Source organism: Alligator mississippiensis, chromosome 7 (genome assembly GCF_030867095.1).
Source record: "Alligator mississippiensis isolate rAllMis1 chromosome 7, rAllMis1, whole genome shotgun sequence".
Classification (NCBI taxonomy): domain Eukaryota; kingdom Metazoa; phylum Chordata; order Crocodylia; family Alligatoridae; genus Alligator; species Alligator mississippiensis.
The window spans coordinates 22,410,993-22,699,350 of NC_081830.1; the positions used below are offsets into that span (position 1 = coordinate 22,410,993).

General features: G+C 42.7%; 4 protein-coding genes and 2 long non-coding RNA genes across 7 annotated transcripts; 2 read left to right on the forward strand and 4 right to left on the reverse strand.

Moving 5' to 3' along the window:
• Positions 1-3,640: 3,640 nt before the first annotated feature.
• On the reverse strand, positions 3,641-10,906 carry NKX3-1 (NK3 homeobox 1). Its single transcript, XM_006274643.4, has 2 exons — positions 10,547-10,906; positions 3,641-8,211 (listed from the first exon to the last, which is right to left on the reverse strand). Exons 1-2 carry the CDS (start codon positions 10,860-10,862, stop codon positions 7,796-7,798), a joined length of 732 nt encoding a protein of 243 aa, XP_006274705.2. The 5' UTR covers positions 10,863-10,906; the 3' UTR covers positions 3,641-7,795.
• On the forward strand, positions 10,664-159,745 carry LOC109281947 (uncharacterized). The gene is made up of 6 exons (XR_002088776.2): positions 10,664-10,752; positions 56,760-56,871; positions 84,150-84,229; positions 137,186-137,294; positions 137,938-138,008; positions 156,325-159,745. It is a non-coding gene; the product is annotated as an uncharacterized LOC109281947 (long non-coding RNA).
• NKX2-6 (NK2 homeobox 6) lies at positions 23,096-28,835 on the reverse strand. Its single transcript, XM_019482455.2, has 2 exons — positions 28,348-28,835; positions 23,096-25,136 (listed from the first exon to the last, which is right to left on the reverse strand). The coding sequence occupies exons 1-2, from the start codon at positions 28,823-28,825 to the stop codon at positions 24,535-24,537; spliced, it is 1,080 nt and encodes a 359-aa protein (XP_019338000.2). The 5' UTR covers positions 28,826-28,835; the 3' UTR covers positions 23,096-24,534.
• Positions 71,134-83,268, reverse strand: STC1 (stanniocalcin 1). Its single transcript, XM_019482456.2, has 4 exons — positions 82,968-83,268; positions 80,498-80,640; positions 79,166-79,377; positions 71,134-74,713 (listed from the first exon to the last, which is right to left on the reverse strand). The coding sequence occupies exons 1-4, from the start codon at positions 83,083-83,085 to the stop codon at positions 74,443-74,445; spliced, it is 744 nt and encodes a 247-aa protein (XP_019338001.1). The 5' UTR covers positions 83,086-83,268; the 3' UTR covers positions 71,134-74,442.
• LOC109281948 (uncharacterized) lies at positions 110,983-178,594 on the reverse strand. The gene is made up of 5 exons (XR_002088778.2): positions 178,531-178,594; positions 147,671-147,774; positions 118,123-118,316; positions 114,266-114,357; positions 110,983-111,106 (listed from the first exon to the last, which is right to left on the reverse strand). It is a non-coding gene; the product is annotated as an uncharacterized LOC109281948 (long non-coding RNA).
• A 33,784-nt stretch (positions 178,595-212,378) lies between these two features.
• On the forward strand, positions 212,379-251,667 carry LOC102563297 (zinc metalloproteinase-disintegrin-like NaMP). 2 transcript variants are annotated; one of them, XM_019482454.2, is made up of 24 exons: positions 212,379-212,607; positions 219,720-219,832; positions 220,779-220,855; positions 224,009-224,087; positions 225,440-225,516; positions 226,860-227,052; positions 228,043-228,105; positions 230,917-230,988; positions 232,455-232,624; positions 234,016-234,100; positions 237,133-237,263; positions 238,632-238,809; positions 240,011-240,100; positions 241,694-241,889; positions 243,740-243,842; positions 244,781-244,937; positions 245,039-245,119; positions 246,125-246,203; positions 246,666-246,765; positions 247,204-247,300; positions 248,590-248,655; positions 249,114-249,191; positions 249,356-249,418; positions 249,764-251,667. In XM_019482454.2, the coding sequence occupies exons 1-24, from the start codon at positions 212,559-212,561 to the stop codon at positions 249,794-249,796; spliced, it is 2,430 nt and encodes an 809-aa protein (XP_019337999.2). In that variant the 5' UTR covers positions 212,379-212,558; the 3' UTR covers positions 249,797-251,667. The 2 variants fall into 2 exon arrangements, with proteins under 2 accessions (XP_019337999.2, XP_006274706.3); XM_006274644.4 differs by having other exon boundaries at positions 212,380-212,607; positions 247,201-247,300.
• Positions 251,668-288,358: the final 36,691 nt, after the last annotated feature.

The window sequence follows — 288,358 nt, forward strand, 5'->3', positions numbered from 1 at the left end:
TGAGATATCATGCCCTAAATAGTGTACCTTAGACTTACAGAGCTGCAATTTAGATTTTGAGGCCTTGTGGCCTTTCTCAGCTAAAGCTGTGAGGAGTGTCAAAGTATCTTGCTTACAGGCCTCCAAAGTGGGTGAGGCTAACAACAGATCATCAATATACTGAACAAGGGTGGACCCCCCCTTTGAACATGATAGGATCCAAATCCTTCTTCAGGATCTGGGAAAACAGGGTGGGGGACTCTGTATATCCCTGAGGGAGTCTTGTCCAGGTATATTGGAATCCCTAATAAGTAAATGCAAACAGATACTGACTATTCTCATGAACGGGGATAGAGAAAAAAGCAGAACAAAGGTCCACTACTGTGAAATATGTAGCATCTGAAGGGATACAGGAAAGAATAGTGGCAGGTTTAGGGATCACGGGGAAAGCGGGTAAAACAGCGGCATTTACAGCTCGAAGGTCTTGCACAAAGCAATAATTATCTTTACCAGGTTTCTTGACAGGTAGGATAGGTGTGTTACAAGGGGAGTGTATTGGGTGATACGCACTGGTTCAGCACTCAGCATGTGCCCCACTTCATTCGCATGGGTGGACCACAGCTGTGGAGGTACTCGTGCCAACAGTTCCTCTTGCAAGTAGGAAGTGTCAGGATCAGAGTGCTCCTGGGTTAGCAAAGCCACAAGCTCGGTTTCCCTCTGTTCCGGTACCTCAAGATAAGCACCATCTGGGCTACAATAAATCACGCATCCCAGTTTACACAGCAAATCCTTTCCAAGAAGGTTGACAGGTGCACAGGGGCTAAGAAGAAACGCATGATTTTCAGACAAAGGGCCAATAGAGATGGAGACGGGTTCAGAGACAGGATGTGGGATAGGTTGTCCGCCTATACCGACACCATTTACAGTTTTAGGAGAATGAGATAGGAAAGGAAACTCAGCAGCCTTTAGCGTGGAGCGGGACGCTCTGGTATCAACAAGACAGGAGACAGGTTTACCAGAAATAAGGCATTCAACAAACGGACCAGATTGGTCAGTAGCAAGCAAAGGAGTGATGATGTCACTGTCCCTCAAGCTGTCCTATTCAACACTGGGAAAATTGACAGGAAGAGGAGGTGGGGGCTGGGGTCTGGGTCCTTGGCTGGGGCGGTTGGGGCATTTGATTTCCAATGTCCTTCTTGCTTGCAATAATGACATTGGTTCCCATAGCCTGGGTTTTGTGGGCCCGAGGATCTATCTCTTCCCCTGAATCTACCCAGGCCTCCCCTTCCCTGTCCTCGTCCCCTTCCTCTACCTGGACCCTGCAACTGAGAAATCTGTAAGGCCATTAACTTAAACTCGGCATTGTCTTTAGACCGTTCCAATTTGTTATGAAAATGGTTAGCTGCAGCAAGGACTTCAGTCAAATCTTTAGTTTCCCAGCCAATAATTACTGTTTGAATTTTCTCAGCAATTTTAGGGTTAAGTCCCTGGACGAATGCTGCCACTATTGCTTGTTTAGCATTTCCGACCAGGTCATCCATTCCTGAATATCGTTCAAATGCCTGTTTGAGGCGTTCCAAATAGTCACTGGGGTGTTCATTTTTGTTTTGTTTACAGGTATTTATTTTGGTCCAGTCTGCCTTTTTTGGGCAAATTGTGAGAAATTCCCGAACCAAAGCATTTCTCTTGTCAATAAAGTCTTGGCCAATCCCTGGGTTTTGATCTGGCCAAGTACAGGCAGCGTACAGACAGCACAGTTTCCTTGGGCAAAATGGATCGCATGAGCTGATTACTGTCAGCCCATGTTGGATTATAACAATTTATAACAGTCTGCAATTCTTCCTGAAATTTTTCTGGGTCTTCCCTGATTTGGGGGAATTTTTGAGTTAAATTGTAGAGATCACCTGGAGTCCAGGGTGCATGCACAGTTACTATATTTTGTCCATCGGTGCCAATGCCTGGCATTTGTCTTAGGGGGTAAACTTGTGTAGCTCGGGATCTAAGATTGATGGGAGATCTTTCCATGCCTATTCCCATTCTTCTAAATACACCTGTGGTGGGTTGTTACCCAGGAGTAAATTGCCACACTGGTGATGATTGAGTGGCAGATATGGTGGATGAGTCTGGACTATTAAGCTCCATGAATGAGTTTACCAAAGGAGCTTCAGCTAATGGATTACTAGCCTGGGCTGCAGCCTGATGTTGAACCAGTTGTTGCTGATGTGGGAGTCCCAGGACAGCAGGGTTCAAACAAAGGGCAAGATATCCTCTGTTGGCTCCGGCGGTGGGGGTGCCCTGGGCAATGCTGGATACATCGGAGTGGTGGCCGGCGTGTAATTTGGGGGAGCAGCCAATTTCTCCTGAACAGCTTTTAACTGCTGTTTTAATTTTTCTTGAGAGTCTTTTAGACTTCTAGTTTGAGATTCTGTTCGCCTTTTGGACATCTCATCATACCAATAAAAGAATTCATCCCACTGGTTTTGTGGTGTTTTGGATCCACGAGACTCTAAAGCCCCTCTTAAGTGCACTATTTTATCCTGATCAAATGTTCCTTCCTGTGGAAACTGCTTCACGGGATCACCCTTAGTATACCAGTTCCACTTATCCAGGTACTTGCAAGCCTTGGGAGAATAGTGTGTGTACATGAAGTATGCCGGAGTCCCCTTAGGGGGGACGGGAACTTGTTTAGACTGACTTGTTCCCATTTTCAGTCGCACAGGGAGACGTAGGATAGGCTTATTTAGGATGTCCGGGCTGCTCAGTGCCTTGCCCCGCAGTTTTTCACCGCCCAGACAAAAGGCTTCTGACCCAACACCGGCTCATAAAATGGAAAGGGGGAGGGAAACACTAGAGGGATCCTTTCACTCCTGCTCTCAGCAGAAGCTACTGGGACAAGGGATTTGGAAAAGACAAAATCACTCAGACGCCTTGTCCACTAGGTCACGAGGTTTCAGCTGGGCCCCCTTGCTTTCGACGCTACCTTTTTAGGCAGAATCTGGGCGGCTAGACCCAGCCTTAGTCTCAGGCCTGGTCAGTGGCTCATTTTTCTAAATGCGCACACACACACACATTCATTCAATAGCCAGATAGAAAAGACAAAATCACTCTGAAGCCCTGTCCACTGGGTCACGAGGTTCCAGCTGGGCCCCCTTGCTTTCAGAACTGCCCTGTCAAGCAGAATTGGGGCGGCTGAACCCAACCGTAGTCAGACTTGGTCAGTGGCTCATATTTTTAAATACACACACACGTGAATGCATTCAGTCAGCCAGACCTCCTCCCCCACACCGCCTTAGTTAATTAACTACAAGCACGATGTGCTGTTGGATGAAGGTGCTTCAAACAGTTTCTCCCTGAATAAAACGTACGTTACCAGACACAAAATCGGATCCTTTACCAGACAGAAAATTTTAGCTGGCAGGAAGGTTCAGACTGACCTGTTTTAACAAGGTTCAGATCCAGTTACCACGGCCAAGTTGGGAGCCTAAGGAAGTCCTCCTCCGAAACCCCAATAGAGATTTTGAATTAGGTCTCTTACCTCTCAAGTTTGGCACCTCAGGGTTCGGGCGGGGGCAGTCTGCGGTCCTCCTTCCTCAACACGTGTTCTGGATCCGAGTCACGGCACCAGGAATTGTTGTGGAAACACAGGCAGCATACTTTTGGGTCAGGTCAGCAGAAGCTTTTATTTAAAAGAAACTACAGCTGTAGCGGGGACTCCAAAGTGACATGGATCTCCCAAGCACTTGGAAGGGGTTCCCTCCCAAGAGTAAAATCAGGAGGCTTATATACTTTTTAACAGTTGCTTACAACTCACGTGATCATATAGTGAAATTAGCTAGAAAAGCAGCTATAAACATTACTTCATTACTTCTTTGCTGTTATCAGGATGAGAACTATGGAGGAGACAAGGGAGAAATAACACTCCCTGCCTGCACCTGGAAATCAGAGTTGTACATACTTTTTGCTATCTTCAAGGCCGCGGTGAGCGAAGCAGTTGCAGAGGAGTTACAAAGAACAAACACTTTCCCTTATCTGTTCTACTGTCCAGAGCCAGCAATTCTCCACAAAGCGGTTATGTCATAACTCAAATGATCAAAGTTTAAGGAATTTATTTTTTTTCTGATTCCACAATAGTGACCTGTTATACATTGCTATTTTGAAGAACTGCTGTTGTATTTGCTACTTTTGACACTTAATTGTATGAAGCTCCCACAAGGCTTGATTCTTCCATATGTACTCCGAGTAGCCCCTGTGACTACAAAAGGAGAGCTGACATTTAAGAATACAACTTGACCAACAGATATAAGACATTACAGTATCTGGCCTGTACTGAATAAAGGCTGAAGCATGGCTTTGAGAGCCAGAGTCATATTTTTGGAAGTGGAGGCATTGCATTGAGGAAATATAAACTGTAGAAGGGGACTTATAGCTGGGCATAGTGTTAGTGAGGTTTTGGAACAGCCATCCAGTCAAAGACTTAGCTACTTTTAAAACGGAATTGGATCAGTTAGGAGGGATTATGTGATATGGAACCTACAATAGCAGAAGACTTGGACTTTGAGATCCAGGACGTCCATTCCAGTATTATGTTCACAGGGTATGAACTCCCTTAGAAGCTGATTCCAACCCACTAAAATTTGAGCAGAGACTTCCATCAAGCCCCAGCTTTGCAGCCTTGAAGTGCTAGTAATTGTGTAGTAAGGACTACTTCCCATTCATGACCATGCAAGCCTACCAGGCCACATCTGCTCCAGCATGTGGAGTCATTTTAGCCATCCATGTTCTTTGCATACAAGGCCCAAACACAGGTCCCACAGCTGCCTCCTATGCCAGCATACAAGGAAATAGGAGCACAGGTTCTTGCTAATGTATCCTTGCCTCAGTGCTACTGCACATTTGTCTAGCCTTAAAAATGCAGGAGTCTGAAACACAGATGGTAGAGTTTAAAAACAGGACACAAAAAACCAACCCAGAAACCTACCACAACATGTTTCTAGGAAATCTCCTGCACTGTTTTATTCCAGGGTAAAATACACACATTGTTAGGGTGGTAATAGTATCAAATGCATGCGCACGCGTGCACACACACATACAGAGCAACCATTTGCATTAGGCTAATTCAGCAAAATACAAGGCAGAGACAGTAGAGATGAAGTGGCAAGAAGGTTTTGTTATTGCTCATACTCCAAGAGTAAAAACCCAGAGCTAGAACAGAAACATATTCCCATTGAAAAACCCAAGCAAGTGCTTAGTTCATATACAATTCTCATGACCCAACTCACTGTTGCCCAGAATAATTAATTGGAGCCTCTGCTTCCTTGCTCCATACCACGTGCAAAGTAGAGGAGATGCACTAAGCCTCAGTCTTCTCTTGCTTACACTGTATAAAGGTCAGAAATAATTTCAATGAGATCAGTTGCATTGGGTTAACCAAAAATCAGACCCTACCATTCTGACCAGCTAACACTTACGCTTTACACACATCTAAAGTGACCACAAGAGAAGCCAGGCAATAATGTGTGGATTTCTACATTCAGGTCTGATCCTGAATTGCGAACTCACTGAGAATCAGGGCCGTATAGCATATGTTCATAAGGAAGCTTTTGTTCCAAGTATTGTATAATCACTTCTTTTGGAAAGTGGCTCAACAACAGGGGTGGATTTGAAACATGTTTTGTAACAGCCTGGAGATGACCTTCCAATCTGAATGCTGACTAAGGGAGATGGGGTACAATCCTTTTAGAGCAAGGAGGCTGTAAACAGAGCATGAGCTGGGAGAAGTGTCATTTGAAGATACTAGCTGTTGCATTCAGACTAGTTAGAAAACAGGATGCTATCTTGCCATACATTTCAAACAACTTATACAATAGTAGTAACTGCAAAGCCAACATTCAATATCTGGGAGCTAATTAAATAACGAGCCATTCTTGATCGCTTGTGAATACACATGCAAAGTATTGTTATGTCACTGAAACTGCATAAAAGGTTTTGTCTGTGTTGCACTTCCACTGTTGCCTGGGAATAACTGTGCCCCCTTACTTCCTATAAAGACTACATGTACTCAGTAGCACACACATAGTCACTATAGTATGTATTAAACTTACGCAAAATGAACATCACTGTTTCATGTGTGCTCCGTCCCCAGTTTGATCTACAAGGTTATCTGTACAACAAACAAGCCTGTAAGTTCATTCTTAACACCACTAGCCTTTTTTTATCTACTTTTAGAAAGAAAATTATTTCTCTTTACTCTGAGTTGAAAACCTTTCCATTTTAAATCTGTATGTTAGTGTTTAAATAGTGTCAAAACCCAAATATGAGAGAGAGCTGTCACTGTACTACTATTTTCTTGAAATCACTTTGTTTTCCTCAATCATTGCTAAGTCAGTGGGGGCATCCTATCACCGTTGAAAATTATGGGAAAATTAGAGGGCTATGTTCTCAGCAGCTGCAAATTGTCTTGGATCCCATGTCAATGAAATTACATCAAAATCAGCTGAGGAGCTCCCCCCCCCCCCCATTTAGCACATATAGTAAGATGCGTGACCGTTTCACGTCTGGTATATGCAAGACATAATCACGCACAACTTCCCTAAGACAGCAGAGGCACAGCTTTAGACTTTCTGCTTCAGAAGCCTTTACATTGAGTCAGAGGAGAATCTTCTTCAGCTAGCAGCATAGGTATCATGGTAGAGATTTGAGCAGTTTTAGTTCCAAACAGTAAAAGGCAGTGATATGCAGTTTATACACACATATACAACAATAGTTTAAATCAGTGGTTCTCAACCTTTTTGGACTCCAGGCACCCTTTACAGGACTTGAGACACCCTTCCATAACTTCTGTGAATTGAGTGGCACCCAATTAAAAAACAAACAAACCAAAAAACAGATTTTTATATTTCAGTGCTTGCCTCCTTGCACAGGGACTGGGCTGTAGGGATGGGGGATTGTGCAGGCAGGGGCAAGTCTGAGCCTGATTTATCTGCTCATCTCTTCACACCTCAAAGGACCCTTCAAAGCATCTGGCAGCATCCTGGGGTGCCCCACTTCCCTGGATGAGAATCACTGGTTTAAATGCTGGCATCTTTGACATGGCCTGACATTTGTAGGGATATACTATACACTCTTGCTTTAGGAACATATGACTCTGAATTCCCCTTCAAGAAAAAGCACTTATAAATGCAAGTAAAATAAAGCAGCTATTTGTTTTCCTAATTCAGTGCCCTCAGCTTTGCTCTGGTTGTTTGAAAGACCCTGTATTCCGCATCAGCTACACAATACAGCGTTAATCCAGATGAAAGAATAGAGGCAACTTCTATAGCACATCTTTCCCTTTCGGTTCTTATGTGGTGGTCATAGCTAAGAAGTTTTCCAGAAGCACCTAAATTCTGGGGATTTTCAATTCTGGGGGAAGGAAGAGAAGGAGGTGGGTTGAACGCTCTATCTTAGTGCGCAGATCACTATACAGGTATGCAGGAGAGCTGGGTTTTAATCCTGGCTCTATCACTGGGTAACATTGGCCAAGTCACTTTACCTCAGCTTCCCCATTTACAAAGTTGCACTTAGGATGCTGATCTCCCTTGAGAATGACTGATGAAAAAAAGTGCTGTGCAGGTGTATGGCATTAGTAGGTGCTTTGGAAAATTTTATCTTAGATTTTTAAGCAGTGCTGAAACACCTTTAAGACAAATATGAGATGTAGTGTGCTCAAGTTTGCTCAGAGGCACTTTCTCCCATGCCTGGTTAGTACTGGACAGACCAACGTGGTAAAAAAGGAAGAAGTTTGGTTTAGACCCACACAACTGGTCATCAGCTGTAGTTACCAAAAAGATGGACCCCAGCCATTCAGGTAGTACAGATATGGGCAGTACTGGTAGCCATTATACACAGAGATCAGCGAGGCCCTGGAGAGGTCCTCCCCTTTCAGGGCTGGGAGAATGGAGTTCTTATTGAGTCCACCAAGCTCGGAGGCTAGCTGCTTCCTCTTGGTTTTGTACCTTCGGTTTTGGAACCAGATTTTGACCTGGGTCTCTGTGAGCTTCAGGTTCTTTGCTAGGTGGGCTCGTTCTGGGGCCGACAAGTATTTTTGGTGACTGAACTTCCTTTTCAATTCGATGACCTGCATGTGAGAGAAGGCTGTCCGTGAGCGCTTTTGCTGCTTTTGGGTTCTTTGGGTACCAGGTAGAGACTTCAGAGGGCTTTCGCAGTCCGACAGGTAGGACTCCATGTGTACATCTGTAGGAAGGGAACAGGTCTTGTTATACGTTAGAAAGGAACAACAGCTTGTTTTCAGGCATTGTTTTCACATTTCCCAGGTTATCTTTGTTTTTCCTTTAAGTTCCCCCTCCCCTTGAAACCTGGATGCAACACTTACTCCATTAAGTGTTTTTTAATGTCCGTTTGTTTTGTTTTTTCCTGCTCAGGAATTACTGTATTACCCATACCACTATGTTGTCAGCTTGCAGGACTTTGTCATAGATCCCATAATATGGGCAGACTTTCCTTAACGCCTGAGCTCCTGCATTTGTGAGTCTCATTTCCCCCCTCCCCTCCCATCTTTTAAAACAAAAAGCTAAAGCTTCTACCCTTCTGTTGTTGTTAAAAAGCAAGTGCATCCAAAAGAGCAAACAGAGAAAAAAGAAAATGTTTTCAAAATCATAATAGTCATGAGTCAGTCTCATGACTGAGGACATATTTCCCAAATTTTCTTTTAATGCTTCAGGCTGGCTACTAAAAGTCAGTCCAAGGCCACGACAACAGATCCTGAGCACTTGCTACTCCCACTGAAATCAGAATATGATGTCTCCTTTCTACAGAGAGAATGGCAACGCTCCTGCTGAAAGCAAGATCTGGCTTTCTAAATTCAAGTTTTTGCACTAGGTCAATCAAAGCTTTTCTGTTGCAAGACCAGCTTCTGGTCTGTCCAGAGGCTGCTTTTTTTGCTGATGAAGTCTTTTAGGGAACAGAGGGAGGCAGAGAGAGATATACCAGTATGCCAGGAGCAAAGAAATAAGGTCTTGATGCTACTTTGTAGGCTGTGGCTGCCAACTCTACCCTTCACTCTTAGCTTATTTTTCGGTATAATCAGTCTGGCCTGATCCAAACTGGTGCTGAGCACCCACCAAACATCAGGAGCTGCAAGTAAATCTGTATGTTTCAGTATTTGGCCCTTTACACTTAAAGCCCAGTCTGAAAGGTTTCTTAAAGGAATAGCATCAGGTTATTATTAAGGACAAAATGTTCTTCCCTGTTGACAAATGATGCCAAGAACTGAAAAACAAGAAAAAGGTTAGACTTTTGTTATTAATTTTGTTGCTCCAAGTAGTAAGAGAAGCTGGTTTCCTTTGTTTCCTGCAATTTCCCTGCTACATTTTCCTTTTAAAATTTTCGCACTGCACTTGGCATGTTCCAGATGAGACTCATAAGCCAGATTCTCAGCTATAGCATTGAATGGAGTCTGTCTGAATGACACCAGCTGCAGAACTACTTTGGTGGGGGTGGGGGAAAAGGCAGTATATATGAGAGTCCTCAAAAATCCTTAAAATTAAAGTAGTTGTTTGAAACATTCCTTTTGGTTCTAGACTTCGTACAGTCCCATACCAGATCTTCCATCCAAGTTCATTTTGACAGTCTCCCTTAGCAATAAACAGTGAGTCATTGTTTGACTCTGTTATTAATTATACAACAGCTTGGGTGCCCCACCAAAATAGGGACCTCTTTTTGCAAAGTAGCTTACAGACGTAACAGATCAGTCCTGCTCTCAAAGACTGTGTTTGCTCTCTCTGTCCATGTAAACACAAACTCTACCCACCAAACAAAACTCAGAAGCCTTCAGTCCCCAGAGAGTAATTTTAAAAGTTTCATTGCTTCAGTCACACCAAGAGTTTTAGGACCTGTCAGCCTGTAACAGCTGCTTCTTCCCCAACTCCCTTTATGAGCTATTTGTTTAAAACGATGTCCTCCTGTCTTTCAAGACTACTTGGACAGTGAATATCAACTCCATATTCTCCATCCCATCCTGAGCTCCTAGAAACCCCACAAGGTTCAAGGAATGTCAGCAATGGGGCTGGAAGAAGTACAACTATCCCATCCCTTGTTATTTATATATTGGATTAGTGCCTCAGGCCTCACCCATGGACACTGAAACAGAAGACCATCCAGCCCCAAATAGGAGAAAACGGAGTTAAGACCTGAGGATGACTCAAAGTCAGCAGGAGCCCCTGATTCAACAAAAGAAGCAAGGATTTTTTTTAAAGTAATATTCCTGTGTGAGAGGCAATGCAGCTGTTGCAGAGGAGTGCCCATCTGTCCAGCTGCTGGAGCACTACAGCATCTTGCAGGAGAGCTCAAGGGCAAGCTCTTCCGAAACCTCGCAGTGACAACCGCTCCGCGAAGTTCCCCACTTTAGGTCGAGAAAACTCGGGTTTGATTTCGGCCGGGAGCGGGCGGGAGTGCGACTGCTTTGCGGCGGGGCGAGGGGGAGAGTCCGCCTTGCACGGGGCACCGGGAAGAGCCTTGCAGCCACCACGTGCCGGAGGACGGGGGCTGTCCCTCCACCTCATCCCCTTACCTGTGCCAGGATGCTGCCGTGGCTTCTCGTGCCTTCGTGCTTGGCCTGGCGGGGCCCCCGGGGAGGCGGGGCGCCCGTCGCGGGGCGGCAGGGCAGCCGCGCTCCGGCTCTCCGCCGCCGGGCTGCAGGCAGCGCAGCAGCGCCCGGGCTTGCAGCCCCTGCCCCGCGCCCCGCCATCCCCCAGGATGTCTTGGATGAGGAAGGAGGTGAGCGGCTTGGAGGAGAGAGGCATGGGCGGCCGGGAGGTCTTGGGCTGGGCTGGCTCCGGGCGGCTCTCGCTTTCCTGCTGTCCTGCAGGGAGGACCCAGGCGCTCATCTCCCCTGCCCGCCCGCAGACACTTTCACTTTCTTACTTGCCCTGCTTTGCATTTATAAGCGAAGCAGCCAGCCCTCCTGCCTCTGATTGGTGCCCCTGGCGCAAGTCAACGCCCTTGGAGAGCTTCTGGGGCTCCTGCAGCTCCTTGTCTCTGGGGACTTGCAGCATCCTTTTGCAATCCCTTCCCTAAGCTCCTCTCCTTTCTGCACCAAATTGCTCCTATTCCAAGGGTGTTGGTTGTAATTAAAAAAAAAAAAAAGATTTACCCAAAAAAACTTGTGCTCCTCTTCTAAGCTGTCCATGGGTTTATGGTGCTGTCCATCTTTCTTGTATCTGAGCACCTCCCATGAACAACGAATAGTCTTCAGCAGATTTCATTGGGTCTTTGGCATCGTTTTCTTCGCAGGATCCAATCTCTGCTTGAGGTAGGGGTCTTAGGACAGAGGTGGTGTGGTGCGCATCTTTCTGTGTATCAGTATCTCCAAAATACAGTTCAAACTCTGGGTGCATCTTTCCCCCTCATCAGGCTGATGGCCTATTCAGTATTAATAATGCTATTGATGCATGAGAAAGGGTAATAATTAGAGCTATTTTGAGAACGCAGGGGGGTTATTCCACAGACGTTTTGAAGGAACTAAAATACTGTTCTCATTTAATTCGTTTTGTGAAATGTATTGGGTTTTCATTGAAAAGCCTGAAACCCAAAAAGGATATAATCTGTCAAAAAAAAATCTTTCTGGTTTATTCCTATCTGCAAGGCTTTAACATCTCTAATAACACTTTATATTAGCATTTGCTACCATTGTCAGAGATCAAATACGGGGGAAATTCAGGATGATTCTTCATATAAATTAAAGAGATAGCTTCCACTCCCTGCAGGATGGGAGCAAAATTATGCAACAGGAATGTTGTGAGATTTAATTCGTGTTTTGCAAGATCCTTGACTCAAAGGCACTGGAGAAGTTCAAAGTATTATTATTGACTCTAAACATCAGAAACCTAGGACTCTGACACTCCAGAAACTTAAAATTTATTAAATAATGAATTCCTTTTTTTTTTTCCATCTGGGTTTTTGAGCTTTTAGAGTTCATGTTTTCAAGCAGTTTCCCTGAACTGTTAATTATACATCCCTAAAATAATTCCCTTCCCTTCACTGAAGTTACACCAGGGATGAATTTGGTAACCACACAGTTTTGGTGAGTAGCAAACATTACAAGAAAACGGATGCAAAACTGTGCTGAATGGGGTAAAAGTCGGCCTGAACTTCTGTTGAGTTCCTTGGAAAGGGGCTCTTTGAGAACAGAATTTGGCCCCAAGGTTTATATCCTTAATTTCCATAAAGGTAAAGTTCTGTTGGCTCCAGTGGAGTGAAGCTAATTCACCTAAGCGGAAGAATTGGCTCCACATTTTTAGTCTGATATATTTGTGTGTAGTCACTGATATCATGAAAAAGCTGTTTCACTCTGAGAATGACATTAATTTCACTGACACCCTGTTCCATCCTTAAATCCCTACTGACCCCCAAAAAGTCCAAAACCACCCCCTGACCTCCGCCACCCACCTTGAAGAGTTTCTACCCCAAACCAGGAGGAATTCCAGAGATTCCCCAAAACCCACCAGGGACTCTGCTATTGATTTTACATAGAAGACTTTCAGTCACTATGCTGAAGCATGGCAGCATAAAACCTGAAGATACAGAGACAGATAAACAGCCTGCTTTTAACATCTCTAAACTGTTGGCACTGTTTTCTGCAGGCCATTTTGTATCTGGAATTACATCCTCAGAGAGCTTCAGTCACTCCAATAACAACTCAACCTCATTATACTCTTATCACATAAAAAAAGCAATTTGGAAAGATTTATGAAGCAATAGGTGGCTATCAGTATTTTTCCATCGGTGCCCCCCGCAACAGGCCCTCTAACCTCTATCCTCTTGTCATGGAAACACATGCAGCATACTTTTGGGTCAGGTCAGCAGAAGCTTTTATTCAAATGAAACTACAGCTGTAGGAGGGACTTCAAAGTGACATGGATTTCCCAAGCACTTGGAAGGGGTTCCCCCCCAAGAGCAAAATCAGGAGGCTTATATACTTTTTAACAGTCGCGTACAACTCACGTGATCATATAGTCAAATATGCTAGAAAAAGAAACTATAAACAGTACCTCATTACTACTTGGCTGTTATCAGGATGAAAAGTATGGGGGAGACGAGGTGAGTTCACAAGGCGAGAATAACACTCCCTTCCTGCACTTGGAAATCAGAGTTGTACATATATATTTTTTCTGCTATCTTCAAGGCCACGGTGAGCAAAGCATTTGCAGAGGAGTTACAAAGAACAAACACTTTCCCTTATCTGTTCTACTGCACAGAGCCAGCAATTCCCCACAAAGCAGTTATGTCATTTTATAACTTGTATGATCAAAGTTTAAGACATTGATTTTTTTCTGATTCCACAAGACTTTCAGTCACTATGGTGAAGCATGGCAGCATAAAACCTGAAGATACAGAGACAGATAAACAACCTGCTTTTAACATCTCTAAACTGTTGGCACTGTTTTCTGCAGGCCATTTTGTATCTGGAATTACATCCTTAGAGAGCTTCAGTCGCTCCAATAACAACTCAACCTCATTATACTCTTATCACCTAAAAAAAGCAATTTGGAAAGATTTATGAAGCAATAGGAGCCTAACAGTATTTTTCCAACGGTGCCCCCCACAACAGGCCCTCTAACCTCTATCCTCTGCTTCTGGAGAGCAAATTAGGATCCAGTTCTGGCTGCCCAAAAGTTTAGACTGTATACAAACTGGATGGCCTACAAGAAACTTCCTACCCAATCTGCTCAACAGCTTAGCCAGAAGTCCTCACCTGTAACAGACATTGGGAATGTTTGCTTAGGACAAAGAGAGGTGACCTTCTCACACTCTGCTGGCCAGAGGGAGTGACCAAGAGTGTGGCGGCTGGGGTGACATGACATCTCTTCCCCCTCACATTCCCCCAGCCAATATTACAGATTATTTTGTTTTTAATGTATGCAATGAGCATGATAATATTATTAGTTACCACAGGGTGAGTCCAATTCTCCGTCTTTAGACTGTGAATCAGAGAGAGCAGCACTAAAGTCAGTGGAGTCAGAGAGAGAGAAATCTCAAGTAAAAGTGGGGAAAAAAAGCCTGATAGAAATATAAACCCAAGGTTCTGAAAAGCATCTCTCCAGAAAGATCTGCACTGATACTGATCTCGGTCATGCAATGTGTAGCAAGGAAGGCGTTTAACAATCAGTGTAGTTATGTCAATTTAAATCTCCACCCACGTAACATTTGCGTATAGACAAGGCCTCTGCAGATATCACAAGTACCTGCACTGAAGTTGGTGGAATTATGCTTGTGTAAAAAAAATCCAGTGCAAATGAAAGCAAAATCACTTGGTGGAGTCGGAGGTAATAGTTCCACAACTGTTAAAAGTCCAATGGGACTTAAGCTCCTAAATCCCTTATACACTTTTAAGATTGGCCTCGCTAGGTTTTTAGAGCTAAGCTCAGAGTCAAACTGATCACTTATGTCTTTCATTTGAAGTACTGGCTTTGCTGTTACTATTCCTAATAATCCCTAGCACTTGTACTTGATCCCTGAGATCCTTTGGGAAGTCTTTGGGACTGTTGTCCAAGTGCATCTGGAGGATGCTTTTAAGTGCACGGAAGGCTGGGATAAATCCACTGTGCAGCTCCATAACGAGTCTCAATTTCCCCATTTCTCTAAGTGAATGAAAGGCAAGTGCTCAGTAGTGATGGCAAGGAGGCAGAAGGACATTGGCTCTCTTCCTTTCAAGAAGCAGGATAACCAAGTAGCTGAAACTGGACGGAGATTCAGATACATTGAACTTTTGTTTCTTTTCCCGAAGCACTTATAGCTGCTCTCTCCCTTCATTAGTTTTTGTTGGGCACGAGTCATTTGATGGGAAGAGCCTCTTGTTTTAATGGGAGTACTTGGGCTTTTTAACAACAGATGCCAAGGGTCATCCTTGGTGTAAGTTCACCGACTTCAGTTGAGGCTAAGACTCCAGACTCTCAGGCCAGCACTCTGACCATTTGACCATGCTCCCTTCCCAATCACTCGCTTTGCAGGTACAGAACCCCTTAGTTCAATTTTATCCAAGCACAAGCATGCCTTTGTGCTTGGATAAAATTGAACTAGGGGGTTCAATTTGTTTAATTATTTGCTAGGTTTAAGCCATGACCCGTCTTTTCCAACCAGGATGGTAAATGTAGGGCAGAGCACTTGAAACCACTTGAGAATAAATACCACATAGCTCAGCACAGGACCACAGACCAGCCACAGAGAAGTTGTTAGCTGACTTAGTTGAAGTCAAACAAAAGGTAGCTCAGGGTGGCACTTTAAAGACGAACTGGTTCAGAGAGGCATGAACTTTCATATACAATGATCTGCTTCATCAGGTACTAGGAATGGGTTGGTAGAACATGAAATTGCAGAACAAGAAGTCACCCACAGACTGGATTATATTAACCACTGTCTCAGCAGGGGCTACAGCTTCGTATCTTATTACCTGGACTAGCTGTTTACTTTGGTGTCCTTCCAGGTCTTAACTTCCTTCTTCATCTTAACTGATTTAATCAATCCATTTATTACCTCTTAGTATATCCCCTCCCCTTGTCCCTTTCCCTTCTATAAAGTAGCCTTTCTTTCTGCCAGGCTGTTCCTAGCATCTGACAAAGTAAGCTGTTGCCTCTGAAAGTACATGGTTCTCTGAAACGGTTAGTCTTTATATAAAAGGTGCCATCTCGCCCTGCTTTTCTGTCCAACTACTAGCTAACATAGTTAACCACCTTTGTAGGATTTTCAGAGATTCTGCAGGCGGACTGAGCAGTTTGGCTGCAGGAGTGCCCCTTGGTGGACACTTCATGTATTGTGCAAAATCCATTATAGTGTTGATTAAAATCTTTGCTGCTGCGAATATGAGTGTGTGACACTTCTTGCTTGCTTTTTAATTTTCCTTGTAATGTAGACCAGTACATATAATGCAAGGTAGGTTTTCTTAGGAGTGAGGAAAGAGAGCAGACTTAAAGACATGCAATGCACTCCAAAATTGTGGATTTCTCTACAGAACAAGACAAACTTCAACCTTGGGCTAGGTATTTCTGGAGACTTACCAAAACAATAATTTTGAATGAATTATTGACAGCAAATAAAGAGCTTGACATGCTGCAATCAGCAAGCTTGCACATAAACCCCTGACTTCCAGTGCATATGGCTGTCCTAGGGAGTTTTGATGGTGCAATAGCTACCTGATTATGTCTTACTGTGCTTCTCATAGAATGGGTCTATGCAGAGCCTAATAGATTTTAACTGCCTCCAGGGACTCAAAAGTATTGCTCATACGAGTAAGCCTGGCATGGTATGTTGCCTGTTGTGAATACTTGGATATGCTATTGGTTCTCTGGTTGTTCTGAGGTTTCATTAGTTGACTCAACTTGAAACCCTGTCTTCAAAGCAGAAGGACTGTACATCTCGCAGTGAGCAGAGTTTGTAGCCATCCTACTGCAATTTCCAGTCATTGACTATTTTTTTGTAATCTAAGCATTCTGGGAAAGAGGACGATTCTCTAACAATGCATTTGGGGACAGATCGCACAATGCAGATCTCAATCACGTGAATTTGGGTGACAAAGGTGAACGCATGATCCTTTGACAGAGGTCAATATCTGCTCCTTTCAATGACTGCTGGTGCAGTTGTTAAGTCATGGCTGTTTTACAGCCTCTGTGAAATGAGTCTGATGGGTCTCTGTTCTATTTTGCAGATAAAGAAAGAGCTTTGCTTATTCCCTAGGCCTGCTAATCTGTCACTTGTCACTAATGCTTGATTAACTGCTCAATTACAACTAAATAGAGCCTTGTAACCGCATTGTCCTAATTTGTCATGCCTACCAGCATACACCATACATGCTGGACAGTGGCTAAGATGGTGATGTGCTGAGACCCTGCTAACTAGTATTATTTCACTGTTTTTCCTTTTATTCTTCCCTCTATCTGTATCCATTTCTTGTCTTAGGTGGTAAATTTTGGTGATCAATGACTGTTTTTATTCTAGACATCGCACAAACAAAGAAATAAAAGATCATGGGTGGGGTTTCTGGGATATACAATAATACTAATGAAATTATAACAACCAAAAAGCCGAAAATACATTTGTCACGCTACTGTATTTTATTTTTAACCTGTATTTTATTTTTTAAAAACCAAACTATTGAATGCAACTATGTCAGAAAGCTGTAAAAATCCTCACGGCTTCACTGGACACAGCAGAAGACATTATAGAGTTAGCACATTTTGAACGTTCAGAACTTGCACATTTTGGAAGTTAGCACATTTTGGAAGTAGCACATTTGCCTTAAGATAGGAAAAGATATTTGAAGAAAAAAGCATTAGTTTCCTTCAGGTATCATTTCCCCTCCAGATGAACACTGAGAGAATGAAGCTGCATGGAAAGGTAAGCAGCTGGGTGGATCAGTCACAGCCACACTAATTAGTGGAGCTCAACTGACTGGAATCAATGCTGATTGATGCCACCTGAGGAGCTGGCACAGTCTTGGCAGGATGGCAGTGGCTAAGGGACAAACAGAGTATAACAGATTGTGGTACACCATTTGGGAGTTTTTTTTAAACAGACTTGGAGCTGCTCCTTTGCTCGGTTTGATCTTACAGGTCCTCAGTGGACCTGCAGGAATATTGTTATGCCTTTGTTACTGAAGGGGAGCTGCAGTCCGCAGGGATTCACAATGAGATTTGCAAAGGGCCGGCAGTGCAATTTAAGCATCCAATGCACTCTTTGAAGCCTCTGCCTACCCATGCAGTCATCTGAAGTTTGTTTCCACCTGTGCCTTTTTCAGGTAAGCTCCCCTGTTCGGTTTCTGTGCATGCTCAAAAGAGTTTCAGTCTTTTCAAGGCTGAGTAGCTTAGTGCTTTTTTCATGCTTCAGTGCAACTGGGATCCACAAACGAGGTATTTCCCCCCAGCCCTCTGTACAGTCTCTGAGGAGCGCGGTGTGGGAGGCAGGCTCTGGGCATGTAGCAGCAGCCACAGCTTTTATTCAAAAGCGTGGCTGGAGGAGGTGGTGATATCCTTTATTCAGCAGGCTGGTGGCTAGAGCATTCAACTAGGATGTGAGAGACTGGGGTTTGTTTGTTTTTTCTGTGCCTGAGAGGGTTTGAACACCTCTCTCAGTGGCCAGGATAGTGCACCAATCAACAGGCTATAGGGACTGACTGAGTGGTGTGGCAGTGGAAAAGAGACACTGACCTCTACTTGGTATAAAAGAATTACAGATTTTCCCCCACAGAGGGTTAGCAAGTTTCTTTAGCCTAGTGGTGAATTCATTCATGTGGGAGGGAGGGGACATGTCCATGCTCCAAGGCACATTTATGTATTTTTCCATAATACCCAATAGATTTTGGATAAGGGACAAATAGGTTTTAAGAAGCAGCCTTGTTGATAGAGTTTCCTTTTTAAGTATCCTAGGCAATTCTCTGCTCAGCCTGCTGCAGATCCTGTTCTGAGATGTTGAACTCTCCCTCGGGCACTGTAGGGAGCCTCTGCTCCTGCCTCCGGGCTGTGGTTTCCATTCTGGGGAGCCTAAAAGTTAGGCATTTGTGGCTGTAGCCCTTTGTGGCTATACCCTCAAGTGACTGGGGGGGGGGGGGTCGGGGGTCACACTGGATGTCGTCTCTTGCATGTTCCATTGTCTTGTACTGTACCAAGAATTTTCCTTAGCCCTTTGCTTTCAAATACTGGCAGTCTTATTTCATTTCCCTTTGTCAACATCCAGGATTCACATCCATATAAAAAGGCAGGGTAAACAATTGTACTATAAAGCTAAATTGTAAGGTTTCCTGAGATTTTTTTTTTTTTTTCCCTTCATGCCATTATTTTATCTAGGTTTAACTGGCACATGTTAGCACTATCAATTCTTGCCTTGATTTCTTCAGTTAACTGATTGCCATCAGTGCTTATTGCTTGGGTTAAAAATATCTATAGATATACCTAGTCTTAATTTTGTGATTCAGGGTGCCAGAAAGAAATTTGCTCTGTGTAATTGCCCTTTTTTTGCGTTCAAGTATTTGTTTACTGTCTGCTGCAAGACGTGGAGTGCCGGACTGGTATGAAACATTAGTATACTCTGATATGGCAACTCCTGTGTAGTGTCTGTCCAACAGCTTCAAATGTTACTGGTGTAAATGGAAATTGGTGAAATAGGTGATTAGTTTAGTATCTACCTGAAGCAATCAAAAATTGAGAGACAGGCCCTCAAAAATTAGGAAATTTGGCGTAAGCATCTTATGAACTTTAAAATTAACCTCGGATTGTGTGCGTTTCTTTTCACTTATTTATTTAGCCTTCAGGCTTTTCATCAAGACTGTCAGGGTTATAAATTTGGAATATTTTTCTGCCTAAAAACTGAAGTGTTCATGTTATAACCTGACTACTAATGTGAGACCTTAAGGAAAGGCTCCAAATATTGCGAAGACATCATTAAAATGGCCAGAGCTGGCAACAGTGCTGGGTACGTTGCACGTGTTTACCTTTTGTGTACACTGCATTCCTAAAAGAAAGGGAGCCTGTAGCACTAGGGCTAGAAAGAAGACTGAAGACAGATTGGATCTCAGGATGTTCCCAAAAAGAGCTTGGATAGCATAGGGCTTGGGGAGCCAGCCTGTCTGCAATTTTATTGACTTATCTACCTAGTCTAGGTGAAACGTCAAGCCTTGGGATAGGCAGGAAAGTGAACAGCACTATCTCTCAGAGGGATTTTTGTTGTTTTGGTTTAGATGTCAATTAGGTCCCATTCGGGAAGTGAGTGAATGCTAAAGAGTGACAGGACTAGGCCGGATTAGAGATAAAAGCCTAATTGCCTCCTGAAAGTCTCTCTTGGGCAAATGCTTTGAGGACAACAAGTTGTCAGGAAGCAGGCTAAGGGGCATGGAGCAGCTACGAGCAAAGGCAGAGGTGGCACGGAGGGAGATGAGCCGGCAGAAGGTCCTGGACCTGTCCTGTCTTCACCCTGCTGCAGGGTTGGGAAATATGCAAAGATAATAACCCGAGTGGAAATTTTGGACATTTCCAAGGATGGTGCTCTGAGCTTAACTTCTGGGACTCTTCCCCATGTTTTTTTTCTCCAGAGGATGATGGGACAACTCCACTTACCTTCATGCAGGGTCTGCTGAGTATGAAGCACCCCTGGAAATTCAGCTTCTTACTGCCAGTTTCTCAAAAGAGCTTATTGCCCCAGCTGAGGAGGAAACCATGTCTCAGAAAAATATTGGAGATTTCAAAAAGCTTAATTGTTCCCAGTTGGAATGGGATATAAAGTCAACATTTCTGACAAGCTGGGCATAGGGAAAATTCGGTTCGGGTTAGTCGAACCATTTCACTTTGATTTGAACTCATACATGTGTGCTTTTTTTCAAAAGCATACTGTAACCACATCAGCGTTTTTAAACAAAATGTTGTTTCAGTGTGGGAGGTTAAGGAGGAAGGGAGAGTTTCTTTTGTGTGTTGACAATGTCAGACTTTAAATTCGTATTGAGAAAATTTAATCTGAAATGATCCATTCCAATGAAAAAAATCAGTATTTTTTCTAGTGGAAAGAGAGAGAGTTCACTCAAAGAAAGATGGGGAATGGGAAATTTCAGTCATCTGTGTACTTAGCATAGTACTAGTTCCTCTGTACATGCCTTAACAAGGGCTGAGCTCTTTAAAAAAAAAAAAAAAAATCTTGCTTCTAATTGTGAGTTTGAAACATTTCAGCATCTGGCTACTAACTGCAGTGGTTTACCTCCTCTTCCTCCCTATCATTTTTATTTAAGAATGGTGTTTCTCAAACTGTTAATGATTAAAGGAAAAATGGCTTTCTTTTTCTATCTCTCTCAGTATTGAGTTACTTAGTTTTGTGCACAGATTCATAGATTCATAGACTGTAAGGGGTTGGAAGGGACCTCGCAAGATCATCGGGTCCAGCCCCCTGCACTAGCCATGCACACTTATTTGCAAACGCTACCAAAATTTTACATAAGCACCCCTCCCCATTTGTCAGAGTATGATTATAACAAGGATGCTTTTATTTCAATGTAGCTAAATGTGTACTATGCTACTCTCAGATCTTTGAGGTGAAAAAACCGTGTATATAAATGGAATTTAAATTGTGAAATGTACTCTAAATTAACCTCAGGTTTGAAAGCATAGATTCTAATCTTTACAAAATCTCCAATTACTGGATGTTAATTGTGTGTTTTTCCTGTCTTTACTTTCTGCTTTCTGTTAGAAAACTGCCCGGGGGGGGAGAGGAATTACTAGAACTATAAGTTTGTAACTGTTTCATTTTCACTATCTACTGTGTTGGATTTTGCTGGTGATAACAATTTGGAAATGGCAAATGTCAAAGAAATGTTAGAGAATATGTGTGGAGAAGTGAATTTTGTGCATGAAAAAGGGACACAGTGGAAATTTGATTCCTAATTACTCGTCCATTAGGGACCAGAAACATCACCATGTGACCTTGTGTCCACTTAAAAACTAAGCAAGCAGTCCACATTTCAAATGCTCCTGAAACTGTATTCAGTATATAGTTTCACATAGTAACAAATAATTATGAGGAAAGTGGAAACTAAGTGTTAAACAAATATTAAAGTATTAAAATGTAAAGAGAAGTGCAAATGTCTTGTAAACTAGTCTCCAGGACAGTATAGTTCAGTCCAGTGTTGAGCAAGTATAGTTAAAACTAATCTAAAATGCACTGAAGTCACAGGATGTCTTGCAATGGGTTGGGGATCTCGAGGGGAAGGTGGAAACAATATCCAGGTTACAAGCCACATTTATTATTGTAACTATTTCTCTAGTGGCAACATTCATGATTGGGCACCTCATTGTCCTAAGATTTGTACACACAGAAATAGTCCTTGAATTGCAACAGCCCTCTAGATCGGTGCCCTCAGGCAGGGTGGATGTCAGCTGCTAATGGGCAGCCAAGTTTCCACTGGCTGCGTACCATCTAGCTGCCCCTACACTCACTCCAGCTCTAGCAGAAACCGCATGGACCATGCTCCCAAGGCATGCTGAGAATGCCTCTTTACTGTGAGAACTCTTATCTTTCCAGTCTCCTCTACAACAGAGCCAGGCTCCAAATAGGTTTGGGACAGCATAGGTGTGGCTCAGCTTTCAAAACAAAATCTATTTGGAGTGATATCACTCTACTTCCATCTACTACACGTTGTGTTGCCACAATTGTGATCTCAACCAGGATGGAGATTCTGTTGTCCTAGGTGTCGGATATATGTGATGTAATGGTATTCTAAGTGAAATAACACCTCTTTCCTTCCCTGCACTCCCTCTTCCTGAAAACAGAATTATAGCTTGAGACTGTCCTCCAAAGAGTTTCTGAACAAAAGCACGGATATTAAAAACAACCTGGTATCCTGCACAACCTAGTATCCTGAGACCTCAGATGAGTGGAAAAAAAAATGTGCCCGATTCTCTTTTCCCTTGCACCAGTTTTAGTTAAGTAAAAGGACTATGATCCAGGAAGTGAAATCCAGATTAGGTCCGGAGGGCAGAGTTCTCCCACATGTAAGGGAATGCAGCAAGAGAGAAATGGCTCACCCAAAATACAGGGGTTGGATCAGAGGGTATGGGTGTCTTCCACAGCATATGGCATGTCTATCAGTAAAGTAGAGCGAAAGGTATATCACACACCTGCTTTTCAAGCACTATGTTGTGCCCTAGGCTCTGTCAGGCCACAACATGCACCATTTCATTTTGAACCTCTCAGTGACAGCAACTATGCTTTGCCAGAGGGTCTGGCAGAAGAGTGGCATGGTTTCACTTGACACATTTTGTGATTTTTTTTTTTTGGTTTTGGTAATTACCCTTGCTATCCAGGTAGTTATCCACACCTATGGCTTTAATATTTCTGTAATATTGAGGATAAGCCTTGTGGAATAACATTATCACTTAGGAGAGTGGTGTTCAACAAGAAACACTTTTCAGATATGAAGACGAAGTCTCTGACTCCAAATGCACATTTTGGAAATGAGACTTCAGCATCTCTGAATAGCGCTGAATGGAAGCTGTGGGCTAGAACTTGCACAAGCAGAACTTGGCCCTGTGTATACTGACTGCACGGTGTAATGTCTGTACACCCATCTTGAATCACTGGGACCTGCATGGTTGTTTTAATGGCAGCTCTATGTGGATACAAATGAGGCCCAACATGCTTATGTTAGGCAAAGCAATTTGTAAAACAGTGCTCACCTTGATGTTGTGCAGAACTCTGGAAAAAAAATTAGAACTATTAAGACTTTTTTTTATGCGGGGTCCGGAAAGTCCCTGCTGACAGCTGTTCCCTTCTCAGAATTAGTTTTCCACTTCTAGCCATTCTGACATAGAGAATATTTTACATAGTTCTTCATTGTTTGTTTGTTTTAATAATGCATTCAAATAAAACCATGTCCTTAGGTATGGGAAGGGTAATTTAAAAACACGTCCATGATAGCAATCACTGTAACTATCCATAACAGATCTTGTGTCCCTGAAAACTGACACTTTACAATCATCATCACTATGCTGGTATGTTTTTAGCCTTGTTCCTCAGCCTGAGTGTTCCCTTCTCCCTGATTTTAAGTTCTTTATACCTGTAAAACAGTTCACATATGTTGGACCAGATCCTCAGTCAATGTAAAATGACATAGCAGCATAGAAATCAGTGTAGTTTGGCTGACTTTTGCCAGCTAAGGATATGACCTGATAATCAATAACTAACCAACCCTCACAATTTCTTTAAGCAGCTGGTATGTATAGTAGCCATGTTATACACAGGGAAAAGGAAGCAGAAAAGTAAAAGCCTGCTCCTGGATTAGAAATAGGAGTTGATGTCGGAGATTAGTATTCCACAGTTAGTCTTCCATTCCTGTGCTCAGACCCCTTTTTGTCCTCTTGATAACCGAAATTTATTTCCACGTAAATTCTATTTTATGCTAATATTGAGCTAGGAAGGATGAGCAGGAAAAGTTAGAAAAAGGAATTGCAGAGGTTGTTGAAAATTATATACTGTTATCAACTTATTTAATTGAAAAATTACACAAAGGAAAAATGTGTGCTGGGAAAAAAAAATCAAGTATTATATACCAGAACTATATTCCAGAGGATGAGAAAGGAGCTCTAAGTCTTAAATAAACCATTCATATGAAAGTAAATGCACAGATGCATGCATGGTCTCTGCTTTCAAATCACCTTTGGGAAGGCACCACTTTATTGGGATGTCCTTGTAGCCTGGAGAAGCAAATGCCTTTTGGGGTGGGACAGAGAGAGGGATGCATCTGAAAATTCCTGTGTTAAATAAATAATCAGTAATTCACTTTTCCAGTTGTTGCAGCTTGGTAGTTTCAAGGGCCCCTTATAACCCTGTGTCCTTTAAGCAGCAGCTTCAGTGGTGAGCTGCAGCAGATTGCTCTTGTAGCAGACTGGGATTGTGCAGGAAATGTCCAGATACACAGAGCAGGAGAAGCCCTTCTGAGCCTCTGAGCCTCTCTGGCTTCAGTCTGTGTCCTGGATGGTTCCAGTGGCGGTATTGCTCAGGGCACACATCTTCCAGGTAGTCCTAATGTCCCACTTACCACGCCCTGATCCCTGCTGGTAGTGTGGCTTGCAAGTGGCCAGGCTGGTTCTGAGCAGCGTTAGACATACTAAAGCTCATATTCATGATGTGACCAGCTGGTGTAGCACTAGTTGGCACAGAGGGCACCCCAGCATAACTGCAGTTGTAGTTAGCACTGTACGGGCTGTTGCTGTAGCCACTGTAGTAGGTATTATAGGAGTAAGGGCTGAGAGCAACATTATAAGGGGAAGTGTAAGCCTGGGAGCCCCCAAGGCATGGTTTGCCATCTCTGACCAGTACAGGTACAGCAACTCTCCTCGGAGGGAGGGGGTGGGCAGAGAGCTCCAGGGATTTATCTTGCCTTTGTCTTTTGCACTTGTATCTCCTGTTTTGGAACCAGATCTTTACTTGAGTGGAGGTGAGCTTCAGCATGCTAGCTAGGTGCTCCCTTTCCGGTGCCGAGAGGTACTTCTGCTGTTTAAATCGCCTTTCCAGTTCAAATACTTGAGCTTGGGAAAACAACACCCGGGGTTTTCTCCTCTGCCTTTGCTTGGGGCGCTCACAGGGGTCCTCCTCCTTCTTCTCCATCTCGAAAGACTCGGCAATCAAACACTTTCCTGAAAAACAGGCCAAGCACAAAGCCAAGTGAGACCTCTTCTGTTCCATGCCCATAAGGGTTAAACACATTTGAGCTGCATTTTTCACACTTGGGCTGTGTACAATGATGGGTTTTTTGTGGGGTGGGTGTTGTGATCACTAATTGTAGACTACAGATGATCAAGCTAAATTCCGGAACTAGTTTAAACCTATTTTTTGGGGGGAGCTTATTTTTTGCTATATAATAACATGTAGAAAATGTCTATTAGTACAACTAATTGAGCCACCCCTACCACAAACAGCCTGCAGTTTATAGTAAAAGCTGGTTAAACTAGAGCAGTCTTTCCATTAATTTAACAAAGGGACTTTATCAAGCTTAGCTTACTGAAACTAGTTACATTATGAAAAGAAAGGGTGTTTTCATGATGTCTTCTGTTGGACCAGCTCTATACTTGGAAAGGATATAGGACAAGCTTTCTGGCACAGTGTGAAAGGCACTTTGTGCTTGAAAGCTTGTCCAATATCTCCCCCAACTATACAGTTGGTTTAATAAAAGATACCACAAGAAAAACCCTTGCCTCTCCTACATTTTCTGGTGCATCAACAAAAGCACACTCCAACCTTTGTTACCAGTATTATACCATTTAAAATAATGGTATATTAAAACAAAACTTTCTTCCCTTACATAGCCCTGCCTGCTTCACTGGGATTGATGAGCAAGATTTGATCCTCGGAGAATATAAAATGGAAGGACTTATGTCAAATGTAAAACGCCTTTTGCTGTGGGGGTGTATGTACACGGACAGAAGGGCACGGGCAGCTGAGTTTGACATTGAACTTCCGTGCCTTCCTGCTGTGTCCCAGGACTTTTTAGAGTCGATACAAGGAAAACGAGGACACGTTGTTTTTTTTTCGCTGCACAGGACTGCAAAGCCTCGGAGCCGGCTCACGTCCACGGCGATGTCCTGCCTTTGCAGCACCTGTTACAGTCCAGAAAGATTGGTTTTGATTTCGTAAACTAGCCATGTAAGCGCCGAGGGCGTTTACAGCCGGGGCCGCTGTCTGTCCCGACTTCCAGTTCTGCAAGTCCTTGATCCCGGTGCACGGGGATCCCTGGGCTTCTTGCCTTAGCCGGGGTCAGGGAGGCAGGATTTGTCCCCCGGGTGACTTACTGTCTCCCAGCAGCCTTCCCTGGCGCAAGCTGCCTGCAGGAAAACCCCGCAGGACCACAGCGCTCCTCCATCCTCTCGCCTGACTCTTAAAGCTTCTCCTATTTCTTCCTCTGGCCCATCTCACTGCACTTGCGGGGAGCTGTTCCGACTTCATTTTTCTCCTATCAAAAGCCGGCAAGCAGCTAGGAAAACATGCCTAGCCCTCTTACTCGTGCGACAAGGAACTTAAGAAATAACTTGCGTTCTGCAAGCCGGTATCCGGGGGTTGATTTGCTGTTGCCTATCCCTGCCTGCCCTGCCCTTGCGTGTTAACTGCCCTGCACAACCCGGCATTTAGTAGCAAAAACCAAGGGGAGTGCAGAATAATATGCCGGCCGAGACCCACATTTATTTAGCAGCTATCGTAAATCCCATCCTGCACTAACAGGACTTGTTTTCGGTTTGATTTTTTGTTGTTGTTGTGTTTTTTAAATCACGTCGTGGTATTGAAAATAGCTCTGCAGTTGGCTGGACGCGATTAATGCGAAGTGCAAGAGCATCACTGTTCTCACAGGCTAAGGCACTGGGGATTTGTGCGTCTTTCCGCGAGGGCCGGAGATCTCCGTCTACTGAAGTCGGTAGCTATCCCGTGCGCAGAGGTAGAGGATAAAGTATTCTGTAGCAAGTATGCACAGTCTTCGTGTGTGCGAATATTTGTTCATATCTTAAAAGCACTAAAGGATACAATGTTGCAGGGGCGTAGGTTGTAGCCGTCTTGGTCTAAGGGCACCGGCGGACACCGGACCCGATCTCTTTTATTAGAGTTGGTCTAATATTTATGTGAGCTGGTCTAATAAAAGAGATCGGATTTACCCAAAGAACCATGTAACGTTGCCATGCTCCCCTTTGGTGCACAATACAGCGAAAAATAAAAGGAGGGGACTCGAAAGCAAAGGAATAAAATGACCGTCAACTATATATCTTTAAGGAGCAGTTTTAGCAATGTAAATATTATTATTATTATTATTATTATTATTATTTCTCTCTCTCGTTTGTGTGCGTGGTTTCACGTCCATAGTCAACATTTCAGTATTGCATCGCTCCTCTGAGTGCTGTAGAGCATTAATAATTGCGTGGACTTGTTACTTACTCTGTGAGTGATTTCTTTTTTTTTTGTTGAACTTCTTAAGTAAAAGTCAGCAAACAAAAGGCCACGCTGTTAAAATCACAATTAGGGGGAAATGAAATGCAGGTTTTGGTGATGTATTTATTTTTTAGTTTGCCGTTTTAAAGACTTAAGCTTTTAAATACCAGCTTTGTTCATGGAGTGCACCTGGATCCAGTGCAGAAAGCAGGGGGATGCATCCTCATCCCGATACAATCCTCTCTCCTCTACTATTAACTCTTCTCGCTGCACCTGTGGGGTACCTGACTTTTTGTCTTGTATGTATTCCACCCTCTTGTTGTATTTTAAGACTCTGTACATAGTATTAGACGATTCCAGTGGCATATATATCCCACCGGCCTATTCCTCCCGTTGCTTCACTCTACAAGGATTGCCATGTTGTTAACCGGTAGCTCTTAATATAGGCGAACCCCAAGAGAAGGCGTGTAAGTGATAGATAGCGGGTGTTTGGAGCCAGATGCAAGTGTTTGTCGTGGTGTGCTTGTCTCGCAAAAATCAAGGGGCAGTGTGAATCTGCCTGAAAACCCCCACCGTGCAAGCCCCTAGAGAGGTCTGCCCGCACGAGGGAGGCTACAAGGCACCTTGCAGCCAGCAAGCAGCAAGTACTTTAGCTCCGCCCGGACTAAGCATGTTCCTGCACCCCAGCTTTTTATTTATTTTTTGTTTCGCTGTCTGCATCGCTGAATCGTTTCTAAAGCGGATTTCTGGCAACGCAGGAATGCAACAGCCTCTCCCCCCAATCCTAAACACCGATCCGGGATATCCTTGGGGGAGCAGAGGGGCCGTGAAGTTTATAGACCGGATCTCTGCCACTTCAGCATCCTCCAAGACCAGCGGGAGCCACCAGCAAGACTCCAGTGGCTTTGGGATCCGGCCCACAGCTCGTGAACTTACCGAGGTCCATCTCCTCTTCCTCGCAAGAGCTTCGCAGGAGATCGTACTCCTCCTCGCTCCGCCGGCAGTTGCCCCGCTGCTCCACCTCTCCCTTGAAGGAAACGTGCTCGGAGCTGTAAGCGGGTCCTTGCTTCTTGTGCATGCAGGCAGGGGGCAGCTGCAGGGCAGGGGGCTCCTGCAGGCCCTGGGGCAGGAAGCCTGCAGGGTGCTCCAGCTTGAGGATGTCTTTGACCGAGAAAGGGGTGGAAGTGACCGGGCTGGGCAGCATCCTCAGGCTCTGGGGGAAGAGAGGTCCCTCCACACTGGCCGATTCCGGGCACGGTGGAGCTGGAGCCAGCAAGAGCCGCTCCCCAGGGGAGCACAGGCGGGAGCCCCCGAGCCCTGCGGGGTGAGCGCCCGGCCGCGGTCTGCGGTTCCCCGGCGCTCGGCTGCCTCTGCCGCGCTCCCAGGTGCCTCCCAGCTGGGAATGGCAGGGCATCTTCCGAAGGGGCCATTGGTTCCCGCGGGACACGTGACTGCCCCTGGCCTGTCTCTCTCCCTCCCCCCCCCCCCCCCCCCCCCCCCCCAGCTCGGGGGTATCAGGCGGATCGGGATCCATCAATACCGGTACTGGGGAGGGGGGAGGCATCTCGCCAGGATGAAGGTCAGCCCTGTGACTCTTCTGGGTGGGGGGGAATGTGGGGGGGGGATGATAAAAATAGAGCAGCTCCCCCCACTTAGGACAGAGAGGCATCGCAGTGTTTTAGGAAACCTCTTGTGGCATTACTAGGAGTCTCTAATCCGGCCAACGAAAGGATAGATTTAAAAAAAACACAAAACCCACCCAAAATCACAGTCCTGCATACCGCTCTCGGCCTGCCTGGGTTGCGATTGCACGCGCAATCCGAGAGGTGCGCACGGGGCTGCACAGGCGGGCAGACGAGCTCCGGTCCGGGGGCCTTGGTGGGGCCGACGCGGTGCCGTGCGGGTGAGGGGGCCTGGGAGCGCTGCTCTTTGCACTGCGGTGCATGGAGGGGTTGGGCTGCTTGAGCCCTTCTGCTGCCCGGCCGCATCGGTGACACTGCTGTGGCACCCCGTCCCGCTGGGTGGAAGCGCTTGCCCGATACCAGTGGTGGACGATTTCCCATTTTGAGCAGTACCAATGTTAGGAAGAAGCCGCCACAACCGGGGCGGGAAGGAAGAGCGAAGTGGCTACTGGGCGCTGTCGGACGTGCTCGTTACTGGGAGCAGTCAGGAAGGGACGGGTTTCGGTATATATTGCACCAAAAAGAGCCTCCAGCCGGCATCATCTTGGGCGCAAACCACTGGAAACCCTTGAACTCGGGGCTGTGAAGTGGCCAAGTCCTGTTCTGGAGCCGGGTGGGCGAGGTGCGAAAGGGACCTTTTGAACCTGGGGGAATATCAATCATAACTGGTGGCATTTTGCTGCTGCCAAGCCTCCCCGAAGTGCTCGTCTCTAACGGGGCATGTTTCTTAAACCGCCCCTCATTTGCTCCGTCCTGCAGGGCACGTGCAGAAGTGCCAACAGCGGGTGGAGCAATGAGCGTGCTTAGCTGAACGGGTTGCACGTGGGCAGGTTGCTAGTGTAACTCTCCAGGGAACTGCCCATGGGCGCTTCTGGGCGCCGCCGGCCCGGTCCTGAGAGCCGCGCTCCGCGGGTGATGGGAGCTCCTGGCCCGGGCTGAGCTCCCTCCCGTCGGCCCCCCAGCAGCAGGGCTCGGCAGGAGCCCTCGCCTGGCCCTACTTACCAAGCCGCTCTCGAGCACTGACAAGTGTGGGTTGAAGAGCGAAAGGAGCCAACCCCCACGGCCCGCTCCGCATTTCCGAAAGTGGGGGAGGAAGAGAGGGCGATCTGGCTTAAGCTGCAATAAAACGAATCCCGACGACGTTTAGCCTCCATTAAGATCACATTAGGGAGTGGATTTGGGAGATAAGGGCCGATAAGGGGCAGAGCCTGGACTTCGGGAGACCACCCGAGCTCTTGGAGGCCGGGGAGACAAAGCTCAGTGCGCCCTGGGAAGGCTGGAGGAAGGGAGGAGAGAAATCCTGCAGCCCGGCTAAATCCGCCTGCTGACAATGCAACCCCCTGGCTGCAAACTGCAGCTGGGAGGCCGAGCAGGGGCTAGGTCCCTGTGCCCATTGCCTTGGGATGGGCTGAGGCAAGTTGCTGCCTCTGTGCCTCAGTTTCCCCATCTGTAAAGGGGAGCTGTGATCTGACCTCTCTTCTCTTCAGAGGCTGCTCAGGGGGTCGTAAAGAGGCATCCGGTGCCTCTGACAAAGCTTTAGGAAAGCGTCTTGGCGAACCCAATGCTGGCCCGCACACCACCCTTTCTTCTGCGGGTTTTTGGGGGATGTGTTTGTGTGTGGTTGGATTTAAAAAAATAACTATGCCTACATCGCTCTGGCATGTTCTGCGTTGGCAGCAGCACGTGGACCATCTGAATGGTTTCTTTTGTTGCCTTAAGGTCCATCGGAAAATAACCATAAAAAATCCCTCATTCCTGAGACTAACAGACGTACATACCTGCCTGTCGAAATGTCACCGCGGTGCCTGAGCACCCTCCATGAAAAGTGCGGGCACAAACCTGCCCCGTCCCTCCCTGCTCACAGCAATACATTTAAGCCCTTGGGCCTGACTCTTCCCTTACTTTTGCTGGTTTTTAAATGGGGAGCAACTCTACTGAAGCCAATGGAGTGACTTAGTGAAAAATTGGAATAAGCGGACTATCAGTCCCCCTTTTTTTTTTTAACCTGCCTTTTAAGGATGTTGCGAAGTTGAACTGGATAATCTCTTGCAGAGCGGAAAGAAGATAAAGATCATCATCTAAGTGCTAACTGTTGAGAAGCCGACGTGTACACGTCCTCTCTGATAGCCTGGGCTTGTATCTTCTGCACAAACGAGCCCTTCGCCCCGATCATCTCGGGGGCTTCATTTACAGCCAGACGCTTTTATCAATTGAATACGGGCGGCAGGATTAGTCCCACGCAGACAGACAGCCTTTCAAAAGAGGTCGGCATGTTGGCTGCTTATCTCTGTATGAAAATCTGGCCAAAGATATAAACGTGGAACCTCTTGAGTGCTGGGGGAAAAAAATCTCGGGAGAAGAAAAATAGTTTCTTTTTGTTTTAAGATGACCTGAGCTCTCCTGAAAACACTGGCCCCGGCTAAAGACGAGAACATCTGGCTCTGGGATGTCAGATCTGTTCATCTTACTTACACCAGCACTGCTCCTGAAACCCATAGTAGTGCTCCTGTGAAGAAGGCAAAATCTTGCGTTTCCTAACCCGCTCAGACAAAACTCCCGCGGGTTGCGGGGCGAGGTCTAGAGGCTGCAATCAGCACTAGTATGACTCAGGATAGCTACCAAAACGCCGGTCTCTGCCCCATTTCCCACTAGTATTGCACAAACCTGTGTCAGAAATGAATACAAATGACCTGGTCTTTTGTGGCTGGGAATCTTGTGTGCCACCGTGAAATTTTTACATGACCTGTTCTTAAATGGAGCTAGGAAGCTCAAGGCACCTGATGGATATTTTCCCGCAAGCTGCCACATTTAGATGCGGCAGGCTTTTTAGTACAAGAAGCTGTAGATCAAATTAAGTTAACTGCTGAGCTGTGAGGCAATATTCAGATAAACTCTCATCTTAAAGTTTGATACCAGACTTCTTATCTTTGTTGTACTTTGCCTTTGCTAGGTTGAGGCTGAACATCCATTTCAATTAAAATTCCAGGCTGGCTTCAGAAGGCTGGTGTCTGCTGATAGCACTGACAGAACAGAGCTAGTTTTTGCCTTGGTTGGGCCCGATATCTCTCCACACCACAAAAATAGCCAAATTGGACTATTAGAGAAGGTTGAATAAATAAACCACCCAAATACAGGCAAGGAAATGAGGGTCTGAAACAGCAGAGAAAATAAATACACCGGCACAGAAGGAAAATAACTCTCGGTTCCACGGATGTGAACTCCTTTCTGTCATATCTAATGGCAGTAAACCTTTGTGTAGCAGTGTGTGTATCAAATTATCGGTGTGCAAGTCTATGGACATATTGGCAGGGATCAACATTACATTACGTCCATTTTTGTGCAGGTACATCTAACAGTTACTGAAACTGTATAAATAAGACAGAATACCATTTTTAAAACCAATTCATATCGGAAGATAAATTCTCCAACATGTTTTAGATCCGATGAACTTTTTGTTCCAATACAGGAAAATAAATGCTTCTGAGTTAGGAAAGGATTTGGGGGGATTTATTTTCATCTGCCAACTCATCTTATTCTCTTATTAGTGAAATCCAAATTTTTGTATGTCCACTGCCTTTCATGTATTTTGTAATGATAATTTCTCCATCGCTCTACAGACACTAAGTGTAGGATACCTATTTACACGCGGCAATAATAATTCATCTACTTAGTGCTTCTTTTGCAGATGGCAAGGACGACACCCATAATCAAACGAGCATAACAGTTGTATCCTAGTTCTCATCCTGTGCTAGAAGTATCCCACAGTCACAAAATAGGTTATTTTTATTTCGTCTCCGTTAGATATTGTAAACGAAATCCAGCCTCGTGCCACGTTTAACAGGAAGGGATAAGAGATTTGGAGGCTTCATAAAACATACTGTAGCCTGGGATAAATGGGGTTGTCTGCCCGAGTCCTAGCACAGAGCAGGGGACTTCACAAATTCTTCAGCACATCCCTGAACCAAATTCTCCAATAGCATTTTTATAGTGGGAACGAAGAGAAGTCATTTTGCCACTTCTTACAAATGCATTTACCAGATCGCATCATCGCAGGATTTTTAATCCCGTGCAGGAAGACACCTTTAAAATCTCGAAGAGCCTACACGGAAGATGCATTGTATAAATGCAGATATATGTGTGTATATTGTAGAGAACAGGCAAGGCTTGAATTTTATTTGATCCACCCGACCAAGTCCCAAGTCCCGGGAGCTGTATCTGGAGTTGGGCCCCTAGAGAACAAGGTGTTAATTGACTTCCTTATGCAAGCCCATGGGACCTAAGTATTTATCAGTTTATCCCATGCGAAATCAGAGCCCTGAATCCTAAACCCTCGTACGAGTCTTGTAGGAGCCAGCAAAAAAACAACAGGCGGTGGTCAAAATAACACTGAACTTTATTTGGCATGACTGTTCGCCTCTCCTGCTGATTAATGAATTGGAATTGAAGCTATTAGTGTGGAGGAAGAGGCGAGTAGCTAGAGGATTTGAGCAGAGCTCAGAGCCGGTGCGCTTCGTCCCAAACGTGAGGCCACTGGAGCGGTCCAGATTGCACCGGGCGAGGAGCCTGGGCCGTGGTGCCGGCGTGCAACAGAGCCCCCCACCCGCATCTCTTACCTTGCAGGCCACACACGGGGGAGGTCAGGGTGGTGGAAGGAAACGGCTCTCATTTGCGCTCTGGAGTATCATCTTCTGAAATGAGCAGTGCGTTGAAATCGCAGGTGGAGGGGAAGCAGCGGAATCCTCTTCCAGACGTGAAAGGGGATGACAGCCCCCTTTCTGCGGGAGCCCGCAACCCCTTCCTTGCTGGGAACGAGACAGGGAGCCCGGGATCCGCAGGCACAAACCCTCCCGGAGGTGACCGGCCTCGGCCGCCCCTGTTAGTCCGCGTTTATTCTGCCCTTTAAAGTCTGGGCTGGCATAAAGCGAATAAGAAGCAGTTGGAAACCTCTCTGCAGGCCTGAGCCTCCCCGCACCCGTCTTCGTCCTGAGAGCAGGGAAACGCAGCAAAGGATTAAATATAAATAAATATATGTCTATATATATATATGTGTGTGTGTGTGTGTAATATGTAGACACGGTTCTTTGGGTGAATCTGGTATCTTCTAGCAGACCAACTTAAATGTGCAATATGTATGCATGTGTGTAATGCAGGTGCGTGTGTGTAATATTGCATACACCCGCATTACACACATGCATATCTATTACACACACATACATATGTGTGCGTGTGACTTGTGCCCCAAGGCCTCGTTTGCACTTGCATTCAGCCGTGCAGCAGTGCTAATGAAAAGGCAATGCCAGAGCCCTATAACGAGGTTTTCTTGCCCCAGCTGGAGGGTCCTGGAGTAGCCGGGGCTGCGGGTCTTGGGGGCCGGGAGAAGGCAGGATCGGGCCCGCAATGAATTACGCTTAATCAAGGGAATAAACACGGCCGATGCCTTTGAAGTCCCCGGGGACGTCCAGCCAGGTGTTTCGTTTCGTTTCGTTTCGTTTGTTTTGCAAAGTTTGCGCTGTGGTTTCCGCTCGCGCCGTGTCCGAGCCTGCCCAGGGCGAGCTCGGGGCGCTGGGTCGCCCTGTCCTCGGCCCGGGTTGGCACGAGAAAGCAGCGCTGCTACACTAGCATGAGCCGGCCCGGGACACCTCCAAGTGAAGTCGTTGAATGAGAAGTAAGTCCTGAACGTGCCCGACCCTGCCCGGCCCCTGCTCTGCTCCTGAATGCGGCGCTGCACGGATCGGCGGGGCTGGTCGAGCCGGCGGCTCCGACCCAGCGGGTCCCAGCGGAGCCGCTGCGGAGGGAGCACGGCGGGCAACAGCCCACCACATCCGCAGGCTTTTCCCGCAGTGCCCGCGTGGACGGGGCATGGCACGCTTCTCACGCGGCTCCGGGCGGGGAGAAGGCGCGGGAGGGCCGCGCGGGGCATGAGCTGGGACAGGGCTAGGTTGGAGCCGTGTTGGTCTAAGGACACAGGCAGACACAACTGCAGACCAGCCCGACGAAAGGGGTTTGTACCCGAAAGCTTGCAAAGAAGCATTTTTTCCCGACTATTTGAGCTGGTCTAATTAAATCACAGTTACCCAAACAACTCCGCATGCAAGGGTGCTTGTCCTGCAGCCGGCGAGACCCGAGGAAGAGTGCCTGGACTGTATTGGGAAGCGTGTCTAACTTTAACCCAACTGCATAGTAAGAGACCACTTCCCCTCTCTGTGTCTCTCTCGGCTCTTTCTTCCCCTTTTTTTTCTCTCCCAGATCTTCCCTCCCCATAAAGCACACAGCTCCAAGCCCCAGCCCCGTCTCCTGCTACCTCTGCCCCTCCAGCTTTGCTCTGCAGCAGCAAGCATGGGGCTGGTTTGGGGTCCGGTGTCCACTCGCTCCCCATCCAACCCACCCCGCGATGCACGGCCTCATTCATTACAAGCGCGGGCCGGAGCTGATGGCTTCATTGTCATGTCTAAATGGCCTGTTTGTGACTCCAGCCCCACCACGCCAACAGCAAACAGACAGTAACATTACACCTTGGGCTTGTTGATGGCAGGAGGCAGCCGGCGCCGAGGTAAAATGCTTGGCTGAGATTGAGACAAGCAGGAAGGAATTGGGGTAAGTAGCTTTATCCGCCCCTAATGACTCTGCTGGGCTGGAGATTAATGTGGAGACTCTGACTTTACTAAGTAGACTTTCAGCTGCGAGGTGTCCTGGACTTGGGGAGAGATGAGACATTTAGATACCAGCGGGGTTAAAAAAATAGTGTCCCCGCCCTGGGACTTGCCAGTGTGCTGCAGGGAGCAGGATAGTGGCCCACTCCGGACCCGGCTCTTGGATGGAAGCGGATGAGCCAGGTTTCCTGTAGCATCCTGGTCTCCTGCCCACTCCTTTTACCCCATTCCTGAGTGGGACCCCCAATTCCTCTACAGCAATCCTACAACTCTTAGCAGCCATAAATATTCCAGGTCATGGGGAGAAACCACAGGTGGCTTTGGACCTCAGACAAAGAAAGGCTGAGCACTGCATCTCAGAAGTGATCATAAACCATTTGCCTCTTTCTGGCCAGTGAGCTAATGTTGTTATAATTATCCAGGGACATGACTGTTCATTGATAACTAGGTTAGATGAAGTCAGGAGAAAGCCACTCTTAAACCACTAAGCCCTGGAGATCATTTAAATGGGAGTATTTCTATAACAATATTGTCCGCACAGCTCCAGAAGTATCCTGTTTCTCCTAGCTGTGACCAGAGCCCCATCAAAGTCTTGATGAGCCATGGGAGCAGAGCCCAGCCACTCTGGAAATGCGATTCTGACAGTCTGGGAGTGCACCGGGAGGCTGAGTCATCCCCTCGCTTGTGCTCTTCCAAAAGCAAGGCAGAACTTATTTGCAAGGTGCTTCCAGATCGGGTCTTAAAGGGAAATAAAATGCAAGGTGAATGGGTAGGAAGTGAGAAAATCTGCAGGATTTTCAAAGGTAATTGGCATGTACAATTGGAGCTGGCGCTTTTAAAAGAGTCCAGCTCCCAACTAAGCATCAGGAACAAGTGGCAAAATGTGGAAGCGCTCATAAGGCTGGTTGCACAGCTCCTCGGAGAGTTGACACATACTAAATACATGCATAGGAGCTCAAAGGGAGAGGAAAAAGAGTCTGATGGTTTGTGGGACCTGAGTAAGACTTAGAAGACCATTTCTAATCCCCACTTTTCCACAGAGGACCTTAGTCAAGTCATTCAGCCTGCTTGGTGCTTCACTTCTATATCAGTAACTGGGGATAATATAGGGGGCTGGGAGGATAAGTATTAAAGGGCTGTGAGGTACCCAGATTAATACTTCCACATCTCTTTCTACACTCCTTTCCACATCTTGCCTTTTGAAGCCAAACTAAAAAGTTCAGGTTTGGTCCTACTGTTTGTATTCATTTTGTGCCTAGTAACAAAGGAGGCATTTTCAGCTCTACCAGTAGTTGGTCAGGGATTGTTCTCATTACCCCCAAAACATACAGCTGTGAAGTAAATCTATGATACTGATTGGGTAATGCTAAACTAGGAGAAACCAAACTCCATCATTTAAAAAAGGAAATTATACTGATACAGAGGAATCCTGTGACCCAGTATTTGTAGTTGTCCCTGTGGTGGAAACACACGCAGCATACTTTTGGGTCAGGTCAGCAGAAGCTTTTATTCAAAAGAAACTACAGCTGTAGGGGGACTCCAAAGTGACATGGATTTCCCAAGCACTTGGAAGGGGTTCCCCAAGAGCAAAATCAGGAGGCTTATATACTTTTTAACAGTCGCTTACAACTCACATGATCATATAGTCGAATATGCTAGAAAAAAGCACCTACCTCATTACTGCAGTTGAAGGAAAACCGTTCACTATCCCGGTTCACTGTAGTCATCTGATGTCAGCCCTGGAATTACTCTGGCATGAAGAGTCATTTGCTATAGGTAGCAAAAAGATTGTGTTCTTGGGTATCAAAGGCTTAAAAGTACTTGCTATATTGTGTTACCACTTGATGGGAAAAATGATTTCTGATAGACTGAAATACACTATAAACCGTGTCCTAGTTTTGAAAAAGGCAAGCTGAGGCCTCTGCTTTTATGCTTTACAGAACTGTCCTGCAACTCTACTCTTGCTTCAGTATCATTGCCTAAATACATAAAGCACATAGGATTTGTCCTAGGCATGATCAGAAAATCAGCTGAAAAGTCTGCTAAAACACTCAGATGCACAAGAGTGATGCTACCTAAAAGTTCAGACGCTCTGAGATGGAATTTGTTCCTCCTGGGTGGTGTGACATGTTCTCAGTTTATTGAATTGGGAGTTGTGTGCTTGGTACCTTGCAAGGTCAGGTTGTCTTCAATTAACAACATACATTTTGAAGAAGACCTAGTTGATTTTTTCCCCCCAAAAAATTGACTGCAAGAAAATACACATGTAGTGAGTGAAAAAAATACACATACTCCCAACTAAAAATATTTTTACAGTTTACTTTTTACAGTAATAGGTTAATTGAAAGGTGGTTATTCTGTGCCCCCCTTCTTGCTCTCCCTATTCTTCCTTTTCAACATCAAAACAGACAAAAGAAAACTACAGGTGAGGGAAGAAAGAAAGCATGGCAGATGAACTTCAAAACTGAAATTAAATATTTCATGACTTTTATTGAGCATAAACAAAATACCACTGGGTTCTAAAACCTGCAAATGATTGAACCTTTTGAAAGTTTCCTGGGAGGGGAAGGAGGTGGAACATTTTCCTGCCAGCTCTGCCTTGAAGGTCAATTCTATTTCAATACCGAATTCACTCAATAGAGACCTATCATGGTGCAGCTTGGTAAAATGTATGCAGATAATTCTCAGAGCACTGATAAAGGCTAATTTTACATCCCAGTGACAGCATGCATGTAGTGATACAGAGATTAGCGAGAACTCTAAAGCAGAAAGGCAGCACTTGGAAAGCTTTTTGTCTCGCACTCGGGATTACAAAACAGGGATGTCAAATTGCTGCCACAGGCTGGCTGCAGTGCCTATCTAACCTGTTTAAGTCTCGGGTCACAGAGCATCATTATTTTGTCAGTGCAGAAGAACATCTTTACATGATGAATCCCAGGCACCAAGTGCTTAATGCTGCAGTGCTGAGACTGTAAAACCATGACACAGCCCAGCACTGTCCTCTTGGGTTCCCGATAAATCTTATTTTCTGATGTATGCCCCTGCCACTCATTTTTTAAAGGCATAGCAGTATTTTTCTCAAAGTCAAAGCTACACCCGTAAAACTGTATTTGTGGAACCTGCAACTGGAGATACAGCTGGCAGTGTAATTTAAACCACCTTCCTGAATGACAGTACTGGTACTAGCAAAGGACTAACTCTCTTACTGGTACAAGCTGCATCTCCACAAGGAGTTATGTCAGCATAGCTCTGTCAGCTAGGGGCGTGATTGTTTTTATCACACTCTTAACTGATATAGCTGTACTAGCAAAACTTTGTAGGCTAGACCTCACCCAAATAGTTATACAGCACTGCCCTCTACTTGGATGCTTGTAACATGCAGCTTGTTCTTGCTTAAAATTCAATGCCAAGTCTCTCTCCATCTCTCAGCCTTTATTTATGCATCCAGCAAGACTTTTCTTTAAATAAAGTAATGCTTGAAGTGTTCCTGAGCTGTTTCTGACCCAGCAGAGCACAAGAGCAGCTGCATTTCAAGACCAAAGTGGGAACATCCATGCTTCTGCTGTTTCATTCCCTTTTCAGAAGTTCCCAGCCTGAGAGGAAGCGTACTGGACAAAGCATGGATTTTCAGCTGTGATCCACCGGTCCTTCCTCCCTTACCCTCCGTAAAGGCTTGTAGGGACGGTTAGACCTAATCAGGAACCTGACCCATATAGCCATGATCTTCCAAATAGGAATTTGTGCTATGTGTGCGCACTGTGGCCTAGATTTTGAGCTGTGCAAAAATGCAATGCCTTAATCAAAACACTCCTTTTCTTGAGGTTGCTAATTGCAATGGACCATTTGATAGTGCTGCTGTAACGTATTGTGACGAATCTTTACAACAGGGGTCGGGAGAAGAATGACACAAAATAATTTCCACTTGATCTGGAAGTCCCCAAGGTCTGGCGCAAAGTCTATGCAAGTCAGGAGTGACTCTTTAAGCAGGCTGTAGATCAGACCTCTAGCACTAATTACCAACTGTGCTAACCTAGCCCCCTGGGTTATCATAAATTTGAATTCACTAAGTTATATTTCTAATACTCACCTGTCAGGATACTTACTGCTTTTAGTTAAAATTTATGACCACTAAAGAGAGAAAAAAAAATATCAGGCATTTTCTGTATGGCAAAGTCTGACTTACTGAGCCTTGCATTTATGGATGTACATGGACATTATCCATAGCAGATACATATTAGATACTAGCATTCCTGGGGAAATGAATCTTCACTACAAAAAATATACACAGGACATTTTGCATCAAATTATCAAGCTTAGTTGTTAGGTTTCCCCCTGTTATGTAATTGTCAATGTAGCCACCTTATCTGTAATTGGCATGCTGATTCCAGTTGCCTTTATTTATTTTATTTGATTTTTGGATATTTGCTGAACCCTACAAGGAAGGGAATATGAAAAACAAACAAGTTATATGTAAATGTCTTATTTCTTCTCTGTACTTCCATGAACCAGATTCATCTCTTGAATACATCTGGGGGAAGTCATTTGATGCAGTGTTATGAAAAATAATCACAATAAAGCTGTTACTATGAAAAAGTGAAAATCTAGTTTAATGGTGAGAAAAGAAACAGGATTCAGTTAAAAAAATATGAATGGCCCTCTGGTTAAGGCATTGGATTGTGATTCTGGGGAGGTCTGGGGTCTTACTAAGTTTCTCCAGGACATCAGAGCTGAGTATGTCACCTGAATCTTTTCCTCCTTACTGTATCTGTAAAGCATGGAGAACGCTTTCTCTGACCTGTTCCTGTCTTGCTTATTTAGTGCAAATGAGGCAAGGCCTGTGTTCTGTTGTGGGAATTAACAGGGCCTAGCACAATGCGGTTCTCAAATTTACCGAGGCTTCTTGGTGCTGTTGTACTATGAACAAATGTTTGTTATAGTAGAAATGACAAAGTAACAGCAAAATAGAGAATGGTTTCCTCTATGTTTCTTTAAAACAACCTAAAGCATCCTGCAACTTAAATGTACTCCCTCCCTCCTCCCCCTGGCCCCATTCCCTTTTTTATATTCTGTGGTATGGCTTTAAAGTGAAAACAAACTTAGAGAAAAAACTAACATTCCTCACAAATGGTGAATTCATATAATTAGCAATGAGAAGAAAACTAGCCTCAGCATGACTTCAAACACATTTTGCTCAGTTAAAATGAACTTCTCTCATTCTGTACCTATAAAATAGCTTTAGCAGTTTTCAAAATGTACTTGAACTAAAAATGACTTAATAATTTGGAAAGATAACCAGCATTTTGTTCTTCAGAAACGTCAGTGAGTCTTTTGGCTGCTTATTATTTGAATTGCCACATTAGCTAACCCTGAAAAGTGACAGCTGTGCAGATGTTCATTCTTCAACAATTTTTCTTTCTACTGGATGCATCAAAAACTTGATTACCTAAATGAAAAAGTATGCCAACTCAGCTATTGAGTGAATGCAGCTTTTTTTTTTTTTTAAATCTATAATATTCAGAATACTTTGCACTTCATCTTGCTCATTGCTGAACACTTTTCAAATTTTGGCCAAATTTAGGGCTTTAAAAAAATTTCAGTATAAGAAGGACAATTTTGTCCCATGAAAAACACATAAAAAGCACCCATTCCGCTTTTTAGGAAGTCTGCACTCTTATTTTTGAAGGGGTACCTGAAGAGTCCAGATTCAGAGGCATTAAATTGACATCTTAGATATCCAGATGCTTAGTTAGAAGTACTTTCCAGAGACGTGCTTACTACTAACTATTCTAGTCTGTGATCTACAGTGGTTAGTACCTAACAGCTGCCTGCCAGCCTTCATGAACTGAGTTTGGCGATGCTGAGAGGTCTCACTCCACTTTATGAACCGACCTCCTCCTTATCACATACATACGCACCACCCTTTGCACTGACGGGCAACACATTTGGAAGCAGACTTTTAAAAGGGATCATTTCCCTTTTCAGTTTTGACAAAGTAGCACTTCCCAGCCAAGAATCCTTTAGTAATCTCTTGGCCTGCTGTTTTGTGCTTTCCAGCTGGGAATCATTGGAGAGGGCACACTTTAGGCCACTTGGCCGGAAACTGAGTTTTTTGAAAAAGTTGGACCCTAATGGACTACCTAATGGCATTCTCACCTGAGAGACCAAGGAAGCCAAGTTACTAGTGCATTCCAGGCATGCTTGGAAATTGCAAGTTGAAAAGGGTCCAATATGTCAGGTGCTGTACCAAAGCATAGTAAAAGTTCCCATCCTGAAGGTCCAAAGAGACCTTCAGGTGCATGGAGCAACAGGGACATAGAGTGGAAGTGACTGGCTCAAGGTTGTACAAAGGATAAGCAATAGCAGTGAAAAATAGAAGCCATTTATTTATTCAACAGATGCAACCTGGGTATCTGGCACCTTTCAGGCACTGTTCATTCCACACCACAAGACCATCCTAGGAAAAGGATATCATGGGGTTTCTGATTCTGCTGTTTTCTGGGATAATAAACATTTTAATGAGGTACTTGCTTGAGAGAGAAGAGAGGGCAAAGGAGAAACTGACTCTCATTTTTAGTTACAATAGCAAAGCTTCAGTATTTGTACTGTCAGACTCTAGATGTTCCTACTTTCTACAGTTCATTGAGGTGACAGAGGAAAGCATCTTTTGGTCAGCAGGTGGCATAAGAGGGATGAGTTATGTTAAAGAGTTAGATTTCTGTTTTATAAGAGAAGTGCTGATTATCTTATGGCCTGAGCTAAATTGGTGTTAAATTGGGAGTTTCATGCTGGAACTAACTTGAGAGAACCAGGTGGGGGAAAGGGGTGAGGGATGGAGGGAGGGCATTTGCTTGGCCAGTCATATGCTGTTTTCCTTACACTTTTTCCCTTTGATATTGTGCTTTATTACATTTCTCTCCCATGCTTCCCACCCTTCTCCTTCCCTTTGATTCAGAATTTATCATATGGTACTTGTGACATCACAGGAAGTTGCTTTGGAAACTTATTGTGATGCCTCAGATTTCAACCTTTTAGATTAAGCTGCAAAATAGTATAGCAGAAGAGGGATAGAGGAAGCAGGAACTCTTTGAACAGCAAGTGTAACACAGGAAGTATTAAAAGGAAGAGGTACTCTGTAGATTGACTGCTTGGGTAAATTAGTATTTATCTTCAATCTTCATTGCCTCTCCTGAACCCTGTCTATGCATCTACCTGACTGATCCATCTCCTGGAAATTTAATTCTCAGTGTACCTAACCATCCAGTCCCGTCTAATCCGGCCAATTCTTAAATAATCTGATCATCTAATTTACTCTCCCTGTTTTCCTTGCTGTCTAGTCTAGTCATGGCATAATGGGCAGCACAGATGGATTCTGTTTCTGGTTCTGCTACTGGTTGACTTGGGCAAGGTCCTTTTACCTGCTCTATGCTTCACCTGTAAAATGGAGATAATGGCCTTATTCCCTTTGTAGAGCATTTTCAGATCTACGGAAATAAATGTCTACATTATTAAATGTTCCTAAATCCACCTATCACTGTAGTATCTAGGGTTATGCACATTCAATATTATAGGTATATCACCTTCATTTGAATAGGATTCCCATCAGTACAGAGGTTCTCATGACACACTTCCTAGTGGCTTGATCATTTTGGTTTTCTCTTTCAACCCCATCACTCGCTTTGACTAATCATTTCACTGGTATGTTTAATTGTCCATCAGTAAGAGTCTTTTAAAGGAGTGAATAGATATCATTCTTGTAACATTATGCCCAGGAATTGATGAGTTTGGGGAGAAACAGTTGGGCAAAAAAATCTCAGGTTTGTGTCATGCAGAAATCAGAAGAGCTTATCGCAGTAGCCCCCTCTCTTCTTAGAGCCTCTGAAGCTCTATGTACAGAAAGAGGATACTAACATTTTCCTGTTACACTGTGTTCTCACTGATGCCTATCCAGGGGTTTGAAAACATCAAGCACTATGCCAGTGGTGTTTAGTATCAGCTTTGACAGTCTTGGTAAAGTAAGTGGACTGGATTTGGCAAATTCGTTTGGAATATTTTTTCCCCTGCTTTGGAACAATTGAGTCTTCCCACATGTGTTTGTTTTTTATTTTGTATTGTTTTCTTTCTCAATCTGAGACATTCATTTAAACTAAAGGAAGGTCATTTGGGACTAGGGCCAAATAGCAAATAAGAATATCTGAACTAAAAAGGCGGCGGGGGGATAAGGGAAATTGCTTAATTTCTGTCTACTGTCATCAGTGGACTCTGTGCATTAAAATTCTGGGCATGATAATATCTAAATAAAACAGAGCCTCAAAGAATTGCCAGGGCAGGGAGGGAAAGGCATCATGCATTTGCAATTACTTTCCGTAGACTTACTATTTTTCAGCCTACCCCAAAATACGTACACTGGTTATGAGCAACTTCCTCAGTCCCAACATAGTACCTTTCAGGAGGAACACACAACACAATGATTAAAAGTCAGCTTGGAGAGACATATTAGTCTAAGGGATGCTGGAATTCCTTCTGAGCTTAGCAGAATGAATAGGGGGTATAAGCCATCTGGAGAAGCACAAAGTTAAACAAGTACCTGAGCCTGCAAGGAATCCAGGTCAGGAGCTAAGCCTGAACAACGGGGTCATAGCCAGGGAGTCCAAGTCACACTCTTAGTCCACAGCAATATCCACATTCATAGTGTAGGCCAGGCCAGAAGTCAAGAACCCGGGAGTTCAGAACACACAACAAGGTAAGTGGAAGCAAGGTACTGGAATCAAAGCCAGGGAGCATGGCCGACTTGATACAAAGTGTGAGAAAATGAGCAGCAAGAACCTTGCTCCAGGGCCTGTGCTTATGCAATCCAGCCTATCCTGCAGGATATTAACTTACCCCTTGCAACTCTGATACCACTGGTAAGGGTACAGATTGCTTTCTAACATATGGCCAGTGTCAAAGTTAGTCTTCTAACATATGCACAGTGCCACATTTTGCCAGTAAAATGCAGCCAGGAGAAACAGATGGCCTAAAAATAAAAAATAACATGAAAAATACGCATTAAGGGTTAGAAAATTCATCAAATTAAATGACAGATGCTGCAATAAAAGGTTTTACAATGATAACATCTCATACCTTTGTTCATTGTTTCAGTCCTAGGGTCTCCACTCACTTGCAAAGTCTCATTTCATTTGGTATGCATTGGTGTCTGTACTTTAGAAATGGTACAGATGAAAACAGGGAGGTTGAATGACCAGGTTAAGGTCCGGTAGCTGTTCAGCGCTCCAAACCAGAGTGACATCCATGAGCTGTGACTTCTGCACACATGCCCTGACCACCTTTTGCAAGTGAAAGGTCAAACCATACTGAAATCCACTCCTCAATTCAGTTGGAGTTGCAGATGCTTGTCACCTCTTGACATCTGGCTCTGATTTACTGAGCAGGATCCTAACTTGCCCTTTACATGGGCTACTTTTACTTTTGGTTCAATTCTTCAATTTTCTCCATGAACGAAGGACTGGGGGCTGGGGGTGGGGGGAGGTCAGTAACCCCACAGGTAGTCTTCTGATTGGGGGAGGGCGGCAGGAAGTGATCGCTTCCCAAGCTTTTCTCTGACATGACCTCACCATGGACTGAATTCTGTTCCGGGTCCCTAAGACCCGACAGAGATGGGCCACCAGCATCCTAACACTAGCACCATGCTTTGGGCCCTGGTGAGAACACCCACAGTTGATTTCTAGGCTAGCTCTGCTGCTGGTGGAGCTGTCTGAGTGGAAAATGTTAACCCAAAGGGACTTGCAAGCAGCCACAGGAGACAGACTTCTCTCCTTCCTTGTATTCTTACTGCTGAGGAGGCTTTTTTACCCCCAGCCTCTGCTCGACTGCCCTGGTACAAATGATGATGTAGGGTGCAAGTGGAGAGTTAAGCCTTGTCACTGCTTTGGTCACTGGCATTTCTGCGTACATACTATAACCATGGTGATATTCCCCGCTCAGAGGAATGGCAGCTTCAGAGTTTTCGATGGGTCCTAGATATGGGGATGATAGAGGAAGGGAAATATTTTTGGGTGCTATTTTGTAGATCTGTCCACCACTGAACAGGTGGCATCACCATTAATTACCTCTGATATGCACATAACTATCATCCTGTCTTACTCTCATGGACTATCAGACAGGAATCAGAGCTCTTGTGGTGTTTACACCAGTGTGAAAGGAATGCAAGAGAGCAAATCTAGGGAACAAGGCCTGAGAAGCAGGTAGCTAAGGGTCACATCTTGGCTCTGTCACTGAGCTTTTGTGACCTTGCGCAAGTCACTTCACCCCTTTTTCTGTTTTTAGTATTTCTGGTCTCTTTAGATTGTAAGAGCTTTGGGCAGAAACTTTATGTATCTTGTACAATGCCTGGCATAGTAGGGCACAGAGTTTCTTTGGAGGCTTTAGGTGCTTTTGTACCAGAAACAATATCAGATTGGAATGTGCTTTGTGCTGGGGCAGTAACTACACAAGGGGCAGGCAGGTGGTGAGTCACTAGGTTTAATTGAGGACAGAGTTTGGCCTTGTGTTCATTCTGCATTAGTACTACAGCAGTGTTTTTGTATGAGTCCGTACAGTATTGCAGGATTTAGTTTTCTGTATTAGAACAAAACAGCTAAGGTTTCAATGTATTTATTATTCAATTAACATTCAGACTAGGTTACTCAGGAATCAAGGCATTGTAAGACTGCTGGGACCAGGTCTGGATTACGCCATGGTACCAAAAGGACGCAGTGGAGGGCTCATCACCTGTCTTGAACATTTAAGAATCAGGAGAGTGCTGGGAAAGTGGACAAATTGCAATCATTTGGTTTGCCATTTTCTTTGTACTACTTCCATAAACCTAACAGCTTCTCATCATGGCAAGTCAACAGTGTCCAGATGTCCTGATTAGCTCTGTGTAGTCTGTTTCTAAGGATGTGAATAAATTTGAATTCAACAATATTTGTGTTTCACATTTTTTATGAGATTTTATTGCACCAGGGAGTTATTATGTGTCCAAAGAAGTTCAAGATTTGGTATTTCTGTCATAAAAATACTTAGATCCCATGTTTAGTTCCTCTTTGTGTAGCATTAAAATAGCCATTGAACATCCAACAGAAATACAAATTAGAGATGATCATGTTGCGAAATACAAGTCGAATATAGGACAAACCTTATCCAAAATTCAGGGACTGTTCACAATTATTCATTGTATTGTACAGTAGCACAAATGGGTCTCAGATGAAAAATGTGGGGGCTGTAGAGAAATCATGCAAGAAGCAGGCTGTGCCCTGAAGAGATTAGAGTCTGAATAGAGGAGACAAAGGCTGGGCAATGAAAGCAATATTCCTATTCTACAGATAGAAAGGTGAGACCAAGAGCAGTCTTGATCTGACAGAGGTCTTGTAAGTCTCTTGTAATAGAACCCAACCTCCTAAGATACAACTTACTGCTTCAACCACAAGATTATCCTGCCCCGAAGCTGGGCTTATGGTTCAGTCCACCTAAGAAGCATGGACTCAGTGATGGAAAAACACAAGGAGGTCAAGTTTTATGTTTCTGCCAGAGGATTTAACACAAGGGACTTGTTCCTTGATCCTCTGAAACCAAAAGTCTTTGGCTAATTCTGAATACAACAGACAGTGGCGGGACTCTGTGTCTCTTGGCCTTACAAAGAGTTTTGGAACCCTCTAAAGACTGTTTTAGTAATCCCCACATTCTTCATCATAAAACTTCTGTGGCAGCCTGCCATTTCTAATCATTAAATAATCCATCACTGTGGCCTGCTCATTCTCTTTGGTAGGTTGCAGTTTGCTCTCCCTCCCCACCCTACTCCCATACACTACTCTTTGGTTTTCAGGAACAGCAGCAATGTGGCCAAATAGACCTATGGTGTAACTTCCTTGACAAGGGAAAGGTTTAGTGTAATCACTAAATGGACCAAACACCCCTCCTTCTCCCCCCCCCACACACTTTGTAGGGTGCTGACTTCTTCATAAACGGGATGCCTTATTTCTGCAACACCCAGGAGTGTCCTGGGCATTTTGATAGCATGTAGGATGACAAAAGTCCTTGCCTCAAAAGTCTTCCAACCATGAATTCAGTCTGCTCCAATTTTTGTAAGATCTAAGCCTATTGTGCCCTGTCAGCAAAGTGTTAAAATACACCCTGCCAACTGTACTGAGCACAAAGCTGCCATTTCAGTCATAAGATTCCAGTTCATTTTGGCCAAGAATGGAACTCGTATTATCTAGCCAATCAGGTGCTGATGCATCACTGGTTCGAGCAACTCGGGAGAAGGAACGCAGCCAAGAGAGAATAGAAATGCATGTGACAGAGTAGAGAGTGTGAGTGCATGTGTGTGCGTAGGGTAGACTGACTAATTTAACAGGCTTTTAAAAATGGGATGAAGTTTCTTTACATTACTTAAAAGCCTCTTCTAAAGAGCAGCTGCTTCCTATTAATATTGTTCGGAACGATAATCTTGGCTCTGATCTATCTTTAGTCTTGCCAGCATAAATGGGGAGCTGAAGGTGCAGCACAAAGGGGTTATGTCAGTTGCTGCAGGGGCTTCAGATCTGGGACCAACCAGCTGAAAACGCAGTGATGCTTCCCTGAAGAAGAGCAGAGCAAAAGCAAAGAGAATCAAATACATTTTAATGTGGGATTTGAAGAAGTCAAGGTTTATTTTCCCTCTTTTATTTTGCAGTCTGGCTTCCCCTTTGCTTTATGAGTGTGACTATGCACAGCTAAGAAAGGTGGCCCTTGTGCCTGAAAGGAGAGTAGGACTCGAGAGAGTTCTGTTGTAGGCTGGCCCTGGGCCAGTATCAAATGCATAGCACCTGCACCTGGGCCAGATCTTTTGGAAAGAGCGCAGCTTCCATTTAGGCAGCTAAGTAAGACTCTGCTTTTCAGCGCGGACTCTTGTGGCCAGATGTTGGAAGAGATGGGTATGCATTGTTCTGACCCAAATCTCTTCCTGTTTTGCTCCTCATCAGTAAAATGGGGAGGATCCTCTTCTTGCCTATGTGGTTTGGGGACTCCCACTTTGGTTTGGGGCCTATGTCTTACTGTGTTTGCACAGTACCTAATCAATGAGAATTAAGCAATATGTTTTACAAGTAGTTATGGAAATCAATGGGTATTAAATATGGATTGAACCTCAAGGCTGTTAGAGAAATGATTAGAGTGATGGAAAAATCTCTCAGTAGTTTGGATGTGTATCTGAAGCTCTGTTGCTTAGACCAGAGAATAGGCCGAGAATGCTACATGCAGAGTCTCTTCTAGGAGCTATAAAGGAGTAGCTTGCTTTTGGCATTAGGCTACTACCTCTCCTTACCAAAATCAGGATGTTCAGGGGTTGGAAAAACATTGGACTAGAAAACATACTTGGAGTAGAAACAAAGCAAACACAAATTGTTAACTACACTTCCTCCCTCTCCGTTGACTGGCCCTGTGCAAGGGGTTTTGGGCTAGGATTCAGCCGACTTGGGGCCTATTCTCGGCTCTGCTGCCCATGTGCTGTATGACCTTGGGCAGGACACTGTAATACTCGCTCTCTCTCTCTTGATTTCCCATCTGTGAAAGAGAAAGAGAACTGTTCTCTAGGCCTTGTCTATTGAGATTGTGAGCTTCTGGGAGACAGCCATTCTTGCCTCCCTTATCAAGTGTCAAAGGGCATGGAAAACTGCTGCATGAGAGCTACACATATTTTTAGAAAAATAATAAAATGCCTGTATCTCAAAAAGAAATTGAAAGCAAAATCCTCAAACCTAGTTGTAACATACCAGTACCTAGAAGCTCATTTATCCTAAGCACTGTGCAGAGTAAAAGAAGTTTATGATCTAAATCAATTATTGAGAAGAGCCAGGAGGGAGGCTCAAGACACCGGAGTATAGCAGACTGGGGGAGAGATCCTCTTGGGTTTTCTGAGTCCTAGCACCCTATTAGCTCGGCTTTGCTTCTTCCCCCAAAATAGCCTCCAGCAGAAAATCTCTCAAATGCCCATTACATGTGACTTCAGTGAAACTTGGAGCAATGACTGCAGGTTTTATTCCCAACCATTTTAAAACTAATTGAGCAGCGATGTACATTGGCTTTCCAGGCTTCAGTTGGTTTCTCAGGATTATTACAATAAAAGACTGTCAGGGTATATATCTGTTGCCAGCTGAATGCTGATCACAAGGTGATGGCTACAGTGTAGAGATGCTTCACAATGGAAGCGGATGAGATGTGTGGCTCATTAGAGGGTGAGGCATCCACTTGGCATCAAATATATATTCCTTGTTCCCAGGTGTTGCCCTTTGACCCAAGCCTGGCTGCAGAAGAGGCCTTAAGCAATTCTCCTCTCCACTCAAAGGTGGGGTGGAAGAATGTGACTGGAATCCAAACACTTTTCTGACTTCCTTGAATTTCCTCTGCTTTCTTAATCATTTCCTGAAAGTCCTGGAGTTGTCATGAGAAATCTCTGCCTTGATGCTGTGTAACAAATTGCAACGTGCCCTGTCTTTCTCCAGGGGTTGAAGAATAAGGTTTCCCCACCCCATAAAGGAGCATCCTTCTTCATTTTCGGTCATCAGGGCATTTCTTTCTCAAGGTGTTTTAATAAACCAGTTGACTGACTGGCTGAGCTGTATGGACCAGAGGTGAAATATTATGTTGTTGGCCAAATAAGGCAAGTCTCTGAGTAGAAAAAGTGGGAATGAGAAAACCTTTCCTCAGTAGGACATGCCCATACGAAAGGCAGGCATCAATTGTGTCACAGCACCAGCACATGCTGATTTGAAGTACTTGCATCATTCTTATTACCATAGAAGGAGCTATAGATTATCTGCATGTAATCTGTAGCTCCTCAACGCAGTGCTTTGTCCTTGTAGGGGCCATAGCTGGGTCTTTGAGCTGAGGCAGTACAGGCATGTGCTTTTGGACAGAGAGGCCCCAGGCTCTGTCTTCCTTACCAGTTGGATAACCAGGAACATGGTGCTAATGTGTGTCTGAGTCTTTACACATCAGTGGATTTGAACCTTCAGTACCAAAATCATCTTGAGCTATGACGGTAATCTATGATTTGGTAGCAGCAGGACATTGCTTATGGACAGTGCCCAGCCACTCCAGGGTGAGATATTTTTGTCAGTGTATTTCATCAGCATTTGTGAGGCTGCTAGCTAACCATGCTGTACAAGGGATGGCCCTAGGGGTGGTCTCGAGGCCAGTCTGTGCCTGCAATGTCCAGCTGTGCTGTACATACTTTGCTGTTTTTAAAGGTAGGAAATGTTCAGCTGCTCATCATGCTTCCCTTTGTATCATAGAGGCACAATGCCTCTTGTTGCCCTTTCCCCTTGGCCTTTGTCTTACTGGAGGAGGCACTGCTTAGCTCATCTACGTAACTTTAAAATGTTATGTTGTCACTCTGGTACTGTGGTAAAAAATCCAGCGACTGCTCTTCTCTGGATCCTTCTAGCTATACAGCTCAGAGTACTTGACATTAATTAAGCCTTGCTACCTCCACTGCAAAGTATTGCTTTTTTTGCAGAGGCAGACTGAGGCACAATACTTCATTTTTCACACTGAGTCACCATCAAGGAATAAACTCTATAAACTGCGGTGCCCACTCCATATGCAAGTGCTCTGGCCGCTGGGCTGATGGGCTAAAGGATGGGATGGACTCCCCTCCTTCTTCAGCATCAACCGTTTGTTCTGCCTGGTTTTGTTTCAATCCCAGTTTCAGGGATTTATGTGGAGTGCTGTGCCCTGTAGCACAGAGCAGGCTTGCCCCAGAGTATAAGTGATTGTAGCAGGTCCCTTCTGTGCATGCCTAGAAGGACAAGTCTATTCACAAAGGAGGAAATAGGATCTAAATTCTATGTATATGGTAAGAAGTGTCTCTTCAGCACCTGAATTTAGATGTGTATGTAACTCTTGGGCCAAATAGGATTTAAACTCCTTTGTCTTAAGCTAAAGTATATGAAGTGCTTCATGGCCTTGCACTCTTTTATGGAACTTTAATGGATGTAACTGAGAGGTGCAAACAAGCCATGCGTCTTTTTTGTAAGCAAATTTAGCTTCTCCCTCTCTCTCTGATGAGACATGTATTGGGCACCAGGAAGAGAGAGAACTTTTTTTTTTTGTTTAATTTGCAAAACTTCAACAAGCTTCAACCTGCATTGTTGGAAGGTGAGAGCCAAGGAAGAAGATGCAAATACCAGATGATAACAGGTCTCAGGTGGGCAGGTGTACACAGGAAAGTAGAAATGAGCTTTGCAGAAAAGGAAGAGGTTCCTGAGAGGTAGTTTCTCAGTTAATATCGATTTACTTAACCCAGTGGAAGTCTTGGAGTGCTGCGCATTTATGCCAGGGGTGTATTTTGCCCTATAGCTGTAGTTTCAAATGGGTCTTTGCTAATAGCAGTTTTAAGACCAAGTTCCAGCTGTGCTAGGTAGCAGAAATGCCACAGGCAATGAAAGGTGGAAGGGTTCTAACCTTCATTTGCTTTCCTCCTTTCTCCCTCGCTGCATCTTTCTTGGACAGTTTAGCTTTCAGTGGCTTTATGCTATGGATGAATATGTTTTCCTGTGGGCTGGAATATTTCTTGGGATTTGAGGTGGAGAGAAAAGCAAATGCTGTAGTTGGCTTGCAGGTCTTGTTGCAATGAGACATGTATGCTGCTTTAAAGGCATTTAAGGGCAATGAAAATGGCTCACTATTCACTCGGCGTGTGAGAAATTTTATTGCTGCATTAGAACAATATTTACAGTCTCAGTAGGGAACTGCAGTATGCATGGGGTGTAGCCAGGGCATAGAGCACATGAAGCCAACAGATAAGTGTACATATGTAACTTAGATAGCCACCAGTGCTATTCATTCATGTTATGACTATCAGATTTATACCAAGGGATTTTTTTGCAAAAGCTAAAGGCAGCTGTTGCCAGCAACCAGTCACAAAACAAGCAATTGCTGCTTTTCTCACTCTCAACCCCCTGCTCAGTTATTAAACTGAATCAGCAGAAATTCAGGATCGAGGTGTCTTGTTCTGTCACCTGTAGGTGACCAGACTTGGCAAAGGATTGCATTCCGAAGCTTAGTTTTCTGCCCCTTGCACTTTAACTCAGATGACAGGTGGCAAGACATGTGGTTGTTATAATGAGAGGACAGGAGACCTCGAAGATTATCCAGATTTTTTAAAAGCCTTTCAGAGCTTTACTGAGGTTAACCAATACCTTGAGTTGTGCTTGGAAGTAAATTGGGTGGTACCCCAAATAGCTGCATTGAACAGTTGTAAAAAACACTAACTGTCCAAGAGCCACTTTAGTGTTGTGTGTGACTTGTAGCAATGAAACAAAGCAAGAAGTTGAGACTTTTTTTTGTTGTTGCAAGTGACCAGTTATCTGTAAATTATGTATCTCAAAATTATGGGTTTGATACAGTTTGCAAGTCTGACTTTTTTTCAAGCTAAAAATATTTTAAATGTCTTTCAAAGTCAGACATCCCAAAACTGAGATACTGGGGGAAAAAAAAGATACTGTGTCTTTTATAAAAAACTTAGCATCCCTCATGACCTGTTCGTAATGAGGATGGAGCTATACAATACTGGGAGCTGCACAAAAAGCCTTGCTAAAGCAGAGGAAAAACCAATATTGTCCTTCTGCTAATCTCATTCTTCTAACAGAATGTACCACTCCCCATCCTTAAGGGAAGTTTGCTCCTTGACCTGAGAATTCAGCCCAGTGGCAAGGGTCTCCCCTGAGGTCTTGTGGGTGGATCTGCCTGAAGTCCCTTCCTCTGAGGCAGCGATAAAACATCTGTTGTCTTGAATAACATCAATCGTGCCTTAACCATGTCATGTCAAAGTGCACATTGTGACTGCTTCACTGGATGTTGGCTTGAGGGATACATCTTGCACTAGGTTTGCTTCTAGAGCTCCACTGAAGTGACGAGAAGGAAAATGCTCTTGCGTCTTTGACTCCTTTTTGACTCATTGGTGTCAACTCCACCTATATAGTCATTGTGTTTTCCATGATGCTTGGGGACTTTTTCTGATTTTGTTCCAAGGGCAGCACATCATGTTGTGGCAGTCAGTAATGCACTTTTTTTTTTCCCTTTTCCTGGGAACAGTTGCTTTATCCAGAGGAAGGAAAGATTTAATTACAGCAGAAATATATCCTTCCTCTGCAATACAATGCAAGGGGTTCCTCAGCACTGCCTTGCAGCTGAATAGGATTCAGTAAGGGTTAAAGTAATGCCAAACTAGGAAACTTCTGCTGTACATCAGAATTTGGTCCAGGTCCTATGTGAGGTCCATAGAAGTTGCTACAGTGACTTTAGGGATCTTTGGCTTGACTCCCCTAACAAGATGTATAGACTTGGGATTTCCTTCATGGTAGCTAAAATGAGGTCTTCCGCGTGTTTCGGGGGGGTGATGGGGGGTACTGTTTGTTTATCTGGTTGGTTAGTTTCTACAATTATGATGATGCATAATCCATTATATTGGTGAATTGTGTGTGTGTGTACCTGTGGTTTTTTTCCTATGAAGTTGAACCTGTAATTGCTGCTTGCCTCTCCCATGTAAAATCAAATGAAAAGCAATTCCCTCCACTGTCCTGCTGTCCTTGCTCAATTGTTCTTGTGTAACAAATATGGCCAAAAAAGTAATTTCTGTTTCCCTGCATTCAATTCCTTCCATTTCTTTCTGATTTTTCCACTGTGTTCATAGAGTTTTCAGAAAAAATGGGCTCCCAAGGAAGTGGGATGGCCAGTGTTGAAACCACTTTGTAGTTTGTTTTTGTATGCTTTTTTTTTATTGTTATGGTATAATTTTTGTGCAGTTACAAATCTGTGAGCAATTTGGGTTTCATTTTCGTCACTTGTGTGTGGCAGCCACTCAGATTGTCATGGTAATAGCCTTACTAGGAGCCAGTTGCCTCCTTCGTCCAAAACATAGCCCTCTTTCAGGTAAGCCTTCAAATCTCCTGTAGTTTTTAGTGGTGTAAGGCTTAGGAGACAAATGGCTAATTGACTGGCCAATTCACCTGCAGGTCTGTATGAGCACAGCTATGCCACAGGCTGTTCAGAGCAATGTGGCATGTTTGAGGGCACTGCTCCCTATCCCCAAGTCTACTGTGTAGACAAGCTCCTGGTTGGGTGGAATTTGAACTGCACCAGCCCTTTGGGGTTGGCGAGGGTGGTGCATGTCTTGCAGAAGGCAGTGTGAGACAGAGGAATGGTTTGAAAGAGCAAAGAAACCCAAATGACCAGCAAGTCTATCATCCTCCTTACTTTTGTGTTTTATACCTCTTGCTGTTAAGTCTGTTCAGTGCAGGGGATGCCTGATGCTCTGGGTTTGTAAAATAGCTGTCTTTTGTGGCCTTGTTCTCTGTTGTGGTCTTTAGACATAAATGCAAATAAATAAGGAAAGAATCCCAAAGTCCCAGTTCAAATAAAATTCACATTAGCCACAGCCATGGCTTGTTGACAGCTGTTTTGTGACCTTGGATGATCCTGGACATTACCATAATACAGATAATTAATAACACACGGAAGTTAGTTTGTTCACATATATATTTTGTAGCCAAAGTATAGAAGTAATATAGAAATAATCCTCAAAAACAGGTATGCAACCATTAAATGTGCCAATGCTTAGAAAAATATTTTTAAGTCCTGTTGAAATAACTTACCAGGATCAATTATCAGTGCAGTAATAAAAACCTACATAACTGGAATAAATCTCTTTTTCTGCTTGTTCAAACTGCATCAATTCCCCAGCTGAGAATAAAATTGTGCTAGGATTTCAATATGATTGGCATCAAATTCTTCTTGGGCTTGGTTGATTACTCCAATCAAAACAGTGTATCAAGGAAAGAATAGTGATTTGTTTTCATAGCAAAACGCTCCAACCCATGAGACAAAAAATAGGGCTGCACAAAATTCAAAGGAACCAACTAGAATTTTCACTTAAGCAGAAATTACATTGGATCTTCTCCTTCTTCTTCAGCAGAAGTATCCCCTTTAAATTGAGGTTGGGTATTGGGTATAATTTAGTTTTCTTTCTCCCTAGTACAGTAATTGTCTAGAACTGGGATGGATTCCCTTTGCATCAGCTTCTGTCCAAATAAAGAGCAAGTGCCAGTCTCGCAGAGACAGGCAAAGGATGGGAGAAAGAAAGAAAAATTCAAATCTTACCTGCAGGACACTGAAACAGTGCTGCTCTTCATTCTGCTTCAGTAGCAAAGCCGAAGATGGGGCATCATTTAGCAGTTCAATGCAGGCAGGTACAAAGGAAAGTCTGGGTTTTGCTCCTGGTTCTTACATAGGCTTTTTGGGTGAGTCAGTTCATTCTTCTGTGCCTCAGTTTTCCCATCTCTGTCTCTATCATAGATATAACCTTTACTGGTGTCACAGTTGGGTAAGGGTAATTTTGTTAATGTATGCACACAGCTTTGGGACTTATGCATGGAAGGCAGTATAGAGAGACAGTTAATAGGGCTTCTGTATGGGGTCAAACTAGACTCTCCTTGACTGCAAAAGGCCCTTTTGGTTCCAAAACAGTGCATTTTGGGGAACTTGTGTAGTCCAGTTTTATAGGTCTTCCTCATACTTCTGCACAGAGCAAATTTGGGAGTGTCTGATGGGTGAATGCACCAGACTGGCCACTCCCTCTGTGTGCAGGGCTGAGGCTGGGGTACGTGCCTCAGGATGACCCCCTGCCACACCACAAGCCTGAAGGAACTCCCTACTCTGCTGCGTGGCATATGCTCAGAGGCCAGGACTTGGGAAGAGAGGTAAGCCAACTGGCAGTCACGATTTATTGCCCCAGGACAGTGATGATTTATTGCCCCAGGACAGTGATCCGTGGCGTCGTTCTTCCTCGTACCACTTCACTTCTGATCCACATGCCTTACTGCTACCACTCTACCAATGTGCCGTGTCCTCTACTGCTTTGCTTTGGCAATCCCTTCCTTAAAGAAAGAGTGTCTATATAGCTTCAAACAAGTAATCTAATCTTTTGTGTGTGCACTTACAGGTCTCGCTGTCCTTTCTAGCCATGGGGCAGAATAAAAATCCTACACATTTCCTCATTCTGAGGACCTTCAAACACCTGGCAACCATAGGAGATGCTCAGACTCTAATTTGGGGTAAGTAAGTGTTACAGTCTCAAACAACAATATTAGTCTTTTGTTTTCTATAGCTTCTAACTGGGATTTTCGAAGCAGACACCCACATTCTAGAGTCTCCTTTGAAAATCCCCACCCCTATCATGTGAGCATTCATGACTAAAAAGTAAAGCCTCATCACTACTGAAATAAGTTGATTTTGGGGATATTTAGAGATGGTTGAGGTATTTCTCAATTAAATGTGGAGGTTGTTTTTTCTCTCTGGAAAATGCCATGTTATCGAACTTGAAATGTTATATGGAAATACTCGTTTTGAAGACAAAGTCTGTTGGGAAGGCTCTTCTGGTCTAGGGGGGAATTTTGCAAGGGAGGAAGAGGGAGAGAGAGATTTAAAAAAACCGATAGCTTGATGGCCAGGGGAGGCACTGACCTGGGATGTAGAAGACTAAGGTCCAAGGCTTTGCTGTGCCTAATTCAGAGCAGGGTGCTTGAGCCTATGTCTTCTGTGTCCTAGATAAGGGCCCTACAGCAGTCAGTGATGCATGTGGTTACTTGAGACTAGGAGGCAAGCTCCAAATCCAGAAGCCTGTTGGGGCTGTCTCTGGAGTGTTTGAGAGCTGCTGGTGGAGCTAGCTCAGAGCAGCCTTGCAGACATACATCAGGGTTTAGAACATGCTTCTGACAGATGTACGTATGGGGCAGGAGAGCATGTGTGCACACGTGTTTGGGCATGTCCTGGCCAACACACACAGTTGTCACAGTGGAGAGAAAGCTTCAGAAGCCCTTCTGCTGTAATTAAGCTGCATTGTGATCAGATGAGCCAAGTATGTGGGGGCCCAAAGACCCTGCTCCCTCCCTTGGGAAGAGGGCTGACACCTGAAAGGTGTAAAACTTTCCACATGTCCATCATCTTAGGCGCTCCCCCCTTCCCCCCTCCCCCCCCCCCCAGCAAAAATAAAAGTCGGTGCCTATGACTGATTCTCTCTGGTTCACACATCTGCAATAGTGCAATTGGTTTAGTTGATGGTGGCTGGAATCACATTTGTATGTCATTTTGGCTTCGCTAGTGATATTTTTGGTAACTGTTCCTGCAGCCAGATGTTCCAGGAGAAAATAAACCCTGCCTTGCCATGATTCCATAATTGTACAAACATGATTGTGTTTTCTTCTTTGGGATCCTACTGGATGATTTTCTTATGGCCTGAAATTTATGGATTTCTCACATTTGGAATATTATCCTTCCTGACACAACCGCAGATGCTACTCTTTATGAAAATGTTGTCTGTGTGTATGAAGCAGTTGCTTCTGTTTTTGAGTCCATTCAGTTTTTGGGTGCCCAACAGGGAAGAAGTGCTTGAGTACCTTTTGATTTAAACAGAGCACTCTTAAAGATGTTTCATCAAGCACCCAAAACCATCCTGCATAAATACATCTTGGCCATACGCCCTGTGTATGGATCGAAAGATGCAAACGAAATGGCATCTAAATGGAATAATGATATCAACAACACCCTGAAGCTTGACGTTCCCCATGTTCACCACACTAGTTATACAGAGTAATTAGTATCATAATCTATTTAATGTTCCTGACATCTTATCTTGGCAAGGTGCTCACCTAACCTTGTGTTACCAGAAAGGGCACAAGAGATTAAATTATGGCTAGAACCTCGCATTATGCTTTCATTATCCTACTTTCTTTCTTTGCTTTTAAGTTCTTTTTTGAATACCCAGTGGTGGAGCTATGGTGACAGATATTGTCCTTCATTGTAGAATGTGTCCTTTTTATGACTTTTTTTTTTTCAAACTACAGAGGAGGTGTCGTGGAAATACACGCAGCATACTTTTGGGTCAGGTCAGCAGAAGTTTTTATTTAAATGAAACTACAGCTGTAGGGGGGACTCCAAAGTGACATGGATTTTCTAAGCACTTGGAACGGGTTCCCCCCCAAGAGCAAAATCAGGAGGCTTATATACTTTTTAACAGTCGTGTACAACTCAAATGACTTACAGAGCTGCAATTTAGATTTTGAGGCCTTGTGGCCTTTCTCAGCTAAAGCTGTGAGGAGTGTCAAAGTATCTTGCTTACAGGCCTCCAAAGTGGGTGAGGCTAACAACAGATCATCAATATACTGAACAAGGGTGGACCCCCCTTTGAACGTGATAGGATCCAAATCCTTCTTCAGGATCTGGGAAAACAGGGTGGGAGACTCTGTATATCCCTGAGGGAGTCTTGTCCAGGTATATTGGAATCCCTAATAAGTAAATACAAACAGATACTGGCTATCCTCATGAACGGGGATAGAGAAAAAAGCAGAACAAAGGTCCACTACTGTGAAATATGTAGCATCTGAAGGGATACAGGAAAGAATAGTGGCAGGTTTAGGGATCACGGGGAAAGCGGGTAAAACAGTGGCATTTACAGCTCGAAGGTCTTGCACAAAGCAATAATTATCTTTACCAGGTTTCTTGACAGGTAGGATAGGTGTGTTACAAGGGGAGCACGTTGGGACAATAATCCCTTGCTCAAGGAGTGAGGAAATGACAGGCTTGATTCCTTCCTCAGCTTCCTTTGAGATGGGGTACTGTGGGACATGAGGAAGTGGCTTGGCAGGGTTCAGGGTGATACGCACTGGTTCAGCACTCAGCATGTGCCCCACTTCATTCGCATGGGTGGACCACAGCTGTGGAGGTACTCGTGCCAACAGTTCCTCTTGCAAGTAGGAAGTGTCAGGATCAGAGTGCTCCTGGGTTAGCAAAGCCACAAGCTCGGTTTCCCTCTGTTCCGGTACCTCAAGGTAAACACCATCTGGGCTACAATAAATCACGCATCCCAGTTTACACAGCAAATCCTTTCCAAGAAGGTTGACAGGTGCACAGGGGCTAAGAAGAAACGCATGATTTTCAGACAAAGGGCCAATAGAGATGGAGACGGGTTCAGAGACGGGATGTGGGATAGGTTGTCCGCCTATACCGACACCATTTACAGTTTCAGGAGAATGAGGTAGGAAAGGAAACTCAGCAGCCTTTAGCGTGGAGCGGGACGCTCCGGTATCAACAAGACAAGAGACAGGTTTACCAGAAATAAGGCATTCAACAAACGGACCAGATTGGTCAGTAGCAAGCAAAGGAGCGATGATGTCACTGTCCCTCAAGCTGTCCTATTCAACACTGGGAAAATTGACAGGAAGAGGAGGTGGGGGCTGGGGTCTGGGTCCTTGGCTGGGGCGGTTGGGGCATTTGATTTCCAATGTCCTTCTTGCTTGCAATAATGACATTGGTTCCCATAGCCTGGGTTTTGTGGGCCCGAGGATCTATCTCTTCCCCTGAATCTACCCGGGCCTCCCCTTCCCTGTCCTCGTCCCCTTCCTCTACCTGGACCCTGCAACTGAGAAATCTATAAGGCCATTAACTTAAACTCGGCATTGTCTTTAGACCGTTCCAATTTGTTATGAAAATGGTTAGCTGCAGCAAGGACTTCAGTCAAATCTTTAGTTTCCCAGCCAATAATTACTGTTTGAATTTTCTCAGCAATTTTAGGGTTAAGTCCCTGGATGAATGCTGCCACTATTGCTTGTTTAGCATTTCCGACCAGGTCATCCATTCCTGAATATCGTTCAAATGCCTGTTTGAGGTGTTCCAAATAGTCACTGGGGTGTTCATTTTTGTTTTATTTTGGTCCAGTCTGCCTTTTTTGGGCAAATTGTGAGAAATGCCCGAACCAAAGCATTTCTCTTGTCAATAAAGTCTTGACCAGTCCCTGGGTTTTGATCTGGCCAAGTACAGGCAGCGTACAGACATAGCATAGTTTCCTTGGGCAAAATGGATCGCATGAGCTGATTACTGTCAGCCCATGTTGGATTATAACAATTTATAACAGTCTGCAATTCTTCCTGAAATTTTTCTGGGTCTTCCCTGATTTTGGGGAATTTTTGAGTTAAATTGTAGTGATCACCTGGAGTCTAGGGTGCATGCACGGTTACTATATTTTATCCATCGGTGCCAATGTCTGGCATTTGTCTTAGGGGGAAAATCTGTACATCCTGGGATCTAAGATTGATGGGAGATCTTTCCATGCCTATTCCCATTCTTCTAAGTACACCTGTGGTGGGTTGTTACCCAGGAGTAAATTGCCACACTGGTGATGATTGAGTGGCAGATATGGTGGATGAGTCTGGACTATTAAGCTCCATGGATGAGTTTACCAAAGGAGCTTCAGCTAATGGGTTACTAGCCTGGGCTGCAGCCTGATGTTGAACCGGTTGTTGCTGATGTGGGAGTCCCAGGACGGCAGGGTTCGAACAGAAGTCAAGGATATCCTCTGCTGGCTCCGGCGGTGGGGGTGCCCCTAGCAATGCTGGATACATCGGAGCGGTGGCTGGCGTGTAATTTGGGGGAGCAGCCAATTTCTCCCGAACAGCTTTTAACTGCTGTTTTAATTTTTCTTGAGAGTCTTTTAGACTTCTAGTTTGAGATTCTGTTCGTCTTTTGGACATCTCGTCATACCAATAAAGAATGCGTCCCACTGGTTTCGTGGTGTTTTGGATCCACGGGACTCTAAAGCCCCTCTTAAGTGCACTAGTTTATCCTGATGAAATGTTTCTTTCTGTGGAAACTGCTTCACGGGATCACCCTTAGTATACCAGTTCCACTTATCCAGGTACTTGCAAGCCTTGGGAGAATAGTGTGTGTACATGAAGTATGTCAGAGTCCCCTTAGGGGGGACTGGAACTTGTTTAAACTGACCTGTTCCCATTTTCAGTCACACGGGGAGACGTAGGATAGGCTTATTTAGGATGTCCGTGCCACTCAGTGCCTTGCCCTGCAGTTTTTCACCACCCAGACAAAAGGCTTCTGACCTGACACGGCTCATAAAATGGAAATGGGGAGGGAAACACAAAAGGGATCCTTTCACTTCTGTTTTGGCAGAAGCTACTGGGACAAGGGGTTTGGAAAAGACAAAATCACTCTGAAGCCCTGTGCACTGGGACATGAGGTTCCAGTTGGGCCCCCTTGCTTTCAAAACTGCGGCTGAACCCAACCCTAGTCCCAGACCTGGTCAGTGGCTCATATTTCTAAATACACACACACACACACACACACATCCATTCAGTCAGCCAGACCCCTTCCCACATTGCCTCGGTTAACTAACTGTGAGCCCAATGTGCTGTTGGATGGAGGTGATTCAGACAGATTCTCCCTGAACAGAACGTATGTTACCAGACAGGATTACCAGACAGAAAATTTTAGCTGGCAGTAAGGTTCAGACTGACCTGTTTTAACAAGGTTCAGATCGAGTTACCACGGCCAAGCTGGGAGCCTACGGGCAGTCCTCCTCTGAAACCCCAATAGAGATTTTGAATTAGGTCTCTTACCTCTCAAGTTTGGCCCCTCAGGGTTCGGTGGGGGGGGCAGTCCGCAGTCCTCCTTCCTCAACACGTGTTCTGGATCCGAGTCACGGCACCAGGAATTGTTGTAGAAACACACGCAGCATACTTTTGGGTCAGGTCAGCAGAAGCTTTTATTTAAAAGAAACTACAGTTGTAGGGGGGACTCCAAAGTGACATGGATTTCCCAAGCACTTGGAAGGGGTTCCCCCCCAAGAGCAAAATCAGGAGGCTTATATACTTTTTAACAGTCGCTTACAACTCACGTGATCATAGTGGAGTTTGCTAGGAAAAGCAGCTACAAACAAACATTAGCTCATACTGCTTTGCTGTTATCAGGATGGGAACCATGGGGGAGACGAGGTTAGTTCACAAACCTCCTTCTTGCACCTGGAAATCAAAGTTGTACATACTTTTTTTTTTCTTTTCTGCTATCTTCAAGGCCGCGGTGAGCGAAGCAGTTGCAGAGGAGTTACAAAGAACAAACACTTTCCCTTATCTGTTCTACTATACAGAGCCAGCAATTCCCCACAAAACAGTTATGTCATCTTATAACTTGTATGATCAAAGTTTAAGGCATTTATTTTTTTCTTATTCCACAGAGGTGAGAAGTGAAGTTAGTTCTCAGATTTTACTCCCAGTCATTTTTATATAAAGGCATTTTAAATGTCAAAGGTTTCTCTCTCCTTTTCTTTCCTCTTTCATAACTATAAAGAAAGCAGGAAGGGTGAGGGCCAGGGAAATTTTGAAATGATTTTCCCCTTGTTAGATAATGAGGCTTAAAAAAAAAAAAAGCTGTGAATATCAGTAAATCATGTCTTTCAGTCTGGAGCCAAATTAAATTAACCTGGGTTCTGTTTCTTCCATTTTAAGATGATGATGGTGACTTACCACAGTCTGAGGTGTTCATCATTTCGGGGAGGTTTGCAGTTCTAAGGCCTGCCATATACATACTTTTTGAATTGCTGTAACTGTTTTGAATAGGGGTAGAAGAGATTCTCCACCTGGCCTGTTCCATAGTTTGGCAGTATTTTTTGCTGGGACATAGCAGATCTGGGTTCAGACCCCAGTGGGTGAGGAGAGCCTGGAGTGTAGATCTCCCATTCCCTAGGCAAGTGTCCTCACCACTATGGCACTCGTGGGCTAGTGGCAGGAAATGCTTCCCTCCCCTCCCCATCATCCTCAGCTATGGTATTTCAGGGACTTGCATGGGACTGAGTGTCTTCCTGAGCAAAGCAGGATCACAGAGCACATGTGGATCCTTTCTGAGCATGAACGGAAGGATGACTTGCATGGCTAACCTTAGCTGCATGAGTTCCAACTGCCTGCCTAAAAAGATGGGGTGAGGAGAGGGTGTTAAATTTGGGCCCCTTAAAAAGAGTTGGTGACATTGTGACTCATTCATCATGAGCATTCATAGTTGCTTATACGAAAGCCCAGCTCATGGACTGGTATGATTAGGCAAAAAGCTCATCTTTCATTTTAAGTTTCTAGGGACTTGTAATTGTGGAGCAATGCGCAGACAGCAGATAGCTACATTTATAATCCTCTTGTAAAGCCAGCATGTTTAATACTGAAATGCTGCAAATGTTAATAGCATTTCTTAATTATCTCCATAATGGAGTTTACATTTTTATCCCAAGAATGACTTGAAAAAAATCTCATCATACTGACTTCAGAGCAGACACTGTTCAGATAATGAAAATAATTGCACTTTATACGATGTTCTGATGGACACAGACATCATTCCAACCTTACTTTTCACTATTGTACACAGTAGGAAAAAATCCACTGACTTATATCTAGAAGTGAGGTGAAGAAGAATTAGTTCAAGTATTAATTTCCTTCAAGCCAGAGTTGATTTGTGCAACCTTGAGATCAAAATCAGAAAAAGTAAAAAATTGCTTAAGGAGGAAAAAATTCTAGATACATGTGGCATAATGGAAATTCCATTGCCCTAATTGTATTACTTTTAAAAATGTCATAACACCACTGTAAATACAGTCTCAATGCTTTGAGAGTCCTCGCTGATCTTTGTAAACAAATAGCTCAGCAACAGCATAAATTATAATCTAATTAAACTCTCAAGAAAATTTCCACCAGGCAAGTATCCAGGCCAAAGATTTTGAGGTTTAAGCTACACACTCTGGGCACATCCAGACAAGCTGAAATGTATATTTACCTGGGGACAAGTAGCAGCAGCACACCTTGTGCCACTGTTGTTTGTCCCCAGGGAACGCCTGTGCCACGTGCACTCTGGCACGCAGCAGGTTACCCCGGGTGGGCTAGGGGAGGCTGGGACCACCGACTCTGCTGCTCCCAGCAGCTTTACCTGGGGTCCTGGGGGGCTCTAAGGGCTGCAGCCGCACAGCACTCCTGCAGCAGGAAGCCTGGCCAGCAGCTGGAGCATGGCTCTAGCTGGCTAGGCTCCAGCTTTGGGTGGCGTACACTGCTGCCACATCCACCATCTTGCTTTTTTTTGGCATGGGTTTTTTTGACCCCAGGATTTCCCAGGGTAAAAAAACCCTCCACGCTTCCAAGTAGCAGCACGAGGAATGCTTGCATGTGCACTGTGTGGCACCACAGATGAGACTGCAGCACCACATACCGCGTGTCCGCGCTCATCTGGATGCGTCCTCTGGTAATAACAGAGTAAGAACCAAAGGTTGGGCTTGAGCTGCTTTGCTTGATAGTAAAACAAGAATCGGGTCCATCACTATTCAAATGCTGGAAAATGCCAATCAACCTATCCCAGCTGTCTTGATGAACTTCTCTATGGATACAGGTTTCCCTTGCTTTACGCTATACCCTTGTTGGTGGTCCCTTGAAGTTGAGGATGACATTCGCCGGGCTTGATGGGTCCTCAGGTGACTGAGGAGCCCAATTCTGGATGCACATGTTCTTCAGCAATGGGGGCATGTTGTTGTGTGGGGGAGTGGGATTCACAGCCCTGGGTTGGTCTCCTGCTCCTTCCTCCGCTGCCACCGTTCTGCCTCAGCATTGAGCTATTGGGCTGCAAAGTGGCACGTGCCTTGGTGGACCAGGTGGTGCCACACCGAATGGTCAGCAGCTTGCTCCTCCCAGCTGTTGGTGTTGACGCCTCCATGCTTGAGGGTGGTGACCTTGAGTATGTCTTTGTACCGTTTTCTTTGGCCGCTCTTTGAATGTTGGCCAGTGGAGAACTGGGAGAAGAGAATCTGGTGAGGGAGGCAGTTCTCGGACATCTGGACACAGTGGCTTGTCCAACAGAGTTGATTTCTCAAGAGCAAGGCTTTGATGCTAGTGGACGCAGCTTCACAGAAGATGCTTGCGCTGGTCTGGCGATTCTCCCATTTGATCCCCAGTATTTGACACAAGCACTGCTGGTGAAAGCGCTCGAGGTTTTTAATGTGGTGTCGGTAGACAGTCCAGGTTTCACTGCAGTAGAGGAGGGTGGTCAGCACGACAGCCTTATAAATCAGGACCTTTGTTGATTTCCGAAGATCTCTATTTTCGAAGACACATTGTCACAGCTTGAAGAAGGCGGCATTGGTGCAGTTGACCCGGTGCTGAACTTCTTCTTTGATGGTAGCCCATTGAGAGAGGTGGCTGCTGAGATACGGAAAGTGCTCCATGTACTCCAGAGTCTCCCCATCTACTGTCCTGTGTCAGAGGGGGTTTTGTCCAGTGGAGTGGGGTCCATAGGTTGTTTTGGTAGCCTGGAAGAAGTTATGCATGTCATGCTGATCAGCATAGCACTGGATCAGGTGTGCCTTCTCCACCCACCATTAGTTCTTCATATTGAGGATGCATTGCTGGACCTTAGCCTTCAGCTGGTGGTACACTGCCGTCTTTTGCTGAGTTTGTGGATGGCTTTGCCAGGCAATGAAAGCTGAACACTTCTGCTTGAGGAAATCACATATCTGACTGTCATTGGCATCAAACCTGTCCTGGTTCCATCATGATGTGAACCCAGTAGTCTGGGCGCAGGTCCTTGGACAGAGGACTTGAGTTGCTTCCAGTGTGCCTGGATAGAGATGTCATCAGTGGTAGGGGCTTGCTCCAGTGCACTATACAACTTTATGCTGTACATGCAGTCCTGGAAAACAGTGCATAACTCAAATTCGCATAAAGGGAACCCACTTTACAATGTAACAAATAAGGATATGTTCCAAGACCTTGACTGTATTGATCCCCAGACCCATTTCTACCACCTTTACAAGACAGTTTTGGTACTCACCAACAGCAGACAGTACACGCAAGCACAGGGCACTATCATAATGGGGATGGCGACTACAGAAACACGTCGCAGACAACGAGGGAGGAGCACAGATGCACACAGGAGACTGTATTTGGTGTGCATCACTCCCACAATGCATCGCACAATGCAGCTGATGGCAGGCTTCCACCACACCAATCTCATAAGAGTGAATTTACCTTGTATATAACAAATTTTCGGTATAAAAAGGGTCATCGCATAAGAGCGAATTTGCACACACAGAACCTGCATAAAGCAAGGGAAACCTGTATAGACACAAAAAATGGTAAAGTTCTGAGAAAAGGACAAAATGGCAAGGAGACTTGGCAACGTTAGGTGTAGCATCTCTTAAACAGATACTATAGGCTTGGTAAGCGGTGGATGTGAAGTTCTCTAGCCTTAGAATATCTTGATATCGGAAGCACCGTGAATGAGTGTAATTTCATTAGCATGAGATGGGCCTCTTTTTTGGACATAAAGAACACCAGAAGGAAGAAGAAAAGGAATTCCCCAAACTGCTGATGTTGCAATGATGGCTCAGTGGGATAAGAACATAGGCATTGTCAGTAGTCTATGAATTAGTAATCAGAAAGCACAGCAAGAGAGGTTCAGTTTCTCTGGCCTCATCATCCCAGCTTGTAGTGCTATGGGTATGGGCAATACCACTTATGAACAGTGGCATTCACTAACTGTTCTTGTCTAGACCAGGAAAGCTGGTCATACTGAAAAATATCATTTACCACAGTGAGAAGCTAGCACTTTTGAAAGGCCATTGAAACATGGTGGTTGTTTTTTTTTTAACCTAGGGTAGCTTATTGAAAATAGTCTCATATGCGTTCAAAAATTATCTTTTTTTCTAGTCCATACAATGGTTCATTGAATCATGCAGTGAACTTGACAAGTTGACAGTTAAATAAATTAACATATTTTTAAAAACTGATCAAAGCTGGCTGAAACTTTTCATGTAAATATTTGGAAAAACTTACTTTTTTTGCATAAAAGTTCCTGTATTTCATTAGTTTTTATGACAACTGATATCCTATTAAATCAGCAGTCAGCAAATTTTTACTTGAAGCAGAGGTCGTGTAACATTTTTTACCTCTAGTGGCAGGTTTGAGCAGTGCACATTAGAGGGGGAATTAACCCCAAACGTGTGACTTGTCACTAGCATTAGTTAATATTAACACAGACTAACATTCTTTAGAATTAGCACTTACTAACTCTAATGTGTGATCTCTATCGATCCCAATAAATACTCAGATCTCCGCACTCCCAATACATGCCTATAGATTAGTGGGAACTTGTTTAGATTCCTTGGGATTATTTACAGTTGTTTCAGATTGGTTCACATTGCTTTGGGCTTGCTTGGGATGATTTGGATTGTACTTCATTTTGACTTGTGCTGCTTTGTACTCTGCGTTCTTTGAATTGATTTGGACAAATTTGCATTGGTACTTGGATTGTTTTGCATTGCCTGGGATTGGTTTGTACTGGCTGGCCTTACTTGGGGTTGGTTCACATTGGTTGAGACTACACCACCTTAGTTTGGATTGCCTCACATAGCTTTGCAAGTCAAGGAGATGGAATTATCGCCGTTTTACTATAAAGCTTCCTCTAATTTGCTTCACACTCAAGCAAAGCAAGCAGTGAAGCCCATCACCTTGTACTTTCCCACTTGGCAAAAATTAAATAGGGGGGGGTTTCCTCCTTCTTTTCTTATTGCCTACATTTCCCATTTGGAACTATAGATATGTACATTATTGTGCATGGGGTTTTCAGTGCTGGACCACTGATCTTTTAAAAGTGACAATGATTTTTAAAGGGTTAGTTTTGATTTAGAAATAGTACAGATGCCTTATTTACCTTGAATATTCATTATGGCAGTGAACACTGCTGCAAGCTTGTTTTCCAGCATATTTGCAACCATTCCAATACATGCACTTACATGTGAGCATGCTCTCTCTCTCTCTCTCCCTCTCTCTCACACACACACACGCTCTCTCTCTCTCTCTCACACACACTCTCTCTCTCTCTCTCTCTCTCTCTCTCTCTCACACACACACACACACACACACACACACACATTTTGACTGACATATGCTTTCGTTTTCTCTTGGCTGTTTTTTTGGAGGGCAGTTAGCAACCCACAGGGGCCCTGGGAACTCTGGAGGAGAATGGGTGAGTTGGGTACTGGCTGCTCCTTGTCCCCAAGCCTGGTTCATTAAACACTTGGCTGCTGTGCTGGCAGGAGGAATAACACCAGAAGGAAGAAGAAAAGGAATTCCCCAAACTGCTGATGTCTGTCTGTCTAGGAAAGAGTAGGTGGAAGGGGTCGGGCTTGATAGCAGTCTTCAACTGCAGAGGGATGGTCAGAGAGAGGATGGCGATTGATTGTTTCTTGCCCATGGTGAGGAAGCAGGACAAGAGCAACGGGCTTAAATTGCCAGCAGCTTGGCTTTGAGACCGAGCTTCCTCATTGACTCCCAGGGGATGAGATGACCCAGGGAGGCTGTGGAGTATCCCTGCCAGGAGGTTTTGGAGCACAGAGAAAGCAAACACTTGGCTGGACTGGATGAGATGTGACTTTGGGCCCCTGCTGCTGTGCATCTGTGATGCTGTGACTATGCATAGAGCTTGCTATTCCCACAGGACCTAAATGTATGCCACTAGGCACACCCACCCTGCCAGGGCCTGCACAGGCCATGGCTGTTCCTTCTGTCCTGCAGAGCAGCCAGTATCACCTCATCAGTGTGCAGGGCAGGCCAGGCACAGGGTGACTTCTAGCCACTCAGGCTGCTGCCCTGCTGCACTCAGAGGCTGTGTTGGGGCAACTGGAGGTTTTTGGTGCATGGTTGTCATGGCTAGCCGATCTCGGGGTTGTGGAAAAGCACCAGCTCAGCAGCTGTGCACCAGCAGCCAGTGCCAGGCTGCCCCTGAGAAAGGCCCAAGGCATCGTATTGCACTGCAACAGGAAGACTAGCTTGGACACACAGCTTCTCTTCCTGCCCCTTAGTCCCTTGCTGTGCCCCTAATACAGAAGGAAACCTGGTGAGGGCAGGGCCCACTGCGCACCTCCTGGCCCGGTGGTTCTGCTGCAGCCCTTTCTACCCAGCTCTGCTCACTCCTGCTCCACGGGGGCTGCTGTCTACCATGGTAGCCCCCTTTGTTGCCCCCAGCTGGCCTCCGGAGCTGGAGGCCTGCATATTTATTGTGCTAGTCGGCTGTGGCTTTTAGCTGCAAGAGCTGCCTCATTTCACCAACTGGCAGAAAAGAAGGGAACTGAAGCCACACTCCTCAACAGCCCACCATTTCTCATTAACACAAGACATCTAGAGGCACCAGCCCCCAGCAGAGTCAGAGCCACCAGGTGTAGCTCTGTGGCCTACATTGCAGCCCGTGGGCCACTAGGTGAGTGGTGGGGCCAGCCCGCACTGGGACTCCCTTGTAGTGGGTCTACTGTGCTGTCCAGCTGGCAAAGTGAAGGGGGCAGGAAAAGATAGGCACCTACAGCTGGCTGGTGGAGTCATACCTTAGAGTGGCAAGGCTATGGGTTCAAGTCCCCAGATGGCCAGTAGCAGCAGCCTTTTACAGCCCTGGTGCAGGTGCCTCATGCCTCTTTCCTTGCAGGAAGGCCCAGCAAGGAGGGTCAAGAAGACCAGCAGAGGGTGAGGCTGTCAGGTCTGGCAATAGCTTGGTGCAAGGAAATGCTGTATGTTTCAAGCAACAAGTCCTGAGTGCTACTGCACATTCCCTGTGATTGCTAGCAAATGCCAAATGGGATTCCCAACCATCCCTCCTGAACAAGGGTGGTTGATGGGTATTTCATGGCAATACTCATAAATGTCTCTAGTGTCAATAGGTACCAAGTACTCCTAGCTTACCTGATAAATGCTCACCCATGCCCATGAATACAGATAGTTCTTTGTTATTTCTGAGGAATACTGAAAAACGTCTGGGAATAGAAGAAAAATCCCATGAATTCTTATGAGCCTGCCATAGTACATACTTTTGGCTCCTGGGTATTCTCAATAAATTCCTATGTGTTACTGACCAGTGTCTCTTAATTTTGACGGTTTTGTGGTTTCACAACCCATTCCTTACTGTTCTGTTTTGATGAGTGCATGTAGTTAATTGCTGATTGTGTAGGCTGTCTAACTTCTGCCTGTCAGAAGTCAAAGGTAACATCAGATAATGGAGAATTCCCATACAGAAAGGCACTTACCTCTCTAACCAGAAGCAAAAAAACATATAAACCTCACATCCTCACAGTAACTGGTTCTTTTAAATCCATGCCCTTGTATTATTCCTATTAATGTCTGTGAGGTCGGACTTTTCCACCCAACTTCTGTGCATACTGCCTGACCAAGGCCAATGGACAGGCAGTGGCTCTCATCTGTTTCTAAGGAATACAGACTATTCCTGTGAACCATGGCCTCTGAATGCTGAACATGTTAATTGCCAACTATTTACAGATTATACCTGCCACTCCTTAAATGTGGGCAAGCCTTCAGTGTTTCACAGTTCAGGATCTGGGGAAGCTTTGCTTTCAAAGGCAGTTAGTTGGCTGTCAGTCAAAAGAATTCTCCTGTTTAGTGCATTTGTTTTCCCATACTTTCCAAAGATCAGCATCTAAGTTCATCAAAAAAGACACTTGATAAAAGGACCAAATTTAACATTTTATTTAATTGCAGAAGGAATCCACCATAGGCCTCATTATGTTATGGATCTTTAAGTATAAAAATAAGCAAAGAAAATAACTTGCATCTTTCTTATTATTATGATATGTTTCAAATAACCTTTTATATGAACACACTGAGCTTTAAAAATGTAATTTAACAATAAATAATGACATATACCAGATATGCTTACTGTTTATTCCAGTACTCAGCAAAAAATATCTAAGTATTTTTAAATTATAAATACATAATGCAAATTTTAAATGGCACAAAAATGTCTAAAGTGCAAACAAATCACAATGAGAATCATGCAAACATTTCTAGATAAGCACCCCCTTCCCCGAAAAAAATATTTTGCAGTGAACACAAGATAAAAAAAGCATTAGAGATTAGATGTGACAGCCAGAGTTTATACTGAAAAATCATTTATCCGCCATTCAGATCTTATGGATGTATCCCAGTGATTGTTGCAAGTTTACCATAGGTAAGGAAGTGTGACATTAAATTTAAACTGTTTAGTTTCTGCCTAAAGCCCCCCATCCCAAAGGAACATATTGAATCCCCCCCCCCACACACCCCACATTAACTGCATATTATTTTGGGGGTTCTTGCTGAAAGCTGATTTTGATAGCTCAAAGTTTTCATTTAAGAATCAAAATCTTGCAGGTTTTAGGTAGCCTAAAGAAAAGAGTGGTGGGCTATGGGTTGGGGGGGAAAGAATTTCTTTCCACTCTTTGGGTTTTTATATAAATGGATCTGGTAGAGGTGTGGGGGGAAGTCTGTCAAAAATTCATTTTCTAGACATGTATTTTAATTGAACTGTTTCTACCAAACTCTATAAGGCAAGATGTATTGGTGAAAAAAAAAAAAGCTACTATGCACTGTATATAAAGGGTCTGCAGCACCGGTGCAACTATACCAGTTGCTTTTAGTAAGGGCAGGCAAATCCCCAGAGTAGCCAAGCCTTTCTATAACTGTGTGTTCTTGCTAACGAGTTTTTTTTAATCAAAATGCCTGTAAGTACTTGATACACAAAATCCAGTAGACTTCCTGTCCTCAAGTCCCTTTTTCAATCCAAGTGTCTTGGTGCTTGATGCTGCAGAGTGTAGAGTTGCTCTCAAGTTGGAGCTGGGACTAAATGCCTTAGCAGGATAAAGACCAAAATGTTGATGATACAGCTTGTAAGTCAGAGCTTGTAAGTTGGAACCCAGTATACCAGACAGCATTTTAAGAATTAGTTAGCATTGCATCTAGTTTGCACTGGATTGTATCATCAAGAATACGAAAAATAAAACAAAAACAAACAAAAATACACACCACTGTCAGCAACATTTTTTGCTGCTTACAGTTTAATGACAGCACTTTTGGGCTATGTTTAATGAAGACAGCAATATTGGACATGCTCCCACTGCATCTGGTTTCAATATTTTAGCAGCAAGTTATTGTTTAAAGGCTTTGTGGTAACATAAGTTTATATTGCTTTATATTTTTGCAAAAAAAAAGATGCATCTCCTTTTAGCCTTATACAAAAATCTTTTCCCTTAGCTATTTAGGGAGCTAACAAAGTCAGCCACCCACAGAAGTAGAGTCTAACTGGGTAGATTTGGAATGAGAGTAAGTGTGGAACTGGCCCTGTCGACATGCCAAAATGTTGCTGTTTTTGGCTTGCAAAAGCTGAGCCAGACTACTGTTCAGAAAATCTTCTCATTTGGTAGAGGCCTTCAGATATTACTGCGAGGAATCAGCTTTTCAGGCTCAGTTGCGATCCTCCTTTTCAATGGCTTCTACAAGAGATGCATGTTGAGAAATGCAGCCCTGGAGATGGTGTGTTTTAAGCAGCATGGAACTTGTTTTATGTGACTTTAAAACAAGCACAATGCTATGCATTACACTTGGCTTGCCCAGCTCCTGTGAGCCACGCCACGCACAGCCTTGCTTCCCCTGCCATTTCCCAGAAATAAACCTTCTGAAGAAGTTTTCGCCTCAGTGGCAGCCTTGATAGCTAAAGCAGTTGTCAGCCATTTGACAATTCCCAAAATAGCTTTTTTAGCAATACTCAAGCCTTCGCTATTATAATCTAAGTACCATGGCAACCCCAAGGAGCTACACTATGGGCAGTCATAACCCAATTTACCTGTGGGATCTGAAGGGTTAACAGCTCTTTTTTTTTTTTTTTTCCATCTGGTCCAGTCCTAATGGATTGTGGAACAACTTCTATCCCTTTCATTATAAAAAGGCCACAAAGGAGAATGTGTAATTTTGAACATGACAGAGATACTGTTACCAGGAAAAAAAAATAAAGCTAAGTTACAAAACTAAATTTATATGCAATAAAATTATTTTATGCTGCTTCTTTTAAGCACACTCATTCTGGAATTTAGGTACAGTACATGACAGATTTTAAAAACTATTTATACCACAGTTAGAGCAAGACCTTCAATACTCTAGCCTGAAGACAGATTTCTGTTGTTGTTAAGTTTTTTTAAAGCTGTGTGTAGATACAGTACATAAAGATGTTAGGTTTGTAATAAAATGCAAGACTGTCTGACTTTAAAACCTGCTTTCACCATGGCCTTGCACCTCACATAGTCATTTACACCGTGCAAAATTATTCTAATCTTATTTGGTGTAGTATTTTTATTTTTTGTTTTTAATCACTTGTTTGCACTGAGGTCCAGGGCAATAGTAAACAGAGTCCTCCGTTTAATGAGCTAAAACTGATTTTGGTAGATGAACTGGGTAAGGGAGTTATGTTGGAGGATTAAGACTGTATGCCACTAAGAGACCAAGAATCCAAACATGACATTCATATTCGTCCATGGCCAGCACAGATTCATAACACGAATTCCATTGACATCTTTAGGATGAGAGATAGTTTTAGCGTATCTGTCGTTACCTTCCAGCTTAATACTATTAATGAAATTACATGACTTTAGCCGGTTCCAAATTTTCAGACTGGAATGGTGTTTGGACTACAGTGTTTGAATGCTGCAAGATTACATTTTAAAAGCTGAGGTTTGTTTCAGAATTGTTTTTGTGACAAAGAGAAGAGGTGGAGACAATTTAGTTGCAGGAGGTTGGGACACTGAATACAGAAGCCTAATTCCATGCAAATTGGTTTGAGAGGGATAGAAAATGTGAACTACTTCATCTAAAACCAGTTTCTAATTGTTATTAAAACCAGGTACAGTACACTTGGTTGGGTGCATTAACTCTTCTGTTAAGAGAGAGAGAGGCTTCTCCTTTGGTAGCGCTTAGATCCCCTACACACCCACCCTCCTCTCCTCCCCTACAGAATTACGCACTTTCGGAAGAGGTACGTTTCACGTGGGCTGGAATAGACCCCTCACCGCGGAGGTTCCTGAAATAAATTTTTAGCTTTTGAGGCTCAGTGATACGTCTCCTACTGAAGTCTGCTCTAGGGTGCGTTTGTGCGCAGTGATCTGTTTGCAGAAGGTGGAAGAGGCTGGCCATGTTGGGTCCTATCTTCTCCATTAAGCTGTCTTTGATGGTGTTAACGGTTTCTTCATCACATTCCAGTAAGCTTCTCACCAGCTTGTTGTAATACCTGAATTAAGGAAGGAGACAGTTGCTGTACATTATTACATTCCACCATCAGGAAGGTCATCACACACGGAAAAAAAACCCAAACTGATCCAAAGCTAGAGGGAACAAGATCACCATGAAAGATCACCTGCCGTGGTTAAAACAGTAGGACCAGAGCAATCAGAACTTGACAAGGCATTCGCCGTTCAGACCTGTGCAAGAGCACGAGATTTACATTAGCATGTTGTTATCTAAACTTCTGTATCCCAGGGACCGTGCATCCTTTATGCAGTTGTATCTTTGATTCACAAAACAACAAATGCGTTTCTAAGGCTAGTTAACTAGAATTTAGCCCTAGAGTGGCTCTCAAGCCTGTGACTGGTAAACATGCCATTTTGGGTTCTTGTTACTGTTCAGATTAATACATGAACTCTCCAATTTTTATTTTTAGCAACTGTATGGTGGACCACAAGCAGAAGTAAGAGTTGGGTAGCTTTTTTTGTTTTTTATCAGCCAGAGTTGAGAACGTGTTCTAGCCTTCAGGAAAAAAAACCATTCCTGTGGAGACAGCTTCTTCCTAATTGCCTGCACAGGATTTTCTTGCATTTTCTGTTAGAGAGTACTGTCCTTGCCTCTTGGACTATAAGGAATCTTAATCCATATGTTCGAAGAGTTTTTTCTGCAGAGACTTGCCAGCATCCTCCATTCTTTAGAAAGGGGTTGAAGAAGGAGAAAGCCAACTCAGCCTGTATCTAAAAACCTGACCAATGTGGGTGTTCAAATGGGGATGATTTTTAAGACCTATAACCAGTATTCACAGTCAACAAGTTGATAGTGCATTAAAATTAAATTTTAAGTTGAGATCCTGAGTTTTCCTATTTGAGGCTGCTATCTCTACTTGCTGCTGCAGAATTTTGATGTTGCATCAGATCTTAAATATGCTAGGAGAGCACGAGAAAATTGTGTGGATCTGTTTCCCCATCTCTGCTGGACTCAAGTGAAAAGAGGGAATGGTGCTCAAAAGAATTCTCTGCCATGGGGCTTGTGTACACATGCATGCATTCAGGCAAACAGAGCCAACTTGAACAAACTGACCTAGGCATGACAGGTAGAAAGGAAAAGGGCGGGAGAAGAAATAGTTCTTGGAGTCATGGGGACCACTTTCTAAGAGGATGACAGGAGACATTTCACCATCTGGGCATGGAAAAAGACAGAGCTCATGAGAGTCGTGAGCAGGGGTCTGCCCTTCTCATGGCAATCTGCTCTGTCTCAACTCTCTCCAGTTAGGGCATGCTGAAATTCTCCTGCAGTTATACCAGGGAGCCAAGGGGCTAGGGGCTGAAATCAGTGGATCTGTTACAAAGTCTTAGATGATACCTTAACAGTGGGTTAGAAGTATCTCTCATCCTTTTTACTTAAAATTACTTCTTCTATCTAACTCTTTGCAAATAACTTTAATATTAAATAATTTAGTGACTTGCTGTACTTAGAAAACGGAATAAAAACCTACTATAGTTGTTAATCCATTATAAAACTGTTATAATTCAAATTGAGTCCACTTTAGTCAGTGTTGCTGAAGATCTCTATTACCTGAGAATTTAACAGTTGGGAACTGCCTTCCAATCCCTTTACTGCATGGATTATTTTTGCAAGCTCACTTCAGTCATGCTGACTGACTTCTGCCTTCTGCCGTAAGAATCTGCCTACACTCCCTTCTCCATATCCCCTACCAGTGAGTTTTCAAATGAAGATTGTTATTTGCTCCAAGAGTTATGCAATCAGTTCAAGTGTGACTGCAGGCAGAAAGGCTTTCCTTCTTCATTGCACTGTGGCAAGATTATATCACAGGAAGGTGCTATGACCCTATAACTACTTCCTCTTCGCCGCCTGTGCCAAGTGGCAAATTCTTATTTTGGGCCTATGTTGGGATATGGGCTGGGAAAGCAGGATGCCTTAGGAGAACATATTGTAAACTATTAACTGGGAAATCCTGCTGCTTTTGTTCCTCAACATGTCACAATATCCTCTGGCTTTACCACTCACCAGAGGCTGTGTGTGGAATAGTTCCCTCTACTGGATTTCCTCTCAAAAATCAAAATTTGCATCATCAGATGCAGCTTATTTCTTCACTGCTTTGTACCCCCTTGTCACTTAAATATGTGCATTTCATGTGTCATCTAATGCTCAACAAAGTCACTAAGTGACTGTACATGGTAGAAAACAATGGAAAATTAAGCCATTACATCTTCACTACAGCAGGTGGGGGGTGGAGGGGGGTGGGAAAGAGAGAGAGAGCACGTGTACAAACAAGAGGTTATAAAATTAAGAGCTTGAAACTATACATTTTAGTGTGGATGCAGTCATCCTAGAAGATAAAGAGGAATAAAATAGATATAAGGCACCACTGTACACTGCTACTTGTTTCTTTTTATGGCTTTGCCATTACAATTCACTGTAAAAAGCCCATATCCCTAATTCAACTTGTTACACTCTGAGATAGACCCATGTATCAGACAGTTCTAATAGGAGCGGTGAGAGAGTGACACAGAGCCACCAATTCTTCATTGGCACTTGCTAGTTACAATTTTGCAAAGGCTAGTTTGGATGCATCTCAGATGTTCATGGTTTACTCAATGCTTGTGCCCAGACATTTGTAGTCTGGAACAAGCTTTTGATCTATGACAGCTGTTATTTTAAGTTAACTAGCACTCAACTGGAGTGAAAAAGGGTCAGTGAAGGCAGGTTTAAAAATATTTCCTAACTAATATAAGTTGTCAGAGTTTGCCACCTGAAAACTTATTCTTAAATTGTTCTAAGCTGGAAAAATGCTTTTTACTTAATTGGCTGCCATCTCTCCTCAAAGGCCACTCTATGGTTCACCACAACTGCTGCTTTAACACTAATATCTGTTGAGGTGAACCACAAACCTATCTGTGAGGAAAGATGACAGCTAGGTTAAATCAAAGCCCACGTCAACCCTGCAGATGATTATTAGCACAGCTCTGTCGCCAGTCAGGGATATGAAGAGGTCAGGCCACAGCTGGAGTACTGTGTCCAGTTCTGGGCACCCCACTTCAAGAGGGATGTGGACAACATTGAGAGGGTCCAGAGGAGGGCCACCCGCATGATCTGGGGACAGCAGGGCAGACCCTACAATGAGAGGTTACGGGACCTGAACCTGTTCAGCCTCCACAAGAGAAGGCTGAGGGGGGACCTTGTGACCGTCTATAAACTCACTAGGGGGGACCAGAAGGGTTTGGGGGAGACCTTGTTTCCCCTAGCGCCCCCCGGGATTACAAGGAATAATGGCCACAAGTTGTTGGAGAGTAGGTTTAGATTAGACATCTGTAGGAACTACTTCACAGTCAGGGCACCTAGGATCTGGAACCAACTTCCAAGGGAAGTGGTGCTGGCTCCTACTCTGGGGGTCTTTAAGAAGCGGCTCGATGCCTACCTGGCTGGGGTCCCTTGAGCCCAGTTTCCCTCCTGTCCAGGCAGGGGCTCGGACTTGAAGATCTACAAGGTCCCTTCCGACCCGACTTCTATGATTCTATGATAACCCCAAACTAACATGAAGCCCCTTGCATAACTGCAACTACAGTTGTGTAGCAAACTGATGCTTCTTCTGCATTTGTTCTAGCTGAATCAAAATCCTAAGACACCTGAGTTAATACAGTTTATAAAGATATATTTGCTCCTGCCCTACCCGAGCTCCAAGTGCCAGTCATTCCAGGAGTTACACGGAGGGAATTCTGTATTCCTTAGCAAGGCTTAGGCAGATTTTCTAGACAGTTATGGAACATGGTGTCATAGGCAAGGTGATTTATGTATTCATATATGAGTATTTGAATATGCCTCCTCCTGTAGATGAATGTAGTGTTCTACTTTACTGATGAATAATACAGTTTTCTCAGTTACTTATAGAAGAGTAGCTCCTCAAAGCCCATCCTGGCACAGGGCTTCACAGGACTTTTTGCACTGTGCAACCACAACAAAGAGAGATAGTTTCTGTCCTACAAAGTTTGTAATTTAAGGGAAGAATGGATTTGTAATAGTTAGCAAGGGCTTCCATCCTAAATTATTTAGCACAGGGGCACTGACCTAGCCAAAAACATACATGCATAAAAAAATTCTTATTTTCCACAGTTTGAAGCAACATCTATGCTGATTAGAACTTGGTCAACCAAAAGGACTGTTCTCTTTAAATATATATGGGACTCCGATCACTGTGCAACTAGTTAATTTCTCTGATTACTTCCAGAGGGGCATACCTTTCAATTTAGCAGGGGAAGTAAGAATTCTGATGTCAAATATCGTAGCAGAACCTTAAACAACATCAAATCTAGGATGTACTACTTCAGCTGAGCTGTACAAGGAACTGTTTCAAATAACGACCCAGGTTGACATCATCATTTTAAAGTCTGCTACATTTTGATGTGCTCTGTACATGTCCTGTATGGAAAAATCCACATACCTGTTTGAAAAGTGATTTGGAAGCTGGACAACTTCGGTGATGGCTTCAGGATTGCGCTTTGCAATGCTGCACATGTCCAGCTTGCTGTAGCATTCCTCCTGCACCTCAGAGATCATTCTTTGGAAGGTGGAGCACCGCCGAATAGCAAGGAAAACCTTGGATGTGACTCCATTTGCAATGCATTTCAAGCTTTCTTTCACAAAAGCCTTTCCCTGCAAATTTAGAAGCATCATTTTAAATATGCAGAACTGCAGAGGTCCATAAATGCGTAGCCTGAGAGTCCGCTGTTGTCGACTACTACTAGTTATCTTTGCTGCAATTAGAAAGTGGTTCTGTGTTAAATACTGACTTGCCAGCAGAGAAAGCTTTAAGCTTGAGGTATTTTGTTCATCAGTACTAAATACTTACAGTAATGAATATGCCACATTTGCTAGGCATTATACAGACCACTTCGTCCTCAGTCTCCCTCCCAAAGATTTCCCCTATCTGGGAAATAGGATTTGTTTTCACATAAAATGCCAATGTATTACACAGCAAAATTGTAGACATGCGGGCCAGTCCTGCAAGGTGCGGAGTTCCCCAAGTTTCCACTTATTCTTTGTGGGGTTTGAAGACACTCGCTGCACCCAGAACCCATCCTGAAAAGGCAGTGCATTTCACTGGAAGAACTTAAAGCACCAGAAACCATTAAGTCTGTCCCTGGAAAATGGCAAATTATACACATTGTGTAGAATAAATACAGAAGATAAAGGTCCTTGGCACAACCAGGATTCCTTTATGTCATTGTTTTAGATATTCCACGCAATGAGAGAAAAAGAGCGTTAGAGCAAGTGAGAGGAGAGAGAGACAGAGAGAGAGAGAGAAAGTGTCCCTGCAGTTCCACTGAGTCAGGCTGATCTGGCTTTGCATTCCCAGGGTTGAAATCTTCCAGTTCAAATTATACATCTGTGCCAGGTCACACAGTCAGAAAACGTACTTTGTTAGAAGAACGTTTCCTCCTGAAGAGGAAACTCAGCTCCCCGCCCCACAAGACATCCTCTGCCAAGTCTTCACACATAGCACACAGTATGTGGAAAGTGTACTGTAGAAAGTCTTCCTGAAGAATGGATTTGTTTTTTTGGCCACAAAATCCTCATTCCCACAAGAGCATCTAAGTAGCAGTAAGAACCACACGGAAGTAGGTTCCCATGGCAGGATGAGGCCAAAGACATTAAAGCCTCATGTTAACAAAGTAGTGAAGCATGTGCTTAAATGCTGTTGTGGAATCATGGCATAAATGTATTCTGAACAAATAGGAAGCTATACAGGAGAGTACTTTTTCCTATAACGTACCTGAGTGTCAAATTTAGCAGCACTATAGAGGAAGGATTTGCAGATGTCATACATTCCATCGGTGTCACAAGTAGAGTTCTCCAGGCAGGCAAATGCACCACAGCCCACCTGAAGGGCACTATTTAAACAGCGAACCACTTCAGCTGGAAGACAGGCAGAGAACTTATTACATTATTACTTATTCCCATAGGCACTTTTCAGCCAAGATGGCAAAGCATTGAACCACTGGATTAATCAAGTCTCACAAGACTGCTGCAAAGATAGTCAACTGATATTTCTGTTTCATAGGACTGGGAAATGGAGGACATTAGTGGGAGAGAATAGATACCCAAGGCAGAGATAAAATAAGGCATTCACTGGATTCATGAAACCATCCATTGGCAAAAGGTACGGGTAGAACCCAAATGCTCCTGGTTGCCAGTTGCGTGCTGTAGCCCCATAGAAAATAGAGATATTAAGCATTTCATACTGGGTCATTTCCACATAAATATTTGCCTGGAGGCATGGCTTAATGAACATTTGATTGTTATATTTTATCTGAAAACTGGGTAGAAAGAACTCAGCATCAAGTGGGGGAAAAGCCTACTCTTGCTGATGCAGAGAGGAAGGAGAGCTATCAATATAGAAATTATAAAGATGTAGGCCACTACTAAGACATGAGGGCTCAAAATAATGCTTGTTCGAAAGGAGGACATGATGAGCAGACAATTTCCAGATCACATCCAGTACTGGAAAGAAAAACTGAATCCATAATAGACTGTAACACTAAATATAATAGCTATAAAAATGGAAGGCCAAGTTATTCTGAAGAAGATAAGCTTTAAATATTATTAGGAGTATTTATATCATGCTAGGAAGGGAAAAAGTTTAAGAAAAGGTCTTAAGCTTATGCACATTCTTGGCTTTGCTCTGTAGGGCAGATCAAATGTTATAAAAAACCTGACACGAATATGGTGCTCGACTCTTCAGAGCAGTGCCAGAAAATGAACAGAATCTAAGGAAACCTTGATTAGGTAGAATCCATTCTTGATCAAAGTTATACATGGTGGTCTCCATTAGTTTAATTACAATAGCGCAGGTATAAGCTCCTGGGCATATAGCAGGGCACAAACCTTTTTAATATATGCTAGTATGCAATTAAAGAATAATCCAGCTTCCCCGGCACAATACTGCTCTAAAATTAACAGGTAGTAACCTTTTCTGGTAAGCTGAACGTCTGTCCCATTGTGTTCATTCAGAGCCTATCCATTACTTTTTGCCAGATCATGTTACAGGCTGCCTTTAGGAAGAAACCTTGAGTCTCAAAGTAAGATATTAGACGTGGGAGTCTAACTACACCAAGTGGTAGAGAGCAAAAAAGCCTTACTAAAAATTAGGAATGTGTCTAAGGAAGTTAGTTATTTTTTTCTAAAGACACCAGTTGTAAGATGGGTAGCTACTGTGCTCTGATATTTCTTATATATGTCTGAGGAAAGCAATATTTGATAAGGTCGTCCTCTCTCTCACTTAAAGCTTTGCCATCGCAAGTTATTTTCATAATTATGTTTCCACAGGTTCAGATTATAACTTTGCTTTCAGCAGGTTTAATATGCATTAGGCTTTTATTGTTTTAGGCACAGTGGAATAGTGAGACACTATGTTTCTATAGCAACCAAATACAAAAAGGAAATTGAGCAAACACCCTAGTATAATGCTGCAGAGCCCTGCAGATCTAAAATAAGACATCTGTTAATGAGCTCTGAATTAGAGACCTCCTAATATCTTTTCAATATACAGGAAGACCGATTTTCATTTTTCCATTGTTCAAGATAAAGCACTGTAGATGTCTAGATCATCTGAGCACATGAAGTGGAGGTATTCAATAAGAACTTGTTAGTTATTTTTATCTGTTGTATAGGCTACTTAGCTAAATGTCATGATCATATTTATATGTTACTATCCCAGGCAATTTCTATGCGCAGTGGAGCCCACACGTTAACAATGGACACGTTTTTAGGATTGCTGCATTCTCTGAACTGGTATTAGAAAAAGATTCCTGTCTCTCCCTTTTTGAACATAGATATTTAGAGGAGCAATGGTTCAGTGAATAAAATCAGCAGAGAGTGAACTTAAACCCCCACCCAATTTGTTAATTCCCTATGATGGGAGGAAGAGAGCGAGAGACGCATTCAACCAGCATGAGAAAAGTATATTGAACTCGGAGGTGGGGGAGGCGGAGGGTGGAGGAAGGGTGAAGGGGAAATAGACCCTGCAGAGTACATCCCAGTTTATAATCCAATTCTGGAATGAGATTGCCTCCCTCTATGTATAATTACATATCCTAAAGAAGCATTTTTCTAGGATTTCTGATTCCACAATAGCTTATTGCTATCAGTCGTGAAGTTCAGAGCAAAAAGATCATCAACAGAATATTTGCAACACTGTTAACACATCAGGGCTCAGACCCAAAGCCCTCTCTGATAAGTGTTACCTGAGTTCTGTGCTGCAACCCTGGTTTTCCTGGGGCTCACAGAGTCATTCTGTTCAGCTTCATAGGATGCAGAAGCACTGATCACCAGCAGCAGGAGAAGAACTGACTTTAGGAGCATTCTCTGACAAGTTTCCGCTAAGTTTTTTTTCCCCCTTGTGCGTGTGTCTCCTGTTCTCTCTCTCCTCGGCTTCAGCAAAGATGCGGATCTGGATGCACACAGAGAAAGGAGTCTGTCAAAGACTTTGTAGCTACTGCAGCCTTGTTCTGCTTTACCCCCCTAGCTCTTGCTCACTGGGGGACCAGGAGAAAAGCCCAGGGCTTTTATAGCCGGCCTTATCTGTCCCCCTCCAGGACAAGGAGCCAATCAGAAGGTGGAATAGGCAGCCAATGGGAGCCTGAGCTCATTCAAGCACCAGAGCACTGGAACTTCACAGGAAGAATATTTTCCAGCCAATTAAAAGTACCTGCCAAACAACAATAAAAAAAGTTAATCTTCACAGAAATAAGTTGGGGAGGGAAAGGGGGGGGGGGGGGAAGAAGCTTCCTATGATTAATAGAGCTCAAGGAAATTGCCACCGCAACTGTAAGCCTTACTCAAGATCTCCTGCCTTTTTATTTATAACTTACTCCTCTGTTTAGGCACTAGTGCAGGAAAGAATAGCTAATTTTACCACTTAAATAATATGATAAAAGATAAAGACAAAAGCATATTCATATTTTACATACAATCTATGTTTGGTGTACGTAGTACACGCAGACATGGAATAAATAGTGTCCATCAGCCACATGCATGCAAATACCACCCCCAAACACGCATGCATCATGCACAAGCGTCCACATGTAGTCCAGTCATACGTGTTTCCAAAACATATGCTTCTGTCTTGTACAGTCCACTCAATCCGCATACATGTTATGCACATGAACTGTACAGGCAGTATAATAGAGCCCTGACACCAAAAGAGCAGTCAGATATACAGTCCTCATACACACCCATGCATAACCAGGGTACATGCACGAGGCATGCTTACAGTCTCTCACACACACACTTGAAAAAAGAAACAACATCTCTAACTTTATTTGAATAAACTGTATATTCATGTGTAGTGCTTCATAATAGAGATTTTGGAAAAGAGTGGGAACAAGCTAGGGAAAACTTGTTTAAGTTTGCTTTCTTTTTTTCAGTTTTAGGCCTGCCAAATCCATGATGCAAGGGGGAAATGTATTCTTGTGGCAATTAAAGGAGCATCAGAAGCCTGATTCAGGTTTGTACCAGAATCCATTTGTACAACTCTGTCAACCTATGGTCTTAAAAGGAAGCCTATGCATGAACAACAGAAGTGCTAGATCTTGCACACAAGGCTGGAATGAAGCCTGAAAAGGAAAGGAATATAGGTAAAATAATACTTATGTTTCAGAAGAAGTATATTGGACAAGGATATAGGTACATGATCCAGGTACACTGCTTTAATATCTGAATAACTCACATGATGTGCTGTGGGGCAAATATTGTCATCTCTGTTTTATAAAAGAGACAGAACTGAGGCAGAGAGATGAATAAGATTTGCACCTGGGAAAACTGCACTCATTTAACTTCAAACCAGTTTTAAAAGCTGATTTAGTTAACACAATTCACAACTCTGCTTTAAAAGAGAGTGCATCTAAAAATGGCTTCTTATTCCGGCTTAGCCTACAATCATTAAGGAATCTATTAAAGTAAAACTGAAGCAAGTCTCTCTTAAATGAAACAAGCAGGTTTTGTATCAGGTATTATTTTTTAAAGACCATTTGACAAGTGATATGTCTCTGGTGAGAGTGTGTGTTTCTGGCAAGAGAGGCTAGAATGCAAATCTCCCAAGTCACTTTTCACCATCTTATCCTTGTTCCTTGTCCTAAATACAAGAGGAAGGAAGATAGTTTAGTGAAGGAGATGGGCTTGTTGACTGAAAGAAGCTTAAAGCTTAAAAATGGAGCTTCTCTGGGCACAGGACTCTCTATACAGGGGCAGCTGAAACGACAGGGGCCTTGTAGCCCAAACTTATTGTTATTGATATTGGCTCCCGTTGGTATAGAATCAGACCCAGGACTGTACTCCTGCCTTGGGGGGTGAGGGAAGGAGCTAGGACAAACAGCTGTGCCAGATGTTCCAAAAACATTTTAAAACGTTGAAACAGAAAAAGGTTTCATGTTTCATTCCAGTTTTGTGAAATTGAGCCAATTTCATTTTTAAAAAATCCTGCAAAAACACTGTGGTTTCTCCACTTAATAGTACCAGTCCAGTTTTTCAAGTGAAAATGATCCCAGGGGGCTTGATTCTGATTAAATCAAAGGAAATTTTGGCACTGGCTTCAGTGAGAGGTGAATCACCACTATTTAGTTCCTGTTTTATAGGAGTGGAAGCCTTGAATTTCCCCAAAAAATATTCAGTTTCAGAGACCAAATCTGAATGTTCTCCCCAAACACTAAATTTTCGCACAAAACATTGGGGGGAGGGGGAGGAGTACTGCAAGTAGTTTGCAGAAACCAAGAACTGGCCTATCCTGCCTCCTCTCCCCTCACCCAGGTTAGCTTGATCAATGTAGACAAGAAAATTATATACTGCACAGAGAGAGGTGTTAGATTCCTTCAATTCCTTTATTAGTTATTCATTCAGTTACTAGGAGTCTAATCCATTGACTTCAAATGGGTTTTGCAGCAGCCCACAAGTACAGTGCTGTTACTAATCAATACTGATTAGTAACAGCACAAGTCATATTCTAAAATAACCAAATATCGGAGAAAATATTACAGAAGACGATTGTTAGAAAGAGGTTGGATGTTATGATTGGAAGAGATCTGGTAACGGGTTAGTCTTGCTCATCATCACTGGCATTTAACTGATATGATACACCAAGTTAAGAGCTCAGTTCAATGTTTTTAAAATGCTCTAAGCTTCAAAATGAATCTCTTAACTCATTTTCAACTTTGGAAAATGCAAGAAGAGAGATTATGTGATTTGCCTGAGGCTAGACAATGAATTGGCTTCAACTTTCAAGGGTTAATCTTGCAGTCTTGGGTAAGAAGTTCTGCATCATGCTGGTCCCTAGTCCTGAAGAGTACATCTCAAATAATGTATGCACTAGCAGTATGCTAGGATAGCAAACGCTAGCAGACGCCCACATATTTTTTTTTCTTTTGTGGCTTATAGTTTGCACTAAAATTTTAAAATAGAACAAAAGACTACAGAAAATGCTAGACTCGCCTCAGACTTATGTAGTCTGTCTGAGAAAGCAAGGACAGGAGGATTTAGGGAAGCTGAAAGAACTCCTGAAATAGAGATTATGGAATATTCTTCCCAATTCCCCTCACTTCTTCTGTTAGCAGGTGCCTTTAAGAGTAAAGGTTTTTTCCACACCCCAGTATCCGTGTAGTTCAGTAACAAAATGCTGAACAGGAAAGTGCAAGAGATCTGCTGCAGGCAAGCAGGGATGGCACTCGGAGGGAGCCTGGGGGGGTCTATAGCCTCCCCCAAATTTGCCTTAGTGCTCCCCGTAGCCACTGCCCCTTTGTAGCACCCTGCCTCCCCCCACCAGGCCACCACTGCTCACCCCACGCAGCTGAGCCCACCCCGTTCCTGCATCCAGAGGCATGGCACTCCCAGCCTGGCCGAATACGTATGTTTGGCCAGAAGGTGTATAGCGCAGCCCCCCAATTTTCTGTCTAGCCCACCTCAGCCCTGCTGCTGGGAAGAGGCTGGCACTGCCCCTGCAGGCAAGTATAGTGTAATCCACACACAGAAAGAGCCTCCCTGCCCCCTTGATTAGAGGGGTCTGGATTATGCCAGGAAGCGTGAAAGTTTACATCCTCCTCCCATACTTTGTCAGCCGGTATATAAATGGAAAAAAATATATCCCTATTCACTTTGCATATATCAGCCCTGCATACCACTTTCATTAACAGTCCCTGTTAACCAGACTAAGAGTTGCTACTAGTGTCATTTATTTTCTTTCTAAAATGCTAAGATTTGGTCTATGGTCAAGGGAGAGTCAGGGGCAGGGAGCCACACTAAACAAACCACAAGCAACCCCCTTTTTTGCTCAGCTGCTTTCCAGCTGGATGACTGGAAGCTGCTCTCCTTGACTAGCAAAGAGCAGAGGCTCTTTTCCCTTCCATTGTGTAATAAGATCCCTGCCCACCTTTCCCTGCTCCCCACCCCCAACACAAGATCCCTCCATGAGCTCCACAGTGGAGGGACGTGAGCAACTGCATCGCCTCAAGAGTTAGCCACGCTCCGCTGATTTGTTCCTTGCACGTCGTCTTGTTTCAGACAAATGAAGCCTCGTTAAAAGACCTTCAGGAACCGTGACACTTTCATCCACCCCCAGACACCCCACCCTTTCCTTTAACTCTGCTGTGTGACACATTTTGAAAGAGCCATTGCAGCTCATTTAACAAGCTGAGAATGCAAAAGGGATGGTTTTAAAACAGGCACAATTGAACAGCTTTGCATACAAAAGATAGACTTACATTGAAGCAGATTAGGGTCTAGTTCCTGCAAGGTGCACAGCACTTACACTTCCCTGACATCTAAAGGCAATCGGAGGCTTGTAGGAGAAACTCAGCACCCCACAGAATCAGACCCCAAGAAATCAGTTACTGAATTGACTCCTCAGCTTGCCATTTCAGAATCAGTATAGATATCTGTGCCTCATTATTTGGTGTGTGTTACTATGTGCTTTTTAGACCTAGTTCTCCACTCAGAGGGGTGAACACCAAGATTAACTCCACTGAGATCAATGGAGTTACATGCTTCCAGTTGATTCTAGTAAAGAGATGGGTTAATTGGGTCCTTTAATTTATTTAGTTCAATGTGGACGTGAATTATGATAGTTTAATTAGGGAAACTAACATCAGAATTTGGCCTAGGGTATGAATGTGGGTATGACTCACCTCAATTGGAGCCTGATCCAATAAAGCGTGCGTGTGTACGTGCACACACAGAAACGAAGGGAATGAATACAAGAAAAGTGTGTTTAAATACCCTGCTTTAAGTGCCAAAGACAATGCAACTTTACCCGCAGAGCAGTTATGTCATACACATTAGGTATTTGTCCAAGCTACAGTGGTGTTAGACCTATCAAAGGTATTATTCAGGGTGTACTCTTTTTGTGTGGATTTAATTAGTAAAAGTGAAACCATTTGCAGGGAAGCCCGCTTCATGTGTTAGCTTATTTCCACACTATTTGGACATTTTTAAAAGATAATTCTGTGGGGCTCAACTGGTTTCTTATTAATTCCATGCATAATTGAACAGTAATTAATCAAGTAATCTAGTATTACGTGTGACCTTGTGCTCTAATTCCTGACTACCAACTTCACCAGGATTTTGAAGAAGACCAAATGTATATCATAGACTGAACACTGCCTGACAGCTATCAAGTGCTAATAGTTTCAGCCCTCAGTCCTTGCAATTCTGGACTGATGCAGTCAATGGGAACACTCATGTGCTGGAGTACTTTGCTATGCCAAGATCAAAGCTTCAGCTAGATTTGAGCTGGTAACAATCAACCGGGTTTTGATACCCTTACTCATATTAGACAGTGTCTAGCTCATATGAAGAACCACTAAGGTTAATGAGGAGTGAGGGTGGAAAGGTCTGGCATAGATAAAGAAACTATAACCTGTCAGCAATTCCATTAGCAACCCTTCCCACAGGACAGGAAATGAATAAAATTAATTGTGCTTTTTAAGCAATGAATTAAGATCAAGCACCAACTTTTGCTCAGAAGGGCTTTAGATTTGGAGTAGCTTGGACTACTGTGCAGTTATACCAGCATTTATGGGAGAAAAATGTAACACCAAGAACGCGATGGTAATGTTTCAAACCACAATCTCATTAAGTTTTGAAATATTGAAATGGAGGGAAAGGAACCCAAGCCTTGAAATCTTTTACACATTTCTCACTGGCTCTATACAATTTCTACGATGAGTTCTGCTTAAGGCTCTTTAAAAATGTAGTCAGCCCCTCAGCTGATTTAATGGGCTTTCATCACAGATTCCCACTCATTTCAATGGGCTTTGGATCTGGCCCTTAATCACCCGCTAACTTTACTAAAGCAGTAGGAGGCCCAGTTTACGACAGCTAACTCTCTCCTCCTGGGTCAGCAAATTGCACTTACTTGCAGCAGACACTCCATTTCTCCAGGTCTCAGTGGCTGACAATATTAACAAATAATTTTTGTGTTAGAAAACTGCCTTAATCAGAAGGAGAATATCTGATTAAAAGCATAAAATTAAACACTTCAGAACAAAGATATTAGCACATTAATATGGAGATTTTTCCTTCCCCCCTTCATCTAAATGCGTTAGTCCTTGGTGTGTAATTTGCATTGGAAAGCGTAGGAGCCACATAGCATTAACAGCTGTGAAATTGGTGTCATTCTTAAAGGTTAAAATAAACTGAGCTATTTGCCCAAGCTGCCAAGCATTTCTTTGCAAGTTCTATGGACAAAGGCCCATGAATCATAAATTTGCTTTATTCCCGATGGAAGGAACCTGCAAGGAGCTGGGCATTTGTAGAGAGATAAGGATGTACACTGCACAACAGACTGCAGTTCTTCAGCGCCTTGAGTGAACAAGGCAAGCGGGATTTAGTCAAAAGCTATCTATGGTTTAAGTTTTACAGCAGCTCTTTAAATGGGAAGTCATATGACAGACTTGCTGCTCCAAGCTTGAAAAAGTCACTTGAAGCTGTTCTAGTCAATAGGTACTGGAATTCATTTTGTGAGAATGTCTTTTGGACTTCTGCTGTCAAAAGTTACAGTTCCCGAGGCTACTGAATTGAGTCAATTGGTTATCTTACTGGCATGAACAATGAACAGAACTGTACGTCCACCACTTATTTATTAGTAGTGAAAGTCACCCAAAAAACAAGAATACTTAATGCAAGAGTAGGCAGAATGAAGCTGCATATCATATGCGCTTGCAGCAGTGGATTTTTCCCAGATGATGATGGCTTTGTAGTAGCTCATATAACTCTACAGTAATACAGAATGATAGAATTTATGGAGCAGAATTGGGTCCACTGTCACTTCAGTGACCACTGGATCAGTCCCTTAATCCTAAAATGGAATCTCTTACAGCAAAGTGGAAAAACCCACTGCATCACACCTTTAGAGGAGGAAAAAAGAACATGGAAATTTTCCATTAAAATGTTTCTTCCATTAAAATGTTTGATTTCTGATCAGCTTTATTTAATTTTTGACAATGAAACTTGCATGAAAACCATCTTCTGCCCCCAGAAATGCACTGGTCATTACTGTTGAAACCTGAAATATTTCAGCCAAAACCCAAAGTGTTTTCACTCCAAATGATGCTGCAGTGCCTTGTGGAAACTGTAGTTAGAGAACAGGAACATGAGATATTTTAAGGGAAGAACCTGTAATAGGGAACCCTAGCCCTGTTACTAAGAAGCAGAATATCCCCTTTAAGACCAGAGTCTGCCAGCAGAAAAGGGGCTAAACTAAAGGGTGACCCTGCAGGCTGGTCAGCTGACTGGGGTGGTCACATGTCTGTGTGAGAGTTCAGGCCTGGGCTATATAAGCCTTTTAGCTGAGCCAGCTAGGGAAGAGGGTGGCCAACCCAGGCTGTGGCTGAAAGTAGACTCCTGAAGACTTCAAGAAACTGTGAAAAAGCTTTGCCAGTGAGAATACCTAGCTGAGTGATCCAGGGATGCGGAGCCAGGGGTAAGCAGGCTAATTGCCTCTATTATTTTTTGCCTTTGCTGTGGCTCAGGGGCTTAGTGTTTATGTTGAAGTTTAATCAGGTGGTTTGCAGCTGAGGCTGTAGGGGAGGTGGAGGCTTCATTAACACCCGCAGGGGTACAGCTTCAGGGGCCAGAGAGCCTGATGCGAAAGGAGCACAACTTTAGGGGCCAGATAGCCCGGAGATGAGAGTCATATCTATTGAAGTTAATTTCTCAAAGCCGGGCCCAACATAGTGGGTCTGAGCTGGATGGCTTAGCTATATAAAAAGGGGCGGAAGCTGCGTTAGCTGAGACCCCAACGGAGCGCGGAGAAGATGCAAATGACACCTGCAAGGCATGGGGCACGATAAGGGAAGGTCAGCGTCATGCAAATAGCCTTTAAGGCAGAAGCTCATCACCTCCAGGTATTTGCGAGCATAGACCATATCTGGGAAGCTCTGGGGCAGCCTGCTCTTCAAGAACCAAAGAAATACCAAATGTGGCAGGTGAGTGAAGGGTTGTCTATTTGCAGTAAGAAACCAATTCAAATATAAAGGGATTCTGGGGTGCTCCAGGCATTTCCAAATGCTGCTGAGGATAACACTCTGTTACAGAGCCCTTTGTTTAGATAACACCTCCTGCAATGCAAGGACTTTTTCCTCACTCGATGAGCAGTAATGAGGACTCTTCTCAATATTCCTTACTACGATGCTACATGTGACCACCAACAAGCGTCCAGTCAGAGTGGAGCTAAACTACTAAATAGATGGTAACCTATTTAATCTCAGCCAACTCTGAGCCAAAACCAAGACAACCCTGACCTCAATCATCGAGTTCCAGTACACTGATGATACTGTAGTGTGTCCTCACTCAGAAGCAGACTGTCAGGCAATCAGTAACATCTTTAGCGAGGCATACAAGAAAATGGGACTGATGTTTAACATTCAGAAGACTAAGGTTCTCCATCAACAAGCTCTTAATGAGCAGTTCCCAGCTCCAGTAATTCATATTCACAGTGAGACTCTGGAGAAAGTTGAGTATTTCCCATAGCTCAGAAGCCATCTCTTGCACAAGGTTGACATTGATGAAGGAATCCAACATCACCCCAATTGTGCAAGTGCAGGCTGTGGACACCTGAGGAAATGGCCATTTGAGGATCACAACGTCAGATCTGAAACCAAGCTCAAGGTTTATCAAGCCATCATGATCCCCACCCTACTGTTTGCAGCTGAGACACAGACAATGTATAGGAGACAATTTCAAGCCACTGGAGAACTACCATCAACTCTGCCTGTGGAAGTTCCTTTGAATCCAGCAGGAAAACAGGCACACCAATGTCAGCATCCTCTCACAAACAAACACCATGAACATTGAGCCAATGATCATCCGACATCAACTTCACTAGGCCGGCCATGTCATCTGGATTTCTGACTCCAGATTCCTAAAGCAAATTATATTCTCCCAGCTCAGTCAGGTTGTACGCTCAAGAGGAGGGCAGAGAAAGAGGAGGACATTTCAAGAATGTCCTCAAGGCCAACTTGAAAAAATGCAACATTGACATCAACTTATAGGAGACTATCATCCAGGACTGCTCCAAATGGAGGATGTATCTGCTGCAAGGTTCTCAGTACTTTGAAACCTTAAGACAACAGGAGATGGAAAAGCAGGAGCAACAAAAACAGCATGTTGTGGACCAAATCAGGAACCCTCATATAGAAACATGCTCAAGCTGTAATAGAGTCTGTAGATCCCAGATAGGCCTCATCAGCTATCTTCAGACCCACAGATAAGACAATCATGGAAGATTATCATCCTCGACTGCAAGGGATTGCCTACATAGGTGATGCATAGGAGGGCACCGGGGGGCATTGGCCCTTGGTGGCCAGGGAGTGGGGAGCGGCAGCCAGTGCCCTCCCAAGAAGTGACGGTGGCACGTCCAGTTTGCTGCTGGCACTTCTACTGGCGGCAGCGATCAGCCACTGGGGGACTCCCTCCCCACCCTTGGTTGACCACAAACACCGATGGCATGTCCGGTTTGCACTTCTGCCAGCAGCGACGATCGGCAGCTGGTGCCTCCCCAGAGCCAGGAGGCACCAGTCGCCCATGATTGCCCATGTTGACTTCAATAATAGTCAGTAGTTGTTTCTCTCAAAAATAAATATGCACTGTAAACCAGTCTAGGTGGAAAGTTTTAGAGCCAACCCTAATCAAAACACAAAGAAATTGTGTAACTAGTTTGGTAAAATGCCACAGCTGATGATCATTCAGAAGACACCTAGCATCTGTATAAACATGATGCAATGTAGTCTGGAATCAGACCCCAAGAGTACTTACCACAGCAAATCTGCTGCCTTTTTGATTCTGCAATAATAAATCAGGACTTTTTTTTTTTTTTTTTTAACGGCAGTCTAATTTGACACAGTGTTTGTGAACTAGTTTTGTGTTGTAAGTTTTCATTTTTAATAGCTGTTAGGATAGTCCAATGGAAAGCCAGCATCATGTGACACTTTGGAAATGTTGCATGAGACAAACATGATAGCAAAACTGTTTTGCATCAACACTGGGAGGATCTACTGATAATTATAGCAGCAAAACTTTGAGTGTAAACTCTTCCTTCATTATTCTTTTGCATCTATCCCTCACTGGTAGCAGTATTACTATGCTTGGTTGTATTGTTGGAGTGCTTTAGGACAGCAGTTCTCAACTTTTTTTTGTACCAGGACCCATTTGTAAACATTGATGGCCTGTCCTGACCCAGTGCCCCCACCCCCAGGCCCCAGCCCCCCAGTGTGTGGTGCAGGGGGTGGGAAGGTGGAGCATGGGCGGGGGACCTCAAGCAGCCCCTTGAAGGCTGGGGCTCTGCCAGCCTGCAAGGGAAAACCATAGTTTCCCACATTTTTCTCCCTTAAAGGAGAGTCCATTTTTAAAGTTTGTTCATGACCCTTTCATATATTCTTGCAACCCACTTTTGAGTCATGACCCTCAGATTGAGAAACACTGCTGTAGGAGACACCATTATGCAACAAAATGAACGTGGGCCACCAGAGCAATGCTGGCAGAGCTAATCAAACACTGGCATGTATCTACTGAGGCATTTTGAGCAAAGCTAAAGATGTCATCCTCCTGTTCTACTCAAGTCTTGGTGAGACCGCAGCTGGAGTACTGTGTCCAGTTCTGGGTGCTCCATTTCAGGAAGGATGTAGAGAAGCTCAAGAGAGTCCAAAGAATGACCACATGCATGATTAGAGGCCTAGAGACCAGGTCATATGAGGAGAGGCTGAAAGACTTGGGACTGTTCAGCCTGGAGAAGAGAAAACTCAGAGGGGGCTTGGTGGCAGCCTACAAGTATATCAGGGAAGTACATCAGGGCCTGGGGGAGCAACTATTCACCAAGGCCTCCCAGGGGAGGACTAGAAATAATGGGCACAAGCTGACTGGAGATTGGTTCAAACTAGACATAAACATAAGAAAAAACTTCTTTACAAGCCAAGTACCAAGGGTTTGGAACAGGATCCCCCCAAAGGTGGTACAATCATCCACCCTGGCAATCTTCAAAAAGCGTCTTGATGCCCATCTTGCTGGGGTCATCTGATCCCAGCGGTCTTTCCTGTCCAAGTGCAGGGGGGCTGTACCCGATCATCTGTAAGGTCCCTTCCAGCCCCTAACAACTATGAAACTATGCTTGGAACTGTACAGACACAGAACATATGCAGGCTAGCTCTTCAGACCTAGTGCCTCCTCTCCAGTTCATGGAAGTCTTCAACAGTAAGCTCTCCGGGGGGCAAAGCCATCTTCTGTTATGTGGTTTTTATAGCAGCTAGTATACTGGAGTCCCAATTTCTGTTGGATGTTAAAAAATTGGGGAGAACTTGTGTGTACATACAACAATTAATTTAGATTAATAGATTGTAAGGCTGGAAGGGACCTCAGAAGATCATCGGGTCCAGCCTCCTGCACCAAGCAGAAAAGATAACTGGAGGTCAGGTGACCCCAGCAAGGTGACTGTCTAGTTTCCTCTTAAAGATTTTCAGGGTAGATGATTGCACCACCTCTGGAGGGAGCTTATTCCACAGTCTGGACACCATGACTGTGAAGAAGTTTTTCCTAATGTTGAGCCTGAATTGGTCTTCCAGGAGTTTGTGGCCATTACTCCTAGTTTTCCCTTGGGTGCCCTGGTGAACAGTTGCTCATTGAGCCCTTCATGTACTCCCCTAATGTAGCGGTAAGCTGCTACCAGGTCACCTCTCAGCCTTCTTTTCCTCAGGCTGAAGAGTCCCAAATCCCTCAGCCTTTCCTTGTATGGCTTGCCATGTAAGACTGATCATATGGGTGGCTCTTCTTTGGACTATCTCAAGCTTGTCCATGTCCTTGTTAAAGCGTGGTGCCCAGAACTGGACACAGTACTCCAGCTGCGGTCTCACCAGTGCTGAGTAGAGCAGAAGAATCACCTCTTTGGTTTTGCTGGAGATGCATCGATTGATGCATGCCCGAGTATTATTTACCCTACTGGCTACAGCATCACACTGCCGGTTCATATTCATACTGTGGTCTATTATTACCCCCAGGTCCCTTTCATTCATGGCGCTAGTTAGTTTGGTGCTGCCAAGTCTGTAGGTGTTTTGGGGGTTGCTCGTCCCAAGGTGGAGCATTTTACGTTTCTCAACATTAAACATCAGATTCCAATCCGCTCAACTTGCTAGCCTGCCTAGGTCTGCCTGTGTCTGTAGCCTATCTTAAAACGTGACCATGCTCCCCCATAACTTGGTGTTGTCCGTGAACTTGGCCAGTAAACTCTTCAACCCCACATCCAAATCATTAATAAAGATGTTGAAAAGTACTGGACTGAGCACTGACCCCTGTGGGACACTGCTGCCCACTTCTCTCCAGGATGACACAGATCCATTCACTATGACTCTCGGGGTCCTATCCTGCAGCCAGTTTCTCATCCACCTGACTGTCTCGGAGTTAAGCCCACAATCTTCCAATTTTCTCGCAAGGAACTGTGCGATACTAGAATAAAAGCCTTTTGGAAGTCAAGGTATACAATGTCAGCCTGCTCTCTCATGTCCAGGTGGCGAGTTACCTAGCCATAGAAGGAGATGAGGTTGGTAAGGCAGGACCTGCCTGTGATGAAGCCATGCTGGCTGTCATTCAGAATCTTACCATCTGCAAGCTTATTGCAGATAGACTCCTTGATGAACTTTTCTAGGATTTTCCCTAGGATGGAAGTTAGGCTGATTGCCCTATAGTTACCCGGGTCCTCCCTCCTGCCTTTCTTGTGGATGGGTACAACACTGGCCCTCTTCCATTCCTCAGGGACTTCTCCAAAGAGCCAAGAGTTGTGGAAGAGTTTTGCCAGGGGTTCCACAATGACTTTGGCCAGTTCCTTCAGCACTCTCGGATGAAGATCATCCACTCCCGCTGACTTGTATATGTGTAATATTTTAAACTGGTCATATGCCAATAGTATGGCAACAGTAGAAAGGCAATTGTTACTACTGTGCTCATCCTGTACTCTACCTGGCGTTGTTTGCCCCTTGGTCTGGTGAAAGACTGAGGTGAAGTAGACACCCAGGAGAAAGCTGAACTTTTGAATGCCAGTAATTGGCTCTCCTGAGTTGTTGAGCCATGGCCCCACACTCCCATTTGTTTTCCTCCTGTTCCCTATGTACCTAAAGAAGGACTTCTTGTTGTCCTTGATTCCTGTTGCTAATCTAAGTTTGGTCGTCCCTTTAGCCTTCTTATCTGTTCCCTGCAAATATGGACTATTGTGGAATATGCCTCCTTTGGGCCCCCCCTGTGCTTTCATTGTTTATAAACCTCTTTCTTTTTTCTTAAGAGGACCATGATTTCCCTGTTTAGCCAAGAGGGCTTCCCAGCCCTTCTGTTACCTTTTCTCCGCATGGCAATGGTCTTCCTTTGTGCTTCAAGGATCGTCTTCTTAAGGAACAACCACTCTTCATGCACACCTTTCACCTTCGGTCCCTGGTCCTGCAGCACTTCCCCTACTAGTGACCTAAGCTCGTTGAAACGTGCATTTTTGAAGTCCAAGACTTCAATCCTGCTATCAGATTCATCTGCCTCACATTGGACAGTGAACATGATGGTTTCATGGTCGCTGTTGCCAAGACTTCCCTCTATATTTAAGTCAGTCAACAGGTCGTCTCCTTTGGCCAGGACCAAGTCAAGCAGAGTGTCACCTCTGGTTGGCCCATGCACCTCCTGAGTCAGGAAGAGCGCCTCGACACAGGTCAGGAAGGATCGTGACTGATCCAACTTGGCTGAGTGTTCCTCCCAGGTGATGTCTGGATAATTAAAATTGCCCATGATGACCATGTCATGTACATGTGCAGCCTCAGTCAATTCTCCAGTGAATTCTAGATGGTGCTAATTTTTGGAGCCGATGTTGGCCTCCAAGGAGGTGTATTGCTCTTTCACATAGAGAGCAATGCCACCACCTTTCTTCCCCACCCGGTCCCTTCTATGCAGGGTGTAGCCCTCTATAGCTACACTTCAGTTGTGTGAGGAGTCCCACCAGGTCTCCATAATCCCTACTTGATCATAATGCCCACTGGAAAGTAGGAGGGCTAGCTCTTCCTGCTTGTTCCCCATGCTCCTACAAAAACCAGGAGCATTTGCACCCCACAAAAATCAGAATCAGACCCTAGAAATTTCCTGCCAAAGGGCAGGAAGTCAGCTGGGATCAGATGACCCCAGCAAGATAATCATCCAAATGCTTCTTGAATGTGTCCAGAGTAGGTGCTTGCACTACTTCTGCAGGGAGTCTATTCCAGACTCTGGAGACTCGGATGGTAAAGAAGTTTTTCCTTATGTCCAGTCTACAACGGTTTTCCAGCAGTTTGTGACTGTTCGACCTTGTCTTCCCTTGGGGCGCCCTTGTGAATGGACATTCTCCCAGTTCCTGATGCACACCCCTGATATAGTTATAGGCTGCCACCAAGTCTCCCCTGAGCCTAAGCTTTTCCAAGCTGAAGAGTCCCATGCCTCTCAGTCTCTTCTCATAAGGCCTGCTCTCTTGACATCTGATCATGCATGTGGCTCTCCTCTGGACTCTCTCCAGCTTCTCCAAGTCCTTTCTAAAGTGTGGAGCCCAGAACTGGACACAGTACTCCAGCTGCAGCCTCACCAAGGCCAAATAAAGCAGGAGGATGACATCTTGGGTCTTGCTTGAGATACATTGGTAGATGCAAGACAGGATTTTATTTGCTTTGCGGACTGTGGCATTGCATTGGTGGTTCATGTTCATCTTGTGGTCAATCCTGACCCCCAAGTCTCTTTCGATTGTAGTGCTAGTGAGTGTAGCACTGCCGCGCCTATAGGTCTAATGTGGGTTCTTTCTCCCGATGTGGAGCACTTTGCATTTCTCTACAATGAAGGTCATCAGGTTTTGATCTGCCCACTTTGCGAGCCTGTCCAAATTGGCCTGAATCTTCAGCCTATTCTCTAGTGTGACTGCTCTTCCCCATAATTTGGTGTTGTCTGCAAACTTAGCCAGTCTGTTTCTGACACCCAAATCCAGGTTGTTTATGAATATCTTAAAGCATACTGAACCCTGTACTGGTCACCATGTGCCATGTTGATTGGTTCCATCGACTATCACTCTCTGGGTCCAACCACAGAGCCAGGATCCCAGCCATCGGACTGTAAGGTTGTTGAGGCCGCAGTTCCCCAATTTTGTCATGAGGACATTGTGGGAGACCAAATCAAAGGCTTTTTTGAAATCCAAGTAAATGACATCAGCCTCTCTTCCCCTATCCAGGTGATGTGTCACCTGGTCATAGAAGGAGATGAGGAAGGCTAGGCACGACCTACCTGCAACAAAGCCATGTTCGCTGTCTCTCAGAATGATGTCTTCTGTTGGCCTGTTGTTGATGGATTCTTTAATAATTTTTTCCATGATCTTTCCATGGATTGAGGTCAAACTGATTGGCCTGTAGTTCCCCGGATCTTCCTTCCTTCCTTTCTTGAAGATAGGTACCACATTGGCTCTCTTCCAATCTTTGGGAATCTTTCCCGAGTGCCACGAGTTCTCAAATATCCTTGCCATTGGTTATGCTATGATATTAGTCAACTCTTTTGCACTCTTGAGTACATTTTGTAAGGGCTTGCTGACTTGTGGATGTCCAGCCTCTCAAGGTGTTCCTTCACAAGGTCTTTACTAAATGTAGGTGTGTGGTCACTTGTACCCTCTTAATCCCATGTCCTGTCAGGCAGGGTTGGTGAAAAACCACCCTTGGATTGGCGAAAAACCAACACAAAGTCATCATTAAGGAGATTAGCTTTTTCTTGAGTGTTGGATGTCAGCTGCCCCATTGGATTCAGCAGGGGTCCAACATTGCCTTTATTTCTCTTTCGACTTCCCACATACCTGAAGAAGGACTTTTTATTGTCCTTAATTCCCATATCCAGTTTGAGCTTGGTTTCAGCCTTGGTTTTTCTGGTCTGCTCCCTACATGCATAATCCTTTTTAGAGGTATTTAGAAGTGATGCATAATCCTCTTTAGAGGTATTTCCTGTCTTCCAACTCTTGTAGACTTCTCTTTTAAGGTTCAGGAGGTCCATGAGCTCCCTATTGAGTTAACAGGCTCTCCTAGCCCTTTTACCACCTTTCCTACAGGCCAGAATGGACTTCCCTTGTGCTATTAGGATCATGTCCTTAAGGAGTGACCACTCATCTTGGACTCCCTTCCCTGTCTGATCATGATCTTTCAGGGCCTCGACAACCAACCTTGTGAGCTTATGAAAGTCAGCTTTCCTAAAGTTGAGGATTTATGCATTGCTGACTGATTTGCCAACCTTGCGATGGACAGAAAAAGTGATCAACTCTTGATCACTGTCACCAAGCTTCCCTTCAATCCTCAGGTCACTGACTAGATCATCCCTTTTGGCCAGTACCAGATCTAGCAATGCCCCACCCGTTGTCGGCCTGTGGACTTCTTGAGTCAGATAGAGCTCGGCAGGTGAGGAAGCTTCGCGACTGATCAAATTTAGCTGAATGCTCTTCCCATGAGATGTCAGGGTGGTTGAAATCACCCATGACAAGTATGCCCTGAGAGCATGTAGCCTCTGTTAGTTCCCTAGAGACCTTGTGGTTGAACTCTTCCTCCTGGTTAGGACGTCTGTAATAGACTCTTACAGTAATATCCCATTCACTATGTTCTCCTCATATTCTAACCCAGAGGCTTTTGAGTCGCCCTCCTTGGGTGCTAATATCAGCTAGTAGGGAAGCGTACTGCTTCTTGACATAGAGAGCCACACCCCCACCCTTCCTCCCAACACGGTCCCTCCTGTACAAAGTATAGCTATATACCTGTGGCCCAGTCATAGATAGAATCACACCAGGTCTCTGTTATCTCTATGAGATCATATCTGTTATTGTTTAGCAGAAGGGTCAGTTCCTCCTGTTTGTTCCCCATGCTCCTGGCATTTGTGTACAGGCAGCTAAGCCTGCCATCAGAAGCCCTAGGCTTCTTTGTGCATTTAGGAGAGTCCCATCCTTGGGATGGGGTTGGTGTAAGTTCAGTTGTATTTCCTGACCTGCTGATTATGTGTTTGTTACTTTCTGGGCTTGCTCCGATGGTTGTCTGCCACCATCCCCGGTGATCTTCGCTTAAAGCTCCGTTGAGCAGGTCAGCCAATCCAGTCAAAAAAAGCTTCTTTCTCATTAGGGTGAGGTGGAGGCCATCTCTTCCTAACAGACCACTGCCTCTGTCTTTGAGATGTGGACTGTGATTGAAGAAGCCAAAGCCTTCACGGTGGCACCATGCCTCACTCTTCTGTTTACTTCATCAATACATCTCCCTCTGTCCCTCCTATGCCTGTGACCTGTAACCAGGAGGATCAAGGAGAAAACCACCTGTGTCCCCAGCCCTCTAAGCCTAGTCCCCAGGGCCCTGTAGCCACTTGTGACCCAGCTGGGATTGCTCCCAGCATGCCATTTGTGCCCACATGGATGAGGAGCATGAGGTAGCGGTTGGAAGTCAGACAAGTTTTGGGATCCTCTCAGCAACATCCTGGATGCCGGCCCCTGGGAAGCAGCAGACCTCTTGGGCTAAGGGGTCAGAGTGGCAGATCAGTCCCTCGGTCCCCCTCAAGAGGGAGTCTCCCACAACGACCATTCTGCATCTCTTCTTGGGTATGATTGCTGGGTGTCTTCCTTCCTTGAGCGTTGAAGCCAGCAACTCTGCTGCTCTGCTGATGTTGCGAGGGGTTTGTATCTGTTATGAAGTTCGAGGGGGGTGGTGACCCTGGCATAGGGTGCCTTGGGGCTGAAGACGACCTTTGACCAAGTGACCCCTGGCTGGACTTCATGGGATGCTCTTGTATGCCCTCGTCTTGCTAGCCTTCTTTGCTCTTCCTTCCTCATTCTTCTGGTGAAGAGCCTGGTGGTAAGCATCGATCTCCTGCTTACCATCCCTGATGGCACATAGCCTCTGCACTGCAGCTTGGAGCTCCCTTTTCTGGCACTCCAGGGACTCTAATGTGGAGCACACCCCACAAGGGGAGGTGTCCTTGCTCCTGATCCCAGATGCCTGCTTTCATGCCAAGCAGCCCCCACAGCCAAGAGGCAGAGGCTCCATCTGGGTGGAGGATGCAGCCATGGGCTCCGTCTGGGTAGAGGCTTCAATGGTACCAGACGAGGGGGCTCCAGCTGACGGGGTGGGGGGTCTTTGGGGTGCGACACGTCACCATCATTACACAGGTAGTCCAGGCTACTGTTGTGCAGACCCTTCTCTTCAGGCTCACTGCCTGGAGCCTCTTGGCCCTCATGCTCAGTCTTCTGTGCGAACTCATGCACTAACTCATGTTCCAGGTCTCTGGTCATGCGGCTCCAGTCGCGCAGCTCCCTAGGAGGCTAGGCTAAGTAGGAGCTGGGTGGTGGGGGTGTGACCCTCCTTAGCTTCTCTCAGCTGCCTTCTGCTCCTAACAACAGCCCTCCCACCATGGGCCCCGCTTACCTCCTAGCTCCATGCCGGGGTCTTTGGGTCTTGGAGGTGCAAAGGGCTTGCACCCATGTGTCTCTGCCTGAGAGCTGTCCCAAATGTCCATGTCTTCACAGTCTATATCCTTGAATACATGCAGCACTCCCATCTATTACTGTGGATTTTAGAAGTCTGAACATTGCTACATAGTGCCACAAGACGACAAGGGCACTGGACACTTTTCATAGATCTGATTTGTGTGGCCACTGTTAATGCTGCATCCACACCTGTTTATGCAAACTGACAAGAAAGAAATGCATGAGAGGGATAGTGAGGTGAGGAGTAGGGAAATTAAATAAGAGAAATAGAATACCAGGGAGAAGAAAGATGAGCGAGAAAGAAGAGATAATGGGTGAAAGGGTGAAAATAGTTCCCTGACTTTGTCTCCCTAAAAACAACTCAATCTACACCTTAGCCCTTAGAAGGAGACTCGAGCTTTATTTGCTCAGAAAGCTGCTACATCCATATAAATCTCCAGAATGTGCTGCTTAGAAATGATCCCTCCAGAAACTGGGTATAAACCCATATGGGGAAGACCACGAGGCCTGGAGCCTGTAAATAAAGGTTACTGCTCAGACAATCATGTTGCATTTCACACACACACACACACTCTCTCTCTCTCTCTCTCAGCCAAACAGGCTCTACAAGGTAGCATTTTCATATAGCTGAGCTTCCTGAATACAATGGCACCAAATACGGGCAAATCCTGCAGGTGAATACTGAAATGAGCAGGTGCATGCAAGGGGAGAAGCTGTGAAACCTTGCAGAGTGTAATTAACAATTCTAGCATCTACAGAAGCTGGAAATCTAGTTCCCTTTTCAGTTGCTTGTTCTGAATTAACTCTGGGAGAAGAAGAGATATTGCTGAATGGGAGCAATCAATTTGCACAGAAGATAACACACAACCATCCAGGCTGTTATCTCTGAAAAGAACAGCTCCCTTTGTAGTCCTAAATTAAGATCTCTCTCCAGATTGCAGTTGCATCAGATGGAAACTAAAACCAGAGCAGCAGCAAATTAATTGTCTTTTCAGCTGTTGCTGATCTGGTCCTCAACCATAATAATAACCTTTCAAAGGCCTTGTTTGAATTGGGAACATGCCCTGATTCTTGCTCCAATATAGCTGCTACAGGACAACCTCACTGCAGCCAAGGAAAGCTGCAATTTACACCAGTTCACTTAATTCAAATCCTGGCTGCCTCTACCAGTGAAAACAGTCTGGTATTAAAGGTTTTGGTAAAAAATACTGATCTGGGTATACATTTCTAGTACTAATCTGTCAGCCTCTATCTTTACTGTGAGTTAGAGAAGTACTATTATTCTCCATTTTCATTTGGGGAACTAGAGTACAGAAAGGCCAAACCCAAGGTTATACAAGAAATCTGGAGTAGAGCTGATGGCCTCTATTGCAGCCCCCAAGTACCATGCCAGTTCCCTATATCTCAAGGGTGACCAACCGGTAGCATGGTTATCAAAGTGGCATGGACAGCCTCTATTTGTGGTATGTGGCAGATTGGGGAGGGGACAGGAGCAGAAAGCAAAGCACCAGATCAGGCAGGGAGCGTGGGTGCAGGGAGCAGAAAGCAGAACAGCAGATCAGGCAAGGAAAAGGGATCGGTGTGGCACTTGGGGAGGCTGCAGGACTAACATGCAGCACACCTGCCACAACAAGGGTTGGCTTCCATTGCCCTAGCTAATGGAACAGTCTTCCCAATAATAGAGCAATTCCAACTGCTGAAACCAGTGCAAGTTTCACACACCACACAGAAGGACTAGGTGACATCCCATCTGCCCTTTCAGCTCCTCCATCTGTAGTTAATTTGACGAAACAAAAAAAAGAAAAACAAAAAAGAAAAGGACTTCACACACCCCATATTCAAAGCTAACATTGGTCTTGAGAGAGAGAGAATGCTTTTAATTGTAGTTGTCAAAAGAGTTGATTTTTTGATAATTTTTCTCCCCAGTACAAGCGGATAGGGGGGAAAGAGATGTAGGGAGAATGGTACTGTGAAATCTCTCCCCAAAGCCATTCCAAAAAGTTCTTGTTGTCATTTTTAAAGGTTATAACTTGCTCTTAGATATAAACACCTATCATTTAGAAGCCTCCCCGGGTGACTGCCCTTGTTTAAGCCGAATTCCAAACAACACCCCGCAGGCGTCGCATTTTAAATAGTTCCATGGAGCGCGTTGGGGCTACTCAAGAATCTAACCATAGAAACACAGTGAAGAAACCTGCTCAATTGGGGCCTTCCACTTTACAACTCAGGCAATGATGCAATGCCAGCCTAAAATTAATGAGGCAGATGCTGGACTAGGAACAAAAATCTATACTGAAGCAGCAGAGAAGGGCTGCTGGACTGGTAGAAATGCTTTTATGGTAGAATTAAAATGACAGAGAGTGTGGGTGTGTAGGGAACAAGCCACCATCTAGTTACAAGGGACATTTGGGCCTGCTCCATTAGAACTGAACACTATGATGGACTCCTGTACCCAAATGGAGCCACTCTGACTTAACACAGAGGATGGATAGATGCTGTATTTTATACATATAGACAATATATATATTAAACTTGCTTAATATGTGTATATATATATATATATATATATATATATATATATATATATATATATTAAGCTTGCTTAATAATTGTTTTCCAACTATTTAAGTTGGTCTAATAAAAGATATCAGATTCACCCAAAGAACCTTGTCTGCCTTTGTTCTTAGAGCAACACGGCTTCAACCTACACCCCTGTATTTTATACAGATGTTTTGTTTCAGTATACTTTTTACGGCTTTTTTATATGATCTTGAACACTTATAAGTCAACAGGTTCTGGACCTGATGTTGCCAGTTGTCAGACCTAGACCTGTCTTTTGGTAGTGTACAACTGTACTATACAAAAAACAATTATCTGATTAGCCATAAGGCACATGCCTTTTATTTCAAGAGTAACAAACAATCTCTTTTGTCAGTAATATTCAGTAGGGAATAAACACAATGGCTGTGTTAGTTGTGTGATGTGCATCATCTCTGCAAGCCTGTATCTACCCATTTAAAAAGCTGCCAAAAAATTTCAGATGTGACTAGCACTTTTGTTCCCCAACCTGACACACCTTAAAAGAGACTTATGGTTACAGTCTGGGTGCCCGGTACTGTCTTAAGATCAAGCTGATGTAAAGGTATGTCAAACTGAGCACCTAAAAAACGAGACACAGTGACCCTCAAAAACCATGGCTGTACCTTTAGTTCAAATACATTTCATATTCACCACTTACATTTTCATTATTTTGATGAAAATAGAGTTTCCCTAGCCTGCTCCAGTAACACTGATCTTTTAAAGAAGAAAGAGTTGTAAGAGACCTGGCTAGACAAAAATCAAGAGCAATTTGAAGCTTCCTTACTTGAGATACTTAAAACTAGATTGGACAAAAACCTAGAAGCTGTTCTATAGGGAACAATCCTGTACTGTCCAGGGAGATGGACTAAATGACCCAATAGATTTTTCCATCTCTAGCTTCAATGTTACCACGACCTTTTGGCCAATTTGTTTGAAAAAATGTAGGCTTGCTACAGTAAATGTGCTTTCAAATGGATGACAATGCCTTTGGAATCTCAGGTTTCTTACTTTCTCCAGTCAGCAAATTTATCAATGGGGCTACGAGACAATTAGGCTGCTAGCCAGTCTTCTAAAATCAAGACAATTGCACCACAGTGATCACTGTAATAAGACTCCTTTAGCACATGAATAGCTAATCCCAGGGAGATTAGCAAAGCTTTGAAAAGCTTTTACCAACATTCAACCAGGAAGTTACTTATTTCTCATCTGAGAAATCTTCCCTTAATCTCTCCAGTCTAACTGGAGACAGGGCAACTTGGTTGGATGCTTCCTTAAGATGACATCTATATGGTACATGAGATGTTGTCTCAAAAATAAGGGAACTAGTCCAAGCGGCGTTAGAGCTCACTTCTATAAAGGTTTCTGCTAGTTAGATACTCTTTACTGGTTAAGATTTTCCTCAAGAAATCAGGTCACTTCCCCACCAAAGATCAGCTTGTAACTTTTAATAGCACAGTGCTCCACACACGGTTGCATTTTGGACTGCTCATAGAAGCAACCTGCTTATTAATATAAAGAAGATATGACAGCCATTAATGGGCATGTTTGGTACAGGTCTTAAGTCTCACTTTTTTATTGAGCTGGTAAAATGGAAGCTCAGGTAATTTGAAAGTCTGTTCCTAGATGTCTAGGCTACGTCAGTGGCCAGGAGAGAGACATCTCTGCCAAGAGTAGAGAAAGCTTTTGATATCAATATTCTTTGGCAACATAAAGATGCTAGCAGATATTTTAAGCTAATTCTTTTAAAGTGTGCCATATACTATATTGCTCACAGGCATTCAGAAACACTTTATTTCTCCTTGGCAAATGCCGAAGTCCAAGAGACTTGTCTTTTACCAAGGAATTCTTAAGGCTTCTAGTCTTCTATGGTCCACCACTGAACAGACAGCCTAGAAACTGAGTGCCAGACTAAAATTCACATAGTTGCCCTATATTCTATTAAGTTACGCTGGTTTACTCCAGCCAGGATCTGATCCACTAATTTAGCTAGACGTGTCTAAAATGGAAACTTTTGAGTTGGAGCCAGAGCAAGGACCAGATGAAAGAGACCCCGAAGAAAGGAAGTGAAGGATGCCAGGAGACTAGCAGAGGAGAAAGTAAGTCTGACTCATACTGGGGACAGACTAGTGACCTGGACTGGAAAACACATGAACTAGCAAAAGAACAAAAGTACTCCACTCTCAGGACAAGGTGATGAGGAACTGGTGACTCACTTTACACTAGCCTTGACCAGGTGTGCTGGTCCCTTATCACACTCTTCCTTCCCTGTTGCCCATGTAGTGCCTTTGGGTTGTGCTGGGTTGAGAGAGGAGTGAAAAAAGGAAAACTGACTGGGGAGTGATAAAGATAGGATGAAACAAATTCCTCAAACCCAGAGCAGATTTTGCATTATAAACCTATCAGCCTCCACTATAGCTGTCAAATCCTGCTCCAAAAGGAGCTATCCAGGGTGGAAAACTTTCACTGATACGGAGTGCTTACCATCTGCTTCTGCCACAAGCACCAAGTACAACAATGAGCTATCATACTACTGTGCTGACAAGATCATGAGCTTTTAGGAAGTTTAAAAGAGCACTTTGCCTACACCGACTACGCTGTAAAGCTGCCTGCAATCTCTGAGTGCAGTCATCATCAAGTTTTGGAAACCTTCAAGGAATCCCCGCCCAAATCTTGGAATCCTGACCTCTGCCTATCCTAGCTTGTTAAAGACTAACTGGTGCTGACTCTGAATGCAATGGGCAATGCCTCATTCAGATAAACCATGTTTCTTTCCCCCTGCAGGCATGCAGTAGTATGACTCACAGTAACACAACTGTAGATGCCAACAGCCACAGAGAAACTCGTTCAAGGCTAAGGCCATGCATTTCTAACTGAAGCCAATAACCTGAATCTGGACTATCTGGATTTAGGCCAGGACATGGAACTGAAACCATTTCTGTGGCACTGATAGTGAACTCCAATTCCAACCTGCTATAGGGCAGAACCCCATCCTCATTAACGCTTATCAAATTCTTGCAGAAAGGTCCATAAGATTTTGGTTTCTTGACTAAAAGATATGGCAGGGGTCTGAGGTTACATACTAAAATGGGAGAGTCCCTTCAAGAAGGATTCAAACTACTGAGTGTATATATAGCTTTATATATAAACTTCCACACAGACTGAACAGAAGAGATTTGTCTGAGGTATACCATCTCCTGAGGCCACCCCTGCCATGGTACAATGTAGCTCAACATGATGAACAGGGAACACCAAACCAGGTTTTGCAATATACTGCACACAGTATACCTTAAATAGGTTGGCACCATAAACCAATCACTTTCACAAGCAAAAATCTTTGAGTTTGTTCATTAACTGCAACTCAGCTTTGCCACTACTAATGGGAATAAGAGTTAGCAACTCTGGACTAGGGCTGAAACTGGCAAAGAATGAAGGGTTGCCCCGATTCTGCAGTGATAAGTAGCAGCATAAAACCTTATTTCAGATACAGCATCCCAGGTAAATAAATACACAGAAAAAAGCTTGCTATAGTTTTTCATTACAGGTCTTTCCTAAGGCCTATAGAAGGTTACAGGAGGTCTCTCATTGATTGGATCAGGTCCTCTTCTGTACCAAAGGGCTTAGCATTAGATTTACAATATAACTTTCCCAGAAGAACTGTGTGTTTGCCTGGCACTGCCTCCAGAAAATTTCAAAGGCTAAAAGAATGAAGCTTCAAATTGGGAGTGAAATCACCACTGTGACTGTGATGTAGACCAGAGCTATTTAGAGATCCGATTAACACAGCAACATTGTGAGCCATCAGCTGTATAACCGTGGTGAGTGAATCAGCAGGCTGTTAGTCTGGGGACCAGCTGTTAATTGAAAATGGGAAGCAAAAACAAAACAAAAAAAAATGGATGGCTTAAAAAAAAATTGAACAGTTAAATAGTTTTCAATTGTCTGGCAAATCTTTTCCCTTTTAAACTAGCTTTTGCTCTCCCACATGTGGCCAAAATGCACCAGCAGCCTTCTCCCTCCTACATAACAGTTGGCAACAGTTGGGGCAATCCCAGTGTCCGGGCCCTTCCCAAGTGCAAGGATATGCAGGGTTGGTACCCAGTAATAACTCCCACCAGAGTCATCACCTGAAAATAAATGCTTGGCCATTATCACCGAAGCCACTGGAGTCTCTGTTTTGAACAAGAGGGAGAATCCCATGTCTGGCTATGGAGGCAGGCTCTTAAGTTCTTACCAACGGAGGAGGATGACTTGTCATCTGCCAGTGAGAACAAGACAAACAGAACAACGTTAGTCTTTCTGGAAGGGGAAAAAGGGATGTCAGAGACTTGCCCTCTCTGGACCAGCCAACCTAGTAGAATATATGCCTAACCTGCAAATAGCATTGTGCAACTTCTCTAAATAACAGTGCCTCCCTTGATAATCCACTAGACAGAGCATTCTGTGCACTGCCACCAGTGCAGTACTGTGCCGTAAAAGCAGCCCATGTTTCATTACCTTCATATATGGCTTGCTCCACGTTGTCCCATTCTGATGAACTGTGGGTAAGGTTGTGAACTGCTTTGCAAGAGGAGGTACCTTGTACTGTTTGCTTGCAGATTATTATCCAGGCATTAGATCCCATGTTCTGTATGGAGGTCCAGGTGATACACAAAGGGTATGGCTACACATACAAGTTCACACCTTAGCACACCTCACAGTATTAGCTCTGTGGTAATTGTCTGTGTGCCTCCCATTACCCGGGGGTAAATGGAAGGTAGCATGCCCCTCAATGAGGGTGGGGCAAGCTACCTTATATTTATTGGAGTTAAGAACATGCATACAGGCAGTGACTGCAAGAAGCTAATACACTTTAAGTTGACCCTCAGTTTCCTCACTTGACCATGAATGTCATCACTCTCACAAATAGCCTCTTGCCCAGGCAAGTAAAGGCTGCTGGCTCTGGCCTTTATTAAACATGAAAGGCCTAAATTTTTAACAGATTGTGACAATACAAATACTTGTAAGGAAATGTGAGTAGAAAGTCCAGTCACATAAGCAGACTTGACAGATGAATCTTGTTATGGTGAACAAATATAATTGGAAGCATGAGTTTGAGCAAGGTTTGGATATTGCATTGGTACTACTGTGGCTCAAGCTGTCTATCTCCTAGAATGATCCATTGGGAGAATACATCTCGCCAATAACTGAACATGAAAAGGGAGATTTAAAATAATAAATACTTTTAAACTCTTTTTAAATTCTACTCATAGCAGAATACAATAAGATACAATGCTTTCATGCACAACTAACAATGCCACCAAGGCTTTCTTTGGCATCTGCAAAGTTGCACAGAGAGTTGTGTGATGAAGTTTCTCTTTTGGTTGCCAAGGACTACCTATGGTTAGCCTGGCTAACCGTATTAACTATAACTCCATGGTAGAGTCCAACTGTGTGTTAGCACCAAAAAGTATGTGTCCGATTGTGCATCAGCACCAAGCATCCTTTCACTTGATGACGTCAGTTAGTGAAACTTTACACATCGTCTCCATATACCGTAGTTAGTCTGAATCGACAGATAGACAAACTGATGCAGAACTAGAAGTAGGACTGAGGCATCCTGGCTCCTTACCCACTGCTTTAACCATCTGATCAGACTCTCCATTCAGAGACATGAGGAGAACCCACAAATCCTTACTCGGTCACTCCTCTTTTCATCACGAGACCGCATCGCTCTCCTTGGACCTAGAATAGAGCCCAGGAATCCTTGTGCCCCTCCCCCTTCTCTAACCACAATGCTGGTTATTGTGCCGCAATCTTTAATATATTCTCTGTGAAGATCCAGCTGCCTCAGCCTTATCAATTCTGAAATCATCTTCAGTGACACATTATAATACAGCTATTCTCATTTGCATTCTTGCAGTTGGAGGCTGTGGGTTGAATACGAGACACAAAACCCACAGCTTATTTCAAAGCCAGCTGAGACGTGAGTGAGAGAGCTGTAGCCGACCACCAAATCGGTTTTTGTGGTTCAGGCTTCTGTATCCCACCAGCAAGACACAACATAATGCAGTTACACAAATAGGGAGGCAGCCTTGCTGTCTGCCTCCTTTAAGTCAGTGGATCAGTCACTCTTGTGTCAGCATAGCTGTGGTGAGCCACAGACTGCTGTATCATTTCAAGGCGTATTTCCCTAGGAGGAGGTCAGTAATACCCCAGATTGAAAGCAGGTATTTTAATAGGGGGATCCTAACCAGCTATTTATCAAATTTAGCACTCTATGCTACAGGCTTTTTTTAGCCTTTCACTGAGACCCTGATTCAGCAAAATTCTTAAGTACATCCTTATTTTTTACTTCAAATAACACTCTTGCATGTGCTTAAGAGTTAAGCACAGCTTTGGTGCTTTGCCAGCTAGGGAAGGTCATGTTTAGGAGATTTAATGAATCTAAGCTTTGCACTGGACTTGTGTCTCATGGGATGCCATGACATCTAGTCAAGTACTTCTTGGTTTACACCAAAACAGCAGTGTGAGAAGACTCTCTCTGTAAGTTCAACCATGTCAATGCCCTCCAACTGAAAGGAATACACATCTGGCAGTGAAATGACTCAATATTACATATGTAGCTTATTAAAACAGGATTTCATTACACCTAATCATTTTTAGAGGGTTTTAAAAATAAGAGAACCTACACAAAATCTCTTTTATTTCCATTTTAAACCTTGGAGAATGATGGTGATTAGAGACTGATGCCTGGAATGGATCATGGTACTCCAAGAACTGGCCTCTGTCTCGTCACATACTGCTGGATGGACCCAAGGGCTACAGAAGAGCCACAGGAAAAAAGAAAAGAAAAAACATTTAAATGCCAACCCTAACTAGAATTAGGCCTGAACTTAGAGGGGGACTGAAGGGGACCCTTTCTGAGCAACAGTGCAAGGCCTGACCCTACAGTGGAATTGTAACATACTTTGCGGGGTTCGGATACAGTATGGGAAGGGGAAGCTCACAGGCTCCAGGTCTGAAACAAGTTGCCTTGCTAGAAAACTGCTTTATTTTGCAGTTTATTCGAGTCCTCACAAAACCTGCTGATCCACATGTGCATTAGCACATCTGCTGCTCCATATGTGCACCACCTAAAAACCCAAGTACCTCACAAGCCCCAGTGATTTTATCCTTCCAGCCTCTGTAGACACACAAGAAACTCATTGTACAGATAATGAGAAATGACACACAAAAAGAGCAACTGCAGTGGGAATACGTAAGACTTTGGCCCCATCTGCCTTGACTAGGAATGCCGAGAACTAAACCTAAAAGTCCCACTCCAGGTCTTTTCTTACACGAGCATTTTTACTGGTAGGTTTTGGGTGATGAAAGCTACCCTGATTCAGTACCGCTCTGAAGTTATCTAACAGGCAGAGCAGCCCCAATTCTCTTGGACCTCTGTTGGAATGGAAATGGAAATTACACCACTCAGCAGAACTTCTACACACTTTTAGCAAAGGCATCTATAGACCGTAGTGAATAGTGCTTCAGTGTTTCACTCCTGGAGTGAAAACAATTCCAACACACAAAGGCTTCGGGTATTCCACTCTGATTCTATTTGTCTTCAAATAGGACACACTTTTTACGTACCCTTTCTGCCAATTTGAAACCCAGAGACTATCATAGCATGAGGTAGTAGGCTCATTCAAGATGCAGTGTCAAATACTTGAGACTGCATACACTCCATGAGATGGAACAGAAAAATTAATCTGTTATAGATCCAAACCTAAAGCAAAAGCAACAGAAATGATTTTTTTTCATTGACACCATCAACCTATCTGTTTTCTTTCTCTTTTTTGAATCTTGGGGAGATCAGAGACTGAGGGCATTTATACATGTGTAGGACAGGGGAGGGCACTTTAATTACAGTGGCTCTGAGAGCCACTCTAATTAAAGCCCTCAGAGCGTCTCGTGTATCAGTGTCCACACACTTAAAAATAGCGGCAGGGATGCTTTATCTAAAGCTTGTCGAACAAGCTTTAATAAAGCACCCCGCCACCATTTTTAAGCACAGAGATGCTGATACACAAGATGCTCCAGCACTCAACTAACTGAGTCTGCTCCGACACGCTTTAATTACAATGCATTGGAGCAGCCTCACTGCTCATTTATAGGTGCACTGAGTTACTTTAAATTATCTGTGTCGATTTTGAAGTGTACAAGGCTGATAAGTTCATGGCCTTTTGGGATTTCCCTTCCAAAACAAGCTCTTGGACTGGGAATACATGTCCACTGAAGAGTTCTTCAAAACTAACTTTAAATGGAAGAGCAGGAACAGAAGAGGCCAGATTTTAGCAAGCTCAGCACCTGAAAATAAGGGCTTGTCTACAAGCAGAATTGCACCCACATAACAGAATGATTCACATAAATATAAATCTATATTCCAAAAACCTCAGTATCACCAAGAAATCAAGGCAGTGTGAAGCCACCATCTTTTTAATTCAGGAAAGACTTGCACTGAACTCAGGGGAGCTTTGCTTGACTAAGGGGTTCAGGATCAGCTTGCTTATACTGCTGACTGTTATTTACTTTAATATGCTGCAAACAAAGTTCTGTGGGGGTAAGACAGGAGTAACATGGTACTCATCCACCTATCTCAAAAGAACATTAATTCACCTACTCTTAACATGCCTGTGAGGCTTTACCATGCCTCTGTTGCCCACTAGGGCTCAGTGTTTGTTACTAAGCTGCAAGCCATGGCTGCCTAAATATTCACAACAATAGCAGAATAGAACTAGCATTCTCTATCTTCCACTGGAGGAAAAGAATAATCTCTAGTAACATTATGGCTAAGGACAGAAATTACACATAAACTGGCATAAGTGATTGGAAACCAATTCCAATTTGTAACGCAACAGACGTTCAGTGCATATAAATCGCTTTCAAAACAGTTGAAACTGGTTTAAGATAAACCTGGATGGATGTAGTATCTGACTTAACTGATTTAAGTTAAATTGGTTTATTGAACTTCTGTCGCAGATCCCCTCCACGTTCAAGTTAACTCACAGTCCCCCAGCACCCCCTACAAACCCCATCTCAAAGGGTGGGCAAGCTAGCCTTGGCCCAAGCTGTCTGGGGGCAGGGAGCCGTGCTCTAGGCCCCCCTGGCTTCTGGCCTGGGCCACTGCAGGGATGTGGCTGCATTTCTGGAATCAAAAGTGAATGTCTGTTCATTGCTTATTGGCTCAATCTGTGCAGCTCAGCCTAATCTGGAAAGATTAAATTGATTCTACTTAGCCTATGAGGCATGAATCGCAACTGATATGTCCAAGAGGTGGCAGCAATGCACATGTGTGGACACACATACACATGCCACTTCATCCACAACCATCATCACATACACACGGGACTGAAAAGAAGCAGAGAAGCTAAGTGACTTCCTCCCACAACTAAACGACAGAGCTGCGAATAGAACCCAGGAGTCCCAAATGCCACCCCCTCTCTCCACTTTCTAGACCACTTTGGATTGTACTGATTGTTACCAATTAATCATTTGTGTGCATCAGTGCAGGTAGCTTCCCAACCTCCCTCCTGCCATTTGATCCTGTGCAACTTGTTTCTTGGTCTAGATGATAAAATGCTGAGTAAGGAAGAGTCCTGTATCATAAGAGCAAAAACACTAGCTGTACTCTGGAAACAGACCACATCTATGGAACTGGGGTTTTGTTACCAAGTGTCCCTAATCGAACTCTTAGTGACTTAATCATGCTTTTGGCAGCAGCATAAGAAACAAGTAATGAATCAAGTTATTGTATTCCCTGGATTTTGCTCTGCAATTGTAGTACATGACCCCAATGAATATGCTGATTCTACTTATTCAGCAGGGTTAATTTCTTCACTGCTCTGCTCTTCCCCATTCCAGCCAAAACTTCCTTTGTGAAGAGCAAATTCATTTTATGACTGCCTGCTGAATGGGACAATAGTTTAAAAAACTCACCTTCAGAAGAGATTTGTCAGCTCTTGGGCAAGTACAGAAAGCAGGAAGGGATAAGAGCAAGAGTACTATATGTCTGTTTGAAGCAGGGAGGCCTGGGGAAGAGAAATAGTACACAAGTTGCTTTACCAACACACATTTCCTACTTTTCTAATGCGCATAAGTAATGTTAATTGCAGCACACTGTAGTATAAAGAAGCATTTGTAACAGATTACTCTACATTTGCCATGTTCTAATTAGAGAAAAGGAACCCTAATTATTCCATTCTGTACCAGGCAGCAGAACAGTCATTAGAGAGCAAGCAATTTCCCCCACTTCAGCCCCCAGACCGCTCTCTTCTCCCACATTAATATAAAATCCTCACAGCATAAAGCTTCATGTATGGCTTTGGCTCATTAGCCACCAGCAGCATCAGCAAATGTCCCATTGTGAGACAGTACTAGGAAGCGGATTACAAATTTCCATTCAAGCATGTGCAGTTCTCAAGGCCTTGAAATGGTTGTACAGTTCTTTGCTACAGTGACAGGGGCCTTGAAAATGTGACTGGATGGACAGAGAGGCTAGCTCTAGAGCCTGCTCTAGCTTTAGTGCCAAGGAAGTGTGCATAGGCAATAAAGGAGCCAAAAGGGGGCTATGAATGCCCTTCAGACCTGACAGAGATCAGGAAGGCAGGAATATGATCAAGGGCAAAACTGCTGCAGTTCTAACTTTAGTTGAGAGGCCTTTGGAAATTCCCAAGCAGCCAGGAATCCAGAAAATAGGGAAAAAATGGAAAATCACTTTTGCCCTCTCTGCACAGCCTCTCTAGAGCTGCCCCTCTCCAAGCAGCACATTAGAGGACTAAACCCACAGGTCTCCTTTGCTTCCACAGTGGGGTACTCTTTGCTCTCTGGTGTGGTATTGGACACATTGCCCCAGAGTGCAACATGGTGGGTGTCTACGCTTTTGAAATTCTGATCACCAGCATCTCACTGGGAGCTGATTATTTTGGGGACCCCCCCTCCTCCCTTCTTTCTGGCTGTCAGTAGGAACCGAGCTCTTCTGAGAAATCCACCTCCAATTGAGATGGCTTAATTCTTTCTCTCACTGCTCTCACCACTTTTTACAGGGAAGGTAGGCATGATCCAATATTTGCAGATCTACAAACCAACACTTGTATGAGGAATAGAGCCCAGACCAAAGACAGGTGCAGAGGAAGCATGAAGTGCAGAATAAGACCACCCAGAAGAGGCCAATTGATACATTCTCCTTTCTCTCTTTGTAAATAGCCTTTCCTTTGACTTTCTCTACCAGTCAGTCTTTACATCATTTAGCAGAGGGTCTTTGTCTGTTTCATCTCGATTAACTTAAGCCACTCTTAATGATAAATACATGCTGTGAACTCAGGTCCTGCTGATAAAAAGAGTACCATTGCCTGACTTTAGACACTGGACAAGCTGCAGTAGCTTAATTCACTCCATTTAGCTGTGCAGCACATTAAAGTTACAGCATTTGGGGATGTTTTGGTAGGCAATAGCTAAAACAGCCTTATATAAGGGAAACATCCTAGGTAGGGAGAGTTACTGCAACTTTATTCAACCAAGTACTGTCTGTCCCACTTTATAGAAGAGGAGCTGAGGCAAAGAAAATGAAAACTGACCCTGCAAACACTTATGTATACAATTACCTTGAAAGGGTATTATTCTTGCTTAAAATTAGCACGTAAGTATTTGTAGGATCAGGGCCTTAATGTCTTTAGGCCTCAGGATTCAGATGTGGAAAGAGGCAATGTGCCTCTTTTGTCTGCTTTGTTTATTTAGATTAACCAGTCTTAACAGAGATGGTCTCCTAGTATCTTTTTGTACTCTATCCAGTATGACATGGTCTCGATATAAGTGGGATCCTCTAGGTGCTACTATAATGTTATTAACAGGAGCGTAATTAAAAGTATAATCTAGAGTAATCCACTAAAAAGGTCAAGTGGATGTTAAGTATATAAAAGAAATAAAACTTTTCTCTGCTACTCTCAGTTCCAATGAAGTCCATGGGATTTGCACAGATATAACAGGGTAATTTTTGACCCTGTGAGCTGAATTTGTCCCTGTTGCTTTTCAAATAGAGACAGCAGAATCACTGAGGGATTGAACTGATGCATTATATTTGCTTTATAAAACCAGTGCCCCCAGAAGTTCTTCACAGGAAAGTCAGATGCCAACTCCGCTAACACAAAACAAGCTAATAAAAGCTTACTGCTATCATTATCCTTTCTGGGAGTAATATTTAGTGGTTAACCATTGTCTTCAGTGACTGATTGTATTCCTCCTTCTTGAAAAGGCAGGGAGGAGGGGGGAACTCAATTGGATTTCATATCTTCCTCCATCCCTGAATTCCTCTCTTAAGCCATTGTGCTGTTTTGTTACCTTGTGTTAAAGAACTATTGTACTCCTACCCAGGAATTGCTGCAAGTCACAAAGAGTTAAGTATGTCAACCTCAAGGACCAAATTATGAAATTCTAAGTGCCTAGAGAAGTCTGCTTTCCCTTCAAGTCCTCATGTGAAAAGGATCCTGCAGCAAGTAAAATCGGGCTAGATGAGCAAGAAAGATTCACACTTCAGTAGTGTGCTCCAACAGGCTCTACAGAAGCTTTTTCTGGCTCTTGCTCTGTGGGAAAGAACGACTTGCTGGGCTCTTTCAGTCTCTCTTCTCTAATGCAGAGGGGAAAGAAGAATGTGTCACTTAAGTCTGAGGCAGAGATGACAGAAGCTGCTGTAGTAGGAAGCAAGCAACTGGGAGAATAGCTGCCTATTACACAGTGCTGGTGGTACCATCAGGACTGGGTTGGGAGATCAAGGCCGATGGAACTGGGGCAAGGGCATCAGAATCCGTCCTTAGATGACTAACATTGCTTGCTCCTCAGTGGCTGAGGTGCTGAGTTTGCATAAGGAGCAGGTTGTGGTTGGAAAGCACACATTGGATGCACACATTGGATGCAAACTGGATGCTTATCTTGCTGGGATCCTATGACCCCAGCTGACTTCCTGCCCTTTGGGCAGGGGGCTGGACTCGATGATCTTCCGAGGTCCCTTCCAGCCCTAATGTCTATGAAATCTATGAAAATTGAGCAACACTCTTATGTCGGTTCTCAGGCAAACCAATTGCAAGTGGAAAGGAGAGATCCTTTCCACTTGCAATTGGTTTGCCTGAGAACCGACATGAGAGTGTTGCTCAATTTCTTTAATTTTGCAGAAACTTAAAATAAATGAATCTCAGATGCAACTCATTAATGGGTTGGGTTTTTTCCCCCCACTGATAGTAACATGGTTAATATCTTGGTAATATTTTTGGAGAGCGTTTTGCCATCTCATTATATCATTACAATCTGCCCTGTTTCTGGACGAGTAATATTGTTTGGAATGCCTGCTTACTTATACATCTTTTACCAAACACACCCATATATACATCCTTATTTTGAAGAATCAACCTGTTGCTGGGCTAGCTAGCCTTCAAACAAGGCACTTATGGTTAATTAATGTCAGATAATTCTGGGTTTATTCAAAAAGAAAAAATAAAGTTGTTTGCCTAGCCAGGTGGTGGACGGAAACAGAAATCATTCTGCAAGTAGTACACAGGAATACTCACACTGTAATAAGTAGGCATAATTGGAACAGCACTAGGCAGCAGTCACAGTTATTCATACAACTCATTTCCAGTATTTGTGAGTTAACTACAAATAGGTGGGCATGGGGGGAAGCAGATCCTGTTAATTATGTGAGAAAGTACTACCGATCTGATTAAGAGCTAACTCCATATTCAGATGAAAAAGAGAGTGTGTCAGACTAGGGCTGCCATGCTAAAAAGCATGTAACTAGGAACACTAACCTGGGTTTTCATGATGTGGCCTCTGCTCCTCTGTGCTGTGTGACCTTGGGCAGGCAACTTCACCCCTTCACGCCAGCCTTTTTTCACACACTTGGTCTTGTGTACTTACATTTAAGTTCCTCCAGGCTAAGACTCCTCTCTCTCATTACTTTGTGCAACACCTAGCAAAACTGAGCCCTGATCTCAGCTGCATCCTACAGGAGGTACAGGAGAAAAAACAAACAGCAGTAGCTCAGTGGACCCATGCTACAACTTTGTGTTGCTGAAAACAATCCCTTTTGGCAGACCACCACCATCTTTCCTTATAAGAGCTAGAAAAAATCAATGACACAGAAGTACAGAAGCAGCAGGAAAAAGGAAAGCATGTAAATATTACTATGTAGAGCCATGTGGGTTCCCATTCATTCTTAAGAGTAACTGCTTGAAGCAGATAAGGCTTACCTCTCCTCTTATGTCCAACCAGCTGGAAAGAGGAAAAAGCTTGCAGCAATCAGCTTCAAAATGACCACCATAAACAAGGCTTTTCGTTTACTTCCTTGAATTTAGAGGGCTAGGTGCCAGAATGCGACATGCTGGGAAAAGCCTATATAAGGGGTCAGCTGCAAGAATATTAGTAATAAGTTGGCTGATAGTTTAGTAGGGCTGATGCTTTATTCCCTTTTAACTTATCCCATCACTTACACCATTACAAAGCAACTCTAAAAAGCTAACATCATAATGCAGTAACCTTCCCTATCCACTCCATACTCAGCTGGAGTGAGCTCAGTTGAATACAGAATCAGGTCTAGCTGCTGTAATTAGTGGGAGGAGCAAAAATGCTTTGATAGCAAGAGCTTATGGGTGTCGGACACCCTAAGATCTTTTTATCACAAGTCCATCTTTTCAGTGTTTGGGGAAAAAAATGTCTGGATGTTGTTGTGGTCCATGTTACCCCAGTACAATCGAGATTAGATTCTTTATTGACAACACCCACTACCTGAACTCAAAATAGTGTTCAGTGGTTGAGGTTTTCAAAGCCTTTTTAGGACATATAGACGCATCATTATTAAAATGGCTTATAACTGCTAAACTGTCTAAAGGAGTTGGTACAAGTTTCCAGATCTTCCCAGTGGAGGATGTGCCCTAGCCTCTCTGCCAAACTTTTCTGGATGCTTTTGAAAGGAATGAATTTTGAAGACACCTGTCTTTAACTTCCAGTTCAAACCAGGGCTAGTAGTGCTGGCACATGCAATGGAGAATGCATCCCTTTATCATGACCAATTGGTGGTAGACATTCTGTGAACTTGGAGGGTGTCCACCAGGGCACAAGGGTCCGTCTGTGCAGATGTAGGATCCGGATTCAGTTTTACAGGCCTAAACGGGTTTGTTTTGGGTCTGGAGAAGGATCCAAGCATCTGTAGCTAATTTCTGAATTGTTCCATTGTTAACATCTGCTGATTCATCCTTTATCTACCACTTGCCCTTTCGTATAAGCCTCAGTAATCCTAAAGACTGATTTTCAGAGGTACTGAACACTTACAATCCCAGGTACTCAGCATGATCTGGCCATTACTTGATTTCAAGCAATTGAAATGTCAGGAGAATGTGTTTCTCTGCAGAGGGAATGAAGGAGAGGAAACCACTAAGTACTTGGTTCTGCGTTATCACCAAAAATGGCTATCAAATTATTTACTTTGTTTTAACAAAAGGAACACTTACAGCAAGCACAGACAAGGAAGCTCATCCAAAAGAACCTGGTTTGGATCCCCTTTGGGCACAGTAATGAGGTCTAGCTTTCTATCCCTTTGTTGATGGTGAACTTGAATTTTTGCTGCTCCACAATACTGGACTCCAAATTGCACAGATGGTATCTTTGGCTTACTGGATGAAAAAGGATCTGGGGGAAGTTTGCAACTCTTGAACAGTTATTTAGGGCCTCTTGCTATTGACTTCCATGGGCTTTGCGTAAGGAATAGGGAGATGAGAGAATGGACCCAGGAAAGTTCAGATTCATACACAAGAGGTATTAATCCTGCAAGCTGCTCCACCAGTTTGGTCCGCTGCACCAGTACAGAACTTGCATAAGGTAAGGGATGTTCTGAGCTGCCACAGGTGTCTGCTGCCAAATGTCATTGCATGTATTCAACCCTGATCCTGATCCTGCAGACAGTGCAGGATAGTGATACCATATGAACCTATTATATGAACCACCAAGATTTCAGACACTTCAGGCATGACATAGTGTAGTTGCATTTGGAGTACAAAAGCTACTTCAAACAGGCTTATTTCTAGTCATGGGGTCTATGCAGACTTCCTCCAGGTTCAGTGCATATGATTCATCTTGGGTCAATACATCTGGGTTCCATGACAATTCACAGCTGGAAGGCACTCAAGTTATAGACAGACATATGTTTAAACTGATTTAAAAAGTGATCACTCACTCAGGAAGACGTGTCAGGTGTTAGGATGCAACAGTTACATCAGCATACTCTTGTAGATGCACAGGTAGATGACCGCTTTAAACTTTAACCCTGAATGCAACTGTCATGGTTTTGCTATATTTGTACTACTACAAAAGCAAGTGACATTGGAACAGTTTACAATTTGCATCCCTCAGAATTGACAGGACTGTTACATCTGTCTGTGCCCTGAAAAAAACACCTGAAGCTGTTTTCTGAGACTCAGGTGACAGCATTGCAAAGCCAAAGTCCTAGCATAATCTACAAAAAACAGACAAGGCAGGGCTGTGGGTTCTTCCAGTGCATTTAAAGGAGACATGGGCAACATGAAAAAACAGTAGCTAGTGTCCTGGGAGAGTCTTAAACTGCAGTCAAGAGTTCTCATGGTTTTACAAACAAATCTCCTTAACCATAGTTCATTCTGTGACACAGTGAGGTTCCCTCCTTCCCGCTTCTCTGACATATTGAGAGAAAAAGTGAAAAGGTTATGCATTTATCTTATTTCTTAGTCTCCTGGGACTTGTCTTCACAGCCCCCACCTCCCTTCCCCCATTTCCTTAACACGGGGAGAGGGAGAGAAAGAATTCTCCATGGAGAATTCAATTCAGCAGAATTACACTGCATTTACGTCCGTTTTGAGGCTCTCTCCCACGCATTGATTGCACTGCCTGTGGCTTCCAGCACAGTATCTGCACAGCCCTAGCTCTGTGTCAGCTTTGATAAGAACCCCTGTGTAATCAGTGCAGCACCAGCTATCCGGCTACAGTACCGTATGATTTCCTCCTGTGGCTTCTTCGTTCCTGTTTATAATTAAAGTAGGACTCCTTGCCATGCCAAGGGCTATATAAAAATAAGTTAATAAGTAATAAAGTGATGGCATGCATCCAAGAGCTGGCTGCTGCTGCCGCTCTTATTCTTGTAACACAGTTAATATACAGTGGCTGGTTAATAACGTTAAGGCCTGAATATTCAATTAGTCAGTTTGATTTTTGCAGCTACAGGAAGATACAAGCTGTGCAGAGGAAAAAGGGCTGGCATAGTCTGGATTATCATAATATTCAGTCTCCTATGGGCTGGATCCTTTGCTAGGTATTCTTCACCACACCTTACCTTAGCTCCTTTCCAGCTGGCCCAAACTCTCAGCACTGAAAGTCAAATTTTACAGGTGGTCATAAACTAAAACTCAAAGACCAAGTCTGCATTATGAGTTACTTGTATTAATTAGTATGAATTAATTACAAAACATAAGCTCAACCAAGACCATGGCTCCATCCTATAAGGAATCACATATTCATGGCGTGCCCGCATGAGCTTGCCATTTAAACAGCTAAGACAGACCATGGGTAGGTTGCCCAGAGGCATAGGTCAGTCACACTCAAAGTTCCCAACGGACAAGGAAAGAAGTGAGTCAGTCTGCTCAACATCTTAGATTCCTGGCTGTTCATACAAGAATGGGGAATGAAAGGGAGGAGTGAAGGTCTCAGAAAGTTGTTGAAACATTGACTGCATTAGGATAAGAGATTGGGAGTTGAGATGGTAATTTGTATATATAATTTGTATGATATAGAGTATAGCTTATTTAGGAAGGACAGGCACAGGTGAAGGATGAGATGTTCCCTTGCATCAAGGACATAATATTCCACAGGGAAACTCATGCAAGGTCCAGAATGCTACAGAAGAGAAAAAGGAAAAAAGTAAAAGAGAACAAGTGTGATATAATGATGGTGTCCAGACCACTAGGGCCAGGTGATAATTTATCAAAACAAGAAGTGTGCACCCTAAAGAAATCATCCAAAAGACAGGACTTGTTGGTAATGGGGGACTTAGACTGTCAAGGGACACTGCCATTTACACCACAGAAAGTTAAAAAAATATTGCCATGAATGCCCTCTGTATAGGTGATCCCAGCTTTGGGCACAGGGATAGAACAGATGACTTCTCTAATTTTCCTCCAGCCCTGACATGCACACATTTTTCATATGATCTTCCATAGCACTCTATGGATTAGATCAGGCAGCCCCCAGACTTTAAAATGGACCAAATCAAATCCATAAAATTCAAACTGTACATCCAGAGGTGGAATGCCTCAGGTCTTTTTCTAGTTCCCAAAGGAATGTGGGATGGGATGAAACCACTTGGGTCATCGAAAGTCCAGATCTCTCTAACCTTCACACCCCAGTCCCATGTATAGAACTGTATGTGTATTCTTAAGGAGCATGATTTTGTATTATTACTTATTTCTTGTTCTTGGATAATATCTAATAGCATCAAATGAATTCAGTGCTTCAATGTACTAAGCACTGCAAAGATAGGGAGACAGTCTCTTTCAGAAGATACTACACACTAAAAAGACAAAAATTACTATCACCATTTTACCAAAAGTTTTAATGGGAAGTGATCTAAGGCACAGAGAAATTAAGTGACTGGTCTTGTGGTTCCTAGTTGTTCCACAGATTTCCTGTCTAAATCCTGGACCAGTTCTTTAACTGAAAGATCATTTGATTTGATTCTGTTGAACATTTTCATTGTTTGCAAATGCATCCACGCAGGAACAGACACAGAAGTATCTTTAACCAAAGCACAGATTTTGAAGTTTTTGAATACTGAATATTCACTAAGTTGTTTGCTCTTCTCCAGTGTTTCTAGTTCATTGATTTCAATAGCATGAGTTGGCTCAAGGAATTCCTAGACAAAGAATCTCAACCATTCAAGAGTCTTTAATGAAAAGCGTTTCCCTCTGTCACTCTGAGTCACTGCTTGTCTGCCAAACCAAACTCAGCCAAGGGCACATATAGGGGCTTTCCCTTCTTTGTAGCCTTTCCTGTGAAACAGCCATCCCTTTTCTTACACCTGAGAAAACATTCCACAGGGAAACTCCTTTTTTTCATCACTTGGTTAATCTGTTTAAACCTGGTTTCCTTTAGTTTAGTACAGATACTGTGCCTTTATATCTTTGCATCTGTATCATGCTTTCCATGTGGAGATCTCCAGATACAGATATAAATTAAAAGAGCTGGGAAGTTTTGTAAGTACTTACTACTTCATACATGCACTATCACTTTCATTCTTACCAGTAGAACTGCTCTGTTCTGCTCTGTCATATTATAGATCTTACAAGATTTAGCCCAGAATTTGGACGCAGCCTCCTCTGAACCTCTATGCCTAGCACATATCATATCATATCATATCATATCATATCATTTGATATACTGGCCAGAACTTGACAGTTTAATATGGCAGAAAACAGGGCAATATTCCTTTGCTTCAGATTTCAGTGCATAAGTTTCACATAACAATTAGCACAGCATGAGATACCAGCTAAGAAGCATCTCCTCATTAAGAGGTATTGGAGTAGGCTGGAGTAACTACCAAATGCAAAAAGGTAAGCATAGAATCATAGAAAATTAGGGTTGGAAGGGACCTCAGGAGGTCATCTAGTGCAACCCCCTCAAATCAGGATCATCCCAACTAGATCATCCCAGCCAAGGCTTTGTCTAGCTGGGTCTTAAAATCCTCCAAGGACGGAGATTCTACAACTCTCTGGGTAACCTGTTCCAATGTTTTACTGCCCTCCTAGTGAGAACATTTTTCCTAATATCTAACCTAAGCTTCCCTTGCTGTAACTTGAGACATTGTTCCTTGTTCTGCCATCACTGAGAACCATCCAGCTCCATCCCCTTTGGAGCCACCCTTCAGGTAGCTGAAGGCTGCTATTAAATTCCCCCTCAGTCTTCTCTCCTGCAGACTAAATAAGCCCAGTTCCTTCAGCCTCTCCTCATCAGTCATGTGCTGCAGCCCCCTAATCATTTTTGTTGCTCTCTGCTGGACTATCTCCAATTTGTCTACATCTTTTCTGTAGTGGAGGGCCCAAAACTAGACACGGGACTCCAGATGTGGCCTCACCAGTGCTGAATAGAGGGGAATAATTACTTCCCTCAATCTGCTGACAATGCTCTTCCTAACGCAGCCCAGTATGCCACTAGCCTTCTTGGCAACAAGGGCACACTGTCAGCTCATATTCAGCTTATTGTCCACTGTCACCCCCAGGTCCTTTTCTGCAGTTGGCCCCCAGCCTGTACAGTGCTTGGGATTGTTCCATCGTAAGTACAGGACTTTGCCCTTGTCCTCATCGAACATCATGAGATTTCTTTTGGTTCAATCCTCCAATTTGTTGAAGTATATCTGAATCTTAGTCCTACCTTCCAGCATATCTACTACTGCCCCCAGCTTGGTTTCATCTGCAAGCTTGCTGAGGATGCACTCCATCCCATCATCTAGGTCTTTGATGAAGAGATTGTACAAAACTGGCCTCAGGACCAACCCCTGGGGCATTCCGCTTGATACCAGCTGCCAACTAGATGTCAAGTCATTGACTACTACCCTTTGAGCATGATGATCCATCCAGTTTTGTATCCACTTTACAGTTCATTCATTCAAACCATACTTCCTTAACTTGCTTACAAGGATGTTGTGGGAGACCATATCAAAAGCCTTGGTAAAGTCAAGGTAGATCACATCCACTGCTTTTCTCACATTCACAGAGCCAGTCATCTCATCATAGAAGGCAATCAGGTTGGTCAGGAATGACTTGCCCTTGGTGAATCCATGCAGACTGTTCCTAATCACCTTCTCCTCCTCCAAGTGCTTAGAAAAAGATTCTTTGAGGATTTGTTCCATGATTTTTCCAGGGACTGAGGGGAGACTGACTGGTCTGTAGTTCCCTGTATCCCCCTTCTTCCTTTTCTTAAAGATGGGAACTATATTTGCCTTTTCCAATGGTCTGGGACCTCCACTGGTCAATGCAAGCTTTCCAAGATGATGGCCAGCAGCTCTGCAATCACATCAGCCAACTCCCTCTGCACCCTCAGGTGCATCGAGTCTGGCCCCGTGGACTTGTACATGTCCAGCTTTTCTAAATAGTTCCTAACCTGTTCTTTCACCACTGTTGGCTGCTTACCTTCTCCCCAAACCATGCTACCAAGTGCAGTAGTCTGTGAAGACTAGGCTAAAACAGGCATTGAGTACTTCAGCCTGTTCCGCATCATCTGCCATATCCAGCAGGACTTCACATTACAGCTTAGCCAGCCTGAGTTAAGAAGATAAATACTAGCCACAGTTCCTCTTTTTGTGGTTTCCCAAAGATTTTGACTTGAGACTCCTCTTCCCAACCCCCCAAATGCAAAATTGTTCTGAAAATATGGAATTCCCAGTGCAAGCTTGCTAAAATACCTGCTGTATTTGGTGGCAATGGCAGTAGAGCAGCACAAGCTATCAGAGGGCCATCTGAAATTTTCCCAACTTTCAGCACAAATATGTGGGACTTTCCTTTATGCAACATCTAAAGAAGAACAGATTGCTGCCTTGGTCACTATGTAACCCCAACCAAATGGAGGGTCTATTCGTTGTGTATCAGAACTAAATTACATATTTGATCCTCCATTATCAGTGCTGTCAAAAAATGGCAAAATGTAAATGTAAGTAGTGGTGGTGGGAAAGAGGTTACTTTTCAATTTTCATCCTGCTTTTCACTGCAAAGCAGACACTTAATATGAAAATAAACTCTATCCTCCTTTCATTTTCTTTCTCTGCCTGCCCCCTCTGCCCAAATCAAAAGAGAACTTGCATGAAGGTTTTGGCTTACTCTTCCCACAGTTACAGTAGGTCCACATTTTTATCCTCTTACCAAATGGTATCTGACTTCAGTGTGAATTCACATGCTGTTCAGCACATGGAAAGATATTTGCATTTGAGCCACAGATTGGAAACAAATGGAAAAAAAATAAACTTTATGGAATAAAGTAGACACTAAGTATTATGTGTAGCAACCAGAAGATGCCACTCATGGATTCAGACCCTTTTTGTGTGGCAGTATCCAGAGGACAAAGTTACAGTCACTGTCCCTTAGTTTAGCTGAAGGAAAAGCTTGCCTGAGGGCTGTTTTATTCTAAAACATGTCTACTATAGGGTTCTTTCTTCTTTCTCTGAAACAGTTCATACTGGCCATTATCAAACTGAGAAACTCTATTAGATGGGCCTCAGTTCTGATGTATCATAGCAGTTCCTGTTATTAAACTTAGTAATATGAAAGAGCACATGTACTACCCTCTCAAAGAATGCTGGCCGAAACGAAATAGATAGGAATCACATATTTTAGCTCTTTAATTATTAAACATTAACCAGCCTGCCACTTATAAATGACAGGGGGAGAAGGGAATCCAGTACATTTCCTTGGATCAGGTAAGAGATTTTTTAAAAACAGGGTCCTAAGTTAATAGACAGCTTTGTGTTTTATACATACTGCTTTAAGTGACAGAACATGAAGGCAATAATTAATTTGATGAGAGACTTATACTTTAAGAAGAAGTGCATCTATGTTTCTACACTTCAGGATTTTTTATGCATTTCTGCTTATGGGAAGAGCCTCATATAAAAAAATGAAAACTGGATGTGTCTGGCTTTTATTATTTATTGAACAATGCTCCATTGATTCACAGATCCTCTCCAGACAGCTCATAAACAAGGCCTTTAGTGCAAAGTTTAGACAAGGACAAAGATTTCTGAACTCTTAAGCATAACACAAAGCTCAGCTATTACCCACACAGGAAGGAGTAGACAGAGATGGAATTCATAGGGGAAAAATGTGACGGGAAAGTGAGTCAGATTCATACAGAAGCTGGTGTTTCACATTCCTTCCCCACCTCCCCCTTTAACATCTATTAACATACATGCCCCTTCTGGTAGTTACGCTGGATCCATGTATCTGCCTAGATTTTTTGTTTTACCAATAACCATGATACCCAATGCCTGGCACCTTGCTCCCTCCGCTGCCCAAAAGACACTGTAATAGTGCTTCTTTTTTCAATTTCCAGCAGGGCTCTTCCGCCCCAGGGTCTAGTTCAGCTTTATAATTCAACACTTTCTTTACTTTGGCTTGCAGACCTGAGACTGCACTGCAGCTTCTCCAGTCGGCCCTATGACTTGCAGGCAAAGTTCCTTATCGGAGACAAAGAACCAGCTCAAATGGCCCAGATAAAGTGAAAAGTAATTTCTTCTGAAATGTCCCTTCCTATTGCCACTGAAGTCAACAGTGGGAGAAAGACTGAGCCTTACTATTTGAACATGACAAAGCAAGTCTGGTCAAAGATATGCCCAGTAAATAAACAAATACATAACTACACTGAACCTCAACGCTCCATCTGTACAATGGACATAGCAGCACTCCCCTACATTCCAGCAGTATTGCAAGGACCAGCATCTTAAAGATGGCAAGATTGTCAGGTATTAGGATACTGGTTGTCATATGAAGATGATAGAAGGGCTTGAAAGTTGTGGATTATTTGCACAGAATTCAAATTCAGCTGTCTTTGAAATCAATGGAGCTAATTTCCCTGACAGACCCATGAGGCCAGCTTCTACACCTTTTTCCAGCTGTTTTATTGCTTTGAGACAGCTAAGCATACTTCCATGTCCTCCCATTATCATCCCATTCCCTATAGAAGCAATTACCATAGTTCGCATGACTTTCAATGGAAGTGGGGATAGGGAGAGTAGGATTCTGTTCTTGTAAGACCATCTCTATATTGAAACATCATCACCTCCGTGAAAAAGTTTGAGAACCCTCAGGCTTTGTGAACCTTGAAGAATTATTTCCAGCACTGCTGGAATGGCTGTCTTTTTGTTATTGCAGGCAGTTACAGTCCACCCTGGCTCTAATTCTTGACAATGATTGTCATTCCTAATCTTTTTGGCAACACATGCACATACAAGAGTTCCTATGAATTGGCTGGATCTCAGCTTCCTGGTAGGAGGGATGAACTCCTCTGCCCCACATCCAGCTCTTTTTAATATGTAAAATATGCTCCTGCAATAAAGGTCACTCTGCAGCAGTGGGCTAACTTGAGGCATAGTTGGCTGATGGCTTTTAGAAAGTCTTGATAAACTAGCACCTATTTTTCACAGGATGGGACATATCTTTAACTGGTGTAAAAGGCACAGCTCCATTGACTCTCTCATAAGCAATGACATTATTTGTGTGCCATAATTAAGACCAGATATTGTTATTCCTTCCATGCCCTCTTTTACTGATGCTTTTCCTTTTATCCTCTATTCCAGCCTGACTATTTCACAGCTCAATGCTATTTGGCAAAATAACGTCCTCGGCTGAAATGAACTGACATACTACCCTTGCCCTTAACAGAGGTACATGCCAATATGTACCATAAGGTTGTAGGAGCCAACTGCAAATTATGACAACCTATTGGGGTCCTTCGACAGAGATACCATCTCTACACACACTTTCATGACACAGCCCAGCATCACAGCAGTTCCCTAAGGGTTTCTGGAGCACTTTGGTTACGGCCTGCCCTCTCAGCCAAGTCACTGTGGGGGCTTCAGATCCTCCCAGTGCAGCTGAATCTGGAAGTTCAAAATTCAGCTTAAACATAAACCAAAAAAAAGAGAAAACCAGCCACACACATGCAAGCCACACCCTCCAGCTCCACCTTCCTTGCTTTCTTGCTTGCACTGATGCCCATCAGCAGGTTCTCATTAACACATTAGTTTAAAGTAAGTCTTCCGTTACCCCCTAGTTCCAGCCAGGCTTCTCATGCCAACTACTAGCCACCTCTCTTCCAGGGTCAGCTCCCAACTAACCTTTACAAGTCTTCTTTTCAAGCACAAGTGTAGCAGAGTACAGCTCATTTGGACTCATTAGAAGGGAAAAGATGGTCTATCCTAACCTGGAAAGCAGTCTTCTTTCTATGGAGTGAACCCGCTTAAAGGTTTGCATTTGTTCCCGTGCAGGGAGTTCATCCATATCTTTTACAAATGATACATTTATAGAGCATTACTACTCCTGACAAGGCATCTCCTGAAGGATCATCTTGGAATACGTGGGACTGAAATCAGACTTATTTTAAACTCCCCTCATATAAATATGTAGGCCATCACTAGAGTGTATACACATTTTCCTTGCTCCCATTCCTGTTTATTATGTTGGTTAGACCCCCGCCCCAAGGGAATGACAAGTGCATTAAAAACATTTTTTTTTTTTCAAAACAAAAAGATGGTAGAAATAAAATGTTCAATCCATCCCCAGTTAATCAGACCATTTTACAATACAAAAATTGGAGGGGCTTCTAGTAGTGAAATCAGAGAACTAGTAACCAGGGTTTCTGAGTTATAAGCCCAGTCTAGGAAAGGAGCATGTTCTAGTAGCTAGAAAATGGGAGCTGAGAGTGATATCCTATGGTCTGTTCTTAGCTCTTGTGGAAGAAGTAGTGCAAAGCCTAGATTCTGATCCTGAAAATGTTCTGTGTCTTACAGATCCTATCCATCTGTTACGTTATAAAAAAATACTTGATTTTTAAACTCCTAATATGCTGTTTTGAAGGATGAGAAAGCCACTGAGTCAACTTGCAAATTGTGCCACGGAAGAAGGCAATTTATCCAGACTGAGCAATTCATGTTGTGAACTCAAACAATAACTGCCTTGAATTATGGTGCTCCCATTTCTCATTGATGCATATTATGACTTAATACAATCAGATGGATGATATGGGTGAATGCTACTTACAAAGAAACGCCATGATATGCCATTTGTTATATATCTTCAAGCATATATTAGCTATCTACTTGGCTGTATTTAGAGTGTGGATTTCAGATATATTTTGCATCTCAAAGACCACTGTGATGCCCATTTCTTGATATATTCTCTGGTTTAGGGTAAATGTCTTCTTATAACTGTGGTTGAAATAAGCACTTGATTTTGTCAGTCAAACAGTATAGACATGGCTTATAAAACAAGGCATTGCTTGAAAGATATGCAAGTCTGAGTGCTTTGAGTACATTTTTTTCTCCCCTGGACCTTACTAAGGATCTTATCCCCTTTTAACTTGCTTGGAATTTTCTTGCGGCAGGGGTGTGGGGGCAGAAAACACATGTCTAGTTTAAATAGCGATTTTCTTTTATTAGTAATTTTAACTTTCCTGAGTTCTTCCAATAAAATGAAACATCAGTCAATGCAATCCTGAGGCCCCAAGCCTACAAAGGAATCTATATGGCAGACCCTACTGAAAGAAAGAAAATTCTGTATCCTGTAGCTAATTATCTGGTAACGCTCAGTTTAAACGATCTAAAATGAGCAGAACTAGGGGATTTTAATTCCAGCACCTTTCACAACTTGGCATTTATTCAATTTTAAAAATATTTAGAATATAATATGTTCAAACAGCTAACGAGTAACACTGAAAAATCGACTCACTGAAGCAGCTATGTATCAATGGTGTCTTTTAGATGCCTACAAGCTTTTATCAGGAAACTAATACGGATAAGGATAGATGGTTTTCTGCAGGAGCACAAGTAAGGCTGTCAGAGTGCAGCAGAAACATAAGTCTCTAAAGACAGGTTTGCATAGAAGAGGTCTTTAATTTTGGAGATCTGGTATACAACAGAGTAAGTGGAGGTGGGACATAATGTCTAAAACTTAATCTGTTAAGCATATGCTTGAGAACATTTCCTGTGAGAACATCCAAAGCCCTTGTTGTGTGTAGCAGGTAAGAATGATTGTGTGTGGTCTCTCCCTACCTGTTTACATATGACACTATTTGAGTCACCTTAACAATGTGTTTGTACAAAAAAGGGCTGTTACTATGGTGACTGTGACACTTTTAAATAGAATAGTTACTATTCCAACAAAGAAAAATTGCCAACTCCGAGCCCATGTTCTTTATAACTCAGCCAAACATCTGTCCCTACATTTCTGTAGATTAAGTTAGTTTATTTCTCCTTAATAATCTTAGTACATAGAGGTACCATCCCGTGGCACTAGTGGCATCGCTAGCAAAATTCTGACACTGAGTAAAATTTAGAGACAACAAGAAGTTAAGTGGGATTGGAGTAATCCAGAGGCCTTGTGTTGGTCCTTGACACAGAAGTGAATTTCCTCATTTTTACTGTGATTTGATATAGCAGCAGTAAAAATTGAATGACAAAAACTTATAGTTCCCCAAATTCAACACAGGACCCACATGTTGGCTTAGAAATGGTATTTAAAGGCCTGTTTTTTGGGAATTGGCTTATAGGTATAGATATATGCATTATAAGGGGTCACAATGGGCAGCAGGGGTTAAATGGATTTCTAAAGAGCTTGGGAGACGCACACACAGCTTCTCATGGCCCTGGAAGTACACAGGCTGTCTAGCACAACAAGACCAACAAGGACACAGCCTAGGAAACAGGCTGGGAACCAAAGAAGTATGTACCATGCTGTCCCATAACATAAGTCACACCAGCAACAAGGCCTCAGAGAGCAGGGGGGCCTAAGTCCTGGTTTTGGAGGGACAGACCAAATTAGGAGAAGGCCCAGAAGGCTACGTGGACGTGTGACCACAGAGAGACAACCAACCAGAGATAGCCATGGATGAAGAGTCATCAAGGGGGAAGGAGATTACAAAAGCAGAGAGTTGAGATTAACGAAGCATCCTTCCCAGTCCTTCCCTTTGTCCATCCCTCCCTGTCCCTCCTTCTCTTCCTTGAGAGGGGTTCCCATCCCTGTCCCCTGGGAAGGGTCCCTGAGGCCGCCATGGACAAAGGGCATGCCAGTAGTCCATCTCATGCACCCCACTGGAGGGGGGCTGTGGGCCTCGGCATCCCACCTCCAGACTGCTGACACCTAAGAGAGAAAGCCTCAGAGTGGAGCCTGCATCCTGACCAGATGTACTTTGACTGTGATGACAGCCCTAGGACTGGTAGATATATAATTGTTTGATTGTTTATATTGATGCTTTTCTGTTATCACTTTGCTTCAATAAATCTGGCTATTATCAAATGGCAGGTGTTGTGGTTGGTCTGAGGGTTGTGATCACCCAGAACAAAGGTATAGGTGCTGGGTCCAAATCAAGTGTCAACATCACAGCTAAGGACAATGAAGGATTACTTGGCCATTACACATAGCGGCAGTGAGGTTAGCAATAGCATTTGCCATTCAGGATAGGCAAAATCTCCATGTCTTGCCAGGGGTATGAATCCTCATTACTTCATGAGAGTTTATATATTCCAGGGTGGTACTTTGCTGTAAATCAAGTATTGGTCATTTTGTGATCCACTGTGCCAGATCTTTTTCTGCAGAACAGCTAGCTAGAATGTTGTTCCCACTTTTACATTTGTAAAATGGATTATTCCTACGTAAGTGTAATGCTTTGCACTTATCCTTATTGAATTGTACCTTGTTTCCTTCAGGCTCTTTATCCAAGCTGTCATGGGCATTTTGAATTCTGATCCTACCCTCCAAAGAGCTTGCAACTCTTTCCAGCTTGGTATCATATACACATTTACAGTCAATTAATGAAAATATTGAATGGTACTGGGGCCAGAATAAGTCCCTATACAGAATGTCATATGAACCCCTATACAGAACCCCTTTTTTTCCTTTTCACTCTTTGTCTGTCTTGTCTATTCAGACTGTAAGGTCTTCCAGGAAGGGGCCATCTCCTTCTTTGTATCTGTACAATGTTAAGCACATCAGGGTGTGACTCTTCCTCAGAGCCTCTGGGGGATCTGTAACATCCACAAAATAATTTGGCTCTTTTAATCTATAATCTGTAGGAGTTTGGCTGTTGACTTTAGCATAAACCAGACAGAATTTTGCTCTGGAAAAGGTTTTTCCAATGGTCAGAGAAAATATGCTTTCAATGAAAATTTTGGGGTTTTCATCAAACAGATGATTTTTTTTTGTCCAAATTTTTACAGGGAAAAGTAATTATTTTCTGGATCATCTGGAAATAGCGGTTCTGTGGGAGCCATTTATATTTGTCCTCTGCAGGGTGTTAACGCCAATAATAATTCTGCAGTAAAAACAGCCCAGCATCTAGCAAAGCGGAAAAACAGCAGCTAAGTGTGGAGAATCGGAAACCTGATTTGAATAAGAGTAACCAGATTGCAGGGACTTAAAATAGAATGGAGACTAATGTAATTAAAATTAAAAGGTTCAAAGCATATTAAAGGGCATTAACATGCAATAAGGAAATTCTTAACCCACTAACGCTCCATATGCACAGTCGTAAAGGAAAAACCAGCCCATAAAAACCATTCTGCTGGTACGGGCAATGGGTTCACTTCCCACTAAGGGATCAGTAGCTCCAACAAACTTTCCACTTGATGCCATTACATTATTGCAGAATGTCACCACGGTAAACACTTGATTCCAGGAGGTGCAGGCACCCTCCGTTCCCACTGAGCAGGTTCAAACATTAGCAAAACCAAACCCTAATCTTCTAATCACATTCGTACACCTGTTTGGGGCTTTACTAACTTAAATGACACTCTGGACAAGCACTAGGGCACTCCAGTAAAACACAGGAACGGTCACAAGGGGTCCTGTCCTGCCTCTCTCAGATCCAGAAGCAGGCCAAAGCAGCCACACAGTATGCAGCCTTAAACAACTTGCCCACTGGAAAGTGTTCTTGCTTATCAATGCTAGTTTCATAGTTGTTAGGGGCTGGAAGGGACCTTACAGGTCATCAGGCCCAGCCCCCCTGTACTTGGGCAGGAAAGACCGCTGGGATCAGATGACTCCAGCAAGATGGGCAGCAAGATGTTTTTTGAAGATCACCAGGGTGGATGACTGTACCACCTCTCAGGGGAGCCTGTTCCAAACCCTTGGTACTCGACTTGTAAAGAAGTCTTTCCTTATGTCTAGCCTGAAGCAATCTTCAATTAGTTTGTGCCCATTATTTCTTGTTCTCCCTTGGGGGGCCTTGGTGAATAAATGCTCCCCCAAGCCCTGATGTACACCCCTGATATAAGCCGTCACCAAGTCCCCTCTGAGTCTTCTCTTCTCCAGGCTGAACAGTCCTAATTTTTTCAGCCTCTCCTCGTATGACCTGGTCTCTAGGCCTCTAATCATATTACTAGTTCCCAATGTTTTACTTAGGTGTTATTTTTGTTTTGTTTAGTTATTTTAAGATTGGGGAACTTCACTTTATGAGAGATCTGGGCCAACTGGAGAAGATTTGGAGAAGAGCAATAAGAAAGCTATGAGACCTAGAAAATGCAACTTATGAAGAAAGATTGGAAGAGAACTTGGTTTGTTTAGCCAAGAGAAAAGAAGCCTGAGTGACATGGTAGCAGCCTTCAAATATATCCAAGATTACTACAAAGAGGAGGGGTATAAATTGCTTTCCATGCCCTCAGGGTACAGAAATAATGGGTTTACACTGGAGAAAGTGAGATTTAGGTTAGACATCAGGAAAGCTCTGTAACTGGAAGGACTGATTCCTTAGGGAGGTTCTGGAATCTCCATTACTGGAGTTTGTTCCAAACAAATTAGACAGGAGGGGTTTAGGGTCAGTTGATCCTGCTCTAGGGCAGGTGGATGGACCAGATGACCTTTCATGCTCTCTTCCAGCCCCACATCCTAGAAATCTATACGAGTTTCCAAGGTGGTGTTCGATCTGTTAGGCTAAGCAACTTGCAAACTTGAACATGGACCAAAGCAAAATCTCCAAACCCAACTTCAAAGTCCCTTTAAGTTCTCAAAATAGCTTCCCTGTGCTCTTTTGTAAAATGCTTCTTTATTTCAGGGTCTGAAAATTAGCTGAGGTTTCATGGAAATCTGACTCATAATGAATTCACTCCACCAGTCAATAAATCAAAGCAGCAACACAGTCTCATTCAGCAGCTACCACCAGAAATAAACTTCCCGCAAGCCTTTTAGCCTGTATGAAGCATGCAACGATACCTGGGTACAGTCTAAGGACAACGCTTGGTTGCACTGAAAAGTGCCTAATCTTTGAGAGTTGCTGTAAACTTCCTGAAGATTAAAAGAAGAATGAGAGTAATGCACATGGAAGTTTCCTGTTAACATCCCTTGGTGAAAATGAATATCACAACAAAGATTACAGGATGGCTTTTAAATGACAACTAATTATATTCAGCAGCCAAAAGTGGATGTATGCTTTTTCTCCTGCATGCTGCCTTTGATCTGCTCCACTTGAAGTGTAAAGTTCAGAGTTTGTGCTAAGAAGCTTTCTGTATCTTTGGTCCCAAACCTGCAAACTATTCCTTTATGTGAGCTGTGAAGCATCTCCTAGTGAAGTCAAAGGGACTACTTACACAAAAAAGGTTATAACTGGAAGAATCCGGCCCCTAGCGTGCATGGCTTCTTGCCGAACTTGCTGTTGTTTGTTTAGCTCCTGTGCAATAGGCGTTTCCTTAGCAACTGCCTTATCCCTTTACAAGTCTTTGTTAACGAGAGCCATTGACGTCTGCTATGTACAAGGATGCTAAAAAGGATGGCACCAATAAAAGCCTCGAAGAGTGCCCAGTTTCCATAAGTAAACATAGCATCACCCACCAAGGAACTTGCTAGAAGGCCTCTCTATTGAACAATAATGTATACAGCCTTTAACATTATCAATGGGAGTATTTTCAAAGCCTCTTAAGGTCAACAGGAAAATATCTTGCCCTTTTCTCTGAGTGGGTAACTTCAGTGCTTGCTGGCATGCATATGGCCATGAGAGAGATGCTCACTGAAATATCTTATTCTTAGAGCATAAGATCCAATTTCTGCCCAAAGGGAAGATGATTTGTGGTTCACACTCTGGCCTGAGTGCAAGAGTGTGACGCTCAATGCCTCTTATGCCACCTGAACTAGCTAGTTGGGGTATCTCTATGATCCACTCTAGCTATGGTTAGAATTGTTTTTCCTTTGCATAAACACACCCATTGAACAATTATGACTCCCCATCAAAAAGTACCCAAACTGCATTTTTATGTTTATATTTTGTTGACACAAAGTTGGTGATGCACATGGAGGAGAGCAATGCACATGGGTGGAATGACCTCTCAGATTTGGGTATGGTTCAAGGTTTGAATTCTACACCATACTTTCCCAACACCCCCTTAGTTGTTCAGGTTCGCATAAACTTCTGTCTCACAAGGAGCCACTTGTATACCTTGTTCTCTTTCTAGGACTTGATTCTGCTCCCGCTGACTTCAGTCAACAGGCCTCAGTGGGAGCAGGGGTTGGCTGTGATCAAGCAGCAGAGTCTTTGAAATATGTGCTGCATATTAACAGCAGGCATGGCTACATATGGAAGGTAATTGAGAAACAGGCTTTGACCCGCCATGAAAGCTGAGATTCTCACCAGTATACTTTGTGATTAATGGCAGGAACCCAGTCCAAAACCAACACCATCACTCTTCATTTCAAGCTCTTGAATATCAAACAATACTAAAACTGGAAGACGATAGTGGTTATAACCTCAGATGCGGACAGCATTTTTGGATGTAGTTTGCTACTGTATTTGGTTTTACCTTAGGGTGCAATTAGTTTAAAATGAGTGGTAACCACTAATACCATAACTACCCACATTCTCTGGTAATTTCTGACTGCTCTGGGTGCTTTTAGCATTTTCAATTAGTTTTTTAACAATGAAGAAACGAGCCACAAAGAATTATAGCAGACTTTACTAGCTCTGATAAAATGTTACGGTCCAAATCCTCAGCTGTTATCAATCAATTCTCCTACTCTGAGTTACATTGGCTGTTGATGTGGCTCCACATCATTAGACGGAAAAAAGAAAAGCTGTGTTGCATTTTGACATGTCCTTTCTTTCTATCACCAGGCCCTTCCCTGCATTTAGGCAGCTTCTCACTGTTTTCCGAATACACCCTCAAACTGGCATGACCTGATATCTGAAGATCACCCTTGTATAGTCCACCTCCTGCCATACTGTAAGTACCATGCTAGTGACAGAGACACAACCAGTCTTCTTACATCACCAGTAACCATCTCATATAAAGCTATTCATGAATTTATCAAGCTACATCTTAAAACTAGCTGTATTCTTTTGCCCCCCTTCCCTCCCTCCCCACCCAAAATAAGCAACAGATGTAGGCTCTACCCTCAGCTGTGTCACTGGTCTGTTGTGTGACTTCAGGCAAGTCACCTCACCTCTTTATACCTCAGTTTCCCTGTGCATAACATGGAGATCATGCCACTGAATTCCTTCATAAAGCACTTTCCAAGCCAAGGAGAGTTTTATGTAAGAGCTTAGTGTTATTATTGCTGTTGTTATGAAGTAGGTAATTTTTAAACCCATGTCCAAGGGACATATAAACAATCGCCAGGACTAATCTAAGGGATTTGCATGCAGAACTCTCATAACTTGAAAATGAAATCTTTCGACAGTCAAGGCAGGATGTGATTAGTAACTGATGGCACAACTGTGTAATTCTTAATCAACCTTTTAACTCTCCAGCTGGCCAGATGATGAAATGGTGATTTCCTGTAAGTTCCATCAGCCACACAATTTGTGCACAAAATTGGTCTGTTCCTTGCCCCTTACCACTTGCAATAAACTCATTTATCTTTCAGCTTTAGATTCATCCCTGGGAAGAGACCTGTGAACCAGAGAGGCCTATAAACTGCTTAAATCCTCATAATAAGTAAGAATTAACTAGAGTATAAGCTTTGTGCCACTTCTCTGTACACGCTGAATCTCCCTGTACCTGATGATTAGCATAGAACTCTTAGCAGGGGACCAACCGCTACAGTAGCAGATGAGTCACAAAAGCACTACTCTTAAAAATCTGGCCCCCAGAAATTAAAGCGCTCAAAATCCAGAGCCACTTATGAAAGCTGGCATTAATAGGCTGTCATGTACCACCATTCTGGGAGTCTAAAAATACCACAAGACACAGTGTTCACATAAGACTTCTGGTATCTATGTCACTCCATAGAGTTAATAACAGTGAAAGAAAGTTCTGCAGCTGTAAGTGTATCTTGACCCACATACCATCAAAGGTGGCTAGTGGAAGAACCAACCAGGACTGGAGATGGGCAGACCTCTGCCTCAAATGAGCAGCCAGAAGTTTTAGGGCACGGACAGAAGTTACATTTGTCATGTGATTGGCCCCCTGAAAGTGCTCTACAGCCATGCCATGACACACATGCACAGCTGCAGAGTATTTTTAATAGTCCATCATGCAGCAAATTAACCCTCATCAAATGAGGAATCAGATGAAGATGCTCCACTTGTGTTTGCTGGAGTTAATTTGTGGTGCATCATCCTAGCCCTATTCCCAGGGCAGTCTGGCAAGAAGTCGAGGGGGAAGAGGGAGTGAGCTGTGGGCTGGGGTTTGCCCGGCCTGAGCTGGAGTGGGGAGCTGGGTAGATTGGAACTCCCACCCTCCCTTCCAGCTCAGGCTGGACAAACCCCAGCCCACAGCTTGCTCTCTCTCTCCACTCCCTTCCTGCAGGCAGCACTGGAGATGGAAGAGCATGGGGTGGGGGTGGGGCGGGGGGAGAGCGTGGCTCTTCTACTGCAGACAGGCTCGATCCTCATCCACCCTCCCTTCCCCCGACACAACAGGTAAGCTTCTGTTGGGTTGTGGGGGTGAGGTGCGCTCTAACTCATGGCACTTTATGTAAAGCACCATGAGTTAGAGCAGGGGCCTTGATGTTTCTCAGCGCCCTTTAAGTTCTTGCATAGCCTCTTGCTAGAACCCTTTGAACCTTTTGAGCTTGTAGATTTTACTTTGATGTTGTCTCATCTTTCTGAGCAAAGCATTCCAGTGATAGAGTCCCAGCTGATTGTGTCGACTTAGGCCCAAAGCCTGCAAACACAGATGTGAATTACTTTATTCACTTGGGGTGTGAGCCAAAGGCCTTGAAGTCAATGGAAAGACTTCCACTGAAATTCTATGGACTTTGGACAGGTCTACTTACCCTCTTGTTGAATTTGTTTTTTTCAAGACATAAAACAATTATGAGAAAGGGGAAATGAATTAAGCCTTCAAATAATTTTTCCTAATGAAAATTTCCCCATGAGCCTCCTTTCCATTTCATACAGTATGTCAGAAGAAGCAAAGATATTTGTTTTTATGGAAAACTGTGGGGTTATAAAGTGAATCCTATTATCAACATAAATGTTACTGGATGACTTGTGATAACAACTGTACATTAGTATGGGAATAAAATCAGCTTTGGACCATTCAAAGTCAAGAAATTAAATAAAAATACAGGCCAATTATTTTAAAAGTAAATAAGTTTTCCTGTTTCCATTTTCAGTTGTCCACATTGAACCAATCTAAAAGAGCTTAAGTCTAAGGAAGTGGGAAGGTGTTTCAGGCTGGTGTTATCACAATGCAAGCAAACAAATTATTTATATTAATAATTAATGTGGACATAAGAAAGCTGATGTCCCTAGAACAGGGGGAGGCAAAATATGGCCTGTGGGTCAGATCTGGCCCACCAGGTGACTTCATTTGGCCTGTGGGCAGGTGGCTGGCAATTAATCGTATCCAACCCAGCCTGCAGCTGTCTCTGCTGTGCACTGCCCCACTCGGGCAGTGTGCTGTGATCCCACTCTTGTGTGTGGGAGAGCCCCAGCCCAGGCCAGCACACAGCTTTCAGGTAGGGCTGCTGCTGCTGCAGCTGCCTGGGGAACTGCTCAGCTTCCCTGGCCTTCAGTGGCTCTTCCACATGTCCCGGCTGCAGCACTCCAGGCAGCAGGTAGGGAAGCAGTGGCGTTTGGGGGGGGTGGGGGGGGAGTGGCTGCTGGGCAGAAGCGCAGAGCCCAGAGTGTGGGCCCCATGTCCAGTGGGGCAGTGGAGCCCAAATCATCCCAGTTCCATTGCAAAGGACTCCTCATCTCATGTGTAGCTCCCAGGACCTCTGCACCACCAGTGGGAAGCCCCACATGATGGAGCCAGCAGCCATCCCTGCTCCCTGCTGCCATGTACAGCTCCTGGGACTTGAGTGGAAGTAGCAGTAGCCCTGTGTGATGGATCCAGGCCAGTTCCACTCCCTGCTTCCTGGTGGAGTCTGGGGAGCTGCACGTAGCAGCAAGAAGCAGGAAGCCCTGCCCCCTGCCACTCCATCATGTGGGATTCCTCCCCCCACCCCCCGCCCACCATGGCGCACAGCTCTGGCCAGGTCCCTGGTGCTGCACATGAGATGTGAGGAACCACACACAATGAAGCCAAGTTGGCTTTGCACCACTCCCTGCCACCACATGCAGTTCCCGCCCAGAACTGGCTAGAGCCACACACCACTGGGCAGCTCCACCTGTGTGAGCCATCGGCCCCCAAGGTCTTGCTGCCTGCTGCTGGCAACAGGGGCTGTGCACCATGGGAGGGAGGGGGGCATGTGTGTGGGTGTGGTGGGGTCTCCTATACGCACACCCCACCATACCCACATACCTTCCCCCATGCCCCCCACACCATCACACAAATTCCACAACCACACCCACCCACACATACCCTCCTCCACACCCTGCCCATGCACCCACACTGCACAAACACTCCCCCATACCTCCATCACACACACATCCACCCCTCAACCACACCAACACACAATATACAAGAGTAAAAATTTATTTTGAACTATTATGCAATCACCTCTATATACACCACACAAACACATGTAAATAAGGACAAAATATTTTTTGATATAAAATTAAAATATGTTATAATAGATGTTTGATTTTTAGTATATGGTTTGGTTTTTTTCCAGTTCCAAGATGGCAAACCCCCCTTCCCAAAAGGAGTACTTCCAGGGGGAGGGGAGGGACTTCTGGTGGCAAAGGTCGGGGGTTAGGGGTGGGACTTCCAATCCCAAGATGGCAATCAAGAGGCGGGGCTACCCTTGCGGCCCTCAACAACTCATCAAAACTCATTAAGTGGCCCTCCTGCCAAAATAATTGCCCGCCCCTACCCTAGAATCACTAACTGAAAATCTTGGCCATAGTTTTAGATTTTTTCAGCATCTCAGCTAGTCATAAGCCATTAATAAACATATGCCATTAAACAGACACAATGGTAAGAATCTGAGTCCGGTTCAAGTCTCCCCATGGAATCTTGCTTTTCTTCCACTGAAGAGCATTTTATGGGAAGGCTCATTGGATTATGAGGAGGAGGCATTTTAAAAGATATGTAAAAAGTCTTATTAGAAAATGCACTGCTTTGCTGTAATAATAAACATGATACCAGGAAAAGAGGAACGGTCATAAAAATCTTTAACCAAAATAATGATTGGCAATGCGTGTGTGTTGGGGAGCAAGTGTCACCTTCATTAAAGTATTTGGTATTGTCAGTTTTGGGAGAGAGGTTGCTAGTTGGAAAAAATTTAGATGGGGCTATTTGGAAAGCAAGGTTTTTCTTAGGTAGGCCCAATGTTTCTAACAATTCAGGGCATAAGTTGGTTCATAGGTCTGATCTATCTACCTGTCTGTCACTCCCTTGTTAAGTCATCCTCCTCCCCCTTTTCCTACAGTTCACATTAAATATCCTTATCTCAATTGACAGGACTGGGCCTATAGCAGTTCCCACTTGCATGGGGGTTTTGCTGGAGGGTCATGGGGTAGTCCCCCACTCCACCTAGTCCCAATGACCCCAACCCGGGGCACTCCCTTCCTTTCTAGCTCCCTCTTCCCATCCCTTTCTCTCCACTGTTGGCTTTTCTCTCTTTTCTTCTTTTAGCTCTTTCATGACTCTCTTTTCCATTTCAATCCCCGGTTTCTCTCCCACTCTGCTGCAATCCCCTCACCTCATGTCCCACACTTTTGTCTACCCTTCTCAGTTTGGTCTCTCTCTTCTCTTCCATAATGCCCCCTGTCCCAGCATATGCCTTCTACCTCAGTGCCTATACACCATCCTCCATCTTGCAGGTTTCCCTTTACTCCTTCCATCTTGGTTCCTTTGCCTCTCCCCAACTCCTGATCCCCCTCTGGCTTAACTGCTGGACAAGAAACACTTATGCTTTGTGTCAACATACGTCAACAAGACAAGACAGAAATCCCACTCAGACTAACTCAAATGGACTTCCCAGCTCTGCCTGCTGAGAAAGTGCATCAGATATGTTTACTCAGCCTCCCTGTGCCACGCTACACTTTCCTGGGGGCCTGGGAGCTGAAGCCTGAGCCAGCTGTTTAAGGGGTGAAGGGAGTTCCAGCCAAGAGCCATGCCAGTGACTTGTTCCAATTAAAATCTCATGGATTCACTTGGATTATTTCCATCCCAAATCCCAAAAGGGAGGACTGCACATTCAAGAGGATTCAGCAATGCCATGCTTTAATCGCTGTTGCAATCACTGTTTAATCGCTGTTCTTTTTATATTCTGGGAGCTGTTTTAAAGAAAGTCTTGATGCTGTCTCTCAGGACCTGGCATGTGCAGAGAGCAAGGCAGGGAAAGGGTGGCAGCAGACAGGAAAAAGGGTTTTGATTCAGCAAGCCAAATCTGTGATTCAGAGGTCTCCTGCTCTTTGAAAGGGCAGGCTTTATATAATGTTATCGTTATTACTAATAGGATGACTCTGATGGAAGCTAACAGAGTGAGAAAGGAGAAATACAAAGAGAGGGAGAGATTACGTCTGTCACTGTGGGAAACCTCACTATTGCCACATCCTATGACAGGCCCTTTCTTTTCCCACCCTGTATGTCCTTGACCTGCTATCCCATGAGTCCCCTCACTAAGAGATCCTGGGAGCTATGTGTTGTGCTCCCAGTGTGGCTGGGCCTCTGGGTTTTCATAAAAACAGAAGTCCACATTGAGTACCTGTTGATGCAGGAGAAGGAAGAGAAGCAAGATTATAATCTTTGCTGAACCTCTTGGCTCAATACAGAATTGGTTTCTCTCTCTCTCTCTCTCTCTCATCAGATTTAAAGTTGGTCCCTAAGAATCGAGACCTTTTAGATGACAAAGCCTGAGAGCTGAAATGCCTGTAACAGTTCCTCAGCACAGATAAGCCCTGCTTAGCACAAGCCCCAGTGGCGAAGGCTTAAGTGATTTACCCCATTTCTGCATCCGTACGTACACTGGGACCAGCTGAGGCTGCTTGGAGCCCGTTGCATAGATTAGAGCATCCATGGCATTGCCCGTATAATTGTCAGGAAAGAAAATCACTCCCTGTCCAAATCTACACCTAAAAGCTTTGTGCAAAATAAAGCAGGCTCAAACGTCTTGGAGGGTGACCCTCCCCTGAAACTTCCCCCTTGAGTTCTTGGGTATTAGGAAAGGCACTATCAATCTGAGAGAGTGAACAAGTGACTATATCAGATTATCCAGATAAAAAGGCATCAGAGAGGGACATTCCAGCCACCACAATGATTTACTAGCTCTGAGCTGAAGGGGAAGGGGGTGCAATTTGTTTAATACTAAAAACACTTGAAAGCATGCACAAACCCTCAAATGAAATGCAATGAAATATTGCCCAGAGCAATGTGGACATGCCCCATCTTTAAGGCATCAATTTAGATTTTTAGGCATCATGGTTCGTCTAATCTGAGCCACAGAGGAAGAGGATCAGTGCTCTAGAAAACAAGCTAGTTAGAGGTTGTTTTTTTTTTTACCCAAATATAACTTGCCTTTGATTCCTTTTCTCACCAAGGGTAAATTAATATGAGATGTACTGGGAAGGTAGAAATGATCAGATTATTATAATTTTACAAAGCTAATTAGTAACAAACTTTCTGACCCTGCGAATGAATTTCCCAACTATGAGTTTCAAGTGGCAGGTGCGCTAATTCTGGGTCTTTATGAGCAAAGGGCTTAGACCTCAAGCAACAATTAAGATGGGGAAAAGGTGGCTTTAGGCATCAGTCTGTATCCCCTGCCCTGAGTTAGTCATGGGCTGAAATGAGTCCCTGGAATAAGTCAGAACATCATATATGCCATTCTAAAATACAGGGAATGCCACTGTCCTGCAGAGCATGTTTTGCAACCACAAGCTCAGACAAAGCACATACAAATCCCCACCACCAACTTGATATCCTTCATTCTTCTCACCCCCTGCCACCTCCTTCCTACCACTGTCTAATTTTTCAAACAAACTCTGTATCAGGAGGAAGTTTCAGCTACTACATAGCTATTCCATAGTTGTTTGTACTGCCTCGGTGACACAAAACCAGATAAGTAGTACTGGATCTGGCACAGAGTGTACATTCATACCCAAAATGAATGCAAAAAACATCCTGTAAATAAAAAATGCTTAGCAAAATTAGCTCCATCAAACCAATTTACAAATATGGTATTACTACTGAAACATGGGTCTCACAAAAACCTGCTTTATAAAAATCCTCAGGATACTTACAGAATTTGGTTCAAAATATGTTGCAGAAAAGCAAAGCATTTAATCTTTTAGAAAAGTATAACTGCACATTGAAATTGCTTACTCCTCTTAACAAGGCCTCACATTTTTGCATTTCATCTACTTTCAATTAAAGCAGCTTAACATATTTTAAGGATGCATGTCACCCTTATCCTAAACGTCTGTAATTGGTTTTCAGAAAAATACTTGTGATTCTTCATCACTTAAGCATATAATCACCAGTCTTAGGAAAATTGAGAGTTTAGTTCCTTTGTTAGACAGCAACATGCAAAAGGGAAAAAAAGTAAAGAAAAACAGAAGTCATTTGGAATTAATTAAAGTTTGGCACAATAGAAGATATTCCATAAAATTAACCTGGGAACTGAAAACAGCAACTACTGATCTGTAATGTTACTGAACCTGAAAATCTAGTTTGCTTATGAACCACTGTAAAATTCCACTGCCTCCATCATAAAATATTTTTTTATGGAAAGAAGTATATTCTGTTGGTTAGATCATGGGACTTCATGTCAAGAGTTTTGGGTTCTAATGTCATTTTTACTCATTCTTGTCTTTGTACCTCACTTTTTCCTCTTGGTTAAATACAGATAATGATAGCTGAAATTGTGCTAGAATAAAAAAAAATTGCTATCTGCAGAAATGACATTTTTTGAACAAAACAATTTTATTTTCAACAAAACTTTCAAATGTTTTGCCAAAAAGCGGGGGGGGGGGGGATGAAAACTGTTTTTCTAAGAAACATGGTTTTTGGAACCTTTATGTTTTGGCTGAAAATTATTTTTTAAATAAACATGTTGATGCCTGTTTCATTAAATAGTGATTTTATCACAAACTGGGTGTCAGGATTTTTGGTTTCTTAGTGAAACCATGAAACATTTCACATAAGACGTTGAAAAAAGTAAAAATCATTTGTTCTTTTAAATTTCCTGCACAAAATAATTGTTGCTGATAATTTTCTAATAGTACTTGTTCAAAATCACAGAAATTTTGTGAGGCTTAACTCTATTAATGCACTGAGATCCTCAAAGAGAAAAAATGGACCTGAGTTTAAATATGGCAAGGGATGAAGTAGCAGCTGTAGTTTATGGGAACTGGATTACACAGTCCTATGATGCTTTGTAGAGAGAAGGTGAACAAGAGACAGGACAGGCCTAGGTGTACTTGTCTTTCCTGATTTTGTGGCAAGCCTCATCTTCTCAGATTGCTGGATATTAACAGACACTCCAAAAGGAAGTATAATTTTAAGGCCCATTAGGAGCTTGGTACAAAAAGCTAAGGTAGCAATGTTTTTAAGGTTAAGGGACTGAGCCTCGGGAGATTTGGGATCACTTTCCCATTCTGCAGCAGACAGTTTATGCAACTGCAGGCACATTGTTGTGTGCCTCAATTCCCTCTATTAAATGGGCAAATGACAATTCCTTTGTCTGCCCTGTCTTCTTAGACTTCAAGCTCTTCATACAGGGACTCTCTCTTAGGCATATGCACTGTACCTAATGCAATGAGGCGCTGATCTCAACTGGGGCTGTGAGATGCTGAAGTGATACAGATAATTAATAATCGAATGATTCTGCTGGGAAGGGCTTGCACTCTATCACCCCATATTTGGGGGAAATGGCCTTTTTAGTTTTAAAGATTGAAGGTAGGGTCCCAGAGTCCCAACTGAAAAAGCTCTTATTTAACAAGAAGTTTGAGACACATTAGAAAATGGACACTGTTGAGATCTAGCTCTCTACCACTTGGACTTAAGACAAGTTTTAAAGGTATTTAGGTCTGAGTCAGAGGCCTCAATACCTTTAAAAATCTTGCCTTTAGGCTCCCCTTCCTTTTTTCACATACATGTTTGTAGAGTAATTGGTACATCAGATGTTTTAGTATCTTATTCTGAACAGCATGAATAAATGCCATCATGTGCTATTATTAATGTGCAGCTAATTTCTGTGGAGTGCAGGAAGTCCTATCACAGATACTTACTATTTCCTGTACTTTTATAATTCTCTGGACTGCTTTGCTAGCATCCACTTAGAGGAAGTAAAGTTGTTTTTTGACACAAAAATGACGTTTGATGCCTCTCATTGTTTGTCTGAAGAGCATCTGACTTTTGACACAAGGAAGAATACTTACAGGCCTGAATATATCATGAAGCCTGATAATACAGCCAAACAGGAAATAATATTATAACCAATGTAGGGACTAAGTAGATAAGTAGAGGCACTGAGAGATTAACTGACGTGTCTGAGATCACAGAAATCATCTGGTTCCATAGCTCAGATGCTTTTACTTTGCTGGTGTAAAAACTGACCCTGTGCAAAGGATCAGCACAGATTTACAATGACACCCATCTGCACCACGAGGACCTAGGTGTTGTTCTGTGCCCTGGTGCAGGTTTCTGACATAATTACCTGCCAGGCAATACTAGTCCTAGCTCAGGCTTTTGGCTGGTCATGGAATCTAGACACACGACTCCCCTTCTGTTTGGATCAACTTCCCATTTATGCAATATAACTAATTCTTTCCTCCCTTTGTATACACACTTCAGAATCTCCACGTGAAATGTCCTTCTTTTAGAGCCTTATAATAAGCTTAATTTGTTTTGCTCCTTGAGGCTCCTTGCTCGAGGCACTGCACATTTAGCATTATTATTAATGCAACACCTGTGGGGCAGGGAGTGACTTCTTGTTCTGTGCCCATACCACACCTAGGACCATGGGTTGCTGGTGCAGGACTTGGGCTCCTAATTGCTACTGCAATACAAATAAATACCTAGTAATTAATTATTATTGCTAATAATAGCATCATATGATTCAGAAGACCCTCCAAACAATGGAATGATAAAACAGTTCATGTGCTCTAGTTTTCTAGCACACACCACAAAATCTAAAGACCTTCAGATCAGGGGTCCCTTCTTGGCTCTGTGTGAACTAATGTCAATTATTTTCTATGCCCTTGGGTCCAATGTGAAAAATGGCAGTACTTATTCCTTTCTTTCATGGTTTGTCTTACCTAGTTAGATTCTCAGCTCTCCAGGACATAGGCTGTCTCTTCCTGTGTATGTACAGTGCCTAGCACAGGAAAGCCCCAATCTTGATTTGGGCCTGGAGATGCTACTGTAAATAAAAAATAATGTTTAGTGCTGCAACCATATCATATATTTGTTCTTTAAAGGGTTAGACTTTAATTCTTTAGCACAAGTTTTGTGCTGGTAACCACAAACACGAACAAATGTACGCAAATAAACTTGTTATTTCCAGTGCAATTTGACATCCTCAAACATCCTACGACCATCATATGCATTTTATTGAAAGACAGATGCTATTTGTTCGGGTTTTTTTCCCCCTCCCAGAGAAAGAAGCATATTGACTTAATTTATGGGTTATGACAAAAATGCTCACATCAGTTCACAAGTTTACAGAAAAGAAAGAAAAAGTGAGCCTAGATTTCAAGCACATTTAAGCTATTCAGAGGCTACAATGTATGAAAATGCAAACAGCAATAGTTTTAAAATGAACAGATTTTAGAAAACTAAGCACAAACGTTTGCATATATATGATGGATGGGGTAAGCTGAACATGTGAATGTGTGACTATATATACTTGAACAAGAGTACATGTGTAATGTAGAGTATAAGTGTGTGGCACAAGTGTATATTCAGTAATGTAGTTGTGTTGATGTGTGGATATACCTAATAATATAGTCATTATCCTCTTCAGTCTAAGGCAACTGCATTTCCTCTCGTGACTGATGCAATGCAGTCTCTGATGGCTGGTAAGGTTGGTTTTCCCCTAGAATGTACAGTTACTGACTGGATGTAAGGTGGTAGCTACTATCACAACTAGGATAGCAGCTATTAATGCCAAAACCTTGGTCTACGCACTTGTGCTCTGCATCTTGAATGCTTTGGTTCTCAATGCAAATTAGGCTGTAATTTGTACCATGCCTCCTGTTCACAGGCTGTTTGTCTCCAGCTTTGCATGTCAATACAGCGCTAACTTCAGGGCTGTTTTGAACAGACCTTGTATCTTTTCTGTTGCCCACCAGCTGTGGCTGCCAGAGCACAGCTGTCCATAAAAAGGATTTTAATAGGGAGCTGCTTATCAGACATCCTAACAGTCAGACATTGCTAGCTGTACCTTCATAATCAGAGCAATAATACTTGACATTTTTGCTCACTGAAAGAATTGAGAATTTAGGATTGCATCCTGCCATCTTATTTTCATTAGCTTTCTCAGACAACTTACAGGAAAATGGATTAGCTTCTTGACATGATGGCTGTAGGTCATCCATAATTCACATGTAGAGACCCAGGAGGTCAGAACCACTGCCTTGTGGATTTTCAATTTTGGCTACAAAGTTATGCCTCTTCTGTGCCAAAGGCATTCACATAATCTTCCAGAGATGGTGCCAACTTCAGCAATTCCCTTGGAGATTTCACCATGGACATAGACTTCATGCAGACAGGTGAGTTCATCTACAGCTTTGGAAGCACATGCCCTCCAATGGTGATGACTGGTAGTATGCAGGCCTTGCCAGCAGCAGACTGGCATGTAACCTCTGTCTTATTAAAGTTACTAATGTGTCCAGTGTGGGAGCATTCAGCTGCAAAGCGACATGTAATGACTTGCATATTTTTCTGGGAATAAGCAACCAAAGCCCAGACGTTCATGGACAAGTTCCTCATGTACCCTTAGTTTTGCTCCCAGCCATCTAGGATCAAACAGCTTTCCCTCGATCTTAGGTCTAAGCTGAATGGCTGCATCACAATCAGGACGAGCAACTAGCAGGATGGCAGCAAGCAAGACACTAACTATTTGGCCATGAGAACACAGCCTTCTTTCAGCTTTGTGTTACTGGAAATGGTTTGGAGGTATATTTCCATCGTCCCTCAGTCTTGCCATCATTCCATCATGGAATATATACACATGCACACGCACATAGAAACATACGGTATACAAGGGGAAGTGTGAATGTGTATATGTATGTGGGTGTAAACCATGCCTGTATCTATAATTTGATAGTGAGTGAGTATATATTATACTTGTAGATATACAAATGTGAGGGTTTGCTCTCCCCTTTTTATGTAAAAGGATGTTTCTTTACATGCTCCTCATGCCACATGAGCTGCCAAAAATGACAGTCATCTGCTCAGCAATGTGTCCAAGGCATTATTTGAGATATTTTTCTTAACCACAAAATAAGTGGATTACTAACCAAAACATCACAACTCCTGCCAAAGCACATTTATAAAAGAACACACAATGAAAAATTAAATAGATTTAACCCATGGAAAAAAAAAATAGGAGGCTGCAATGATGGAGAGAGAATAAGAGGATACTTTGGTAGTTTCTATCCCTGGCTTTTTGCCAGGGATGTTTGAAAACAGGCCACTTAACTATTGGTGCCTCTTTTTTCCTATTTCAGAAGTAGAATATTATTATTTCTCTACCTCGCAGGTTCACTGTGAGTCTTAATTTCTTTGTTAAGGTCTTGAACAATCTCAAACTTTAGACTGCAAACTTTTCCAGGAAGGGATTGTCTACTACTTTATGTCTGTACAGTGCCTCACACAACGGTCATAGCCATGATTTTAAAAAAACTAAAGAAGGAATGTGTTTTAAGATGTAAAATATGACTGGTACTAAGTAGTTACAGCCTAATTCTCAGCTGGTGTAAAACTTTATTCCATTAATGTCCATTAACTGGATCTGTGCCAATTCACACCAGCTGGATATCTAGCACTTCAAAGAAGTAGACATCCTTTTGATATCTTTGCTTCCATCACTATACTGTAAAAGCAGTTCCATTGATTCTAATGTCACTACCTTCAGAGTAATCAATTAATCAGCGTAAATGAATCAAAATATAGCAGTTATTATACCAGCTATCTGGAAATGTTTTATATCCATGTCATGGTTCATTGCCTACACTTTAAACAATTGTAATTAGTTTGGCCTCCAAGATTTCTCCATGCTAATTCTTTACATAGTTGGGGTTACTTAACCGTGAAATATAAAACAAGGCCACATGTGTTTCTAAACAAAATACTTACATGAATATTTGAAGTCATATTCTCCATCGGTTGCAGTCTCACAGAGACTGTGTTAATCAAGAGTGGCTCCAATAGAGTTATGCTGATGTGAGAGCAGTGAGAGATCAGAATCAGGCCCTAGGCAGCTACAGTTTCCAAACTGGAACTTGGGCTTAATGATCTAAAGGCCCTTTCTCATCTCTGACATCTATGATCCTCTGACATTTAAACAAAAGACACTCATCCCACAGCTTTCATTATGAGGAACTGGAATCCTGCCATTCACAATATTACCGTCATCTTTCTACTGATGTCGTGAAGAGTGCATGCATTCTTCAAAAATGTTTCTAAGCACAGAACTGACCAAAAAGGGAGAAACAGACGTGCATCCCTTGCAAAAAGCCAACACAAGGACACTACAGCATAACTGCTTATGTTATTGGGGAGACTGGGTTGCTTCATCACTACAGCTGGGTGGAAATTTTCAAATGTTGCTTTGTGACATGTTTATAAAGCAGAAGGTTCATTTTTGGCAACAAAGAACTTTTCATTTAGAAATTTAAGTTAATTTATAGGAAAAATGTAAGAGAGGTCTAACCAAGCAAATCAACAGCATGTTTAGGGGTTACTGAAACAAAAGGATTAACTGACCGGATCTAAGATCAAGATTCACCCAAGCCATGGGATGACTGTACAACCAAAATTAGTGTGCACAGAATGATATAGATACTCCTCCCACCGGCCTCATTAAAACATACACATTGTTCCCAGCACTCATGTACTGGATAGTGTATTTTGACCATGTTTTTTGATTTTTCATTTCTCCCTACAATGCTTCTTTCCTTTCCCCTAAAAGATCAAATCCTTCAGTGATAATTTCTCTGTAAACTTCACCCAGCGAGAAAATAAAACAAGCTACTTGACTTAGGTGGTCGTGTGTACAAACAGCATAGTGAATCCACAGCATTGAAGGAATGGTGTGATCTCATCAAATAAGGGTAGGGAAAAATTCCTAGAAATATACAGAGCCAGCTCCATACTGATGTAAATAACCAAGATCCTCAGTGTCATCACTCCAACAAGATTAACAGTACTCTGAAGAATTATGCCAGCTGAAGATATGGACTGTAACTCACATGTGAATAATTTGTGATCAGAAAAAGATACAAAAAATCAGCCAAATCCAACAAATAAATTGGTCTCAGTGAATATTCAATTTGATTTATTCTTCTAGCAAATATAATCAACAGCTCAGAGGACTGCTCAAGGTACAGGTCCAGAAGATTTGCCAAAGCATTTAGCTGCCTAAAGATAGGTCTTGGTGCCTGATAGGACTTACAGATTCTGCAGAGTTTCCACTCTTGTGGCTGTACTGCTTCCAGTACCAAAGCTACGTCACGTAGAAGTGTCTCTGCCAGTACTGAATTGTGCCACATAAAAAAAAACCCTACACAATAACAGACCTGCCTTCTACAAACACCAATATTGCTGAGAGTTTCCTATGTGTAAAAGCTAAGAAATAAAGGAGGATGGACTTCAGAAGTTGGATGAACAGAGCTTTACGGTCTCCAGGGCTGTCAATACTAACATGCATTTATTATTTCAAAATTGGAAAGTGTTGCAAACCAAGGCATCATTTTCAAAGCTAGCTAAACTTTCACAAACCAAATTCATCCCTGGGAGGAATTTGTCCCCACTTATTTATTGCATAACTATCCCTAGAAAATGCTTCAGAAAGTTTGAGATACAGTCTGGCTTGTGTTGAGTCCTCACGCATGGGATGTACCCTTCGTGTGAGTCACTAAACAGATGTGGAAGCATCTGTGTCACATGAAGTGCAAAGCAGTATTGGAAGGAAAAAAATCCATCTTTCATGCCACTCTTAGGAAAATGTCATGAGAATTTGCTAGCCCTGGCACAAAACCTACTTGCTTGTTCTTTAACATAAGGACTAGACATGGAAAAATTAAAACCCCTATTAATATTCTGTTCTTCCATCATAAGAAATTCTTCTCCCTGGGTGAGTAGTTGTGTAACATTTCATAGGCTTGTGTCTGTTAAATGCCTTTTCTTTGCGAACAGTTCCTGGCTAATTTAAATATTTTTTTCTGGGAAGTGTGACACAACAGAGATTGTAATAGATGTCCCAGGTGATGACAAACCAGACCATAAGACAGACAAACCTTGACCCAATGACCATTGAGTCCATTTGGCTTGAGAACAGACTCTAACTCTGGATTCAATGAAAAACCAAAGTATTGTAAAGAGTTTGTCCAGTAGCTAATTACACTAGCTCTTAACACTTCCTTCAAGACTGAATGAACACGTGACTGTACATTACTAAGGTGCTTTTGGCTTGCATTTCTCCATGGAGGGTCCCATTTTATTTTCCTCTCCCAACAAAACTCTCAGATGGAGGCATGTGATTCCTGGGGGAACATGAACAAGGAATATTTCTTAATACACGTATTAGGCTAATGCGCATTAAGTTGAAGCGTGTGTAAAAGCCTGTGTAGACACGCCCAATGTGTCCTAAGAAAGTTCCTAAATTGATATATCCCAAAGCCAAACATGTCTTTGTTTGCAAAGATTGCTACAAAATGAAAATAGTAGTCTAGTATTTCCCCGATACAAGAGACATGCATTAATGCTGCTATAAAAAGGAGAAGACTTGGGGAGAATTCTAGTCCACCAGTAGAAAACACAACAACTGAAATAAATGCAAAATAGGACTCTCGCAGTGCTCTAGTTACAGCATCAGTGTCTATACCACAGGTCCAAAACCCATTTTAATTTTCTAAATAACAAAGTAAAAGGGTTCTGCCTTCTGAAGCAACAGCAAGTACATGGGGTGGGTGACTTTAGAAGCTGTTTGTGGTGAAAATCCAACAGCAAAGGCCCTGGACTGGAGGTGCCCTTTTCTTTCCAGGTAGAGCCCAAGCTCAGTAAAAAAATATTTGTTGTCCTTTTTCAACAGTAAGTTTCTCACAGTGAAAGTTAAAGGGAAAAGTGTATTTGGACTCTTCCATGTTAGGAGGTGGGCTTGATTTTGACTGTCCAGATCCAAACACGCCTTCCTGATGGTTTTGGCTCTGAACAGAACTCAGAATCGGAAAGTGCTTTGGATACCATTCAGTCTTGTGAGAACATCCGATTCCAGGGCTTTCCACCAGTTGGGGCCAAACACAACTCGTGAGATTCGAGTGATCTCTGTTTTGACCCCTGTATCCAGTTTGACCAGGTTGACATTTGACCAGGATGTGGACCCTTACTCCAGATGATATTCTTGAACCTATTTCTTCTCACTGGGTTTGGACTGAAATGTGCCTTCTCACGAGCAAAACACTAGCACATTTGTTGCCTTTCACCCCAGTGGGCTGCACCCAATTTAAGCAACGTGCTCCAAGTTTTCTATTGCAGAGAAGGCCTGCAGAAGAGCCCTTTTTTACTGTTTTCCTTTTTGCAAAATACCAATTCTTTCCTTTTCTTATAATTCAGCCTATCACAAACCCTATTTAAAAATTAAAGAGTCATACAACTGTTTGGTTGGGCTGACATATATTTCCCATGTCTCCTTCAGGTTAAAAACTTAGGAAATTGCTTCTTGGCACATATGGAAACACAGTGGAAAAGTGATTCTTTCATTAAACATCTCACAGTATTATTGGTAAATTCTCATTTATCCATTACAAAAGGAAACCTGCTTTACAGAAAAGTGAATGACCTTTCCTTAAGACTTAATGCTCTTTTTATTGCATGAGCTCTAAGCTTTGAGCAATAATAGTCTTTTACCTTGACAGATCAACTTTCATCCCAAAACACTTTCCAAGCTGTGCCCCCCATCAACCTAAAAGAAACTATGCAGGGGCATAACCTGCATTCAAACCCATGGAAACACTGACTTTGTATAGTCTTACTGATAGATCTGTGCCTGCGTACTGTTTGCCCCTCTGTACACTCCTTATCACTGAAATGATGTCACTTTGGGGATAGATACTAACAACCGATCAGAATATTTCCAGATGATGGGGCTAGTGGAAATACTGGCCAATGATCTGCTTTGCGGGATCTGTGCCATTGTTTATCTATCTTTAAAATGGAACTAAAGACATTTTTTTCTCCTTTGCAGGGGTGGTGTTCTGCTCTCTTTTAAACATAAAACCTTCACTTACAGTAGATATTTCCTGCTTTTGTAAAGATTAGGGCTCCGAAGGGGTGCATGCAGAACGCTGCCAGTTGAAAACAAAATGAAAGTGAAGAGCTACAGAAATCTAATTTCTTACAAAATAATTCTCCACAAGCTGTGTAAACTCTCTCTAGCTGAACAAATACTGGAAAGACAAGACAAGAAAGAATAGACAAGAAAATAAATGATTTTTTTTCTCTTTTGGAGTGAAATTCATGTGATAACCCTGATGAACAATCTGGGATCAGATAGGCAACCAAAAGATTTGCTAGATTTGTCAGGACATGGAGTTCAGTAAGGCACCCAAAAGTCTGCATGCCCCTCTGAGCTATCAGGACCTATCAAATCTGTAAAGTGGTGTTGGAAATTATATGAGGCCAGGATTTTTTGGTAGCATTTCATCATGTCCCATTCCAAATCAAGGTTGAAAAAACAGTCGAAAGGTAAAATAGTTGGGGGCCTTACAGCACTCTCATTTGCTACTGTTGAATGGAGTTTTCAGAAGCATGGATGAGTCCAATAAGAATCTTACAACCCTAACAGATAGAGAGCAAAAGTCTCATATATAGCTTGGAGGATCTAATGTCCCAGAAACTGCAGTCTACATTTAGCCAATAACAAGGTTCTTTACATTCTTGCAACCAACATGTATGAGGTTCAGAGAAATGTAATAATTCCCACTAGAATTAACGATGAATAATGGCAGTACTCTGCACTTACATAACACTTACTTTGGGTTAAGTCATAAATGTTCCTTGCGTCGGTACCTTATAAGATTCCAACATGTACCATCATTTTTTGGTTGTGCCTAAAGGCGTCACACTGCACTACAGCCCATGCAAACCCCAAGTAAAAAGACAGTTTCCCAGTGTATTACAGGCCACTTGCATAAAGCCAAAATGTCTTGGCTGGTTTGTAGAAGGATCCAAAAGATTTTCAGTGTGATTTTAAACAGGAAAGGCACACCTTATTCTCAAGACATGCACATGCATTCTGCAAGAATCAGAAGCTCAAGGGTACAAAATTGCTGTCATGAAAAAACTTAGCCCATAGTTCCTTCAGCACACAAACGCCACCAGATATATTCCAAATCATTCAGTTCAGGTTTTTCTTTTGAGGACTGGAGCTGATTTCACAGAAACCTTTATAGATGAGTTCAGAGAACGGCAAGGCATGCTCACCTGATGCTAACATTCACCTAGGCTTGGGCTCCGTGTTTCAGCCATGCAACACATTTTAGAAAATGAAAAACACACTCTAAGAGCCTGCTTTACCCACAGGTTTTGTACCAATACAACTATTTAATTTAGGGATGCAATTTCTTTTACTAAAATAATTTAATCAATACAACCTGTAATATGGGGGTAATTATGTGCCTTATATGGTTTTAGCTTATTCCCTTTCTCTTAAAGGAATAACTTATCACTTTTGTACTGCCATAACTAGATCCACCTCAGAGAGCAGAGGGCCTGTCCTTTTAATCGAAGCTGGACAACCACTGGCTGCTGCTCACACTCCAGAGATGACTGCATTTCAGCTCATTTGTCTGCAATATAGGAAATGCTTTGAGCAGAAGACTGGCTCCACTTCGCTTACCAAACCTATCATATGCTGGATGATACCCACCCAAAAAGTCTGTGGATGTCAGGATTGTGGGGCCCAATCTGGAACTGAGTCTCATCTTCTTGACTTGATTTATGCTGGTCAAAATGAGGAGTAATTTCAATGGCATCAGTGAAGGTGCTTTAGAGCAGCGGTTCTGAACCAGGGGTACGTGAAGCCTCATCGGGGGGTACATGCGATATATTTCATACATTGTCTAACACAGGTCAAAGGGCCTAAAAAAAGTCTTGACAATTTGAAATTGCCAGGGTTTTGCTGCCGTAAAATGTGCATGTGTGTGTAAACCAGATATCCTACTCCTGCTCCATGTCTCAACCTTGCACTGGAAACATCGCTCCTAGGGGGTACGTGAAGTCTCACTCTGAGACCAAGGGGTACGTTGACTGAAAAAGGTTCGGAACCACTGCTTTAGAGTATATTCAGAATTAGGTTCTAGATGTTTTAGGGTGCGTTCCCTTTCCTACTGAAGTGAAGTGCATATACCTATGAGCCCCAATGGCAATGGAAAAGGGCTCTTGCTTTTACAGTTCTTTCTGGCAAGGATCTAGCTTCCCCCTTATCTTGGTTCTGTGCATTTTATCTGCATAAGCCTGGTCAGACTCTTTTGCAACAGATCTGATCCCATGTTCCACAACAGAAATTTCTGAAGTGCTAGGATGTGAGATAAACTATGTATGGCCCCCGATTGATGTAACTAATCTGTTTGTTCCAAGCAAGCCCTTCTGAAGGGAGCATTACTCAGGTCATCCATCTTTGTATCAGTTCCAGATGAAATATGTCTTTATTGGCTCTAAATAAAATAATCCCAATATTTTAGGTGAGCAGCAGTGGGCCAAATATTCTACAGGTGCAAAGCAGCATAGCTCTAGCAATTTCTTTGCCAAGAATCTGACTTATCCTGCCTTGAACTATCTGTCTCACTCTTTCCTGTAGAACAGAAATAAATGCTCAAATCATGCTGGGTCACTGCAATAGCAGCACACGCTGATAGCTGTATCACCCTAAATTTTACACTACATCCTTCTTCCAGAATTTAGATATTGCATTGCTATCATTAATTGCAGACCTCCAAGTGACAGTGCATAGTTGCAAGATTTTTGGAATGTATTTTATGGGAAGGACGTGAAAATTGTAGTACATATCAGGATGTTGTTGCTGATAACCAGGTGTATAACAGAGGCAGAAAAGATAGTTGCTTGGAGCAGAAAACATGAATTGTGTGGGTGATTTTAGCCTGTAGTAAATGTAGAGCAAACCAGTTTGCCTGTGGCTAAAAAAGCCCCATAAAGCTAGCCTTGGTAATGCAGTAACTCAGATTATCCATATCTCCCATGGGACACCACAGAGCCTTCATATAATGGGACAGGTCCCAGAAATGCTGATTTGAAAGTCTACTGCCTACTTCCTCAACCTCTAGCTAGCTGCCCATTAGAACTGTCTCATTTTCAGCTCATTAGGATACTCAGAAGATCAAGGCTATACTCTTTACTCTGCAGATGATTTGCTATGTGATCTCTGACAACGTACTTCATTTCTCTAGGTCTGTTTCCTCTCCCAGATGTCTGTCTTGCCTATTTTTCCTGTAAGGTCTTCAGGGCAAGGATTCTCTCTCACCATGTTTGCTTTGTGCCTAGCATGAGGAACCTTACATTTCTGCTCTTGGAGCTATTCATAAATAATCTGTGTATATACAAAGGGCTTAGTCTGTCTGTCTGTGCATCTGTCCGCCTGTCCGTAACACTCTTGGGAAGCCTGGCTCCCGGCGAGGCAGGGCTCCAGCCAGTGCTGCATCAAGGGTGGTGGGTGGTGGCAGCGGCTGCTGCGTGAAAACTTCTCCCCCGCCCCCACTCCTGGGAGGCAGAGGTGGCGCAGGGTGGTGGGTGGCAGTGCTCCGTCCCCGCCTGCCCCCACCCCCCATCATTCTTGACGGGTAATTCGCTAGTTAATAAATAATGCTAATGGGAAACAATAACTTACATTTTGAGTGGATCATGCATGTTTTGCAAAGCTCTGCAAAAGTATTGCTGATTATCAACAATTAAAAAATCCTGTATACATGTAGTTGTTTTCATCTAAGACCATCTGTAAGTACTGCATAACTACACCTTCCAGCTATCCTCCTGGATTTGCTGGCCTTTGTGAAATGAGTTTGGGGACTCTCAGTCTATTGCTACCGGACAAGATTCCACTTCAATTCCCTTACTGCTGCTGGTGCTAATTGACAACCTGGTCATTAGTCTCAGCTGAGGACACAAGACCGAAGCCATATTTAGACTGAGGGCCTGATTCACCACAGAACGACTCCAGTTTTATTCTGGCCGAAATCCTTTGGAATGCGCTGAGCTTCTGCAGCAATGTGCAGCTCACCAGCTGATCCCACCAACGAAACAGCTGTAAGGGAATCTACGCATGGCATCGACAGAATGCTGGAATGGAATCCACGCTGCGCTGGCGTTATAGCGTCACGCAACGGGAACGGCACTCAGATGACTCAGACCCTGAATTCTCAGTCCAAGAGGTTGTCCCCAGTGGATCAGGGCCGAGGCATGCTTGTGGGTTAGCACAGGAAACCGTATCCTGTACATAAACAGAAAACTCCACTTGCCAGGGCTGGCAGCCCAGCCATCTTCACCACAATAAATTCATTTTGATCTGACAGGTCCCTCCTCCATGAGTTGCTATATATGTCTGGATATTCCATGTAAATGGAGTGGAGGTAGCATCTTCAGTGCCCTCTGGTACAATAGAAAACAGCACGGCCCCTAGTGAAACCCTTCTCCAAAATGCTATTGGTCAGAGCAGATCAGGGAGCTGTAATCAGATTCCTGAAGGCTCTGGGTCTGATTCTGGGGTTAAAATTATGTCCTTAAACTTCCTTTTTTGTTATATTCCTATTTTTTTTTTTTTTTACCAAATGGTCTCAGCAGCCATGGGAGCCTTTTTCTTCCCGCCTTCACGTTAAACATCTCTGGAGCAAATAATCACATGAAAACCACATCAAGTTATGTGGCTGAGATATTAGCAAGATGACGTTTCTACCAAACATGATTATAAACACAACAGAAGAGAGGAACATAAGGGCTCTGTATTTCCCATCCAACCCCCTTTGTGTTTCAAATGTATCCGAGAGTAAAGTATTTGTTTTGAAGTTCTGCTGGTTTATATACTGATAATAATTTCTTTTTCTTTCTTCCTTTTTTTTTTATTGTTTATGTTATGTAATACAAATCCAGCCTGGTTGTGAGGACGCTGTTGCAATGGTTTTATTGCTGACATATTAGCCCCTTGACATCAGTTGGCAAATTGCACACTGTGGCAAAAACCCAATGGGAGAGAAAGGGATGTAGATATTAAGTTGTGTTATGACTGTGGTTCTCAAGGCACTGGTATGTGGAAGCCTACAATAGTAGCTGTGTGAATTTACCATTCATTGCTGCTCTGCTGCTGTTTAAGAGAAAACTCACATCAGACTTAATTATTCTTTGGGAATATTTAATCCCATGAGAAGGAGATGGATGGTGTATTTATTTATTTTAGATTTTTATAAAATGCCCACGGCAAAACATCTGGGTCAATGGATACACAGCTAAACAAAAACTCAAATCAGCCATTCTTTCAACCCATGGAGAAATGGGCAAATAAAAAATGAATACATGAACAATAAATTAATGAAAGCTGAGTAGGTCAACGTGATCTAGGGCTGACTGACCTGAACATGGAAAACTTACACTGTGGTCCTGACTCTCATATACACTGAGGGTACTTTATACCACTCTGGCAGAATACATGAGCCTTAAAAAGGGACACAAATTACATGTACGCTGATTGTAAGGCCCCCTTACACTGCCAGAATGATATAAATGGGGCTTAGTCCAATCAGAATAAGTTCTCGAGTCTTCAGTGCATCCCGTGGATACCCAAAAACTGGGAGCTCTAAAGAAGGGATGCATTGCTACTGAGAAACATTGCTCAGGCTGGAAGTTGGGACTGAAAGGCAGGAAAAATACATAATGATGTCATATATCTTAGTCTGAAATGAGGCAATCAGGTTAGCATCACAGGTAGGAACAAACAACAACCAAATATTTCCCAGCCTAATGTCTTTTATTAGATAAGGGCAAACCACAAGAAGAATTAAAAACCATAAAGGCTCCATGAAAGAGCATGGTATGTGGAACTCCTATTAACCAGCTGCCGGAAGTAAAGATAAAAATGGCTACTGGCCACTGCCACAAGGGAATCTTTTTAGAAATGTTACCATGCAGAAACTTAAGTGGAGAACAATCATAAATCACTGAAGCTTTGGGGTGTCTTTTCACCGTGTCTCTTCACCAGTCATTGGGAGAAAATGTCTTAGCAGAAGATATTCAAATATGGGAACAGAAGCCATAGATGACCCTGACTCACAAGCCTGAAGCAGAACAGCTCTAAACTTTGAGGGGATTAAAAATGCAGTGATGCATGGATATTTACAGTGGAGTGTGCCCCTCCCAGCATGGTTTAATTCAGAACCTTCCAAGAACAAGAAAACATTTAGATGTATGGTTTAGCCTTTGGCCTTTTCTAGTTTATATGCTTTGAAATTTTTTACATGGGCAAGATCCCTGATCCCTTTTGCACTGATAATATTCTGTAGGGAAATGGCAGCTGTGGACGCCCTAACTCAGGGGTTGGCAACCTTTTGGGGCAGAGTACCAAAAACATCTGCAACCGGGGCAGACAGCAGGGGAGCTGCGAGGGGCCCGATCCTTGTTGTGGAAGCGCAGCCCCGGCCCCTTCCTTGCTGTCTGCCCTAAGGCACGTGTGCCAAGCAAAATGCCTTCATGTGCTACGCTCTGGCACCCGTGCCAGGGATTGCCTACCCCTGCCCTTACTATAAGGAAGGTCACCTGTTCCTTTCTGTTTGCCAGCAGTAGGGAGGGCTGGAGACCATCAGAAGCTCTGAAGTTCCTCTAGTTTGTCCTAAGGGCAAAATATAGGAGCAGAAGAGTGGGTAGAGGGCATAAGGCGGCCTCGTGTGCACTGAGCACCAGGACAATATACTGGTGGAATTAAAACTGCTCCTGATTCATCATGCAAAAAACTACATCACTGCAAGATGTTTATGTAGTTTCCCTGTACCTTTAAGCATGGAGAGGATTTCCCCCTGTCAATGCCTACAATTTAACAAACTAGGGGTATCATACATACTAAAAAACAACTAGCCCCATAGCCTAGAAAGCTCATTAACTTTCTATAGGGGTCTTCTTTCCCTTCACGCCATTTGCTATTCCTGGTTGCTTGGGTTAGATGCATATAGTTCACAACCTGCCCTGTGAATCCTATTTAAAAAACACAGCATTTCAGATAAAACCACAAAATGAGTGGTACTGTGTAAAACTGGGTAACTTTAACTGGCCTAATGCACACAATATCCTACCTACAAGGAAAATGCTGCTCTTTGCAAGCTCAAAACCAGCTCAGAGGAAGGGGGAAATACTTTTAATCCTCACTCCAGGTGGCTGGATGCATTTAAAATGGTAAACCTTCCCACAGTAATTCTTAAGGCTTTTACAGTTCAATCATGGCTTGGATCTTTGACTAATGGTTTTCCGGAAAAATGAGTTATACAGGATAAAATACCATTTTTGTACAAGTATCTGAACATTACCAAGTGAAATATGCAGGGCTTGATTGGTGTGAGCAAGAAACAGCCCTGCTAGTGTCAACAAGCCCAAATTGGTGGAAATCTGGTATTAACAAGAGAAGGATCAACTTCCTGGGACTGGGTTTTACTACCAGGCTGATGAAAACTTTCTACAATGGCAGTGGCTCGAATGTCTATAAAATCTAATAGGAAAATATGCTCTTTTATTGGCACTCTCAAGCTAATAAAAATTGTTTTGAGGCAAATGCTATGGGAACATTTTATTTTATCCTCTTCTTTCTCTCAAGAGCAGTTTTGCACCTTATAATTTCTACTTGCCAAACAGAAATGACAAGGGTTATCATACATGTTGTTTACTTGGTATCTTTTTTTTCCATTGGACTGGTATTTGCAGCAGAAAATGAGGGATTGGATGTCCCTATGTGGAAAGCACATCCAATGGTTTCCTCCATTGCCTTACCTCTACCATATTTTACCTCCCACATTTTTTCCAATGGGGTGCTTTGGGTTGCCTGTGCGACTAAAGGAGTCAGTATTTTGTAAGAGTAGGTGTGGACACGTACATCTGGAACCACTTCGGAAGAAGAACATATTAAAAAGACAGCAGATCTTACATTTGAATTGTTATGTGCAGACTAGCTGATACCAACGTACCAGAACTGCTCAGACTTCAATGCTGGATGAAGCAGTGACCAAAAGCTTGTCCAACATATCTCCCAGCCACATAGCTGGTGCAATAAAAGGTATCACAAAAAGTCCTCTCTCTCATACATTCCTCATATCCTCATGGCTACAAGAACACTCCAACCCTACTACTTACCCTAGTAAAAGTACTACTAATACTACTAGTAACAGTAGTAATCTCACAGAAGTCCATACAACCAGTCGCAAGAGTGAAGTTTTACTCACATGCTGACATCGAGGCTGAAAGTATATAGATGAAGAGAGCAATAAGGATCAAATATCATATCTTGAGAAGATGTCATATGTAGGTAGTCATTTCTCTGAATATTTTAGGGTGGTTTTGCTATAGTGTGTCTACCTATTCTTTGGTGACCTTAGCAAAGATGATGGCCTGTGTGCCATTTTGCTTATTATTGAATTCGTCTTTAGCAGGCTTTCGGTACCAGGAAGAAATTGGCAAAAATTGAGAAATACACACCTTATTTACAGTAGATAAAACATTATGAGAGCTGGGCAAACTGTGAGCAGCACTGCAAGTAAGAGATTGCTGCAACCTTTGCCAGCTCGCAAATCTATGGAGAACTTCATCCAAAGTCAATGAAGAAAGAAAATCACTAAAAACTGTTATTTTGGAGTAGCCCCAAGATTCCTTTTGAGGCACTTTGGGAAAGATTTGTTAGGGCTTTGCCAGCCCTGGATCACATTCGTCTAACTGAACAGACTATATACATTTCTCTGTATTTGCTCCCCTTTTCGTGAGCTATTATTCAATGATTTTGCCTTTAATACCCTCTGGGAGCTTTGTTAATCAGTCTTATTACAGTACCAGTAGGGTCAAAATTACACCCGTGAGTGTTTTGTGCAACTTGCCAGCATCACTCCAGTTTAATACAATAAGGGTCTCACCTGTTCATTAAAGAAGTGTAAATATCTTGAAAGAAAAAGACAGTCCTTATTATGAAGTACCTAATACAAATACAAGCAAAGACCTACTTGTGTGCTCTGCTTTAATCACATGAAACCAGTTTGGCATGTGTGAAAGAGTTTGCAAGATCAGAGTGTAAAGGCATGATCCTAAGAGGTGCCAAGCGCTGCATCCAGGATTCAGTAAACCACTTAAACATATGCTTAGAAGTACGTATAGTCAATGGGATTAATGGTCGGGTTTGCAGTGAACCAGGTGCTTTCCAGAGTACTCAGCACCCTACAAAATTAAGCACTAATAATGTAGCAAAAACTGATACTACCCTAATGGTTTAGAAATACTAAGAGCTCCCACAAATCCTTGAGGTTATCATGAGGATCAAGTTAGGAGTCCTTCAAGCTCTCCAGTGTTCATTTCAAGCAAGTGGCATTTCTCACTGTGTGGCTATTTTTAGCATCCCTGGGTTGTTAAATTTAATGTCCCTGGATACTTAGGTACAATGTAAACTTGGCTGCAAGGGGCCAAAAACTGGGGGAGGGGTGGGGAGGAGGAACAAGTGTTGAATCACTAAGGATGGAAAGTGTTTCAAGCTTTTTCTTGGCAGGTGCTTCGTTTACTTTTTTAAGGCTAATTTTTTTAAATTTGCTTTATGATAGGACAAACATTTTGAAAATATAATTGAATTGTATGAAAATATCTGCTCTCCTCCTTGTTCCATACTGAAGAAGCACATTTGTCAAGGTATTCAAGAGCCATTACGGGAGCTCTGTACTGAACCTCTCTTTCCCCCTTAAACAAATGTTTAAAAGTTCCAAAGCTGAACAGGTTGAAAATCAAATTTATAACTTCCCTTCCCTATAACCAAAGGAAGTGGAGAAATCTTTAAAAGCTCTTTCTGATACAAAAGAATGTTTCAACTTGTCTTCGATGTATTCCAAGACGGCATTTTGACAGTAAACTATTTTGGTCGTTACTTATAAGAAGAATCCATTTTAAAATGACTTGCTAAGGGTTAATAGATGATGAATAGATGGCAAAAGCATGTTACAGATATGAATAACACATTATAGAGGTTATAAGCATATCAGTTAAAGTGCTACAGACGGTTATAAAAAACCTGTTGGTCTATGATGCAGGGGTGTAGGTTGTAGCCGTGTTGGTCTAAGGACATAGGCAGACAAGGTTCCTTGGGTGAATTTGATATCTTTTATTAGACCAACCCAAATAGTTGGAGAACAGTTATTAAGCAAGCTTTCAGGTTCAAAAACTATTCATCCAAAATGATAAAATAGAGACCACGTTATACAAGAAACCCACAGACCAACATACATATCTGCACAGAACCAGCAATCACCCTAAACACACCAAAAAAGCTGGGATATCCAGCCAAGCCCTCAGATACCACCGCATTTGTACTGAAGAGAACGCCCAGGATTGCCACCTCACCAATCTTAAAAAGGCTTTCACCCAGCAAGGACACTCGTCCAGAGAGATAGATCACACATTTGAAAGAGCCACCTGGATACCACGTGAAGAACTGCTGCAGTACAGAACTCCCACCCCCTCCCTCCCCCAAATCGCACACCGCTGGTTATGACGTATCACCCCTCCCTTGAACCTGTACGGAAAACCCTCAAACAACTGCAACCCATACTAGAAAGAGACCCTATTCTTAAAAAGATCTTCCCAGAGCCACCCATCCTAGCCTTCAAACAAGCACTGAACCTCGCCAACCTCATCACCAGAAGCAAACTTCCTCAAGCCCAGAACACACCAAAAAGATCCAGACCGTGCCAGGACAAGAAATGCAAAACCTGCCAACACATCTCCACCACCCCCACAATTACTACACCCCACAACAGAGCCATCAGCCTCCCAGGATCTTACAGCTGCACCTCCAGAAATGTAATATACCTCATCCAATGCACCAAATGCCCTGATGGAAAACATGTAGGAGAGACCAGACAACAACTGCACACCAGAATGAATGCACACAGGAAATCCATCAAAGACAGAAATCCCCAGTTACCGGTGGGGGCACATTTCTCACAGGAGGGCCACTCTCTCTCCAATCTCTCAGTCCTGATCCTCAAGGGAAACTTGCACAACACTTCCCAGAGACGAGCCTATGAGCTCCATTTCATCAACCTCCTGGATACTAGAGATCATGGACTAAACATAGACATTGGATTTTTGATACATTATAATCTACCTGGCAACTGACTCCCCAGCCCAGCCCAGCCCAGCCCAGCCCCTGGCTTCTTTACTTTTCATTGCATCCAGGAAGAGCACACACCAACTGCTGAAACTTCCTGAGCCTGACAAAGGGTTTTTGAACCCAAAAGCTTGCTTAATAACTATTCTCCAACTATTTGGGTTGGTCTAATAAAAGATATCAAATTCACCCAAGGAACCTTGTCTATCTGTTGGTCTATGAGACTTTTTAACAATCTTTAACAGATAGTCAATTTGTTAGCATTTCCTTATACCTTTATAAGGTGTTAAGAAATGGAAACTTAGTACAAAGTTTAGGCAAACTTGAGAGAATATCGGTTATAAGGCTAAATCTTGAGAAGATTTACACTTCCAACACAGGAACATTATTTCCCTGCGTGACAGGCACAGAGAGGATAAATACGTTCAAGTTTGTAAGGTGTCACTAAGGTGACAGAGGGCCTAAGCACCTCCCCTAGGTAGAGAGGTGCAGTCCTTGTTCACCATCTTCACTGGCACCCCTCATGTAAGTAAGGGTTTGAAGCCCATAAAGTCAGTCAGCAATTATGAGCCAGACTACGCCTATGTTAAACCTGTCTCTCTATTGAAGCCCATAGTGAAATTGTTGTAGAATCAGGCCCTAATGATCAGAAAAGTAAAAAGAACCTCTGCAAAACCCAGGGCTCTAAATCTGCTGGATTTTCTGGCTTGGGTACTTGCCTGTAGCCAGCCAAGATTGCTCCCCCAGGTTGTTTTTCCCTCTTTCACCCTGGGCTCTCTTAGCTTCACTTCTAGACCCCCAAGCTGTCTCCACTGTGTCTTTAATGAAGCCTTCTACAGTTCCTTTTATTCGATGTGGGATGATGGACCGGACCACCAAGAGCTCCAATGAATCATTCTACTCTGGAGAGGCTAAGAGAAAAAAATCTGTCTTTAAATATATCATCTCCTTCTGCAAAGCCTTCCTGGAAGAATATAAGACCTTCCAGTGAAAAGCAGGGGATCTGGCTCTAAGTGATGAAATGAGAGCCAGATTTCAAGACAGTCAGGGTCCTTAGTATAAGGAAAAATAGTTCCTTCTCTTGGTGCCTAAAGGGCTCAATAAGGGTTCCCTTTGGCTCTTTGATTCATCGTCAGGCTTTCTTCTGAATCTGGCCACGGGAATTGTACAAGTGTTCATTTATTAAGAGGAAAATGCTGCATAGAGATTAGTACTGAAAGATGGTGTACTGCTCTTTAGATATCATCTGAGCTTTCTTGGACAAGCATAGCTGCTCCCCAAACCAGATAAAGCAACAACATAAAGTTAAAAGAGCCCAGTTCCAGTTACAAAAATAGAAAAAGTTGTTTGGTTTTTACAGACTGTGAGGTGCTGGGGGGGTTCAAATGAGAACTTGGTAAATGTTCTTTTAAAGTCTGCAGTGCATTAATTACTATCAATGTGATTCACATTTACACTAGACCTCTTTATGCTAACAGAATTTAAATAGTTAGATATTTAATTATTCTTTTGTAAGCATGTGTGAAAATATTCTAACACCTACAATAAAACCACCTAAGACTCTTGTAGACTTAAATAAAAAGCAGCAAGAGAAATAATCCTACAGGTTGTATTTGACTCATCTGAATAATAAGCCATTATCCAAGATCTTTGCAAAATAAATTGCAAGCATTATCACCTCCACTATTAAATTTTACCAAATTTCTTTTAACATAAACAAAATTTTCCTGACTCTTTTTTCTGAAAGCAGTTAGATCTCAGCACCACAAAAACTTGGGTCATTTCTGGTAAGTAACGACACATACAAAAGTTTAATGTCTTTTGTTTTCAACCTCTCCAAAAGTTTGCTATAAATAATACTATAGAAAATAAAATCTCTGGACTCAAAGGTAACTAGAGCTTTGACAAATAACTGGGCTCCAACTTCTTCCAGGAAAAAGTCAGGGACACTTTTAGTAAGATACCAGAATTATGCCATCACCGCTTCACATACATCACCATTTCACAGGTGACAATGACCCTCCTGAACAATCCTGTTCTCACATTATCAGTTTTTCACTGCATCTCTCTTGTCCTTCAGCTGTCTGATGATTTCTCTGATATCCTATTTTTATTTACATAGAGAGTTTTACACAAACTTTTGTTCTGTTACTTAGCTCTGCTTTGTCTGCTTCTCTCCCAGAGACTTGAGGAAGGGTACTTTGATACCCAGAGGCTTGCCTAAGCCCATTCCAACCATTCAGTTGGTCCAACAAAAAATATCATCCACAAAAATTCTTGGCTCTCACAGAATGTTTTAATGGAATTGATCCTGCAAGGTAGGAAGTCTTTTGGAAACAAGAAATTTTCCAGTACCTCCACTGAAGGTTGAAGTGAACTGAGTTCTCCAGAAGTAGTTTACTACATTTTATACTCATATTGAGCTTAATTATCATTGGTACTTAACCAAATGGCTTAAAGCGTGAAAGAGTTTTGTGATCAGTGTTGTGTCCTTGCACACAACAGCTGACAGGGTGTGACTGAAGCTATGGAAGGAAAGATTATGCATAATCAGATGCCCTAAAATGGACCTGGAACCCCAGGAGGACCTTCCCAGAGGGACTGCTACGGACTGGTCAACACGGTGACGCCTGAAATACCTGTGCACGCAAACTGGAAGATCATAAAACAAACGTGATGAAAGGGGTTACTCTAATGACACAAGAAGAAGATTATTGGTACTAGCTCTGGTAGCAAGAAGGGCCTGAAAGTAAGTGTAGCTAGAGTTTAGGAAAACATCTGAACTCTTTTATACTACAGAATGTGACAAGGTCCTTAGTATAAGAAAAGAAAACACACCTAATTTCAAGATTCAGCATTTCCACAGTAAATAAATGCAACTTACCTCTATAGAGAAATGGGCTACTTTTATTGTTTCCTAGCTCTTGTTCTCAGATGAAAGTTCTACCAATTTAACTTAAACATTTTCTAAACTGAAGGCATCTCTACAAAGCGGTACTCTGGAAAATAAATCCCAATTCATTATAGGGTAAATTTAGAATGGATTAGTCCAACCACATTAAACCCCTGCGTGGCCACTGTTCTTCAAAATTAACGTGGCTTTCAATCAAGCAAATTTGAATTAAAGCCACTTTAATCCTGAGTAAGAGAGTCCACACAAAAGTTGAATTAATCCACTTTAAAAAATAATTCAGATTTATTTTCCCAAGGGCTCCCTTGAAAACAAGCCCTGATTTAGTGTAGTGCAGAATTTGCCACAGACATACTTATTTCACCTTAAGAGTAGATTGCCTTGGTGTTGCTTAAACCTAATCTATTTAAATCAAATTGTCAGCACTTGAAAAGTGGCCATAAGGCTCTTTCTATTGGCTTAACCACATCAATTTTAAATTATACTGTTAATCACGTGGATGAAAGTTGATTGTAGGTAAGCCCCTGTATTTCAGAGGCAGTTTTTAATGCACAGGACTGCAAGTGAGAATTTTGAGTCATGTTGCCAGCTGTGCAATGGATTCTTTCAAGGGTTTATGCCTATAAAAAATAATTTAAACAAAATGTTTAAGGTGGGCGGGCAATTTTGCATATCTTTAGTAAGAAGTGCAGGAACAGAAAATTTCTCTCTGGCTTGGTGGGAGAGACCCTATTTCTTTAACTCATATTGTATATTTGTGGATTTAACACAAATAATTATGTGCCATTTGAGCTTAAGCATGTTGTGAGCCAGAGGGCCAGATTCTCAGCCAGCAAAAATCTTCACTGAGATTAGTAGAGCAATACTGATTGACGCCAGTAAACCCAGAATTAATCACCATGCTTTCTGCATGACCCTTAGTCTTTGCTTGGAATGCTAAAGTGACACCTACATCTCAGAATTATATTAAAACTCTTTTAATAAGTGATCTTAGTCAGGCATGCTTTATGCATCAGTGATGTTTCATTTCCAATCAGACATAAAGAGCGAGCATCTCTCTCAACAGCTTTTGTTTCTCCTCTGAGAATACTAGTAATCTTAGGGAAATTAATATTGTGGACTCTTGTAGGGTGGAGCACTTCCAATGTCAGTGGAATAGCGTTTAATTCTAGCTAATGTTTTTCTGGCTAACATAGGACATAAGTTGTTAGCGCATGCAAACTGACTTCCTAAGCTAAGTCAGAAGAGAAAAAGACTTAAGCCTCCAAGATGAGCTTTTCCCATGATCTGCCATTGTTTCCAAAAAATTTTATTAAAATTAATCTTCTCCCAAACATTATAAATGCTGACAGGACAACTGCAGACTCTGAGTAAATCAACTGTGGAAAAGAATGATGTAAGGTCTTTGGTGTCCTGGTTTAGCCTTTTAAAATCACCACTCGACATGGAGATATATCCCCGATCCTAGGAAATACAGTGCTCTTTTAATTCTTTTGAGTAGGAGAGTCCAAAACTAGGATAATCCAGATAGGCTCTGTAATGGTCTTATGCAAAGCCACTGAAACAAAAGAAAAATTCCCATTGTTTTAGTGGGTTCTGGGCTGGGACCCACAAGAGGATGGTGATGCATAATTATGAGTTATTGTAATAATTATAAATTGCTGGGTTGCCTTTCCTAGACAGTGTACTTTAACAACTTTTAACTTCTTTCATCTCATCCAAGATGCAAAGATTGGTTCATGCTGGTTTTGAGTGGCATGGTGCCTCTTCCCAGTGTCGTGGAAACACACGCAGCATACTTTTGGGTCAGGTCAGCAGAAGCTTTTATTCAAATGAAACTACAGCTGTAGGGGGGACTCCAAAGTGACATGGATTTTCCAAGCACTTGGAAGGGGTTCCCCCCCAAGAGCAAAATCAGGAGGCTTATATACTTTTCAACAGTTGCTTACAACTCAGCTGATCATATAGTCGAGTTTGCTAGTAAAAAAACACAGCTGCAAACACTACCTCATTACTTCTTTGCTGTTATCAGGATGGGAACCATGTGGGAGATGAGGTTAGTTCACAAAGTGAGAAATAACACTCCGTTCTTGCACCTGGAAATCAGAGTTGTATATACTTTTTTTCTGCTATCTTCAAGGCCGCGGTGAGCGAAGCAGTTGCAGAGGAGTTACAAAGAACAAACACTTTCCCTTATATGTTCTAGTATGCAGAGCCAGCAATTCCCCACAAAGCGGTTATGTCATTTTATAACTCAGATGATCAAAGTTCAAGGCATTTATTTTTTTCTGATTCCACACCAGTAAGGCCCTGATTCTGCAAACATGCATGCACTTAACTGGAAGCAAGGTGTGAGGCTGTAGCAAGGTGTGAGGTAGTATCAAGTTCAAAGCATCCTCTACTAGAAGGTAAAGAAAAATCATTTTCATGTATCCTTGTTACTCATGAGAGCAAGGAAAATGGATTCATGCAAAGATATTAATAGAAGCTACTACTCGCCCATCGGACACAACTTCAGATTATGTAAAAAAAAAAAATCAAAAAAAATCTAGTACTTTAAGTGTCTGACTGTGGTAATTTCCTGGCAGCCTATGCAGCAATCATTATACACACATTTACAGTAAATCTTTGCCTGCCCTAGTCCTAATCTAAAACTGATGGGCAGGATTATTTTTAGCTTAACCTTGGTATTTTGCTAAAAGGAATTCAAATGTCATTACTAAAAAAAGAGAGAAATAACAGCTCGGTGGAAAATTAAAGCACAGCTTCGACTACAACCCAGCAATTAGAAATACACAGGTAATTGATCTTTAGCTGCTGCGGCTCTAATGTCAGAGCGTGACGTTTTTGCTTCTCACATAATGAAGCCTTAATGAGAAGCAATGTTCCAGAGATCTAGGGAGGAATCAGCAATGCCAACATTTAATGTGAAGGGTTTTTTTTCACATTCATTTTATCTAGATTTATAATCTACTACCAGAGTCTTTTTTTCCCAAGAAACTTTAACCCAGCAGACTACAAACGAGTTTCCAGTTCTCCAGTTCTTGCACAGACTAAATTTGTATAACTCCTGCTCACAATGATGTGTATGGAGTGTAGGTGTGTATGGAGATAGAGACAGAAGAAGGGACTCCAAGATCAGGCCTGGTTGTGTATTCAGACAAGTTTTACAAACTCTGACTATGAATCTTCTGTCGGCTTAGAGAGTCTTTGGGCCAAACTGCCCATGCTCCTGAGCCTTGTAGGCTCACTTACGGTAGCGAACACATACAATATTGGTTTGCACTTTTTTAAGGTCTAACACAATGGGAATTTAATTCTATTTACATCACTGCAATATGAGGATACACCAAAGCCCTCAGGTTTTTTTCTCATTTATGCCACCATTCATGTATGTGAAAAATCCCCCCTCACTTTGTTCTGTACTTTTAAAGTGTCCGTACTTAGCTGTGGGCTGGACCTCCTGTCACATTTTATTACTAGACAGATGTGTCATTCCACTAATTCCAGTGGAGTTACTTTTAATATTAGTGATAAGGGAATCAGACCCCATTTTACCCAACAACAGAAGGACTTGATTGTGCTGTGGGTTACATGAAGAATCTAGAATTTGAGAACAAAAGGTTTGATCTTTCATTAACTTTTTTTATTTTTTATTTTTACAAAAGCATTTTTCCCTGAATTTAAAACTTTTTCTTTTTTTACAAGAGAAATTTAATAAAAAACACATTGCACTGACTAAGCACAGGACTGAGCTCTACTGTAAACAATTGAGATTCTTGTGTGAAAGTCAATTTTGTCTGGATTTAGGAATTCCAGTGGGATAAAATTAGAAAAGCCAACGTATTTGCAAATTAATACTGAGACAGAAAACTCCATTCAATCTTTATGACAGAACCAAGACCAGCACCTCTATAATGGCCTGGTACTGTGGCAATTTTGGAGTTCTGCTCTCACTCTAGGATTCATAGATTCTGATTGTCATTCATTCTAAAACCATTTCACACCAACTCAGTGGTATAAAATGTCTTAAAATGACCTTAAATGCATTTAATTCCCATTTTCAGGCCCTTCTAGATATAGATTGACCTTAGTCTACTTTAGTGAGGAAGAAATTCTAGCTCTCAGGTTTTAGTAGGTTCAGAGTTAGGCAAAAATGAGGGCTCCCTTTTCCCCATTAATACTGTTCTTCCGTACAAGGTATTTTACAGAATTAAAAAAAAAAAAATTCAAACTCAATGAATAATGAGAAATACTAGATGGTGAGGGAATAACTAGCTGGAGACAAGGAAGGAATAAGATTTTTTTTTCAGGTCCTCACACTTATTGTAGTTACTTGGAGGTAGCTGTAGAGTATTTAACTCTCTGATTGCATTTACACTGAATCCCCTTTACATCAGTGGCAGTATAAAGAGGCCTTAAAGGACAGCAACAGCAACACTGCAATCAGAAATGTGACCCAAAAGAGGATGGTGATGCATAATTATGAGTTATTGTAATAATTATAAATTGCTGGGTTGCCTTTCCTAGACAGTGTACTTTAATAACTTTTAACTTCTTTCATCTCATCCTAGATGCAAAGACTGGCACATGCTGGTTTTGAGTGGTATGGTGCCTCTTTGAGTGGCAAGCATATCCAAGCTAGCTTTTATATACTTAGCATGGGTACCAATACCAACAAACTTGTGGTGGCCTGAACCTCAGTGCAGGCCATTCAAGCATGCTGGTGACATACAAAAACCCATGCCGATGCATCTTTACTGTATATGTTATCCAAGTGAGCTAGTTTACCTAGGCTCTATCATACCTTTGAGTGCAAATGTGTCCTTCCTGTGAATAAATATCCAACCCTGCTGTTCAGATTTGGTAACATTTTATACATACTATCTGCTCTTTTTACAAGTCCTAAGTGACTATTTAAAAGGCTGGATGCTTTTAGTATAAGATTGCTTTTATACCATTCTGGCAGTGTAAAGAGATATCAGTATAAATGAAAACTAAGGCCCATGTCTAGCTTCACTGACTGATCTGCATTTACATTACGCCCTAGCAGTGCAAAAAGTCTTTAATAAATGAGAATCAAGCCCAATTATTTTCTGGGGCCTGAATCACCATTATGTCACTGCAGGTTAGTACTGTTATAACACCTTTGAATTCACTGAAATTACTCCATTTACACCTTGCACATGAGAGAAGACTAAAGTCCATAGTAGCAAATTTCTGGGCATTCCCCTCTTTCTCTTTGGCCTTGCTGATTTATGTTCCTGTCCATATTCCCTATCCTTCATTTCTGTTTTTCCCCTTCATTTGCTTACTTCTTCCTGCCTACTTTCTTCAGCTTTCTTTGTAAGAGTGCTTGTGGAAGGTCTGATTTCACCTGGTTTGAATCAGCATAGCCTCACTAGAGCTACATTCATATATACTGCATAATGACCTGGCGCTCTGGTTTTTAAGTGTATATTTACCCATCAAATTTGTGCCTTTTAACTTTCTATTTTTCATTAACTTAAGCTCAGCCACCACTTTCTAATTGGGAAGTAAACTTTTCTCCCTTTTGAGATTTGGGCACTTGATGCCTGAAAACTTGTCCAACAGCTCTCCCAACTATACAGTTGGTACAATGAAAGATAACTCAAAAGTCCTTGCCTTTCTTTTGTTGAGATGGTTTCAGAGATGAAACAACTGGAAATCACTCTTAAATCTATGAGGATGCAGGAGCACAAGGTTGCATAGTACAGTATGAGGGGGTGCAGTGGGTTTTTAAGGGTTCAGAGCTTAGGAACAGATGAGCTAAAATCTCAAAAGCCTGGATATTTAAGTGCAGCAAGGATTTCAGAGCTGAGAGAGTGATGCATGGTGAATATAAGGAAGTATGCAACCCTGATCTTTTTTTCATCCCTTTGAGCCTTCTGCATCTGGGAATCAAAAACATAGACAATAAGAAAGAGACTGGTAAACTTTGCATACACAGGCCTAATTACTAATCCTTCCAACTGCAAATCCCATATCTTAATTCATTCCCCTCCTCTGATTTTCTAATGTGGTGCGTATAATAAGATATTGAGAGGTTAGATTTACTAATATAGGTCAAAATGATCAGGCAGAAGATGCTTATTTAGTCTATAGGGACCTGGGACAGCTTCCAAAATGACAAGCAGAGCTTTTCATCTCCAGTATACTGATGCAAATGCAGCTCATGCTAATACCAGTATGTGGTGAATTCTCATCTGATAGCATTTTATATTCAGACAGACAGCTTGATTCTCAGTTCCCCTACTCCTATACTTGGGCGGAAATAGAGGCCATGGGTGCATGGGCACAAGTTTAATTTACAGGTTGCTTCCATGGAATCAGCAATCCATCCACACTGCCTTCCCTCATCTCCCCCATACTATATGGTGGCCTGGAAACCAGTCTGGCATACAACCCTAGGCCAGTTCACCCCTGCCTGATCAGGTTGTCTGCACAGAGGAAATGTTTAGAGGAAGTGGGTATTTCTATTTTCTAATGGTGCTTTGCTGTGCCAGAGCTGCTGTAAAGGGCATCAGGCAAGCTGAGAATCAGGCTCATATTTTTTTCTCCAGGAGCGGAAAGATTCCTGAACTGCCTGAATCAGCCATCTCATTTCCACTGGGATTTTCCTCGTAGATCTCCCATTCACACAATGACTAGGCCCAACAAGGCTGTTTGAGATTAAAGAACATAGACCCAAATAAGTGCACTGTGACTCCTGTTCTACTGAGTTACCACACTCCCATCTCATTGGATCTATATTGCTGCCCTGCAGGTAGATGATATTCTTCTTTCCAGACCAGGTAGTGCAAGTGTTTTCATTCTTTTTGCAAGAAAGGAAATGAATCACAGAGTATTCTGTTGCTGGCTTCAAATATTAAACAGATCCTCCATTGTCCATGTCAAGAGTTGCAAGCGTCTCCCTGGTATTTCAGCATGCAAGTCCAAACAAGACGGAGATGCATGGCACATTTGATTGTATCTTTGAGTCTGTTGGTTTGGGGTGAGAACTGCATTCTGAGGGCATGATACACTAGTCACAGATGCACTTGCAATATCGGCAGGGATATGCATGCTAACTCAAGAAACAAAAGCAATGAATCCATAGTGGCACTAACTTCACAGCAAGCTAGCAACACAAGTGTGTATCTGGGCTTTCCAATATGTTCACAGAGGCAGCACTGAAGTCCATGCCATCACTTCTTCACTGATATTTTTATCCATGCCTGCTAAATTAAAGCTAATGCACATAATCCATCCCAAGCTGTAGTTACACCTGTGAATGCAGTGTGGATGTACCCTGACTGACCCTCAGCCCTTGAAAGAAACTGATTGAGACCCTCCGAGGATCACTTAATTGTTGATCTCCACCTCATGGTTTTTTAGCTCTGAAGGGCACTGGTTCATTCCTGGTATATTGGCCAAATTAGCAGCGATCCTACCAGTACAAAGCCAAAGCACAATTAAATTCCCTTCAACATCAATTCGGGTGACTGGCATAACTCTTTATTTGGATAAAACCTGTCACTTGTATCTGGGGGGTAAGCAAATTTTACAAATGGGGTGGTGGGCCAAAGGAGCAGTCATCTGGCTTTGGTCTTTAGTGGATATACATCTTTAAATGCAATTTATTAGATGGATTAGAGTGAAGGTACAAACTACCCACATTTTCAAATCCCAATGACCTTTAACAATGAGAAATAATAAGAGGAAAAACGCGAATCCAGACAAATTTGTTACTCCAGCGCACGGGAAAGGAATGTATTATTTTAACATATGAAAAAACATTCTAACATTCTGCATGACATGTCTTTATTTTTCCTTTCTGTCCTGTGGCTGTTATGAATTATATACAGTGTATTAGCTGTTGTTTGTTCTAGTCCTTTTTTTTTTTGAGCTTGGGTACATTGGGTAAGTTTTTCTTTATCTTTCATCAAATAATTAAGTGAAATCTTTCCAGATTCTTATTCTAACCCACAGTCCTTGGTTGTATGGGTATGCTCCCATTGTTACTGAGAGTGACCATGGAGTGCAGACACATCATAGTCACAACTGGAGAGAGACAAAGCAACTTCCAAAGACAGGTGAAGAATAACATTACTTTCATGCTAAGGAAACTGAAGCAAAAGTAAAGTAAAGCAACTTTTCTTTGGATCTACAGATGAATCAAAGGTAATCAAATCTACTGACTTTCAGCCTTCCCAACTCTATGTACTGGACTGCATTCCCTACAAGTCTGATCAGAAAGGTGTATGCAACTTCTCATATGATAACAATGAGCCATACTGTAGAGTGGACACTGGCTAGCAGTGTTGCCTATTGTTGCTATTGACATTTCAGGAGGATAGAGGTGGGGAAACTAATTCTGGCCCATATCTGTAAGACAATTCTCCCAGAGGGAAGGCAAATGTAAAAACTACCCTAACTTGAGTCTATTCCTCCAAAACTAAACGTTTTCATTTGTTCACAACAGCAAACAGTTCTATAATAAACCACAGTATCTAACAAGTACCATCACAAATAACAAACTCTTTTTCATGTGGACAGATGAACCCCAGTGTCTCAAAGTTAGACATGGAGAAACCACATCCTTTTCTGAGATGTAGAGCACCATTAGTGAAAGCATTGCTCATTTATACCTAATTGCAAGGTCTTTCTGAGTTTGACTCGTCCAGCTGCAGGTGACAAACCAAAGCTGAAATGTTGTTCAGGGAGGGAACTGATGTATTTCAGACAGGCTGAAGGGGGGGGGGGGGGGGGGGGGGGGGTGTAGATGGGGAGAGATGAGAAAAATTACTGCAATGTATCTGGCTCCCTCCTGTGGACAGTGATGAGGCAGCTACTCCCAAACAACATATAATTTATACAGGAAGGCTAATAGCAGCTAATGCCACAACTGAGGCCTACCAGAGTTTCCATAACAGAGTCCTGAACTCAGGCTTTCCAACAAAATTCTCCGTAGACTAAACATGAATAACAATACCATACAAATGTAAAGGCAGAACAGAGCGGTTCTGATTTACTGCAGAGCAACAGAACTGAACTGGTCTCTAATACTCCTCAGCAAATCATTAACCTCATAACTCACAGGGTTTTCTCCTACTTGGTACCTATTTGTGAAATCTTTATCTTAGTTCTTACTAAATTAACTTAGTTAAAACATTTCTCAGAAGTAAAAAGGAATTTTCCTGAATATGGACTTCAGAGCTGGGTGTCTAGTTAGCGTGTTCATTGGTTTTCAATTCAATTAAAAAAAGGAAAGACACGAATTTTGATTCCTGAAATGTCTGCAAACAACAACATTTCAAATAGACCGATATAAGGCCAGAGGGTGAGTGAAAGGCAAATGCACCATGTAAGCCCTGAATATAGCTTTCCATGGAATCTACATTGTGTACAACCCTTGTGCTAGCTCTGAGTACAGGGATTCATTTCATCCTAAAATAGAGTACTGTTTAAAGGGTTAGCCCCCTGGGACAGACTGCAGAGGAAAGGTGGGACAATCAGGCCTATATCTGTATAATGCCTTCTCTACTCTTGCTTCACAAAGACAATACAGAGTGAAAAATACACATGTAAATTCGGGTAATTTTAGAAAGAAAACAAGTGTTGGGAATCTAGCTGATGTCACTTACCTCCTGAGTTACATCAGTCTCCTTTTACTTTTCTTCAGAAACACAGGACTGAATTCTCCCCGTTTATCTGAAAGTATAGGAAACATGAAACAAGTTTGCATCAGAAGGGATTTCATCTGTTATTTTCCATCTGTTTCCCATCCCCATACATAAACAGTCGTATTCCCAGAACAACCATTTCCGTGCTTCTGTAGGTCAGTAGGTACATAAGACCAATTTGTTTGGGCTCATTTTATAACTCCCAAATTTACAATCACAGGCAGAAATTCTTTGGGCCTTATTTTCCTCTCTTTAGGTGTAAAGCAACATACTTACAATGAAATCAATAGGTTTATTCCTGATTTATGCCACTGAACACTGTACAGACAAGATGACTCAGGAGGTGGTAACATGCAATGCGAACTATAGGTTTTCTGGTCTGTAGCAACTGTACCTTACACAAACTGAAGTTTTTATTATTAATAGTAAAGAATATTTATTACTGTTCCTGGCCCATCCATACAGTTCCCAGCGCTGTACAAGACAAAGTCCAAACAATCTTTGCCTGGAAGAGCTGAAAGTAATATAACTGGTCAAAAGTTTCCATTCCAAACGTTCTGATGGAAAGAAGGTTTTGTCAGATACAAAAAATTTCCATTTCCCCCACTCAAGTTTTCCAAACAAAAAACCAGAAGCCAAAAACCACTGAAAACTCAAAAACAAGTCTTTGGTTAGTAGTTTTTGGATCGTGGGAGGGGGGCGGGAATTCTGGGAAAAAAATATTTTACTTTTTTTGACACTTCTTGCAATAATTACTATTGCTGATGACCTCTTGTTGTGAGTCAAAATCAGACAGACAATTTTTAAATCCCATTTTCCCCTGGATTTTTTTCCATGGATGGCTTTCCTTCATGATAGCAGGCCCTCAAGAAGGTTTGAGAGCGACATAACTGTTAAGCAGAGGAAATACGTTTAAAATTACATTTACTTTAGGGCTGATAATTTAATTAGTAAGTCATTTCTTGGGGGCATGGTGCCCACACCTCTGCCCTAACCCCTCCATATTATATCATTATACATCAGCCTTTGGGTTTATATGTGCAGAGTGGTTTTCCTGGCTCCAATTGCCTTATAAAGATTGATCAAAAAAATTGTTTGGCTTTTTTAGTGCTGCTGCTGAGGGTAGACACATAAAACAGACAGATTTCTTGTCAGTAGGACCCCAGATACTGTAGCAGTGTGGAACTGGATCAGTTGTGTGTAATTGGGAGATTATGGAGACATGCCCATACAACCATCTCCCTTGTATAGGTCAGTAGTTACATGAAATGGAGACATGAGACATGACCATGGTCCATTAGCAGCTCCAGAGGTGGCTTCATCCCAAGTACTTGGAGAGTCTAGTGCATAGAGGAGCCCACTATGGAACAGGGCTACTGTTGTTGCTACATGCCAATACTTCTTAGCTGTCAACATCAGTTGGGGTTTGGCTAGAATCAGTCTTTTGGGTCATTCCCAATGACCTGGGAGAGATGCACAAAATCCCCGCTTGCTGTGACATAGCAGTGTGTGTGTGTGTGTGTGTGTGTGTGTGTGTGTACAGTTGACACTTTCAGCAGACTGCTGTGTAAGTTATCAGCATTGCCCACTTTCTGTTTTCTGGAAGTCATGGAGGGTGGATGACCTGACTACCACCATTTCACTTGCACTATGGGATGGGAAGAATGCAGGAGTTTTTCTGATTCCCTGAAATTCAATGAAGCGGAGCTCAGAACCAAACATGGGGCTTAACTTTATCCAAGATGAGCCTAACAAGGGTCCACTGCACACACTTGCAGTATACACATCACATTTCCTTAGATGGCCTGATGGGCAGTCAGGTGATTAGCCATCAATTTTTTTATTTTTTTTTTAGCAAACCTGAGCATAAACAGGTCCCACAGAAGTTAATAATAGTTATGGGTGCTCAGTGCCTCTGAAAATAAAGACTCCAGGACTGTGACCCAGTTCTTGGTCCTCCCATAGGCTCATTGTGTGATATGGACCAAGTCGATTCACCTCTTCGTGCTTCAGTTTCTCCATTTGTAAAGTGAGGATAACACCTTCCTTGCAGGGGCATTAGAAGGCAAAACTGATTTACTGTTGTTGCATGTGGGAAATGAGAATGAGAGCTGTCAATGTTTTCAGGCATTTTGATAACATAATATAATGGCACTGGTTTGTAATATAACTTATAATGGAGAATCTCAGTGCTCCTTGCCCTCTGCAATTATTACACTTCTGTAAAGGACTTCTTTAACATCTCCACTTAAAACAGTTAGTGCCTGAGGGATCAGTGCAGGCATAGATATGTATTGTGCTTTCCCCTGACCTGAGTGCAACAATGCCAGCCTTTCACTAGCAGCAGGTTGTGCTGGCTAGTTCATGTAACCTTTCCTGTTCAGATACTCCAGAGGGGTTAACCACTTCAAACAATGAAGCCCTGCATTGCTTGGCCAACACAGGACAAATGAGTAATTCACCAGTTCATGCAGGTAGTGATTTACAGTTTGGATTTTAGCCAACATGGCTAAAATGGAGTTTCATGGAAAGAGAAGCCCCTGGTTCATTCCTTTTTAATATCACTCCCTTCCCTCCCTATTCCTCCTCTCCTAGCAAAATAAGACTCAGCCCTGGAAGGGCTGAATTTTCTCTGGCCTCAAAGTAGCATTTGTCCAGACACTATCAGTGGTGGAGCGCATTACAACTGCAGCCAAAATGTTTGTGCATGCTTTTCTATTTGTGTGTACCACTGAGTTTGGGGCCAGATCCTCAGCTAATTCAAAGTGGCTTCACTAGAACTGTGCCAATTTACACAGCCAGGATACAGGCCTCTGTGTGCATTCAAAGATTTGCGATAAGTGTTCAGTGCCTCCACCCTGCGTAAAGTAGTTTAATAAATGCTAAGCAGAAGCTACACCATTTCTGAGACTACAAAACGGCATTGTTACTCTAATTCCACACTGCAATGAAATAAAGACTGGCTCTAAGTCTCACTGGCTTGACTACTTCCAGTTCTTCTGAAGACAGTGGTTTTGGAAAGCGTTATTACTTAGGCTGGTATTTATTTTTCAGAGTAACCAGAAACCTATCATTGCATGTACCTCAGTGTAGTGATCACTGGATGGCAGTAAAACACTGGAGAGAATCATGTGCCAGACCCTCAGTGGTACAATTAAGCACATCTTTACCACAGTGAAAGAGTCATTGCAAGAGCTTGATGCCAACGGAACGAGGTTTATTTACATCAATTGTGTTATGAGTGCACACAAGCCTGTCATTTGATGTAATGCTCATTCATTTTTTTTTAAATGAATTATAACTATAAATGCCAAAGAAGATGCAGAGGCCTGGTTCAAAGTACATAACAAAGGATATCTGCTGGTAATCACATAACTGCTATAATGGGTGACACAATCCCCTTTTGTGTAAATTAGGCTGGCCCTGTTGAGGTCACAGGAGCAATGCCAACATCCATCCGTGTCATTTAGAGGATAGCAGTCGTGTTGGGGGAGCCACTTGGCTGAGTAAGTTGGAAGAACTCTGCTAAAATTGCTGTAACTAAAACCTGGTTCCTCATTACTCCTGTAGTAACTTGTTCCATGCTTTGATTTGAACCTGGTGCAAAGGACTTGATCATTCATTCAATGCATTTTGTTTACTACATTTTCTGTTTCTGGCCTCAAACTTAAAAATAGCCTTGGCTCCTAGTCTGCAAACAAACAAAGAACCACAGCAGGGGACAGGAGCTTAAATCCTTACTAATGTAGGCATTTCACTCTAGAGAGTTCCTGTTTTATACTCACTCCATCTCTACGGTCCAGATGTACCTACAAAGGCAGTGGAGATCCCAAAACAGAAAACCTCTAGTATGATCTCTTGTCACTGAATTTGCTGAGGTTGCTCAAATGACATCCTTCAAGAACAAAGACCCCTTTCTGAAAGAACAGATACTGTAAGCAAGGCAGCAGGAAAAGCGTCTTACCAGTGCTGCTCCCCACTTCTAGGGCAACATGGGAATGTGGGTTGAGGACCTTGTCTAGTGCTCAGGCAACGAGCACTAAGATATTGATATCTGCCTGCTGTGAAGTGGATTTTGACCCAGCAAGCTAACTTCATCCAGGCCAGTGAGCAGCCACCATGCTAATAAACTTTCAGACACTGCCATGTGAGTTGACCTGAATGGAATAAGAGACATCAGAGGCCCTGTATTGCCTTACCAACCTATCCAGCCACCTTGCTTATTTTGAAACCATATCTGACCCGCCTTAGTTTGCACTGGATTGTGCTTGTGTAAAAGGAGCATTTTAAGTCTCCTTGTCTAGGTCTTCTCTATTTTTTTAATCCTTAAATGTAAATGCACCTGGGACCCAGTCCAAAGTCCACTGAAATCACTGAAAAGATTGCACTGGCTTCAAAGGCTTTAGATCAGTCTTCGAAATAGTATACATGGAAACCATTACCCTGTATAAAACCAAGTTACTGTTTGGAGCAGGGTCCAATTTCTGAGTAGGTCCAATGGGAAACTGAGTAAGGGTTTTACTTTAGTAGTAGCAGGAGCACCATAAATGTAAGGAGTTGGCCCATTAAGAGTGTCAAGTTCTGTCCTTTGAGGTACATGCACAATTCCTACTGAAGATGAAGGGGTAAAAATGAGAATGAGTCTGTCTGTCTCTCCTTAGCCCTCCTCCTCAAAGATACCTGAACCTCTCACAGTTGTTAAAGGATTGTCTTTTCTAGTCCCAAGCTTACTGGATGCCATGTCTCATCCCTTACATGAAAGAGCTCACTCACATTCATTCTTTATGGCATTTTCACTTAGAGTATTTTTTGCAATACTGTGTATACTTAGAGATATTGATCGGACTGAACTAAGAGCAGGAAAAATATTTTTGGCCCTGAAAACCAGCCTCACGCCAGTCTATAATTATAGAAATGCAAGAGTGGGGAATAACCCAGAACATATGCCTTCCTCCAGAGACCCTTAAGTGCTGTCTGGGTTTATTCTTGTGCAAGCCCCCAAAGAAGAATTTGTTCAAAATGAAGAACAAAAAACCCCCCCAAAATGGGACTGACAGACAGAACTGCAATGATCCTCTAGTAGAGCTGGAGTCAGTTAAGGAGACTGTCATTTTGATGGGTTATTTGCTTACTTTGCTTCTCCAGATTCAAAGTGCATGTGCTTATGGGGATTTTTGTTAGCAAAAACCTGAACTTCTTACCTAAGGAAATCTAGTGTTCCCACCATGTGGAGCCTTTGAGAGGACGCTGGCTGTCTTTTCAGAGAGATATGCCCTAACTCAAATCAGAAGCACAAAGCAGCAATCTCTGGGAAAGGAACTATGGTCTGTGTCGTGGAGAAAGTCAGATGAGACGGTCATAATGATCTCATCTGTAGATAGAAAAGAACGATGATTGTTCCAACAGAGCTGAGTTTTTTTTCCAGTAGGGGAAAAAAAAAGAATTAAAAAAAGCTGCTTGATATGAAATGTCACGTTATTGGTCCTTATCAAAATTAAGCGAATTGTGTTTTAAGTGGTTATTACTGAGAGAGAAAAAACACTTCAAAACATACTTTGTTCAAGATCCCCAAACCTTTGGCATTGAAAAGATGTATTTCACAGACACTTATTTGATTAGTGCTACTCATCATACTTCTGAGAAAATCCAACTAAAGCAATCTCTGCTAGGAGAAAAGGCACAGAGAGCGGAATTAGAAAGAAAAAGGAGAAAGAGACCAAATCATTAAGACTGTTTAAATGAAGGTCTTTACAAACACCTGGTCAACCAGTACTCCACCCACACAACCCAGCCATACCCCACATATCTATTCTAGGTGCAGAACAACTGCTGCCTCCCTCACCCTTTATCACACTGAACCTCCTAGTCCTTCTAACAAGGATTCACTGCCATACCTCAAATGCTTTTCAGGTTGCTTGGTTTTTCTATAAAAAACTCAGCAAAAAAAAGCCAAAGCAAACAAAAAAACCCTAAAGCAGTCTTCAGCCTACCCTACATTACCACTCTAAGCTACCATTTACTTACCAGGTAAAAAAGCACCTCCCCCAAGGGTATAAGATCCTACCTGCTCCCTGTTGTGTTCTCATCAACTTTAGGGAACACACCTTCCCAGTTGCATATGGTAACTGAATAGACAGATCTTTCTGAATCCAGGACCCCTGACCCTTAAGGCGGCCACCTCTGTAGTTACCAATCCTTGCAGAGTATCCAAACTGAAATACATACCCTTCTTTACTCTTAGCATTTGATTTTTATTTAAATACAATAGTATTAGCATGTGGGTTACACTTCCAGTTACTACTATCATTACTAATGAGCACAGGAAACTTTAGTGAATGCAATAAGAGTTCTGTTGCCTAGATCTGGGAAGCAGGTCTCCCTAAAATATATACTAGTGGCGCCTGAAACTCAATTTGCCTTGCATTTTCTAAATCACTTACACAAATGTAAAGGGAGTGTTAACTGCAATTATTCTGACCTGCTTTCCACCCACATCTCACTGGTATAAATACTGCATAAGATAAAAGGTACTGGTTGATAGCTCAAGTACAATTAAAATCTTATGTTCTTAGAAAAAGCTGTCTGTCCTGTTGTAATTCTCATTCCTGTACTAACTATAAAGAATTTGGTTTTTCTCTGTTCCTCAGTATCCTCATCTGTAAAATAAGGTAATATTGCTAACCTCCCTTGCTTTCAGGAAACATACTATATAAAAGAATAGAAAGAAAAAGTGCAGATGCAGAAATACTGTCACATATTAGTAGTATGTAAAGCTTTTACAATACAGCTACTCATGTAAAGGAAAGGAAATAAGTGATGCTAGAATAAAGCACTTTCACACTAGGAGTATGATTGTAACTATGCCAGGGAGTTGTAGTTGTATAACTATACTTGTAGGAAAAAAATCTCAGCCCTAACAGGCATAGTTAAAATAATTCACAACCTGTGTGTGTAGGCACAGTTTAAACTAAGTGCTGTATAGTTTGCCATCAAACCAATTCTCTTCAGCCTGTTGGACTTAGCAAGTTCCGTGTTTGCCATCTTTACTGAGTCAAGATCCAGTAAAGTAGCTTTTCCAACAGACAACAGAAAAAGTGTCAAAACAAAATTCAAGGTGGAACAACACAAAGCTGTGATACACCTGATGGCATATAGAGCTACCGTTGTAAAAGCTCACATTTCTTGCAATATGGGAATGTAGTTAAACAAACAGAGATGTTCTCAGGTTTAATGTTCTCCTTTTCTCAGAGCCGCAGAGCCAAATGTGATTAATAAATAATTTGCTTTTGAGTTTCCTTTAACTGATGCTTTTCAAACTTGGTCTTCCAACTGTTTGATTAACCCTGAATCTTGCAAAATGCTTGCAAACAGAAATAACACTACAAATTAAGCTCCTGCACATCCACCACTTTTCATCACGTTCTAGGATTGCAGACAAAACCGTACATTAATTAGAGATATTTTTACTTCCAATTCTTTTCTGCTTCTTTGAAGTGGAGTGCTTGGATGTTGAGTGCCTACTGTGAAAGCAGAATGGGGCCCAATCCACACTGTATCAAAGTCAATGGGAACCAACTGACTCCAGTTGACTTTGGATTGGGTCCTCAATAGCTATACCAAAGTGTCTGAGCAAATTTCAACATGAAACAAATGCTAACAGCCTCTATAGAAGTACTTCTTGCATTTGCAGAACTAGATGATGGCAAATACAGTTTGTACATTTAAGTGTGGTTTTAAATTTTAGTACCTTATAAATATTTTAGGTGACTTATTTTTTTTTTAAGGGAAATTGTTTTACAAATACAGTCAGAAATGTGCGTGTTTAAACTTTGCATAATAGTGACTTTATACCATCTCTGCCTTTGTAGCTAGCACTGGTGGCAGATGTAGTGGTACAAAACCATAAATATGCAAAATCATAACAGGATCTCCAGTGAGGATACATTTACTGTTGTACTGAGGAGCCATGTGAATAAAGTATGTTTGCATCTGCAAGTGTTCAGATGATTTTATCCCAAGGGAGTTATCCTGAAAAATGATTTAGAAATTCTGTGACATGAAAACACCAGCCTGAAAGGAGCCTCCCAAACCAGCCCTTTGTATTCACATGCAACAGGTTTTCCAGAATGGCCTACAGCTATGTTCACTCTGGTCCTTCTTGTACAACATAGCCACAAAGCACCCTATTTAAAAAACTAAAACCTTTGATCTGTAATGGAAAAAGAGAAGGAGAGGCAAAGGCACAGCCAATGGCTTATTAGTGTGATGCCAGAATATTAGATTAGACTTTGAATTTCCAGGCACCTTCCTGTCAACCCACCAAAGACAGGACACCAGATACTCAAGCCCACATATGATATTGCTCACCACCAAAAACAACCCTATCCTATCAGGCTATGTCTTGCATAAACTCAATGAGATTCAAAGTCCTTGCCTCCACTATTTCTTTTTTTGGAAGAACAGTTGTAAAACAGATCACTAAAAACATTCTTTTAATGAATGTTCAGTCCCAATTTATTGTAATCAGTATGGTGTCCATTTGAATTTAAATTTTTCAGATAAAATTCTGTCAAATTCCTGATTCTTTTTTTTTTCTCTGAGCAGAAACACGATAAAAACAGCCTGGTTAACGGCATTTCATTTTTGCCTCTAATCAGATCCAAAACCAGAAAATAGAGGCAAGAAGTTTCTGAACTTGAGGGGAAAAAAAAAGGTTTGGATTAGTTCTTCATTCCAACACAGTGGGTGCATCTACACAAGATACTTTGCTGCACAGTAGCATAGTTTACCACACAGTAGCATGTGCGTGTCTACATGTGCACACACTTACTGCGCAGTAAACGTCAATAATTGCAAGTAAATTTGCTACCTGCAAATGCAAGTACCCAGCCAGGGGCTCACTGCTAGCTGCCTCATCAGTGCAGAGCCCCCAGCTGGATGGGGAATTCCTGCCCAGCTGGGGGCTCACTACCAGCTGTCCCACCAGTGGATTGGGGCTGTAGCTCTTTCCAAGATTCCTACCTTGATTGGAGAGCAAGGGCCAGAATCGCCCTGCTGCTGGGGCAGGGGGACATTGTACCCACCCTGACAGCAGGCAGGCCCTGGGAGCAGGGAGCAATGTCCCAGCCTCAGCCAGGAGCTGCCATTTCCTGGCTTGGTACTCCCTGCCAGCCCCTGAGCTACCACCCAGAGCGAGCCTAGGTGCTCCCCCTGGTGGCAGCAGGGGCCCATTTGCCATTAGCAGCAAATCTGCTTCCCTGCACGTATATATGCCTGTCTGGGAGCATTTACTCCTAAGTAAACTGCTTCCAGATCTAACGCACATGTAGACACACCCAGTTTGCGTATCACTAGCAGGAGTGTAGCATGACTATTATTAGTGATGAACAGAACCCAAATCTTCAAGGACAGACAACACCAAGCTGAGGCAGTTTGATACAGGAACTCACATCTGCAAATGCCGTCTGAGCTTTTTTAAATCTCAAAGATGCTAACTCAAAGATTTGAGTGACAGTTCAAGTCTCCAAAACCCAGGACAGAAATTCCAGTTTTAGCACTACAAAGATTCCCCTGCAAGTAAATGGGAGTGTTTCCATTGACTGGAATGGGTATAGGAGGTCTACCTTGGCTAACAGGATTTTCACCTCATCTACCCTGCTTAACACATATACTTTCTCGAAAGTCTTGGGGAAAGCCAAGACCCAGTACCCTCACTCTCTTCCCACTTTTTTATCTTGACATAATAGTAAGTCGAGTAATATGCCTTCAGGTTGAGTGTTGGCATGGTGTTAAGTATAGAGTCACCGTTTAACAGGACCTGTGCTCCATTAATTCCTGATTTTTCATAGATTTCATAGACATTTGGGCTAGAAGGGACCCCAGAGGATCATCGAGTCCAGCCCCCTGCCCCATGGACAGGAAGTCAGCAGGGATCATAGGATCCCAGCAAGATAAGCATCCAAGCGCGTCTTGAAGGTGTTCAAAGTGGGTGCTTGAACCGCCTCCGGTGGCAGTCTATTCCAAACCTTGGGGGCTCAGACAGTAAAGAAGTTCTTCCTTATGTCCAGCCTGAATTGGTCGTGGTGGAGTTTGTGACCGTTCGATCTTGTTATCCCTTGGGGCGCTCTGGTGAACAGATGTTTCCCCAGATCCTGATGAGCACCCCTGATAAACTCATAGGTGGCCACCAGATCACCCCTGAGCCTGCGCTTCTCCAGGTTGAAGAGTCCCATGGCTCTCAGTCTTTCTTCATAAGATCTGTTTTCCTGACCTCTGATCATGAGTGTGGCTCTCCTCTGCACTCTCTCAAGCTTCTCCACATCCTGATGCAAGAGCTGCCAGCAGGAGAAGTTATACAGACCTGACAACTTGAAACCATTCTCTTAAGTCATATTAATACCTATTTAGAGATGAAAGTGAGCAGCCTTTTCCACCTTCATTTTCTTTTTTTCTTTGTAGACTTTTTAAACAAGGGGGTTGAACATGTAAAATAAAACTCCATGTCAGTGTTTCACGTGGTTAATAAAGACTATTTTTCAAAACCGCTATTTTTGTCAGTGCTGCTGGCTAGGGGTGACCTTAAGGATACTCTCAAGCCCACACCTGTTGGCCATCACCACTGTACAGTACCCGGCTCAAACCCCTGCCACCAATTCAATCTGATCCTGGAAGCTCTGCTAAATTTCTGAGTATGGGGCTGCCCTGCCACTATTTGCCTCCTAGCTCACCTCAGACCCAAGTTTGGGATTCACTCATGCATGAAGATCTTGGATGCAGAAAGTCCATCAGCAGCAATCCTGTAATTTCCTGCTCATGGCTTTCAGCTCATCATTTTCTCACTTCCTCTTTCTCCAGTGCTTTGACATAGAAGTAAGCCTAGGAAATGCATTGAAAGCCAGATTCCTGGAAGGGCTTTATTCACAAGGAGGAAATGTGTGAATAAACAAGGAGGTTTTATTCACAAGGGTACCTTGGGTGAAAGCTAGGAAATGTGATATAGATGGAAAAAAGGACCTCAAGGTTGTCCCTAAGGCTGCCGACAGACATTAAATTCAAGGTGCAGTGAGATCTGATGTGCAATTCCCAAAATTGGGCTTTCTGCCATGCCTCAGGTACATGGCAGGAGGCGTGATTGTGGAATGGAGCATCAGATCCCATTGAGCCACACTGCTGGTGCAGGAGAAGCCCAGGATCATGGTCCCAGGCTCCCCCATACCAGCAAGTAGCAAGCTCACCTCTTGTGCTTCCTCAGCTTGGAGCCCTGATCAGCTGACTGGGGTTGCCAAGCTGGGGAGTGCAGGAGAGCCCTTGTCTCTGATGCACTCCCGCAGTTAGGAATCCCATCAACTGAAGAGATAATAACATAAGCTAATGGGGCAGTCCCGGTCTCTGGAAGACACAGGAGTCTTGAAAAGCTCTGGCATACTCCAGAGGCTGGGAGCAATGGCTGCATCTTCAAATACCAGTGTGATATGAACCAGCTATAAAGTTATAACACAAAATATGCGTAATAACTTCATGGCTTAGTGCCCATTTTATCACACCATTAATTGAATGACCATATGGCCAGGTCACTAAAGATGTGATTAACCACTTAATTGTGTCTTAAGTGTTATGTGTCTATAAGACAACATACTTTAGGCTCTCACGGCACATACATTTTTCAAAATTTATCCCTTACAAATTTGACCCTTCAGTAAGACTGAAGTGCATAGATAGCTAAATTACTGCTGTAAAATGGCAGTTCAGTGCCTTATTCCTCTGAAATCCTTTGAAAATCCTACCCTAAAAGTTATGCCCAGATCATTGCTCTACAATACAGAATAAAAAAGGCTGAAAAGAGACAAGCCAAGGTTAAACTACATAGGTTAAGTATTGGTAGCAGCCTTGCTGCAGAGGCACCAAATTCAGTGTGGGCTAAATTACCCTGTCAAGAAGTTGCCCAGATGAACTCACCAGACACTCCAAGAAAGATGGCATGGCTAGATTGCTACCAGTATCTGAGTCAGCTAATTTAAACCTATCCAGTATAACTTCACATTAGGTTGTTGTCTGCAGTGTAGGCAAACCTTGAACTGAGACCTCTACTCTATTTCCAATCCTAATGGTCCAGCAATTGAGGATCTACCTCCATAGACAAACTGAAGATGATTTCTCTTTGGTACAAGCTACAATGCAGTGTTTGTCCAAATGTAACCACAGGCCACAGATTATTTCTATGGGGTGCCTTAATAACCCCAGCTCCCACAACTGGGTGGGTTACCCCCTAGTAGGGGCCAGAAGGTGGAACCAGGAGAGAGAGTGGGGCTAGAGGCTCAGAGGCCTGACTTAAAGTACCCTTGACAGGGCAGTGCTGGGGTCAGGACCAGAACGGTCAAAAGGGCCAGGAGCCCACTGTGAGGGACACCCAGAGCTGAGGGCCTGGGGTTCCTGACTGGCCTTGGAGGTGAGGCCAGGGCCTGTGTGACCAAAGGTCCTGGTGGGACCAGGCCTGAGAGGGGAAATAGTTTCAGGGAGCTAGGCAGCCCAGAATGAGGGCAGGGTAGGGTGCCTGAATGGAGGGATCTTAGAGGGGCCCTGATTGGAAGATTCTGAGGCCCAGTGTGGGGCTAGTGAGATTAACATCTATGGATGCCATCTGTGAGGCTTGGGCTGTGGTGTAGGGGAGGACCGGAGCTGCAGATAATGCCCTCTGTCATCAGGGCAAGAAATGGGCAGCCTCCCACCTAATTAACAGCTTAAATAGATACTATCAAGGCATGGCAGGTGAGAAGGCGGGCAGTTGGCCCAGAACAGGTGGGTGGGGCATTGGTGGATCGGTCCCAAGAAGGCTCCACCTGTTACACCTAACAATAACTTAATCAAGTCACTTTATGTCTTTTAGCCCTAGTTTTCAATCTTGTGAAATTTGGACTAAGTTGGATATTTACCCAACTTCCAAAGTCTTTGACAGCCTCAGATGATTAGTCACAGATGTATATTTATGGTGCCATTGCTTCAAGGAGGTCAACGTGACCATTTCTGCATTACAGTAAAAGAAACTTAGTAAAGGAGAGAGCACTTCTGAAGTACAGTGTAGAAAGTGGTAACAAAGATGGAGAACAACCATCTAGCAACTTTCTCACAGGTTAACTACTGAGTTAAGTCTTCAGCTGATCAGTCATGCTACTTTTACAAATGGGGCTGCTATGGGAAAGTTTGAGGAACTGCTCCCCTTCCCCGCCCCCCCCCCCCCCACACACCCCAAAAGGAATTCAAACAATCTTAGATCTGGGTGGGGGGAATTGTCTCTGCTTGCATGTATAGCAAAATACACTTTGTTGAAAAAGTAAAGTACAGCACAATGTAACATGTTTAATCTAGAGAAGAGCTATGTGGTCTCCTGGGTTCTTTTCCTGGCTTTGTCACTGACTGAGGATATGATTGATATTGAGTCACTAAACGTTTTCAGGCCTCATTTGGCCAATTTATTGAAATCCTTTACATAAGATTATTAGGGATGAAACCATGATGTTTCTGGACTAATGGGCTTTGTCTTAACTGCTGTTTTCTCAAGTTCTTTAAGCATTAGCATTCACTCAAGCCACATTCATATACAAGCTATACAGGCAAGATACCTACTGATCTATTTAAATTCAGTCATGTGCACAAACCCATTGGAATTACTGAAACTATTCAAGCAATCAGGACTCATGGTAGAGGTGATATCTTTTATTAGGCCAACTAGATTTTTGCAAACAAAAACTTAATTGCAAGCTTTCAGACACAAACCCCCTTCATGAGGCATCGGAGAAAAGCTTGTAAAAGTTCTCCTGGGGAGAAATGAAAGCTCATATTTCATAGGACAGCTGAAGGTGTGGTAGAATCTCCTTTTAGCCAATTTAAAAAAAATTAAATCTTCATAATTTTACAAGGAGGAAGCAACTTTGATGGCCTGAAACCTGAGATACTGCTTCTGCCTTTGTTCAAGGTAATTTGCATCATTGCAGAGCTCAGAGACACCTCACCAGATAAGAAATGCCTACCCAGAAGAGTATTCCATCTATTTACTTCTCTGTGAAATATGAAACACCATACCCAGAAGGAAATATGAATACATCCTGCTCATCACCAAACAACTTCAAGGTAAACAGACTATTCCAACTTTTCTCTGAGCCCAATCTGTATATAAAATGAACTTTTCCAAACAGGAGAATCTACCCTACTTTCAGCACTCCTATGAAACATGAACTTTCATTTCTACCCAGGAGAACTTTTACAGTCTTTTCTCTGATGCCTGATGAAGGATGTTTGTGCCCAAAAGCTTTCAATTAAATAATTTCTTGGAAAAATCTAGTTGGTCTAATAAAAGATATCACCTCTACCATGAGTCCTGATTGCTTTTTCTTCCTCTAGACCAGAGGTTCTCAAACTGTGGTCCCTGGACCACTACTGGTCCATGAGCTCCATTCAGGTGGTCTGCAGAAAGGTGACCTAAGGCTAAAACTGACAAACATTACACCCAACTTCCCAGAATTTGCTGAAAAAAACAGGCACATCCATCACATAAGAAAGGTAAGACTACTGATATTAAAATGTAAGTTGTGTGCTTTGATTTGTAACACAAAAAAAGGTTTATTAAGTGGTCTGCTGAGACCCTCAGCAATTTTCAAGTGGTCTGTGGAAAAAGTTTGAGAACCACTGCTCTAAACCAATATGGCTACAACCTGGATACCTGAAACTAGTCAATGTGCATACCAGGGTACTTAATTGTTGGTTGGCTAATGGTCATAGTAGGGTCCTACAGAAATTCCCATAGAGATGGTCAAAGGCAGATATTACAGGAACACAATTCCTTGTTAAAATCAAAAGGAGAATGGAAGAAAAACTATAGGAAAGGATCTCACTAGTCAGTTTTATTGACTGCATATCAGCTGCTGATATTGTGGGAATCAATTCTCTGGATGTTCATCAGGATGAAGAATTTTCTGAAATGTACAATGCAGTTTTTAATTTTTGGGATTATTTCTTTTAGAAGCTGACTTTGCTTTTATTTTAATAGTGGGATATATGCTGCATTTGTAGGCACTGGTATCATAAGGTATGTTCCTTGTCAAGAATAGTTTTCCATCTTGTTTTCATTTAGAGCAATTAGCTGAAGAAACTACAGAATAAGTAGACTTCTTTGAGTTCGTCAAACTTTTTTTTTTTTACTGAGCTGACTGTGGACTTCTTTCCATCAAAAGCTATTTGCTGGTCCAGGGTTGTTTGTCTATGGGGTTTAACATATTCAGGTGATTTTTTTTTCCCCATTCTATGCCAGAATGCCAAGGACCAGCAATTGAGGATCTACCTCCACAGACAAACTGACTATGATTTCTCTTTGGTACAAGCTACAATGCAGTGTTTGTCCAAATGTAACCACAGGCCACAGATTATTTCTATGGGAAAGCCTTTGTTCAAATAGCATATTGAATGGTTATTAGTTAGAGATACTTAACAAAGAGAGGATTTTACATGGTAGATTACAGAGCCCATTCTTTTGGGATTAGTGCTTTCCCTTTAGCAGCCCACTCAATTTTGCCAAAACAGGGATTTACACCAAACCGGCCAATGACAAGGCAAAGATGACATTATGTAAGACTACAGTGTAGAATGGAGCTGGGCAAGTCCTTGTGAAAATACTGTAAGATACAATACCACATGACCATGGATGAAACACAAAGGAGGGACAGTTTACAGTAGACTCAAATTTAAAATCGCCGTGCCACGACAAACACTTACTGCTGAGTTCCAGTTCAACCCACAAAGAAACTCATGTGGTAAGAGGTTCCTGATGCATGTTCCTTCCATGAAGTTCTACAGACAGTAATTCAGAAACATTTAAAATGCACAGGCTGGGATTTTCACGGGAGCCTAAGGCTTTTGACTCCCATAAAGTAACTAAAAGTTTGGTGCCTAAATTCCTTCCAATCAGCTGTAAGTTATACAGTGTAGGTCCTGTACTTCCATGAGAGCCCCTCACCTGGTCAGAAGTTCCCTTGAAGAGGGACTCCTCTCCTTTTACAGTGTTGAGTCAAATTAGATTCAGGTGTATAATCATTCACTCCCACCTGGGAATATTCTGAGCTAGTTCTGTAGCCCAGATAGGAAATACCTATGGGATTCTCTGCCCACTGTCTTGCTGGACGGGATCTCTGCCCACTGCCATTTCTGGGGCCAGTGGACAGAACAGGCAGAGACCAAGGGTTCCTTCCAGACAGTCCCCAAATGCCCCACGCATTTCATTACTTAAGAGTAAAAGCAACAGCCAGAAGGAACATTCAGTCCACACTAGGCATAATATTGAGGAGTCTTTCTCTTAAATTTTAACATTTGTCGGATGCAAATTATTTGTGGATTTAGACTGAGATCTTAACTTCCTGAGGAATCTGAATCATTGTTCTCATTAAAATTAATAGGTGCTGGACATCTCTATCTCGTAGGCAGCAATGCAAACTGCACTGTATATAAGACACAACATGGATATAAACTATCAGAGGATAAAAAAAAACCTGGGTGAAAAGATATATTTCTTCAATATGTTTGATCAACACATCCACATCCACACCCTACTGCTGAATCATGATTGTTGTGAGTTAATACAATACATTAAAACACTGTGATGATGGGGATAATATAAGGACCTAAGTAGAACAGAAAATACAAATTGTGGGTACTCATCTTCTCTGGTGTTAGATCAGTTAGTGTCACACTCTTCACTAAAAACATTCATGAGTAGTTAGGGGGTTTAAATAGGAAAAACAAGTGAAATATCTTTTGTTTCTCTTGTTTTATCATATACCGTATGGCATAAAAGACAAGCAAGAAAACACAACTCGTGCATTTCCTGCATTAAGCAATGAGTAAAGGAAAGTTTAGACTGATTAAACAAAGTCATAAAGGTTCTTTGTTTAATGGAGTGTACTTAAGCAACCACTGCACTACATTAATACAAAATCTATTTCTGAGCTAACAGTTAAACAGAAATCCCACCGGACTTCCCCTAGAAATGCTTACAAAACAGGGTCTCTTTACCTTGCATGTCATATTTGCTTGAAATTATATTTTTTGTTACATGTTTTGTTCTCTTCTTGGTGACAGAAGTTCCTCAGAAGAAAAGGGTTTCAGTTCCGTGTAATACTTACCTAACCATATCTGAAACTTTTTTAGTCCAGAACTCTTGTAAGATTTCTTTCTTGGGAATTTTTTTTTTACTACTTCAGGGCATTGATTAGTTTGAAAATACTGCAAAATCAGCATATCGTGCAGTCTTCTGGCACTCCGATGGTTAGAACTGGCTAAAATCAGGATGTTCAGAAGAGCACGCAAAGTTTAAAACAATGTTTGTTTCCTCAAAGTTTTATGAAACTCAAAATAAAAGAAGTTATCTTTGCACTGAGATCTCAGCAAAGGTTCCAGGACTAGTGTGCCCTTCCCAAGTTTTCATGATTAAAAAAACCCCACATATATTTTATGTTAGTTTTCCTAGGCATCAGGTCAGGGCTCAGAAATATCCACCAGACTTATTTTAAGAAAAGAATTCTAAGTTTTAAAGTGTTTAACTACACCCACTACAGAGTTTGTCAGAGGCAAAAAAGCTGCAGTGAAATGGCTAAGTTTCTTTACAGACTCATAATCTCTCTCTTTTTGTTTCTATCTCTTCCTGATGCATGCGAATACAATTCTAGAACCATAATATTGGAATAGTCAAGACTCAAATGAGAGAGGGTCATATGTTCAATTGGTCAAAATTTTAGAAAATCACAGCTTGCATTGAGGCACCAAAGGAAATATGCAGAGTGCTCAGCAAGTAGGGTGCTAAACTTTTGAACACTTTGTCCTGTGTATCAGAAGGGAGCTGCTGGGTGCTGAGAACTCTAGCAAATCTCAGAACTTGAATAAGAGCTGAGCAGTTGGAAATTGTGGCCTCAGTTGCTGAACATTTGAAAAACTAGCCCTGAGCTCGTCACAAGCTCATATCCTCAATAAACGCATGGATGACTTTGAATTGTGATTCTCAGCTGATGAATTGGGAAACATAAAGCAGTGGCATGATGTGAAGAGTCTGGACTAATGTGCTTGCAGATCACTTATCAAATGAGCAGAATAATTTTGCTCATGCTAAAGGTAAGGACATACAAGCACATTTGTGAGGGATGAAAAAAAGTAGAGATTTACAGTGTCAGCTTCTCAGTGGTAACTGGCCATTTGCTTGCTTGTATCCCATAAGAGGATACTAATATACAATAAATTACCTCTCTTTCACTGAGCCTGAGACTACTACAGCTGAGTTTTCACTTACCACAGGATACGAGCGTATGCATTACAGTTACTGCGGAGCAGGGGATGAACTGTAAATCCCTGTCTCCTATCAGCCCTCAGGAAATTGCTTGTATGTCCATACCCTTCATGCAAAAGAGCCGGGCTGGGTTTGTGTTGTCCTAAGCATAGACCACAGAAAACTAATGACATGAGGAAGGAGTCTGAAAAGAACATATCTGCAGTCCTAACCCAGGCGAAAGACCTATTAACTTCACACATAAGGACACTAGGGTGAAGTTATGGTCATTATTTGTTTCCTGACCATGTGTTTGGCTTCATACAACTGCTGTTCTTGCCCTAGTATTATTTCTCTGTACTGCCCTAGTGCACAGTGACCTCAGCCAGAATCATAACCTCATTGCACTCAGCATAGCACTCACAGTCCCTCTGCAGAAGACTTTGCAGGTGTTAGTAGTACACTAGAAACCCATATAATCACAGGTTGTAGGTAAAGTGCTGGGTGATGGTTACCTTTACACTAGTTCAAATTTAGAGCAACTGCCTTATTTGGGTGCAACCAGTACACTCGGCCAGTACTAGGTTTTCCTAATTTGGCAAGTGACCGCAACATTTAGGAAGTCCTATCAATTCTACGCCACATTTGCCTTACACTAAATTATCAGAAGTCATCACTTTTACTTGTATTGTGCTAAGATCCTCAAAAGAAAAGTTCTGCTAAGATTGGCTGCTTGAAGGATCAACATTTACTAACAGTTCCAAACTGGGAGATTGTCATAGTGCAAGGTAATGCCATGATTGCAGAACCCCAATCTGGATGCTGTTGGTCAGCACTGACTTGTTTATGAAGACTATCACACATCCAAAATGGTCCATATAGTGAAGATGATCCATGCTCATCTGGTATGGGCATTTGCATTTTCTTCTAAAACTTATTAATTCCCTTACCTGAACCTGTTTTTTTTTAAAAAAAGAAGTTTTCATAGTTTCATGAAAATTAAAAAAAAACAAACCTCAACTGGAAAACATGGTTTAGCACCCCAAAGCATAATTCAGTTAACAAATCTATAGTGTTGAATGAAACAGACTACATTTCCACTGAATTTCACCACCTCGTGTGCTCAGAAGTTGATTTGACTTGATATATACCGATATATATATATATAGAGAGAGAGATATAACAGAATTGTACCTTTCACAGGTAATAATTTCAAAGGATGTTGTTCTCTTTAATCTGCCTGTGTACATTTGGATTGGCACACAGCAAATGAACTCTTTAAACAGGATAGTTGAAAACTGCTCCCATACAACTGTAATTTTAAAGCAGCCTTTGCTTTGCTTCCAGTTAAAATACACAGAGTCCAACAGTCACACGGAAATCAGGAAGGTGGTAAGTACATTTTGCCTGGATGACACAAATTAAAAGTTGGCCATGATCCATTTTTAAAAGAAAAATGAATGCAAGTCTGCAAGATTTTAGGTTAGCTAACATTTGCACACTGAAAGTGGACAGATTGGGACAATGGCTTCTGTGAACCAGCTGTCTCTTCTGTGGCATGATGCTGTGTAGTAAGCACATTTATTTGTCTGTCTCACAAACTGTGACTTCAACTTCTTAATTCATTTGTCCTAAAATCATTCTATACCATGGTAGCAGGATTGTCAGATGGCAGACAAATGTTGTGACAAACATTTAAACAACTCTCCTGAGCTTTCCCATCATTAGCCTTTTAAAAGTCCCCCAGGGTTGCAGACTTGATGATGCAAATACCATGAGAACTCCCTAAAGGATGGCAGTGCACAAGAGTCGGGTTCCTACTGCACTCAGTTGTGGGCGAGATCCTGGACTGGTGAAAATCAACATAGTTTTGTCAACGCCAATAGAGCGATACAGATTTACACATTCTGAGCTTCTGACCTCATTAACTGCATAGCCTCAATTAGTATACCAGCAAAATACATAAATATATTCACTGACTTTTGTTCTTGTCAGACTTATAATGCTGCCACTCATATATAGAGTACAGAAGGACTGTTTGAGACTCAGAGGAGTTAAGTTCCTGGTGCAACCAACAGACTTCTGGCATGATCTTGGGTTCAAGACAAACGCAATGAAACTTCCTCCTTGTAAAATGGGGGTAAAATTACTTCCTTCCTCCCACTTTTTGTCTATTTATAAATTACAAGCTCTTTGGAATAGGGACTCTCTCCTTAATATGTGCAGTCTTGCCAAGCCCAAGCTCACAAGTCTTGAGAGCCAGGTCTCAAAAATAATAATAATTTAAAAAGTCATGATATTTAAAAGGAATAATAAATTTAGAGTTCTTTTTATTTGCTTCCTGGTTTTGGACTGTTGGGTTTCGTGTTTTCCAGCATTTCTCCATACACATGTGAGCTAGAAACTTGCTTAAAAAGAAAAAAAAAAAAAAGAAAAAGAAAAGAAAACTGAGAACCTGGACAGATGACACATTTACACTAGTGTAACTAGCACCCTGGAACAAAAAACAGGAGACAGACTCCTAAACTAGGGTAACTTCTTGCCGTACCCAGTGCAGAATCAACCATGAAAAAAACACAGGAGTTAAGATTTCACCTGTGCAAGTTACGACTCTTAGGTGTCATCTGTTCACTTCTATCCAATGGTAGCAGTTTGCTTAAAGTATATATATCCACTGGATACAGTTCCAATGGATACAGACCATGCCAGGGCAAGAAATGCAGAATCTGACACCATATCTCCACCACCCTCACAACAGCTATACACCATAGCAGAACCATCACCATTCCTAGATCCTACACCTGCACCTCCAGAAATGTAATATATCTTATCCAGTGCACTACATACCCTGATGGAAAATATGTAGGAGAAACCAAATAACAACTGCGCGCCAGAATGAACATGCACTGAAAATATATCAAAGACAAGATTACCCAACTACCTATGGGTGCACACTTCTCACAGGACAGTCGCTCCCTCGCCGATCTCTCAGTTCTAATCCTCAAAGGGAAGTTACAAAACACCTTTCGTAGACAAGCCCACGAACTTCACTTCATAAATCTGGATACAAAAAATCATGGACTGAATATAGACATTGGATTTATGACACATTACAACCTGCCTGATATCTGATTCACCTGGTACCTGCCTAACCTGACCTCTCACATCTCTCTTTCCCCACCAAGGTCAAAGCTTCCTTGCTTGAAGAGGTTATCTTTATTTGTAGAGCTCTGGTGTAGGTATCTTTATTTGTAGAGCTCATACTAACAAAAGAACACAGAGTCCATAAATGATACAATTGTGGAAGTGCTCCTATCCCTAACACAGACTCAAAGTCTCCAGGTCTCCAGAGTCTTAGAACAGTTTTATAGAGCCCAAAATAAAATAGAAAACAGAAAACTTGGATTTAGACCTTCAAAAGTGAATACAGATTTGTGCAGTTTTTTTTTCCTGGAGAAGGATTAGTAAATGGGTATGAATCATGAGACAGCACTTAAGAAATACAGGGCTCCACTACATTACAGGGATGCTGCTGCCATGACTGGGTCACTCGAGCCCCTTGTTGGAGATGCAACCTATACCAGAAGATGGGCCGGGGTTGGGGGGGGGGGGGGGTGTTGTTTTGTTGTGGGGTGGGTTTTGGCCGGGGGGGGGGGGGGGGGGGCTTGCTTTTGTTTTTTTGGCTCTGAATCAGAACTGAACCATAAGGGGAGATTCAGAGCCTGAGATCCAGGGCTAGATATTGTCCATAAGCCTGGACTTTTCTTGCTTTGTGGAAGGGGGCTGGAACAATGGGAAGGGGAAGAGGTGGTAGCTTCTAAATAAAAGTCTGAAACAAGCCCCAGCTCTAATTGGCATTGGTATGTGTTACCTTGTGATGCGTTCCAGGAAGGTGATTGTCTCTGTGTATTCAAGACCAGATCACCTTCTGTCTGATTTCTGTGTACTGATTCTCAGAGATACATTCCTGTCCTCACAAATCATAAGGTCCATCTCTTCCTGGATTCGGGCTGGTAGTGTAGTTGCATGCTTGACTCTGGATGAGACTAATGGTGTGCATCAATGGGACAGATACAACAAACACTTCCTGTGGGTTGGAATGGAAAGGCATTTTTTTTTTATCTCTGTGTACCAAATGATTTTGTACACTACAGAAAGGTAGTAGTAACAACAAAACCAAACTCTCCGGATCAGATGTGTCTTTAGGGAAGTATGAGATGTGACTGGCTGGTAGGAAAATTTTGCCATAACCTCATCATGCTTAAGAAAGAAAGATAAACTCTGTTTCTGACCAGAACCATATCAGGCATCTGGGAGTCTTTTGTACAGGATCGATCTTAACAACTGTGACATTTCTGGACCTTTTGTTATATGAGCTAAAATGGGTTGCAAATCTAAGAAGAATGCAGGGGAATTTAATTAAATTTAATTATCCTGCATGATGCTCTGATCAAGTAAAAATAATAATGTTCTGGGGTCAGATTTTTTGGTCTGCTACACAGCATGTGAGTGGCTAAAAGTGCCTGAATAGCTACTAGAGGAAGCCACTGAGGAATTCTTCCCGTGCAGGTGTACCCTGCATTTGCATAATCTATTAGGGCTGCCCTTCCTACCTGGGGAGAAGGGAATAGCATTCCACTGGTAGGCTAGGCTTTGCTCCCCTCCATTAGTGTCAAATAGGGGTGTCCTTCTGTTATCCTAGTTTGTGCCAGACCCAGTTAGTTCAAAATCAGGCAGTCACAGCAGGCATGTCCTAGCTACTTGATTCCTGCAGCTTGGGTGGCCTGGAAAATGAGAGCCCTTGCATTTTTGCAGGGCCTTCAATGTGGCAATCTGATGGCATTTTTCAATATTGGTGATTTCAGCCTTGCTGGAGACAGACTGCTATGCTTACTTTACACCTGGTGAAACTGAAATGGAGAAAGAGGAAGTGACTTGCCCAGAATTTAATTAAATTTAATTATCCTGCATGATGCTCTGATCAAGTAAAAATAATAATGCAATGGAGAAAGGGGAAGTGACTTGACCAGATTCAGACAAGGAGACAACGAAAGAGGAGAGGACAACAAACCCAAAACCCAGACCCTTGTTAGGCCACATTGTTTGTAGAGAGCTTTGGTGATGTGCCGGACCTCTCTGAGTATGATTCCTAGAAACAGGTCCCAGATTATAGCAAATCTATAGAGAAATTCTGCCACATTATTGTTTATGCAACTATATCAACTGCTGCCCCCCTTTGACTGTTTTTGATGCCTGAACACCTGGAGAGTATTTTCAAGTAAAGCGTAGTCATATCCATTTTACCCAAGAAGATTCTACTCTTAGTTTTACCACTGTCAATGTGATTGAGTAGAGTGGAGCTAGGTGAACTTAAACCAAGTTAACCACAGCAGCTACAGCAAATTTATCTTTGTCAATGTTCCTTTATGGCCCCTATCACTATAGTATCTGAGCACCTTAGAAATGTTAGTAGATGTATCCTCACAGCACAACTTCCAGCTCAGAAAGGATTAGTATTCCCATTTTACAGATGGAGGCCTGAAGCAAGAGTGTTTACGTGACCTACTTAAGGTCACACAAGGCCAGTGACAGAATTGAACTCAGACGTCCTGAGTCTTAAACCAGAGCCAAAACTGCAATATGATCCTTTATTTAACATACAAGAAATAAAGCGCTATATGATATTACAACCCATACTCTAGAAAAGTAGAGTAGAAAAGTTAACATTCTTATTCAAATAATCTAATCCCAAACTGTTATCAGATGAAAACAAAGTTTACATGAGATTGCTGCAATAGAACATGCTACGTTTGATCTGTCAAGGATTAACTCTATTTATAGCTGACTTTTGGTTAAAAAGTTTCACAATAACAAGTCCTTGATCATTCAGGTATCACAACAGTTAGTCCAGTGACATAAAAGGTGAAGATTTCTGGAAATAAAAATCTTCAAATATTAAATGGAACTGTATTAGCCCTGAAGTGATCATTTCTTGGGCTATATGTTAATTGTTCAGAAGATTTACTTCCTAATGCACAGGTTAGCAAAAATACAAAACAAAACAAAACAACCCCCCCCCGCCAAACCCCCCAAAAACTTAAAAAAAAACTTTATGAGCAAACTAAATTAAAAAAAAACCATGATGTGTAGTCAACACAATATTTCTGTCCAGGAAGAGCACACACCAACCGCAGAGCCTGACGAAGGGTTTTTAAACCCAAAAGCTTGCTAAAAAATTTTTTTCCAACTATTTAAGTTGGTTTAATAAAAGATATCAGATTCACCCAATGAACCTTGTCTGCCTGTGTATTCAACAATGCATATGGATTAGGATTCTGTCTAGCATGAGCACCTAGTATCATAACACAGGTCTAAGTGAATTTATCGAGTGCAGGAAGATAATGCTTCAGAGGTTGGAGTGCAGGATGGGAAATATTTATCAAGCAAATTATCTCATAGACAGATAGGACGCGTCCAGATAAGCACACACATGCCTCTTGTAGCGTCTCAAGGCCCTTTCAGAAGCTTCAAGAGACACGTGCAGAAACAAAAAAATGTTCTCTGCACTGCAAATTTGCAGCGCAAGAGCAAAATTAAGACCCCCTTAATTAAGATCCAGGGGTCAAAAAATACCCAGGGGGAAAAAAGCAGGGCAGGGCATGGTCCAAGACAGAGGCAACCGGAGGCTTGAGCTATCTGAGCTATCTCTATGGTTGGCCCTCGCCCTGGTGCTGAAGCACGCTGCCTGCCCGTGCAGGGCATGCCAGCTGCAGAGAGCTGGACCTGGGCTCCGTGGTGGTAAGTAGGGGATGGCGGGGTGGAGGAGGAGGGGAGGAGACCATGGGGGGACCCCTGCCCATCCCCATCCCCTGCCCGCTCCCCCACAGGTGCTAGCCCCAGGCTCTAGCTCCCCCTGACAGCAGATCCAGAGAAGCCAGGCAGGGTTATTTTGCCCCAAGTGGAACAATTTGCACCACACCAAATTGCATGTCCAGGCACGTGCTCTGAGGCAAAAAGTCCCGGCTCAAATTTGCACTGCTTCTATTTGAGCTGCTGCAAGTGCACGTGCCAGCATGTGTGGACCCGCTCATAGTGATAACTTGAGTCCAACTGCCTTAGGGTAACAAAAATAGATTGGAGACCTGGATTTCAATTCTGATCTCTGCCATTAGCTTGTTGGGGGATCTCGCAACAAGTATCATTTTATCAACTTCACATTGAGTTTCTAACAGATGCAAAGAAGTGGTGAATCAGGTCTGTAGCATTCAACTTATCAGATCAAACCACAGGAAAGAAAGACCATAAGTCTGCAGTCCTGTTTCCAAGTTACCACTATCCAGTGATTCAGAGGAAAGCTAAAAAAAAAAAGACAAAACATCCACCGCTAACTACAGAAGACTGTATTTTGTTGACGGTAGCAGGAATTCTTTCTAGACCTACATGAATAAGAGGTCATTCACTTAGCAGATGACATATTTCTGAAATGTCGAGATATAACTGGGGGAATATCACAAAGAAGCTGTTGTAATTTTTTTTTTAACTTGTGACTCAGTCTTTGCTGGAATGAGAAGCAGGAAGCTGCATCTGCACATAATAAAATGGGTTAACTCTCTTCTACGAGGAAGTGTGTATGCACTAAGCTAGGCTCTGAATTTACACAGTACGTTTAGTTCTATTCCTCTGTAATTTCTCACGAGAACATCCTAGTGCACAGTAAGTTGCCTTAGAAAATGGAATAACTACCTCTCACCTTATGTGTAACTACCTCGCACATAATGCATCTTAGTAAGTGTGCACAGAAAGTAAGTATGGAGTAGCTAACGTACTGGTAATTCACACCACACCTTCCTGTGCACTAATTACTCTGTTTTAACAAGTCCCTCAATACACTAGGTAAAATATTGAGTGACTTAATAGCAAGTCATTGATGGTCTTGATTCTTCACTGCTTTGTGGCTTTTGTAGCAACTTACATGTGTGCCAAATGAACGCAAAGAGAGTGGGGACATTCTTGGTAGGCACGTTTGGGGTTGAAGGACATTCTTAAGCACTTTCCTGGGTCAAGGCTTAAGAGCCACACTAACTGCTCCTGAAGTGAACTGTAATCTCTCACTGATGTCAAAGCTAGCAAGCTCACATCTGTAACAAATATCAGGACAGACTCCCCAAGCTCTGGAAAACATTAAAACCATCAAAACAACCACAGCTGCCCCTCTGCACTTACACTGATCTGCTCCATATGCTACCAAAGCTGGGTCTACAGTAGACTTCTACGGACACAACTCAGACCAGCACAATCCCCTATTGAAGATATGGTTACACAAGGAGCACTGTCCTTCCATTGGTAGAGTTTGTTACTCATAGGGATAGCTCTTTCTCTATTCTGATATAGCTTTGCTGATATAGCTGCATGCACATTAGGAGGGTTTGGCTGCGTTCATACTCAGGCAGAGCTCTCCTACTGTACACATAGCTCATATTACCCCATTGCTCTTTTGTTTGTGCTCTTACCTTAAGTGTGAAGGAGGTGATAGGGTTCAACAAAATGCTCAGCACGTACTTGGTGTGGGTGGGAAGCAATATGAAGTCATCAAACACGGTACTCGTAAAATATGCCATCTAGGCAGAAACTCTGCTTCTTCATTTTGGGGTGCACAATAATAATGCTGTATGTGGCTCTCTTCCAAATTGTTTTTTTGGTCCTCAGAGGGTAAATAAATTATAATTCAGGCCCAATAGGAATGCTACTTGCAAATCAATAGAAGGGACTTGCACCGCTGAACCAGACTACCATTTCACCATAGCTATGAAGGACATATGGAACAGACAAAGGCTTTGCTCCACTTACCCAGTATACTATACTAGCAGTAGAAGCCAAATATAGTCCAGGAGTTGGGTATTTCCACTAGGAAGTAGGGCAGTGGTATCTTTTAACCCCATGAGCCAGTTGAGTGGTTGGTGTGCAGGCAGGATTGGACCCTGTGCACCAGGACTGGGCCCCCTGTGTGCTGTGAGAAGGCCTCATGTGGCCCCAGCATGCTGGGATTGGGACTCTGTGCTGGCTCTGTCCAGCCCTGTGCAGCAGGATCAGGCCCTGTGCCACCATGTGCGCCCAATCTAGCATGCAGGACCACAACCCGCAGGGCTTCCCATAGGCCCATGGGGAGCCCCACAGGCCAGATGACATAGCACTGGGGGCCAGATCTTGCCCCCAGCCTGAAGACCGAGCACCCCTGAAGTAGGAAACTAAGAGATAAACTGGGATTTTGACTCTCAATCTGCTTTCTAATGTCCCCTGAGGCCAACACAAGTGGCTGTCCCTTAGCAAACCCACAATTCAGCTCCTATTTAGTATAATAAGTTTAAAGAAAAGAGAGAAGAAACAACATCATAAAGAAGAGAACACAGAATGCAGGACTTCATTCTCTATTTTGTGTCATGTTTACATTGCAAGGGTGTGAATCTCTGCAACTTTCAGTAGGTGCAAATTTTTGTTCAAGATTTGTTCAAAATTTGTGTCTATTGCAAAGCAATTCCTCTATAAATATAAAGTGTTACCAGATGTCAGTGTTTCTTGAGCTAACTCCCTGTAGTATGTGTTGGATCAGTCGTACTTGTAATGCAGCATTATGGTGAGAAAGTGTGGGATAAGCAATATGTAGCAAGCAAGAAGTAATCAGAAATGAAGATACAGAATAAATCATTTTCTTTGAAACAAAAAGAGGTAGGAAGTGACACAGAAAAACAAAACAACAGTTAGCTTATATCTATACCATACCATATATGTACATAATGTGTCACATGCCAGGAAAAGTTGTGAAAAAGTCTATGGACTTTCTTGGAATGACTTGGAAAAAGTTGAAATAATCAGTGTCCTGGAAAGCTGAGCCCTAATATAGGAAAAACAAAATGGGGGAATCCAGCTCTAGTACAGGAAAGAGTAGGAAGGAGAATGCAGGAGAAAGCTTCATACAAGAAGTAGGTTTTAAGGAGAGATTAACTTTTAAATCTGCTTCAAAGCTCCTTGAAGGCAATACGAAAACTCCCACTGGCTTCTTTATGCTTTGGATCAGCAGATTTTGGATTTGTCTTGATCGTAGAGCTGGGGAGGGGAACTGAGCCCGGGCTCAGTTCCCTTCTCCTGCACTGTGATCGGCTTTCCGCAGCCCGGCCACGGGAAGTGGGGAAAGCCAGGGCTGCACTCCTAGCTGAGTCACACGGGGCTGTGGAGCCGCTGGGAGCGCAGCCCTGGTTCTTCCCTGTTTCCCACCACCTGGCTGCTGGCTGCTTCAAAACATTTCGACCAGCCTTGTTTTGTTTCGAGGCTGTTTTGAAGCCCTCCGTTTCAATTCGATTTTGCTGTTTCAAGCTCAAAATGAGTCGAGTGTCAAATCAAAACAGCAGGCAAAATTTCACACAGACCTAGTGACTAGTAGGGCTGTGTGAAGCTTCAGGTGCTGATTTGATTCGGAGGAGATTTGGCCCAATTTGGTGGCTGAATCTCTGCATCCAAATCAAATCAGGACAGCAATAAAAAGGTCAGAATTGATTTGAAGCTCTCTAAATCGATTCAGAAAAGATTTGGAGAACTTCGTGAAGGAGTGGGGAGGGGGATCATGAGGGGACCCCTGCCAGACCCCATCCCCTGCCTGCGCCCGCAGCGCACCCCCCCCCCCCCCCCCAGGCTGCCCTGTCTGGCCCCATCTCCCGACTCTTAAAAGAAAAAAAAAGCCCTGAACTCACTGGCTACTGCCAGGCAAGGGGCGGGGGGCGATCCCCACTGCCCCCCACTGCCCCGCGCTGTGTGGGGGGGTCTGCCATGAGTCCTCATCCCCCGCCCACTCTCCCAGCCCCATCAATGGCTGTTCTGCCCAGCCCCAGCTCCTGATTCTTTAAAAAATAAAAAAAAATCCCTCACTGACCAACTACTGCAGTGGCCTCAGGGCTTCTGGGGGCTCATGGCAGCGCCCCCCATGCAGCATGGGGCAGCAGGGGGCAGCAGGGATCAGCCCCCCGCCCACCTGGCAGCGGCCGGTGAGTGCCGAGCTTTTTTTTTTTAAACAGCCGGGAGGATGGGGCAGGCGGGGCCTGTCTGATTTGGAGATTTGACCGATTCAGCAGCAGCTGAATGTCCGAATCAGATTCAGTCGAATCGACTTGGGACAGTGATTCGAATCACCAAATCAAATCACTGTCCCTCAAATCGGCCGAATCCGAAGCAAATACTAGCTGCTTTGCGCAGGCCTAGTGACTAACGCTATCCATTTACTGAGAACTGGAGCTCTCTGAATTCTAGGCTAGAACTGTCCAGTTGGGACACAAGTCGCTGCACTATTTATCTCTTATCTCCTATTAGTTATTTTCCTCTGCCACTATAGTGCCCAAGAATTTACTCTTTAATGTACTAGAGACAGACAGTGTGATTACCCTCAGTTAACCAAGAGACACACAGTCATGTAGTCCAAGGTATTTACATGAACAAAGCTGCAGATGGGCTTCTAGTAGGATTTTCAAAAGCTCCCACACAGGACAGGCATGTGATCCCCATTGAAATAATTGGAAAAAACACTTCTAAGAATCTTATTAGGCTCCTTAATACCTTTGGCCCTAAATCTAGCCTTAAGGCACTTTCCCTTGGCATCCTACAGCAAAACTGAGACTGAAGCTCTGTTTTCAGCTTAGTCCTCTAATACTAAGGTAATCTTTCCGCATTTAAGCTCCTATTTTGAGGACCTAAATGGTACTTAGACATTTTGCCAGTATTCTGTTTGAAGGAGAACTTCAGCTTTAGAGGATCCATCTACACATTCAATTAATGCAAAGAAATAAACTCTGGCACAGTTTGAGTCAGAGTCCACTGCTTCCAGGTGTAGTGTCTGCACATGTGCCTGGGACAGCAGCAGTTAAAGCCAGGGAGGAGCAGCCCTGGGCTGGCAGCAGGCTTGGGGGCTGAGCCCCAGGTACTGGGTGGCAGCATTGGGAGGCGGAGGGCCTAGCTGGGGCACAAGGGTGCTGAAGTGCAGACCTATGCAGTAGGCAGCCCCAGTACTTTAGCACCTTTGTGCCCCCACCAGCCCCTGTCACCATCTACGCATGCATTTCAGCACACGTAAGTACTCCGTCATAAGACAGTGCCGTCCCCCACAGTACTATCTTATGACAGAGTTAATTAATTTACTGTGCCTAAATACTGGCACATATGTAGACGGGAACACTTTACTGCAGAGCTAATTAGTCAACTTAGCTGTAAAGTGCACATGTAGATGTACCTAGAGTTACTAAATTATTGTGGGATTTTGGAAACGTGTTTTCCATTTTGCCCCTTAATTAAACACAAAGCATTTGATGCCTCTTTAAGGAAAATGAATCAGAGGTAAGATGCAAAACTTCTAACTATTGAAATTAGATATGGGGGGGAACTAGACTTGCAAAAAATTGCCATCAAATTTTACAATTCAACTTTACCATTACAGGGAAGATTCATGACAATGAGAAAGTCAGTGATGACATTTCTGTCAATCAGGAATTCCTCCTTGGAGGAATCCATTTCTGATTCCCTTTGGCAGCAGATGTTGAAGATATTAAGCTATCAGAGAATCAGTGAAGCACATGGGGAATGATCTAATGTCCCAATCTATAACATTAAGTTACATCTAAAGCCCTTGCCATTGTACCAGAAGGCGGTGCTGCTAATGCTTGTTGGTTTTACAGTGTACTGTACCTTTCTTTAGTTTAATTTTATTCATTTGGGTTTTGAAAGTGCCTTTTTGAAAAAAAGAAGAAAAATTAATTTATGAGATCAGTATGGACACCGCACTGGTACATAATGTTCAAAGACATTGTACTGAGTGAATGCCTCAGGATGAATGCCTGGCAAGTAGCCACACGTTTTAAAGGAAAATTGTTCAAATGAATTTCTTTGCAAAGGGGAAAAAGCCTGTTTACTACAGTGGGGAATGTGGCCCAATCATATTTTTTTTTATTTTCATTTGTATTTCAGCTTTTGTGGATGATGATGAGGAAAAGGAGGACGAAGTGGAGGAAAAACTCTTATATAATGCTTTTCTTCCCTAGATCTCAAAGCACTTTACAAAGGAGGACCCCAATTTTAGGCATGAGGACATGGAGGCACAGGGAAGAAAAGTGCTTTGACTAACAAGTCAGTGGTAGAACCAGGAAAAAGAACTCATAATGAAATACTTCCTTTTCAGTACTGATACATACTGATTGAATACTGATATATATCCCCCTGCTTATATAAGGCCTCTCAGAAATCTAGTATCAGATAGGCAACTCACAAACATTAACCAAACCACACAATCCTCATGTGAGGTTTGCCATTATTAAAAAGTTCTTAGTATGTGTACATACAGGCCCTTTACAATGAGGCTGTTTGGGTTCTTTGTGTGGCTCATGCTTGCACAGTCAGTATTCATAGATTCATAGATGTTAGGGTCAGAAGGGACCTCAATAGATCGAGTCCAACCCCCAGTGGGTATATTGGTTATACCCACCGGTTTTGTATGCAAGATTTTTTTATTTGGAAGAGTCTGTCTTTAGAAAGTAAACTTTCCGTGTCACCCAGCTGGACTTTTCCAAAACACTTACTTTCAAAGATCATTCCTGTCTCAGGGGTATCACATTACAGCTTCGTCCCAAAGAGGTTTCACTCCCAAGAGACCTATTTCAAGACACCTTTAGTTAAAAATAGAAATGGGAGGACCATTTGCTATGGTGTTCTTTGTGTGAATAGAATACAAGACAAAAATAGACAGGTCACATCAACAGAGAAAATGGAGATTATCATTGGCATTGACAATAGTTTACTTGTAGCTTGTCAGAATGCCTGGATTCCATTCTTTGAAATCAAAGGGGTGTTCATTTAGTCATCAGAGGTGGGGACCATGAGTCAGGACTTTGTGGTTCTATTCCATGTTCTGCCACTGTGTGATCTTAAGTAAGACTGCAGAGTTCTCATCAAGTAAATACCTCGACACTATTACCCCACCGGGAAAAGGGCATGGGTGCTAAGGTATTTAATTGATTTAACCCTCTTCGACCTCACGTCTTCACCAGGTTCTGCTCACACAGGACTTCAGAGACCTTACAGATGCTACCTGACACTACTGGTTCTTTGCATGAGTAGGGTTTGCACTAGCTAATCCCAAAGCAAAGCCAGGGCCCACAGAGGGTGTCTGGTCTTTGAGAACCCATGCAAGGGAGCATTCTCCACCTCTATGAAATACATTGAATAATGCCACCTGCCACTGTCAAAAGTGAGGCCAGGGTCGCAATCGCTGTGCAGTTTGTGTAGTCATGTATATCAGTACAAAGTACTGAGATTTTATTCTTTATGATGCCCTACCTTTCCCAATGTCTCTATAGACAAAGTAAATACTGTTATTTAAATTGTTTCGGCCAAGATGTAAAAAACTGAGAAAGAGGAGGGTTAGTACCAAAAATGTCAAATGTGGATTTCTAAAGTTAGTCATCTAAATAAATATTTAGATTTATAATTAAGGTCTGGTCCACAATGGGAAGTTTTACTGCTATCACTATTTCTGTCAGGGTATGGCTCTTTTCTTGAGATTTTTATACTGATAAAAACAGATTGCACATGCAGTTACGCTATATAAAGATGGCTTCTATAGAAACAGTTATTCCTTCTTCCATATGAGAAAAGCTGTATTGCTATAAACTTTATCGTATAAAGCATTTATATACATGGGTAGGTACACTGACTCTAGTGGTACTATGCCACTTTAATTATGGTGTTAATACAACGCAAATTCCTAATGTAGATGAGGACTAAATTAAACTTTTTTTCTTCTTTTCTTTTTTTTTTTTCAAGGTTTTTAACTTCCTGGTTTTGTAATTATTCTTATTTCATGGACAATATCTTAATTACTCAATATTCCAAATCCTCCTTCTTTAGGAATCCAGTTTATTAGCTTACCAAACATTACTAATATACAAGTTGGGTGGCAGGGATATATGGCCAGCACTCATAAAATGGAAATGATTCAGACTCAGGATTACTTTCACCTTATGGGCCTGGCTCATAAGTCTGACCTTCTGTATAAATCACATGGTGATCACTAGAAACGGAAATTCACATTGATTAAATGGTGATAAGTCAGGTCCTAAACCTTTCAACCATTGTTTAAAAGATCAGGAGAGATCATTTGCACTGCTAGTTCCCCATGGAAATTTAAAGTGTCCAGCATGCCACAGAATCAACCCTCTTATCCTATCCTCGTGTGCGTGTGTGTAGATTACAGTACCCACACACATATTTATTTCAAGTTCAAATGATAGAAAAAGAATCACATGCCATCCCTTAAATTGGTAGTGGCCCTGTGTATTTTCTACCAGCCAAGATAATAAAAACAGCCTGAGGACAACTCCAATTCCTTATGCTTATGGGCAGAAATCATTTGAAGGAGCAATCCATACATCACAACTCAAGTGACACTAACCAACAGGAACTTCCGCCTTCTGTGCCACTGCTGTAGCTCGAAAGTTGTGCAACACACCTTTAGTAAACACTTCCTCATGTAGAAACAAGAATAAAGCAACAGCATTCATTCTCTTTCCTTCATTACACAACTGAAGAGGGGTTTAACGCTGAGATCAGCTAGAGGCCAGTCTCTCTCAAGGGACGGGACCGCTCTCCAATAGGATCTATTGATATGACTACACTACTTATGTTCATGCTTCTGTTACTTTTTCAGCAACAAGGTAAGCTTTGCCCTCCTTTACTGCAAGGTAGAATGTAAAATAAGTTTCTATACCTTTTTAATTATTAACATGTGGTAGATACTTAAGAATCATAATAGCATTTGTTATATTCATACTCTGTGGAACCATTTGAATAAAAGAGCAGTTCAAAGTTAAAAACTATTATAATTCTTGAGCAACACAAAGAAAGAAAGAAAGAAAATAATAAATTGAAAGATTAAAAGATTGTATTAAAGCTTGGACTGAGTTAGTTTTCGAAGTCAATGAGAAAACAGTTTTCCCTTGACAGAGTAAGTAAGAATGTATCTAATTCAGATTGCTTATAACATGGTGACGCTTTAACTGTAAAATAACTAACTTTATTAGAATTAAATTAACAATTGTCTTGCCCTTGAAACTAAATTAAGATGGTAACTGTTGTAATGTTTGTATGGCATTTTCAATATTCAGATTAATACTGAAGTTAGGAATCATTATTTAACTATGTTCTGGGCAATGGACCATGACTTTTTTAATACATATATTTTTTTCTTGTAATATTGAAGACATTTCTGAGGAAAAGCTTCTTTAGAACCTGGAATACAAATACACATTTACTTGTATACATAGTTTGTCTGTGTAATTCAAGGTCAGTTGGACATCTTTTTACCTTCACTGCACACTCGTATTTTATCTAGATATGCATTCGTGTGCAACACTTCTAAGGTTCTCACCCTTAACACATAATGCTTTTTATTTATTTATTTATAAAACTGAGCTTTCATTCCCAAATGTAGCTGAACACTAACTTGTAGTGTTAACTCCTGTTTAAAGATGATAGGGAAATTGCAAAATTAGTTTCACTTTATCACCATTTTTGTGTCTGTTGCAACAGGCCCAGAACGTGTTTGTTGCTCAGAAAAGCTATGGAGTTAAAATAAGGCCTGAAGCAAAACAAAGATGATATGGTACATTCACTCTAAAAGACCTACCTGTAGGGAAGCTATTCAAAACAGAACGTAACTGCTTACTTCATATACCCGAAACTTTGCTGCTGTGAATCATTATACCATAGGCAAAAGTCAAAATTAGCACAGGCTACCTGTGAAGCCCAGCCTACATTCCAGCTGGTTGGGCTATAATTTGACCTGCTAAAACCACATTAAAGTATCACCCTGAATACTAGGAAAAGTTTAGGAAAGTTTGGGCTTAGTTTTAAGACTTAACCACTTTTCCTAACCTAGGCAAAGCCAACTCTGGGCTGTTTCATCAACTCTCACTTACAGAAGTGCTTCACCATCACACAAACAGTCTTATCATGCACCAAATAGGTCACTGATTTCATTGAAACCATTTGCACAACAAGATATTTCTAAAACTGACTGAAGTGTGCTCATGAAGGAGCATAGCCTTAGGGCTGAAAAAAGACCATGTACTAATGCATGAATGCATTAATCGAAACTAAACTATACATATTGCTCATTAAACATACTGCACTGTCAGCGATGTGGTATGAGCAGCTCCAGAACTGATTAGCTCCCCTCATTTTCAAGGCTTCTAATGGTAGCTTTGGAACTGACTATTAAAAGCCTTGAAAATGAGGAAAACTAGTTGTTTTTGGCAATGCTAAAATCACAGCACTGACAGTGCTTTGTACTCCATGAGCATTGCTTTTACTGTTAGAGTTGTGGTTTTAAACAGTTACAAAACAAACCAGCGCAACTCATTTTCAAAAACTTGTAACTGCATTCCCTTCCCAGCTGCTTCCATTTCTCTGCTTCCCTTTCTCTATAAGTGTTATGTGGAGTACAGGTAGTTACAAGACAGAAAGATACAGTGACAGTTAGTAAGCAGTTAACCAGAGGACAATTAAGTACTATCTAAGACCTGAAAAATCTTATGTGCTAAAGCACTTCATGCATTTAACTAGCATGGTGACAACTGATGTTACCATGTAAGCCACAGGCGACAAATTGCGTCTGGCACTGCATCACACAATTAAGCAAATTATGCATTTATCCAGTACGCATCAAGGAGGAGTACACTGTAATTGTAAAGCTAGAACCATAGAAAGCTGCATACCCCAGGGGCTGAGTTCTTTAAAAAATCTGAGAATATGCCTGCCATCTAGAGGATTAATGGGGGCTTTAAGTGGTGCATAGACTTAAAGCTGTTTCACCAACCAGAAATAAATTTAATTCTTAGAGCCTTTTTTTTTCAGAGCAGCTGCATCCCTGCTGTTCCCATTAACTTCACCTCAAGTTATATATGTGGGGCATGTCTGCAAAATAGGTCCTAAGTTAGTTTCTGGCATGAATCATTAATGTTCTTTGTATACAAAATTAGAAACATTCTTCAACACAGCTTTCTCTCAGTAAGGTCCTCACACCCGCATAGATAATGCAACACACCCACTTACATGAAGTCAGACAGAAAAGAACAAATTGAATCATTGGTCTGTCTCCTTCACCGCTTTCAGCATGCATATGTGTGTTCCTCGACAACAATGTATTTCCTAATGTCTTATCTGGACTATTTCAAACACTTCCAGGAATCAAAAGCCACCATTTCTTTTGAGGATGCCATTTAAAGTTGAAAGACCTCACTCGTAGGTCGCATACTGAAAATAAATATTTCCGAGATTTCCAGTGCTTAATTTCACACCATTATTTATAGTTATAGTGACCAAACCTAATGGATTCTTGAGATGCTTCTATGCTCTAGACAGGAATATGCATATCTTGGATACCCTTTCTCACTGGCTCTGGTGTACCCCTCAGTTTAGCTATAATGGCTATGAATAGAAGTTAAACGTAAATTGGTAAAAGTGACCGGAAACAGGTTTAAACCATAACCGAACAGAAGTTCAGTGCACATAAACCAGATTCACAATGGCCAAACCCAGTTTAAGATAAACCGGGATGGATATAGTAGCAGATTTAACTGATTTAGGTTCAACTGGTCTATGGCTACCTAGTGTGTCTTGCCAGAGCCTGGCACCAGTGGCAGCTGGCAAGATGCACCGGGCACCCCTGGGGGCTTGTGTCAGGCAGTGGGGACTGAAGTGCTCCAAAGAGGGTAGGATCAGGCCCCACCACCTGGTACTATCCCCCCAGGCCACAAAGCGCATCCTGCTGGAGCCCAGCATCAGCAGCAGGCGGCAAGACATGCCAGGCAGCCCCAGGTGCTTGTGTCAGGCGGCGAGACCCAATCCTTCTTTCTATGGAGCTGGCCTGGTTGGGGGAGAATGGGATGGGACAAGAGAAACCTCCTCCACGGCCTGCCCCCGCCTTCCCCTGGGGACTGACACCAAGGTGGGGGGCTTTGTCCCCCCTCACTCCCCTTCACATTAGTGATTCACACTGGCTTGACTGCACAGAGGTTGACTCACACCCCTGCAGCTGGGCAGACAGTGCTTGATAGTATCCCTGAAGTGGGGCTCCCCCCACGTGGGCAGATGCCAGGCTCGGGGACTGGCCCTGAGAGTGGGGAGACTGCTGTCTCCCTTTCCCCTGTGCATCAGTGACTCTTGGGGCCCAGCCACAGGGAGGAGAAATTACCTTCATTCCCTCCCCCCACCCCACAACTGGGCAGGCCAGGGCTGGGGAATCCCAGGCCAGCCTGGGGAGAACTGTGTGGCCAGACACTTGGCTCAGTGGCCAGCACTGGGAGGGAGGATCTTCCCCTGCCACGGGGAACAACAGAGGGTTGGGGGCATGTGCTATTTAGCAATGGTTTCTGCTTGGCTGGGGTGGGCTGGCCAACAGCTGGCAGTCTGGGAGGCATGCTCTAGTACCCCCGGCCTTCTGACCTGGGTCAGTGCAGGCTTCTGCCTTCCTTTCCCGAGTGAAAATTTGATGTTAGTTCAGTTCCTGATTGGTTCAGTCTACACAGATTAGAGAAAACTGTGAAGAGTGAATTGATTCTGCCTCAGGCTTTTTGACTGTCTGTACTTAGCCAACCTCTCCAAAAGAGGGGAATGGTGGTAACCCAGTGCACCACTCAGATGTGTTTTGGTATATCAAACCTTGTTGAAAGGGAGGCTAGGATAGATGGAAATGACATAGACCTAACTGATTCACAGCAGCCAGGTAGGATGGGAAGGTACCTGATAGATTTATGTGCCTTTGCACATGTACGTCAATTTGCAAGTAATACCTAGTAAAAACAACATACCACTTACTAGAAATACAAGACCAGAGCAATGGCATATTGCTACTAACGTACATCGACTGTAATGATCAAGGTCACTAAGGGTTTGAAAAGAGCCCAGGCAATCTAGTTCTCCTGTAATTAAATATCTTAGAAGACCTGCATACAACTGCGTTATTGCTGCTATGTTGTATTTAACGATACCCAGCAGCGTACCTGATTGCTACCTGCTATCCAATCCAGAGAAGGTCTCTGTTGGAACAACAAACAAAATTACACCCTAATTCAAGAAAGCATCCCCATTCAGGGCAATACTTAAATATGTCCTTAAGTCCTATTTAGTTTAGTTAGCATCTGCTTAAGTGTTTTCTTGTACTTGGAGTTTAGATGCAACAAATGGGTTGTAGGGAAGGTTGGAGGAGAGAGGACAGGGTTAATAATCATAAGATTACAAGATTGCTCAGCTACTGTAAAGTGTCTTGAAGTAAGATAGGGTGTTTGGGTTTGAGTTTTATACTGAGAGCAAACAGACATCAGGTAGCATGAGTATATTAAAGCCAGTGCTAGCTGTCTTGTAGTACCCAAAAGGAAATTTGTACTTTTGTACTCCTACTCAGAAAAGACTGCTACTTAGTCGGTCAGTCTGAAAAAATATCTGATTTAAATAACGACTTGGACACACTGGACCAGATGCTTTGGCCCTTACCCTCTGGTCTGCACTGATGTACTATCTAAGCTAAGTGCCACAAGAGTCAAGATCATACCTAATCCAAACTAAAGGCTTAGTTATCACCTGAATATAGACTAGATCTGGGAATGAGGAACTGGAAACCATTCCAGCATCCACAGGCAAAATACCTATTTTAAGTTGCAGGCAGTCCAGGATCTGAAATACAATCTGTTGTCCTGCTCAGGTAAACCTCAGAGTAACACCCAATAGGGAGATTTGAGAACCTGAGACAACGCTGTCCTTCTGTCTGGGAAGGAAACATGCACCATTGATATGGCTACAGACAGATAAATAGTGACAGATCCACAGGACCAAGAGAAGGGTGCAGGAAGCTGATCTAAACTGATTACTTCTACCCACCTATGTGTCACTGGAGATAACAAATACGCCACGGGTTTCATGCTTCCCCTTCATCCTTACTCATACCTACACAGCTGTCAGCGGACACAGCCTGACACACTGGCCTCAAAGAATAATCTACCTTGGAGATAAATTTAGTTGTTAAACAAACAATGTTTCCACTGCGTGTCAAGGCACAATCTGATCCTAACATGAACTGCAGCTTTCCCACGTAATAATGGTATAGTAGGTAACTAAAATGTCCTGCAAAATGTGCACATGCAGACATACTGACTAACAATGAGGTACACTGATTACTTAATAAATTATCTTGTATTCTGTCAGGATTATGTGTGTGACTATTTCCAGGGAAATGTCCTGTCAGTCCTTCGCTGCCCGTTTCATTGCCACAGGTTATTTTAACATCTAACTTACAACATGCTTAGATTTCTGCAGGGCCTGTTCTTGAAATCAGAGAAAAGCCTCAAGAGGAACAAATTACATTTTTAAACATCCAAATACATAAGTTATTCTGAATCAAACACTCGTATTCTAACGAATAATATCCCCTGCATGCAAACCCCCAGGCATGGTCCATGGAACGGTTCCTTTTGCTCCATCTTCCTTTGAAATCTTTTTAGTTTTCAAGAAAAGAAAAAGAGTTAGCTGATTTTTGTTTTTTTCACTGGAATGTATTACTCCTTTACAAAATAGGAATAATACAAATATCTGTTTCCTGTGCATGTTGCAAGTGTTAATGTTTGCAAAGGCATCCTCAGATGAAAGATGCATGGGAATACCTGCTACTACTGTCAATGAACACAGGCCTGCATTTTCAAGAGTTATGGGTATTTTGAATGCCTTCACTTTTAAGGGCCCAACATGAGACATTGTCTCACAAAACACTTTATGCCTCTTACCACATGAGCACTTTAAAGTGCTCAGTACTTACTGAAAATCAGTTCCCTTTAAAATATCTCAAGCTGACACTCAAAACCCAAGGCAATCCAAATAACTAGTCACTTTTCAAAATGTAGGCTATCATCCAGAGGCGTGTGCTTTTTTCAGCAACAAGTGGAGCCCAGGTGCTTGTGCTATGAAATGTACGTAGTAGCCAAAGCAGATATTTAGTATGGTGGCTACATGCCCCTCCCACCTGGAGGGGCTGACTTTTCTCCTGAGGTATCCTCCCGTTTCTTCCCCCATCAAACTTCATTTTGTCCATTCTATGCAGGCAATTAGACTATATCATTATAATGGTCCTATTTGGCCTTAACATTCTACAGTTGTCCATGTATGTAACTAGATTCATCACAAAGCAGTTTGGACAAAGTGTTCTCATAACAAAGACAACATATTTCATTACGCTCTGTGAAACCTCAGTATAAGGAGCAAGCAGGGAATTGGAGAAGGATACAACAAAAGGACAGAAATAGAGGGCTGTAAAAGCAGAACTTTCAATTATCACATGCATGTAATCACACCCAGTAAAGTAAAATAGGTGAAAACATACCTATAGGAAGAGGATTAACTGGAAATACTTCTGTGAAAAGACTAGCTGTGTACATTTCTAAAGAAGGAATCTGAGAGTGCTGCAGGCTAGCAGCAAATGCTGTGAGTTTACTTACCTATCATATGTGAGAGAAGACAGGAAGAATTCTTTAGGTGGCTTGCACATGTTTCTGCAACGAGGTCCGGAGATTATTAAACTTTACAAAGTCGCATAACCTTATCCATGCCATATGCAAGTTTCTAATGAGGAAGTAAAAGCTGGATCTTGCATATCTGCCTCAATGTGCTAAAACAAGATATCAAAAAGAATGATGTGACAATCCAGTCAAACATAACAGTGATTAGAAACTTGGGAATTTAAAAAGTCAACAACATTTGTTTTGATAATGTTTCCCCCTAGGGAGTGCTAAAAGGAAATTACCTGGGATAAAGGAGTATGAAGTGGTATATCCAAAAAAATTACATGTACTGCATAAAAGAGATGTAGCGGGAAACCAAAATCCCAATGGAAAGGTAATAAGAGAGTTTTTTGTTTATACTGGGAGAATGGGAAAGTTTGTCTTGGGTAGAGTTGCCTTGACTTTCAGATAGAGCTCAGATCCAGATGTCAGATTGTAACAGTTGGAGATGGAAGAGCATGACTAGGCTGTTGATTCCAATCCCTTGCAAGGGATAACCATTAAGTACATAGTAATAATACTCATTAAGTAAAAGGAAGTAGCAAAATGTAAACCTTTGCTTCGTGCAAATTTATGCACAGTGAAACCAATACATTAGTTGGCATTACTAGTAGTTTTTACATAAAATCAGAGCTTAGTAGGCAGTGAAAAACACCAGAATGGAAATATATAGTGTGTCAGGATGTTGAACTCTAGGTCTAAAGTATAAAGCCTTAATGCCATCCCACAGTCTACCTTTGGATGGAAGCAGCACAATGAATTGGCCAGCACTAAGAGTTCTGCTCACCGCTCTGCCACTAACCTGCTCTCTGATATAGAGTAGCTTCTCTGGGTGTCTCTCCAGCTGTGAGATGCGGCAATGAAACCTACTGTGTTTCATAAAGGACTCTGAAGCTACATGCCTGAAAGCAATTAACTATGTGCCTAAAGTTATGCACTTTTTAATACTGGTATTATCTGGGCTCTGCTATGTGAAAACACATAAACAGAATAGCAGACAGCTCTGCCCCAAAGAGTTTACAAATAGACAAGCAAAGAGTAGGGTGAAGAGACAGAATATGCCAGGAGATTCAAAATGCTTTAAAGGAATCAGATGCTTTGATGAAACAAGCTGGGATTAAGTTAAGCATGTAACATCAGTACTTTCCTGAATCAGGTCTTCACTGGTTGCTTATTGTAGAACTGTCAGAGGGTTTACATTTTTGGCCCCTCAAAACAGTGAGTACCCAGTAAGGGTATTACTAATCATAATCCACATTCTAATCCTTAAATGTTTGTAGGTAAAATATGACGACACAATGCAATATGAAATTAAAGCCAATGGAAAGAAAATCATACTTCATCTACAAAAAAATAAGTAAGTTTGATTTCTTTTTATTACAAAAATATAACCCCTTTAACCAAAATAATTGGAGAGAGGTATTAGAAGGTATGCAGGGTACAGTTTTCAAATTAAAATGGTATTTACGCTCCTGAGAGACTGGTGAAAATTTAACACTCAAATACCAGATCCCAAACACTGGAATGGAACGGAATAGAACAGAATCAAACTGAAACAGGACTTGGGTTGCATGCCGAAACTCCAAAACCGGCATCTGATATCCCTTTCACGGTAATGACAAGCATATGACATCCCACATCATGTTGTAATAGCTGCTATGTTCTTTTGGAACTGAATGCTGTAAACTTGTGTGCAAACATGACTCGAGAGCTACTGGAGCAGAAGTTACTTAGGCTGGCTGTACCTCAATTTCCCTTCTACAAACTGGAGAGAATAATACTGACCCACCTCCAGAGATTAATGTGGCGCTTAATTCATAATAATCTTGGGGATCCTTAGAAGGAAGGTGTGAGACAGAGAGAAAGAGGGGGGGAGAGGTCTTAGCTTAGGCTGATTATTCATTTTTACTATTGTTCATTTATACAATCATACTTGCCTCTATTGTTTCCCATTTACTCTTACTTATTTTTGAGCATTCACCACTTGTTTACTATATATAGTCTAGATTATGAACTCTTTGTGTCACAGCTTGTCATTGTGTTATACACCGTCCTTGTGGCACAGAGCATTATAATACACAAAGGGCACGTCTACATGAGATGTTTACAGCTGAGCTGCTTAATTAGCTCTGCAGTAAAGTCTTAACATCTACACGTGTAGCCCTATTAGGATGCAAGACACCAATTAACTTTGTCACAGGTTAATACTTGTAAATCCAAATACTATCCTGCTGTGGTATTTGTTAACGCTCAGCAATGCATGCGTAGATGCTGATGGGGCTGGCTGGGGCACAAGGGTGCTTCAGTGTGGGGTTGCCCGCCAGCTAGCCCTGCACTGGAGCACCCTCATGCCCCAGCCAGCTCCTCTGCAGCAAATGGAGCCAGGTTAGAGCAGCCCTGGGCTGGCAGGCTGACCCCCTGTACCCCCAGACTCTCTGCTAGCTGGAGCTGCTCCGCCCCAGCTCACCATGCTGTGGTCCCAGGCTCATGTGAAGACACAGTGCCCAGGAGCAATAAACTCGGGCGTGATATGCACTGGGGTTTATTGCTCTGTGCTAATAGCATGTGTAGATGCACACAAAGATTCATATTCTGATCAGAAAATCCTGATTTCTTTGTGAAGTTGCTAAGTATCCACCTAATAGAAAAGAAGTCATCCTGCTGGTTCACAAAATATTAGGCTTTTAACTCTTAACTACTGAACCTAAACCCAAACAGATCCATCTGTAGTACAGCCAGTGGTAGTTATAATATTCTCTGGGAAGTGAGGACCTTATAGTCTGTGTGTATATATATATATGTGTATATATATATGTCGCAACAGTAGGTTGCAATACTGAACGAAATGAGTGCACAAGAGAGAGCACAATAGCATGCAGAGTAAACATACAATACTATGCAAATATTTTGTCTGCTGGGTGTGACAAAATTTAATATTGTGTTGATTTTGGTTATTTTTAATTGGCATGGTTTTAAAAACTTTAAATACAATCAAAGAGGCAACACATTTGGGCTATATATAAAAATGCATAAAACAATAAATGTCACCCCCATTTTTTATTTAATCAAAATATTTTGAGGGAAGTGCATAAGAATGGGGATATTCTGTACTTAGCTCCAGTCTTTAGAAAATAGTGACCCTGTAAAGTTGCTCATAGAACTGTGGAACATTAGTTCTACCAGAAATAAATGAGACCTCAATTTAGTACAAACTTCAAAGGGCCTACTCACTTGCCTAATGGTGGGTAATACATAAGAGCTTTCCTGGACCTCAGCCAGAGAGCTCAAGACTCTTGCCAGACTGAAACCTCATGAGCAGAGTATAAGGCACCAGGTCAGAATGCAAATTAAATGCAAAGGACTCAGTGTGTGCAGAATTAATGAATTTATTTAATTAACATCATGGCCTCCCTTGAGGTTAAGAAACATACTCTCTCACCCATTCATTCATATATATTAAAAACTATAGATGTATATAAACTTCAAGTAAATTAGTCACTGCGAGAAACTAAGCTGGAAAACTTCAGCCCTAAAGGTTAACATTTGATAAAATTATAAACAGGGGTTTAGGATGATAAGTGTTGGGCAATTATAATAACTGGCAGAACTTCTATCTCAAACATGGTGTCTGTGTGTGCAGGCATGTGCAGACTTTGTCCTATACTTTGGTTATTTCTATTAGTGCAAATTGTACATAAAACTGACAGATGTGAATAGTCACATTTCATACCCACTCTGGTGTCAGTGTCTATAAAAGAATGCAGGATAACTTGGCGCATCTACACGTGCAATTAAGGCAGAGCAATAATCTCTGGCACATCACCTGCTCCCAGGTGTGGTGTCTATTCATGTGCCTGGGACCGCATCAATATGACCTGGGACAGAGCAACCCTGGCCTGGCTGGAGGCCTGGAGGGGCTAGCCCTAGGCTCCGGGTGGTGGCACTGGGTAGTGGAGGGGCTGGCTGCAGCACAAGGGTGCTAAAGTGTGGGGCTATGCAGCAGGCAGCCCCCCTGCCCTTTAGCACCCTTGCATCCCAGCCAGCCCCTGTCAGTGTCTACGGATAGGTTTCAATGTATGTAAGTACTCTGCTATAAGACAGTACTGTCCCAAACAGTATTATCTTACAGCACAGTTAATTAATTTACTGCACACTAGTACCGGCACACATAGACAGTGATGCTTTACTACAAAGCTAATTAGTCTACTCCACAGTAAAGTGCATGTGTAGACGCACCCACTAAGGATAAAAGCTGCACATGGTTACAAACTGTACATTCATATGCTATCCAAAAAATATAATAACAGAATCAACTGGCTTCAGTTGTTCTGTTTTAGAAATTTCCCTTGGTTTGGATTCGGTATACGAACAGGCCAAACTGTCTGTCCAGCAGGTTTCATGCTAAAAATAACCCTATGCAGGCTTGAGACTCATTACATAATTGCCTCTTCCCCTGATTGCTCCAGCTTAATTATTAGCATGAATAAAAGATGCACTGTATTCTCTCCAGGGGTCTATTTGCCAAGAACTACACTGAAACATATTACTCGCATGATGGTCAAGAAGTGACAACAAGCCCTCAGATCAAGGTAAAATACAAAGAGTTTCCCCCAAGTCTGTAATCACATGGATTTATGTGGGATCTGCAAATCCATGAACAAACAGCACAAGGCATCTATGAAAATATTCAGGTCCTATGCAGGCAAAAAGCAGTGTAGCTCCACTTGCTTCAGTGAACCAAGAAATGTTTGTTCCTTAACCACAATGGAACTATGGTGATTTACATTAGTTGGGAATCTGGAACAAAGTTTAACTTTTAAAAAAGAAACCCACCTTGTGCCTCCAGAGCTGATGTGCACATACACTGACTAGCTGCAATGTCAGCAGATACCGGAGTGAAACCGGTTGAGACTAAACATTTTTATACCATGTGACTTTTGTGCTTTCGTTGTGAAACTATGGCATTCATTTTTACAGCTTAATCCAGGTGAGATCACGGACTCAGATAAACATGCATTCACTCACTCAATCACTTGCTCTGCCACCCACGCACAGAGCAGATGCATTACAGCTTACACCAGGTGGTTTCTTTGGACCGTGACAAATCAGTTACTTAGTTATAAGCAAAGTCACTGTACGAGTTCCTTTTTAATTAAATGCCTGTCTGTGGCCTTGTCCATGCTGCACTGCAACAAATTTCTCATTTTAAGCCTTGCCATATATATATATATATATATATGTGTGTGTGTGTGTGTTTTAACAACTGAAGTGTAAAAAATAAATGTTCTCTATTGTGGAGAAGTTACAAAAAATAACAGGAATTTAGGTGGAGTAAAGTCTAGGTTAAGACTTTCGAAGCTCTGGGTTAACACTGCAGAGGCTATTTCTGATTGTTTCAATGTATTTATTTTACCAAATGGATGTGTGTAAAACATATAGCATCCACATTTGGTTAAACACGATTCCAAATGAAGCATGTTGACTAAGAATTCCAGCATCACTGATACTTCTAAGTGGTCAAATAACTTTTGGCTTCTCTTACAACACTTGGAGGTATGCAACAATCGTTCATTGCTTTCTCTAATGTTTGCTTTATCAATAATTCTTTCCAGTATTTAGGTGCCTAACTACCTTTAAAAATCTGGCCCTATGCCTCTGAAATATTTTTCTATGCTGGACAGAGGCTGAACTGGGTGGATTTGCCAGCTTTCAGGCAGTGTTATGTTGAAAGACTAGCATAATGCCACCGCACCAAACCAAACTTATGAACCATAACTTTCTATTTTCATTTGAGGCAGAAGTTAAAACTTTGGAAATTTAGACAATTAAAGTGGATGATCTAGAGGATTCATTAAAGAGGATGACAATCAAAGTGGATGATCTAGAGGCCTACGCCAAGCCAATAACTAGCCCAAAATAATATAACACTGCTTTTCAACAGGACCACTGTTACTATGAAGGTTATGTCCAAAATGACAGTGATTCAGCAGCAAGCATCAGTGCCTGTGATGGTCTAAGGTACGATTGTAGCTCATCTTCAACATCATAAAATAATATTGATAAGAATGTACTTGTCATTCTCAGAGGCTACTTCTTCCCGAATATTATTAAGGCAGCCAGCGTTGCATCCTGTGCTATAAATAAGACCTCAGAAGCTAGACTTCCTTGAGATGAATCATATGCAAATAGGGCAAGTGGGTATCTTTTGTCTCTACATCCTGGGAAATCCATTTCTGAAGGAAAGGAAACGATAAGATAAAAGGAAACAACCCTTTTTGTCATGTGAATTCATGCATTTCCATTCTAGTTCTAGAGCTAAGTAGGAGTTTGCAAGATGTGTTGCCAGAACCTGTGCTGATAAATCAGCAGAAGACAGTTCTTGTTCAGTGCTTTTGTACATTGTTAGGAGGAGCTGTGTTGCAAGCACTCCACTCTTTTGCATGTAACAATTAACTGAAAGATCTGTTTGTTCCTAACAGATTTCATGGCACAGTTTGGCAAGGCAAGAACATTAACCCTGGGTCTTGTCAAGAAATCTGAAACTGGGTATCAATTGATTTCAGCCATATTTGCTGTCAAGTAAAACCACTTGCTTCCAGCTGACACATTCTGAAACGAAACGCTCTGATCTGAAATGTCGAAACAGTTATTTTGATGAAAACGTATTTTGTTCAGTGATTGAGACTTTCTAATTGAAATAGTCTGAACTTTTCATTCTGGGGAAAGCTTTGGTATTTCAACTTCTCATCTCAACAAATGTCAAAATATCAGCATTTCCCACAAGAGGGAACTTAATTTTCCAGTCAGCTTGGATGAACACAAAAGTCATAGTCAAATTTATATTGCATATGCCTAATTCAAATATAAATAAATCCATTATCTTGACCTAATCTCCCTTAGCTTGACAGCATCTGACTTGGAAACGTCACCTAACCACCTGATTTCCCAAATTTCATAATGACACAGTGTTCTTTACTTCCCTTTTTAAGCTGCTGGTTAATGTTTTCCATATTTCATCACACTGGTATGTAAAAAGGTCCCTATGTACATGTACAGGCAGGGGTGGGCAAAATGCAGCCCGGGGGCCAGATGCAGCCTGCCAGGCCATTCTATCGTGGGACCTCTAAAAAATTTAGAAAATTAATATTTATCTGCCCCTGGTTGCCTGTCATGTGGCCCTCAATGGCTTGCCAAACCTCAGTAAGCGGCCCTCTGCCCAAAATAATTGCCCGCCCCAGTGTAAAGGGCTAATAGAAGAAAAGCGCTGTATGTAAAATACTATTGTTTTGTCAAAATCCTATGAATTCTCCACAATTATTGTCTTTATTCTAATATGAAGGGTTATAAAAAATGTTTTCCAGAGGATATTTCAAGACAAGAGGTCAGAGATACCTTATACAACCCCTGAAGCTCAACGATAGTGAAGAACATGCAGTCTTTAACTATGAAAATTTGGAAGATGATGGGACTCCAAAAACCTGTGGTGTAACCAACACTACCTGGGAATCAGAAGAACCTATCAAAAAGTCATCCAGGATGAGCAACTATGAGGAAGTTAGTATAAATCATGAAATTAGTTAAATGCTCAGGAGAATTTTGGGGGACTGTTGTTGTTAATTCCAAATTTGCAAGGGTGAATTTCATAGATTTCATAGACCAATTTATTGGTTCATCAGCAGTAACCAAAGGATAATGGGAGCCTTGGATTTGCATAAATATTGGAGGGAATTCACGGTGGAAATGCAGGAAAGGGGACAATCTTTTGGCAATGTGTTTCATACACTGTGTGCTGGCTGATAGCAACAGGTGACTCTGTGCCTGTAAAGCTGAACAACTTCTTTATAAAGGCAGCTATTTACAGACACTCTAATTATGGCTGGCATGCCAGCGATGCACACACAGACCTTCTTCCTGGTGACTCCATGCAACTCTCTTGCCCTTCAGGCAGTGATCCTCCCTCCAAGTTCAATACCGTTTACTGCAGCGTATATATTGGTGCTATAGTCAGGATTCACAGCTTTACAGCTTAATTCACCAGTGATTCTTTCACTTTTCTTTCAGACCAAGCTCAATCCTAAATCAGCTCCTGTAACTATGGTCTGGATTCTCTAGCCCCTTCACCCCTTCTGTGGTCCCTTTCAAAATCTTTTTATGCATGAAATACTGTAGGGTTCCACCCATATACCATGAAGAAGTGTCCAAAGTAAATGCACAGATATTGCATGGTAAATGCAGGTTTTACACAGCAAAACAAGCCACATGCTTGTGGCACCAAGCAAACACAGCTATGCTGCTTCTGGTTCAGGAGGCCCTGACCCTACACGTGCAGAGAAGCAGAGGATGTGGGAGTGTGCTGCTGCTCAGCACAGCAGGTTATTGGGACAGCTATGCTATTAATTCCTCAGTTGTAAAATGGAGGCAACAGCATTGCTGCTCTGAGGAACTTAGATAGAGAAACTACTTTATTATAAAATATTCTTCTAGAATCTGAAGTGGGCAGGTTGAGATAGGTGCTAATAATCTTTTAAAAAATGCTTTCTTTAGAAACAAAAATACCTGAAAGCAAGAAAATATATTGAATTCTACGTAGTTGCAGACAATGCCATGGTGAGTATTCAAAAACACTTAATTTTACCTTTACAAACACAATGCGGGGGACTGTAAAAGCATTCAGAATGGGCATGATTATGCTCCCTTGAAAATCAGTGAAAGTTTTACTACTGACTTCAAGGAGGAGCAGCTAAACCAATAAAACCAATAAAAGCATTCTATGAAGGTATGAAAGTTGGAATGGACAACAAGGTGTGTCACAAATAAGGCTCACTGGAAAAATTGTATCTATCCACAAGGTGCTCCAAAGCCTGTAGATCCCACAGGGCCTTGGTGACCCCAATGGGATTCTGGGGAGTGCATCTCAGTATCTGCACAGAGCACCTTGCAGATCAGATCATAAGTTTGTGAACTACCAAAGAACGCTTTGTTCCCATTACCTTTAGCAAGTAAGTTCAGCAGCACATTGCAAAGCTGGGCCGCTCTTGAGTAGAGGGCACAGGGAAGACTGCAAAGAGAGGCATTTAGGGTCAGCAAGGTATTTATGAGACATGCAAGGGCTTGCAAACAAGGAAGGAGATTTTAAATACGGGAAATAACATACAGCTGGTTCCTGATCCTGTTATGCAAGTAAGACATGGATATAAAAACAGTTCTGATCCTAAAAACAATTAAAGACATGACTAATTTTAAGCACAAGTATGGTCCTAGTTGCAGGCAAGAGAAATACCAATGGGCTTACCAGTCTTTGTACAGGATCAGATTCACAGCTCATGATAGCTTTGATAGTGGGGTTTTAAATTTACTCATTCTTCAGCATCATATTTAAAATCCATCGGGTCCAATACTTTCCAATTCAAGGAATTATATCATGGATAAATTGGTTTCCACTATCTAAACAGAAGAATAACTGGAAAGGCAAATCACCTTGGCATGAACAGGAAGAAAAAGTAGACAAGTAGACCTAGTCCACAGTTTCTAAGAAAGCTGTGAAAGCATAGCACTTCCATCAGATGGCCCAGTTTTCAGGGGGGAAGTTTACTTAGGCTCCAACATTTGCCAAATGCAGAAACTTGACACTGGCCCAAGAGCAATTTCTTTTAAAATAATTTTCATAAAACTTGCTATTACCGTTTGTTTTTATGTTCTAAGAGCCACATTCTCATTTGCTCTAAGGCCTCTTTATATTATTCTGGCAGTGTAAAGGGACCTTAAAATGGGAGAAAGTAAACTTTATACCTGCTATAAGGCCCCTTACACTGCCAGAACAGTGTTGTCACACGAGAATGAGAATCAGTCCTTTTAAATGGCAGGAAGAAAACCAAATCTATATGAATTCAGGGGAATTTTCTGCTTTTGTGCTGAACCCTTGAAGTCTCTAGAGAGTTGCCTAAACTATGGCAACAGAATGCTGAGTTGTGCCACTGAGAAAAGCAGCCCTGCCCACCCACTCCATGCACCAGTACGAGACGTGAGGTGCTAAGGACACCCTGGAGGTGCCCCCAGCACTGTGCACACAAGTGACGGCATAGGGTCACTTAGAACACAATCCTCTCTTCAGCTGCAATTGTGTAAACTGGAATTAAATTAAGTGCTGAGGACTTACATTGGGGGAAAATGGATATAAATGGCATCAGAATAAGGTCTTAAGTATTTACCTTCTATTTAACTTCTCTTTACTTTCTTTGGTTTCAATTCTTCTATCAGGTAGGACACCCAATCAAAAGACCATTAAAGTCAAGGAAACAGTATTTCCATTGGCTTTAAGGGGTTTCAGATAAGACCTGAAAGGTTTATTAAAATGAATAATCTAACTAATTTTATATTGGCAAACACTTGTGGTAAGAAGTGGAAGAGCACACACCAACTGCTGCAGCTTCCTTAGCCTGACAAAGGGTTTTTGAACCTGAAAGCTTGCTTAATAACTATTCTCCAACCATTTGGGTTGGTCTAATAAAAGATATCAAATTCACCCAAGGAACCTTGTCTGCCTCAATCTGATAATAAATTCAGCAAGCCTCTGGTATTTATAGTTATCTTAGCCTCTAAGCACTGACTTAAAAATACTGGACTACATCCTTAGTTACTGTAAGTGAGCAGACCAGATCAGATCCTAAGTTACTGTAAGTGTCTGCAGACTAGCTTATGCATCACATAAGTCTCACTTAAAATCTAGAAACAGAGTTTACATATGGTGTTGAGTCCCTGCACAGATCCAGCTACCTTCCAGTGGAAGCAGTTTGAAATATATTCACAAGGCCAGCCCTTGGCTTAAGGTTAAATGAACACCTGAAAAATGCACAGAGGGGATAAGGAAAGGTTGAAAGAACTAGGGCTGTTCATTCTAGAGAAGAAAAGACTGAGATGGGGATTTGATAACACCCTGAAATACCTTAAGGGGAATTATAAAAAGGATAGACAGAGACTTTTGCCTGTGGCTGTAGGGGACAGGACTAACACTGGTGGCCTCAAACTGCATCAGAGGAAATTTAGGTTGGAGATTAGGAGAACTTTCTCACTATGACAGTGGTTAAACGTTGGAACAGGCTACCTAAAGAAGTTGTGTAATCTCCATCCCTCAACATTTTTAAGAGGATGGTAGACAGTTACTCAACTGAGATGATCCTGCCTTGAGCAGGTGTGTGGACTAGATGACCTCATGAGGCCCTTCCAGCTTTGGTTTCTTACAATCCTATACAATATGATATGAATGTTTGATGAAATGGGAAAGTGAGATCAGAAGTTATTGTACTTCAAAAAATACCATGACTTTGTGATAGTTTTATCTTAAGTGTTCAAAATCATTTCTTCTAATCACTTTTCATTTTTCTTATCCAGCTACTGATGATTTTCTATTTATTCTTGCAGTATAAAAAGTACAAGTACAGTGTCCCAAGTGTAAAGGCAAGAGTGTTTGAAATAGTCAACTACGTCAACATGGTAAGTTAAGTTTGTTGAGTAAAACTGCCTAGTATCCATAATTTTTTTCTCTGGGAATGTCAGCATTTTTTTGCATTTGGATTGAGGAAATCCCAATAATTTCAGATTCACTGGCATTTATGAGAGTGAATAAAACAAACAAAGGTCCAGATTTAAAAAAAATGAAACAGGTATTTGTCCCTTCATGTACATAACAGCAAGAGAACTGCAGTATCAAACAAATGACTTAAGAGACAGAGCCTCGTTCTATACACTTCATAATGTGAACTGCACATTGAAGTGTGCACTCAGTTCCATCCACCAAGTTATTAACAGAGATATGATGAATGAAGTATTGGACCCAGACAGATGCACAACAGACCATTATAGAGCTCTGACAGATAAACATCTTCCCACTCTAACTTATGACCCTTCACAGAAAGTGCAATGAGTTAGGGTGACGATCCCCCCCCCCCCAATCCAATAGATGTTCACTGTTGGTTCAGGGAAGGGTGAGGGGGAGAGGCTTTGGAGCTGATCCAGCCAAGGAGCTGCCTGCCTGCAGCCTCTCTCCCCTAGCCCTGCCCTGCCTCCACTCCCAGCTCTGGTGCTGTCGGCAGGATGGGAGGAAGGAGTGGGGGGAGCTCCAGGTTGGGGGTCTCCAACCCACCCTCCCCACCCTCCACCTCAAGCTGGGCAAACCCCAGTATGCAGCTTGCTCCCTCCCTTCTCCCCTTCCCATCCTGCAGACAGCACTTGGTGCGGGGCTGAGCTGCATCAACACAGCCCTAATCACGTGCAAGGACTGACAGAAGTTAGTAAAGATGCTCTGCTTTGGATTACCTAAAGATGAGGGTTAATTTGGCACTCCACTGAGCACTTTTAAAGTGCTCTGAAGCCATACACTTTGGTCTGGGCATAGCTGTAGAGCACTTTCAGGGAGCCAACTGTATGACAAATATCACTTCTGTCAGTGCCTATAGATTCCCACTTGATACCTCTTCCCGGTTGGATATGATGCATAATGATGCAACCAGCTGGGTATCCAAATTCCTGTAGTTTCATCTAGACTGTATTTCCTTAACTTAATAATGAGAAAGTCATCTTTATCTAAATCAAATATATTAAAGAAGGGTTTATGGCTCATTATCCTAGCAGTTGTTATTAGAAACTGCTTAATGCTTGTTGAAAAAACAGGGTGCACGCTTTATTTCTTTTAAATGCAATTTTTTTTCAAAATTACTTTTAGAATTTGCAACTGTGAATTTTTCTGTATTTGGCTCAAAAGATGCGGAAACCTTTTCCCCAACAATTTGAAGATATTTGTGTTTCAAAGTTTTGTTGCACTTCTAAAATGCAGAAAAGTTCATGTTTCGGAAGGGATCACATTTTGAGCACTCACAGTGGATTTGTTATCAGAAAATGTCCTTTGTTTCTGAAAAACTTAAGTGTTTACTGCTAACATCAGTGATGTCTTCTCATTTCAGGTTTATAAAATGATAAATACTCATGTGGCACTAATTGGCATAGAAATCTGGTCAGATAAAGATAGAATAGTTGTGAATTCATCGGCGGGCGTCACCTTAGACAGATTTTCATCATGGCGTGTTTCAGATCTGCTGGAGCGGAAGAGACATGACAACAGTCAGCTACTCACGTATGTGTCATGTTCTCTCCCAATGGTATTTCCAAACATGTCCAAGGGGTGTGTTTTTAAAATTTCTTTACAGATAAACCAAAGAAGCAGTCTCTAAAGCTGAAAACAAACAACTCTTTTGTGCCACCAGAGCAATTTTTAGGATTGAAAAGCAAAAGCCTATGCCCTTTGTGCCTTATAAACGCTTTTGTGGCCACAACAAAAGACAGTAGTAATTTGTGCAATTTTTTCATGGCCGACATCTATTTGCTTGATGGTGCAAGAGTATGGGCAGCTTGGAGCTGCCTGCATCCACCCCAGACAAGTGCTTCTAGGGCTTGGCAAACCTGGCCCTATGAATTCCCATGAAAAATCAGGCCTCTCAAGCCCTGGGAGCACCTGGCCAGCTTTCCCTTCTTAGAGACGTGTGCCCAGGAATCTCCAGATCACATCTCTGCAAGCAGGGAACATGTCCCCTATTGTCCCACATGATCAACAGGCAGGACAGCGGGGACATGCAATTTGTCCAGTGAAATGGAGCAGCTGTGCTAGGTCACATCCCAGCCCAGATGATCCACATCACCTGGCAACCTCTATTTATATCCTAAGGGACTTTGTTTTATACTTTCAGACACTGAATTGTTGCATGCATAAATGGAAAGGGCAAAATCTAAGTCCCAACAAAGTCACTGGGGCTAAGTACAGACAGTCAAAAAGCCCGAGGCTAGATAGATTCAGTCCTTGCAGGTTAGTCTAAACTGTGTAGACTGAGCCAATAAACAAGGAAACAGGCAGTTACTTCAGATTCCAGAAATGTACCCACATGCCTGCAATGGCCGAGGCTAGAAGCCAGGGCACACTAGAGCACTCTTCCCTGCTGGGCTCGGGGGAAGGGGTTGAGGGGGAAATGCAAAGCATCCTGGGATGCTGGGAGACTGTGACAACATAGGAATACCAGAAAATGTGTTTTTCTAGTATGACTACATTACCATTAAGATTCTGTGAGCAAATCTCATGGCTCAAGGCTTTTGTTGATCATCTTCAGAGGCCAAGAATTTTCTTCCCTTAACGGACAATTGGACAGATGTATTTTAGGGATTTTTTCCCCCCCACTTGCTTTTTCTCAAGTGTCAGGGATTAGACATGACTAGCCACAGGACACAAAGCAGGGGGATCACTGTTCTGAAGTGGTACAGAAAGTTTTCCTTCTTATATGACATGCTGAAGTCCAAATGATAGCTTGGTTTAAACTGTCAGAAGAAACTTTACCCTGGCCACATTGGCTTTTCTAAAAATCTACTCCCATCCCTTGATTGGTCCTACCTCTTCAGTTCTGTTAAAAATAGCACCAATATCATCAGGCTTGCAACAAATCATTATGTTTAACATTGTTATTTTTTTATTTCTTACAGAGGGATTCATTTCCAAAAGGGAACAGTCGGACTGGCCTTTGTGGGAACCATGTGCAGTAACCATCATTCTGCAGGTGTTATTGAGGTCTGATTTGCCTTTTTAGCAGTTGAATAGCATTTAACCAGGATACAATCTTTGTAAGAATGAATAACAGAGCATTTTGATGCCCTTTGGTAATACATTCCATTGCCTAATCACTAAGGAAGTGTGTATAGCGCTATTAATTTGTAAACTGAATGTGAGGATCAAAGCAATCCTACACAAATTGTTGTAAAAGAAACAGATACATGTTTTGACTCTGATGAGAAAATCACAATTTTAAAAGTAGAAATGAACAAACTGCTTTGTAAATGAATGAATGGTTTGGAAAAGAAATAAGAAATAGACATGGGACTAAGCAACAACTCTAGATTTACAGTCTACCACTGAATACTGGGAAAGTTCACTTTTGAAGTCAGAGTCCAAGTCTGATCTCACTAAGAACAGAACTAAAACATCAATGCCAAACACTCCCTGATCTTTGATGAAATTCAGTTTTGTGAGCCCTTTAAAAGGCCTGGGGTCCTAGATATAACAAAGTGAAGGGTAATGTCTGAAATAATGCAGTGTGTTCATCTTGACTTTTATTAAGTTCCATTATCAATGTTATCTGGACTTCTATCTAAAAGAAACTTGGTGCCAATAGGGCTAAGATTCCTTGATACAGTACCATAGCAAGTGCAGAATACCGATCATCCAAAGCAACAGCACTTTTACTTTTTTATCCCACCACACAATATTTAATATTGTATGCAGGCATTAAAGAGACAGAGCACGCATCTACATGTGCAATTAATGTGACTGAACATACTCCAGTTCAATCTAAGCCAGAGTAAACTGATCCTGGAGTCACCATCTACACATGCTTTTAAGTACGGTAATTTACTGCACTGCCAGATGCCACTTGTATCTGACAGGACTATCTGGCAGTGCAGTAAATTAGTCTTCTGCACCCTAACTGCTGCACACGTGTAGACAGTAATGCCTTAGTGTGCAGCAAATAAGTCTGCTGCGCAGTAAAATGTCTTGTACAGGCATGCCTAGAGGGAACAAATGAATGAACAAAAGTATTAACATAAGGTAAAAAATTAAAACTAGGATTGTTAACAAGGAAATATCAAAAAAAAAAAAAAAAGGAATTTAGGTGTCAAATTCTCATAGAAACAGCATGACAATGCTGCCTCTACATCAAAAGTTATACCACTATTACTATACATAAGCGGCACTAGAAAATATTATTTGGGGGGGACTGGCTGGTGCAGAGTGCATCTGCCTGGCTCCGTGCCTCTCTCCCACAGGGCCATTCCAGGGCTAGCACATGCTGAGGCTGTGCACACAGTGGCAGAAGAGTGCATGGCAGGGGTGCTGGGTGTGGTGCTGCGGCAGCGGTGGCACTGGAGCCGCTGTTGCAAGCCCAGTTTGGGGGGCGCTAAGCCCCGATAGCCCCAGCCTTCTGCCGCCTATGTTACTATGGTAGTTAGAGGTGTGAACTTTTAACTGACATAAGTAATTTAGTATAAACTCAAAAGGTAATACCAGAGTATTATATTGGTGGTAAAACTTAGTTCTCAAACTGAAATAAATTATATTAGTATAAACACTATACTGGTATAAACAGCTGTTTTATATCTATTTTATATTGGTTTAATTGTATTAGCAGTATGGTAGGTGTACTGCTTTAACCTTAGTGGTATACTATGAACTAGCAAAACTCTTTTGTGTGAAAAACTTTAGGCTTCTTTAAAAAATCTACTCTGAGGAAACATCCAGACAAACAAAGATATAACATTGAGTTAAATAATTTAAATGCTCTTCAATGAAGGTATAGTAAAATAAACATTAAGAATTCCTTTCCAATTTTCAATTATGTAAAATACCCTCATCTTATCTGTTTTATAAAAATACATAGACACTAGTGCTGCGCGAAGCTTTGGGTGGTGACTCCATTCGGAGGAGATTCGGCACAATTCAGTGGCCGAATCTCTGAATCCGAATCGAACTGGGGACCAATTAAAAGGTCTGAATCGATTCAAAGCTCTCCAAATCTTCAGAAAAGATTCAGAGAGCTGTGATGATTTGGATAGTCCGTGGTGGCTGCAGCAGGGAGCTGCAGCCGGACTCCAAGCTGGTAAGTACTAGGGGTGGGGGAAGGGACCATGGGGGGACTCCTGCCGGCCCCCTGACCCCTGCCTACTCCCTCAGCCCCAGCCACAGCTGCCCCATCTGCCCCAGCTCCCGGTGTTTTAAAAAAAAGCCCCGGTGCTCACCAGGTGCTGCCGGGTGTGTGTGTGTGTGGAGGGGGGGGGGGGGGTGAGGGCGATCCCTGCTGCCCTCCACTTTCCCATATTGTATGGGGGCTCCACACAAGCCCCCTTACCCTCCCTGCCCAGGCCAGCTGTGACCCTTTAAGAAAAAAAAAAAAAAAAAAGGAGAATAGCCCCCGGATTCATTGCTCCTGCAGCAGCCTCAAGGATTCAGGGAGCTCGTGCAGAGCCCCCCACGTGGTGCAGGGCAGTGGGGACTGCCCCCACTGGCAGGATCAGTGAGTGCAGGGCTTTTCTTATTTTTTTTTTTTCTTAAAGGGCTGTAACTGGCCCAGGTGGGGCACCCGTGAGGGCCTGGGGAAGCAAGAGTGGGGTCGGGGGGCTTGTGAAGAGTCCCCCATGCAGCATGGGGCAGTGGTGGCAGCGGGGATTCCCCGCCCCCCCCCCCCCGGCAGCACCCGGTGAATTGTGGGGGTTTCAAAGAGCCAGGAGCTGGGGTGGGCAGGAAAGCCATTACCAGGCTGCGGGGATGGGCCTGGCTGATTCGGAGATTCACATATTCAGGAGCAGCCGAACCTCTGAATCAGATTCAGCTAAATCGATTTGGGACAGTAATTCGAATCACCGAATCGAACCACTGTCTCCCAAATCGGCCAAATCCGAAGCAAATACTAGCTGCTTCACACAGGCCTCATAGACACACACGTATATATGGGAATAGTTATTCAGTTTTTCATTCTCCTCCCGCCGCCCCCCCCCTTCTATACATAGTAACAACTTTGTAGAACTATCTGTTTGTTCTCTTTGTCACAGGACCATAACAGCAATCCAATTGCAGTTGGAGCAACTGTAGCACATGAGATGGGCCATAACCTTGGCATGAATCATGACACCAGACAGTGCAAATGCAATTCTGAATCTTGTATCATGACAGCAACACTCAGGTGAAGCTTTTACATTTGCAGACCAGCAGAGTTTGTGATTGCATTAAATTAATATAGCTGTAGTTAATTGTGGTCCTAATCCAAATCCCTTGAGGTCAGTGAAGTATTTTTATTTGCTTCCCAGAGCACTGCATAAGGGTTTGAACCTACCATTTTAAAAACAGACTAGTGATTTTATGTGCCTTCTTCTATGTGTGTGCAACTGGGGATTTCCTAGAAAGGCCTGATTTCAGAAAGAGCTCAGGCAATGGCTTTTTGAAATACAGGTCCTGTTAGTGTCCCTCATGCTGGGACTGTTTGAAATGGAAGCAGTCAAAACTCACAATGGCAGACAGAACATCCTTGTGATGTTCGTGTCCTGCTGATAAAGGCCTATCTATAAATGATTAAAATAACTGTTTCTTCCTGTGAAATGAAGAACCCAGAAACCATGAATCTTGTGAATACTTCTGTGATGCCTTGTGGTGAGACAGAACTTACCCAATCTGTGCAAGACATGCATTTTTTTCATATCCTGAAAGTGGACTTTGCAATTAAAACAGTGGATTTATTTTATAGAGTGAAACTTGCACTTCCAATAAGCACGTCAAGCATCCTGAGGTTCCCAGTACAATTTGATTTAACTTGAGTTAAAACACATTAAGCAAATACCCTACTTTTCTCTTAGGCAACCTATCTGCATTTTATTAAAATGGGCTTGCTGCATTTTTTCCAGGAAACCCATTGATACTGTGTTGATTCAGTGTCAATCAAAGTCAACAGAAAAATTCCCGATGATTTAAATGGGCTTTGGAACAGGTCCCAGATGAATAATGTTCATGTAACCCATACTGAAACATTCTAGATGCGTGCCACTCTTGTGACTCCCACTCTCTGTTTTGATGTTTCCCCACTGATTTTCTTGGAAACTCTGCATCCTTTACTTACTTCTCTTTTTCTTATCTGCTCATTTGCTCTTTCCCCTATGTCTAAAGGGTGGTTGAGGATTTTTTTTCTTTTGTTAATAATAGTAACTGGATAGGCTATTCAGAGCTGAGTTTGAAAAATAACTAATTAATCTTGCTGCCATGGGACAATAGTAGGGAAAAGCTGAGCTTCTAAGGGTGACCCTGCTACCGTTTTGTAATGCCCCAGGAAATGGAGATGATTTCTGTAGGGTGTTCATTACCTCTAAAATGGTTACCTTTTTAAACTTTTCCCTCCCAAAATATTTTAAAAACTTAGAAATTTTACTTACTGAGTTTGTGAAAAGTATCCTATAGGTGAGTAACTGGGTTAGGGCCTTCATTTCATTCAGATTCCAAATTGCAGTACTTTTCACAGCTATACTCTTGGCAATAATTGAAACATGTTGGTTCATCTCTACAGCTACAAAATTCCCAGGGAATTCAGTTCGTGCAGCCTGCAAGAGTACGAGCAATATATTTTGAGCAAGATGCCACCCTGTCTCCTCAATGTTCCTGAACAACAAAACATAGTAGCACCCCCTGTTTGTGGGAATAACTTCATAGAGGAAGGAGAGGACTGTGACTGTGGAACTCCTGAGGTATGCAGGAATAGTTTTGAAAAATATTGTACATATAAGTAACACCACAGAAGCTCTGGGTCTTTGAACATAACCTACATTTTGATAGATATTTACAAAATCACCTTACTGTTGTACAATAAGTCCTGATTACTAGAAGTCTTGAGAGACATCTGAAGCTTTCTGTAACTTGAGGGTGGAATAAAGGGACTCCAGTGCTACTGGAAATCAGGCCCTTTGTCTTCTGCCCTGAGAAATGCAGGACCCCATAGAAAGGCAGGCTACTCACTTTGCAAAAGTGAATCTTCAGTGAATGGATCCTCAGGTGACATCTAATTAATCTTTGAATAACCCTGAGTTCAGTAAAGAATTTAATTTTGGTAAGCTTTGCATGTTTCTGATTTAAATCTAGAAGAATTAGGGTAGACATAAATGGTCATTAGTTCATGGAAGCACCTTCCTTGCTCTCTCCAACTTCTACAATCGGCACTACCAGCAGTTCTCCATGGAGTATTCAAGCAAATATCATAAGCCAAAATATAGTGCAGCCTAAAAACTCATATGGAAATGTATTTCAACCATTCTAAAAGGAACCCATGTCAAAATGATGGGTATATCTACACAGCAATCCAGACACTGGATTGCATCTTGTATAGAGAAACCCAAGCTAGCTTTAAACTAGGTCACCTAGCACAGCAGCATAGGCCTCCATGAGAGCTACCCCATCCCATCCCACTCTTAAAGTAATTACCTGACAGTTGATACCTGGGCTGCTAGAGTCAAACTGCTGTGTGAACTCAAGCTAGCTAAATTATAACAAGCTTGGATATGTCCACTTGAGCAGCAGTCACTTGCCATCTGCAATGCAATATAGACAATATCTGTTCTGAATAGAACTGAATGTTGAGTCCAGAATAAATTGTACGCTGGTTATGTCAGAATAAGGTAGAAATGTCTTATGGGAAGGAATACAATCAGCAGTTTTCTCAATCCTGTAGTTTCATAATTAACCACACAGCAGCTAAGAACGTTTAGGATCAGATTTCTTCACTGTACAAAAATATTTGTGATGCAGTTGTATTGCACAGATCCATCTCTTGGTCTCTCTAAGCTAGTACCAGGCTGTCCTACCGAGAACGTGCTAATACTAGGTGTGCTACAGGGGAACCAAAATACGAAGCATTGTGCTGTACCAGTAATGTTATCTATGAACATTTCACAGGAATGCACGAATGTCTGCTGTGAAGCCGCAACATGTAAACTGAAGCCAAACGCCGCATGTGGATATGGAGAGTGCTGTGAAAACTGCCAAGTGAGATGCTTCTTCATTCACATTTATTCTGCAGTTACTCAAGGTTTTTGGGGTGTTGAGTCAAACAACAAGACACTTGTAAAATGGAACTATGGCTGTTAGCATTTTTCACTGTGGTAGCATCATAATAATAACCAGGCCTTGCGTATCCCAAGCATTTTTTACTGGAGTTTTTCAAAGTACTTCACAGAAATTAATTTGGTCTCTCAGAACTCCTGAGCACTGCCCATTGTTTTGTTCAGTTTCCCTGGACAGGTTTCGGGAAACTGATATTCCCACCAGCCAGATCCTCAGCTGGTGCAAACAGACAAGTCTTAGAAGAGAGTGTAAGCAGGCCTAACCCCAGATGAGGATTTCACCCAGGCAGTTACTGTAATTCATACAGTAAGTCTGAGGCAGAAATGGGAAATAAGATACATCCCACATCTATGCCTCAACCACAGAGCTGCTCATTTCCTTCCTATTAAGTCATGTGAGAACAGCACTTTATTAAAGACAAAGAAATAACAACAGGTCTCTGCTCCAAGCAGATTCAAATCCAGACGGGACATTACACAGTGAGATACGAACAAGAAAGGATGCACGGCAACTGGTCTATGTGACAAGGGTTTGTCAGTATAATAGCTCCATTTTGCACGCAGCGTGAAAAGATCAGACCTCTTAGCCAGGGAAACCATGCCAGCAAACCCTCCCTTTCTCCCCCAGTCACACACACACACACATTTTGATGCAGTTATACTAGCCAAAGGAAGTTCTACCAGATTCATAAATGTCATTCAGATGGGTGGTGTAAACATTTGGGGGGTGGGAAGGGACATATCTGTCCCCCCATGAAGGGGCATTTTGCCACAGCTCTGGTGGCAGCAGCTCCATAACCAAGATGAGCCCTGGGGCAGAGGGTAGAGGTGATGCTCCATATATCACTGCCAGCAAGTTGTACGCATGCTCCAGAGCTGGCCCTGTGTAAGTCCCTTTTTCTATATAGTACAGACTGATGCCATACTTGTTAACCAAATGCACCAGCATGCTACCTCCATTGTTTTGCATCTACTGTATCTCTGATGTCCAGAGTTTGGTATTCAGCAAAGTATATTTTTCTAGTCTTGTGCAAAATGGCCATAGCTGCTTAACCAGGGATATCTCACTGGAAATAATTCAAGTCAGCAAATACATTTTCTGTGCTGAAATAATCCTCTCCTGTGATATTGTTTTAAGTGTTTCAATGCAACAGCTGATGTCCCTTTAAAATGACTCAGTAAAAGCCTTCTGTAGCTGGCAGTGGTGAGCTTATAGGAAGGCTTCTGCTGACACTGATCAGCAAGCTCATGGAAGGAGCCTAATCCTGCAGTCTGCAGGCGTGCAGAAGTTTGACTGGAGATAAAATTCTGTCTTCAGTGGGAGAGATCTAAAAGGAAGGATTACACAACCGGTCTCATGTGGCCTGGTTTTCAGAAGTGCTAGACACCAAACCCTTGAATTTAGTGTGCGGTATGGGCCTCTTCATGCCATTAGAGTTTTCAGTTCATATTCATTCATATTTTAAATATGAAGGAGTGGAATGGCTAAATCTACTGCCTTTTCTCTCTGCTGCAGGTTAAAAAAGGAGGAAGTATTTGCCGAGCAGCCAAAGACGAGTGTGACCTATCTGAGACATGCACTGGTCAATCCCAGCAGTGTCCAAAGGATCGATTCCGAGTGAATGGGCACCCTTGTAAAAACGGTCAAGGTTACTGCTACATGGGGAAATGCCCCACCCAGGCTGACCAATGCATCAAAATCTGGGGATCAGGTGAGTGGATGGGTTCACAAAGAAAGAATCAAATTGTGGAGACCAAAGGGTTTGAAATAAATTCTTCTTGCTGTAGAACAGGTTATCATACACATTTCAAGAACAGGCACCTCTGGGTACATCCAGATGAGTGCTCACACGTGCTTCCCCAGGGACAAATAGCAACGGTGCATAGTTGTGCCGCTGTTACTTGTGCGCAGGAAACACCCATGCAAATGCATTGTGGCACATGGAAAGTTGCCCCGTGTGGGGTATGGGAGGCTGGGGCCAGCAGCATTCCCTGGGGGCCTCCTGGGGCTCCAGCAGCTACAATCTGGGTGCACAGAGCCTGGCCAGCAGCTGGAATGTGGCTCCAGCCAGCCAGGCTCCTGTTTCAAGCAGCGCCCATTTGTTTCTTCGGTGCAGGTTTTTTTTTTCTTTCAACACCAAGATCTCTGAGTGTCAAAAAACCCTGCCGTGCTGCAAATTAGCAGTGCAGCATATGCAGTTTGTAGCACTGCAGATGGGTCTGTGGTGCTGCAAACCACATGTGCGCACTCGTTTGGACATGCCCCATATATCTATATAACTGTGCTATGAAGTTGTAAAGGCACAGGCCTGGTGTCTTTGAATTTCACCTTTCACAGAAACCAATAGACATATTCCATAAAAATAAAAAAGTGCCTATCTTACAGTGAGTCCTTTTTATTGTCAGGATGAACTTATTGTTTCTCAAAGCAGACAATGACCAGTTTCTCAGCATGGCATGAAATGTTTATAAAGCATGAGACCACTGTTTAAAGATTTCTTTCTTTGGAGAAAGTATTTAATCTTCTTCTCCATGGGGATATACACTGGAAGACAAAGGCCACAGATGCCTCTGAAAAAGAATGTGTATTATGGAAATAATAATACAGCTTTTTTATCTTTGTGACTAAAATAAGCACCCAAATATAACTGAATTTCAAAGAGAGTTGAGCTCCTAAATCTTTTAAGTGTCCAAACATGAATCAGATTCAGAAACTGTCTCAAGCTCTTCTGACCCTAAATGCTTTATCTCGTCCCCCATTCCCCACTCCTCCAAAAACAAAGAAGAGTCCAATAGTTATAGACTGAAACTATATCGATAGCAGTCTTCTCAAAATTTGTAGCTGGTTTATTGTACAAGTGGTGCCTCCTCCAAGAAAATAAAAGCTTTAAAGATGCAATTCCAGTCTTTAGAGCATGGTTAACATTATTTTTATGCATCAGGTGATCCCTATTAGTTTCACGACCTTGGTACCACACTGCACAGAGACAATTCAATAGACGTATCTGGAGAAAGAGGAAGCTGGAAAGCAATTCTTAGTTAGTAAGATAGCTACTTAGTAATCTTAGTAAGACAGCTTCACATCAAGATAACCGGTGGGGTGGAGAGTTTTTGCTTGATAAGAGAGGAAAACACATTGATGCAGAGATGATTATCATTCCTCGTATTTGCTTAACACACCACAGAACTGGCAGAGACGGGGAGACAAATGCCACTGCATACTATCATCAAATTCAATGTTAGGTCCTGACTAGAGAACCTTTATTCATGGTATTTAAAAGACAAAAATCCAGTTTGCTCTCCTGACACCCAGTACCTCACATCCTTAGTGCTATTTTTATTCAAGTAATAGCAATGCATGATTCAGTGGAGTGAAGCACCACTGCAAATACAATTAGATGCATGTGTTACCTGTCACTTCAAAGTGAGGGTTATTTCTCCAGCAGGATGGGTCATTTCTTCAACTGATGAAGCCTACAGATCATGAAGAACAGAGGATATGACTCATAGCATATTTTTTCCCTTACTTTTTATGACTTCATCTCATTTTTCTCCTCCCCAGGTGGAAAGGTAGCTGAGAAAAGCTGCTACAATACAAATAGGGACGGGGTTTATTATGGATACTGTAAAAAGGAAAATAACAAATTCCTTCCATGTGCTGACAAGTAAGTTGTTACCTCATTGCCATTAGTGGGGTTCTAGGAAAGAGAAGCAATTCATGACGCTAGAATGATGCGGGAAAGGAGAACTCTACGGAGGCTGCTTTGTGCTTATGTTTTTAACCAGGATTTTCCAGTAAAGGAGGTTAGCTGCTTATTGCAAGAGAGAAGTATATTTTCTAAATGCAGTTCTTTGGGGAACGTTAGTCTAATGCAGTATAGTAAAAGCAAAAAAGGATTGAGCCTATATGCTTGAAACATGGCTTTGAAATGCAGTATGCCTGTGTGTGTATGAAAAGGTAATTTTAATTGTGTTCGTACGAAACTGGGTAATTGAGTGTTGGAGGGGGGGCAGAGCTTTTCAACAGAACAATGAACAGCAAAAGAAGCAGAAACTGGGCTCAGTTCATTTAATCCAGCTAAGTACTGTAAGTGTCAGCTACTCCTCGGTGCAGCCAGCAGGAACTGAGCACCAGGCTTGTTTACAAACTGGAATCAAAATATCCCAGAATATAGCTCACTTCTAGTGATTTCAATTTCAAGTCTGAATGCAGACACAGGGATTTGGTATTAGGTAAAAGAGGTTTATAGTTGTTAGCAGTTGAAAGGGACCTTACAGATCATTAGGTCCAGCCCCCCTGCCCTTGGGCAGGAAAGACTGCTGGGGTCAGATGACCCCAGCAAGGTGGGAGTCGAGACACTTTTTGAAGATCGCCAGGGTGGATGTCTGTACCACCTCTGGGGGGAGCCTGTTCCAAACTCTCAGCACTCAACTTGTAAAGTTTTTCCTTATGTCTAGCCTGAAGCGATCTTCTATCAGTTTGTGCTCGTTGTTTCTTGTCCTCCCCTGGGGGGGCCTTAGTGAACAGATGCTCCCCCCATTAACGTTCAATAAGTGTGCTTCCTCACTATTCTAGCCAATGAACTCTTTTGTTTCTACACAGAGATAAAATGTGCGGGAAGTTATTCTGTACTGGTGGAGCAGACATGCCCGTGGTTGGAGCCTATGTGTCTTTTGACTCATGCAAAAGCAGTGTTCCTCACTTTGAAAAAGAAGATATAAGCTTAGTCGATAATGGAACTAAATGTGGCAATGGCATGGTTAGTTACTCAATTCATCACTTGCTTTCCTTATGCAATTAAGAGCAGGTTATGAAAGCTGAAAGTTCCTTCTTGCTGATCATGTGTGCTTTGAATTTCAGGTGTGTAGCAATGGCGTATGTCTTGATGTTGAGAGAGCCTACAGGTCAACAAATTGTTCTGCCAAGTGTAGAGGACATGCTGTAAGATTTTAGCTCTTATTACTACAAATACTGATACATACACACCCACGCACTCTTGCATGTGAACAGCCCAGCTGTGATGGTCTAATAATGATTATGGGAGGATTTATGTTTGTTTGTTCTTATAAACCAAAGGGTTGGGAGTTTGTGATCAAAGGGAAGAACCCAGGAAAAACGAATCTTGGAGTTAAAGCTTCCTATAATTTCATGGGAGTAAATATAACCTAACAATGTATGAGGACTTTTGCTAAGGAAAATGCATGGAGTAAAGGGGTAAATGGTTTTAAACTACAGCCTCATCACTGAATAGCAAATGGGACTAGAAGACAGGGTCCTTGTTCAACCCTTGGGGTTCTGCAACTGACTTCAGGTATAACACTTCCCAAAATTGTTTCTCTGGGACTTGCAAGCTCCATCCATACAGTGGGAATTATCATGCCTGCCCTCCCTTTTCAAGTACCTAGAGGGTTACAGATAGAGGACCTGATTCCAAGGCTCATCATCTTGTGCTGTTATTTACACTTGTGTAAAAATGTGGCCAATCCAAATGTATGTGTATTTTACCCTTTACTAAGGGTACATGACTGCAGAAGGCACAAGACCGTAGAGAAATGGCCATGTGATATACTACTATTATGTGAGCCAAACCCTGGTTCAATTAAAATGAATGGTGATTTTTATACTGTATTCAGAGGGACCAACAGGTGCCTCACCCAGAGCCTACTGAAAGCAATGACAAGACCCACACTGAGACCAGCAAATTTCAGATCAGACTTACTCATTTCTGTAGAGGGAGTCAGAAATCTGTTCTTAAAATGGTTGCAGTCTGGATGAACACTCTGGAAGTCAGTAGAGTTGAAACCGAGCAAATGAGAAAAAGAACTTGGCTTGTTTTTAATTGGATGGGCAACCATAATTTTTTGTGAGCTCTGATAGTATTCAGCCAATGTTGTTTTCATCCTTTTCTCCAATTTAAAGACCAATACTAGATTTCTCCTTCCCTAGGTGTGCAACCATGAACTGGAGTGCCAGTGTGAAGAAGGCTGGGCCCCACCAAACTGTGAAGACTCCACAACAGTTAAAAGTGAGGACCTTGCAATAATCTTGTACCATCGAGTGAGAGATTGCTCAGAATAGAGACTGCATCCAGATACAATGCAAGCAGCATAGTGCCATTAAGTGAAGCAACATTGATTGATACCAGCTGTAGATCCAACCCCAAGTACAGCAATTTCTTTCTTTGAATATATGCTCTCTGTCTGTCTTTAGTCAGAGCTGCTTATTTGAAAGGCTAGAGCAATTTGGTAGTCCTGATACCCCTATAGGGGTTATGCATCTATGAGATAGGGAGAGAGGGAGGGAGGGAGGGATGCGGGGGAGAGAGACAGTGTCTTCACAGTGGGAAGGCTTCTATCTTTAAGCTCCTGAAAGGCCCTTCTGAAGGAGAATTTGGGACTGTGACTATGTCCCTCTTGAGTAATATGTGCATCTGCCGTCTCTTGATGTTGTTTGGAAATAATCACGTTGCACTGTATTACTACGGCAGGTATCGCCATCATTTCTGGTGTCTTGGCAGCCCTCACAGTTATTGCCATACTGGTTGCTTTATTCATCCGTTACCAAAAAAGTGAGAAGAAATATCAGAGGTAAAGCATTCACGCTTTTGAGAAGTATCTGGAACAGACTTCAGATAGGAGCTTTAATAGAGCAGAAAAGCGATAAGCCACCTCAAATCAGTGGGAATTGGTTTCTTAACTTCATTTGGCTTCTTCGAATGCCTGAGTGTCCAGAAAAAAAGTGGAATTTTCAACCACCAGATCATCAGAAATTGACCTGGTGTCACCCCTACCTCTCAGGATTAATTAACATTCATACAGTGCTCTTTGGGGGGAGTGGAGGAGGAGGGAAAAGTAAGCTACTTAATAAGTGTTGAGCAAACAGTAATGAGGTAACAAGCCAGGTACTGAATGCTAGCCATTCATGGAAAATTTTCCAGGATTTCATGTCTTTTTTTAAAGGGGATTGAGATTAGATGCACACACTCAAGTGAAAATCCTAATTCATGTGCAATTCCTTTGTAGTAGCCAGGAACCAGCTATATCTGGAGCCACAAACCAAGCCTATGGAGGGCAAGAACCAAGAAGAAAAGAACATCCTGCCCCCAACGTGCCTAACCAGAAGGTAAGAAGCTAGAAGCATGATTGGGTTATAGACTGACCAACTAACACCTATGAGGTCAGATCCTATTCCACGTAGCAAGCACCTACATGGCTTTGGGCATGTAAATGTGATCCTACTCCACTCTGTTTCAAGCCCCTAACAAGCCATGTCTGACTTTTGTAGCATGCCACCATCTTTGCATGCGATGAAGACCTATCTACATTTTATGTTAATAGTTTTCAAGTACTTGAACAGGGTAGAACACAATCATGCATATGGAAACTGAATCATAAATCATACATATGTGCCCAAGTCTCCTGAGGCATCTAATAGGTGGAGTAGGATCTTGTCTCTCATGATTGTAATAGAGATACTAAAACAGCAAAACTCACCTTGTATGATATGTTATCTTTACTAAATAAGAGCCTATGTCTAAACATTCACATAGTGGTTTGAAAACAGTTATGGCATTCAGGCTCCTGCCCTGCATCTTCTGTTCCCAAATCTGGAAAAAAAGTGGGCTCCAGATCCAGTAACTCCAAGTCTCATTTCTGTGCTTTGGTTAAGTCTGGATTGGGTGGTTGTAAAGCAAAACTAACAAACAAAATAAGTTAAAGGACAGTTCACACGGGCTAGGGACAGACATTTAAAAAGCCTGAGCCTGAAATCGACTCAATCTTTGCAAGTTAGTCTAACCTGGCTAGGCTAAACCAGTTTGTAACCCTACAGACATCCTCTCTGCACTGAAAAAATGCTGGCACATGCCTGCAGTGGCTCAGGCTAGAAGCCGGGAGGTGCTAGAGCAGCCCTTCCTTCCCTTTTATAGTGCTGAACTGAGGGGGATGTGGCCAAGCCCCTGCAGGATGCTCTGAGTAGGGAGGGGTTCCCCCCACTCCTGAGCAGCCCAGCAGGGAATTGATAAGACAAGGTTTATCACCCCTAACTCAGTGTTTATCACCCCATTAAGAAAACAACAAAGGGACATTACCAGCTACCTGTTGATTCTGCCTTTGTCCTGTCTGCCACAGCACAGACCGTAGCCAACAAGTGGCTGCTAGCTCATGCTGTGTATCTGTGTAAGGCAGAGGGGACGGGGCAATCCCTGCATAGAGGGGAAGTGGGGAGCGCAAGCCATGCAGATGCCTACAGTTTCTGCCAGAGCTGCAGCGAGGGAGGAGAGGGGACAGGCCAGCCCTGCTGTGGAGCGGAGAGCTCTGCCTAGTGCAGAGAGCATACCGGGATGCTGGGGGAGTCTGATTTAACTTAAATCAGCAAGGATCAAGTTTAATTTCAATGTTTTCTGTTTTTAGTTCAATGATACAAGAGTTCTCCTTCCCGTACCTCCAGCACAGGAAAACAAACCAAACTTTCATCGAGTAAGGTTATTTATAGATTTTTTTCTATTAATTTTATTTTTGGTAAGGAACCTTTCAAGGTTTATTTGAAATCTCAAATGTATAGCTTGCTAGAAAACTGTAAGTCACCTTTTTGTCCCATGCCACTAACACTGTAATTTTATTCCTACTCTCTTAGCAGACCTCAGAGAAAGGATCCAATAGAAAGCCAAACACCAAAATGGGTTAATATCCTAATAAGGGGTTTTAGAAAAACTAGGGTGAAATCCTGCTCCGTGAAATGAATGGCAAAAATCTAGTTGACTTCAGCAGTTAGGAATAAATCGCTAGTCTATTTAAATTGGGGTTATTCTGAATTCAGTGCTGTTCTTTAGCAATATCCTTGTCATTGTCTTAAGGAACAGAGATCTTCATGTTTCCTCTATGTGCAGACATGGAGACGTTCAGGGTAAACATAGCATTGTTTTCTTCTTTTTCAGCCTATCATAAAGCCAAGCATTCCACCACCTCCAGTTCCTACAAGCAAACCAGCCTTTTTTCCTGCCACAGGTGATTTTGTAAGTACACTCCCATATCTCCCATATATTTATTTCTTTCCTGTCTGGAAATATTGTAATAGATAGGTGAGACAACTTAGTAGCCACTTGTTTCTGAAGAGGAACAAATCATAACAGTACATAAATAAGGAAATAAATAACATTTAAAACTTTTTTTGTCACAGGCAACAGGGGGGAAATCAGCTCCTTCACCAGTCAACAAGGGCAAGCCTCCACCTCCACGCCAGGTAACAAAACTATTATTAACTGTGGACCAAATTATAATTAGCCTCCTTACTCTATAGTGTTCCCAATGACTTCAGTAGAAGCATTTTTGGAATAAAGTATCATTCAGACAAGTAAGAGAATCAATACCTAACTCTTTCTGATTGGGTAGGTCATGGGAATATAGGATTAACTTCATAAGATCCAGCTTCTGGTCCATCTAGTCAGGAGTCTCCAGCACTGGCAATTTTTGCTGTTTTATAGGAAGTGGGAAAAGCCTGTCCAAACCTGTGCAATTGCTGAATTTAATTACTTGGGTTTTTTTAATATCGGTCACTTGATTTCTTCATGTATTTCTTTTCACATAGGCTTTAAAACCCCCAACTACACCCAGAGTATGATGCTGCTGAAGTGGAAGTGATCAATGGAAATTTACGGAAATTTGGAGAGGCACTTTCTCTCTGTTCACCTTCTGGGTCTTCCATTTACAAAGGAAACAACAGGGGTCCCTAGTGGTCCATACGTGGGTTTTGCTTATGTTTTTTAAACAAATGTGATGTTCTTATCAAATTAGCACAACCTGCCCATGCAAGCTGTGGAGAGGGAAAGAGAGCAGAAGAGCAAGTTACACAGAGGTGTAACGTGTACATAGGTTATTAAATCAACCTTTTATATATTTATAGTCTTAGAAATATGAGAGTTGGGAATGCCTGGTATACCAGAATTGCTTTGTAAACTCTAAACTAAATTAAATTTCTGGATCAGTGGTCCAGCATGCATTTCAACAGGGACGATACTCGATGTTTCATGTGCAAAGTTATACTAGCTGGAAAAAAAAATCTTCCTGACATTCAAAGGAAATGAACTGATGTCCTTGAAGTGTGTGTCAGGATTACCCATCTTCTTGGGTATTTCATCAGCTGTGTGTACAGACTAAAAGCAACTGAGACATCAAAAATATCTATTCTGGTTCTAAAAAGAAAAGATCCTTTTGGGATTATATTACCCCTTTATTCTCTGCAATTTAAAAAGTCCCAGAGTGAGCAGAATGGCTCTTTTGTATAAGGAGGACTAGAGATGTGACCATAGATACAGAATATCAAAGTCAAACAATTTGCTGCTTAGATCATGGTGCTCCAGGAGCGCATTCTTTACTAGCCAAAATGGAACTTCATCTACTATAATTCAACCAGGTTAGAAAAGTTATAAAAAAAAGCAAAAAAAAAGTCTTTAATTTATTTTATCCACCCCTTAGCTCAGAAAATATCTAATAGTTTTTCCCTTCCAGCATATACACACACTGGTATTTTTTTAATTCTGGGATTGCTCGTTGCACTGTGGTGTGTTATTATTGTAAGGCTACTAATGAGTACTAAACCGGGCACACGGTTTTATTATTGTAGGACACTTCCTGAGTATGGGGCTTTGCACACTGGTATACTACTATGGCGTTGTTCATTAGTTCTGGCATGTTGGCATTGGTATTGTTGACACTGTTGGCCCACTGGCATAGATTTTAATGGTACTGTTGGCATCGATATTATTGATGCTGTGAGGCTGCTGGCACTTTTGTTATTGTTACCATTGGCATTAATATTATTGATGCTTCTGGAAAAGATATTTTTAGGATGAAGCACACGGAAGTATTTTTCAAGGAATAAAGATGTTACAAAAAATAAAACAAAGGTGAACTTGAACTTATATCCAAAGCACTCAACTTTTCAGAGCAGTTCCAATTGGAATGGGGTTTGGTTCTGGGCCTGAATCAAAATCAGAGTCGCCTTTTTTGTTTTCAGAAGAAAGTGGGCCTGAAGAAGACAGGCTTCTGCCACTCAGGCACAAAACCCTTGCTAAGAAAGATCACACGATTGCAGAACCATCAAAACAAAATCTTAGTCTTGTATTTGCCTCAAATTGAAATTTGGAAGAGCGTTTTAAACTCACTCTGTATGAGGTTCTCACCACTGCCTTTTTGTTTCAGAACCAGTCATACAGGTGAAAACCACGTTTCTTTTGTTACACCGCGATTACCTTTAGGTTGTTAATCAAGTACTGTATATTCTGTAAAGTAAGACTGATGCAATGCAATGCTAATATTCTTCAACTTTCCTTGGAGTTTGTTGGTTTGGGGTGCAAATTTAGGAGAAAGATTTATTGGAAAATTATTATTTGCCTTCACTTCAGCATAATTTCTTCTCTGAGTTTATTCAGAGACTGACTTTAATAAAAGCAAGTCTGAGTATGGTATATGGGAATAAAACTGTTTTCATGACCTGTGAATAATATATTTATAAAAATCTATTCACAAATAAAACTTGCAATTTTAAAATGCAAAGCTAGTTAGTGCCCAGTAACTGCTGCTTATTTGGACCAACCTTCCAAACAGCGCTGCATTTACACAGTAATTGCATTAAGTATAGCTGAGTATAGTATATGCACAATCGCACTAACTCAAGTTTATAAACTCCTGAGCAGGTAACTTCAGCTCTATTGTTCTGTTAGGCAAACATGACATCTACTGTTAGAAAGCCTCAATTGCAAGTAGAAACCAAAACCAAGCTTCCACCATAACCACTTGTAACCTGGTCATAAAAAGAGACTAGATTAGTCAGGCATGATCTACCTGCTACGAACCCGTGCTGGTTTCCCCTCAGCATCATTTGCCCTGCCGGGCTCTCGCAAATATGAGCCTTGATAATTTTTTCGAAGACTTTGCCTAGGATGGAGGTGAGACTGACCGGCCTATAGTTGCCTGGGTCCTCCTTCCTCCCCTTCTTGAAAATGGAGACCACATTGGCCCTTTTCCAGTCCTCCGGGACCTGGCCTGTGCGCCATGAGTGTTCAAATATTCCCCCCAGTGGCTGTGCAATGATGTCAGCCAGTGCCTTCAGTACCCTCGGATGGAGCTCATCCGGGCCTGCTGACTTAAACGCATCCAGTTCCTCCAAGTGACTCTGCACCATCTCAGGGTCTACGCATGGCAGTCTGGTGCCTTGCTGCTGCCTCTCTACAATCCCCATGAGAGCCTTGTCCTGCCCCTCACTTAGGAACACTGAGGCAAAGAACTCGTTGAGGAGTTCAGCCTTGTCCCCCCTGTCCGTCACCAATTGCTTCTGCCCATTTAGTAGGGGTCCTATTCCAACCTGGGCCTTCCTTTTACTCCCTATATATCTAAAAACAATTTTTTGTTATCCTTTACTTGGGATGCCATCCTCAGCTCCATGGTAGCTTTGGACTGTCTAACTGCCTCCCTACAAGTGCGAGCAGAGGAGGTATACTCCTCTTTGGTAATCTCTCCCCGTTTCCACTTTTTATATGCTCCCCTTTTAGTCCGCAGGCTGCCCTGGATTTCTCTGGACAGCCAAGGAAGCCTCCTGGTCCCTTTCCCTCTTTTTCCTCGCATCGGGATCATCTCCCTCTGTGCCCAAAGGATCATTTCCTTAAGGCACAGCCACCCTTCCTGGGCTCCCATCTCTTCAAAACTCCTACTCTGCAGTGCGTCCTTGGCTAATCGCCTGAGTTCATTGAAATCAGCTTTCCTAAAGTCTAGCACTTTCACCCTACTAGTTACCTTACCCACTCGACATCTTATGGTGAAATTTGCTAGAGGGTCGCACCCAGAGAGTCATAGTGGATCGGTCGGTATCAACCTGGAAGGGTGTGGGCAGTGGGGTCCCACAGGGCTCGGTCCTTGGACCGATACTCTTCAATATCTTCATCAGTGACTTGGATGAGGGAGTGGAGTGTACTCTGTCCAAGTTTGCGGATGACACAAAACTGTGGGGAGAAGTGGACACACTGGAGGGCAGGGAACAACTACAAGCAGACCTGGACAGGTTGGACATATGGGCGGAAAACAACAGAATGCAATTCAACAAGGAGAAATGCAAAGTGCTGCACCTAGGGAGGAAAAATGTCCAGCATACCTACTCCCTAGGGAATGACCTGATGGGTGGAATGGAAGCGGAAAGGGATCTTGGAGTCCTAGTGGACTCCAAGATGAACATGAGTCGACAGTGTGACGAAGCCATCAGAAAAGCTAATGGCACTTTATCGTGCATCAGCAGATGCATGACGAACAGATCCAAGGAGGTGATACTTCCCCTCTATTGGGCGCTGGTCAGACCACAGTGGAGTACTGCGTGCAGTTTTGGGCGCCACACTCCAAGAGGGATGTAGATAACCTGGAGAGGGTCCAGAGAAGGGCCACATGTATGGTTAAGGGCTTGCAGGCCAAGCCCTATGAGGAGAGACTAGGGCACCTGGACCTCTTCAGCCTCCGCAAGAGAAGGTTGAGAGGCGACTTTGTGGCTGCCTATAAGTTCATCACGGGGGCACAGAAGGGAATTGGTGAGGTTTTATTCACCAAGGCGCCCCCAGGTGTTACAAGAAATAATGGCCACAAGCTAGCAGAGAGCAGATTTAGACTGGACATTAGGAAGAACTTCTTCACAGTTAGAGTGGCCAAGGTCTGGAACAGGCTCCCAAGGGAGGTGGTGCTCTCCCCTACCCTGGGGGTCTTCAAAAGGAGGTTAGATAAGCATTTGCCGGGGTCATCTGAACCCAGCACTCTTTCCTGCCTATGCAGGGGGTCGGACTCGATGATCTATTGAGGTCCCTTCCGACCCTAGCATCTATGAATCTATGAAAACCATGAAGGATACTTAGAATATGTTCACAGATGACATCTTCAAGGAGCTGACCCACAAATAAATAAAACTCCATTTGTAGTCAAAGAATTTAAACTAATTTTCACCAGCAGAATTTCTGCCCCACAATATTATCACCTTAGATCGAGATAGGCAACCCCTGGCATTTGTGCTAAAGTGTTGCACATTAAAGCATTTTGCTTGACACTCATGCCTTGGGGAAGGGGCTGGGGCTGCGCAGCCACAATAAGGATCAGGCTCCTCATGGCTTCCCCACTGTCTGCCCCTGGCATGCCAACATCTTACAAGTCAAGGCTGCAGACATTTTTGGTGCACTGGTCAAAAACGTTGCTCACCCATGCCCTAGATCTTGCAAGTCTTAGCATTACAAGCAGTTGCAAACTGAGACTATTCTTACATGAGTGCCTGAGACAGGCCTCTGTGATCAGAAGAGGAACAATTCCAGCTTCACGTGCGTGCACTAGTTGGAGTAAAAAGGGGGCACAGCCAAATAACACCTCACCACATAGGCGACTGGTGGGGGGGGGCATATGCCCCCCCCCCCCCCAACAGGGTTGTCCCCACTGCCGGTGCTGTCAGCAGCTTCTGCGGGTGTTTGCCAGCCCCATCCCTGCTGGTGGCTTCTGCAGGTGCTTGCCAGCCCTGTCCCTGCTGCCGCCACCACTACCGGCTTCTGCAGGTGCCCCCCCCAGACTCAAGAGGCACCAGTTGCCCTTGCCTCTCCATGCTGCATGCTCTTGCTATTTCAAAGCAGTAACTTGGAGGGCACCCAGCAAGTACTCTCATGATTGCACCCCTGAGCTCCCAGTCTGGCTCAATGTGTTTTAGTCCACATGCTTATGCATGCTCTCAACACCTGGGAAGGGTCCAGTCCAACATGTAGCATTCTACTGTAAAGGATCTTAGCATAGTGAGATCAGCAAATCAGCACCCACAGGGTCAGTGATCATTTATGCAGAGTTTCAAAGAAAGGCAGCTGGTAGGGGGCAGCATCTTCCTGTTCACTCCCAAAAGCAAAAGGATAACTTGTGCTCCCCTTCCTCTCCCTCTACAAACTTCCTCCGCTTTTGGCCAGTGTCCTGAAAAGCCAGTCAGGTTCCAATCTAACCCCTCTGTTTTTCCCTCCTCCTACAATATTTTGAGGGATGTTGCTGCCAAGAATAGCTACTTCCATCACTTTGCACAATGTGCTGCAGTTTCAGCAGAGGTTTCTGAGGCCAAAGCAAGTCAGGAGCATGCTGTCAGACCATAGCTGTGGCCTGGATACCATCTCATTCCTTGCCTTCTGCATGCACGCCTACACATGGCCCTTTCAATCATCCACTTTCTCCTGCATGTGGCACAGTGAACACTGAAGGGCATAGAGAGAGGGACCCCTGGACATTCACTGCACTAGGAAAAAGGCATGATAAAATCCAGACAAGGTTCTTTGGGTGAATCTGATATCTTTTATTAGACCAACTTAAATAGGTGGAAAACAATTTAAGCTAGTCTAATAAAAGATATCAGATTCACCCAAAGAACCTTGTCTGCCTATGTCCTTAGACCAACACGGCTACAACCTACACTCCTGTGACAAAATCCAGACAGAGATGCCCTAGCAGCCATTATTTCAAATTAACTGATTACATTTTTCAGTGCAGTACATGCTTTTTAGCCTTGACTTATGGATTCAAATACATTAACACTAACAGCACTGGCCAGGAAGAGTGAGAAGATAAGGGCAGAATCAGATTCTCAGACAAAAAGGCACCAGCCAAATAATCAATAGTCTATGCCCTACCCTTCCAATAAATACAAGACCCTGGAAATGACATGCTTACAGATACTCAAGTTAGGAGGAAGCCCTTGCTTTGTAAACTCTTAATGAACAAAAAGCTAAACTAGATGCTACACTCATTCAGCCACATATCTGATTGCATGAAATAAGTGTCACTTCTATTAGCTTGCGTAAGGATTTTCTTCCCTTCAGCTATCTCAATGCAGTCCATAAACACGTCTGTGCCTAACACCAATGCAATCCATCATTACTATTTCTGGGAGAACAAAAAACTGAAGGTCAGGCTCTTTGCTGGTATAAGCTGATGTAAGTCTATTGAAATGATTGGAAATACTCAAACCAACAGCTGCAGAGAATATCCAACTGGTCCTAATGGCTCACAATTGCTGTGAGGCAGAGATGGCTCTTGTAGCAGAGTAATTTGTTGCCCACTGACAGATTAGCATATATGAAGCTCAGCCATTAGCTGCTGCTTATTATTTATCAGCAGGTGAAAATGTCAGTCTTTAATCATCAACTTATTGATAGCTTCCTGCATGTTGCATAATTGGATGTTTCCAATTTTCCCTGGGGTGATGATGAAACAGAAGACCCTTGGGTAAGGCACAGAGATGTCTAAAGGGTTGCCACCAATTGCTGTGGCCACCAGATTACTTTAAAGCCATCTCCAGAAGAGTCATACGGATATGGACAGGCTCTAACTGACATTAGATCCATAAATAATTCTGCATAATGCATGGCCCAAGCCTTCAAAGAGTCTAGGGGGAAAAAGTGGAGGCTAGAGTATTGATGGATGTGTTTACAGCAGCTAAAAGAAGAGGAAGTGGTTTCCCTGGGATTTGTCTATGTCTCATCAGAAAGAAATGGAAGAAGTCTTGATCACAGGTGACAAACAACAAAGGAGGTCATAGTCAAAAGACTGGCCATCAGCACAAATGAGTCAGTGTACAGTGAACAGATTGGCCTCCCAACAGCGACAGATGAATCCAAAACCTTAAGTGGTTATGTCTCTAATGTGCTATTGACCGACAACACTTCTCCCTCTAAATGGATCTGTGTGCTCCATTTGAGAATACCTACAGTGATGTCTTAAGATGGAAAGCAAATAAACCCATTCTCTACCAGACACACTACACAGCAGTTTGTCTTCCTAAAAAGAAGAGAGCCACAGCAGGGCTCATACGACTGAATCAGCTGACAATCACCAGATCTCCAGATAGCTGTAATTTAATGGGAATTTTTCATGCAAGAGTCAGCTTTGCACTGCAGGCACAGACCAGAATGGAAAATAAGCTTGAAATATTAATGATACATATCTGAGCTCAGGCAGAATAAGGACAAGGCTATAAGTAGAGAGACAGGAGCTTGCACAGGCTGAGAGAATCATTCCCCTTTTGTCCAAAAGCAGGCTAAATGCAATCAAAATATCTATTTCAGAGGTGCTGATCATCTGAGATGTGTGCTGAAAACTCAGGGTGTAAACCATTTCTGAAAACATGGCCCTCAGTTGGTGTCACAAGTTGGATATTACCAAACTGAAACAGCTTTGATGACCAGACTCTCTTGGTGCTCATGCCTGCCTGAGTTAGTCGGGGAGCACAGTGCACCCAGGACTGTAGCATTACTGAAGGCTGAACAGGCCCCAGCAAAAGTACAACTGGCTGCCATAAAACTTGCAGTTTGTGTCCAGCTCTTCACTGGGAAGGGAAGATAAATCCACCCAAGCCAAAAATCACAGCTTGTCACTTTTATTTAACTAGGGCCATATCAGGCACCCAACGTTGCCCACATGTTTTGTATCAAGACAATGTCTTGTTTAATGACCAGAAACACAAGATGAGCACTCTAATTTGTATCAGTATGAATTTCTTTTGGCTTCTTTGGGTTTATATGCTTTTATATTTTACATAGTCCTCATTTATGTAGCCAGTTTCTTGTCTTAAAATTCATCCTGATATAAGGTTAGGGTGATTTATTTAATTACCACCCTACTTGGGAACACTGTAATCAGAGGAATAGTGCCTCCTCATTATTTATTTAAAATGTGCAAACCAGCATAGATTTCTGCAAGATATATTCCACCTTCTGGCCACAAGCACCCCAAGGGAAAGAAGGAAATACAGTTACATTTATATGCACCTTTTGCAGACCTCCCTCTCCAGGTAGGAATAATAGGCAGAATCTGTTGGACTTAAAAAAAAAAAAAAAAAAAATTAGAAGTCAGCAAAAACCACTGGTTTACCCTCACTGTAAGACTACTCATGTAAAAGGTGTTACTCTAGGTAAGTAAACACTGCAGTAAGGCCAATTAGTTATGCTAACTGTTCTGTTAAGAAAACCAGAATGATAATGGTCCTGATAAAGAAAATGACCTCATTAGTTACTTACCTACCCTTAACCCAGATTGATTATCAAGTGTTTTACAAAATTTTTCAGTGCATTTGGCAAAATCTGAACCCCAAGCGCCAGGACAGAGAAGCCATGGAAGCTTACTCTTGCTCAGGCCAGTTTGCCTCAGCTGAAAATCTGACCCAGGGTTTATCAAAAGTGAACAAATCTGGAGTATGATTCTGCAACAAAATAAGGGAATCTCAGGAAAAACAAGGCCCTGGCTATGACGAACTAAATTTGTTGTCAAGTCAAGGGGCCCTAATTAGCGATATAGGCCCACGCTGCAAAATTTGGGCCAGGATCCAGGTTTGGATTTTGAACCTCTCCACGTTCAGAGATGTTCAGATTTCATGTTTTGGTTGGGCTGATACCCCTTCATATCACATTTCATGTTTTGGTGACCACAAGGGTAGGAGCAAATGGCTTACCCTGTATGCAACACTGAATCTCTGGGCAGTGGTACCTCAGAAGGATTAGGTGTTCAACCACCGCTAGAGAGAAAGATGCCACTCTTTGTAAACTATGAATCTGATCCAATACAACAGTCTTTTGACCCTCTGGAAAGAATGGAACAAAAAAACTAAACACATACATTTTGCATGTAGGTCATGAGAACTACAAGTTATGTGGTCCTTATTTCCAAGAAGCAGCTGAAGAATTGTATACATTTCCTCTGCTCACCACAGGATGGAGTCATGAAACTACAGCTCTGATTTTTAATTTCTGCCCATGGTTTGAAGAAGCCAGTATAAATGCAGTTGATGTAGATGCAAACACAGCAAATACTGACCACAAGCTAAAAAACTTTTGCTGCTCTTGTTATACTACTGGTGAAGTAAAATCCTCCGTATACATTAGTGTTACAGTGTTAAAAGCACATTTCACAATGTGTTTTAAAAGATATATGGCCAATTCCCCAGCTGCTGTAAATCAACAAAGCTCCACTGACTTCAAGCAAAGAAAGCTGGGATGGGCAGTGGAGATATTCATCCCTACAGAAGTGAAGCTCAGCTTCTTCCTGCTTAGATCCTTGGTTAGACCTCAGATTTCTTTATTTGCGTGTTATGCAAATCCTCCTATATACCAACTCTAAGCTCTGACAATGGCTAGGCTTCCACTCCACATAAGAATGTAACCCAGCACCTATGCCACAACACAAAATTGACCAATCAACCAGGAAATAAACTGGTCACTTATATCCCTATCCTGTCACATCACTCTTCCTCACAAGTCCCCTCAGCTGGATGCCTTTTATACCTTGCCTCAAAGGTCAACCAATTCAGACAATGACAGAGGCAAATTTCAGAGCCAAGGAGCTTCACAGGGAATGTAACACCTTAGCTCGGAGTCTAGTTCTGAATTGAGCCTTGTAATTGATTTCAGTATCCTAAAGAGCCGGATGCAAAGCTTAATGAAATCCATGAGCATCTCACTACCGGTTTTCAAAGGCTGTAAACTGGGCCTAAGACAAAGATGTAGGGAACGGGCTTGAACAGTTTAGCAGATTGCAGAATCTGCTTATTGCGGCAATATGGTACAGAGAGAAAGAGGCTCTTCTCTCATGCAGGCGGGCCGCAAGTCACTAGAACATATGGTAGGTGATGCTCCGGTGAGATTTGACCATAACCCCTGTGCAGTGTTTTTTTTTTAAACAAAATCCTTCTTATGAAGTAGAGACACGTCCAATAATTTGCTGCATGGATAACAAGGACTTGTATACCCATGGACAATCTAAGATGAATGAAACCTGAAGCTTATGATGCCTAAACATACTCAGAGAAGATTGTAAGAACATTGTACACATGAAAAACATATTGGATCCATGCATTTAATATTGCATACATATCCAAAAGATATATGGGTGGATATTGTAGCCTATACTGTAGATGATTTGCAGTATCGTGTGTATATACATACGTATACCAAAATCATATAGACTATTGTTTCCATTTGTAAAATTCACCTATACAGAAACAACACAAAATACTGTATAAACATACAGACTAATACATATATATCCAGAAGGTAGAGAAAATAAAGTACATATATACAGATGTACAACATAACACAATACTTTCCATTTCAAAATGCTTGTCATTTGATTGCGCTTTTGTCATCATTATTTCCTTCTCTTTGTTATCAAGCGCATTGATTTTATTCCTTAATTCCTCCTTTTAAAGCTATTTATTTTTCCTCCCTTTATCATCTGCAGTTTGGTCACTGAGGCCTGATGCACATTTTGCATTTAGGCCTGTTCAATAAGATGGCTTTAAAAATGATTTGCTTATCTTAAATTAGTGAGCAGCTGATTTCTCTAGGGAGGGAAAAAAATAAATCAGCAATCAGCAATAAACCTGCTCAGCAGCTCCAGGACATAGTTTAGTGTCACAGAGAGAGCAGAAAGCAATCAAGAGCTTCTTTGATTTTCCCTCTTTTTATGTTTTGGCCATCCACACTCTGGCTAGAAAAGAGTATTGACTGAACTTGGGTTATTTCTGAAATGACTGGAATTTAGTGCAATTTTTCATTCTGAAGATATTTTTCAATGAAAAATGGCCTCATCTCAGACAGAAAATGTTCTGTGGAATTTTTGTCTTTTAAAATTTTTCCAGCTTTTTAATAAAAAAAATATTTCTTTGATTTTCACCTATTTTTTCCAGCTTTTATCTCCCATTTCACCCATTTTCTCTCTCGATCTTTTTTTCCTGTTTAAATATTGAAAAAAATCAAAATTATGGAAAAAAAAGAGAAAAATGAGAAAACTATCCTTTCCCTAGATAATCAGTTCATTTGGAAAACTCAAACATTTTCTTCAATGAATAAATTTTGGCAAAGCATGACTATTTATATAAGATATATGTTGCAAAGATCTTAAAGTCCTGCTTGTTGCTCCTCCTGAACCAAACTGCAGATGATAAAGGCGGAAAAATAAATAGCTTTAAAAGGAGGAATTAAGGAATAAAATCAATGCGCTTGATAACAAAGAGAAGGAAATAATGATGACAAAAGTGCAATCAACTGACAAGCATTTTGAAACGGAAAGTATTGTGTTATGTTGTACATCTGTATATATGTACTTTATTTTCTCTACCTTCTGGATATATATGCATTAGTCTGTATATTTATACAGTATTTTTTTTGTTTCTGTATAGGTGAATTTTACAAATGGAAACAATAGTCTATGTGATTTTGGTATACATATGTATATATATGCGATACTGCAAATCATCTACAGTATAGGCTGCAATATCCACCCATATATCTTTTGGTACCAAAACTCATTTTTCTAACTAAGTTGGTGCTGACTTCATGACTGATGGGCACTAAATATAATCACACTTAAGTTATGGGCAGGACACCAAAACCAAAAGCTTTTATCTTCATTAACCATGATTAGATGTGGCATGTCTTTTATCAAGCTCCCCTCTCTGATATTCACTTTATTAAAAAGCCCATCATGCCAGGCTGCATAATGTAATTGGCAAGGAAAGTTGGTAAATGTATATTGACTGCATTAGCAAGTGGGAGCATGGCATTTTTTTACAGGTCTTCTTTGGGAAGGATCTATTTACAATGTACAAAATGTGGGAGGTGAAATCTAGTTTGGAAGGTTATTTGCAAATGGCAGCAGCAAACAAGCCATTTTTAACAAAGGCTTTGTTCTAAAATTAAAGGCTCTTAGGAAATACGTCAGGATGAGATTTCAATCTGGTAAAGTATCTTCTTACCCCAGATGGTTTTCAAGTCCTTTGTGTGGCATCCTTTTGTCTACGAGAGATGGTGGATATTGCAGCCTATGACATAGATGATTTGCAGTGTCACAAGTGACTGAATAGTCCAATTTGCGATTTGCCTGATCTGTGGCAGTGGTTGCAAGTGTATAGTTGGGTGGTTTGGGAGCTGCTTGCTTCCTACGAACTCTTTTCTCTTCAAGCTGTTCGAGCCAATTCCTGTTATGGACTTTGATGGCCTGGTAGAGACTATGATGCTACTTGTTCCTATCACCTGCCAAGGTTTCCCATTGGTCAGGATCAATTCTAAATGTCTTCATATCTTGCTTGCATGCATTTGTGGCGAAGTTTGGGACACCCTGTTGTTCTTGTTCCCTCCAATAGTCTGCTGTACAGCATATCCTTGGGTACATATCCATCTTCCAATCTGTTCCAATGGCCTAGCCCACAAAGTTGTCACTGTTTGTGTAAGGCTGTCACACCTGGTAAATTTGTCCTTTGAAGAACCTCTGCATTGGTAACTTTATCTTGCAATAGGATGTCGAGTATGCAGCATAAACAGTGCAGGTAGAAGCCGTTTAACCTTTTCTCTTGATGTGCATAAGTTGTCCATGTTTCCCCACCATACACAGAGTGCTAAGTACGCAAGCCTTGTCCACAAGCATTTTGTTCTCGTTGGCAAGCTTTGAGTTGTTCCAATGCTTTTTTAGTTAGTCTCCTGAAGGTGGTGGCAGCCTTTCTGATGTGAACATTAAGTTCTTCATCCAGTGAGAGGTTGGTGGTCACTGTAGAACCTAGGTAGCTGAACTTTTGGACTACTTGTAGCTGGTTCTTATTAAGGGTGATAGATGGATCTTGTGCAACTCCCTGTCCTAGTACAACTGTTCTCTTTATGCTGATGGTGAGAGCAAATGCCTGGCAAACTCTTGAAAGGTAGTACATGAATTCTTGTAGTAGATCTTCAGTGTGGGCTGTAAGGACAGCATCACTGGCAAACAGAAGCTCCCTGATAAGCACCTTTCTAACTTTAGTCTTTGCCTTAAGTTGTGACAGGTTGAAGAGTTTCCCATCCAATTTTGCGTGGAGTACACTCCACCTTCCATGTCTTTAAACATGCAGTTGAGGAGTACTGAGAAGATTCCCAAGAGCACAGGGGCAAGAATGCATCCTTGCTTCACTCTACTTTTCATCTCGAAGCTGTTGTGTCCCTATGATGTTACAATGGGTCTTATACCAGGCAAGGTTGTCCTAAATTGAAAACAAGTTTAATTTAAATGACAAGTTTATTAAAACAAGTTTATTGAAATGATACAACTAATAGATACAACTCCAATTAGAACTGAAGCAGCATTAGCAGTTAAAAATGTTAGGTTTGTAGCTAGTCAAAACAGATGCTCATCACCCCATAATGTAGCGAACGCAACTTTACTGGTTGATCAGGTCACAAAGTCTTGTCCAGGTCTCCGGGGTCCCACATCTGATGTTGACACAGGATCTTGGATCAGTGACAGGATCTTTTCAGGCTTTCTTCAGGAGTACTCTGAAGGGTACACTCTCACTTCTCTTTATATACCATATAGCTTGCATTTCTTAATACATAAAAATAACTTAAGCCTTCCTCGCATCTTAATAATCTTGCTTTTGTTTGACAAATACGGTTAACTTTAATTGTAATTTTCTATTCTGAGGCAATCTTTTCATTCTTAGGTGGGGGTAGGTTTTAATCTGACTGTTCCTCTTTTGCCCAAGTTATATTTATTCAATTTAGTTAGCCAACTTCCTGATTTATTTCAAGCCAGGGACAGTATTTTTCCATCTGCTCCTTTCACTGGGTGCATGTCTCAAGCACAATTCAAGCTAAGCATGCAGCTTGAGCTAAGCACAAAGGTCAAACCGAGCCCTGAAGGCCTCTAAGTCCCAACTATGTGGCCCAGAGTGGACCCAGCAAACTAAACAGTTGCTGTCATGGAAGGTACATCTTAGACTTAACTATTGGGCATTCTATCTTTTCTAGGACTGCAAACAGACCTGCTCTACTGACAGTGTCATATGCTTTGGTTAGATCCACCAACATGATGTACAATGGTTGATTTTGCTTTCTGCACTTTTCTGGAAGTTGATGCAGGGAAAATATCATAGATTTCATAGATTTTTAGTGTCGGAAGGGACCTCAGTAGATCAACAAGTCCAACCCCCGGCCCTGGGTAGGAAAGAGTGCTGGGGTCAGATGACCCCAGCTAGGTGCTTGTCTAGTCTCCTCTTAAAGACCTCCAAGGTACGGAGAGCACCACCTCCCTTGGAAGCCCATGTCTATGGTTGATCTTCCAGCCCTGAATACACACTGAGATTCAGGGTAGACACGACTTGCCAGCTGTTGGAGGCACACCAAGATGATCTCCTTTATTTTTATACAGAGTGACAATGTTTGCATCACACATGTTTTGTGGTACCTCACCCTCTTTCCTGCATTTGAGTAGCAGCTGATGAAGATATGGTAGTAAGCTTTCTTTCCCGCACTTGACAATTTCTGCTGGGATGCCATCTTTTCCAGGAGCCTTGCCACTTGATAATGAATCAATGGCCTTGTTTAGCTCTTCTACAGTGGGCTCCACATCTAAATCCAGCATGACCTGTAAAGTTAGTATTTGGTCCAATGATTCACTGGCGATATTTCTTTCTTCTATGTATAGCTCTGAGTAGTGTTGAACCCAGTGAGACATCTGCTTGCTTCCATCTATAATGGCTTCACCACCGCATGACTTGAGAGGGGCAACCTTGCTGACAGTAAGACCTAGAGCTTTCTTCAGACCATCGTACATGACTTTTAGGTTTCCTGTGCCTGAGGCTCTCTGTATCTCATCACAGAGCTTAGTCCAGTACTGATTTGCCCAACGTCTGGTTGCTCTCTGTACCTTGTTTTTTGCCTGTCAAGATCTCATTTTGATGCACTCTGGCTTCTTGTTGTGTTCCAGATAGGTTGTGTGCTTGATGCTGATGAGAGGTAATAGTTCTGCATTTTCTTCAAACCAGTTCTTATTGGACAGTCTCTTTTCCCCAAATGTAGCTTTAGCTGTTTCATGGATTGTAGTTCTTAAACCAACCCAAAGTTCCTCTGCTTTCTCTGGTAGTGACTTCCCAAATGTGTTGAGTTCAAAAGCCTTCACACACTCTTGGCACTTCCTCTGGTTCTTGGTGTTAGTGGTATTAATTTTGGGCTTGCTCCTAGGTGTTGCTCTATGTAGTTTCTTGGCTGTAATCTTCATTTTGCTAATGATCAGGGAGTGGTCGTGTCATAAATCAGCACTGTGGAACGTGTGGGTCTTCTGCACTGAAGGTAAATCTTTCCTCCTAACAATAACAAGGTCTAGCTGGTGCCAGTGGCCTGATTGTGGATTTTGCCAGGACACATTGTGGTGATCTTTTCTGGCAAAATATGAATTGGTGATGCACAGTTGGTTTTGGGTGCAAAATGCAAGAAGTCGGCCATTTTCACTCATCTTGCCAATGCCAAGATGTCCTAGGCAATCTGGCCATGAGTTGTTGTCATGTCTCTGATATGTATGAATTGGCCTGCTCCTATACAAAGTCTCTTTGATATCTTTGTAGCTCTGACTCATGCACAAATGACTTTTGCAATGCCCAGATTGCAAGACTGCAGATGAAGCTGCTGTGCAAGTACCTGATCAAACCTCTGCCACAGCAGAACAGCCTAGTTGTCAAAGAGCTTTCCTATCCCTCTGAGCCAATGCTTTGTCACCTGTCATTAGACTACGGTGCTTTCCAGGCAGACTCGATATAGCCCAGCACCTCACTAATGAAACAAACTGTTGATGCCCATCAGACAAGAAAAGCCAGGCAGGACAGCAATGGGCTCCTGCTGGCTGTATTTACACAGGCTCTCACTGACACCAGCGGGAATGAAACCAGGATGAATTAGCTCTGAGAATGTGAACCATGTAGCATTGGTGTAAAGGAAACTCAGTGGCCCCAATTTTGACAGCCAGCTGAGCTTTAAGTCACCCTTGCCTCCTACTGGCTCTGAGTGAATAAATTAAAGGAGCCCAGATGCTCCTCTAATTTATGGCTGCTGACACAGCAGCTGCAGCTTCCTGCATTTCTTCCTCACCAATCACAACCCCCAGGCCATCCCTGAGCTGGCATGAGATCAGACTGGTCTGCGAGCCACATACTGCCTACAGAAGGACTTCCATCAGGGAGCTACCAGAAGGGCTGTTTCCTCCTTTCTTTTGGTCCCTGGCCCAGCTGGCATACAGAGCTTGCAGGCAGGTCAAAACTGGGACAACATCTGCAAAGGCATCTGCTTGTGCCATAAAATCTGGTTTACTTTCAGAACAAGCCCAGGGTTTCAAGAGTTACTGTGCATGAGTAAGTGATGAATGCTGTGTTCTTCCACCTGGGCCTACAAAAAGGTCATGGGAAGAGCTGCTCAGGAAAATATCTTTATAAAGATAATTTCCCATATAAAATTAAAGAAACATAATTTTGGTTTTGGTTTTCAGTGAATTTCTTTCTTTGTAATTTTTAAGGTATTATCGATAAAATGGATTCCCCAAAGCTGTTTTATTTTTCGTCAGTATGTCTGTTGTCAGCCACCAAAAACTGGGGAAATTTTGCTGAACAACACCCAAAACCACAAGAACACACACACTCACTTTGAGGTTTTCTGTTTTTGAAACCCCCACATTTATTTAATGAAATGGACACTTCTCTATTTAATTTTCCATTTAATTAAAAAGACATTTTCTGTAGAAAATAAAATTCTGGAGAGTAAATATCCTGTCAGTGCTGCTAAATATGAACTACAGCCGAGGGCTCTGAATCCAGATCTTAAGAGAGAGATTCCTGGTTCCTGTTCTGAGATATTAAGTGAACTTAAGGGCTAAACAAATAGTGTGATGACTCTGAAACTCATGCTAAGCGGGGCCCTACTCACAAAAGTTAAAATACAAAATACTAATGCTAACTGCATAGTGAAAGAGGATGTGAGTTCATGGTTAGGCCATCTGAGAAGAAATAATGAGGTATCCCTTCCAGCTTATCTTACTATATTCATGATGATTTTAATCAGGCTCCTAATTGTCTAGTATGTAACCATGTGAAATGTCTATCCTTGATTAATTACTATGGTAAATATTTATTTTGCAATTTACTCATGTTATGTACAGGAGAAGTCATTCTCCATATGTGATAGATGTCTCCTCCTGATTTACTTTTTTTTTTGTCTAGTGAGTTCCCTTGATTTTCCAAGGACACACCCCAAAACCTTGTGTTTCTCCTGGTTGTTAATTAGTTTCTTGCTACATTCCAAACTTAGTAGAAATGGATAACCTCTTGTCACCAAGGAAGGCAATTCATTCCAGTTGGAACTTTCTGATAACCAATAACGAGCAGTTTGATTAACAGGATTTGCCTGTCATTTACTGCTTGGGATGCTCTCTCTTGATTTATACAACTAGAAGAATGCTTTGAAGATTCGAAGGGTATAAGAATGAAGTGAAAACAGCTAACAGCGCACGCTTCAAGAGTGTGAAATCTCTCTGACACCAACTGCTGCTGTGCCCCAGCTATCTCGAGAAGCTGGAAGAAACTTACCATCTCTGTCGCCTGTTTGGTGAGAATTCATCACCTTATAGCTAATTACTGGATTGCTTTTGGGTTGGGCTCATTTGACTTTGAATACTTGTAGTAAATAAAGCCTTTCTGTCACTCATCGAACGAGGTGTCATATCATTCCCTAGGCTAGTTGGAAATCCTAGGTTTTTATTAGCTAACATAGTGCACTAACTTCTGCACAGAAAGGAATTTCACTCTCCATCTGTGGCTACTAAAGCAATTATCCCTTCTGTCTGCAATTCAGGGATTCCTTGGAAAGGATGCTACTCCAGATCTACCTAATACTCTATCTGAACATGCTCAAGGTAAACACTTTTTTTAACAAGAATCCTTAGACCTCCATTCCCTTGCAACTTCTTTCAGCCAATACTTGCTAGGTCATATTCTACTCCCACTTATGCATATGTACCCCACTGAAGTCTGCAGGAATGGAAACTCAAGTAGAATTCAGTCTGCAGGCTACAAAAATCAAGTAATTTACTGAAAAAAGCCTCAGAGGGATATTTACTTTTGCTCTTTGTAAATAAGTCCCATAAACATTAATGAGAGTTGTGTGTGTACAGTGAGAATGAGAGGAAGCTATTGTGTAGCTGGTGGTCTTATTTATTCTGGAAAAGAGAAGACTGAGGGGGGATTTAATTGCACTCCTTATCTGAAGGGTGGTTGCAAAGAGCATGGAGCTAGACTGTTGTCAGTGGTGACAGGTGACAGAACAAGGAGCAACGGTCTCCAGTTGCAGCAAGGGAAGTTTAGGTTAGATATTAGGAAAAAACTTTCTCCCTAGGGGGGGTAGTAAAGCACTGGAACAGGTCTCCAAGACAGGCTGTGGAATCTCCATCCTCAGAGGTTTTTAAGACACGGCTAGACAAAGCTTTGGCTGGGATAATATAGCTGGAGAAGGTCCTGCTTTGAGCAGGGGGGTTTACTAGATGACCTCCTGAGGTCCCTTCCAACACTAATTTTCTATGGTCCCCTGAATGTTAAGTGTAGTCACTAAAGAACAACTCAGTACAGGAACAGTATGGACTGGAGAAATTCGGGTCTTGACTTCACTGTGTCAACTAATACTTGGGATTTCTCAAAGAACTTTGCAAGCATTAAATAATGAATCATCCAAACAGCAGGATACGATTTGTTACTGCAGTTTTACAGATGGGGAAAACGGAGGCAATAATTCTATGAGACTTGTCCAAAGTCAGAGATTAACTGAGTCCCACAGCCAGCATTAAAATCCAGGCATTCATAACCCCTAGGTCACATGAATGACTTAAATTCTTTAAACCCTACTACCATGAGGGGATCAGGCCTTGGGCTGGGTCTCTATAAGGAAGAGACCTTCCATCTAACAGTGAAAGCTACCAAAAACGTGGCTCATGGTACCAGACTGCACTGTTTTCTCCTGTACGTCTCCGTCCTTGGCACTTAGCAGTCAGAAGATCCACTTCCAGGTCATACAGAATGTGCTGAGTCCAAGGAAGTGGTGTTTTGTGTAGCTCTGTCCTTTGCTTATGCTTAACTTGGCATGATTTATAGTCATCAACATTATCCCTTGAGGAAAACTCACTCTACAGGGAAGAAATGCTGAGTCATTTGGTTGCCTGGTGCTGTGTTCACCTTGTTGCATAGAAGGGGCAGGTGCTATTCAGTAAGGTCAACTGCTGGAAGGAGTGTGGAGTTACTCAGCAGCAGTGGCATGGCCTTCCAAGCCATCCATTAAATATCTGATTGATCTGCAGTGTCAGCTACGCACCTCACCATGAGTCTGGTCCAAAAACCACTGAAAATCAATAAAAGGTTCCCATTTGCTATTGTCAGCTTTGAAGCAGGCAGACAAAGCACTATGCAAGGTACAAACCATACAGTTAAATATAGTCAGCTTGGCTAGCAAATGGAACTGATATTATTATGCACATTTTTGTTCCTAATACCAAGCAAAGTGTATATACTGCACATTGGAAAAAGATTTCAGATATTGTGTTCTTCAAAGTATAAGACCCTTTATGATGTCCCAGAGGTCAAATATTGCTCCCTGCCTTCTCAGTGAAGTCACTCAAAGTAACTGTTCACATCAGAAGCTATACCAGTACAGTGGTATAATTATATCCACTGGTTCTGCCAGCAAATTTCTCCATATAAATAAACCCTAAGAGAACAGTGGGTCAGCATCTTATTAAAAGATAGTCAGTGTGTTGCAGAGAGAAGCTCTCATACGAGTCACCTACTCCTCTATTTGAATATAAAACTAAACTAAGCATGTTGATCTAACAATAAGCAACTCATAGAGCAACCAAGCAACATTCATCAAATCACTCAAGTATGTGCTTAACTTCACTGGGACCTAAGCAAACAAAGAGCTAAGCACATGCTTAAATGTTTTCCTGAATAGGGATAGGGTTAAAAAAGTGTATGTATCTGCTTTGATGAACTGAGGATGTCGCTCATTGTAAACTACTGTTTACGTCATGCAAGAATGAGCTTTCCATGTTCACACGGGTGAGTATTTCCCCAAAATAAGACCAAATAACTTAATGTAATACAGTTAGATGAATGTATGTAGTTGCATTCATTTAATGCAAGTATGAGCTTTCCATGTTCACACGGGTGAGTATTTCCCCAAAATAAGACCAAATAACTTAATGTAATACAGTTAGATGAATGTATGTAGTTGCATTCATTTAATGCAAGTATATGCTCAGAAATACCCAATCTAAAACCTAATCAGTATTAGATTAATACACCATTCAGTCCCACATGTTTTTTTACAGCCACCAGCAAAATCTAACTCCTCCTCAGCCGTTAAAATCCAGGGTTGCACAGATTAGCCACATACCAATCATATTTTGCACAACAGAAACCATTAATCTGAAGGATTCTTTTTAAATAATGTTTCACAGCTTGTTCAAAATTATTCCATTAACGCACGATTTGACATTACTTCCTCCCACCTCTCTATTGATTATATAGTCTTAAAGAAGCATATAAGGAGTTGAACAAACTTGGAATGAGTGGGCTGATCTAGCAAAAAGTACTTTGCTCTATGAGACTTGAAAGCAGAGGTAGCACAGTCAATCTCTTCTAGGTTGACAGATGTTTAGAATTTTACAGAAATAATAACACATAAGTCACACAAGGGAGGGGAATGACTCTTAACAGATGGTTGAGATATATAGTATTTGTCTTCTAGATTTGAACCTTGGTCCATTGAGTCCATAATGCTGCAGCCAGAAATAGCTAGTAGTATCAGATCATTCAAAGAAATGAAAAGCAGCAAGTATAATACACTTGGGATACTATGCAAAGCTGGATGAGGATGACAGATCACTCCACTGGCTGTGGTTACTTAGCATTCTGAATAATTAAATTAACTTAAGCTTATTTTAGGACCTACTAGCCAAAGTACCTGACTTCGCACGGGTTGCAGCAATCAAATTTTAATGTTTTATATCCACCATCTTCTGGTTTTCTCCAACGATACAGTGGGTATCCATCTTGCCCAGTCTGTGTCTCTTTCAGAAGATCGCGTGGGAACCACCTTTTTGTGCCTGTATTATCTTTCATGCATGGCGAGTTTGGATTGATGCTTCCACAGGGACCATGCACCATCTGTGTTTTGACAATGCTGAACAGAAGTGGATCAATTTCTGGATCTGGAAGTTCAGCACTGATGATGTCATCTACTCTGTGGACATGAAGTTCATCCTGAAGCCACAGCAGAATGTGGGCATGTGGCAGGCCATGCTTTGGCCACTCAGTTGTGTACATGTAGCACTGAATGGCTCCAAAAATCTTTCCCTTGTTGATGAGATTCATTAATGCCCTCACTTTTTGTCGGAATACTCTTAGCCAGCAAATCATGCCGATCCTGTGGTTTTTTGGCCTGGCATCAGTTCATTAGCCATTTCCACCCAAGCTGGGTTGCAGGTGAAAGTAATGAAGAGATCAGGGTGGCCATAGTTTCACATGTCATGGCATCCTGAGTGCGCTCATGCATGTAGCGAGACCCACCTGTGAAACTGGAAGGCAAGATGATCAACTGGCCAACATTGGCAGCATCTCCGTCATTGTTCATGACATCCCTGAGGTGAACATAGTTTTCAACTCTGAGTTTCTTTTGGTTCATTCGAATGAACCTCAACCTTTCTGCTTCAATTCTGGCATACATGTCCACAGCAAATTGGTGGAAGAGATCTTTGCATTGTAAGATGTGCTTGAAACTTCTAGCTCGCAGCATCATCCTGTAGGCATAAAAGTCCATGGCAGAAATCTTCTTTTGAGTTGGCAGCCCTGTTGTTGGGTTTGTTTGTCACAGTTCAAAATGGTAGCCATCATCACCCTGCCAGAAAAGTAGTGGATACTAAAGTGCATCATATGATCAGTGTGTCTCAGCAATTCTCTGGAGGCAGTTGTTCCTGAGCTGCAACACAATGTCTCGATTGCCATGTTGTTCACCAGCCAGAATGACAGCCACTTCTGATGTTGTGGGTGCACTGAAGCCCTGCTCACGCTCACCAGCTGGAGCAGTTTTGTCTGCAGGAATGACAACATTATACTCTGGAGTCATCTTCTCCATGGCAGACTCGAAACTGTGAACATAGTTGTTTTCCTTGAGGAGCATGTCTTGCAACTGCAACACCACCTGCAGGTTGGTTTGAATGACATTGTTGCAACGCTGTTCAGCCTGCTTTGTATTGTCACCCACGAAGTAGATCTGCAGGAATTTGGGCTCTTCATTTGGGAGGGGCATCAGACTGCCAATCCGATGATAAACCTGGCCCTGCACTTTAAATGTGGGCATGTAGCCAGATTCTCTTATGTCTTTTATGATGCCAAAAGATGTCATTTGGAAGCATGAGTTGTATTTTCTAATGTTGCTTTGGAAATTACGTGCATCTGGAGTGTTGCCTGTCAACAATGTACAAAGGGGCTCAGGAGGATCATTCATCTGGGGCAGTTGAACCTTGCCACTGTTGCAACATATCCCTGGAGCTTCTCCTTTCCATCTCATTGCAAGGTAGTGGCTGCAAGAAGTTGCCATTGAGCCAATTGCAACTAATGGACCAGAACCGTAATCCAAGGCTGGATTGTAGAAGAATGCAGTTTTCTTTTTCCCTCCAGGGCCAGTTCCTGGCTGCAGCCATTGCTGCTCTGTTTGCAGCTTGCTGTGCAGGAGTTTCAGTTGCTCTGGATGCAGCCATTGCTGCTCTGTTTGCATCTCATCTTGTAGCCTGCTGCGCAGGAGTCTCAGTTGCTCTGGATGCAGCCATTGCTGCTCTGTGTGTTTCTCATGTTGCAACTTGCTGCTCTGGAGTCTCAGCTGCTCTGGCTGTAGCTTTTGCAAGTCTATTTTTGGCAAGTTTGCTTCTTGTAGATTGCCTCACAGCAGGGGCGGGCAATTATTTTGGGCAGAGGGCCGCTTACTGAGTTTCGGCAAGCCATCGAGGGCCGCATGACAGGCAGCCCAGGGCAGATTAATATTAATTTTCTAAATTTTGGGGGGGCTCCGTGGGCCAGATAGAATGGCCTGGCGGGCCGCATCTGGCCCCCGGGCGACATTTTGCCTATCCCTGCCTTACAGGGAATGCCTCCCACAACCCCGTAATCAGTCCCTGAGAAGGCCCAGTACAGTTTTCTCCCTGAACCTTCCTTAAGCCCTCACTCCACCTGCAGGTGCTCCCAGGTCCTGTTAACCAGTCCCAACCATAGCCCTTAGAGGAATACTCCTAAATGCAGAGCCTTTGCCAGCTGTACTGGTCGACCTTGGCCAGGAGCTTTGCTAAAGAATTCTTTGCACATGCAAATTTATTCTGCTTCCCGGGGCTGACCTGATACAGTATAGATAGATGCAAAAAAGGGTGGGTTTTTTTTTTAGCCAAATCAAAAAAATTGCACCCAGGTGCACACCCCCAGGGTCCCCTTAGTATGCATGCAAAGTCTCAGGTCTCTAAGTATCATGGTCTTGGAGCTATGGTGCACGCACACACGCCCACACACAGACAGGCCCTTTTATTAATATAGATAATGTGGGTGCCTAAGTATCACTAAACTAGTCAGTCTCTATATTTTACTTGACTTTATTTAACAATCAAATCCACAGATTAGCTGTGGAAGGTAATCTTGTAATTGCTTTTATTTGACCTAAACTCCCCATACTTGGGTGACAGTATAAGAAAGAATGTAGGAATTCCATTCATACATCAGAATATATACTGTAATGTCCTGCCTTTTACAGTGCCCAATCCCATCTTCTGCAAAAGATGCAAAAAACCTCACAAGAGGTAGTTACAGAATAACCTACCCAAAGGAAAAGTTTTTCCCCAACCCAACATTATTTTTAGCTTGGTTTATCATCTGAAACTTGAGGGCTCACATGCATTAAGGATTTTTTAAAAAGCTTATTGTATGTCCAGGTGCTCTTACCATCCATATAGATGGACAACCCAATTCTGAATCCTGATAAGCTCTTGATTGCCATGATATCCCATGCCAATGAGATCCAAAAGTTGAACGGCAGGTAAGTGGCATGGAAACAATCTGACAGATATCAAGCCCTGTCTGGCTGTCTTTCATTTTAAATGTGGAGAAGTCAAAAAGAAGACACGCTGAAGCACATTCTCAGGACTCCAGTTAGATTACTGAGCATCTCAGTGAAGAGGGTAAAAAATTGCTATTATCTCACAAATACATCTCTTTCAAGTAGGTTGACTGCATACTCTATAAATCTTAATAAGAAAGGGTGTCTGTAATGAGACACCTGCTGTGTTGATAGGGCAAGTATATCCAATACTGCTCCAGGTCCGAGATGAAAATGTCCCCAGTTTAAACCCAATATCTTATATTTCTTTATTAATGTCTTAAAATAGCTGTGATTGATGACAGTCCTTCTAAAGTACATCTCAGAGACTGTTCTGAACAGCAGGCTGACACTGTTCAAGAAATTAATCTTTCTGGAATTTATCACATTCTATGTCAGAGCACAGGCCTCTTGTCCTGCTTGCCAGTTATGCGGTTCACAATCCACATCCTTTTAAAAGCATTGTTCCGCTTTTTAAAAGAGGGAAACTCAGCAAGGCATAAAAATGAATTGTAGCAGGTTAAAAGCAAATAGTAGGTATGTTTTTGTATTGTGATATAATTCAATGGTTAGGGTGCAAAGTCAAAATTAGTTCCGAAGATAGAGTGGGCACCATAAAAAGAGATACCGAAATTGGGGATACAAATGCATTACTGCCCTCTATCATCACATCATATGAGTTTTCTTATCAGACTGCCCAAAATGAAACAGGATCTATGTGGAATATGCCCTTGGCCCATGAAGTGAAAAAAATAATATATGACCTCAAGGTAAGAACCTGGCTGTATTAACCTTGGTATCGGCCTTGTTATTTTCAGAAAAGCTGACTCAACAGAACCCTTTCTCAAAACATCCCCAAAGGGAGTTGTAGATTTCACTAGGATAGCAAGGAGGTGTCTTGCTGCCAAGACTAGCAATTAAGAAATACTAACAGAAGAAAGAAGGAAGAGCTGATAAAATATACGGCAGCCACAAGAAACTCGAACACGTCTGTCAGGCCCCAAGGTTACAGATGATGAATATATTACGTGAAATCATATTTACTGTAATTCTCATTACCACATTTAAGGACCGAAGGGAACTAAATTTAACAGAGCTGAGTAACACATAGTTGGATAGGTGGGTAGACTGCAAGATAGGTGAAAAGACAAACAGACATTTCCATACTGATCAGACAAGCTGTCCATCTAGTCTAAGATGCTGTCTCTCAGACAATGGCCAGCAGCAGCTGTTTCAGAAAGACATGCAATAATCTTTGCACAATTCCTAACCTAGACAGTTAGAAAATACCCTCTGACAATGCAAATGTCCTTCTGCCTCCAATTGGCTAACATCTGGCACAGGGGTGGGCAATTATTTTGGGCAGAGGGCCGCTTCCTGAGTTTTGGCGAGACATTGGGGGCTGCATGACAGGCAGCCGGGGCAGATAAATATTAATTTTCTACATTTTTAGGAGCCCCGCGGGCTGGATGGAATGGCCTGCTGGACCACATCCGGCCCGCGGGCTGCATTTTGCCCACCCTGATCTGGCATGTGGCCTGAAGCATGATTGCTAATATCTCTGCCCAACTTCTGCACTGTTTTTCATCTGTACAAATATAACACTCAGCATTCTTGGCAAACACAGAAATGTCCAGTCCCTGTTTTATTATCTTGCTGTGCTTTTCACCTCTATGACATCTTGGGGCAAGAAATCCTACACTCTTAATTGAAAACAGTTTCCCATTAGCAGGTATAAAATTTGTTGCCTTTTCATATAAGTGATAAAATAATTTCTTTTGACTTTTTTTCAATTAACATTTCTCAGGAACCTGTTCTGGTCAGTAGGTAGACAGTCACTGAGGTTTTTTCTTTTTTTTAATTGTACAGTCTCTCATAATAAGCTTTTATATGCAATTAAATGATAGTCAAACGATAGCAAAAAAGACCAATAGGTAGGTCTCATATATTTGTATTTAGGAAACATCCTCAGACCTTTTCCAACTCAGCCCAAATGAAAATGTAGGGCAAAGGGTCAGTGCAGTCTGTTCATAGGTAAAAGTTTGGGTTCCATCTGTTGTTATGATGAAGTTTCTTTATGTGGATCCACCTTGTTCATTAACCAGTATCTTTTCTCACCTACTTTTAAATTGTGTGCATGTTACATCAGTTACCTCCGAAAGCTCTGAAAGAAATCAAACTGGACAGGATTCCAGAAATGCCTTTTGTTGTCCCTGTGTCTGGGCTTCTTTTGTATTGACAGAACAAAACATATTACAATTTGGAAGGCAACTTGACTATAACAAGCTATTTCCTGTATAATGCAACAAACCAAAGAAAACAACAACTCTCCTCATTGCCCTTCTCACCAGTCTTGCCATAGAAAAAAAAAAACAACAGACCCAAAGCCAGCATGAAAGTTAAAACCTTGCCTTATGGCTACAGGAAGATTTAGTCTAATGCAAATCATCTTTAAATAGCTTATCATAAATCACAGACTGTTTTTCTCACTGATTTTTCTCTTTTTCCTCTGCACTGCAGTTCTACCAAAGCTATAACTTGAAGCCTTTCATTACACTGTTGACTGCAACCCAGCAAGGCCCACTCCAGCTGTTCAGTTCATTATGAGGGTTCATAATGGGATTTATGAACAATACATTTTAATTAGAGGACAATTTAAAATAACCTGGATTCTGCCATTTATGCGTAGCAAGGTCCCCTGTTAGGAAAACACTAAACTTCATAAAAAAAAACACAACAAAAAGAAAAGTTAATATATATTAACTGTTACATACCCCTGAAAGTAGAAAAATATATAATACATCTTTGTGAATGTGGTTTCACTCACAGCAACTTTCTTCTAAAGGCTTTGCACAGTCTTTTATTTGAGAGAATGGAGGAATTTACTGGAGAGAAATCTTGCATTCCACACACTAGCTCTTACAGTAGGAAGTGAATTTAGTGTTACCTGCCTCCTTTGAACAGTGCTTCAAGATCTACAGATGAAAAGCCCTCCGTAAATATTGCTGCTATTATACTTAGTCAAATTCTCATCTGGTGTAAGCAGACCTGGCTTCAAAATAGATCTCTTTGCTTATAATCTCTTGACACATGCTGAGGATTTGTCTGACAAACTTCCAACCAGTTTCTTTCATGTCAGTTTAACACCAGGAGAAACTGAAAAAAGACAATTGCGCACAAGGTATACAGAAAGAGTAATTTTAATGAAGGCACCATGGTCCAGTAAATAGATTACTTCCTTTGCTCCCAGTCACACTGATATATCTTAACAACACAATGCACTCTTTATCCAGAGTAAAGGGGACAACGTCACAAGCCTGTTCCCACGTTGACTGTACCTCAACCCTGATCACATGGGTAGTGGACTGGCCTACAGGAGAAAGGGTATCTATCTTCATGACCGACTCACAATCTTTGGCCCTCAGCTACAAACAAGGAAAATGAGTGCTATACGAGGTCCCAGGTTTTTCTTTATGTGTGTATAAACTGGATCTAGAGTCAGGAAGGTAGTTTCACAGACTGGAAAGCCATCGAGTAACCATTAGGTGTCAACTCTCTGTCACTACAGACCAGGGCGTCAAACCAGAAGCAAATGCCTCTATAGTCTTTAGTTCACACAAGGAACCTTATCATTATTAACATGCATATTGCTATAGCACCTAGGGGCCAAGAAGACTGTAGACTAGGGGCAGGCAAAATGCAGCCTGCGGGCCAGATGCGGCCCACCAGTTCATTCTATCTGGCCCGCAGGGTCCTAAAAAATTTAGAAAATTAATAATTACCTGCCGCTGACTGCTTGTCATGCGGTCCTCGATGGCTTGCCAAAACTCAGTAAGCAGCCTTCCGCCTGAAATAATCACCCATCCCTGCTGTAGACCATGGTACAAGACATCTGCAAACAGAAAAAAGAACAATACCTGCTCAAAAGGGCCTACAAGCTAAAAGCAAGCTTTTAACTAATTGTGCTCTCTCAGCTACAGGATTAAAATGTACAATTTAACTTCAATTACTGCAGAGAAAAACATCAACTGAACATAGCAAAGCAATCCAGTTCCCAATGACTATGCCATAGATTTGCAAAGCTGGCTTGATAGCACATATCCTGTTAGTAGTTTAGAAATACGTCAGTCCCCTTGGGTCCCCTGCCCTCATTGAAAAGAGCAACTGTTTTGGCAGCCAATGCATATGTTGGCATTTGAACAGCTCAAGTGTCAGGATCCTAATTGTTCATCTCCTGCAGTGGCATCTGGGTTTGCGGCTACCCTCTGACTCTATCGTTTTTATTTATTTATTTTTAATTTGTGCTTGTTGTCAGACAAGCAAAGTTTTGTGCTGGGGTCAGCCTGAAAGCTAGACCTTCTTGTCAGACCAGTCACAAATTCCCTTGCCATCATTTGGGAGGAATACATAAGAACAGAAGAATGCTCAGTATTAAATCAAGATGGCATTGATCCTTGGGATTGCTTTTATTTTTTGCATCTCAGTGTCTGCCAAACCATGCTGTCCCAGAGGTCGCATCACCTGAAGCAAAAAAGTTTGCAAGAAAGGATGGGAACATTTGAAAACATCTCAGAGATGGGCACAGACAACAAAATCCAAGTCTAAATCCAATCCTCACTTTGTGTTGGTAGGTATTCAGGCCTAAAAAATTTTTATTTAGCTATTATACAGCAGGGATAAAGTCCCCTGCCTAACACCTTCTGAAATCAGTGGAAAGTTTAGCACTAGTTTCAATGGGCATTAGAGGTCTGGCTCAAAGCGTGGGTCCATTCAGTTTTGATTTCAGAACACCCAGGAGTTTGAGGATATTAGGATCTGAGAGTTGCATCCTGGCCCCATCAGGATTTTCCAATAGAAATGTAAAACAGTAGCCACAGTGAGCCACAAACCTCACTGTGGGTCAGGATCTACAACCCATGGGAGGGTGTCAATCAATAAGACCCTGTCATGACCTATGGAGGGATCACTGGTCACAAATTTATGTCTGCCAAGCAGAATCTTAGCTTAGGCATCCCTATTTTGCAAAGATGTGAAAGTAGCCTGTGAAGACTTACTTGAATTAGCTTTAAATTAGCTAGCTTGGGTACTGATAGGAATGCAGTCACAGCAGTATGGAGCTTAACATGGACTAGTCGCCCAAATATCCATACCCAGAGTCCTTGGTGGGTTCTACATCCAGCCCCCAAATTTGTTATTAATGCCCAAACTAGGTAATGTAAAGGTAGCTCAAATGTATTACCCAGTGTTACAATCACAGTTTTGGCTGGTGAAGCAAAGGCTTGTTTACCTTGAAAGGTCCCAGATTTGATTCTTCTCCCATAATAATTTACATCAGTAACTTGGAGCAGCTCCTTATTTAAATAAGAAAAAAATCCAGGCCCTAACTTTGCTATTCACAGCCCTTTCTTAAGTCTGTATTTAGAAACCAACTCAGCAAATCATTTAAACTCTTACTTACTTATAAGCAAGCACTTCAAAACCCACTAACTTTCCATTGTCTCATTAATTACACGGCCCCCATTTTTAAAAGATATTTAAGCATTTTTTTCCTTCAGCACTGCAAAACTTGATTGTCTGAAGAGCCTGTCTCATTTTCCAAAGTGACTTAGGAACTACATGTCCATGGATAGTGACTTTTGCTTGACTATACTGCCTCCCTGGGCATCCAGGCTCCTACATCAGCTAGACATAACAGGTGGGCACAGCAAAATGCCTTTAAAATCAACTTTGCAAAACTGAATCCCTAAAGTCTAAGGCATATTAGTATCAGGCAGGTCTGCTCTTCCACAGCTTTTTGTAAGACCGGTGTATTTGTTACTATGATGGGGGAAAAATACTAAGTAATACTTTCCCCTAGCAAACACAAAAACAAATAATTCCCTTCAGTGATCTGTGGCTTTATGAAGTGCAGAAATAGCTACTATGACTCACGGAAGAGTATTGAAATAGAAAGTTATTACAACAAGAAAGATGGGAAAACTTACAAACTAGTTCGGTGCAACTACAAGAGCTCATTCATCACAGAGCTTGCTGAGTAGGGAGCTGGGTAAAGATATATCATCTGGATGTCTTACTTTGATTTCCTTTGAAATGGATAGGCCTAAGGGATGCAGACCGGTTTATCTTGATGCTGATTATGTGATTTGCCCATCAGATTTTCTCTCATTGGGATCTATAGACAAAGTATAGGATGCTGGATTGTATTGCATAGGCTATGAGAATTGATGGATAGACCAAATGTTTAGCTTTTTATTGTATAAATGCAGCTTAATGAATCTCCAGCCCATAAATTCATATTGTGAATCCATATTGTATTAGACACAGACACACATAAGGTGAGACCATGTCATTTGAAGGGCAACAACATTAATTCTTCATAGATTCATAGATGTTAGGGTCGAAAGGGACCTCAATAGATCATTGAGTCCAAACCCCTGTGTAGGCAGGAAAGAGTGCTGGGTTCAGATGATCCCAGCCAGATGCCTATCTAACCTCCTCTTGAAGACCCCCAGGGTAGGGGAGAGCACTACCTCCCTTGGGAGCCCGTTCCAGATTTTGGCCACTCTAACTGTGAAGAAGTTCTTCCTAATGTCCAGTCTAAATCTGCTCTCTGTTAGCTTATGGCCTTTATTTCTTGTAACCCCCAGGAGCACCTTGGTGAGTAAAGCCTCACCAATTCCCTTCTGCGCCCCCATGATGAACTTACAGGCAGCCACAAGGTCGCCTCTCAACCTTCTCTTGCGGAGGCTGAAGAGGTCCAGGTGCCCTAGTCTCTCCTTATAGGGCTTGGCCTGCAAGCCCTTAACTATACAAGCGTCCCTTCTCTGGACCCTCTCCAGGTTCTCCACATCCCTCTTGAAGTGTGGCGCTGAAAACTGGATGCAGTACTCCAACTGCGGTCTGACCAGTGCCCGATAGAGGGGAAGTATCACCTCCTTGGTTCTGTTTGTCATGCATCTGCTCATGGACCATATCAAGAATCTGTTAGAAAATGACAGCCATTTCCCCCACAAATCCTTTCCATGTGAAAGAAACTAAAGTAATTAGCTTCATTTTGTAATCTTCATTTTTTTTAAACCTTTCAGCCTATAAATGACACTCCAGCAGTGTCACAAGCTACCTGCCATCTTGGGGTCCATCTTTTCTGTCTCCCAATAAAATACACAAACTATGAGGCTCAAAACTGAATGGATAAGTATAAGATAACAGAATGCCATGATTTTTTACTAATAGGTTTTCTGTAAACATTTTGCACAGCGAGGAAGTGGCATCTTGTTGCTGAGACTATAGATTTCTTCAGATCTGTCCAAAGTTTAGATTGGCAAGGAATCCAAATTCTGCAACATCTCAATAGGACAGCGCAGCACTGTACACTTCCATCTGAAAGTTCCTGAAGTGAGATGGTTGGATACAAGGTCCAGTCCTACACATGGGGAAGAAGGGGTGATAGATACTGGCACTGATGCAGGATGAAATCTCTTTGGAACAGAAACACTATTCCATGCTGCAGTATTGTCAAATATGCTCCAGTAGCCTAAAAAGGTATTTTTGTAAGGATTTTGACAATTTGCTAAGTCTATTATGCAGTATAAAGGTGACAGATGAACTGATAGTGGAGTTATTCATAGATTCATAGATGTTAGGGTCGGAAGGGACCTCAATAGATCATCAAGTCCGACCCCCTGCATAAGCAGGAAAGAGTGCTGGGTCTAAATGACCCCAGCTAGATACTCGTCTAACCTCCTCTTGAAGACCCCCAGGGTAGGGGAGAGCACCACCTCCCTTGGGAGCCCGTTCCAGACCTTGGCCACTCGAACTGTGAAGAAGTTCTTCCTAATGTCCAGTCTAAATCTGCTCTCTGCTAGCTTGTGGCCATTGTTTCTTGTAACCCCCGGGGGCGCCTTGGTGAATAAATCCTCACCAATTCCCTTCTGTGCCCCCGTGATGAACTTATAGGCAGCCACAAGGTCGCCTCTCAACCTTCTCTTGCGGAGGCTGAAAAGGTCCAGTTTCTCTAGTCTCTCCTCGTAGGGCTTGGTCTGCAGGCCCCTGACCATACGAGCTGCCCTTCTCTGTACCCTCTCCAGGTTATCCGCATCCTTCTTGAAGTGTGGCGCCCAGAATTGCACGCAGTACTCCAACTGCGGTCTGACCAACGCCCTATAGAGGGGAAGTATCACCTCCCTGGACCTATTTGTCATGCATCTGCTGATGCACGATAAAGTGCCATTGGCTTTTCTGATGGCTTCGTCACACTGCCGGCTCATGTTCAACTTGGAGTCCACTAGGACTCCAAGATCCCTTTCCACCTCCGTGCCACCCAGCAGGTCATTCCCTAGGCTGTAGGTGTGCTGGACATTTTTCCTCCCTAGGTGCAGCACTTTGCATTTCTCCTTGTTGAACTGCATCCTGTTGTTTTCTGCCCACTTGTCCAGCCTATCCAGGTCTGCCTGCAGCTGTTCCCTGCCCTCCGGCGTGTCCACTTCTCCCCATAGCTTTGTGTCATCCGCAAACTTGGACAGAGTACATTTCACTCCCACGTCCAAGTCGCTGATGAAGACATTAAAGAGTATCGGTCCAAGGACCGAACCCTGCGGGACCCCACTGCCCACACCCTTCCAGGTCAAGACCGACCCATCTACCACGACTCTTTGGGTGCGACCCTCTAGCCAATTCGCCACCCACCGGACTGTGCAGTCATCCACATCACAGCCTCTTAACTTGTTCACCAGTATGGGGTGGGATACCGTATCGAAGGCCTTCCTGAAGTCCAGGTATACGACATCCACCCCTCCTCCTGTGTCCAGGCGTTTCGTAACCTGGTCATAGAAAGAGACTAGGTTGGTCAGGCACGATCTGCCCGCCACAAACCCATGCTGGTTTCCCCTCAGCATAATTTGTCCTGCCGGGCTCTCACAAATGTGAGCCTTGATAATTTTTTCAAATACTTTACCAAGGATGGAGGTGAGACTGACCGGCCTATAGTTGCCCGGGTCCTCCTTCCTCCCCTTTTTGAAAATGGGGACCACGTTAGCCCTTTTCCAGTCCTCCGGGACTTGGCCCGTGCGCCACGAGCATTCGAATATTCCCGCCAGTGGCTCTGCAATGACGTCGGCCAGTGCCTTCAGCACCCTCGGATGGAGCCCATCCGGGCCTGCCGACTTAAAGGCATCCAGTTCTTCCAAATGACTCTGCACCACCTCAGGATCTACGCATGGAAGTCTGGCGCCTTGCTGCTGCCTCTCTACAACCCCAGTGAGAGACTTGTCGTGCCCCTCGCTTAGGAACACTGAGGCGAAGAACTCGTTGAGGAGTTCAGCCTTGTCCCCTCTATCTGTCACCAATTGCTTCTGCCCATTTAGCAGGGGTCCTATTCCTCCCTGGGCCTTCCTTTTACTCCCTATGTATCTAAAAAACAATTTCTTGTTGTCCTTTACTTGGGTTGCCATCCTCAGCTCCATGGTAGCTTTGGCCTGCCTAACTGCCTCCCTACAAGCACGAGCAGAGGAGGTATATTCATCTTTAGTGATCTCACCCTGTTTCCACTTTTTATGTGCTCCCCTTTTGGCCCTTAGGCTGCCCTGGATTTCTCTGGTCAGCCATGGAAGCCTCCTGGCCCCTTTCCCTCTTTTGCCTCGCTCGGGGATCGTCTTGCTTTGTGCCCGAAGGATCGTTTCCTTTAGGCACAGCCACCCTTCTTGGGCACCCATCCCATCAAAACTCCTACTCTGCAGTGCTTCCTTGACTAATTGCCTGAGTGCAATGAGATCAGCTTTCCTAAAGTCTAGCACTTTCACCCTACTAGTTACCTTACCCACTCGCCGTCTTATGTTGAATTCTATCATAAGGTGATCACTGTCTCCCAGATAGCTACCAATCTGGAGGTCCCCTATCATGTCATCTCCCGTTGCCAATACCAGATCCAGTATGGCATTCCCCCTAGTGGGACCATACACCTCCTGTGTCAGGTGGAGGTCCTGTACACAAGTTAGAAACCTGCGTGAGCGATGGGACCTTGCTGTCTGCGTCTCCCAGCAGATGTCCGGGCAGTTTAGGTCCCCCATGACTACCGCCTCTTTAGCTTTTATGGTCTCCGAGAGTTGCCTCAGGAGCCCCGCATCTATTTCTTCCCCTTGGTGTGGGGGTCTGTAACAGACCCCTACCACCAAATCCCTTTCTCCTTGCCCCCCATGTAGCCTAACCCACAATCCTTCTACTTCCTCAGCCTCGGATTCTGTCTTGATGAGGGTTGATGTATATTGCTCACTGACATAAAGTGCAACCCCCCCCCCCTTTCTTCCCCACCCTGTCCTTTCTGTACAATCTATAGCCCTCAATATGTACCGCCCAGTCATGGGATGAATCCCACCAGGTCTCTGTTAGCCCCACTAAGTCATAGGTGTTTAGTGCAAGCAGGAGCGCTAGTTCATCCTTATATATATAACTTCAGTGAAAAATTAATCAATTTATGCAATGATTTAATCTTATATTGGTTTTATTCAGGAAATAACCTTTATTTATGAAACACTTGGCAGTTGGCTATTAAAAATGAACAAAATAAACACCTGTACCTGCTGACTGTTAACTCGGGCCCAAGCCCTGAAGGTGTCTGCACACAGAAAGGCAAAAGTATGCTCCTATACCTTTACTAGAAGGATCAGGGATCACTTAGTGATGGTTCTTACCATTATGAAGGAAAGCAAAGATTGAATCTCATAGACAAATTAACCACTGGCATTAGTCAAGGCTGCCCAGCAGCACCAAATGCACCATAACTATCCATGGTGAATTTGGGCCTCGCTTAAGCTTTTCATGTCACAACCTGCCTCACTGAAGTTTAGAAATACATGAACTGCTGGCTTTATTTACTGGAATGGATATGATCTCCAGAATTTAATAAACCTAGTAACAACTGTCTGCAACATTTTTAGGAATGAAAATAGTTGCAAAATAAGCAGCGAGTTCTCTGTTTGCTGTTTGGACTAATAACTTGGATTTCTCTCTCTAGCTATTGCGATTCAAATGTGCTAAATGGGATTACTGAGTAAGCAATATAAATAATAAACATATGTTCGTATTTTGTAACATTAGGAACCCCACCTCCCACATATGAGCTATCTCAGCAAAGTCAGTGGGATAGCTTGTATGAGAAATGTATCCTCATGCTCAAAACGAAAACTCTCCACATTCAGGCCTTTCATTGTATGAATTTAGGACAATTTGACCTTGAGCAAGATTTTTTAAAGCACCAAAGTGGTTAAGGAGTACTTGGGTGCTTTTGAAAAATATATCTGTCAATGGACTGTTATATTTCTGCTTATGAGTGAGATGGTTTCAGAGGCTCTGCTGGGAATATCAATTAACATCATTATTCCATAAGCACGCCTAATAAATAATAAATATCAACAATATCAATAATACTTCATACACTCTCTTGAGATGCAAAAGGAATATTCATCAAGTAATGTTACATATTAATAGAAAGAGAAGGCTTAATTCCTTGCCCCAGTAAGGAATATACATCCAGGGTCTAGGGAAACTGTTCCATTACTTACTGAAATGGAGTGGCAGCTGGGATGAAATACAATGGCTGCTGAACAGTAGAAAAGCAACATCCTTTAGGATAGGAAATAGAAGAAAATGAGATTGCTAATTGGCACTGCAGGCAAAAATGAATGTTACCACCTAAAATTTCCAATTCTATTTACCTATTTTTAATTTTAGCATGTCCATATCCTCTCCAAAAACCATTAATGCAAATTGAAATGATCTTTGTTATTATAAGGCACTACGAGCAATTTAGGTTAGTCTTTCCAATGTATAGTTTCTTGCTGACACTGTGGTTTCATTACAAATACATGTTTACGTCAAACAAGGATTCTGAAATATTTTCAGTGTTTAAGATGTTCTGGGGTAATGGATAAGCAAGCTCATTTTTTCTTGGTCTTGCTGGATTTTCAACCTGATTTTTTTTTTTTTTTTTTAAACAGGACAACAATCCATTAGGGACTCGGTTAAAATGACCAGCATCAGTTATTTATTGATTTGCTATACTGGGTAGCAGTGCATGAGAAATAGACATTTTGCTTCTCACTCAGCCATTAAATTGCAGTGATAATCTGAAACAACTTGTTTTAAGTTGTTTATTCCTCTCTCCAACCACTGGGATCTAGGAGTATCTTCCCCATCTTGCACTGCCAATGAGCTGCTTAGCAACAGAAACTCTCAATTCATTATCCACTTAGGAGTTGCCAGCCCTACTTAAACATAACTTCTAAAATGATGAGAAGGGATATCATTCCTATTAGCTAAGGCAAGCCAGAGTTCAGCTTAACACAACCCAAAGACCTGGAGAGAAATCCTGCTCCTGTGAAAATCTGGGACTCACTGATTTCAATGGAGCCAAAATGTCACCCCTGTGTGCAGGCCGGGTCGGAAACCGGGGCCCTTTCATCGCTCTGCACGCGGGCTGTGGCCTGCAGCCCGGGCAGGCTGGGTCGGAGAGGGCAGGCGCCAAGCTAGAATTAGGCACAGACACGTAATGGTTGATTTTAAGATTGTTTACTTACACCGAGATGGTCGCGGTGCAGGCTGAAGACTTGCTTGAGTTGCGGTTACAAAAGAAAACACGAACAATCGCGTGGAGTTTGCTAGGCTCCACGCAGACAGAACTCCGGATGTCCAGGACAAGCGCGCCTCAAAATAGAAAACTCGTCGATACGTCTTATAGAAAGTTACCGCTTGAAGACGGGAAGAGGTGGGCGGTGGATCAGGCCGCCAAACTCCTCTGAGCAACACACAGGGTTTCTATTACCCTGCCGCGCACACCCAGAGTCCCCACGAGATGGATGCGGAGTCCTCTTCGCCTTGGGCGGAAACTGCTCAAGCCTCTTATACGGCTAGCAGGCCAATCGCTAGCCGCCACGTGGGAATAATTTAGCACTAGCCAATTGCGAGGCACAAATTTGCATGTGAAGAGCGGGAACTCCTTTGCACCGTGCATTTCTGTGTTGCAAAGAAAATGCACCCTGCAAAGACAGCTGCAAAGTGGCGGGAACTCTCTCCCTTGCATGCGGGTTCTCTGTGCAGCAGAACTCCTCCGTGCAATGAAGCTGTAAACCCACGGGGATAATTCTTAGTGCCGAAGCACACACAAAAAATCAGACCTTTGGGTCATGACACCCTGTAAACTCTGAAACTCACATGCACGGTGGTGTTGCAGCCAGTTTGTAGGCTAAAACACCAAAGATTGATTGTCCATGTCCGGTGCTAAACGTATGAATTGGTATAACTTGAGCAGAAGAGCCAAGGCTCTATAGCTGGGGGCTATAACATTGCATATCCTCTATGGTTTGTGCACATAGTGGGACTTGTACAGAGAGCAATGTCAAGCTTACCTCAGATGAATAGATAGGAAACTAGATAGGTAAAATCCCCTTGGTTCTTTCCTGTACTTGGAAATGTTGTGATTACTGCAAACACTGACGTTATCTGGCTATAAGCACTTACTTATCTAAGGAAATTGGAAGGCCTTTAAGAGCCACCAATATATGGTATCCAATACAGAGTGCTTACTTGCCCATGTAGCACGCAGGGGCTCATTCTCCTTTGCCTTGGACCTTGAATCATAGTCCACATTCATGCAAAGAGAGTTAAAAAAAAAACCCCAACAGTCCAGATATTTAGCCCACTGACATCAACATGAATCCTTTATGCTGCTTTTACACTGGTATGGCTTCCATTTAAAAAAAAAAAAAAGTATCCAAATTTCACTTCTGTGAGTGTGAACTGCCAGCGACTGCTATTCTTCCTTGTGTGTTCTCTGTACTCGGAAGTAAACTCACTGGATGACTATTTTAAACTAACCAAGGCTGAAGAGTGACTGTGTACCTTTAAGACCACACAAGAGGTTTGCTAATATGTTTCAATACTGTTTTAAAAACCTTTGAAATTTTCTAGAAAGCAGAGAAGCTCCAAATTGTCAAACTGTCTTCAAAGGCAGAGAAGCTCCCTCTGCCTTTATTAAGAATTATAGATGCTCATCCCCCCAGAATATCACGTTCACCATATACAGCATTGTGTAAATAGTGTTACTGGTATTTCAGGCCTCTTAGGACCAGATGTGCATTGGGGCTGTGCAAAATGGTACCGTTCTGTTTTGACTTGAGTTTCAAGGTTTTGACAGA

What these genes read in the sequence shown, in the direction of transcription:
- NKX3-1 (XM_006274643.4), bottom strand. Translation starts at nt 10,862, where the DNA reads ATGAGCGCCTGGGTCCTCCCTGCAGGACAGCAGGAAAGCGAGAGCCGC. An exon ending in ACGGCAGCATCCTGGCACAG is followed by an intron (nt 8,212 to 10,546) that starts GTAAGGGGATGA and finishes CCCTTCCTACAG; the next exon opens with ATGTACACATGGAGTCCTAC.
- NKX2-6 (XM_019482455.2), bottom strand. Translation starts at nt 28,825, where the DNA reads ATGCCCTGCCATTCCCAGCTGGGAGGCACCTGGGAGCGCGGCAGAGGC. An exon ending in GGAAGAGGAGATGGACCTCG is followed by an intron (nt 25,137 to 28,347) that starts GTAAGTTCACGA and finishes CCTGTTTTTCAG; the next exon opens with GAAAGTGTTTGATTGCCGAG.
- STC1 (XM_019482456.2), bottom strand. Translation starts at nt 83,085, where the DNA reads ATGCTCCTAAAGTCAGTTCTTCTCCTGCTGCTGGTGATCAGTGCTTCT. An exon ending in GGTTGCAGCACAGAACTCAG is followed by an intron (nt 80,641 to 82,967) that starts GTAACACTTATC and finishes CCTGTCTTCCAG; the next exon opens with CTGAAGTGGTTCGCTGTTTA. An exon ending in CCAAATCACTTTTCAAACAG is followed by an intron (nt 74,714 to 79,165) that starts GTATGTGGATTT and finishes TCCTTAATTCAG; the next exon opens with GTATTACAACAAGCTGGTGA.
- LOC102563297 (XM_006274644.4), top strand. Translation starts at nt 212,559, where the DNA reads ATGACTACACTACTTATGTTCATGCTTCTGTTACTTTTTCAGCAACAA. An exon ending in CTTCATCTACAAAAAAATAA is followed by an intron (nt 220,856 to 224,008) that starts GTAAGTTTGATT and finishes TATTCTCTCCAG; the next exon opens with GGGTCTATTTGCCAAGAACT. An exon ending in ATTCTGCAGGTGTTATTGAG is followed by an intron (nt 234,101 to 237,132) that starts GTCTGATTTGCC and finishes TCTTTGTCACAG; the next exon opens with GACCATAACAGCAATCCAAT.